Genomic DNA, 287,416 nt, shown 5'->3' with positions numbered 1-287,416 from the left:
GTTTCCACACTCTGCACTTTCCTAGACAGATCACACACACACACACACACACACACCCTGGCTGGCCCAGGGCTCAGCTCTAGATCCAGTCTTTTTTTTTTTTTCTTTTCATCCCACTTCCTGCCTCTCCCCATCCCACCCCCACCAGGCACAATCGGTGACCTCATTCCCAGTGCTACGAAGTGCCCCGATGAAACCCTAGCCAGAGGCCCTGGTTTCTGCTCCCGGCCAGCCTCTCAGACCACTGAGGTCTGCTCTTCAGAAATGCCATAGATTTGCCTTACGTAGAGGGTGTTGAGAAGCCTTGGGCCACTTTGGCCCCTTCAACTTCAGTTTTAGCCTGGGCACCTGCCTCTTTCTGCCTGTTGCTGGGTGTCTGAAGGCTGGTGCCAGCCAGAGAAACAAGTTGTCTCCCAGGAAGAGATTTATTCACTTCTGACAACGGACTGGACACCTTTGCAGGAGAGACCGGAGCTGAGACGATGATGATGGAAAGAAACGCACTTTGACCAGGACTGCCTGCTTACACACATCTCTTGTCCTTGACTTCGACATAAAGGTCATGTTCAGACCCCCAGGTAGACCTAAGGGACCAATGGACCTCAGTCCCTCTTCCCTGTGACCACTTTGAATACTTCTATAACTTGCCACCTGCCTATTGAGGGCAGGTGGCAAAGCATTGCTTGAGACCCAGGCTGTGAACCTAACAACTCTAATGAAGGCTAGACAGATAGCTTGGCAGCTAAGGTGCTTGCCTGAGAAGACTAAGGACCAAGGTTCAATTCCCCAGTATCCATGTAAACCATGTACGCAAGGTGACACATGCATCTGAAGTTCACTTGCAGTGGCTAGAGGCCCCGGCACACCCATTCTCCCTCCCTCCCTCTCTCTCTCTCATTTGCCTCTTTCTCTCAAATAAATAATTTTTCTTCTTTTTTTTTTTTTTTTTTTTTGAGATAGAGTCTCACTTTAACCCAGACTGCCCTGGAATTCACTATGAAGTCTCAGGGTGGCCTTGAACTCACGGTGATCCTCCTGCCCCTGCCTCCTGAGTGCTGGGATTTAAGATGTGCACTACCACACCCGGCTAATTTCTTTTTCAAGGACACTGTAGATACAGGCCTGCTGGTGTCCTAAGAGCCTGATGCATGTGTACAGTCCCATGGAGCATTCCTAATACCCGGGGAGCAAGGGCTGAGGGAGAACAGGAAATTGTCTTCCCCTTATAGGTCACTGGGGGAAGCTGTGTTCTCCTTGCTGACCAGAGAGTTCTATGGCCAGGACTTCTCCACACAGGCCATCAGACTGCCCTGAAGAATTCTTGGCCTCAGAATCCCTGACCTTTACCCTGTTGTCTAGAGTATTCACGTCCTTATCCCTAATTCAGTTTTTCCTGGCTACACCATCAGATTTTCCCAAATATCTAAAAGGTTACATAGGAAATAATAGTAATAATATAAAAAATCCAGGCCAAGTCGTAGCTTAACTTTCCTGTGTATCTTCAATACATGAGAACAGAAACCCAGAAGGAAAGGGGGTGGGGTGGGGGGGAACCAGGGGTAAATTTACCTTCCTGCCGTGCCCCAGTGAACCTATGACTCCTCCACCCCGTAGACTTGGGAAAGATCTGGAAGGCTGCTGCGGTTAGGACATACTGAATTGGATAGCATTTCTTTTTTTAAGATTAAAGTTTTATTTCAGAGAGAAGCACAAAGGCCTGAGTGTTGTGAACCAGCCAGGGCTTGCCAAGCACTCTGAGACTTTCAAACAGTGGAAACGGAACGGTACCAGCCCCTGCCAGCCCAGAGGACGTGAGGACGGGTCTTCTAACCGGGGGCACCCCACCTGCGACTCCAGTCCTGGTTCTCACAGGCCGCAGGGATCCCGAGAGCAGTCCTCTATACCACTCACCCCACTTAAATCCCCCAAATCAGTTGCACCCCTCTTTTCCTACCTGCTGTTATCCCCGCTCAGGGACTCAGTTGACCTCCTGTGCGCCCACAATGGTCTCCTCCCCCACCACTTTTCTCTTGAAGCCACAGCCCCTTGGCCTCTCTCTGTTCTTACCTTGGCCATCACCAGCTTTGACTGACTCCATTCGGATATCCACGCGTGCAATACACGTGACTGAGCGCCTGCTGTTTGCAGCACAATTTTCAGCTAGAACGTTGTTAAGAGCAGAACGTCTCTTCCAAAACTCCGTGGAGGCACCAGACACCCTTGGGGGAAGCTGCAGGACTGGGGTTGAGGAGAGGGAGAAAGCCAGATTAGCACCTAACAGTCCCCAGGCCCTGTCCCCGCGCTGTGAGTGTGCACATGCCTAGCTCTGCACGCGTCCACACCGCAACGCAGCCCAGACGTGGCATCAACCTAGTCTAGAAACTCCCTCACAGACTTGCCCAGAGGGCTGTTTCCATGGTGCCATCTAAATCCAATCAAGTTAACAATATTAAGCATCACAGGGGGCTGTGCAGATGGCTCACTGGGTAATGTACTTGCCACTCGAGCATGAAGACCTGAGTTCAGATCCCCAACGCCCACCTAAATGCTGGGCAGGGCGGCATAGGCCTAGAATTCCAGCACAGGGAAGGTGGAAATAGGAGGATCCCTACATCTCCCTGGCCAGCTAGTCTAGCCGAAGAGATACACTCCAGGTTCAGTGAGAGATCCTGTCTCAAAAATAAAGTAGAGGGGGCTGGAGAGATGGCTTAGTGGTTAAGGTACTTGCCTGAGAAGCCTAAGGACCCAGGTTTGATTTCCCAGTACCCACCTAAGTCAGATGCACAAGGTGGCACATGCATCTGGAATTCATTTGCAATGGCTAGAGGCCCTGGTATTCTCTCTTTATCTGCTTCTTTCTCTCTCTCTCCCTCTCTAGTAAATAAATGAATATTTTAAAAAATAAAACAAAATAATAAAGTAGAAATCAATCAAGAAATACCCAGGATGATGATCTCTGGCCTACACATTCACACATGTACTAACACTTATACACACACACCGTACACACATAGTATGGTACTTTAAACGTAAATGACACCATAGCCTGACTCTTTTTTTGTTTTGTTTTGTCTTCCGAGGTAGGGTCTCACTCTAGTCCAGGCTGACCTGGAATTCACTATGTGGACTCAGGGTGGCCTTGAACTCACAATGATCCTCCTACCTCTGCCTCCCGAGTGCTGGGATTAAAGGCGTGCACCACCACGCCCAGCTCCTGACTCAGTTTTGGTTAAGCCGTCTACTTAGTCTTTTGCTGGTGCTGGCTGTGGTCTCTCTGCTGGGGAGGCATGGAAGTGAGCCAGCTTCCACCACAAAGGAGCTTCCCCTGGAATCTGCGAGCCTGAAACAAACCCTTCCCTCCCATAAGCTGCTTCTGGTTGGACGTTTGTCTGAGCAATGAGAAATTCACTGCAACATATAAACATGAAAACAAAGAAGATCCACCATAGCCTCCCCAGATGCCTCACTGCCTTCCCCCTGCCTCTCTCCTTACTGCTCTGCACGGGCCCCTCCTAAACGCCCCTCCGACCCTGTGCCAACATTCACCACTCACCCATCCGGAAGCATCCACCTGATGTAGCTGGTTTGCCCGACGATATTGGCCTGACTCGGACTTTCTCCCCACCAGCACTTATTCCTTCCCCTACTGATGGCCACAGCCAAGGCCAGCAAACAACCACTGCCCTGTCCTGGGACATGTCTGGACAATGGGATGTTACCAGATATTTCTGACCTCATGGTGACCCTTCCATGCTAAGTTGCTAGTTCAATGTGGTGGTCTGATCCAGGTGCCCCCCATAAACTCAGGTGTTCTGAATGCTAGGTTCCCAGCTGATGGAGATTTGGGAATTAACGCCTCCTGGAGGCAGTGTGTTATTGGGGCCGGGCTTATGGGTGTTATAGCCAGTGTCCCCTTACCAGTGTCTGGCACACTCTCCTGCTGCTATTGTCCACCTGATGTGGGCCAGGGGTAAAAGTGGAGGGAGGGCAGTGCCTCAGAGTTGCTGTCGAGTGTGCGCAAGAAGGGGACCTCCACAGGGCTGGCCATCGAGGGCTTTAGCGCAAGTTCAAGGGCAGCAACTCTGCAGATAGCTTATTCCAGAAGGTAACCCATGTCTCTTTCGCTTTTATGCAATCCAAAAGAAACCAGGACCTGTGATGGAGAGATGGCTTCATAGTTAAGGCACTTGCTGACAAAGCCAGAGGACGCAGGTTCGATTCCCCAGGACCCATGTAAGGCAGATGCACAAGGTGGTGCATTAGTTTGGAGTTGGTAACTATGAAGTCACAGGCCACTGTTTCTTATAACTCAGACCCAGGCAGGCCTCTGTTTCCATGGTCAATGTGTAGCCGGTCCAAGGACAATGACTGCTTTTTGTTGTTGTTATTTTTATTTATTTATTTGAGAGCGACAGACAGACAGAGAGAGAAAGAGGCAGAGAGAGGGAGAGAGAATGGGCGCGCCAGGGCGTCCTGGGGAATCGAGCCTCAAACGGGGGTCCTTAGGCTTCACAGGCAAGCGCTTAAACCACTAAGCCATCTCTCTAGCCCAGTGACTGCTTTGCTTATGAGATCTTTCTAAATCAAAGAAAAAATAAAACAAGCAATTTTCTTTGGTGACAGTAAGATTCTTGCCTCAAAGTTTTGTTTTGTTTGTTTGCTTTTGATCCAGAGTGGGGGGGTGGGGAGCATCAGCTGGAAGTCTGGGCTGGCTCTACACCAGAGAGGAGGGGGATCTAGGAAGGGCGCAAGGTGGTCCTTCACTGGAGAGCCACCCACATCTGTCTTGTTCATAGACACCAGCCTCCTGTCATGCTCCTGCCCACGCCCGCTGTTAGTTATAAGGAGACGACACCCCCAGGTCCTGCTTTGTGAGATGTGGGCTCAGTGTCCACTTACCTGAGATAAGACAGGGACCACCAGGTGTACCCCTGAGCATGAACCACTTAGTCCCCCTTGGTCTTGGCAAAGACCTACATCGCCCAGACCCAGTCAGTGCCAGAGACTATGTCGACAAAGCAAGGAGGCCGTCTGCAGGGGAGACGCTGTCCTTCACCCCTCTACCGCAGTAGCCAAGACTGCACTCCCTTTCCGTGTTTCAATCATACGGGTCGTGAAGCTCAGGTGTTCGGGGTTAGCCATATTCCTATCCTAAAATAAGAAAGAACATCAGCAATTGGAAAAGGCACCACACACACACACACACACACACACACAATCCTACTTGCATAATTGACTTTCCTCTGACTCATAGCATCTTCCCCCACTGCGTAAATGAAACCGAACACCTCCCGTCATCCACCCTGGGAACACTGGGCTCCTAAACACAACGCTAGGAGTATTTACATGGGAAAAATATGTATTCATTAAAAACTACTGTTTGAAGCCAGAAATAACTTATGAGTTGACAGTTTAGAAGGAGAGAATTGGAAGCCTTCCCCCCCCCCCAGTTATTCACATGCACACACACACACACACACACACACACACACACACACACAGTCTTTCTTTTTTTTTTTTTTACTGTTGCCATAGATACAGGTATACCCAAGGGCAGAGTCCTCTGAGAGGACGCACTCCGTCAGATCTGGATTAGGTGGGTGACAGCAGCCAGGACGCAGGGAAATGTGGCAGTGCAGCTGTGGATGCCTTCATGTTCCAGTGGGTGTTCCCCAAATCTGCAAATGGGGCTCTAAAGGTAGCTACGAGCACCTACCTGTCCAGGCTCCAAGGAACTTGAAGCTTGAACCTGTCTTCTGACTGCTACCCACAAGGATCAAGCATTCCATCCCAGCCCCATGTCCCCAAGCAAGAAAGGAGGGTCAACATAAATTATAAACTCTCCAGTCCAAAAGAAAAAAAAAAAACTGATTCTAGGGTTTTTAAAAATATTTTATTTTTATTTATTTATTTGAGAGAGAGAAAGATACAGAAATAGGCAGGCAGAGAGAAAGAGAGAGAATGGGCGCGCCAGGACCTCCAGCCCTGTAAACGAACTCCAGACACATGCGCCCCTTTGTGCATTTGGCTGACATGGATCCTGGGGAATCGAACCGAGGTCCTTTGGCTTTGCAGGCAAGTGCCTTAACTGTTAAGCCATCTCTCCAGCCTGATTCTAGGGTTGTTTTTTTTTTAAAATATTTTTATTTATTTATTAGAGAGAGAGAGAGAATGGGCATGCCAGGGCCTCCAGCCTCTGTAAGCAAATACCAGATGCATGTGCCACCTTGTGCACCTGACTTACATAGGTTCTGGGGAGTCAAATCTGGGCCCCTTGATGTTGCAGCCAGGCACCTTAACCTCTCAGCCATCTTTCCAGCCCTCTAGTTTTTTTTTTAATTTAATTAATTTATTTATTTGAAGGAGAGAGGGAGAGATAGTGGGCACATCGGGGCCTCTAACCACTGCAAATGAGCTCCAGGTGCATGTGTCACCTTGAGCATCTGGCTTATATGGGTACCGGAGAATCTAACCTGGGTCCTTAGGCTTGCAGGCAAGAACCTTAACGGATAAGCTATCTCTCCAAACTTGAAATAATGCCCTACGACCTAGCCACAATGAATAAATCCCCTTTTCTACTTTTCACTATTACATTATTTTAGTTGGCGTATTGAGGATGGGGGGCTTAGATTAGGTTGGTAGGGCTGCCAGAGCCCAGGTTTTGACCTTAATAGTCCCACATTAACCCCCCCAAATTAACGTTGTGTTTCATTTACAACAATTAAAATTTTTTCATGGGGGTACTGGAGAGATGGGCTTAGTAGTTAAGCGGCTTGCCTGCAAAGTCTAAGGATACAGGTTCAATTCCCTAGTATCCATATATGGTGGCTTATATGTCTGAAGTCATTTATATAGTGGCTAGAGACCCTAGTATGCCCATTCTCTCTCTCTCTCTCATAAATAAATAAAAAAATTTTTTTTGAATAGCCTCCTGGAAGCCTAAGGGGAAAAAACATGAACAAGAAAGGAAATCATGGGTTGGAGAAATGGCTTAGCAGTTAAGATGTTTGCTTGCAAAGCCAAAGGAATCAGTTCGATTCCCAAGACCCACATAAGCCAGATGCACAAGGTGATACATGTGTCTGGAGTTCATTTGCAGCAGCTGGAGGCCCTGGCATGCCCATTCTTTCTCTCTCTCTCTCTCCCTCTTCTGTCTTTCAAATAAATAAATAAATAAAGTATTTTTTTTAAAAAGGAAATAAAAGTTTCTGAATGCATGTGTTGGGGATCATGTTTCTGTGTAGAACAATTCAAGAATAAAATATTGCTTTATGGGCTGGAGAGATGGCTTAGCGGTTAAGCGCTTGCCTGTGAAGCCTAAGGACCCCGGTTCGAGGCTCGGTTCCCCAGGTCCCACGTTAGCCAGATGCACAAGGGGGCGCACGCGTCTGGAGTTCGTTTGCAGAGGCTGGAAGCCCTGGCGCGCCCGTTCTCTCTCTCTCCTTCTATCTGTCTTTCTCTCTGTGTCTGTCTCTCTCAAATAAATAAATAAATAATTTTTTAAAAATTGCTTTATTTATTTTTTATGGCAGGGTCTCATGTGTCCCAGGCTGACCTTGAACTTTCTGTGTAGCTGAGGACGAACTTGAACTCCTGATCCTCCTGCATCTACTACCTCAATACTGGACTTACAGGGGTGTACCCTGCACCCAGTCGTGGGGGTGCTCAGAATTGAACCCAGGGCTCGGTGCATGGGAGACAAGCATTCTACCAGCTAAGACGTATTCGCACCCTCATTGCTTGACTTTAAAGAAGACCCAAGTTGCTGTGGTGGTCACCAGCCTGGTGGGATGCAGTTGTCTGAGGTCTGAGCTTGTCACCCAGTCGTCCAGGGTGGGGAATGACAGATCGCAGGTGTTTGGCTAAAGTCCCAGGTGAATGACAGCCCTAGCTCATGTCCTGGGAACAAACAGGAGCAGCTCTCTGAAGGATGCCATCCAAGGCGCTTGAGGCTACCTTTTGCAAAGGTCAACGTTGTCTGACCTCAGTCAGTGTTACTTGGAAGATTTTTTGCACCAGGACTCCGGGGAGTGGGCATCAAGACCCAAGCGCCTTGGACACCAGCAAAGAGGCAGTAATACCCAGAGCTCTGTGCCCTACACCCGTGCCCCTCTCTCTGGGCTCTAGGTTGACTAACACAGATCTGTTTTCACTCTTTCCATCATTCCTCTGCCAAACGAAAAAAAAAAAAAAAGTCTGTGAGATGTGGCTAGAAGTTGAAACTTACACGGTTTAAATATTTAAGTAATCTACATGGAAGCCACATGTTGCAGATAGCTGCTGTCAAAGTCTGGCTGCCTGGCGGAGAAAGTGGAGATAATATCAGAAAACAGAGCCCCTCCCCGCGGGCTCGTGGGGCTGTTTTCAGACACAAGCTCTGCTGGGTTATGTTGGCAACACCCCTTGAGTACAACCGCTCGAAAAGAAAACCAAAACGTGGCCAGTGTTACTTCCGCTCAACGCAGGACGTTCGGGATAAACACAGCGTTTGTTGGGAGAACCGAATCCGGCCCGGTGCCCCTTGCCTGGGCTGTGAAACCCAGTCTGTGTCACAATCGTCCCCGAGGGTTAAAAGCAAAGGCAGTTCTGCTTTTCAAAGACGGGGCTCCGTGCAGACAGGAACGAAGACTATATATAGAGTTGGTGCCCCGTGTTTTGTTGAGCTCCTCGGGGGCATAGATAAATTTACTAATTGTCCTTTTCCAAACAGAATGTGTTTCGTCTTAATTCACAGCTCAGTCAGGGCTGGATGCCTGGGAGACAACAGTGCAAAACAGTTAGCCCCCATGGGAGCAGAGAGGAGGCTTCCGGGAGGAAAAGCCTCAGTTGGTGGCTCAGGGAACCTTGCTAACCGCAGGGTTAGAAGAAGACAGAACTCTTTCCAAAATTACTATAAACATTCGCTTTTAAGGTCAACTTCCAATAAGGTCCTGATTTGAGAGGAAATGCAGACATGAAGATCTCTTTAGAAATGCTACATTCCCCTGTGTAAGTGTTAACTCTCAGGTGCACAGATAGCAGTTTCATAGGTAAGAAATTGCTAGAGGAGGGCTGGAGAGATGGCTTACGGGTTAAGGTGCTGACCTGCAAAGCCAAAGGATCTTGGTTCGATTCCCCAGGACCCACGTGAGCCAGATGCACAAGGTAGTGCATGCACCTGGAGTTCATTTGTAGTGGCTGGAGGCTCTGGCGTGTCCATTCTCTCCCTCCCTGTCTCTCTCTCTGTCTCTCTCTCTCTGTGTGTGTGTGTGTGTGTGTGTGTGTGTTTCTCTCTCAAATAAATAAATAAAAATAAAATATTTTTAAAAAAGAAATTGGGCTGGAAGGATGGCTTAGCAGTTAAGCTGCTTGCCTGCAAAGCCAAGGGACCCGGGTTCGATTCCTCAGGACCCAAGTTAGCCAGATGCACAAGGGGGTGCATGCAACTGGAATTCGTTTCCAGTGGCTGGAGACCCTGGTGCGCCCATTTTCTCTCTCTCTCTCTCTCTCTCTCTCTCTCTCTCTTTCTCTCTCTCTTTCTCTCTCACTCCCCCTTCCTCTTTCTATGTCAAATAAATAAACAAAATAAAAATAAAATATTTTTAAAATACTTTTTATTTCTATTTATGTATTTGAGAGTGACAGACAGAAAGAGGGAGAGAGAGAGAGAGAATGGGCGCCCCAGGGCCTCCAGCCACTGCAAACGAACTCCAGATGCGTGCGCGCCCTTGTGTATCTGGCTAATGTGGGTCCTGGGGAATCAAGCCTCAAACTGAGGTCCTTAGGCTTCACAGGCAAGTGTGTAACCGCTAAGCCATCTCTCCAGCCCTAAAATATTTTTTAAAAAAGAAATTGCTAGAGGAATAGTTATGCAAATGACATCAATACAATCCTGTCAGAAGAAAAAGTAATCTCTCCCATGACTTTTCAGAGGCTTAAAGGGCCAAGGCTTAATTTTTGTGTTAAAAAAAAAAGGTCATTTTTAAGACTTCTTTTTTTTTTTTGGTTTTTCGAGGTAAGCTCTCACTCTAGCCCAGACTGACCTGGAATTCACTATGGAGTCTCAGGGTGGCCTCAAACTCACAGCGATCCTCCTACCTCTGCCTCCCGAGGGCTGGGATTAAAGGTGTGCATCACCATGCCCAGCTAAGACTTTATTTTTTTCTAATTAAGATATATTCTCACATTGTCCACACACAAAAAATAGTGTATATATTTGACTTCTACATTAAACTTAGTAACATCTGTGATCAATTTTTCACAAATGTCTTTTTTAAAATTAATTAATTAATGAGAGAGAGAGAAAGACAGATAGAGAGAATGGGTATACCAGGGCCTCCAACCATGGCAAACAAAGTCCAAACACATAAGTGTAAGCATCTGGCTTACATGGGTACTAGGGAATTGAACCTGGGTCCTTAAGCTTCACAGACAAGTGCCTTAACCACTAAGCAATCTCTCCAGCTCCAAATTTCTTTCTTTCTTTCTTTTTTTAAATTTATTTATTTATTTATTTGAGAGCAACAGACACAGAGAGAAAGACAGATAGAGGGAGAGAGAGAGAATGGGCCCTGCCTCTGCAAACGAACTCCAGACGCATGCGCCCCCTTGTGCATCTGGCTAACGTGGGACCTGGGGAACCGAGCCTCGAACCGGGGTCCTTAGGCTTCACAGGCAAGTGCTTAACCTCTAAGCCATCTCTCCAGCCCTCTTTCTTTCTTTTAATACCTCAGTACTGGGGTATTGAACCTGGGCCATTAGGCTTTGCAAGCAAGCACCTTAATCACTGAGCCAACTCTCCAGCCCCAAGATATATATATATATGTGTGTGTATGTATGTATGTATATTTAGTTTTTCAAGGTATGGTCTCGCTCTAGTCCATGCTGACCTGGAATAGTCTCAGGGTGTCCTCAAACTCACGGTGATCCTCCTACTTCAGCCTCCTAAATGCTGGGATTAAAGATGTATGCCACCAAGGCTGGCCCAAATTTCTTACTAAACTGAATTTATTGCAAGAAGGGAAAACAAGGCCATTGGTTGGGACTGAGAAATTGTATGTGATACAAATACTGAACTGCTGGGGTAGGGCTGACCAGGTTTCCCTTCCCAGACTTTAAAGTCAAGTTCAGCTCTGAGGATTCAACTCTGGTCATTAGACTCCAAACAGATGAAATGTGAAAAGTCAGATTTTTTAAGTTGGAGTTCATATATCCAAAACCAAGCATGGTAGCTCATGCCTATACAGTCAGCACTCAGGAGGCTGAGGTAGGAAGACCACTGAGAGTTAGACGTCAGCCTGAGTCTATAGTGAGACTTTGTCTAAAATTAAAAAGTCACAGCTGTACATGTGGGTATGTAGGGTGCCTTGTTGTTGCTATTCATTTAAGAAACCATAATAAAAAATTTTAATGTTTTATTTATTTATTTATTTTAGAGAGAGTCAAAGAGAGAGTGAATTGGCATGCCAGGGCCTCAGCCACTGCAGTGGAATTCCAGATGCTTGTATCATCTAGTGGGCATGTGCGGTCTTGCACTTGGCTCACCTTTTGTGTGTCTGGCTTATGTGGGATCTGGAGAGTCGAACATGGGTCCTTAGGCTTTGCAGGCAAGAGCCTTAACCACTGAGCCATCTCTCCAGCCCATGTTTTATTTATTTATTTATTTTCAAGGAGAAAGAGAGAATTGGCATCATTGCCACTGCAAACAAACTCCAGATGCACACACCACTTTGTACATCTGGCTTTACCTGGGCACTAGGGAGTTGAACCTGGCTCATCAGGCTTTGCAAGCAAGCAACTTAATCACTGAGCCAACTCTCCAGCCCAAAGTTTTTTTTTTTTGTTTGTTTGTTTTGTTTTGTTTTGTTTTTTTGAGGTAGGATTTCACTCTAGCCCAGGCTGACCTGGAATTCACTATGGAGTCTCAGGGTGGCCTCGAACTCCCGGCGATCCTCCTACTTCTGCCTCCTGAGTGCTGGGATTAAAGGCGTGTGCCACCATGCCCTGCTTCCCAAAGATATTTTTGATTTGATCAGTTACAGGCACAAGCTTACACAATTCTGAAGCTGAGAAGTCCAGTATCAACCAGCCAGCCATCCTTGCGTCTATTGTCCTGTTCACCATAGACCTCTGCGTCCTCAGAAGCAACAGCAAAGAAGCTCCTTTGACACAATCCTAGCACTCCATCTCCTCCTCTGGGCACAACTGCAATAGGAATAGGTTTCAGCACACCAGCTAGGGGGACACAGATATTTAGAACACAATGCATGGATGTTTGCTCCATGAGAACTTAGACTTATTACAATTTAATATACTCCTCAGTTTTAATCATTACTAAAACCATGGGTGAAGCTGGGTGTGGTAGCACATGCCTTTAATCCCAGCACTCAGGAGGCAGAGGTAGGAGGATCGCCGTGAGTTCGAGGCCACCCTGAAACTCCGTAGTGAATTCCAGGTCAGCTTGGGCCAGAGTGAGACCCTACCTTAAAAAACCAAATAAATGAATGAATAAATAAAACATGGATGAAAGTAATATTAAAAATTTCAAATAAAGTTGTCAATACATTTTGTTTTTTACTTCTTACTGGTTATTTCTTAATATTTATATCAAAACATGGTTACGAGATTCAATAATATACAAAAGAATAAAATGAGTACATATGAACTCTTCAATTATCAGTGCTTTCAAGATAAGGATTGTACCTGCCACCTCAAATCCTAAGATATGTAACAACCCCTCAAAAATGATTAGAACAGGGCTGGAGAGATGACTTAGTGGTTAATCGCTTGCCTGTGAAGCCTAAGGACCCCAGTTCAAGTCTTGATTCTCCAGGACCCATGTTAGCCAGATGCACAAGGGGGTGCACGCGTCTGGAGTTCATTTGCAGTGGCTGGAGGCCCTGGCGTGCCCATTCTCTTCCCCCCCCCTCTCTCCCTCCCTCCCTCTCCCTCTCCCTCTCCCTCTCCCTCTCCCTCTCCCTCTTTCTCTCTCTGTCTGTGGCTCTCAAATAAATAAATAAATAAATAAATAAAAGTTTTAAAAAATGGTTAGAACAGGGCTGGGGAGATGGCTCAGTGGCTAAAAGTGCTTGCTCAAAAAGCTTGCTGGCTCAGGTTCAGTTCCCTAGTACACCTATAAAGCCAGATGCACAATGTGGTGCATGCATCTGGAATTCACTTGCAGTGGCAAGAGGCCCAGATGTTTTTGCCTTCTCTCTCCCCTTGCATTAAGTAACTATATTTTTAATTTTTTAGAATGATTAGACTATGAGCCAGGCATGGTGGTATATGCCTGTTATCCAGCACTTGGGAAACTGAGGCAGGAGGCTTGAAAACTTGGGCTACACATTGAGTCTCTATCTCAAAAAAAAAAATCACACACAAAAAAGAAAGATGCAGGGAGGAAGGAAAGGTAGATGAATAGAAAATTGGATGGATGGAGAGATGTATTTAGCTAGCTAGCTAGCTAGATACATAAACATAGCAAAGAGGAAAGGGAGGGAGAAAAGGAAAGAAGGCCAACAGGAATGGATGGATAGATAGAGATAGTTATAGATAAAAATAGAGTGACATAGATAGATGGTTGGCAAATGCTACATGAATAGAAAGATATATGTATGTATGGAAGAGAGAGAGAAAAAGGGAAGGGGGAAACGGAGGTAAGGAAGAGATGGATGGAGGTGATAGATGATAGACATATATAGACAGATAAGTAGTAGGTAAAGGGAGATAGATGATAGATGAATAGGAAGATGGATAGATATACAGAAGGAAAGAGGGAGAAAGAGAGGGAAAGAGGAAGGTAGGGAAGAATGGGTGGATGTATAGATAGATATGGATGACTGAGAGGTAGACTGTAAGTAGACAGCAATAGATAATAGAAAGATGGATGGATATGCAGAAGGTGAGAGGGAGAGAGAGAGGAGTGGATGGAGTTGTAGTCAATTCCATGATGCTGGGATGAACATCCAACCAGACATAGTTTATGGAGAAAGGAATTTGTTTTGGGGAAGTTCCATCAAGGGCAGAAGAAGCTGGTTGTCTTTCATAGATCCAAGCAGAGAGAAACACCCCCCCCCCCGCACAAAAAAAAAAAAAAAAAAACAGCCAGCACCATGAGCAAGCAAGAACCACCAGACCCCAAACTGTTTTCCACACACCTTTGGGTTGGTTCAGATCCACCTCAAACACCTCAAACAGACCCCCAGTGACACCTCCTCCAGCAGGCTGTTGGAGACTTAAGCAGGAAGCTTAAAGTTAATCAAAGATACCCGAGGCTGGGCTGGAGAGATGGCTTAGTGGTTCAGGGGTTTGCCTGCAAAGCCAAAGGACCCCGCTTCGATTCTCCAGGACCCACGTTAGCCAGATGCACAAGGGGGCGCATGCGTCTGGAGTTCATTTGCAGCGGCTGGAGTCCCTGCGGCGCCCATTTTGTCTCTCTTTCTGCCTCTTTCTCCTCTCAAATTAATTAATTATATATATATTGAAAAAATACCTGAGGCTAAGCTGGGCACGGTGGCACACACCTTTAATCCCAGCACTCAGGCGGCAGAGGTAGGAGGATCGCTGTGAGTTCAAGGCCACCCTGAGACTCCATAGTAAATTACAGGCCAGCCTGAGCTAGAGTGAGACCCTGCCTCAAAACAAACAAACAAACAAACAAACAAAAATTACCGGAGGCTATGGGAAACATGCATTCACCTTCAAACCACCACAGGTGGGAAGGGAGAGATGGAAGGGTGAGCAATATGGGAAGAGAAGGGAACCCCATCAAATGGTGACTGCTTCAGTGAGAGTTCTAACACGCGCAGGACCCTTACATCAGATACAGAGCTGTGCAAACGACACCGAGAGGCTTGGCAATATTTCTCAAGGCGCCTTTGTCCAAAGTGCCACTATGGAGCCCTGAGTCCGTGTTGGAAATGCCGACACTGGGTCCCGGAGTGGGCGCTCTCCACAGCTCCCCACGCATGGCAGGGTCGTGAAGCACTCAGCGTCACAAAGTCGAAGACACAGGCATCTTCTATTGTTTGTATTTTTCAGCTTCTACGTCTATGGGATAACTAAGAGGAGGAAAGACAAAGAAAGAACGTAATAATAATAAGGCTTAGGCAGTGTGGGGAAGCTCCGTGGGAGAGCATCTGCCTAGCTTGTGCAAGGTCTCTCAGAAGCAGAGGTTAAAAAAAAAGATCTGAACTGAGCCCGGCACAGCTTGCAGCCCGAAGACGCTTCTGCAATCTCTGGAGAAATTATTTAGCAACGCCTGACGTCACCATTCTACGTGGAAGTGGTGAATCAGCTTACAAAACGATGGTTTCTTTGTCAGAAATTATGCTGGGCCTTTCAGCAGAACATGAATGAGGATGACACAGTAGTGACGTCATGAGGTGGGTGGGAACGAGGGACAGGCCATTCTCAAGTAACAGGACTCAAGAGCCCAAGATAGGAAGCAACTCCCCACGGGAGGAGGGGCGGGGGGGGGGGTTGCTTAGAGCTTTTCGTCCATTTACATCAAAAGGCCAGAGTACCTATTGAATGAGTCACTCAATCTCCCTGTGGTTTATGGCTTCGGAGCCTTTCAGAAGTGCATTCCCTGAAGCTAATGACTTTAATTGAATGCCATCATGTGTGATTCAAGCTGGAGTTTAAATATTTATCCTGTACACGTTCACAGAAGTGCAGTGTTTGCATCGGTGACTCTGGGCCATTCTCGGGGAGACAAGAGCGGGCACAGGAACGTCCCCGTTAAATCCCCCATCTGCACAGTCTTCATTTTCTCTCTTGCTGGCAGCGGGGACCAGCCTGTCAGAGGTGACAATGTAGGGGTCACCCATCATTTCACTGTGTGCTGTCGTAGATCCCCAGGGCATGTTACACTTCTCCTTGGAGTCTGTTGTCAGACTTCACACAAAGCTGTTGAGATGAAGAGATGAAGTTTGGGTAAAATCTTCCAGCGAGAGGACTGGAGTTCCATCCTCCAGACCCACATAAAAACACCAGGCACACTGACAACCAGCTCCAGGGGTATGGTGACAGACACCGCGGTCAATCAAACCCATCAAAGCAGAAATCCAGAGGCTACAGAGAACTCAACAGTAAATCAGACTGCTAACAGGCCTGCCACGGATAAGGAGACATTGCGGAAGAGGGGGGTGGAAAGATTGTAAGAGCCTCGCAGTGGGTAGGAATACTCCCAGACGCCTTTACGGCCCTGCAGGGAATTACCATAACCCCACTGAGGAGGGTCCCTGGGAAAACAGAAGTGGGGAGGAGGGGATAAAAGAGTATAAGCTGTTATGATATCTAAAATAATATTTTTTTAAAAAAATAATATCAGGCACAGGGCTAGTTAAAGGCACTTTCTTGCAAACCTGACGACCTGAGTTCAATTCCCAGTACCCACGTAAAGCCAGATTCACCAAAGGGTGCATGCACCTAGAGTTTCTCTCTCTCTCTCCTTGCAAATAAATAATTAAAAATAAAATAAATACCGGGCATAGTGTCACATGCTTGTAATCCCAGAGCTGGGGAGACAGAGACAGGAGGATTCTTGGAACTCATTGGCCAGCGAATGGCCAGTGTATCATTCTTGGTGAGTTCTAGACCAATGAGAAATTCAGTATGAAAAAATAAATAAATAAGGATTTATTTGCAAGGAGAGAGAAAGTAAGAGAATGGTGTACCAGGGCCTTTAGCCACTGCAAATAAACTCCAGGTGCATGTGCTAAATAAATAAATAAAATATCTTTCAAAATTAAAAAAGTATATATTTAGATCGTGTGCCTGTCCCTGAGGAATGACATCTGAGGTTGTCCTTTAGCCTCCACATACATGCACACCCACATGCACATGCAATCACACACATGCATCTGCACACACACACACACACTGCCACACACATGATTTTAAAACACTAATCTGATCCGGCCGTGGTGGCACATGCCTTTAATCCCAGCTCTCGGAAGGCAGAAGAGGTAGGAGGATCGCCATGAGTTTGAGGCCATCCTGAAACTACATGGTGAAATCCAGGTCAGTCTGGGTTAGAGCAAGACCCTACCGGGGAAAAACAAAAAACTAATCTGGATAACCAAGGTATAGAGTCAGGGAACTGGGGAGATGGCTCGGCTTTTTTTTAAGCAAGTTAAAGACGTTTGCATAGCCTGATGGCTCGGGTTCAACTCCCCAGTACACATGTAAAACCAGATGCACAAAGTGGCACATAGGTCTGGAGTTTGTTTGCAGGGTCAGGAGGCCCGGCCCTGGCGTGCCCATTCTCTCTCTGTCTATCTCTCTCTCTCTCTCTCTCTTTCTTGGTCTCAAATAAATAAATAAAATATTTTCTTTAAAAAAAAAAAAGACAGAAAAAAAAAGTACGAAAAGACCTAGATAGTCCAGTGTGGCAGTGCATGCCTTTAATCCCAGCACTCAGGAGGCTGAGGTAGGAGGATCGCTGTGAGTTCGCTGCGAAAGTCTAAGACGACACAGCGGATTGCAGGTCAGCCTGGGCTAGAGGGAGACCCTACCTCAAAAAAAAAAAAAAAAGATACAGATAGAGATACATTCACAGTGTACATGCATATACATGAGTCCCTGGGTTTGACCCTCAGTGGTGAGATTCCATGTCAGTCCTGTCAGGATGGCTATCATCCAGAAAGCAAATGACCAGGATGTGGCAAGAAAGGAGCCCTCTACACTGTTGGTGGGAATGTAAGCCGGTACAGCCATTGTGGAAATCCGTGTGGAGGCGGGTTCCTAAGACAGCTGAAACTAGATTTGTCGTATGACTCAGCTATACCACTCCTTGTCACAAACTCTCAAGGACTCATCTCACTGCCTTAGAGACACTTGCACAGCCACGTTTATTAGGGTTCTGTTCACAACCGCTAAGGGCTGGAACCAGCCTGGATGTCAATCCCCTCAACCGATGAATGGATGATGAAGATGTGCTATATGTAGACAATGGAAATCTATTCAGCAGTAAAGAAAAATGAAATTTACAGGGAAATGGATGGATCTGGAAAGGATTATATTAAGCGAGGTAACCCAGGCCCAGAAAGCCAAACACTATATACTCTCTCTCATATGGGGAGCTTAGCTATAAATGTTTAGATTTGTATGTTAGTCAGGGTAAAAGTCACTAGTAGTGGCTAGCAAGCTAGAAAGGGGCTATAAGGGAGGGAGGAGAGGGGAGGACTTCAGGAGAGGGTACTGTAGATCTGTAAGTACATGAACAGATTACTGGGGGTGGAAAGGCCTAAGTGAGGTCAGGGGAAGGCATTGAATAAAGAAAGGATGACAGGAGAATTAATCAAAATTTAAGATGTTATAAATAAGCCATATGGAAACCTACTTCTTTGGATAATGGCTCAAATGGCATAGATTGTCATTAGAAATATTTCAATGCCAGGGAGACCTTCCAGTGAGTTGTTGGCCAGGGAGGTACCTGGTGCTCCCAAAACATTACAGGCCACTGCCGAGACCCTTGGCTTCCCATAAGAACTAGATGGTAAGAGCCTACTGCTGAAGACACCACGTGCTTGGGCTGCAAGGTCACTGACAAATCGAGCTGGAGCTGAGCTGAGCTGAAAACCTCTTCCATGTGGACCAGCTGACAGAAAGCTGGAAAAAAGCTATGCTGCACGCAGCCCTATGGTAGAAAGAAGTCATCGGTTAATGCACTTGCCTGTGAAACCTAAGGACCCAGGTTCGATACCCCACAACCCACATAAGGCAGATGCACATGAAGTTTGTTTGGAATGGGTGAAGAACCTGGCATTGTTTGATCACTTGAATTGCTTATAAAACAAGTCCTAAAATGAGTTATCACAGCTAATTAACTCCTCTTCAGAGATGAGAAAACTGACCCCTGGAGCTCTCCCCATGACAGTGTGGATCCCACCGTCACCCACCAACTTGAGACGATCCATCAGTTCTGGTATCTGGGTCCGCCTTCTCTGGAGCCACTCTTTAGTTGGTGCAAGAGCATTTGCACACTCGCTCTCGTTCCTCTACTGTGAGTCAGATGTATTTCCCACATTTAATTAACGCACGAAGAGAGGCTTGACTTACAGGTCAGAGGTGAGGCATTCACCTTGTGTTCATAAGGCCCTGGGTTCCCACCCCAGCACTGCAAACAATGACAACAGCAATAGTTAATGGTAATGACTATAAAATAATTGAAATGAATGAAGGGAATTCTGCAGGCAGATAAAACTCCAAACAACCTTATTGATCCTGAGCCTGCATTTAAGAAGTAATGTTCTAGGGGCTGGGCTGACAGCTCAGCGGGTAACGTGCTTACGTTGTAGGCATGAGGACCTGAGTTTAATTCCCCAGTACCTATGTTTAAAAAAAAAAAAAAAGCCAGGTGTGGTGGAATATGCTTGTCATCTCAGGACTAGGAAGACAGAGAGACGGATAGATCCCTGGGGCTCACTGGTCAGAAAGTCTAGCCTCAGTGGGTGAGTTCCAGACCAATGAGAGGCCCTGCTCCAAATAATAAATAAATAAATATAAACAATACTCCTGAGGAAGATAACCAGTTTTGATGCCTGACTTCCATAGATATGCGCACCAACACACGCACACACGCGTGTGCGCGTGCACACACACACACACACACACAAGAGCACAGGCAGGGATGGAAAGATGGCTTAGCAGCTACGGCGCTTGCCTGCAAAGCCTAAGACCCCCAGAACCCACATAACCCAGATGCATATGGTGGTGCAGGCGTCTTCACCGTAGCTGGAGGCCCTGGCCCATCCATTCTCTCTCTGTCTTATAATTAAATAAAAATAAAGTACAAAAGAGAAAAAGAAGAAGAAGGAGGCGAAGAGGAAAAGGAAGGATAAGGAGAGGAAGAAGGAGAAAGAGAAGGAGTGCAAGATGGTTTTTGGGGAGCACAGTTTCACAGCCCACAGTGAGGAGCAAGGGTTCGCAGCCCTGGCAGTGATGGGGCTGGGCAGGTGGTGTAGAGAGCACCAGTGTCAAAGACAATGACACCCCAACACCCCCAGAGGAACACAGGGGCAAGATACAGCCAGGTTTCTGCTGAGTTAACATGAGTTCAGAGTTTCAAAAGAGAAAAACAAAAGAGAGAGAGAGAGACTTTTAACTTGAAGTGCATCTTTTATAGCCTGGAGAGTTAACCAGGTCTAGGCCAGACCAGGACTTAGCAAGGAGCCAAGGACCAGTCAAGCTTTGATGTGTGTTTGGGTTACAGAGCTTGGCTCCAGTCCCGGCACTGGGGACTGGGAAGGGAGGAAGACCCTGGTCTTCATGAGGGGTGTCTTATCCTCCAGGCCAGCCCTGGGACAGGAGGACTGGTCATATTGACTGAGGGGTCATTATGGAGGTCCATCTGGAGAGGCTGTGGGACTGGTGTGTCACTTGACCGTGGGGAGCTGAGCAGATTCGGACTTGAGCAGCACTCAGCCACTTGGACTCTGCAGGGAGCCAAGAGGACACCCGTCTCTACTCTGGGGGGCTCAAGTATTAGACAAAAAGAGCACATGACGGGCTGAAGATTGGTGAGAAAAAGGACAGACCCAAAGGTGTGGCTCTGGGAAGGGGGGAGACATGGCAGGTGGGGGTGCAGGTAGGAGAGGTACAGGTGGTCTTGCAGGGAGCCTTCCTGTCATGTCTCCCACCTGATTGTAAGCCGTCTCCGCGAGCGCAGCCAGCAGCTGTGCTCCCTTTGCCTGGGGCTGGATTTTAGTTTCTTGCAGAGGAACAGGTTGGAGGCCAGTAAGGAGAATCAAAGACCCAAGCTCCCCAGACAGCGGGAAGAGGATTCTGGGGAACCACGCTTGGACAGCCTCAGGCCGCCTATGAAGCAGACGTGGGACAGCTCTTCCCCCGGGTCCCCAAGTCCGCAGTCCTCGCAGGAGGAAAGGGGTCTTGGGCAGACAGAGAACTCCAGACAGAATGCAGGCCTCTGTAGCTACTTTTGACCAAATCGGTTCAGATGTCTTGACATCTTTGCTTCAAAGTATTTGCACTGTTGTGTATATTTTTTTTTAATCACTGAAAGAGGGGAATCAACTTGTAAACAAAACATTGAGAAAGTATAAAATATAAAAGTAAAAGTAAAAAAAAAAAGTCCCTGTCTCGGGTTCTGGAGAGATGGCTCACTGGTTAAGGACACTTGCTTGCAAAGCCTGATGGTCCCGATTCAATTCTCCAGTACTCACGTAAAGCCAGATGCACAAAGTGGCCCACGCATCTGGAGTTTGATGGCAGTGGAAGTAGACCCTTGTGTGCCCATATTCAATCTCTCTCTCCCCCTCTTTCTCTCTGTCTCTCAAATAAATAAATAATTTTTTATATTCATATTTATTTGTTTGACAGAGAAAGAGGGAGAGAGAGAGAGAGAGAGAATGGGCATGCCAGGGCCTCCAGCCACTGCAAACGAACTCCAGATGCGTGCGCCCCCTTGTGCATCTGGCTCACATGGGTCCTGGGGAATGGAGCCTCGAACCAGGGTTCTTAGGCTTCACAGGCAAGCGCTTAACCACTAAGCCATCTCTCCAGCCCTAAATAAAATTTTTATTTTTGGCATTTTGAGGTAGAGTGTGCCTCTACCTCAGGCTGACCTTGAATTCACTATGTAGTCTCAGGCTGGCCTTAAATTTACAATGATCTGCCTATCTCTGCCTCCTGAGGGCTGGCATTAAAGGCATGTGCCAGCCAGGTGTGGTGGCGCACGCCTTTAATCACAGCACTTGGGAGGCAGAGGTAGGAGGATCGCCGTGAGTTCGAGGCCACCCTGAGATTACATAGTGAGTTCCAGGTCAGCTTGGGCCAGAGTGAGACCCTACCTTGAAAAAAAGGAAAAAAAAAAAGGCATGTGCCACCACACCCCGCAATAAATATTTATTTTTTTTCTTTCAAATGTTCATGTGGGGCTGGAGAGATGACTCAGCAGTCAAGGTGCTTGCCAGCAAAGCCTAAAGACCCAGGTTCACTTCCTCAGAACCCATATAAAGGCAGATGCACAAAATGATGCCTGCATCTGGAGTTCATTCACAGTGGCTAGAGGCTTAGACCGTTTTCTTTCTCCCTTCTCCCGCCCTCTGTCTGCCTCTGTCTCTTTCTCATTCTCTCTTAAATAGATAAATAAAATACTTTTTAAAATATCCATGTTTCCCATCAACTCCTGCATCCAAGCATCTGGGTACACTCAAAAGTTATCCCTACTTTAGAAGTAGACATATATATGCAAGTGTGCATGTGTGTGTGTGTGTGTGTGTGTGTGTGTGTGTGTGTGTGTGCATACCTAATGGTGTGCAGTGCATACTGCTCAGTAGTGAACTAAAGTGGGTGTGGTTGTTAGATGCATAACTTTCTTGAACAGAACAATGCCCGTGCATATTCTATGCTGTGACTTAACACTTGCCAGCATTTGTGGCTCAATGTGGAATTGCTCTATCCTACTTTTTTTTTTTTTTTTTTTTTTTAGGTAGGGTCTCACTCTAGCCCAGGCTGACCTGGAATTCACTGTGTAGTCTCAGGGTGGCCTCCAATTCATGGTGATCCTCCTACCTCTGCCTCCAGAGTGCTAGGATTTTGCTGTTCGGGCTGGAGATATGGCTTAGCGGTTAAGCACTGGCCTGTGAAGCCTAAGAACCCTGGTTCGAGGCTCCATTCCCCAGGACCCATGTGAGCCAGATGCACAAGGGGGCGCACGCATCTGGAGTTCACTTGCAGTGGTTGGAGGCCTTGGTGCACCCATTCTCTCTCTGTCTCTCTTATATATATCTATCTGCCTCTTTCTCTCTGTCTGCTACTCTCAAATAAGTAAAAATAAACAAAAATAAAAAGAGCACACATGTGTTGCTGGTTTATTTTTTATTTTTTATTTTTTTTTAATTTATTTTTTTTTAATTTTTTTATTTATTTATTTGTGCATCTGGCTAACGTGGGACCTGGGGAACCAAGCCTCGAACCGGGGTCCTTAGGCTTCACAGGCAAGCGCTTAACCGCTAAGCCATCTCTCCAGCCCTGTTGCTGGTTTTTAAAGATACACTCTCAGGGCTGGAGAGATGGCTCAGAGGCAAAGCTGTTTGCCTGCAAAGCCTGACAACCCAAGTTCAACTCCCCAGTGCCCAGGTAAAGCCAGGTATAGAAAGTGGTGCACGCATCTAGAGTCTGTTTGCAGCAGCTGGAAGCCCTGGTGAGCCCATTCTCTCAGTCTGTCTCTCCTCTCTCCCTCTCTCTGCTTGCAAATAAATTAATTAATTAAATTAAGAAGAACAAAGAGGGCTGTAAAGATGGCTTAGTGGCTAAGGTGTTTGCCTGCAAAGCCAAAGGATCACTGTTTGACTCTCCAGGACCCATGAAAGCTGGATGCACAAGGGGACGCATGCGTCTGGAGTTCTTTGCAGTGGCTGGAGGCCCTGACATATCCATTCTCTCCCTCTCTCTGCCTCTTTCTCTCTCTCAAATAAATAAATAAAAATAAAGTTGTTTTTTTTTTTTAAAGAACAGGGCTGGAGAGATGGCCTAGCGGCTAATGCATTTGCCTGCAAAGCCAGAGGATTGTAGTTGGATTCTTCAGGACACACATAAGCCAGATGCGCAAGAGGGCGCATGCATCTGGAGTTCGTTGACAGTGGCTAAAGGTCCCGGCATGCCCATTTTCTCCCTCTCTCTCTGCCTCTTTCTCTGTATCAAATAAATAAATAAATAAAATATTTTTTTTTAAAGAACAAAGAAAAAGCCTGGCATGGCGGCGCACGCCTAAAAAAGAAAAATAAAAAGGCATGCTCTCTTGATTACGATTGCCCTGTGACAGATATCCATATGTAAATGTTCAACAGCTGGTGTGCATTTCCCACCTGGAACTGTAGTGCCCCCAGGATGTGCCCATGTATCTACATCTTCATCAAAAAGGGAATATTAGTATTTCCTTGCCAATCGGGGAAGTGAAAATGAGTAATCAGTTCCTTCCCTTCTGTATTTCTTTCTCTATTACCGTCAACCCTCAACATCTCCCCATCAATCGGGCCTTCCCCGTCTTCCCCGTGAGTAACTCGTTGCTCTTTGGGTGTTTTGCATACATCTCCTTTGGGTTCTTTGCCTTGCAGACATATTTTTGTTTGTTTGTTTTTCAAGGTAGGGTCTCACCCTAGCCCAGGCTGACTTGGAATTCACTATGCAGTCTCAGGGTGGCCTTGAACTCACAGTGATCCTCCTACCTCTGCCTCCTGAGTGCTGAGAGTAAAGGTATGCGCCACCATGGCCGGTGACATTTTTTTAACCTGTGAATATTAGAAAGATCAATACTACATCTGTCAAATAGTTACATAATTTTCTATCTGTCTTTTTAAAATTTTTATTTATTTATTTGAGAGACAGAAAGAGGCAGAGAGAGAGAGAAAGAGAATGGGCACACCAGGGTCTTCAGAGGCTGCAAATGAACTCCAGGTGCATGTACCATCATGTGCATCTGGCTTATGTGAGTCCTGCGGAATCGACCCTGGGTCCTTTGGCTTTACAGGCAAGTGCCTTAACCACCAAGCAATCTCTCTAGCCCCTGATTGATTTGCAAGGAGAGAGAGAAAAAGAATAGGCAAGCCAGAACTTCTTGACACTGCAAAGGAACTCCAGATGCATACACCACTTTGTGCATCTGGCTTTACATGGGTATTAGGGAAGTGAGCCAGGGCTGTCAGGCTTTGCAAGCAAGTGTCTTAACCACTGAGCAATCGCTCCAGTTCCTATGTGTCATTTGTGATGTCTTTGGATTAAATCAGTGACTTTGTACTTCTATTCCTTTTCTTTCTTCCTTCCTTCCTTTCTTTCTTTCTTTCTCTCTTTCTAATCTTGGTCTCACGCTAAGCTATCACAACAAACCCCCTCTATTCCACAAATGAAAGTGCGTTCCCTGGTCAGTACTTTTTTTTAAATGTTTTGTTTTGTTTGTTTTTTTTTTGTTTTTTACACCGAAATTTTTTAATTAATTATTTATTTATTTGAGAGCAACAGAGAGAGAAAGAAGCAGAGAGAGAGAGAAAAAATGGGTACACCAGGGCCTCTAGCCACTGAAAACGAACTCCAGATGCGTGAGCCCCCTTGTGCATCTGGCTAACGTGGGTCCTGGGGAATGGATCCTCGAACCGGGGTCCGTAGGCTTCACAGGCAAGCGCTTAACCACTAAGCCATCTCTCCAGCCTGAGGTCAGTACTTTTCTTCTCTGATATACGTACTTGCTGATTCATTCCTGATTGACAAGTTAAGCACTATTATTTTTCTCTGCCTCTAAGATTGCCCAGTGTCTTTTTATTGTTCATTGCCCCTTTGATCTGAAATGCGACCTGTGTCGTCCAGGAGCAAAACCCCTAAACGTGTCATCTACCTCCCCCTAATCACTGTCTCTCTCTCCACCCACTGTCACCCAGGGGACTACCTGACCAACCCAGCAGGACGTCGGAGGCTCTCCCTCTTCCTTTTCACACTTCCCTATATCCCAGGACGTTACTACTTTCAATCTAACTGTATGTGTTTTTCTGTATAAAAACAAGTTTTGGATGAAACTTTCAGTTTGAAGTCAGTTTGGGGAGAACAAACTTCTCTGGAATACTGAGTTTCTTCCTGTGAGTATGAGACTTCCTTCTTCCTAGTCTCCAGATTCTGGTTTTATGTTTGTTGTTTTTAATGTCTCAAGATAATCGTTCTGTTTAAAGCATCTATGTATTACATTGGGGGCTTTGTTTGCCAGGATAGCTGGCCCAGGAACCTCCAAACAATTCTCCTGTTTCTACCTCCCTTCTGGCCACCATAGGCACCCTGTGATTATAGACACCTGTCTATGGGTCTGGAATTTTTTTTTTCTTTTTTCTTTTTTTATTAGTTTTGTACTCAGCGAACACATGCAAGTTGGTACCATTGTTAGCTCCTTCCTGTCCTTCTCCCTCCCTCTGGCCCCTTCTTGTTGGGGTATATGGGTCATGCATTGTGGGGTTAGCCATCAGTTATGGGTATATGTATGTGTATCATGACCCAACGTGTGGCTCTGACATTCTTTCCACCCCCTCTTCCACAAAATTTCCCTGAGCCATGTTGGGTTCATTTTAGATCTGCTTCGGTGATGAGGTCTTGGGAGCCTCTGTGTCTTTGCATATCTGATTTGGTAGGAGTTGAGTGTTCTCTGTGTCGATCTCCTTTACCTTTGTGCTGGTACCAGGTTCACCAAGAAAACAGCACCCTTGCTTGTTTCGCCAATTTTTCTTAGTTTCAACTGGGGCCCTTTTGAGGTATGATGGGGTGGCTCTCGCCTTGGGTTCTGTGTCTATCTGAAAAAGAGAAGCAGATTCTCTGATAGAGAGTAAAATTAGCACCAGGTAAATGGGATAACCATTATTTTTTTTTTTTAGAGAGAGAATTTAATAAGTGTAGGCCCTTTTGTAGTCCATGATTGGTGGTAGCTTGATAATGGAGAGCGGGCTTATGTTTAGATATGGTTCTGACTTGTTTCCCAGATCCAGCTATGGGTCCCATACCACTGAGGGGATTAGTTAGCCAAATCAAGAGCAGTTGGTTTCCCACCATGGCTGTGTGCCACTATTGCACTTGTGTGAGCATCACTACAGGTTTGCTGCTAAGCAGGTTAGACCATGAGTCACTTGGACAGATTTTGGTCACTTTCCCCCAGTTGCCCATGTACCACCTTCTGGCTCTAGACACACTGACTGTCTGGGGACTGACTCTCTTCCAGCTTCCAGCCATGCCATTCCATTTTATGTGTCAGCTGCATATGGTGCCTTCATCAGTAAGGTCTTACCACTAACCTTTGGTGGGTCATCAAGTACTCTGACAGAAATCTGTCATTCTTTTGGGAAACCTTGTAGGTCTCTCTGATCAAAAGCTCATTGTGGATGATATCTGCCTGCTGGTACTGGGAGTTATAGGCCAGTGTTTTCTTTTTGTTTGTCTTAATCTTTCATACAGTTTCAGTGTGACAACCAGCATGTCCTCCCAAATGGATCACCATGTACTGAAAGTATTTACATAACATAGGGATCACCAGTTCCTGGGTTTTACAGAATTTTGCTTAAAATCAATGCATAGTCTCTGATACCTTTTACATGTTCCTTATGGCTATTGGGATTTTTTCATTCATCCCTATAAATATGGAGAAATGCACACCATAGAGATGTTCAAGGAGGGCTGGAGAGATGGCTTAGCAGACAAGGCATTTGGCAGCAAGGCCAAAGGACCCAGGTTCAATTCCCCAGTACCCACATAAAGCCAAATGCACAAGGTGACACATATGTCTGGAGTTCCTTTGCAGTAGCTAGAGGCCCTGGCATACACATTCTCTATCTGCCGCTTTATCTCTCTCTCTCTCTCAAGTAAATAAATAAAATATTTTTAAAAGTTTTAAAAAAAGTTCAAGGAAGCATTATTTTTTAAGTGTTTTTACTTATTGCATATATGGGGATGGGCACACCAGGTTCTCTTGCCATACCTGTAGACTACTGTTTACAACTGGCTCTACATGGGCATGAGTAATTGAACTCTGGGCTGGCAAGCTTACATAAACACCTTTAACCACTCAGTCACCTCCCCAGCCCAAAGCATTATTTTAATTTGTGGCAAATAGAGTCAAGTTCAATGTCCAGCAGAAGGGGCTGGTGTGGTAGTTTGAATAGATGACCCCTAATATATACATGTTTTATTAGTTTGTAGTTTGCATCTGCAGCCACCAGGCTGGAGGCGGTGTCACTGGGCGGATCTTAAGGTGTGGTGGTGGGTTTCAGATTTCAATCTAAAGATATGCAAAGTGTGCCTAGCTGGAGTTCCTGAAGTGTGCTGTGCTGTGTGGCTCCTGGCTTTTGGCTTGTGCTTCTGGCACTCTGCTTGGTCCTGTGAAGGCAGGTCAGTTTCTTCTGCCATTATGGAACTTCCCCTGGATCTGTAAGCTTCAATAAATCCCTTCCTCCATGACTGTGCCTGGTCTGGATGTTCATCTCAGCGCACCTAAAGCTGCCTGCTACAGCTAGCAAGGAAAATGCAGGCCATGTATTAGGTGAGTGTGCAACCACTAAAAGGAAAAGATAAAGAGGGGCTGGAGAGATAACTTAGTGCCTAAGGCACTTACCTGTGAAGCCTAAGGACCCAGGTTCGATTCCCTAAGACCCATGTAAGCCAGATGCACAAGGTGGCACATGCATCTGGCATAAGTTTGTAGTGGCTGGAGGCCTTGGAGTGACCATTCTTCTCCCCCTCTCTCCATTTGTGTCTTTCTCTCTCTTTCTCGTACTCTCTCTCAAATAAATAATTTTTTTTTTTTTTTTGGTTTTTCAAGGTAGGGTCTCACTCTGGCTCAGGCTGACCTGGAATTAACCATGTAGTCTCAGGGTGGCCTTGAACTCAAGGCAATCCTCCTACCTCTGCCTCCCGAGTGCTGGGATTAAAGGTGTGCGCCACCATACCTGGCTTAATAAAATAATATTTTAAAAGACAGACACGATGAGGAGTGCCTGGGGGCTGGGGAAGTGGCTCAGCAGTTCAAGGCCCTTCCTTGCAAGCCTGCCAACCAAAGTTCCATCCTCCCCAGAATACATATAGAACCTGATGCAAAGTGGCACATGTCTCTGTCACCTAAATGTGCATATAGCAATGAAAGGCAGAGATAGGAGAAACCCAGTGGTTAGGGACCAGCTAGACTTATGCATATAGCAATAAAACAATAAGAGAAAACCTGTCTCCACATGCGTATGCATGTACACACACACACACAGACACACACACACTTAAGTAAATAGGGGCTGGAGAGATGGCTTAGCAATTAAGGCACTTGCCTGTCAAGCCTAAAGACCCATGTTCAACTCTCCAGATCCTATGTAAGCCAGACACACGAAGGCAAGGCAAGTGCAAGGTCACTCATGCCCACTAGGGGGTGCAAGTATCTGGAATTTAATTGCAGTGGCTGGGGCACTGGTGCACCAATTCTCCCTCTCTCTCTTCTCTCTCTCTCTCTCTCTCTCTCTCTCTCAAATAAAAAAATTAAAAATAAAGCAAATAAAATACCTTTAAAAAGGGGAGTAAATGAGATGGCAGAGGAAATGGAGGACAGCAATGATACCTTGATAAGACAACAAGATAGCTAACTGCCCACCGTGAGACACGCCACTTTTATCACATGTGCCAGGCCCCAGGAGAAATTGCTTAGCAAGCAACATCATGAACACTGCTCTTACTGCTCGCCTGACAACCAGCTCCAGGATGATGGTGATAGACATGGTGATCAATCAAAACTTACCAGAGCAGAAATCCAGAGGCTACAGAGAACTCAGCACTAAATCAGACTGCCAACAGGCCGGCCGGCCATGGCTCAGGGAACATTGCAAAAGAGGGGGCAGAAAGATTGTAAGAGCGATAGGGTGGGTAGGAATATCTTGAGGCACGGTTCCCCCAACTACACACAGGGACTAACTAAAGCTTTCATGACCCCACAGTGAGTACCATCACCCCACTGAGGAGGGCCCCCAGGGTAATGGAAACAGGGCGAGGGGATAAACGGTGTAATCTCTTTTATTTTTAAAAAAATTAGGGCTTAGCAGTTAAGGCATTTGCCTGCAAAGCCAAAGGATCCTGGTTAGATTCCCCAGGACCCATGTAAGCTAGATGCACAAGGGGATGCATGTGTCTAGAATTTCTTTGCAGTGGCTGAAGTCCCTGATGTGCCCATTCTCTCTCTCTCTCTCTCTCTCTCTCTCCCTCCCTCCCTCTTTCTCTATCAAATGAATAAATAAATAAATTTTAAAAATACACCCACTTCTGGGACTGTAATCCAATTTTGACAAAGACTACAAACAGTTTTATTGCATTTTCAAGTGTGATGTCAGCAGATGGGGCTCCCAAAGCATTTTGGTAGAGAGACAGATAGAGAGAGAAAGAGAGAGAGAAAATGGGCGCACCAGGGCCTCCAGCCACTGCAAACGAACTCCAGATGCATGCACCACCTTGGGCATCTGGCTTACATGGGTACTGGGGAATTAATTGAGCCTCGAACCAGGGTCCTTAGGCTTCACAGGCAAGTGCTTAACCACTGAGCCATCTCTCCACCCCTCCCAAAGCATTTTAATTTAGTGATACTCCAGAATTTTCTGCAGGCTACATTCAGAACTAGAGGTAGGTGCGGAATGTCTGGCTCGATGATTTCTCTCTCTCTCTTCTGGATCACCAGATCTCAAAACACAGTGTTACTGGTCTACATGTCCCATAGTGCAGGCACCCTTCTTTAACAAACCAAGGTGTTTTTGTTTCCTTGGTTGGTTGGTTTTTCGAGGTAGTGTCTCGCTCTAGCCCAGGCTACCCTGAAATTCACTATGTCGTTTCAGGCAGGCCTTGAACTCACATCAATCCTCCACCCTTGCCTCGTGAATGCTGGGATTAAAGACCTGCACCACCACGCCCAGCCTGGCGAACTGAGATTTTTTTTTTTTTTTTTTTTTTTTTTTGGTTTTTCCAGGTAGGGTCTCACTCTAGCCTAGGCTGACCTGGAATTCACTATGGAGTCTCAGGGTGGCCTCAAACCCACGGCGATCCTCCTACCTCTACCTCCCAAGTGCTAGGATTAAAGGCGTGCGCCACCATGCCCGGCACCAAACTGAGATTTTGATGGAATTATTTCTGTCCTCCTCCTAACCAGTGAAAAGTTGTTACTGCCCTCTGAGGTAAGATGTCTGGCAGTAGAATCTCGAGACCCCTGTTCCTTGTATTTTGTGTTTACTTTTGGTGGGATTGTGTCCTAGGCTCCAAAGAAGCCTGGCTGTGAGCCCCCAGCTCTGCCTCTGTGAGAACCAGGGCTTGCTTTGTTTTCCAACAAATTTCCTGTTCAGGGCTGGAGAGATGGCGTAGCGGTTAGGCGCTTGCCTGTGAAGCCTAAGGACCCCAGTTCGAGGCTCGGTTCCCCAGGTCCCACGTTAGCCAGATGCACAAGGGGGCACACGCGTCTGGAGTTCGTTTGCAGAGGCTGGAAGCCCTGGCGCGCCCATTCTCTCTCTCTCCCTCTATCTGCCTTTCTCTCTGTGTCTGTCGCTCTCAAATAAATAAATAAAAATTAAAAAAAAAAATTTCCTGTTCACCCGAGGGGTTTTTCAGTCTGAAGGAAAATCACCTGCCTTGTACCCTGCCTGCCCACTTCACTGAGGCTTCATAGAGGTCACCCTCAAATTATCTAAGAGAGGCTGGATAGATGGCTCATCTGTTAAGGAACTTGCCTGCAAAGCCTAAGGACCCGTGTTTTATGCTCCAGATCCTACATAAGCCAGACGCACAAAAGGTGAGGCAAGTTCACGCATGCCCACTAGGTGGCGCAAGTGTCTGGCGTTCCATTGCAATGGCTAAGGTCCTGGTGCACTAATTCTCTCTTTCTCTTTCTAAAACAATAAACTAATTACAAATAAATTAATAAAAGTCTAAGAGAAGGAACAAGCCATTGCCCTGGAACAGACACAGAAATGGAGACAGACAGAAAAGCAGAATTAAACAACAACGTTCGGTGTACGAAGCACTTGAACTTCCCTGGCAAGATTTACACACGCACCAAAGCCCTTCACTGCACACAGTAGGTGAATCAAATGAGAACTAGGGAGAAAGGGCTGGAGAGACGGCTCAGCGGTTAAGGCGCATGCCTGTGAAGCCTAAGGATCTAGGTTTGATTCCCTAGTACCCACGTAAACCAGATGCACAAGGGGGCACAAGTGTCTGGAGTTTGTTTGCTATGGTTAGAGGCTTTAAAATACCTATCTTCCTTCCCTCCCCCTCCCTCTCTCTAATACATAAATAAAATAATGTTTTGAAAATTCTTAAAAATAAAACGAATCAGAGATGTAGGCTTTTATCATGCTAAGAATCCACATGTGCACTGAGGACCCAGGAGGTTCATGACAGAGGCTCCAGTACTCGTGGGTAATGAAAACGGACAAAGGATCCCAAGGGATAAGGGAAGGGGTGGGGCTGCCTTTCTGCATCTATGTCAGCCCTGCAGTGGTTGGGGCACAAATCCCAGAGATTTCACTGTGATGGAGTCCCCAAAACATCAGGCATCTGGGAGGAGGGGAGGACAGAGGCAGCTGGGGAGGAGTTGAGGGTTCATTGCAACCCAAGGGCTGGCTGCCTCCAGCAGCACCGGCCACAGCAGCAAGGGGCACGTCAGGCACCTGCCACCTCAGAAACATTTCTCTGAGCCCAGTTCTCTGTGGTGTCTGTCCCTGTGAGAATGCCACGTGGTCGGAGGAGGGGGACAGGTGGCTGTGTGTGTGGTGGCTTTGGGGAACTCTTCTCTAGGACGCATCTCAGAATCCGTGGATCAGCTCCCGAGCAGGGCTGAAAACAGACACAATAATCAAGAGGCCCAACCAAGACCAGGGCAGAGAGGGGATGACAGGTGGGCTAATTACATTCGCATCACCCTGACCCTGCAAGAAGCAATTTAAAAGAGGACAGAGGCTGGAGAGATTGCTCAGTGCTTAAAGCGTTTGCCTACAAAGCCTAAGAACTGGGATTCAATCCCCAAGTACCTACCTAAAGCCAGATGCACAAAGTGGCTCACTTTATTTGCAGTGACTAGAGACCCTGGCGTGTCCATTCTCCCTCTCCCTCTCTCTCCCTCTCTCTCCCTCTCTCTCCCCCTCCCTCCTTCTCTTTCTCAAATAAATAAATATATTTATGAGAGAACAGATTTATTTGGGCTTATAGTTTGAGGGTCCAGCCCATCGTGGTGGGGAAGGCATGGTGGTAGCAGTGTGAGGCTACTGCTCACTACTCTGCAGACAAGGTGTTGCAGTCCGGTTCGCATTGCTGGTAGAAATCACCCAACCAAGAGCAGCTTCTGGGAAAAAGAGGTTTATTTGGCTTACAGGCTCAAGGGGAAGCTCCATGATGGCAGGGGAAAATGATGGCATGAGCAGAGGGTAGACATCACCCCCTGGCCAACAGAAGGTGGAGCACAGCAACAGGAGGGTGTGCCAAATACTGGCAAGGGAAAACTGGCTTTCATACCCACAAGCCAGCCCCCAACAATACACTCCCTCCAGGAGGTGTTAATTCCCAAATCTCCATCAGCTGGGAACCTAGCATTCAGAACACCTAAGTTTATGGGGGACACCTGAATCAAACCACCACACAAGGACACAGAGCTGGAACAGGAAACAGAGCCTGATTACCAAACTCAAGGCCCATCTCTCAGAGATCCACTTCCTCCAGGTAGGCTCCACCTCCCAAAAGTCCCAGAACAGCCTACCAGCTAGGGATAAAGTGTTGGAATACAAGAGCCTGTGAAGGCCAGTCACCACAGCAGGAGAAACTGAGGCTCTTGGAGCAGTCGGTAGGCAGAGGAGTGACAAGGCAGACCATGGAGTTGGCAGGCTGGGAAGGAAATGGGTATATGCCAGACAGATGAATAGCCACCTTGGCCAACAGTTGCTTCATAGAGAACCCAGGCTCATCTTGGTTTCCTCAGGAATGGAAATGTCTTCAGCTCACATTTCCCAAGGACTTCACTAGGGCCACATCATGCTGACTATTTTCCTTAAACCGAGGTTAAATCCACCTAAATCTTGCCACTTCCAAGTGAACAATTGGACAGAATTTAGAAGATTCACGGTGGGGCCTGGAGAGATGGCTGAGCAGTCAAGGTGCATGCCTGCGGAGCCTAGGTAGCCCAGGTTCAATTCTCCAGGTCCCATGTCAGCCAGATGCGCATGGTGGCGCATGTGTCTGGAGTTTGTAGTGGCTAGAGGCCCTGACGTGCCCATACTCACGATCTTTCTCTGTCTTTACCAAATAAATAAATAAAATGGAATTTTAAAAAATTTTTATATTAAAAAAATCACAGTGATCCATGGTGACCTTCCTACTAATCCCCAGAACTTTTGCACTGACCTTTCTAGCCATTAAACCGTCAGTGCTCCACAGAGCCTCTGCCTCTTTTCTCTATGGATTCACCGACTCTGGACACATAGGAACACAGAATCACATGGCATGCGGTCTGCTCTCACTGGCTAATCTCACTCAGCCAAATGTCCTTCCCTTTCATGGCTGAATGACATTCCGCCACGTGGTGAAGCCTATTCTGCTTGTCTGCTCATCCACTAAGGGACATTGACTTGTCTGTATCTCTAGAGGGTTAGGATATGTGTACAGGGTACAGTGTCCCCACCACACACCATCTCTGGCTTTCTGAAGTGACCCAGGCAGCTGTTTTCCTCTGTAAGGAGGTTCATGGCATTTGGTCGGGAAGCCTTGCTCTCAGCCATTACCCTGACATCTGCAGGGCTGGCCGTGACTAGTACTGTAAAAAACTAAAGCAGGCCTGGGCAGAGAGCTCAGGTGGTAAGGTGCTTGCCTTGCAAGCATGAGGACCTGAGTTCAAACCCATGTTTAAAAAAAAAAAAAATTTAGGGCTGGAGGGATGGCTCCCAAAACATTATAGGCCATTGCCAAGGCCCTTAGTTTCCCACCAGGAATAGACGGTAAGAGCCTATTGCTGAAGACTTCACATATTTGGGCTGCAAGGCCACTGAGAAATCCTGCTGGAACTGAGCTGATAACCTCCCCCATGTAGACCAGCTGACAGAAAGCTGGAAGAAGCCACACTGCATGCAGTTAAATGGGAGAAAGAGAAATCACCAGTGAAGATACTCAACAGTGGACACTGCAAGCCTTATAATTGGCCAGCCTTCCCAAATGAGCCAATGGGTGCAATAGTGGCATGTCTGTCATGGTGGAAACCAACTGCCTTCCAGTTGGACTGGAGGCCTTCTCCATGGGGGGGAATACATCCCTGATACTAAAAACTTAAAACAGGGGTTGTCATGAGCCCTAGGGGTGTAACATCTGCTGCTGTCTGGCTAAATGTATATACTATGCTTATGAAACTGCCCAGTAAGCACTTCTCTTAATATTTATACCCTTATATTAATGCTACCCTCACTTTGGGTAGAGAATCTTCTCTTTTCAGATGGCAGTGACTTTGAGATGACTCAGAAGATATCATAGTGCTGGAAAGAAGTGACTGGAGTACTGAGTAACATTTCGATCACACCTTCCAAGGCTCAGGGTCTAATGCAGATGAGGTGGCAGAAAGAATGTAAGAGCCAAAGGAAGGGTAGGACTCCTTACAATATGCTCCTCCAGACACAAAATGGTCTGGATATCCATGACCTCACAGTGCCTGACACTACCTACATAAGACCATCATAAGAGGAGGAAAAGACCATGACATCAAAATAAAAGAGAGACTGATTGAGATGGGGAGGGGATATGATGGAGAATGAAATTTCAAAGGGGAAAGTGGGGGGGGAGGGTATTACCATGGGATACTTTTTATAATCATGGAAAATGTTAATAAAAATTGAGAAAAAAAATTAGGGCTGGAGGGATGGCTCAATGGTTAAGGCTCTGGCCTGAGAAGCCTAAGGACCCATGTTTGACTCTCCAGATCCCACGTAAGCCAGACGCACAAAGGTGAGGCAGGCGCAAGGTCACACATGCCCACTAGATGGTGCAAGCATCTGGCTTTCGACTGCAGAGGCTGAGGCCCTGGTGCGCCAATTCTCTCTCTCTCTCTCTGTCAGTCTGTCTCTGTCTAAAATAAATTATTTTTAAAATCTTTAAGCCAAGGGCCTAGGGAGATGGCTCAGCCCAGGTTGGATTTCCCACCACCCATGTACAAAGTGGCTTCCACCCGTGATCCCAACGTGCCTATGGCAATGGGAGGTGGAGCCAGCAGACATGGAAGCTCTGAGCCAATTAGTGTGACCTTGGCCAGCCCCAGTACAGCAGCAAGAGACCTTCTCAAAGAAGCCAAGACACCTCAGAGCTGTCCTCTGACCTCTCCGTGTGCACCATGGAGAGACACACACACACACACTAAATAATGGATTCATTAAAAACAAACTTAAAGCCAGATGCGGTGATGTGTACCTGTCATTCTAGCACTGGGGACATAGAGGCAGAAGGATCCTAAGGCTGACCGATCAGCCCGCCTGGCCTATTTGGTGAGTCCCAAACTAATGAGAGACCTTGTGTCACAGCAAGAAATGACACCCAAGATTGTCCTCTGGCCTCGACATGCACGCATACACACACACACACCTGTGTGACCACGCACACACAGAGTAAGGTTCCCAGCCTCCTGACTCGATCACTGGAATCTCCAGCGATCCTGGGTGAGCAGAGGAACAGGAACGTCGCTGTGTTCTCCTCCAGGCAGGTGACATTCTCTATGTGAGCGCTCACCTAGGAAAGAGCATGGCTCTTGCGTGGGGCCCTTGCCCCCACCTGGGAGTTCTCAGCTGAACTCGGAGGTGGCTCGCAGCGGGTCTGAGACCACCTGGCTGACTGGTTTCTGGGGAGCCAAGGGGTGTACCTGCTTCTCTCCCTCTGGACAGGGATTGAGTTCCCCGTCCCTGTCTTGACTACCTTTCTGGGGACAGGAAGTGCCCGCTAGAGGCTTTCACTCACATTCAACTCATAAAATGAAAAGTCAGGTGTGGTGGCGCACGCCTTTTAATCTCAGCACTCGGGAGGCAGAGGTAGGAGGATCTCCATGAGTTCGAGGCCACCCCGAGACTCCATAGTGAATTCCAGGTCAGCCTGGGCTAGAGCAAAACCCTACCTCGACAAACCAAAACTGAAATAAAATAAAATCATACTTCAGGCCAACTTAAAAAGAATGGGGAGAGGCATCGAGGATGTATTTATTGAAACCATCTGATCTTGGGGCTCAAGACAGAGAAAGAAGTGCATGCCGGTGGAGGGAGGGGTCCCATCCAGGAAGCCCGCATGGCGATGCCCAGCTCAGGCCAGCACCAGGGCCCCGGGGAAGAGTGGAGTGTGTGAAGGGCAGGCCAAAGCTGTGGGCCCGGAGGCTTCTCTGCTGTTCGCCCACTGCCCTCGCCCGGTTTCGCATCGCCGATGTTCCAGGCTCCTCCTCCTGCAGCACAGGGAAGTCCTGCAGAGCCGCCCGGCCTTGGGAGCCCCTGACAGCGGGGGAAGGCATCGCATCGCCTTGGGAGCCCGGGGAAGCTGGCCAGAAGCGCAGCTATTTTCAGACTGGTTATTGCTCAGCTTCCTAAGAGGCTCAACAGATTTCTTTTAATACCATTAGAGAGACATTAATATGCTTGAAGAGCCAATGAGAGAAAGGCAGTCTGGGGCCCAGAGAGTGGGGAAATTCCTCCCAGACAGTCGCTGCTGGCTCACAATCCCAGGCTTCAACGTGCAAACGAATGCAGCGGCCCAAGGAGGGTTTTCATTTTCTCAAGCTTGGACCTGACTCAACCTAGCCTGGTAGCCCATTCACACTGACACACAATTTTACACATGTGTGTGTGTGTGTGTGTGTGTGTGTGTGTGCCCGGTGGGGGTCTTGCTGTATGGCTCAAGCTGATCTGAAGGAAGGTTTTCATTTTCTCAAGCTTGGACCTGACTTAAATTATTCCAGTAGCCCAGTCACACTGACATAGAATTTTATTTATTTATTTATTTATTTATTGTGCCATATACTAGCTCATGCTGACCTGAATTCTCAGTCCTCCTGCCTCCGCCTCAAAAGCGCACGGCTCAAAGGCAGAGCTCTCACGCCCAGTGATGCATAAATTAATCACCACAAATCCTAGAGGCAACTTTCGGAAAATGGGTTACTGTAACTAGATGCTCAGTGAGTCTGGAGGCAGTCCGACCCCGGCAGTCGCTGGCCCAGTAGTAAGGACGGTGTGTCCACATGTGTGCACAGTGGTCTAAGTGGGTGTGCCCTCACCTCACTTGGAGCACACACTAAAGTCACAGGGGCGTGCAATGAAGCCATGGCTGCTGCTTCAGAGGCGGAGATGCACGCTTTTTTATGCTTCTAGTTTGACTGTGTCCAATGCAAGTTTTTTTTAATCTAGAAATTTAGTGAACAATGAATAGCATCATTCCAATACATTTATTTCCCTGCCCAATAAAACGTTAAGAAGAAGAAAAAAAAAATCAGGGTCTGTAGTCACATGAGGCTCTGGTGCAGCCATGTGTTTTTTTTCTCTCTCTCTTTCTCTCTCTGTGTATCTCATTCTTTTTCTGCTTGCAAAAACAAAAAATAAGAGTTAGAGCCTCTAGTTACCTAACTGGATTGAAGCCCTGGTTGCTATGTCCTGAGAGAATTAAAAAACAAAAAAAAAAAAACAGAGTTAACCCATTGTCCGCCAATAGGCTGCTTTTAGGCAATTATCAAAGCAAAATGAAAATGCACCAAAATGTTTCATCTCCAAAGGGGCTGGAGAGATAGCTTAGTTGGCACAGAGCTTGTCTTGCAAGCATGAGGCCCTGGACCTGCCCTGAGGGCTGCTGTGGTGATGTGCGCCTGGAATTCCAGCGCCGGGGAGGTGGAGACAGGGGGATGGCTTGGGCTTATGGGCGAGGTAGTCTGCTGAATGGGTGAGCTCCAGGTTCAGCGAGAGATCTGTCTCAAGAAAACAAGATAGGACTTCCGGTCAAGATGGCGACCGCCTAGCTGCACTACAAACAACAAGGGGAAAAAAAGATAGATGCAGATCCTAAGAAGAGAGCTGCCCCAACATACCTCAAAAGGGGCCCAACTGAAACTAAGGACAACTGGCGAAATAAGCAAGGGTGATGTTTTCCTGTGAACCGGATACCAGCACAAAGGGGAAGGAGATCAACGCAGAGAAAAATCAACTCCTACCAAATCAGAGAGCCAGAGCCCCAGAGGCCCCCAACACCTCAGCACTGAAGCAGACCAAAAATGAACCCAACATGGCTCAGGGAAATCTTGCGGAAGAGGGGGCGGAAAGAATGTCAGAGTCACATGTTGGGTCATGATTTGCAGAGACATTTATCATACTAATAACTGGGGGCTAACTCCACAATGCACGACCCATTTTCATTAACAAGGAGGGTCTAATGGGAGGGGGTAGATCACAGATGAGCATAAATAATGGTACCAAACTGCCTGTATTCACTGAAATGAAAACTAATAAATTAAATTTAAAAAAAAAAAAAAAAAAGAAAACAAGATAGCCGGGCGTGGTGGCGCACGCCTTTAATCCCAGCACTCAGGAGGCAGAGGTAGGAGGGTCACCGTGAGTTTGAGGCCACCCTGAGACTACACAGTGAATTCCATGTCAGCCTAGGCTACCTCAGGGAAAAAAAAAAAAAAAAAAAAACAAGATAGAGGGCAATTGAGAAAGATATTTCATGTTGACCTCTGGTCTCCACATGCATGTACACACACAAATGCATGTGCACATATACACACCTGTGCATCCACACACATGTGTACATATACACATACACAGGCCAAAAAGCAAACTGAACTTAAAAATTTTGAGGGGGGCTGGAGAAATGGCTTAGCGGTTAAGCACTCGCCTGTGAAGTCTAAGGACCCCGGTTCGAGGCTCGATTCCCCAGGACCCACATTAGCCAGATGCACAAGGGGGTGCATGCATCTGGAGTTCATTTGCAGTGGCTGGAAGCCCTGGAGCGCCCATTCTCTCTCTCTCTCACTCTTTCTCTCTCTGTTGCTCTCAAATAAATAAAAATAAACAAAAAAATTTTTTAATTGTGCCAAAGTATTACACCAGCCAATTCTATAAGCCAACTAGACTTCCAAAGCAGTTTTTGCAAAACTCTGCTTCAAGAATGCATTCTTGTCTGGAAGCAGGATTTTTACCTATATAGGCCCTAGCTTCTAAAGGAAGGTCTGTGATCCAATTCCCATCTGTTAAGATAGCGTGACACAGAGAAGATTCAACACCCAGGCCTGCATGGGACACTTTGGGTTACTGAAATGTCCCCCAACTGCTTCCTCAGAATCGATGTGCTTGAAAGTCCCTGCCCATCAAGATAAGAAAGAGCCCTAGCTAGAAAAGCAATTAGAAGACTTAGGCGGGTGCGGCTCCTCTAAGGATTCTTGGGCCTGAGAACACAATGTGCCTGGAAACATCAGAGGCACCAGCAGAGAGAGCAGCCTTGTCCAGGGCTGTTGCTGCGAGATGGTCCAAAGCCGGCTGGCATGCGAAAATCACCCCCAGACAGCAAGCCTGCAGCATTGACTTCTGGTCAGGGCTTTTCACATCTTTAGGCCAGTATCTTGGTGACTCCCCAGCACATCTCACCACTGAGGCACCTCCCTGAACCCCTGGGAGCAGATTAGGCATCAGAATTTGAAAGTATTTCCCTGCTCTTCCTGAAAGATGATGCACCTCTCTGCATTTCTGTCTGCAGACGATTTCCAGCTGGTGCCTGCCTGACAGAGCACACTCTGAGATCCATTACATTGGCCTGAAATTGCAAGTGGATGGAGAAATAGTGGTCTCAGGTATATCTCTGCTGTCCCCAATCCTACATTGTATGCAGTCACAAAGCCCCTGGAGGCCTCCAGCTTTTTTGATGTTAAACTTATTTCCAGCTATGAGTCAGTTGATGCGAAAACCCATCCCTCATTTCAAAGGGAATAAGAAATGGTTTATTCTTAGCCAGATATGAGCAACCATGGCCTGGGAATACCAATTCAGGTGGCCCCAAATAATGTTCCACCGTGGAAGAAGTTATATTCATTTTTATAGTCACAGAGCAAAAGATAGTCATAAATCAATGCACTTACCAAATACATTGGTGGGGACAGCAGGTAGACAGGATAGAGCGAAGGGTGGAAATCTTGCTGTAAGTCTCAAATGCTATTTGATGACATTCTTATCTTTGGGTTGGTAGAAGTTAGTAGTCCATTAATACATTCCAAAAGTTTTATCTGCTAATGAGTAATTATTAAGGGTACTAAAGATAGCTCGAGGGCTGGAGAGATGGCTCAGTGGTTAAGGCACTTGCCTGTGAAGCTTAAGGCCCTATGTTCAACTCTCCAGATCCCACGTAAGCCAGATGCACACAAAGGTGAAGCACACAAAAGGTCAAACACCCCCACTAGGTAGCAAAAGCATCTGGAGTTCAATTGCAGTGGCTGAGGCCCTGGCCCACCAGTTCTCTATCTCCCTCTGTCTCTCTCTCTCTCTCTCTCTCTCTCTCACTCTCACTCTCACTCTCTTTAAAATTAAAAATAGTAAAAAAAAAAAAAAAAGTTGTTTTTTTTTTTTTTTAATTTATAAAGATAGGCCAAGAGGGCCAGGCATGGTGGTGCATACCTTTATTTAATCCCAGCACTCCAGAGGCTACAGGCAGGAGGATCACTGTGATTTCTAGGGCAGCCTGAGACTACGTAGTGAATTCCAGATCAGCCTGGGCTAGAGTGAGACCCTGCCTTGGAAGACAAAACAAATACAAATACAAAAACAAAGAAAAAGATAACCCAAGATAATGTGGCTTTGGACCTGCCACAGTCCAACTCTAAATGAATGACCATGAGGTTTTGATCAGTTTTGTAAAATCTTTAACCCAGAGGTGGCTTTGTGGGAAGTGGGACTTCAGAGCACAAGTCAAAATGCGTCCCTTCACCTGATGTAGCCTTTCAGGTTGTATGTTGGAATTAGGAGCATAGAGGAAATTAGAAAGAAGAGTTTTCACTTCTCACATAGATTGGAGTGGGTTATGAGAGGAAAGTTACACACACACGCGCACACACACACACACACACACACACACACACACGCTCACACACACAAAGCAATTAGAGAACAAAGAAGGAGACAGTGATTCATGTGGCACACGTAATCTGTGCTTCAAGCAAGGAGCTCAAAATAAAATGCTCAGTATGGGTTAAAATTGAGATAACCTCATTATCACCTCACATCCACATTTTAAAAGTCAAACAGGAAATTGGGAAGAAATCCCCATTTAATGCATGTCAGCAGCAGATCAGAGGGGCTGTTTGGGGAGGAAAGCAATTAGTTACGTGCAGTCACTCCTAATTCGACTGCCATTGTGAAGAATGCAAAATAGAAAAACCCTGCCTCAGTTTCCTGTTTGCTACCCCTGCAGAAGGCAGACTGAAGTCTGCCAAGATCTGCTCTCCCTGGGTCTCCAGCCCAAGGGCCAGCCCTGGGGACCACAGAAAAGAGGGGGACAGTTCCCTAAATCAGTCTCTCCCCCTCTTGGACCTTCTCCCAGGATGTATCTGCCTTACGGAGAAATGTTCAATACAGTCTAACTCCTGTTGGCTCCCTGTCTCTGCATAACCCTCATAGAAACAGCATATGCTCAGGAGTCCTTAAATGGCAGCATTTTGATTGAAATAAGCAATTATTTTTCCTTCCAAGTAGCTTGAGTTTGGTTAAAGTATAAAATGTATCTTGGTAGCTAAATAAAGATAATTTTCCTTGCCCAATGTTTATATGACTGGTGTTCATGTATGATTTTAAGGAAAACAGGTTGTAAAATAAGAAATATAAAGAAACTAGAGACCATGAAATCTCATTTTGCTTTGATTTGGTTTGTTTAGTCTTGTTTTACTTTATTGTGGGGGAGGAAGAGGATTTCATTTTAGCCTAGGCTAACCTGGAACTAACTCTGTATCAGGCTGGCCTCAAACTCAAGATGGACCTTCTACCTCAATCTCATAAGTGCTGGAATTTCAGTAGTAAAGTACCATACTTTGCTTAAATATTAATTATCTGTTTGTTTGTGCTTCTGAGGTATGGGTATAATTTTAGCCCAGGCTAACTTTGAACTCACTCTGTAGCCCTTGGCTGGCCTTGAACTCATTTCGAACTTCCTTCCTCCCAGACCCCTGAGAGCTAGGATTAAAGGTGTCCACCACCACATCCACCTTAAGTGTCCTTTTTTAAAAATATATATATTATTTATTTATTTATTTATTTGAGACAGAGAGGCAGATAGATAGTTGAGATAGATAGATAATAGATAGATAGATAGATAGATAGATAGATAGATAGATAGATAGATAGATAGATAGACAGACAGACAATACATAGATAGATAGAAAGAGAGAATGGGCACACCAGGGCCTCCAGCCACTGCAAATGAACTCCAGACACATGTGCCACCTTGTGCATCTGGCTTATGTGGGTCCTGGGGAATTGAACCTGGGTCCTTTGGCTTCGCAGACAAGCACCTTAGCCACTGAGCCATTTCTCCAGCCTTTAAATGTCCTTTTAAACACAAAACCTTTCATTTAAACCCTTAAGAGAGAGAGACCCCACACCCCCCACACACACACACACATACACGGGATGGCATTCCTATAGTTAATTTGCATGAATGGAATCTCCCTAATAGAATAAAACCATGTAGTCCAGAAAGGAAATGCCACCCTGTATTTTGCTAAAACCAGTGAGAGAGCTTACGATTTCACTGAAGATAAATGTCCTTTGTGAGCAAGTGGTAGGTTTTGATCCACCTCACTCCTACACCACAGTCACCCTGGTCTCCATGTGGGGCTTTCTCTCCGGCAAAGATGGGCAAAGTGAGGGCGCTGGGTGCACCAGGGGGCTGTGAGGCCCAAGGGGGGGCCCTCTGCACCCCAGGTCCAGAAGCCAGCCTTGGCGGGCTTGTGGAATGCAGGAAAAGGACTGGGGCATTCTTTGGACACTGACATCTTTGCCAGGACGCAGGTAGACCGCCCGCGTCACCCCAGCGCCTTGGTGCAGAGGCTGGAGCTGGACCAGAGGAGTGTTGGCATCCCTCAAGGGAGGTGCAGGTCATCTTACCCAAGAAAGAGAAACTGAGGCCACAGAAAAATTGAAGCCATTAAGATGATTGAGCAGAAGCTCAGGGAAGAGCCAAAGGGCCAGGCCACAGTGGTGGTGGGGAACCTGCACCCCCTTGAGGGATGCCGTGCCCGAGTTGCAGGAGCTGAAGGCCTGCAGGCAGCCCGTGGCCGGCCAGAGGCAAGGAGGCCAGTAAGCCAAAGCCCGGGGAGCTCAACCCGGGGAGCACAGCCGAGATACAGCAGCTCCTTGAGGAAGAAAGGACTCGGGTTTAAGGGGCTGCTGGCCAGCCCAGCCTGCGGGGCCAGTCCCCTGCTGGCTATCGGGAGTGGAAGGAAGTGGACAGCTCTGAGCAGTAGAGTGTGGACCATGAACTCCGGAGGATGTGCATTTTGCAGAGGTGCCAGGGAGAGACTGGTACCTTAAATCATTGTTCTGAGCCCCGAGGAGCCACCTCACCAGCCTTGGTCGTGATGCATGAGGAATGGGGAAGGAGGAGAGCCCTGTGAGGACAAAAGCGCTTCATGGACTCTAAAAATTACATAAGTAAAATGAAAAGAGAAAGCTGGCTTTGGAGAAGACAAGGGTCACCCCAGACCCTTCACCGCAGAGGTGGGAACCGGCACAGTTCACCAGAGGGCACATGTGGAGCCACAGAAGGCGCGAGGCAGCTTCGGGGCAGAGCCGTCACTTCCCAGGGCAGTTTCTACAGGGCCGAATGTGGGGAGCCTTCACCCCGCATTGCACCTGCCACCCACGGAGGACACAGCAGTCCCCACGGCAGAATAAGACGACTCCCTGATTTCAGAAGAGAAACCTGTGTCTTTCCGTAATTCATGTCAAATCAACCTCTGGAGCCTGGTGTGGTGGCTCACATCTGTCACACCACCATGAAGGAGGACAAGGCAGGAGGATTACCAAGATTGTGAAGCCAGCCTGGGATTCAGTGTGAAACGTTGTCTAAAAAGTCTGGAGAGATGGCTTAGCGGTTAAGTGCTTACCTGTGAAGCATAAGGACCCCGGTTCGAGGCTCGGTTCCCCAGGACCCACGTTAGCCAGATGCACGTGGGGGCGCACGCGTCTGGAGTTTGTTTGCAGAGGCTGGAAGCCCTGGCGCGCCCATTCTCTCTATTTCTCTCTATCTGCCTCTTTCTCTGTCTGTGGCTGTCAAGTAAATAAATAATAAATAAATAAAACAGCCCGGCATGGTGGTACACACCTTCCATCCCAGTGCTGTAACTTATGTTTACTTTTTTTTTTTTTTTTTTTTTTTTCGGTTTTTTAAGGTAAGGTCGCACTCTAGCTCAGGCTGACCTGGATTTCAGTATGTAGTCTCAGGCTGGTCTCGAATTCACAGAGATCTTCCTACCTCTGCCTCCCGAGTGCTGGGATTAAAAAAGGTCTGTGGGGCTGGAGAAATAGCTTACCGGTTAAGCGCTTGCCTGTGAAGCCTAAGGACCCCAGTTCGAGGCTCGATTCCCCAGGACCCACGTTAGCCAGATGCACAAGGGGGCGCACGCGTCTGGAGTTCGTTTGCAGTGGCTGGAAGCCCTGGCGCGCCCATTCTCTCTCTCTTCCTCTCTCTCTCTCTCTCTCCCTCTCTCTCGCTCTTACTCTCAAATAAATAAATAAAGATAAAACAAAAAAATTATAAAAGGCGTGTGCCACCATGACAGGCTCATGTTCACTTTTTATTATTTATTTATTCATTTATTTATTTGGCAGGAAGAAAGGAGACAGAGAGAGAAAGAGAGAATGGGCACACCAGGGCTCTAGCCACTGCAAAAGAACTGCAGACACGTGTGCCCCCTTGTGCATCTGGTTTACGTGGGTCCTAGGGAATCAAACCTGGGTCCTTTGGCTTTGCAGACAAATGCCTTAACTGCTAAGCCATTCCTCCAGCCCTCATGGTTACTTTAAAAACAAAATGTTTTGGGGGCTGGGGAGACGGTTCAGCAGTTGAGACCCTTGCCTTCAGAACCTAACAACCTAAGTTTGATTCCCCAGTACCCACATAAAGTCAGATGCACAGGGTGACACATGCACCCAGAGTCCATTTGCAGTGGCTGCAGGTGTTGGGCACTCATTCTGTCTCTCTTCTCTCTATCACTCTCTGCTTGCAAATAAATAAATAGAGCTTTTTAAATTTATTTACTTATTTGAGAGAGGGAGAGGGAAAGAGACAGAGAGAGAGAGGATGGGTGTGCCAGGGCCTCTAGCCACTGCAAACGAACTCCAGATGCGTGTACCACCTTGTGCATCTGGCTTTATATGGGTACTGAAGAATCAGACCTGGGCCCTTTGGCTTTGCAGACAAGAGCCTAAACCACTAAGCCACCTCTCCAGCCCAGTAAAAATATTTATTTATTTTTATTTACTTATTTATTTGAGAGACAGAGGTGCACCAGGACCTCCTGCAAATGAACTCCAGGAACATCAGCCACTTTGTGCATCTGGCTTAGGTGGGTACTGGGGAATCACACCCAGGCCATCAGGCTTTACAAGTGAATGCCTTTATTCGCTGAGCCATCTCTCCCGCAGCCCCCCCAACCCCGCCTCCGTTTTTCAGAAAGGATTTCACATGTCCTAGGCTGGCCTCAAACTTGCTGCATAGCCAAAGACAACCAGAACACTCAAGTTTCTGTGGTGCTGGGGATCGAACCCAGGGCTTCATGCGTGTAGAGAAGGCACACTCTACTAAGATACATCCCGAGTACCTAGCCATGCGTTCAATAAACCCTGCTACCCCTGAGAATTATGAAGCATCTCTGGGAAATAGCTGGTGTGATTTCTCCTGTTGCTAGCGTGGGTTGTGTTGGGGATATGTAAATATTTCCCCTATACGTGACTCCCAAAGTCTTTATGGGCCACAACCTTGGCTTTTTTTTTTTTTTTTCTTTTCTTTCTTTTTTTTTTGCTGCCCCCAACCTGCCCAGGCTGCACTGAAAATGTTCACTTGTGTTCTAAATAGCAGAGGATGGAGCTGGGCGAGCCCTGGTCGACTCCTTACAGCAATTAATGCTGATGAGGCGCTTTCCTGGCTCTGGGCTGTGTATAGCGTGGGCCCAAGCTCTCTCTCTGGGCCCCTGGGAATTGCCGTGTTGAGAAAGCGAGGCTGATTAGAGCTGACTGATTAGCAAAATGCATTGCCAATAAGCACACTGGAAGAAAAAAAAAATCCATTAGCTTAACTGAAAACTCTCCAGTTCCAAATAAGACACCTAAGCCCAGAAGAGAAGGAAGCCAGGCGGATTGTAGCATGCTGGGAAAATGCAGGGCAGCTGAGGAAATAAGGGTCCCCGCTTTGTCCCCCACTGTCACAGGAGAGCCCTGGTGATCCAGAGCCGGACGCTCCAGGTCTCATGATTTTTCACTCCCCAAAAGCAGAGCTTATTATCACCATGTTGCAAACAGATTTGTAAAAAAAAAAAGAAAAAAAAATTGACAGCCTAACTGTCTGGCATGAGGAAGCACATGCTTGTAATTCCAGCACTCAGGAAACAGAGGCAGGAGGATCACCATAAACTGGAGGCCAGCCTGGTCTACACAAATACTAACTCAACCTGTCTCAAAGAAGAAAGGAAGGGAGGGCTGGAGAGATGGTTTAGTGGTTAAGGCACTTGCCTGTGAAGCCTAAGGACCCAGGTTCAATTCCCCAGTACCCATATAAGCCAGATGCACAAGGGGGCTCATGTGTCTGGAGTTCACTTGTTTGCAGTGGCTGGAGGCCCTGGTGTGCCCATTCTCTATCTGCCTGTCCTCCTTCTCTTAAATAAATATTTATTTTTTTAATACAAAGCTCCCAATTTATTCAAAATTTAACAATACAATATTTATAACTATGAGTTATAAATACTAGACTAAGCCAGGCATGGTGTCACATACCTTTAATCCCAGTACTCGGGAGGCTGAGGTAGGAGGATCTCTGTGAGTTCCAGGCCCGTCTGGGCTAGAGTGAGACCCTACCTAAAAACAAAAACAAAAACTTGCCGGGTGTGGTGACACATGCCTTCAATCTCAACACTAGATACAGAGAGGTAGGAGAACTGACATGAGTTCAAGGCCACCCTGAGACTACCAGGTCAGCCTGGGCTAGAGCAAGACTCTACCTCAGAAAAGCCAAAAGCAAAAAACAAAAACAAGCAAACAAATGCTACATTTAGTAACCCCAATTCCTGAAGTAGATTTCTTTGAGAAGCATTAACAGGTGGGGACATACACTATTTTGAAAAGAATAAGTCTATCTAATAAAAATGTCATTGTAAAAATTAGAAATTTACTGACAAGAAAAATTATCAATTTATCTTTACCCAAAGATAATTACATTTTGGTAAATTATACCACTTTATCTGTTTTCTTTACAAATACATGTTCATTTGATATGTGTTTTTCTTCATTTTTCCTCATCCTCATCCTTCCTTCCTTCCCTCCTTTCTTTCTTTCTTTCTTTCTTTTTTTCTTTCTTTTTTTTTTTGAGGTAGGGTCTCATACTAGCCCAGGCTGACCTAGAATTCACTATGCAGACTCAGGGTGGCCTTGAACTCACAGCAATCCACCTGCCTCTGCTTGTCAAGTGCTGGGACTAAAAGCATGTGCCATCATGCTTGGCTTGTTTCTTCCCTTCTTAGGTTGTAAAGGCAATTAAACACTTTTAAAAGGTTTTTTTTTAATTTTTAAATTTTTTTAATCTTTATTAGCATTTTCCATATTAAAAAATCCCATGTTAATTCCCTCCCTCCCCCCTTAAATAATATTTAAATAATATTTTTTTAAAAGAGAGGGCTGGAGAGATGACTTAGCGGTTAAGTGCTTGCCTGTGAAGCCTAAGGATCCTGGTTCAAGGTTCCATTCTCCAGGACCCACGTTAGCCAGATGCACAAGGGGGCTCACGCATCTGGAGTTCGTTTGTAGTGGCTGGAGGCCCTGGCGTGCCCATTCTCTCCCTCTGTCTCTGCCTCATTCTCTCTCTGTCTGTCGCTCTCCAATAAATAAATAAAAATAAACAAAAAAAAATTTTTTAAATAGGAGGGAAGGGGAGAGAGGCAGGGAGGAAAAGAAGAGTCTTTGCATAGACAGATGGGACAGGCAGCTGTGGACTGTCATGCAAGACCACTGGCCCACAGGCTAGTGGGGAGACAGGGAGGGAGGCATTGGTGTAAGGATCTTGTATGCTCTGCCCATTCCAGCTTGACTCATCCATGTGGGGGACAGGGCGCCTGCCAGCCCTTCACCTGTCGCTTAGCCCCAAGAAGCCCACACCTGTCTCAGTGAGCTCAACAGAGGCTCTTCACACTCTTAAGGCATGTTTAAAAACATTATGCCGGCAGGTGCCCCTGTGATGGAAAAATGCAAAGGTCTCTATTTAAAGTGCCCAAGGCCTGTAAGGTGCACCAACACCATGGTCCTGTCATTCTGAGTATATTCCTTCTTTCTTTCTTTCTTCCTCCTTTCCTCCCTTCCTCCCTTCCTTCCTTTCCCTCCCTCCTTCCTTCCTTCCTTTCCCTCCCTCCTTCCTTCCTTCCTTCCTTCCTTCCTTCCTTCCTTCCTTCCTTCCTTCCTTCCTTCCTTCCTTCCTTCCTCCCTTCCTCCCTTCCTCCCTTCCTCCCTTCCTCCCTTCTTTCCTTCCTTCCTTCCTTCTTTCCTTCCTTCCTTCCTTCCTCCCTTCCTCCCTTCCTCCCTTCCTCCCTTCCTCCCTTCCTCCCTTTCTCCCTCCTCCCTTTCGTTCTTTCTTTTCTTTTTTGAGAGAGAGAGAGAAAGAGGCAGAGAGAATGGGCATGCCCGGGCCTTCAGCCGCTACAAACGAACTAAGACACGTGCGCCCCCTTGTGTGCACGTGTGTCATTGCGTGCTTGCATCACTGCGTCTGACTTATGTGGAACCTGGGGATTAGAACATGAGTCCTTGGGCTTCACCGGCAAGCGCCTTAACCACAAAGTCATCTCTCCAGCCCCTTCTGAGAATTCCCCTCTCATGCTCCACACACCCGTGGGTCCTGGGAAGAACTGTTAGCTCGCCCCCACTCCTGTGACAGAAACCGCATGGTGACCAATCAGTGGGTGAATCCCATCTATGTTTGCTTCGGGTATGAGGAAACACGCACTTCACCCCTCCAGGCCTGCTCAGGCTGGCCTAGCAGAGACACAGCCCCAGAACCAGGGCGCCGTTCGCAGCTCCACAAAGGCTCCAGGAGGAACACTGGGAAAGGGGCCTGGCCATCCATGGGTGCACCATTTCCCATGCTGCATCTTGTGGAGGGGGTTCCTCAGGGCATGGTAGCAGAAGCACTTGCTTATCCTTATAATACTAATGGCAAGTAGGTTTAAAAAGCCAATGTGAGGGCTGAAAAGATGGCTTAGTGGTTAAACCCAAGGACCCAAGTTCAAGTCCCCAGTACCCATGTAACACCAGATGTACAAGGTGGTGCATGCATCTGGAGTTCATTTGCAGTAGCTAGAGACCCTGGTGTACCCATTCTCTCTCTATCTACCTCTCTCTCTCTCAAATAAATAAAATATTAAAAATAAAACCAGAAGAAGCTGGGTGTGGTAGGGCATGATTTTAATCCAAGCACTCGGGAGACAGAGCTAGGAGGATCGCCATAAGTTGAGGGCCACTCTAAGGACTACAGAGTGAATTTCAGGTCATCTGGGGCTAGAGTGAGACCCAACTTCAAAATATCAAAATAAAAAAAAAATAAAACCAGAGTGAATTTGTACACGCAGGGAGGCTGCAGCAGAAGGATTTCTTCAGGCCATGAGTTCAAGGCCACTCTACGCATATAGTGAGACCAAGCTCCCCTCACCATAAAAGGCAAATTAAGGATCAGTATGTTTAGATGTGGCGGCACACGCCTATGATCCCTGCTCAAGAGGCTGAGGCAGGAGGATTAAGAATTGTAGGCCAGCCAGGATCAAATCAAATCAAATAAACAAATAAAAAATAAAATGTCCAGCTGGAGAAATGGCTTAGCACTTATAGCACTTGCCTGAGAAGCTTAAGGACTCAGGTTCGATTCCCTAGTTCCCATGTAAGCCAGATGTACAAGGTCTGCCTCTCTACCTCTCTCCCCAATAAATAAAAAAAAAAATATATTTTTAAAAGTTTTAAAATGTCTCTGTTTTAAGAAAATAAAATGTGCATGCAAAATGAAATAGGAATGTCTGTGACCCAATAGAAAGCCTACCTCTATACAAAATCAACATACAAAGATTAATTAGTTTTTCTCAATACCGATAATGGACATACTGAGAATGAAATCAGAGAAATAGTCCCATTCAAGATAGCTCAAAAACAAATAAATAAATGAATAAGCTACCTAGAAATAAACTTAACCGCAGGCATGAACGCTCTCTACAATGCAAGATTCAGACTCCTAAAGAAGTTGAAGAAATGGTAGAACACAGAAGGACTTCCCATACTCAGGGACTGGCCAAACTAATAGTGGGAAAACAGCTATGCTGCCAAAAACAATCTACAGATCCAGTGCAACCCCATCAAAATCCCAGTGACATTCCTCACAGCACTAGGTAAAAAGCAATTCTAAAATTCACATGGAAACACAAAACCTCTGAAATATACACAGGGAAAGCATTTTAAGACACGAGCCCAGGTAAGGACTCTCTGAAGAGAACTCAATAACTCGGGAAATAATTGCCAGGAAATGACCAACGGGATCGTATAAAATTAAAAAAACAGAAAAGGAGCCGAAAAAAAAACAAAAAAGGAACAAAAAGTCATCCAACCAATAAGCGGGCTAATGAGATGAACAGATTGTTCTCAAAAGATGAAACGCAATCAGCCGATGGACATGGGGAAAAAGGTTCACCATCCTTAGCCATCAGGGAAATGCATATTAGAACTACACTTTGATTCTATGTCAGACCAGCCCATCATAAAGAACAAAGAAGGACAGCAAATGCTAGTGAAGATGGGCCAGGCGTGGTGGCGCACACAATGTGTATATAGGGGAACCTTTATATACTGCTGGTAGGAATGTAAATTAGTCCAACAGCTACGGAAGTCAGTCTGGATATTTCTCAAAAAAAAAAAAAAGGAATAAATTAGAACTTCCATATGACCCACTTCTAGCGCTCCTGAGTGTGTACCTGTGGGACTGCACGTCAGCAGCCACGAAGGCGTCTGCACGTGTACATTGACTACAGCACTGTTCATAACAGCCAACCTACGGGCTCAGTGAAGGTGACCGTCAACAGATGAATGAGTAACAGAAGCATGGCACAGGTACACAATGGCATTTCATTCAACCGTAAAAACATAAAATCATATTGTCTGTTGGAAATGGGCGTAACTTGAGATGATCGTTTTAAGAGAAATAAGACAGACTCAGAAAGGCAAATATTGCATGTTTCCTCTCACTTGTGGATGCTAGGTTTTATACAGACCCATAAAAGCATTTATATTTATGATAGGAAAGCCGAAATGAGTCTCTCTGGTGGAAGGAAGGAGGCTAGCAGGAGGGGAAGAGAATGCACTGGTGAAGGAAGTTAAAGTTCATGATAAATATACCTGAATAAATTTTAAAAACCCTTTGTAAGGCTAGAGGGATGGCTTAGTGGTTAAAGCATTTGCCTACAAAGCCAAAGGACCCAGGTTTGATTCCCAGGACCCATGTTAGCCAGATGCACAAGGGGGCGCATGCATCTGGAGTTTGTTTGCAGTGGCTGGAGGCCCTGGTGTGCCCATGCTCTCTCTCTCTCTCTCTCTCTCTCTCTCTCTCTTTCCCTGTCAAATTAATAAATAAAAAATATTTTAAAAAATCTTTTGTAATAAATTCTTTGTGAATACATCACCATTTACAAGAAATATATGCCAATATATATGTATATATATATTTTGGCTTTTCATGGTAGGGTGGGTCTAACTCTAGCTCAGACTGACTTAGAACTCACTATGTAATCTCAGGGTGGCCTCTGAGGGATTAAAGGTGTGCACCACTACAGCTGGCGAAATTTGTTTTTTTAACTGAATAAAAGGGGCTGGAGGGATGGCTTAGTGGTTAAGGCATTTTCCTGCAAAGCCAAAGGACCCAGGTTTGATTCCTCAGGACCCACACAAGCCAGATGCACAAGGGGGCGCGTGCATCTAGAGTTCATTTGCAGTGGCTGGAGGTCCTGGCACAGCCATTCTCTCTTTCTCTCTCCCTCCCTCTTTCTCTGTCAAATAAATAAATAAATATAAAATATTTTTTTAAACTGAATAAAAGAAAAAAAATTAAAGTCCATCTACAGAATGCAAGGCTGTCTGACTCCCAAGCGCAGATGGACCCAAGGTCTCAGTCGAAGGGTGGCAATGCCTCGGATCAACACAGAGCTCTACATCAGCAGGAAAGAGAAGAGCAAAAGTCTGGGATCCTTCCTAGAACATTGCCTTCCTGAGGTTGACAGTGAATAGCAAGAAAGAAAGCCAGTTGACTATTTTTCAGTTATGATGTTTTTTGGGGTGTGTGTGTGTGTGGTATAGTGTTATTGTGCATGCACGTGCGTGTAGATGTGCACACTTTCAGAGGCAAGAGGAGGAGCCTGGATGTCTTCCTCTATCACTCCTCCACTTTATTTCCTTGAAACAGTCTCACTGAACCTGGACCTGCCATTTTATGATGGGGCTGTCTGACCAGTGCGCCCCGTGACTCTCCTACCTTAGTCTCCCTTCAGTGATGAGGGTGCAGGCATGGGTGGCTACCCCAAACTGTTTTTTTTTTTTTTTACTTTTTTTTTGTTTATTTTATTTATTTATTTATTTATTTATTTATTTATTTATTTGAGAGTGACAGACAGAGAAAGAGGCAGAGAGTGAGAGAGAGAGAGAGAGAATGGGTGCATCAGGGCCTCCAGACACTGAAAATGAACTCCAGACACATGCACCCCCTTGTGCATCTGGCTAATGTGGGTCCTGGGTAATCGAGCCTTGAACCGGGGTCCTTAGGCTTCACAGGCAAGCGCTTAACCACTAAGCCATCTCTCCAGGCCCCAACCCCAAACGTTTTGCATACGTTCTGGAGAGCAAACTTGGGTCCTTGTGTTCACATAGTTGTGGTATTTTGAATGGATGTCCCCCATAGATTCAGGAGTTTATTAAAGCTTGTGATTCATTAGATTTCCAGCTGCCTGGCTGGAGGAGGTGGGTCTGTGGGCAGAGCCTCCGTCCAGCTCTGAGCTGTGTTTGGGGGTGGATCTGGAATTCCAGCAGCTGGTATGCAGGGTGCTGGAGCTCGGCCTGTTTGTTCCTGGAGTGTGCATGTTTACGATGCTCGTGGTGGTATTTCTCTGCGTGGACCTGTGAGAAGAGGCCAGCGTCTTCTGCCATTATGGAACTTCCCCTGGATCTGTGAGCTTCAAACCAATCCCTTCCTCCTATAAGCTATGCCTAGTTTGGAGGTTCATGCCAGTAGCGTGAAGCTGACTATCAAACACAGCGAGCACTAAGTCATCTGCCCCACGCCCAGGTGATTGCTTTTACCTTGAAAGAAAATGAGATCTAATTATATCAATAATTTAATTCTTACAAAATTTCAGTTATGACAGCAATTAAGTAATAATCCCTAGATTCACAGAGTATTTCAAGTGTTTGTTTTATCAGACATCACTTTTTGGTGATACAGTTTTTATTCAATATAGTCAAAAAGCTAATGTCATTAAATTAGTCATTAGGCAGGAAGTCACTTAAACAATGACACTTAACCCTTCCATCAGACTGAAGGACCTCTCCACTGGTCCGCAACAGTGTTCTCCACTCCCAGAAACAGCCAAACTTCTCCCCCTGCCATTCACCAAGTAGTGAGGGCCTTGATGCCCAGCACCCATGATTAACCTGCGACACAATACACCCTTGGACAGAATCCTCACTCTCTATGAAGAGGTCAGGGATGCTGGGTTGAAGGGAACTGATATTCCAAGTCTAGCCCAGCTTTCACCTTGCTCCTGAGGACAAAAGCAACAGAATAACCTGGAAGGATCCCAAACAAACCCCATTACGCCAGTGCAGTTTTATCCCCACACCAATGGTCAAGGACCCCAATCCCAGCTCCCCTTCTCCTAAGTGTCTTCCAAGAGGGCTCAAAGCCTGGCTTTCCTACACAATTCAGGACAGGAGGATACTCAGAGACCTATACACACAATGGCCCAGCCACCATGATAGGAATTCCAGCCCACCAAATCCTTCACTCTTCAGAGAGCTCTAAAAACTATGAGGACCAGCCTAGCCTCTCACTAGACTTCTGAAATGTGAGTGTGGGACCCACAGCAGGATCCAGATTACCTCCAGGAGCATCATGTTTTTCTTTTTCTTTCTTTCTTTCTTTCTTTCCTTTTTTTTTTTTTTTACCTTTTTAAACATTTTATTTTATTTTAGAGAGAGAAAGAGAATGGGCACGCCAGGGCCTCAGCCACTGTAATTGAACTCCAGACGCCTGCGCCACCTAGTGGGCTTGTGCGATCTTGCACTTGATTCACATGTCTGCAGAAGAGAAATCTCTGTGCGGGGATGAGGCTGGATATGGTCTATCTCCTGGTGATTCTAGCCCACGCTCAACTATTCCACACTAAGGATAAGGGACTCTTAAACATAAGGCAAGTGAAACAGAGGTAGTTGTGCGTAGGGCAAGGAGAAGAACAGCATTGCTACATCTCATGCGTCTGGAATTCGTTTGCAGTGGCTGCAGGCCCTGGTGTGCGCATTCTTTCTCTCTCTCTCTCTCTGTTTCTCACTCTCTCAAATAAATAAATAATAAAAACAAATGGTTTTTTTTTTAATGGAGAAGACTGAGGTGGAGAGGTGGCTTAACGGTCAGGTGCTTGCTTGCGAAGCCTAAGGACCCAGGTTCTATTCCCCAGAACCCACATAATCCAGATGTACATGGTGGCGTGCGTGTCTGGAGTTCGATTGTCTGGCTAGAGGCCCTGGTATGCCCATTCTTTCTCTCTCTCTCCCCCTCATAAATAAGTAAAAATAATTTTTTTTAATGGAGAAATGAGTAACTATTCAGGAACTGTTCGCTTTTAAATGTGAGGGTGAGGCCACATTGTCTGGCAGAAAGTATCTCATTTACATAGGAAGGCCTTGGCTGCACCCAGCGAGAATGTGCACACCAAAGACCCAGAGCCAACAGACCTGGGATAAACCAACAATTGCCTCGTCTGTGGCCACCAGCCTCCATCATGCGACACTCAACTCTTAAAAAAAAAAAATTATAGTTTTTATTTATTTATTTATTTGTGAGAAAGAGGCAGAGAGAGAGAGAGAGAGAGAGAGAGAGAGAGAATGGGTGCACCGGGGCTTCCAGCCACTGCAAACGAACCCAGATGCATGCGCCACTTTGTGCAGCTGGCTGACGTGGGTCCTGGGGAATCGAACCTGGATCCTTTGGCTTTGCAGGCAAGTGCCTTAACCGCTAAGCCAACTCTCCAGCCCCACTCAACTACTTTGGAATGAAACTGTGTGATGGGAGGATCAGACATCTATCAACTTTCAGCACTGGCACACAAAGGAGCATTTTAATTTTTATATTTATTTATTTATTTACAGAGCTATTGGATGGTTACATCATTTTCTATTTCCCCCAAAGGTCTCTAATCATTGCATGTGCAAAGGCGAGTGGGTCCTTTGATGCCACCCTTCCCCCTTCCCTGGTGATTACCTACTCTTTAATTGTGGATTGTAATGAATGGGTGCCACTGACCGTGGGAACACCTTGAGCAGCAATTTAACATTACTCTCACTGACTTCATGAAATCCCAATTGTCTCGGAGGTGGACAGTTTCCCCTGACAGTAAGGGAAGCTCAAAGTCTTGTGGGGCTGCAGAAAACTTTTCTCTCAGGAGACAGAGGCCAGTTGGTGGAGTGAGGTAAGGAACGGCAGCTCGTGAGCAGGCCTGGGGGAAGAGGCACAGATCACAAGGTCTCTACAATTTTGATATCATGCTCCTGAGGAGTCCAAAATAATCACATATTCCAAATCGTTTTATTTTATTTTATTTTATTTTATTCTTATTTGAAAGAGAGAGAGAGAATGGGCATGCCAGAGACTCTAGCCACTGCAAACAAACGCCAGGTACACATGCTACTTTGTAAATCTGGTTTTACATGGGGTTCTGGGGAATGGAACCTGGGCCTTCAGGCTTTGCAGGCAAGTGCCTTGACCACTGAGCCATCTCTCCTGCCCAGCTCGGCTAGTTTTTAGACACTGTCAACACCTCTACAGGCCTCCCTGCCCTCCTGAAGGGGGTGGGACTGTCAGATGGGGATGCTCATTACAGGCTGGTCTTCTTGGGTCGCCCCTAGATTCTGTCCCACCTCCTGGCTTGAATGGGTCTGGTGCAAATGGAGATTATATCTGATCATTCTTTTCTCATTTTATCTTTGCTCCCCAAACGGCTTTGTGTAAATGAATTTTAACAGGCTATTTCAAAAGTCTATACCCAGGCTGGGTGTGGCGCACACCTTTAATCCCAGCACTTGGGAGTCAGAGGTAGAAGGATCGCCATGAGTTTGAGGCCACCTTGAGACTCCATAGTGAACTCCAGGTCAGCCTGAGCTGCAGTGAAAACCCACCTCAAGAAAAAAAAAAAAAAAGTCTATACCTGGGCTAGGGAGATGCCCAGCCACCATTAAAGGCACTTGCTCGCAAAGGCTGTTGGTTTGAGTTTGAGAACTCAGTACCCATATAAAGCCAGATGTTCATGCACCTGGAATTCATTTACAGTGGCAGTGATGCAGGATTTTGGATCCAGAGTGGGATTAAAAAAGATGCAGGAGATCCAGGGCCCATGGACCCCAACTTTCAAGTCTTTGCCCAAGTTAGCAACATTTGAAAGAACAGACTCAGAGAAGAGTCAATTATGAATTATAAGGTTTATTTTAGGGAGACGTAGGAGGATTCAAAGGGAAGGCTATCAGGGAATCCCAAGGCAAGTTTCTATACCTAGCCTGCTAGGAAAGGGGAGGGGAGATGTAGAAAAATCTCACCTCCCATCTGTGGGGTAAAAGCCTCTAGCGAGCCAGGTGTGGTGGCGCACACCTTTAATCCCAGCACTCGGGGGGCAGAGGTAAGAGGATCGCTGTGAGTTCGAGGCCACCCTGAGACTCCATAGTGAATTCCAAGTCAGCCTGGGCTAGAGTGAGACCCTACCTCAAAACCCCCACAAAAAAAAAGCCTCTAGTGAAGGGACACCCACCCAGCCCCCCGCCCCAGAGAGAGAGAGAGAGAGAGAGAGAGAGAAGGCAAAGCCAGAGAGCCCAAGCCACAAGACCTCCCTCACGTGGGAAGAAGCAATTCGCACATATGGACAAGCCCATTTATGGATCAAACATCCAATTAGGATGAGAGTCTTCATCAGACTCAGGTGTGTAAGGGAGAAACCTGATTGGTTGGTGTGGTGGTTTGAATCAGGTGTTCCCCATAAACTCAGGTGTTCTGAATGCTAGGTTCCCAGCTGATGGAGATTTGGGAATTAACGCCTCCTGGAGGCAGTGTATTGTTGGGGGCGGGCTTATGGGTGTTATAGCCAGTGTCCCTTTGCCAGTGTTTGCACACTGTCCTGTTGCTATCGTCCACTTGATGTTGGCCAGGGGGTGATGTCCGCCCTCCGATCATGCCATCGTTTTTCTCTGCCATCATGGAGCATCCCCTCAAGTCTGTAAACCAAAATAAACCTCTTTTTTTTTTTTTTTTTCCACAAGCTGCTCTTGGTCAAGTGTTTTCTGGAAGCATTGCGGACCTGACTGCGACAGCTGGTGAACTCAGGAGGCTGACTCAGGAGGGTCCAAGCCCACAGGTGGGCTAAGTCTGGAACAACCTGAAGAAGAGCCAGGAAGCTGTCATTGGAATTGCTGCTTGTGTAAGACTAGGTCACACTCGGGTTCTAGTCCTTCCTACCAAGGCAGGCAAGGTGGCATCTCCTTGGGCCTCTGTCCCTGGCTGACTACCTATGTAAAAAAGAAAAAGCTACCTTGCTCCTATTCTGTACCAGAGAGAGGCCCTGGCATGCCCATTCTCTCTCCTTCTCCCCATAAATACACAGAGATGGCTATACCTGTTATTCACAGCCGGAAGTGCTCCTGGAACCCGAAATGGCCCAGTCCAAGGGGCGTGTCTGGGAAGGTTCTTGTGGCCATGCCCAAACCCGTCTCCAGCCTGGGCACTCATTCAGGGCTTTTGAGCAGAGACTGGCATAAGATCTGTTTTAAACCACAGGCCTGAGGGCAAGCCAACATCTGGACCGTAAAAGCATAAAACGGGAAACACTAACTTCTTCCTGTGTCAGAAATTGTTGAGAAACCACCCGTCTAACACACGAGGGGGCGGGGGGGGGGGAACTCTATGGCACAGAAAACATCAGAAGAAAGAATCTATCTAGTTACTTCAAGGTTTGTCTAAAGTCTTCCCTCCCCACCCCCGTGCCGAGTTGCATCTTTCTTTCTCCAATTTTAGAACTTCATTACCTATGCACAAAAAGGATTTTTGCTTTAAAAGCATTCTCACACACGCTTGCCTTTCGTAGGTACTAATGTCACATTGTGCCCAAGAAAAACAAGCTACAAGTCAATGTCTTAATGAGCAAAATAAAACAATGGTGCTGAGGATTCCCTGTTGTTCCTGTCCGTCCTTGGGTGAGATTTTCCAGCCTGCTGACAGTTCCACGGGTTTAGACGCACGTGTGGACCAGAGGTCATCAAACTGCACGGGTGCACAGGGATGAGAGGAAACCTTAACCGAAGCTGTGACATCCCCCACGGATATATTTCACCCAGTGCCGGAGCCTGCTGCAAAGTGGACTGTGAGATGCAAATGAGCCAAACAAATCAGCCTTCCGATTGGCCAAATCTCTTCTCCTGCCAGTCTGAAACCTGAGTCCCCCATCCATAAATATTCGCAAGTCAAACTCTTAAGTATAAAAACACGTTAGAAACGCTGCCTGCACCACAGATCTTGCGGGAGAAAGCCATGTACGGAGTGGGGGAAGACAAAGGAGGCGATTTGGAAAGGCGCAAACTAACTAGAAAATGTTTGTCTTTAATTAAATGATGGGATATTAGATAGCTCCCCTCTGACAGAAAGACGTTTCAGTGTGTGCGAGGTGGACTACATGACTCAGCGAATTGGTTTTTTGTGTTTTTTTTTTTTTTTGCAAGCTTTGAGGGGAGTGAAATTGACCTGTCATTCCAGCTAACATTTCTGAGGCTTCTTATTAAGTTCAAAAACTCTAGACAGCTTGGAAGGCACTGTGCGAGTTCTAGAAATGCCTGCACGTCCCGACACCCTGCAGAGCCCTGAGAGGCAAGGCTGAGAAGCCCGCTCCCCCTCCAACCCCCAAGTGAGAGCTCTCAGCCGGAAATGCCCCACAATCCACCCCAGACAAAATTATCCCCACCCACCGCTCACAGAAACCTGAACAAGGAGTGTAACAGTGTCCATTTTACAGATGGAGAAACGGAGCCTCGCGAAGGCCCAGTAATAGACAAGGGCGACGGCTGACCTGTCTTACTCAAATCCATTGTTCCACAGGGCAATCTTCTTTCAAAGCTTAAGTAGCCAGGCATCAGGGACAAGCTGGCGTTTCATTATTTGTGAGGTATACTGACATAGCACTATTTCTGCTGTTACAAAGCACGAAGCACAATAGATATGGTATGGTTTGAATGTGATATGACCACCCCCCCCATAGACGTGTGTGCTTTCAACAGTTGGTCCCCAACTGATGGTGCGGTTTTGGGAGGTCAAGGAACCTTTAGCGGGTAGGGGCCTAGTTGGGAGGAAATAGGTCACTGGGAGGTGGCCCTTGAGATTTACAGCTTAGCCCTCTTTTTTATTCCATTCCTGCTTCCTTGTTGCAGGCTAGACGTGAGCAAGCCTCCTCCAGGTTCCACTGCCTTACCCTGGAGCCGTTGCTAGCTCTCCCGTTGGATGGACTCCCTATCTTCTAAACCGTGAGCTGAAATAAATCCTTCTCTCCTTAAAGTTGCTACTGTTAGAGGTTTTGTGGGGTTTTTTTTGTTGTTGTTGTTTGTTTTTGTTTTTTTAAATCAGGGTCAAGAAAAGTAATAAATAAGGTTGGAGAGATGGCGTAGCGGCTAAGGTGGTTGCCAGCAAAACCTAAGGACCCAGGTTCGAGTCCTCAGTACCCAGATGCACAAGGCGGCTCATGAGTCTGGAGTTTGTTTGCAGTGGCTAAAGGCCCTGGCGCACCCATTCTCTCTCTCTCTCTCCCTCAAATAAATAAATAAAAATATTTTTAAAAAATAAAAGTAAGCCAGGCATGGTGGTGTATGCCTTTAATCCAGCACTAGGGAGGTAGAGGTAGGAGGATCGCCTTGAGTTCAGGGCCACCCTGAGACTCCACAGTGACTTCCAGGTCAGCCTGTGCTAGAGTGAGACCCTACCTCAAAAAACAAAAAACAAACAACAACAAAAAAGTAATGAATACATGACACACACCTGCATTAATTCCCCTCTGCCACAATACTAGGCTAAGGGACCACATATGTGAGAAGGGCCCAGAGCCCTGTCGCCCAGAATCAACCACCACCGCAGTGTTTGGGCCCAGGTGCTTCAGATGGGGCTCACCAGCGGCCCTTCCAGGTCACAAGAACAGGTGGGAGTCAGAGGACAACTTTTGCTTCTAGGAAATTCTTCTGCCTCTGCATCCCTTCTCACCATAGGCACACAGGGGTGACAGGGGACCACCATGGCTTCTGGCTTTCACACGGGGCCTTGGCATCCAAACTCAAGCATTCAGAGTTGCAAAAGTTGCGTTGTCCACTGAGACATCTCCACAACCCCCAAAACGTCCAAGACGTGAAATTTTGTTGAACTTTTAAGCTACTTACATATGCTTTTTGTTTTGCTATATCTTCTTTTAAAAAAAAAAAAAAACTTTTTTGTTGTTTATTCTTATTTATTTGAGGGTGACAGACAGAGAAAGAGGCAGAGAGAGAGAGAGAAGAGAGAGAATGGATGCGCCAGGGCCTCCAGCCACTGCTAACAAAGTTTGTGTGCCCCCTTGTGCATCTGGCTAACGTGGGTCCTGGAGAATCGAGCCTCAAACTGGGGTCCTTAGGCTTCATAGGCAAGTGCTTAACTGCTAAGCCATCTCTCCAGCCCTGCTACATCTTATAACATGGCTACCATTCAAGCTGTAGCTCTGCTTTGAACATCAAGACTAATAAAAATCTAACATGAACGAGAGTAATAACAAGAAAGAAATAGCCAAAGATGAACGGATTGGAATATTCAGTTGAGGGATTTTCCCAGAAGGCAAAGGGATAGAATAAAGAGGGGAAGATGCTAAGAGAAAGGAAGGCTGGCAATGTCAGAATGAAGGACAAGATCCCAGAAGGAAGATACACAGAATCAGAGAGGAGAAGGTACATTTTCCAAACTAAAGATCACGTCTTCCAGCCCACCCTGCCAAAGAAAAGGTGCATAGAATCAAATAACGGAGGAAGTAAGAAAAACACACTTGCTGCAGCGAAATTAAAATATTTTATTTTTCTTTCTTTCTTTATTTGACAGAAAAAGAGGCAGAGAGAGGGAGAGAGAGAGAATGGGCACACCAGGGCCTCCAGCCACTGCAAACGAACTCCAGACGCTTGTGTCCCCTTGTACATCTGGCTAATGTGGGTCCCGGGGAATCAAACCTGGGTCCTTTGGCTTTGCAGGCAAATGCCATAGCCACTAAGCCATCTCTCCAGCCCTGTAGTGAAATTAAGATGACCCAGGCAGGCATGGCGGCGTGGTACATGCACGCCTTTAATTCCAGCACCCCAGAGGCAGGAGTAGGAGGATTACTGAGAGTTCGAGGCCACCCTGAGACTACATAGTGAATTTCAGATCAGCCTGGGCTAGAGTGAGACGTTACCTCAAAAAATAAGACAACTCACAAACTGAAAATACGCCATGAGCGTCAGGGGCAAGTAGAAGCTCACCACACAACCACAGACTGGGATTGGCTCTTGATGTCCCAACAGCAAGGCTGAACACAAGAGTGCAATGGGGCAACATCGGAAAATAGCGGAAGGAAGCACCTTGGCGCCTAGACTGTTGTTGCTAGACCACCGTTCTTCACGGTTGCAGACATCAACCTGTAGTTCCCAGGAATTCAAGGCCAGTCAGGGAATATGAGTTGAGACCCACCACCCCCATCTCAAAAAAAAAGGAAACTTAGAAAGCCTGGGGTGGAAGATAGAAAGAAAATGAGAAGGAAGGGAACTCTGAAACTGGAGCAACGGGGATGGGGACAGAGTCAGGGACAGGGAAAGAAAAATAGAAGCGAAGACAGGTTGTGCAACAGAGAGAGGAGAGGGAGAGAGGAGGGAGAAAAGGGGGAATTGCACGTGTCTTAGATCAGGAAAGCAAGAGAAAGAGCGTGTATGCGGGAGGGAGTTTTGAAGCTCTTATAAAGAAAGAAATGGGGGAGATCCAGGAGGAGCCAGGCTGCCTGGAATCTGCTGAACTCAAGGGGAAGCGAGATCAGGTGATGGCAAGGAGGAAGCCGTCTCTCAGCCCAGGCACAGAGAAGCGTAGTGAAATTACAGTACGATCTGGACCTAGTGTGAGCGAACAGGGGCGGGGAGAAGTCAAGCTTTCTGAAGCTTCAGCCACCACACCAGGGGCGGTTCCAGAGCCGAGGCCATTGGGGAGAGAGTGAGGGCAGGGACACGGAGAGAGGGGATTCTGAGATTCTGACAAGAACACACATGTCTGAAATGTCATGGAGGCAAAGCCAGGAGCAGAGGCCTGGAGGACGTCCTTCAGGAGTGGAGCCACAACGGAGTGTTTCAGGGACACCAGTCCAGTTGGGGACATGCACCCATTTCAAAGACAGGCCCAGCAAGAAGACCTGAATAAGGAATGGTAAAGATCTAAGCAATACCATTCATGAACTCCAGCTAGGAGATATGAACACACTATTCTATCTGATGTGACGTAGTTACATACTGGGCCACAAATGATGAGATGGCTCAGACAGTGGGCCGGGGGGTGGGGGGAGCTCTAACAGTATGAAGACAAAAGGAGATATGATCATACAGTGATCATTTTGGCTTAGTGGGTAAGGTGCTTGCCAGCAGAGCCAAAGGACCCAGGTTTGGTTCCCCAGTACCCACATAGGCCATGCAGAGTGGTGCAAGTGTCTGGAGTTCATTTGCAGTGGCTGGAGGCCCTGGCGTGCCCATTCTCTCTCTGTCTCTTGCTCTCTCCCAAATAAATATAATATTTTAAAAAAACACTAAAGGATATTAACCAAAAAGACAGAAGCTGAATATGGGACCAATCACTTACACAGAATGAACAAGAAAGAAAAAGACTCACTTCAGAAAAGACTAGAGGTGGTTACAGGGACAGCATTCTAGATCGCCCACGCAGAACAAATTCTGCTAATAAACTAAAGATGTCATATCAAGTGGGCGAACATTAAAGGGAATTATCAAGGGTTGGGGGTTTAGCTCAGTGGTAGAGTGCTTACCTAGCAACTGCAAGGGCTTAGTTAGTCCTCAGCATGAAAAAGGGGGGTGAGTGGCGAGGAGAAAAAGAAGAAAGAGAAGAGGAGAAAAGAGGGGAAGAAAAGGGAGGGGAGGGGCAGTAAAGGGGAAGGAATGGGAGAAATAAACAGACCAAGAGATATTAAAGAAGTCGAAGGGATCATGGATGAGCCCCCCCACACTTCCCAAACACCCCAGGACAGATGGCTTCACAAAGCAGCACTCCCAAGCAGGTTTTATGGGGTGGAATTTGCATAGCATCTAGCCCAGCCACGCAGAGGGCCCCTTTCAAACGGGTTTGCGAGTCGTGCAATGATTACCATAGTCTCCTTTCAAAACATTTTTACTACCCCAGATGAAATCAAAGGCAGCCCCTTCCCAAGTCCCTTGCCAACCTCATTCTGCAACCTTCAGCCCCTGTAACCAGGAGTCTACTGCGTGTCTCTCTTATGGGTTTGCCTCTTCCAGATGTTCCAGTGGAATCATATGCAATGTAGTCTTTTATTAAAAAAAATAACTTATTTATTTAAGAGAGAGAGAGAGAGAGAATGGGTGTGCCCGAACCTCCAGCCACTGCAAATAAACTCTAGGTGCATGCACTTTTTGTGGGCACTGGGGAATCAAACCTGGGTCCTTAGGCTTTGCAAGCAAGTACCTTAACCACTGAGCCATCTCTGCAGTCCTATAATATGGTCTTTTGTGACTGGATCCTTCCATGTGGCACAATGCTTTAAAGCCACCCATTCACAGAAAGGAGACAGAAAAAATGGGTGTGCCAAGGCCTCCAGCCCCTGCAAGAAACTCCAGACGCATGTGCCATCATGTGCATCTGGCTTATGCGGGTACTAGGGCATCAAACCTGGGTCCTTAGGCTTCACAGACAAGTGCCTTAGCTGCTAAATCATACCTCCAACCCTTTTTGGGTTTGTTCGTTTGTTTTTCAAGGTAGGGTCTCAAGCTATCCCAGGCTGACCTGGAAACCACTATGTATTCTCAGGCCTTGAACTCACAGGGATCCTCCTACCTCAGCCTCCCAAGTGCGAGTGCTGGGATTAAAGGCAAGTGCCTCCACACCCAGATCACTATATATATATATATCCCAGCACTCAGGAGATAGGGGTAGGAGGATCCCTGTGAGTTCAAGGCCACCCTGGGACTACATAGTGAATTCCAGATCAGCCTGGGCTAGAGTGAAACCCTACCTCAATAAATAAATAACAACTTCCCTTTGTACACTTGGTGGCTACGTGTATGTCTCCTTTGAAGAAATGTCTACTCAAATCTTTTGTGCAGTTATAATTGGATTGTCTTTCTCACCGTGGAATTGTACAAGCTTTTTGTGTGTTGTAGATATATTCTCCTATCAAATATAAGATTTACTAATGCTCTCCCAGCCCTGCCTTTCTTTGCACTTTCAGGACCGCATCCTCAGTCTGCAAAAGTTTTGAATTTTGACAAAGGTCAATTTATCAGTCTCTCTTTGATCACTTGTGACTTGGGTACTGTAGCTAAGACACCATTGCCTAAGCCAAGGCTACAGAGATTCATTTCTCTGTTTTCTTTGAAGAGGTTTGGGAGTTTAGCTTTTAAATTCAGGTCTATTTCCTGCTTTTACTTGATTTTAACGTAGTGTGACATACAGTCTAATTTTGTTCTTTTGGGTGTAGATACCCTCTTGTTTCCATACCATGTCTTGGAAAAGTCACTTTTCCCCAAATGAATTATATTTCTTCCTTTGTCAAAAATCAAGTGGCAAGCCGGGTGTGGTGGCGCACGCCTTCAATCCGAGCACTTGGGAGGCAGAGGTAGGAGGAGCACCGTGAGTTTGAGGCCATCCTGAGACTCCATAGTGAATTCCAGGTCAGCCTGGGCTAGAGTGAGACGCTATCTGAACCCACCACCACCACCACCAAAAAAAATAAGCCCAAAACAAACCCTTTCCTTTCCTTCCTTAGGTTGCTGCTGCAAGGTATTCGTTCACAGCATTGAGAAAGTCACTGATAAAAATGTGAATTGGAGAATTAGTTCAAAGATCTATAGCCTTAATTATTTACTGGGCTGGAGGGATGTCTTAGCAGTTAAGGCATTTGCCTGCAAAGCCAAAGGAGCCAGGTTTGATTCCCCAGGACCTATGTAAGCCAGATGCACAAGGTGCTGCACCCGCACGCTTCTGGAGTTTGTTTTCAGTGGCTAGAGGCCCTAGCGTACCTATTTCTCTCTTTCTCTCCCTCTCTCTTTTTCCCTACCTCTTCCTCTTTCTCTCAAATAAATAAATACATGAAAATAAAAAAAAAATTAAGTAAATAAATGGATTTTAAAAAAGAAAAGGATATGAAGTTTGAGATATCCTGTGTATGATATTGGTCAAGAAATGAAAATGCTGTGTTCAACAGAAAAGTGCTCAACTAGCATGCACAAGGCTCTGCGTTCAATTTCCAGCTCTGCAAAAATAATTAATAAATTTTAAAGTATTTACAAATATATAAAAATACAGGGGCTTGCTGCCCCAACATACCGCAAAAGGGGCCCAACTGAAACTAAGGACAACTGGAGAAATAAGCAAGGGTGATGTTTTCCTGTGAACCAGATACCAGCACAAAGGGGAAGGAGATCAACGCAGAGAAAAATCAACTCCTACCAAATCAGAGAGCCAGAGCCTCAGAGGCCCCCAACACCTCAGCACTGAAGCAGACCAAAAATGAACCCAACATGGCTCAGGGAAATTTTGCAGAAGAGGGGGCGGAAAGAATGTCAGAGTCACATGTTGGGTCATGATTTGCAGAGACATTTATCATACCAATAACTGGGGGCTAACTCCACAATGCATGACTCATTTTCATTAACAAGGAGGGTCTAATGGGAAGGGGTAGATCACAGATGAGCCTAAATAATGGTACCAAACTGCCTGTATTTACTGAAAAGAAAACTAATAAATTAAATTTAAAAAATAAATAAATAAATACAGGGGCTGGAGAGATGGCTTAAAGCTTAAGGTGCTTGCCTACAAAGCCTAAAAGACCCAGGTTCAATTCTCCACTACCGCATAAACCAGAAGCACAAGGTGGTGTATGTGTCTGGAGTTCATTTGCAGCAGCTAAAGGCCCTGGTGGGCCCATTCTCTCTCTGTCTGCTTCTTTCTCTCTCCCTCTCTTAAATAAATAAATTTATTTTTTATTTTTATTTATTTATTTGAGATCTACAGGCAGAGAGAGAATGGGCAGGCCAGGGCCTCCAGCCACTGCAAACAAACTCCAGATGCATGCGCCACCTTGTGCATCTGACTTACGTGGGTCCTAGGGAATCGAGCCTCGAACTGGGGTTCATAGGCTTCACAGGCAAGAGCTTAACCATTAAGCCATTTCTCCAGCCCCAATATATTTTTTAAATAAAACTACAGTATTTAAGCATGTCCAAAAAGAATGGCAAGAATAGATGAATATTAGAAAAGTGGCTAATTTTTCCCCCAATAATTGGTTGAAATGGAAGAGTTATAACTGAGATCATAGCTCAGGGTAGCTTGCCTAGCATCTACAAGATCTTGGGTTTGACTCCCCCCACCCAACACACACACTGAAAAAGAAATAAGAAAGCTCTACAATTGTCTCAAAATGTCAATAGTAAGGAGGACCAACACTGATATATGACTTAAAAAAATTAGCAATAGAGCTGGGAGTGTTAGTGCATGCCTTTAATCCCAGCATTTGGGAGGCAGAGGTGGGGGCATCACCATGAGTTCAAGGCCACCCTGAGACTACATAGTGAATTCCAGGTCAGCCTGGCCTAGAGTGAGGCTCTACCTTGAAAAACCAAAATAATAAAAATAGAAAAGATTTTATTAAACACTATGAGTTCAAGGCTAACCTGAGACTCCATAGTGAATTCCAGGTCAGCCTGGGCTAGAGTGAAACCCTACCTCAAAAAAAAAAAAAAAAAATATATATATATATATATATATACACACAATTTTTTTTTTTTTTTCTTGGTTTTTCGAGGTAGGGTCTCACTCTGGTCCAGGTTGACATGGAATTAACTCTGTAGTCTCAGGGTGGCCTTGAACTCATGGCGATCCTCCTACCTCTGCCTCCCGAGTGCTGGGATTAAAGGCGTGCGCCACCACGCCCGGCTTACACACAAATTTTTTAAAATATCTCTCTGCAATCTAGGCCAAAAAAAAAAAGCTTTAATGCAACAAAGGTTATTTATCAGAAGCCTAAAGGAAATATATACAAACAGCTTTATTTAGATGGTTTTTCTCTGGGGTGGGAGGAAGTCAAGAATCCCACTTTGGGGTCTACATTTGAACACAGTAATAAACAGTCCTGTCAATTCCACAGGAAAGGAAAGAGAAAACGGCGACGTATAAGGCAACAGACAAAAGCTCTTTACAGGCATCTGATATGGTCAGCTATCTGAAAATAAACTGTACACTTAAAATAACTTAGAAGCTTTAATTATGTTAAATGTCAGGCAATTCTACAAAATCACATTCCTTGATGCCTATAATGTCCAACTTGAAATTAAAAAGAATAGTATTAGCCGGAAGTCGTGGCACACGCCTTTAACTCCATCACTCAAGAGGAAGAAGCAGAAGGATCACTATGAGTTGGAGACCACCCTGAGACTACAGAGTGAATTCCAGATTAGCCTGGGCTAGAGTGAGACCCTACTTCGAAACACTAAGAAAAAAGAAAGAAAGAAGGGAGGGAGGCAAGCAGAAAGGAAGGAGAAAAAAAAATTTTTATAAGGGGAATAAAAACTTTTGGGGGGGGGGGGTTCAAGGTAGGGCTTCACTCTAGGCTGACCTGGAATTCACTCTGTATTCTCAGGGTGGCCTCGAACTCACAGCAATCCTCCTACCTCTGCCTCCCTAGTGCTGGGATTGAAGGCGTGCGTCCGTGTGTCACTATAGCAAGAACTTTTTTAAAAATAAAGAGTGTTGCATGGCAAGATGGTTCAACAGGTAGTATGTGCTTGCCTCAGACGTGAAGGCCTGAGAGCACCTGAGACTGCCTGAGGCCAGTTCCCCATGACCCACACTGAACAAGCTGCATGTGGCCATGCGCATCCGTAAACCCAGCCCTGTGGAGGGCAGAGACCTGAAAATCACTAGGTCTTGTGAAAACAGCAGATCTACCTTCAGAGAGAGACTGCATGTCAACGAAACACACAGATGAGGACAGAGGAGAGACAGGTAGACAAGAACATCCACTGTCCTTCCCTGGCCTCCATGTGTGTACACAGCACACATCTGCTGGTTCACATGTGCATACCACACACACATAATGCACCACACATACTACATGCTTCCTCCAAAAAAGAGAGAGAAAGAATGGCCCCTATCTTGTTTTCCCTCCCCCTTCCTTCCCTCCCTCCTTCCTTCCCTCCCTCCCTTCCTCTCTGTCTTTCTCTCTCTCTTTCTCCCTTTCTCTCTCTCTCTCTCTCTCTCTTTCTTTCTCTTTCATTTTTTTGAGACAGGTTCTCATGTAGCCCAGGTTGGCTTCAAACCTACTATGTAGCCCAGAGTGAGTTGAACTCTTGATCCTCCTGCCTCGATCTCCCAGTTGATATTTTGATGATTCTCCGGTAAGGGGTCAGGAGGTCTTGGAGAAGAAGCTACTTCTGAGGCTGGGATGGGAATGTGAGATTAAAGGGCAAGAGAGCAAGAAGCCACTCAGAGAACTGTGGGGCAGAGCAAATCAGAGAGGGGCCTCTGCACAGCAGATCTGGACCAGCTGGGCCACAAAACAAGTGATGACAGTAATCAGTTGTGTCCCCTAAATGATATTAACATTGTGAATTCACATCGACCTAAAATGTCTCAAATAAAGAAGTCAATGGAGAAGAATAAATGGCTCTTCCATACAGTGAACTCACAAGGGCTAAAGGCAAAAGGAATGAGGAACACAGAAAGTCTCCACTTTGCAAACACAGCAACAATGACTGTTGCATGCAGGAACTCATCCGTGGACGGTAACGGTGGAGGGCGATGTGTGGGGAGAAGTGCGACGTTTGTGTACACTTGGTATCTCTGCAATCTGCCTATTTATTCAAATCATAACTGGGCTGGCGAGATTTCTCGGTGGTATTAATCACAGAGACAAGTTCCTGTGCAGTATAAAGGCCTGCAGAGGTCTGTGATGCCTGGGTTTGAACGTCCAAAGTCCCCACAAGCAGCTAGGCCTGGTCACACACATCTGTAACCCCAGTCCTGTAGAGACCAGAGAATCCCTGGGACTCATGAGCATTGAGCTCCAGAATCAATAACGGACTCCCTTGCAAGGAAAACCAGGGGGCGAGTGACAGAGTGTACCCACTGCTTCACCACAGCTGTCTCGGGCAAGTGTTCCGGGTGCCTCATTACCAGTTACATGTATGTACGCCACCCACCCCACACAGATCGTTCACACACACAAAAATAAAAGCATACAGGGGCTGGAGTGATGTCTCTGCTGTAAAAGGCCCTTGCTTGCAAAGACTGTTCGCCCAGGTTCTAGTCCCCAGCGCCCATGTAGAGACAGATGGACAAGGTGGCACGTGTCTGGAGTTTGTTTGCAGTGGCAAGAGGCCATGGCATGCCCATACTCACTCTCTGTTATCTCTGTCTCTCTCTCAAATAAATAAATACAAATATTTAAAAAAAAAATAGGGCTGGAGAGATGGCTTAGCGGTTAAGGTGCTTGCCTGCAAAGCCAAAGGACCCAGGTTTGATTCCCCAGGACCCATGTAAGCCAGCTGCACAAGGTGGCACATGTGTCTGGTGTTCATTTGCAGCAGCTGAAGGCCCTGACGCGCCCATTCTCTATCTGCCTCTCTCTCTCAAATAAAATAAAATAAAATAAAAAGTTTAATAATAATAATAATAATAAACAGTGCTGGAGAGATGGTTTAGCAGTTAAGGTGCTTCCCTGTGAAACCTAAGGACATAGGTTCAATTTCTTAGTACCCACATAAGCCAGATGCACAAGACAGAGCATGTGTCTCGAGTTTGTTTGCAATGGCTAAAGGCCCTGGTGTGCCCATTCTCTCTCTCTCTCTCTCTCTTTCTCTCTCTCTCTCTTTCTCTTGCTGTCTCTCAAACAAAAAATAAATAAATAAAATATTTTTCAATAAAAATAATAAACTAAGTGGAAAAAACCTGGCACACTCACCCCTAGCTAACGCCTTATAGTTCACAAGTGATGTCAAAATAATGCCACCTTTATGTGATGCAATCACTTATCCTTGGGCTTTCTAGACTTATCAAATAAAATACAAATTCCCAAGCCGGTTGTGGTGGCGCATGCCTTTAATCCCAGGCTGATGAGGTAGAAGAATTGATCACTGTGAGTTCAAGGCCAGCCTGAGACTACATAGTAAATTCCAGGTCAGCCTGGGCTAGAGTGAGACCCTATCTACCAAAAAGAAAAAAAATTACAAATTCCCTATTACATTTGAATTTTAGATTAACAGTGAATAAATCATAGCATAAACATGGTCTGTGCGACATGTGGGTGAGGCGGGTTTTGCCCGTTGACCACGGCTGTACAGTATTCTTGCCAAAAGGCATTGTAAAGTAAAGCGGCAGACCCATTGTTCCTCCTCCAGTCAACTCTGCCAGTAGCTAAGTTTGAGAACATGTCTGGGGGGCGGGTAGTAGATTTGGGACATTTGAGACATGACAGTTACATGTATGTCTGGTTTCAGGGGTGGGTCTTGAGCCAGGGACAGGACATGAGCAGGACACTTGGTGAGCCTGGAGAATGTCTGTGGGCTGGCTGTCACTTTACATCCATGTTAACCACCGTTCTCATACATACATGCCGCAGGTGGGGGGTCCCAACATGTGGCAAAGCCGGGTGAAGAGAAGGCCGTGAGCATTTATTGTAATCTTTTCATAAGACTAGAAACTGTTCAAAATAAAGTCAAAGAGTAAATCCAATAAAGAACAAGGAGATTGGGCTGGAGAGATGGCTTAGCGGTTAAGCGCTTGCCTGTGAAGCCTAAGGACCCTGGTTCGAGGCTCGATTCCCCAGGACCCACGTTAGCCAGATGCACAAGGGGGAGCACACATCCCGAGTTTGTTTGCAGTGGCTGGAGGCCCTGGCGTGCCCATTCATGCTCAGTCTCTCTCTCTGCATCTTTCTCTCTCTGTCTGTCGCTCTCAAATGAATAAATAAAAATGACTTTTTAAAAATATTTTTTTTAAAAAAGAATAAGGAGGTAAATGAGGGCTTGGGAGATGGCTTAGCAGTTAAAAACGCTTGCTTGCAAAGCCTAACAGCCTGCGTTTGATTCCTTAGTTACCATGTAAAGCCAGATGCACAGAGTGGCGTATGCATCTGGGCTCGTTTGCAGTGGCAAGAGGCCCTGGCACAGCCATGCGCTCTCTCTCTCCTTCCCTCTCTCTCTCTCTCTCAAATAAATAAAACTAGTTTTTAAAAGAGAGATAAATGCCGGGCGTGGTGGCGCACGCCTTTAATCCCAGCACTCGGGAGGCAGAGGTAGGAGGATCACCGTGAGTTCAAGGCCACCCTGAGATGACAGAGTAAATTCCAGGTCAGCCTGGACCAGAGTGAGACCCTACCTCGAAAAACCAAAAAAAAAGAGAGATAAACAACCTGAGTATATCCCATGTTGTGTGGATCACTTAATGTTGTACATGCCTCTGGCTGTCTTCAAATTAAGCTACAAATTCATGCACCCCCCCATCACAATTCAAGATAGATTCTTTTAAAGTAGCGTGTAAATCTGAAAAAAAAAAAAAAAGTATGTGGAGATTTTTCTCTGTCCGGTATAACTATAGCATCTCAAGTTCACCTTGGATTGCTTTCGCTCTTTCTGCAAAAGCAAACAGCTGAGGGCTGGAGCGATGGCTTCATGAATTAAGGTGCTTGGCAGCGAAGTCAAAAGACCCAGGTTCGATTCCCCACTACCCACGCAAAGCCAGACACACAAGCTGGCACATGCGTCTGGAATTCCTTTCACAATGGCTGGAGGCTCCAGCCAGTCAATTTTCTCTTTCTATCTGCCTCTTCCTCTCTCAAATAAATAAATAAATAAATAAATAAATAAATAAATAAATAAATAAATAAATAAATAAATAAATAATTTCTTAAAAAAAAAAAAAAAGCAAACAGATCAAATGAGAGCAGAAACACTTGCCACCAAATAACTTTCAAGCCCTGGGTGCAATGTCCGCCTCCCCAGCCCTCACAAGTTTGCATCAGGAAAATGCCCACTCGTGTCCAGGAAGGTTGAGGAGGCACCAGGACGCATACTGCGCAGGAGGGACAGTTGGCAGTAGCTACCTGGCAGCAGTTGGTAGCTGCCCCCATGATTTGTAAACATCTTCGGTAGGGGGGTGCCGGGGGGGGGGGGGGGGGGCGGGCCCTCGTCATCACCCTGCGTGAAGAAAATAAGCAGAACGGAATGTGTCCTAAGGTCCCGTGCATGTGCATTTAAAACACAAAATGGACCGTTTGTCAAGAAAACAATGAAACAAAACGGCCCCGGTTGCACGTCGCTATAGCTGCGAGCTGTGGTGGGCGGGGCTGGGAATTGCGAGGATTAAAGGAGGCGAAGGGCGCATGCTCACTAATCAGTTAATTGCACCGGGAAGAGGCCCAGGCGGGTCTGATGAGCAAGTAGGGGGAGATGTAATTGTGCCCGTGATGGAGGACGAAGGTGGAGGAAGGTGTAATTAGCTCCACACGCGGCAGGGAAGGGAAGGCAAGACGGGTTTGTGGCCTCCCGGAGGAGCCACGGTTCGAGACTCCAGACTGCTCGCTATGGTCGGTGCTCGCGCCCAGCTCTCTCAAACGGAACCGTCAAATTGTAAAACTTTCAAGAAGAGATGCTCCTTGATGTCTAGGAAACTCAGCGCCCCGCGGGTCTGTTTTTAGAACCCGCAGGACTTGTTCTCTAGGTTACCACGCACCGTCCACCTGGGCACCCTCACAGCTGGCACTGGCTCTGGCACGCACGCTGCACCATGACTCCTTACGGCTGGCTTTACATCAATGTACGGTTTCTGCGGGGCTCTGCCTATGCGTACGAGTACAGCCTCTGCAAAGCGTTCTCATTCACTGGCTGTATAAGTAAGTCTATTAGTAACCGGGCTGAAAGGTTCCGATCCACTTCAATCAGCATCTACACAAGACAGGACGTTGCAGGTTTCTGGGTAAATGATGAGAGCTTGCTCTCTGAGAAATGCCAGGTTGTACTGGGATTTCCAGTAGCTGCAAGGAGGCGTCTGCTTGCAAAAAGGCTGTTCCATCTTTGAACCACCCAAGGAGACAACAGGCACATTCTTGAAAGAGCCTCAAAATCAAGTGGAGGAAAAGGAAAAAAAAAAAACACCCCAATGCAGATACTGTTTTCCAAAGCCTATCACATCTCCTTCTCTGATCAGTGTGAGGTGACATAGATTCTAAATGCATAAGGATGCGTGAACACAGGAAGAAAAAAAAAGAAAAAAAAAACATGCACACATTCGAGTTAGTTCTACTAATTCTCTCGTTCCTTGCTTTAAATGTTAACATCATATAGAATTTTGCTGAGGTGTGCTTTCCTGAGGTTTTGAATTCTGGCCAGTCTCCACTTGTCAAGATTAATTGCACAGTGATCTGTAGTGTACTTGAGACTCAAGTGCGGAGAGACGGAATAAAATACAATTGCGTGCCCCCAACCTGCAGATCCTGCAGCTGTTGTGACTTTATTCCCAGGGAATCTTTCTCTTCCTACTCGTGCTTCCCAGGCCCATGGCTAAGGAATAATGACAGACTGGAAAAAAAACCCATAAAACAAGGCTCATCAGAAAAAAGAAAGAAAGAGAAGGTGAGGGGTGGTAAGGAATACAATCTATGAAAGACGCAGTTTGGTAACTGAAGTCTTAAAGACGTACGCAGCGCAATTCAACACCCTCAAAGACACTCTTGCCACTTCATCTAGGGTGACTGGATCCGGAACCCTGTTCCTGCTGTGTCACCCCAGACCCAACTCATCATCACAACTGAGGACCGTGTTTAACTACTTGCTCCTTCCTTTATTTTTGGCAGGAAGAGCAAGTGCAGACTACACGGGCAGGAGCTAAGTAAGAAGTGGCATTCTAACCACCTTCAGCTACACATCACTGAAACAGGCCGCCACCCCCACGTCCTTGCTCTTGACATGTTTTCAAACAAGAGCCGGCAGTGGTGGCCTTTAACCCCAGCACTCGAGAGGCAGAGGCAGGAGGATTGCCACGAGTTCGAGGCCGGCCTGAGACTACATAGTGAATTCCAGGTCAGCCTGAGCTAGAGTGAAAAAAAAAAAAAAAAGAAAGAAAGAGAGAGAGAAAGAAGAAAACAAAACAAAACAAAACAAAACAAAACAAAACGATGTCCCTGTTGTTCTGCAGGTGGAAGCAAGGAGACGAGATTCCTTCATTTCCCCAGCTGGGCTGGTAAGGGATGGTGACCTCAACCTCCCTCCTCCTGTGTCCACAGTCAGAACCACCAGGCCACTTCAGCTCTATGAGAATGACATATATAACCTCAGCAGGTCACAAGGTCCAGGGCTGGTGCAACCGTGGGCTGGGCGTCAACCCCCTGTGTCCTCATAAGGAAGTGTGATCAGGGCTTCCTATGAGATGGGCACACATTATAACGTGAGACACTCTCTCTTTCCCCAGTCGTCCCCCAGCCGGGGAAAAATACTCACACAGGTTCAGCTTAACCTTGTTTTCATCTTGTGCTGGGAAAGATACGATTTGTGCTGGAGATAATCAGGTTAGGAAAAAAGCCAGAGCTGCGAGGCTGCCGAATGGAAACGGAAGGCGCGTGAGTGGTACCCTCTCCTCTGCCCACACCACTGCCATGGCCTTGGGCAATGATGGCCGGGTTCCCAGACCCTCTAGAGGTGTGGCTTTTGGTGGTGAGGCACCCAGGCTGGGAGGCACCCAGGGCTGTGGAGGATCTGCACGGGTGTCAGTATGATTAATGGCTGTCTGGAGTTTCTCTTTGGAGAAGAGAAGAATGTTCTCTTTAGTCTTCAGACATGGTCTCTTTATAAATCAGTGTTGTTTTAACATCCTTCTTCTTTTATTATTTTTTTTCTTTTTTGGGTTTTATTTTGTTTTTTGTTTTTGGTTTTTAGTTTTTGGTAGGGTTTCACTCTAGCCCAGGCTGACCTGGAATTCACTACGTAGTCTCAGGGTGGCCTCAAACTCACGGCAATCCTCCTGCCTCTGCCTCCCAAGTGCTGGGATTAAAGGCATGCACCACTGTGCCCGGCTTCTTTCTTTAAAAAAAAAAAAAAAAAAAAGATTGTATTTTTTATTTGTTTATCAGAGAGAGAGGAGAGACAGACTAAGTGAGCTAGGGCCAGTAGCCACGGCAAACAAACTCCAGATGCATGCGCCATGTGCATCTGGTTTACGTGAGTTCTGGTGAATTGAACCTGGGTCCTTAGGCTTCTTGGAAAAAAATGCCTTGCCACTAATCCATGTCTCCAGCCACTTTCTTTCTTAATGCGTGTGTGTGCACATGTGTGTGGAGGGTGGCAGACAACCTTGGATGTCATCCTTGGGGACACCACCTACCTTATTTTAAGTGTCATTTATTAGCTTGCAGCTCACCAAGCAGGCTAGACTGGCTGGCCAGCCTTGGAACCCCTAGGGAACTGCATGTTACCCACCTCCTGGGAAACACTGGGATTGTAAACACTGGGATTGTAAACAGGCACTACTATACCCTTAGTTTTCCATGGATACTGGGGATTGAACTCAGGCCCCCCCGTACTGGGTGACAAGCACTTTACCAAATGAGCTATCTCCCTGGGCCCTGTTTATTTGTTTTTCTAAAATGATTTTTCTTGAATCACATTTTAACTATACAAAAATATCACCCTGAGAACATCGTTTTCCTAAATACTGAAATAGCTGGATAGACTTCCCTACACACATGCACATGCACGCACTCACACACAAACACACAGAGACATACATACATTCACATAGGAACTTTTTTTTTTTCTGAGGTAGGGTTTCACTCTGGCTCAGGCTGACCTGGTGGCCTTGAACTCATGGCAATCCTCTGCCTCCCGAGTGCTGGGATTAAAGGTGTGTGCCATCATGCCTGGCTTCACACAGGAACTTTTGTCAGCTTAGCAATCAAGGTCCAGAGAAGGCAACAGATGACTGCAACATCAGGGCATAACTGCGGAGGTTAGGGGAAAGGGAGGGAGCGGCGGGGAGGGCGGCTTTGCAAAAGCAAACTGGTCACACTTTGCTGTTCTGTTGTTTTCGTTTTTGTTTTGTGTTTGCTTGTTTGTTACGTTGCTTCCTTTTTTCTTAAAATATTTTATTTATTTATTTGAGAGTGGGGGGGGGAGAGAAAGAGAGAGAGAGATGGGTATACCAGGGCCACTAGCCACTGCAAAGGAATGCCAGATACATGCATGCACCACCTTGTGCATCTGGCTTATGTGGGTGCTGGGGAATTTTTGGACCTGAGTCTTTTGGCTTTGTAGGCAAACGCCTTAACGGCAAAGCCATCTCTCCAGCCCTTCTCTGCTGTTCTTAAGTATTGATTGTGATTGTCCTTAAACATTGATTGAGAGTTCTGCCTACTGGCCACCGTTGGACAGTTTCTGGGCAATTCCTTTGAACAGAGATGGGAAAGCAGATATCTACAGATAAGGGAACCACCCCCTGGCCTTGGGGGACAGGATCTCAGGTTCAGGCTCGCTCCCTGCAGAAGCTAGCAGGGGTTTGCCCAAGCCCATTTTATCTAGGCTCCCTGGCTCGTGTCTGTGTATATAGGGCCTTACTGCAACTAAAACCCTTCCTGCCTGACTCTACCAGCCGCAGCCAGACCCGTCAGGGCTCTCAGAGCCTGGGAGCCAATGAACCAATTCACACCCAGCTGCTAATGGGTGGTAATGACTTCAGAGGCTAACCCCGCTGCACCCCGCAGGGTGCTCCATTTCAAAAGCATGCCAGCCAGGGGGACCCTTTCATCCAACTAAGTGAATGTTTAATAATGTCATTCCACAAATGGGTGGCAGATGACAGCACTCAATTCCTATTATATAGGTCCACCCTGACTAGTCACAAGGGGTCCTGCTCACAACACACGCATTTCTTCGTTCACTGACACACCTCACCAGGGCCTCTGTACAAGCAGAAAGTGCAAGGGAAACAAGGAGAGTGAGACCCGAGCCCTGCCCCACACCGAGGAAGAACGTGCAGAGATGACTCAAAAATGCTCCCACAGGGATGGAGAGATGGCTTAGCGGTTAAGGCGCTTGCCTACAAAAATCAAAGGACCCAGGTTCTATTCCCCAGGGCCCATGTAAACCAGGTGCACAAAGTGGTACATGCATCTGGGTTTGTTCACAGTGGCGCCTCTTTCTCTCTCTCTCTTTCTTTTCTTTGCTTTTTGTTTTATTGAGGTAAGGTCTCGCTGTAGCCCAGGCTGACCTGGAATTCACTATGTAGTCTCAGGGTGGCCTCAAACTCACAGCGATCCTCCTACCTCTGCCTCCCGAGTGCTGGGATTAAAGGTGTGCGCCACCACACCCTACTCTCTTTCTCTCTCAAATAAATAAAATAATTTTTTTTTTAAAAAAAAAACTGCTTCCACAAACAGCAGTGCAAAATGAGGGTTCAGGAGTAGGGTGGGGATGCCCATCTGTGTCTATCTATGCATCCCGAAGCCTCATGTTTCTGTTACTTAAGCATGTGATTTGGGGTGTGTCTCCCCACTGGGTTTGGCTTACTATGGGGAGCTCTCCAGCCTGGGGAGACCCTGCATTCATCCACATAAACGGCTGTGTCATTGTCACCATGAGGAGAAAGCAATTATGTTAGAACACAGCTCTGTTCGGTCACCATCTGTCCCATCAGCAAGGGCTTTCATGGGCTCAGGGGACAGCCCAGCTATTTAGTCTTTGCCAGGGGATGAGAGGGTACTTACAATTATGGGGTGCCCCTCCACAGGACACACACAGATTTCAAAATGACAAGCATAACAATTCCTAAGTAGGAGTGTCACACACACACACACACACACACACACACACACACACACAATCTCCAACAGGTCCACCTAGCTAACAGCCATGTCCAGCCATCCTGGAGGTTGAAAGGGACCCTGGGCAAAGTCATCTATGTGGTATGGGTGGGTGCAGTTTTGCCCCCTCAAGAAAAAGGAAGGCAGGTTCCAGCAAGGGTCACAAATCATTCAGAGAACAGGCTGTCCAAGTTGTTTGTAGAACCTGAATGTCCTAGGTGTGACGATTTCAGCAAAGTCCTAAGCAAATTTTTCTTTTTAAATTTAATTAATTCATTTTTTTAAGATATAGAGAGGGAATGGGTATTCTAGGGCCTCTAGCCACTGTAGCCAAATTCCAGACACATGCGCCACTTTGTACATCTGACGAATGTGGGTACCGAGGAATCGAACCTGGGAACTTAGGCTTTGCAGACAAGCGCCTTAACCCCAAAGCCATCTCTCCAGCCCGCAAGCAAATGTTTAATATTTTCACAGCCGGTATTAGTATTTCCATTTAGGTCTTCTTCAGGCTGCTATGGAACTTCAATTTTGTGTCATCTTTTTATATGCAAATTTGACCGCCTGCTAAGATTCTTTACAGTCATGCTGTGGTGTGCAGACTGTACCCCGGTGGCTGTGCGGAATCCTGCATGTGCTGAATCGGAAATCAGAAAATGGGAGTTCCAGTCCGGGATGTGTGATTAACCTCTTTGAGACTCAATTTCCATATCTTAAAAAAATGACATTAGAATAATGATCTCTTAGTACCTTTCAGCTCTAGCGTGCAATGACAAGGGACATGATTTGACTACTCCCAATTAGCATAGCATAGGTAATTACGGCAGCTCTATATCTACGGAAAAATGCCCGATCATGGGCATGTGAGTTATTTGATGCCATTTTCTTGAAGGAATACAACTAAAAACTGCTTGAAAAGAATATTCAGTGAACCTACACACAAAATGTTTATAGTCGGTCATTCTACCTCAACAAATGGTACTTTCATGTCATCTAAGCTAATAGTATCTCTTGTGAAAGGGCCAACTCAGGTTGGAGAGATGGCTAAGTGGTTAAGGCCACTTTTGCCAGCAAAGCCTAACAACCAGAGTTCAAATCCCCAGTTCCCACCCTGGAGCGTCCATTCTCTCTGTCTCTCTTCTCTATCTCTCTCTGCTTGAAAATAAATAAATAAATAAATAAATAAATAAATAAATAAATAAATAAATGCTTTTTTCGAAAGGGTCTATGCTACAGCAAGATGTATAGATATATATGTAGATTTTTAATTTTTAATTTTTAATTTATTTATTTGCAAGCAGAGAAAAAGTATGAGCATGCCAGGGTTTCTAGCCACTGCAAACAAACTCTAGATGCCTGCATCACTTTGTGTATCTTACTTTATGTGGGCGCTGGAGAATCGAACCTGGGCCTTCAGGCTTTGCAGCAATCCTCCTACCTCAGCCTCCCTCTGGACTACTGGGATTAAAGGTATGTGTCACCACATCTAGCAGAAAGACAGAATGGGCCTGCCAGGGCCTCTGGCCACTGCAAAGAAACTCCAAAAGCATGCACCACTTTGTGCATCTGGCTTTATGTGTATACTGGGGAATCAAACTTGGGTCATTAGGCTTTGCAAGAAAACAACTCACCACTGAGGTATCTCTCCAGTCCAATTTGTGCAATTTTTAAAAATTTTTGTTCAACTGGAGAGATGGCTTAGCGGTTAAGGTGCATGCCTACAAAGCCTAAGAATCCAGGTTCGATTCTCCAGGTCCCACATAAGCCAGATGCACACGGCAGCACCTGTGTCTGGAGTTCATTTGCAGTGGCCAGAGACCCTGGTGTGTCCATTCTCACTCTCTCTTTCCCTCTGTGTTTCTAATAAATAAATAAAAATAAAAATAAATGTTCAGGGCTGGAGAGATGGCTTAGCAGTTAAGCGCTTGCCTGTGAAGCCTAAGGACCCCGGTTCGAGGCTCGGTTCCCCAGGTCCCACGTTAGCCAGATGCACAAGTGGGCGCATGCGTCTGGAGTTCATTTGCAGAGGCTGGAAGCCCTGGCGCGCCCATTCTCTCTCTCTCCCTCTATCTGTCTTTCTCTCTGTGTCTGTCACTCTCAAATAAATAAATAAAAATTTAAAAATAAATAAATAAAATAAAAATAAATAAATAAATAAAAAATAAATGTTTATATGCAAAGGGAGAAAGGGAGGGAGAAACAGAAAGAGAGAGAAAGGAAGGAAGGAAAGAACGGGAAGGAGTGGGGGACACACCAGGGCTCTCCTGCCACTGCAAACAGACTCCAAACGCATGTGCCATGCAGGTACTGGGGAATTGAACCTGGGCCTTCAGGCTGAGGCCGCAAGGGTGACTGGGCTCTGAAAGTCAACAACAGGACATCTTGGGGCCTGCAGTCTCCACTTTGCTAGACATCAGAGAAGAATCTGGCTTCTCCTTATCTCTTACCTACTCTGTTTTTTTCTTTTTTTCTTTTTTTCTTTCCCATAAACAACTTGAGTCCCTCTCTGGAAGGGAGTTCACCTTTCCTAAAATTAGGGCTTCAGTCTGATCCTGGAATTCTGGTTGGTTAAACTCTGGGCATCAAGCTGGCCTCTTCTTGAGCCAGCCCCTAGCCCAGACCAATCAGCTTTCTGTAAGGCTCACCTGAGCCTGAAGGTCAAGCCCACCGCAAAAGGTTATAGATAGATACTTAAAGGTGGGCCAGCTCTCTTGGTTGGCTTTTCACCTCTCCTGCACTTCCAGGTCTCTGCTCTGGGAAGGCCCCCAACATCTTGGCCCTGCTGGCGGAGTGGGGGACTCTTTCCCCTCTCCTGTCTTCCACGTGGCAGGAGCTCGCTTTGCTTTCCTTCTCTTTTACCCTGAAAAAATGTCAGAATTTAATAATGATCCTTTCTTTTTTTTTAATTATACAATTTTTATTTATTCATTTGAGAGACAGAGAGAGAAAGAGGCAGATAGAGAGAGAGAGAGAGAGAATGGGCGCCCCAGGGCCTCCAGCCACTGCAAAGGAACTCCAGACACGTGCGCCCCCTTGTGCATCTGGCTAACGTGGGTCCTGGGAATCGAGCCTCGAACCGGGGTCCTTAGGCTTCACAGGCAAGCGCTTAACCGCTAAGCCATCTCTCCAGCCCTAATAATGATCCTTTTCCATTCTTGTTTTATCCCAAATCTTCGGTTAAAAACAGACGTGAACTCAGGGTTTGGAGTTTTAGAACTCTTTCTGAACCCCCAAAACAAGGTTTTCCAAGCAAGTGCCTTTAACTGCTGCTGAGTCATCTCTCCAGCCCCAATTTCTTCAATTTTTATACCTTATTAAATGTCTGGGTTTTACTTTCCATATTCTCTACTTGTTAATTTTTATTTATTTACTTACTTTTTTAAAAATATTTTATTTATTTATTTGAAAGAGAGAGAGAGAGAGAGAGAGAGAGAGGAAGGGAGAGAGAAAGAAAGTGAGAGAAGAGGCAGATAGAGAGATAATGGGTGAGCCAGGGCCTCCAACTACTGCAAATGAACTCCATATGCATGTGTCATCTTGTGCATCTGGCTTAGTAGGTACTGAGTAATTGAACCTGGGTCCTTAGGCTTCTCAGGCAAGCATCTTAACCATTAAGCCATCTCTCCAGCCTGGATTGTCTTTTTTGTTGTTGTTTTTTGTTGATGTTGGGGTTTTTTGTTGTTGCTTTTTGTTTTTGTTTTTCAAGGTAGGGTCTCACTCTAGTCCAGGCTGACCTGGAATTCACTATGGAGTCTCAGGATGGACTCAAACTCACAGGTATCCTCCTAACTCTGCCTCCCAAGTGCTGAGATTAAAGGCTTGGATTGTCTTTCTTTGTGGTCTACGTTACCTCAGAGCCAGCAAAGCTGAAGCAATTATGCAGAGTTTGTCCCCTCACTGGGACCTTGGAGCACCTCTATGTAGGTAAGATTCTCTGATACCCCCCACCACCAAACTTGTGATTCATGTGACCGGCCCCAGGACACAGAGCCAAAACACGGGCACCAATGATGGGCTTCTAGGGATGACTCAGGGCTCAGCAACATGTACTCCAGCCAGAAGGGCAGTGGGAAGAACATGGAATAATTTAGCCAACGCCTAATTGTAAGAAAACAGGGTCAGGACTGGAGAGATGGCTTAGCAGTTAAGGCAGTGAAGGTTTGATTCCCAGGACCCACGTCAAGCCAGATGCACAAAGTGGTGCATGTGTCTGGAGTTCCTTGCAGCGGGAGAAACCCTGGTGTGTGCCCATTCTCTTCCTCTCTCTCCTTTTTATATATTAATTTTTTGTTTATTTTTATTTATTTGAGAGTGACAGACAGAGAGAAAAGAGGGACAGAGAGAGAGAGAGAGAGAGAGAGGGAGAATGGATGCATCAGGGCCTCCAGCCACTGCAAACAAATTCCAGATGCATGCTCCACCTTGTGCATACTGAGCCTCGAACCAAGGTCCTTAGGCGTCACAGGCAAGTGCTTAAACGTCAAGCCATCTCTCCAGCCCCTCTTCATCTCTCTTTATCTGCTTCTTTCTTTCTCTCTCTCCGCCCCCCCCCTCTCTCTCTCTAAAAATAAATAAGGGCAGACATGGTGGCACATGCCTTTAATCCCAGCACTTGGGAGGCCAAGGTAGGAGGATCACTGTGAGTTTGAGGTCACCCTGAAACTACAGATGAATTCCAGGTCAGCATGGGCTAGAATGAGACCCTACCTCAATAAATGAATAAATAAATAAAAATTTTTAAATAAATAAAAAGAAAACAGGGTCAGTGGAAAGGAGAGGGGCCCAACAAGGCCCAGTGCGCTGGTTATTGCCCAGGCTGTGAGGTGAGATCATAGCTCCTAAACCAATCCTTGCAATCAGAGGGGAGGCAATGGTTCCCACAAACCCCAGGATCTAAGCTGGCTGCAAGAAACAGCCTCCTAACCCTCCCCCATCCCCTCCCCAGCAAGAACAACAGCTTCTCTTTTCTTCCTCAGTTTCTCAGTCCCATGACTGAGCCCTGCCTGAGTAGCTTTGAGCTCCTCAACAAACTGGGTTTCTTCCTACACACCTAAGCCTGGTGATGGGGTTCATTCTAATCGAATGCCTGGTTCACACCACTGAACGGGAGCCACATGTGTGAACCCCTTCTTTCTCTGCTCATTACCCCCTCAGCCTCTCTCTCCTTCCCTACATGAGGGGCATCTCCTCGGTCTCCCCTTCCCCTGGCTGGGAAGTGGGGGCTTCCTCTGGCTCGGGTGTTTTCCTCCTTTGGTTTTCCCTCCTCTCTCTCTCTCTCTCTTTTCCCGAGGTAAGGTCTCACTCTAGCCCAGGCTGATCTGGAATTCACTACAGAGTCTCAGGGTGGCCTTGAACTCACGGCAATCCACCTACCTCTGCCTCCCAAGTGCTGGGATTAAAGGCGTGTGCCACCACACCCGGCTTTCCCTCCTCTCTTAACTCTCCCTAAATTTAAATCTCATAACTAACCCTTCTCTTGAGTCTGCATTCTCAATGTTTTGCTAATCTGGATAAGAACCCAAGACTTGACAGCTGCTTGTGTGGACCGTCTAATCCCACAGAACTCTTCTTCACATCATGGGGAGGGGGGAGCTGGGTAAAATGATGCAGAAGGCACCAATCTAAAAGGCATCCGGTCGTAAAGAAGGGGAAAGGCTAGAGAGATGGCTCGGTCCAGTAAAGTGCTTGTCTTGCAAGCATGAGGACCTGAATTCAGATCCCCAGTTCCCACATAAAAGCCAGGCATGATGGTGTGTGCCTGTGGTACCAGCCCTCGGGAGAGCAGTCGAGTAAGCTAACTAGCTAGACTCGCTTAACTGATGAGTTCCAGGCTTAGTCGGAGACCCTGCCTCAAAATGAAGGTGCAGGGCTGGAGAGATAGTTCAGCCGCTAAGGTGCTTGCCTGTGAAGCCAAACCCAGGTTCGATTCCCCAGAACCCATGTAAGCCAGATGCACAAGGGGGTGCACACATCTGGAGTTTGCAGCGACTGGAGGCCCTGGCACACCCATTCTCTCTCTCTCTCTCATTCTCTCCTTCTATCTGCCTCTTTCTCTCTCTCAAAAAAATAAATCAAAAGAAGAAGAAGAAGGAAGAGGAAGATGAGAAGAAGAAGAAGGTGGACAGCTGGAGAGATGACTCAGCCACTAAGGTGCTTGCCTGCAATGCCTAACATCCCAGGTTCAATTCCCCAGTACCCATGTATAGCCAGATGCACAAAGGAGTACATGCATTTGGTGTTCATTTGCAGTGGCTAGAAGTCCTGGCACACCCATTCTTTCTCTCTCTCCTTGCAAATAAATAAATAAAATATCTTAAAAAAAATAAATAAGGCTGGGTGTGGTGTTGCACACCTTTAATCCCAACACTCAGGAGGCAGAGGTAGGAGGATCACCATGAGTTTGAGACCAACCTGAGACCACACAGTGAATTCCAGGTCAGCCTGGTCTAGAGCAAGACCCTACCTCAAAAAGAAAAAATTAAATAAATAGACTAATGGGACAAAGAGAAAGAAGAACGTTTGACAAAAGTGGTTGGGGCCATAAAAAGGGGAGGCACCTCTTGACTGGTGTGCTGACCTTATTGGCTGGTGGCCACATGGTCCAGCAATGGCAACAAGGCAGAACACACAGGGTGGCTCATTGGCTGCTGGGTTTTATGGGATTACTGAAGGCTGAACCCAGTTTATGTATCACTATTTTTATGATTCCTTAAATATGTCGACAGAACATGTACCCGAATCTATAAAATGGAAAGAAACATTGCTTGGTAGTTGGGTAGGTAATATTTGAGATGTTTGGTGGTTTTTAATTTTTCTTCTTTTTCTTTCTTTTTCCTTCCTTCCTTCCCTCCTTCCCTCCTTCCTTCCTTCCTTCCTTCCTTCCTTCCTTCCTTCCTTCCTTCCTTCCTTCCTTCCTTCCTTTCTTTCTTTTTTTTGTGGTAGGGTCTCGCCCTAGCCCAGGCTGACTTGGAATTTTGGAATTCATGTTGTAATCTCAGGGTGGCCTCAAGCTCACAGCAATCCTCCTACCTCTGACTCCCGGGTGCTGAGATTAAATTAAAGGCATGCACCACCATGCCCGGCCTAAATTTTTTTTGCTCATTTATATTTATTTATTTGAGATTGACAGACAGAAAGAGGCAGAGAGAGAGAGAGAGAATGGGTGCACCAGGGCCTCCAGCCACTGCATACAAACTCCAGACGCGTGCACCCCCTTGTGCATCTGGCTAACATGGGTCCTGGGGAATCAAGCCTCGAACAGGGGTCCTTAGCCACAGGCAAGTGCTTAACCACTAAGTCATCTCTCCAGCCCTAAATTTTTAAAAATCATTTGTGTGTGTGTGTGAGTGCGTGTATGGGCGCACATGTGCTGTGTGTGGAGATCAGAGGACAACCCCAAGTGGTCTGTGTTCTTTCCCCTTCTTTGAGATAGGGTCTCTTGGTACCTAAAACAGCACCAGACTAGCTGACCTCCAAACTTGAGATAGCCCCGACTCCGCCTCGGAATGTTGGGGATCACAGGCATAAGAGGTCACTTTGCATCAGGCTTTACATGGATGCTTAGGAATCAAACTTGGGCTGGCAAACTTGCAAATAAGTGTCTTTAACCACTGAGCCCCAGTCCACATTTTGCAACTGTGGAAAGAAAAAATTATAATTAAAAATAGTTTTTCTTGGAGCTAGAGAATTGGCTTAGCAGTTAAGGCGTTCGCCTGCAAAGCCAAAGGATCCTGGTTCAATTCCCCAGGACCCACATAAGCCAGATGCACAAGGGGGCGCACCCATCTGGAGACTTGCAGTGGCTGGAGGACCTGGTGCACACATTCTCTCTCTCTCTTTCTCTCTGCCTCTTCCTCTCAAATAAATAAATAAAATATTTTTTTTAAAAAGGTGACTGGCTAGGAATTAAGGTAAAAAAATACTTTTTCTTCCCTTCCTTTCCTCCTTCCTTCCTTCTTTTCTCTCTCCCTCTTTCCCTCCCTCCTCCTTCCTCTCTCGCTTTCTTTTCTTTTCTCTTTCTCCCTTTCCTTCTTTCTGTGATAGGGCATCAGTATGTAATCCAGGCTGACTCTGAAGTTGCTATAACCCTTATGCCCTAGCTTCCTGAGTGTTGGAATTACAGGTACGTGCCACCATACCCAGTGTTCCAATAATATTTCTTATGCAATATGCTCTTTTTGTTAAAAATCCAAATACGCGTTAGGTGCATGTCTTTAATTCCAGCATTCATGAAGCCAAGGTAGGATGATTACATGAGCTCAAAGCCAGCCTGGGCTACATACAGAATGAGCTCCAGAGGAGTCTGGGCAAGAGAGACACCCTGCCTCAGGAAGAACGAAATGCAGAAGTTTATTAAGACCTGTGTCTGTTAGGTGTGGTGGCACACGTCTTTAATCCCAGCACTCAAGAGGCAGAGGTACAAGGATTGCTGTGAGCTCAAAGCCAGCCTGAGACTGAATTCCAAGTCAGCCTGAGCTAGAGCAAGTCCCTACCTCAACAAACAAACAAACAAACAAACAAACAAATAAACAAACAGCCTGAAGGGGGCTGGAGAGATGGCTTGGCAGTTAAGGTGCTTGCCTGCAGAGCCTAAGGACCCATGTTCAACTCCACAGATCCCACGTAAGCCAGACACACAAAGGTGAGGCAAGAGCAAGGTCACACGTGCCCACTAGGTGGCGGAAGCGTCTGGATTTTGATTTCAGTGGCTGAGACCTTGGCACACCAATTCTCTCTCTCTCTCTCTGAAAATAAGATATTTTTTAAGGCTGGGTGCCGTCCTGCTCCCATCTGCGTTAATGCCTTCCAGGAAGAAAGTGATGCCTTTCCTCCAGCGAGGAGATCTCCAATCATGTGATCATGTGATCTAGACTCCAGGTGTGTCATCTTCCCAGCAACTCCTCAGGAGAGGAAATGCTGGCGGCCCAAGAGCTGTGGGTGGACCCAGCCACCTGCAGACCGGGTAATGGAGGTATCTTCAAGTGTGGCACCCAGACACCTCAGATCCACCCTGTATACCTAATCTTGCTGGAGGAGAGCACAAAAACAGGGGCCCTGCAGTCTGTGGTCCCCAACTGTTCATTACTAGAGTTTAAAGAAGGAAAGGGTGACTGTAGTCCCTCAGTGACAAGCTATGCCTGGCCCCAGATGATGCTAGGTGTTAATGAGAACTTTTGCGTGTGGTGTGCAGGCATGTGTGTATATGTGTTCAAACGTGTGTGGGCACACGTGTCTTCTTCAATCGCTCTCTGTTTTATTTACCTAGGCAGACTTTCACATTTGAACCCACAGTTCTCTGATGAGGTTAGTCCAGCTATTCAGCTGGCTCTGGGGACCCCTTGTCTCAAGGTCATTCTCTTGGCCATGATGCTATTGGCTCGGGGACCTGTGATGGTCAGTATAGAGCCACCAGACCCACTGACTGGTCACTTCCCTGAAAAACTGTCTCAGTTCCCCGCCATCTACCTCTGAACCACGCCTGCACCATTCTCCACATTTAACATCTCCTGCTTCTGCCCTTCCTACAGGCCTATCTCCTCTCCTGGGGTGATGGCTCTTTGAAACGGACATAACTCTCATTTTCCCAGCATTCCCTCCTGTATGAGTATCCACAGCAACAAGCAAACATTGTCAAACCTTGGTGAGCCATGACATATATGGTTATTGGCTTCAGTCATTTTTTTAAAGGTGTGAGCCACCGTGCCCAGCTCCATCATTTAATTTTAAGATGATGTTTTTATTTATTTATTTATTTTATCTTTTTATTTGAGAGAAAGGGGGGGCAGAGAGAGAGAGAGAGAGAGAGAGAGAGAATGGGTGCGCCAGAGCATCCAGCCACTGCAAACAATCTCCAGACGCATGTGCTCCCTTGTGCATATGACTTACCTGGGTCCTGGAGAATCAAACCAGGATCCTCTGGCTTTGCAGGCAAACGCCTTAATCACTAAGCCATCTCTCCAGCTCCATCATTTAATTTTTATTTATTTATGCATTCTAGACACAGAGAGATATGCAGAGAGAATGGGCGCACCAGGGTATCCAGCCACTGAAAATGAACTCCAGACTTATGTGCCACTTTGTGCATCTGGCTTACGTGGGTCCTGGGGAATCAAACCAAGGTCCTTTGGCTTTGCAGGCAAGTGCCTTAACCACTAAGCAATCCCTCCAGCCTCCCCCCTTTTCTTAAACATTCTAGATTAATCACTGTAGCCAGACCATCTATGATATCCAGGACCAGTGACAGAGAGTGTGCCGAACTTGCATGAGGCCCTGGGTTTTGTTCCCAGCACTGGAAATAAAAATCAAAACATAGCATCAGAGCTGGGAAGATGACTCAGTGAATAAGGCACTCGCTGTCCAAGCTGGAGTACCGAGTTCAACCCCCAGACCCTACATAAAATGCTGGGAGCCCTGGGAGGCTTCTGTGATCCCAGAACACTGATGCTGAGCTAGAGCAAGATGGAAGGTGGAGACAGAATTCCCAGGAAGCTCACGGCCAGAACAGCAAAGAACAATCGCAGAGCAAGAATCCAGAGCAGGTGACCTCGCCTCAAATAAGGTGAAGAGGCAGACGACTGACTCAAAAGTTGGCTTCTGGGGCTGGAGAGATGGCTCAGTGGCTAAGGTGCTTGTCTGCAAAGCTAAAGGACCCAGGTTCGATTCCCCAGTACCCACATAAGCCAGATGATGCACAAGGTGGCACACGCGTGTGGAGTTCATTTGCAGTGGCTAGAGGCTCTGGCGTGCCCATTCTCTCTATCTATCTACCTCTTTCTCTCTTCTCTCTCTCTCTCACTCTCTCTCTCTCTCTCTCTCTCCCTCCCTCCCTCAAATAAATGAATAGGAAATAATATATGTTTTTAAGCCATCTTCTGACCTCCACACGCATGGTACGGTGTGCGTGTGCCCATGCTCACACTCCCCCACATGAAAACATGCAACACAAACAATTAAGCTAACAAAAGCCTAGCGTTGGGGGGCAGGTGTAGTGACATGGTGACGCACACCTTTAATCCCAGCACTTGAGAGTCAGAGGTAGGAGGAGTGCTATGAGTTCGAGGCCAGCCTGAGACTATATAATGAATTCCAGGTCAGCCTGGGCTAGGGCAAGACCCTACCTCAAAAAACAAAACAAAACAAACAAATAAACAATGACAAAAACCACATAGTGTTGGTTGGAACGTCCCATGGATTGCATCACAGCCCTAAGAAGTGACCGTGTTGTCAGAACCGATATCCACAGCCAGTGAGATGACAGCGTATTTACTCTAGAAGCGTTCTGCGGTGGGCGTTGACATGAAATTTTAATGTGGCCTTTTTTCCTGAATTTACAGAGATCAAAAATGTTCACTTAGACGTTCGTGTTCTTCTGGAAGCTATTATAAATCTTTAATATTATAAGTGAATTTAATTGAATATATTTCACAAATTAGCTAAGACCGGAGCAGGCTTCCTCATTTCTGGGTTGTAGCCACGACGTCCAACAGCAGTTGCTTTCTGCAGCTGGCCGGCTCTGCAAGCTGTTAAGTGTCCGGCAGGTCCCGCTCTAGACAGCAGGCCTGCAGCTGGCTGGGCTGAGGAGGGCTCTGGGAAGGGCTGAGTCACTGTACCTATGTGACCCTGAAATGTGGCCCGTCACACCAGGTGAGGCAGAAGTGATGCTGTGGCCTGCCCTCTCTCCAGCTGAGGTGCATGTCTGATGAGGTATGGCTTGTTGGGACCTGTTGCCTTCCCTGACCACTTGCCAGGGAGCAGAAAACGTCCTTCATACATGTCACCCCTGGCCTCCACACTTTCATGACCACAAGCATATTACATGTTTCAAGGGACACCAAAGACCCCACCATGCCTGTTCTTAGTCCCAGCATTGGTAGGCCCAGACCTCCAGCTGTGCTGGTTTGAGCCAGGTGTCTCCCCCACACACTCATATGTTCTGAATGCTTGGTTCCCAGCAGGTGGCAACCTGGGACGTGGAGGCTCGCTGGAGCAGGTGTGTTGCTTGGCGGGGGGCAGGATTAGGGATGTTACAGTCAACCTCCCTTTTGCTAGGGTTGGGCTCAACTCTCCGGCTGCTATTTGCCTCCTGCTGTTTACAGAGGGGACGTCCAGCCTCTGCTATGCTATCTTTCCCCTGCCTTCATGGAGCTTCCCCTCGAGACTGTAAGCCAAAATACACGACTTTCTTCCCATCAGCTGCTTGCGGCCGGGTGCTTTGTGGCAGCAAGAAGAAGGTAGCTACAATGCCAGTACACAGCTAGCCCTACAACTGTGCCCATGTCTCCTCAAAGTGCTTTGCTTACCTACACCTTCAATCACAGTCTGTTTTGTTGAGCCTTAACAGAGAAGTATTTTGTGTCAGGCCACATTGTCACAAATGCTTCAAGTAGGCCGGGTGTGGTGGCGCACACACCTTTAATCCCAGCACTTGGGAGGCAGAGGTAGGAGGATTGCTGTGAGTTCGAGGCCACCCTGAGACTCCATAGTGAATTCCAGGACTAGAGTGAAACCCTACCTTAATTGGAATACCAGACACTTGTTGCTGGTTAGAATTATCAGACTTGGAGGCTCAGGGTCCATTGCGGAAGAGGTGGCGGGAAGAATGTAAGAGCCAAACGAAGGGTAAGACTTCTTACAATGTCCTTCCCCCAGACACAGAATGGCCTGGATATCCATGACCTCACAGTGCCTGACACTACCTACACAAGACCATCATAATGGGAGGAAAAGCTCATGACATCAAGATAAAAGAGAGACTAATTGAGAAGGGGAGGGGATATGATGGAGAATGGGATTTCAAAGGGGAAAGTGAGGGAGGGAGGGAATTACCATAGGATATTTTTTATAATCATGGAAGTTGTTAACAAAAAAAATAATTTGAAAAGAAAAAAAGGAAATAAAAGGGAATGCTTTTAAAAAAATGAATTATCAGACTTGCAAATTTGTCACTAATTAGAGTTGTTGGACTTGGAGTTACAGGGTTTGATGTTTGCCCTGGTTGTTTTAAATCTTATATTGGCTGAATATTTCTTGGCTATACCCAATGCTATCTTTTGCAGTGTGAATGTTTATTATGTGTCATTATGGGGTTTTTTGTGGTTATATTTTGGTACTATGTCTCAACAAAAAGATCTTGGACTAGGAAAAAAAATAAAATAAAAAAGAAACAAAAATGTAAACTGGGACTCAGGAGATGGCACACCGGGTAATGTGCTTACTGGGCAGCTGTGAAGAAGTGGGTTCAGATCTCCATAACTCATGTAAAAACCAGGCGTGGTGGCACAATACCACTGTCCCAGCCCTGGGGAAGCAGAGACAGGAGGACCCCTGGGGCTCACTAGCTATGGTGGCTTGAATATACAATGTCCCCCCACATTCCCATGCGTTTGGGATTAAGTCTCATACTCAGCCCCCATCTGGTGGAGGCTCTGGAAGGTGGAGCCTTGCTGGAAGAGGGGTGTGGCTGGAGGAAGGCTTTGTGGTGTCACCGCCGAGCCCTGCTTGCCGCACCTACAGCAGTGCAATTTCTGTGCTTCCTCCCTGCTAACGTAGGGGATGTGATGCTCAGCCATCTGCTCCTGCCGTGCTTTTTCTGCTATGATGTATCTGCCTGTCTAAATAGTAAGCCGGAAATAAACCCTTTCCTCCCCTAAGCTGCCTTTTAATTAATTAATTATTTATTTATTTTTCTTTATTTTGAAACATTTACATAAAATGTACCGACTAAATATCCATAATCTGGAGATGAGAAATCCAAAATGCTCTGAAATCCCAAGCCTAAAATTTTGGATTTTAGAACAGAAAGGATTTTAGATTTATTATTATTATTATTATTATTATTGTTTCTCTATATTTTTTAAATTATTTTTTGTTTTATTTTTATTTATTTATTTATTTGAGAGTGACAGAGAGAGAGAGGCAAATAGACAGAGAGAGGGAGAATGGGCGCGCCAGGGCCTCCAGCCACTGCAAACGAATTCCAGACGCGTGTGCCCCCTTGTGCATCTGGCTAACGTGGGTCCTGGGGAATCAAGCCTCGAACCGGGGTCCTCAGGCTTCACAGGCAAGTGCTTAACCGCTAAGCCATCTCTCCAGCCCTTTCCAATTTTTAAAAACATTTTCCATGATTATAAAAAATATCCCATGGTAATACCCTCCCTCCCCCCTTTTCCCCTTTGAAATTCCATTCTCCATCATATCTTCTCCCCATCTCAATAAGTCTCTCTTTTATTTTTATGTCATGATCTTTCCCTCTTCTTATTTATTTATTTATTTATTTTTTGAGGCAGTGTCACACGCTAACCCAGACTAGCCTGGAATTCACTAAGTAGTCTCAGGGTGGCCTCAAACTCACGGCCATCTTCCTACCTCTGCTTCCCGAGTGCTGGGATTAAAGGTGTGCACCACCACACCTGACTAGATTCTTTTTTTAAAATATTTTATTTATTCATTTTGGGGTGGGGAGAGAAAGAGAGACGGAGAGAGAATAGGCATGCCAAGGCCTCTAGCCACTACAAACAAACTCCAGAAGCATGTGCCCATGTACACCTGGCTTATGTGGGACCTTGGGAATGGAACCTGGGTCCTTAGGCTTGCAGGCAAGTGCCTTAACCACTAAGCAGTCTCTCCGCCTCATAAGCCACTTATTGTGGGGTGTTTTGTCCCAGCAAAAAGGAGGTAACTGCTACACTTGCCTAGCCAAATCAGTGAACTATAGGTTCAGCAAGAGACCCTTTCTCAAAAAATAAGGTGATATAATGGCTCAGAAGGTATCATGGTGATGGAAAGAAATGACCGCAGTGTTCAGTACTGCAATATCTGTATCACACATTCCAAGGCTCAGGGTCTAATGCGGAAGAGGTGGTGGAAAGAATGTAAGAGGCAAAGGAAAGACAGGACTCCATACAACATGCTCCCTCCAGACACAAAATGGCCTGGATATCCATGACCTCACAGTGCCTGACACTACCTACATAAGACCATCATAAGAGGAGGAAAAGATCAAGACATCAAAAGTAAAAGAGAGATGATTGAGATGGGAAGGGCATATGTTGAAGTGTAGAGTTTCAAAGGGGTAAGTGAGGGGAGGGAGAGTATCACCATGGGGTATTTTTTATAATCATGGAAGTTGTTAATAAAAAAATTTAACCACCCTGAGACTACATAGTTAATTCCAGGTCAGCCTGGACCAGCGTGAGACCCTACCTCGAAAAACAAAAAACAAAACAAACAAAAAAAATTTAAAAATTAAAAACAAAACAAAATAAAAGAATAAGGTGATTGCTGTGAGTGGTGGTGCACACCTTCAATCCCAGCACTCGGGAGGCAGAGGTAGGAGGTTCGCCGTGAGTTCAAGGCCAGCCTGAGACTACATAGTGAATTCCAGGTCAGCCTGGTCTAGAGAAAGACCCTACCTCAAAAAACCAAAATAAGGGCTGGAGAGATGGCTTAACGGTTAAGTGCTTGCCTGTGAAGCCTAAGGACCCCGGTTCGAGGCTCGGTTCCCCAGGTCCCACGTTAGCCAGATGCACAAGGGGGCGCACATGTCTGGAGTTCGTTTGCAGAGGCTGGAAGCCCTGGCGTGCCCATTCTCTCTCTCTCCTTCTATCTGTCTTTCTCTCTGTGTCTGTCACTTTCAAATAAACAAAATACAATAAATGAACAAAAAAATAAAAATAAAAGGTAATTCATGCTGACCTCTGGCCTCCATAGGCAAAATACATGTTACCCATGCCTTTTCTCATTTGTGGAACCTAGACTTTTTTTTTAACTTACCTTTATTATTATTTTATTTTTGAGAGACACAGAATGGGCGCACCAGGACCTTCCTTTCAGCTGCTATGAAAGAACTCTAGACAAGTGTGCCCCCTTGTGCGCATGTGTGACATTGCATGCTTGCATCACCATCTGGCTATGTGGGACCTGAAGATTTGAACATGTGTTCTTAGGCTTCCCAGGCAAGTACCTTAACCACTAAGCCATCTCCCTAGCCCTCCAACCTAGATTTTTTTTTTCAAGGTAGGGTCTCACTTTAGCCCAGGCTGACCTGGAATTCACTATGTGGTCTCAGGCTGGCCTCAAACTCACAGTAATCTTCTTACCTCTACCTCCCACCACACCCAGTGGATCCTAGATTTCTCTTTAATATTTTATTTTTATTAATTTATTTGACAGAGAAAGAGGGAGAGAGAGAGAGAGAGAGAGAATGGACACACCAGGGCCTCCAGCCCCTGCAAAGGAAGTCCAGATGCGTGTGCCCCCTTGTGCATCTGGCTAACATGGGTCTTGGGGAATTGAACCTGGGTCCTTTGGCTTTGCAGGCAAATGCCTTAACTGCTAAGCCATCCCTTCAGCCCTGGATCCTAGATTTTTTTTTTACTTTTTTTTTTGTTTGTTTGTTTGAAAGCGACAGACACAGAGAGAAAGACATATAGAGGGAGAGAGAGAGAATGGGCGCGCCAGGGCTTCCAGCCTCTGCAAACGAACTCCAGACGCATGCGCCCCCTTGTGCATCTGGCTAACGTGGGACCTGGGGAACCGAGCCTCGAACCGGGGTCCTTAGGCTTCACAGGCAAGCACTTAACCGCTAAGCCATCTCTCCAGCCCGGATCCTAGATTTTATATAGATACATAAAATCCTCTATCTATATACAATACATGAGACATGAAAGCAAGAGAGTGAGACTGTCTACTAGGGAAAGGAAAGAGATGGGGAAGGTCAAGGATGAAAATGGTATTCTCGCCATACATGTCTTTCTGAAACCATCGCCATGTACAGCACAAACACTCCAATACAAAATGATAAATAAAACCCATTAGGGCTGGAGAGGTGGCTTAGAGGCTAAGGCATTTGCCTGCTAAGCCAAAGGACCCTGGTTTGATTCCCCAGGACCCATGTAAGCCAAATGCACAAGGGAGCACACACGTCTGGAGTTCATTTGCAGGAGCTGGAGGCCCTGGTGTGCCCATTCTCTCTCTGTTTCGGTCAAGTAAATAACTAAAAATAAAATATTTTTAAAAAACACAAGACCTTGTAACAGTCAGGCAAGAAGGTAACAATACATAGCTCCCTAGCAGGCCCCCTGTGGGGTACTCCTAAGTCGTTTAGATGGCCGAGATGTTATGACACACTCGCAGGAAACTGCAGCCTAGAGGAGCTGAATACTCTAGGGCCCCAGATAGCTCATGGTAAACCCGACCTCTGTGGGTAGAATGTTCCAGGCTCTGCAGGTCAGGGGAAGTTAGGAAGGCTTTCTGGAGGAGAGAAGGTTTGATCATGCCCTTGACAGTAGGTGCCCCTTGGTAGTGGGCACTTTCTTTTTTAAAGATTTATTTTTGGGCTGGAGAGATGGCTTAGCGGTTAAGTGCTTGCCTGTGAAGCCTAAGGACCCCGGTTCGAGGCTCGGTTCCCCAGGTCCCACGTTAGCCAGATGCACAAGGGGGCGCACGCGTCTGGAGTTCGTTTGCAGAGGCTGGAAGCCCTGGTGCGCCCATTCTCTCTCTCTCCCTCTATCTGTCTTTCTCTCTGTGTCTGTCGCTCTTAAATAAATAAATAAAAATTTTTTAAAAAAAGATTTATTTTTAAGCCGGGCGTGCTGACACACACCTTTAATCCCAGCACTTGGGAGGCAGAGGTAGGAGGATGGCAATGAGTTCGAGGCCACCCTGAGACTACATAGTGAATTCCAGGCCAGCCTGGGCTAGAGTGAGACCCTACCTTGAGAAGAAAAAAAAACCTAAAATAGATTTATTTTTATCTATTTGAGACAGAGGGGGAGAGAGAAAGGGAGAATAGGTGCACCAGGGCACCTAGGCACTGAAAAGGAACTCCAGACGCGTGCACCACCATGTGCACCTGGCTTACGTGGGACCTGGAGAATTGAACCTGGATCCCTAGGCTTCACAGGCAAGTGCCTTAACCGCTGAGCCATCTCTCCAGTCCCTGGGCACTCTTTTATCCCATCCTGACACTGTGTCTCCAGCTGCAGGAATTGCTGATGGTTGGCATATTCCAGCCAAAACTGTCTGAGCAGTTGCCTTCTAGGAAGGGATTTGCCTCACTCAGTGACACTCACACGCAACGACATCCAAAAGGAGGGATAAGCCAGCCTCCTGGTCTCTTCTGGAATATTTCAGGACTCCTTAGCTACAGGACCCTCTGTGGGAGGCTCAACCTCTCTCTCTCTCTCTATCTCTATCTCTCTGTTTTTTTCTTTCTTTCTTTTTTTTTGGCTTTTTGAGGTAGGGTTTCACTCTAGCCCAGGCTGACTTGGAATTCATTCTGTAGTCTCAGGGTGGCCTCGAACTTACATGATCCTCCTACCTTTGACTCCCAAGTGCTGGGATTAAAGGCGTGCACCGCTTCATCCGGCTTCAACCTCTCTTATAATTCCTCCTCAATCCACCTTCCTCCTTCCTCCGCTCACCTGTTTCCGTGAAGAGTTCAAGAGCGGCTCCTTAGGGCCTGGACCTAGAGCAGTCCGTGTGTTCATCACGCTCGTGTGAGTTCTCACTGCCTTCCCCTTCGGCCTGCCTCCTCTAGTGATGGAGAAGACAGTTCTTGTTCTCTGAGCGGTCCTGCATGTAGGGCAGTTGAGCAGTTGCTGGGCATATGAGAATGACCATTGGCTGTGTGGGAAGCAAGAGGGAAGGGACGTGAAGAGGAGAATCAAGTCACTTATGGGCCTGCTGTCTGAGAATTAAACACCTCCAATCGTCCAGGGGGCTATGTGCCCACACAGGTATCAGTACGAATACTTCAGGAAGGGGCTCTGGCCATTATGGAGTCCATGCTGCATGGTCTGCATCCCATCTGTACTGCTAGCCCCTCGCCTGTCCCATTTCCTCCTTAAATCCAGTGTTTTCACTTCCACCACTTACCACCTGTCTTGGAGGAGTATGAAGGAGGAGGAAGAGGGGAGGAATCCACTTGAGGAAAGCAGATGGCACTTCTGGGAAGATGTGAGCTGGAGTGGGCTCTGGGCCAAGCTGACCAAATGCAGCCCGGGCCTTCAGGGCTCAGCAGTCTTGGGTGCTTTGGTCCCAGATGCGTCCTCTGAGCACCTGGACATCTCTCCCATGGCTGGACTTGGTGTGAGGAAAAGCAGGACCATCGGGCTGAGGGTCAGTGGAGTAGAGGGCCAGGGAGCAAGACAGGAAACAGATACCCCCATTTCCTGGTCCCCTCTGACCTGTCCACGTGAGTGTGTCTTCTCTCTCCAGGCTCTGTAAATGAACTCAATGGGTCGCCAAACTGGTATTGGCACCATCACACTTTGGTCTGACATCTTGAGCCCCAGCTAGGGTGAAGACGTGTGTTTGGGTGTCCCCAGGGGAGAAGTTTCTGGTGACCACAAGGAAAAGAGACACCCATCTCTTTGTGGACCCCACCACCCTGGGAAGCAGAGGGGCAGCTCCTGCAGGCAGGGCAACAGTGGTGGCTTTCCAGGACCGGGCAGTGAGAGGCCCCTGAACACCTGGAGACTTCCAGAACAGCCACTTCATGGAAGGAGAACTGTACCTAACACATCAGGAGGTTCGCGCATCGTGATGGTGTCGGGGTTCAGGACCTGTCCCCTGTGTAGTAGGGTTCCCTGAGGACGCCCTGACAAGACAGTTCAGGGCTTCACAGCGAGGACAGCAGAACTTAGATGACCAACTTCAACTTAAACCACCACTTTACTGTGAAGGGATTGGGAGCACGGCAAGACAGTGAGAAAAATGCAACACAGCTCCATCATACCTGTCTGGAAACAGATATTGAAAGGAAAGTGAACTGTTAGTGTGCTAGTGTGATTGGGTTTTAGAGGGGGGGGGAAATATATATATATATATACATATATATATATGATATACATATATATATATATATATAATATATATATATGATTGAATTTGCAATGACATTCATGGGACAAATAAACAGGGATAAATGTAAGCTGTTTCAGAAACCCATTTGTGTATTTGCACATGTATGCATATAAAAGATATAATAAAAATATAATATAAATATAAAATAAAAATGTATAATAAAATAACTGCACGTATGTACCAAATCGCAAAACCAGAAATTTTGGTTCATCCTGTCCTATGGTGAGGAGCATCAGAACGTCATAAATAAAGGTTATTGACAAAACCCGCTCGACCAGTCGATGCAAGGGGAGGGGACCGGGCACCAAGGCCCTGGGACCCCTGGGGGCTTAGGTGAAGGACAGTGGGCGTGGGAGGTGGAGTATGGGTGGGAGGGAAAGGACTTGCATCACTGAGACAGGTGGGGTTTCTCAGGAGAGGTGGGGGATCCCCATGGAGCGATGCTTAGGTATCGAGCTACCATGGTTTAGTTACTCTCTAGGCACCTATTTTCAGGACAGCAGGAAATAGCCATGAATATTCCCTTTCTCTGGTCTGTTCACTCCTGTTTTGGGGACCCAACACGCCCATCTAATGGCCATATCTGTTTTCCTTCCTCCGGCTGGTTCCCTTTGGGTACTCTGCTCTTTGAAATCTTGACTCTTTCTCTCCCAGCTGTGTCTGTCTGGAACTGCCTTCATGGGGAGCTGGGAGACTCTAGAGAAAGGTCCTCCTTGATGTCAGTCCCTGAAGGTCCAGCTCCCATGTGTGACGGAGTCATTCTTCCCAAGCTCTATCGCCCACATTCAACTTTCCACAGGAATCAGGATGAAAAAATCTCAGCTTGGGCTGTGGAGTTGGCACTTGCCTGTAAAGCCCAAGGACCCAAGTTTGAAGCCAGCTAGATGCACAAGGTGGTGCATGCATCTGGAGTTTGTTTGCAGAGGCTGGAGGCCCTGGTGTGCCCATTCTCTCTTTCTCTCCTTCTCTTCCTCTCTGAAAATCTTCTCTTCCTCTCAGAAAAGCTCAGCTTCACTGGGTAGCACTATTCACCCAAGTGCCCATCAACTACCCAGTAGATGAATCAAATGTCTCTTGTCTCCACAATGGAATATCGCTCAGCCATGGAAAGGAATGAAGTATGTACCACCACTCAGATGGACTTTGATTATATCATGTTAAATGAGAAAAGCCAGTCATGAAGACCCACATGTGATAGGACCCCATTTATATGAAAGGTCCAAGGTGGGCAAATCCATGAAGACAGAAAGCAGCTCAGTGTTTGCCACAAAGTGGGGGAGAGTGGCTGCTAACGGGCCCAAAATGTGTTTCCTTTCTGAATTATAAATATACTTTGAAGTTGGATAGAAGTCATGTTTGCACAGTCTCATGAACGCATTGTAGACCACTGAATTGCACATTTGGCAATGTGCAAAGGGCTCATTTGGGGCTGGGGTTATACTCTGGGGGCTAAGCACTGGCCTAACATACTCAAGGACCTGAGTTTGGTTCCCAGCATGCCCTCCAAAATGTTAATTTTGTTGTATATCAGGCTGATGAGATGGTTTAGTGGTTAAGGTGTTTGTCTGCACATGAAGCCAGAAGCACAAGGAGGCCCATGCATCTGGAGTTTGTGTGCCCATTCTTTCCCCCTCTCTTTCTGCCTCTCTCTCTCTCTCTCTCATTCTTTCTCTCTCAAATAAATAAAAATAGGGGCTGGAGAGATGGCTTGGAGCTAAGGCACTTGCCTGCAAAGCCAAAAGACCTCGGTTTGATTCCCCAGTACCCACGTAAGCCGGATGCACAAGGTGGCACATGCATCTCGAGTTCATTTGCAGTGGCTGGAGGCCCTGGCGTGCCCATTCTCTCTCTCTCTTTCTCTCTCTCTGCCTCTTTCCCTCTCTCAAATAAATAAATAAAAATAAAAAATATTTATAAATATATAAAAATAAAATATTTAAACAATTTTGGGGTTATATCAATTTCCCTTCAATTAAAAAACAGAAACAAGTCTATGAGTGGGCGACAGCTAGGGGTTGGTGGTAAGGGTTTTGGGTTCAGTTGGGATTGATGAAGGACCTGAGGACTCTCATCATAATTCTAACACTGTCATATTACTTTATCTGCGCCTTGTAACCCAAACATGACAAACAGCTTTGTTTGGTTTTTTTCTTTTGTTTGTTTGTTTTGCAAAAAATTATCACGAGGGGCTGGAGAGATGGCTTAGCGGTTAAGCGCTTGCCTGTGAAGCCTAAGGACCCCGGTTCGAGGCTCGGTTCCCCAGGTCCCATGTTAGCCAGATGCACAAGGGGGCGCACGCGTCTGGAGTTCGTTTGCAGAGGCTGGAAGCCCTGGCGCGCCCATTCTCTCTCTCTCCCTCTATCTGTCTTTCTCTCTCTGTCTGTCACTCTCAAATAAATAAATAAAAAATTTAAAAAAAAAAAAATTATCACGAGCCCCTAATGGCTGATTTGTAAACCAACTTTTGAGATGGAATCTTTTCCTTTTTTTTTTTTTTTTTTTTTTTTTTTTGTTGTTGTTGTTGTTGTTTTCGAGGTAAGGTCTCGCTTTGGCCCAGGCTGACCTGGAATTCACTATGTAGTCTCAGAGTGGCCTCGAACTCACGGGGATCCTCCTACCTCTGCCTACCGAGTGCTGGGATCAAAGGTGTGCACCACCACGCCCGGCTTCTTTTCCTTTTTAATTGTTGGGGAGTCTCTGGAATATAGTTGATCTTTGGCTCCTATTCTGACAATTGTTGAAAAGACATCATGGGGTAATCTTGAGGGAGGTGGAATTCACTTAACCCATGTTTCCTATTTGTTCACCCATTTGATCATTGGTTCGATGGGAAGAAGTCTGAAGTTATTGACTAAGCAGAAAATTTTGGATTCTCTGTGTATTTCAAGCACCCATGCCTCAGGCTCCCACAGTCAGTATCAACCACGGAGGGAACTGAATAGAAGTCATCTCTCTCCTCTCAGAGGTCCTTGGGGCTTATTAATGGCTTCTCAGATGGAACCCCAAACACAAAGCCCCTTCCTCACACCCGGCTCTGCAATTTGTCAAGCTTCTGCTCAGCGTTAACCCGAGAGCTAACGGAATGAAACAAACGCTCCTACTGATAACAACACTTGTGGAGCCAAGAAGTGAAACACCAGAACTTTCTGAGCATTTCTGAGCCAACAGGAATTGCAGCACGATTCTAAAGTACAGTCAGAAGTCCTCACCCATGTTCTCAAGTTCCATTATGGCTGGCCGTCCCTGCCTTCATTTATTCCCAATTTACATTAAGACTTTTTCTTTTACAACCCCCTGTTAACTTCTGACATCTATTCATTTTCTTGTGCGGTATTTTAATTTCCTACGCACAGTCCACATGACTTTTAAGGTTTCCATTTTTTTTCTTCTCGGACACAGTTGTGTTTATATTAAATACAATAAATATCTCCCATTGCAAGATCCCCCTTTGACCTTCTTTGATCTCAGAGTCCCACATCCCTTTAACTTGACATATAAATTAGCCACCCCTCCCCACGGGGCTGGAGGAGGGTCAGGTTTCTCCTCCCAGGCCCCTTTTGAATCTTCAGCATCCTGTTTTCCCATTGCCATGGAAACAGATCTGGACAAACTGAAGAAAGAAAAAAAAAACGGGAACGGGAAAAGTCCTGGCTGAGCTAGAATTACTAACTAAACAGGGTGCTGGGGAGGAAGGAACTCCCAAATTCTCCTTTTTAATCCCCCCACCACCAACGTGAGATTGGAGGTAAACGTGCAAACAGTGAGATGAAGGCTAGTGGACGCATTGCTCCAAGGAAAACACAGCACCCAGTCCTGATCAAATCCGCATGCCAAGTCCCTTACCAGAATCATGGGGCAGGAGTCAGGGGCGGGTTCTTCTGTGAAAATATTGCATCTAGAACCCCACACCACAGCCTTTTTGTTAGACAGGGTAAGAGTGCCACCAACCCAGAGGCCAACACCAGCCAGCATTGTGTGGAAAGCCCAGCTGCCTGGCGTGTCCTGTGGGTGAGTAATAACCCTGTCAGGCGCTGGCTGGGTCAGTTTCTCCAAGTGTTAGTAAATTAGTTAACACACAGGACTTGTTTATGGTTTCTCTAATAAGATGATCGCCTATCCAACCATCTGGGTATCAGATGAACAGGCCTCTAGTTTCACTTTCCTCCACTTCTGTTTTATATATTTCTATTGCTTTTTAATGGTGTGTTTGGTTTTGGTTAAATACACAGTGACCAGTCTCCAAGGGGGATTAAAAACAATAAGAATACATACATAGTTGATAAAGAAGTCAGTGGGAATTTTCATCTAAAGAAGCCAGTGATTTTCAGAAGAAAAAGGAAAAAAATAAAAAGACAATCCAAAAAGGCTTTCTAAATAATTGCAAATACTACATGGCTGTAAAGTAGTAATTTGTTAATGTCATTACAGTAAAGACAAGCTGCCCCTCGGTCAGTGTGTGAACTATGACATGAATTGGGAAATTATATTTATACTCCTTGCTCAACGTTCGGAACATGTCTCTGTCACTTTTCCTGCAAAATATAATTGACTTCTGCTGGGAGTGTGTGTGTGTGTGTGTATTTGTGTGTGTGTGTATTGCTGTTTCTACCAATTTTTCAGTTGTCTTAAAGCTATTTGAAACATCCCCTGTCCACAGAACAGAGGTAATAACTCCAGATACCTTATACCCAGCTTACAATATCTTCTAAAAACTTGTCCATTTGTCAATCTTTCAATTTTTTTTTTTATTTGCAAGCAGAGAGAGAGAGAAGGAGAAAGAGAGAGAGTGCCTGCCAGGGCCTGCAGCCACTGTAAACAAACTCCAGATGCATGTGCCACCGTTCATCTGGCTTTACGTGGGCCCTGGGGAATCGAACCCTGGTCGTTAGGCCTTGCAGACAAGCGCCTCGACCACTAACACATCTCTGCAGCTCCACATCTGTCCATCTTGCCGGTCACTATTTTCTTTCTATTTATATAAAAGAATAAGTAACAGGGATGTTTTAGCAAACAGCATTTCTTTTCAGCCTGTATGACTGTCTCTACTTGCACCTCCCACTTATGTTTAAAGCAACTAGTGCTTGGGGCTGGAGAGATGGCTCAGTGGTTAAGGCACTTGCCTGCAAAGCCTAAGAACTGCAGTTTAATTTCCCAGGACCCACGTAAAGCCAGATGCACGAGGTGCCTCACGCGTCTGGAGTTCCTTTGCAGGGGCTGGAGGCCCTGGCACACCCATTCTCTCTGCCTCTCTTCTCTCTATAAATAAAATATTTTTTTAAAACCAGTGTTCTGAACTTTAGACATTGCTCCGGGTCATGAATCAATTAAGAAACTGCTTCACGTCCATTCGAAGTTCCTTCCTTAACTTTCACACATTTAGTTAGTCTTTCAAGCATGCCTTTCTCTTCACTGTGAGGCTTCACAGGCCTGTCCTTACACAGATCTACTACCTGGTTATTGTCTGAGACAAGTCGGTCCTTTTGAAAAATGGGGTTTGGGCTGGAGAGCTGGCTTAGTGGTTAAGGTACTTGCCTACAAAGCCTAAGGACCCGTATTTGACTCCCCAGATCCCACGCAAGCCAGAGACACAAGGTGGCAAATGCATCTGGAGTCGGGATACAGTGGCTGGAGCCCATGGCATGCCAATTCTCTCTTTCTCTCTCTCTCTCATAAAAGAAAGGCCAGTTTGATGGGCTTGCCTCAAAAAAAAAAAAAAAAAAATACAGGGTTCAAGCCCGGTATGGTGCTGTATGCGTTTAATCCCAGCACTCAGGAAGCAGAGGTAGGAGGATTACTGTGAGTTTCAGGCCAGACTGGAACTACAGAGTGAGTTTCAAGTAAGCCTGGGCTAGAGTGAGACCCTACCTCTAAAATAAAACAAAACAAAAAAAATGGGGTTCACTGAGCATGTATCTTTAATCCCAGCAATTGAGAGGCAGAGGTAGGACGATCACTGTGAGTTTGAGGTCAGCCTGGGCCAGAGTGAGATTTTACCTTGAAAACAACAACAATAAGAAAAACTACAGGGCTCCCTAAAAGAGAGTTATTGAGGAAGGCGGATAGCAATAGGCACATGTGACATGAAAGCCCAAAGGAGCATGTGGGGAAGGGGACAAAAGGGTCAGGGGAATGGGACAGAGGAGGGGTGGGAGGAGACTCAGCAAAAGCAAATTTTGTTTAAAAATGCCATAATGAGAGCTGGGCGTGGTGGCGCACGCCTTAATCCCAGCACTTGGGAGGCAGAGGTAGGAGGATCGCCATGAGTTCAAGGCCACCCTGAGATGACAGAGTTAATTCCAGGTCAGCCTGGACCAGAGTGAGACCCTACCTCAAAAAGACAAAAAAAAAAAAAAAAAAAAACACAAAAAACAAAAAATGCCATAATGAATCCTAATACTATATATGCTAATTTTTGAAAAATTGCTTTAAAAAGAGATGGAGAGGCTACGGAAATGGCCCAGCTGTTAAAGGCACTTGCTTCTAAAGCCTGCCAGTCCAAATTCAAGCCCCCAGGACCCACATAAGCCAGGTGCACAAAATGGCACATACATCTGAAGTCCATTTGTAGTGCAAGAGGCCTTCATACGCCTATGCTTGCTCTCTCTAGGAATTTTTTACTTTTCTTTTTTTTTTTAAATTTTTTAATTTTTTTATTTATTTGAGAGCGACAGACACAGAGAGAAAGGCAGATAGAGGGAGAGAGAGAGAATGGGCACGCCAGGGCTTCCAGCCTCTGCAAATGAACTCCAGATGCGTGCACCCCCTTGTGCATCTGGCTAACATGGGACCTGGGGAACCGAGCCTCGAACCGGGGTCCTTAGGCTTCACAGGCAAGCGCTTAACCGCTAAGCCATCTCTCCAGCCCATTTTTTACTTTTCAATAACAATGGTGTGCAGGCAGGGGGAGAATAAGCAGATATCAAGATGGGTCTCTAAACCAGGCATGGTGGCGCATACCTTTAATCCCAGCACTCAGGAAGCAGAGGTAGGAGGAGCGCTATGAGTTTGAGGCCACCCTGAGACTACATAGTGGCTTCCAGGTCAGCTCAGGCTACAGTGAGATTCCGCCTTGAAAAACAAAAAGATGGGTCTCTAGAAAAAAAAAATCATGTTCATATACATCAGACAAGTTTAGTGGGTACAAAGACACTTTTATTTTCCTTTTATGATTTTTCTTTTAGCTTACAGTTCTTGTTAATAAAAATTCATTTATCAAGAAAAGATGAATAAGGTCTTGAAACCTAATGTATAGCAAATTATGTATTAATAGCTAATGAATCAAAAAATAGGGCTGAGGTCTGGGGAAATGACTCAGCAGTTAAAATAGATTGTTTACAAAGCCTGTTGGCCTGAGTTAATTCCCCAGCACCCACATAAAGCCAGGTGCAAAAAAGTGGTATATGCAACTGGTGTACATTTGTAATAGCAAGAGACCTTGGACACACACACACACACACACACACACACACACACACAAATAAATAAAAAGTTTTTTTTTTTTTTTTTTTTAAAGGCTGGGGAGATGGCTCAGCAGTTAAAGGTACTTATTTACAAAATTTGCCAGCCTAAGTTCTATTCCCCAGTACCCATGTCAAATCAGGTGGGCAAAGTGGTGCATGCATCTGTAGTTGATCTGCAGGGGCAAGAGGCCTTGGTGTCCCCCCCATGTAAATACACACACACACACACACACACACACACACACACACACACACACGTACATATGGGCCCAAATCACTTGGGGGATTTTCTTTTTTTTTTTTAATTAGAAATGCACCTTTTTTAGCCTTCCACAGGGCTGTTGGCCCTCTGAAGCATCAGTCCTTGGGGGAGGGTGTCCTAGGAGTGGCTTTATGTGGGTACTGGGGAACCAAACCCAGGCAGTCAGGCTTTGCAAGCAAACACCTTTAACCGCTGAGCCATTTCCCCAGCCCACTCTCATTCTCTTCTATAAAATATGCATTACAGATAATAAACCTACACACGAAGGTCCCAGCTCTGTCACTGTGGCTGCTATGGAATCATAACTCTGTTATTGTAAACAATGTAATCTCGAGTAGCCGCCGTCGTGTTAATGAGGACGGCTGGTAGGGAAGTGTGTTCTGATCCCGTGGCCTCCTGAGTTGGCCTTTTCCTGTCAGCATTCACAGTTCCTAGCCCTTGGGTTCATGTCAGCATTCCTAGCCCTTGGGTTCCAGGGATGATATGCTTTGTTTGCTTTCAAAACTCCCACAGCCAGGTTGGAGATACAGCTCAGTGGCAGAGTCCTTGTGTCGCACGCATGGGTTCAATCCCCAGGACTTGGAACTCCACCAAGCCTCCTTGGCTCAACACTCCCTCATCTCCCACTCTCACCATTGATAGACACAGCGGGCCTTGGCTAGATGGTCAGGAAAAAGCGACTTTCTTTGTTTACCATTTACCCAGTATCCTGGCTGGTTAAGATCAGGAACTTTGTTCCAAAGTCACTGAGTGTCCCTGAATATTAACAGTCTTTGCAACACAGTAGTCATTTAAAACCCCAGCCCTGAAAAGATCTACAAGGTTAATTTATACGTGGTTTAAAGGCTACTAACAATATATTCATTGCTTGGGATTGTTCCATATCAGGGGTAGCCTTCTAAATTGGCATTGTTGTTGCAACAACAAAAGACATCTCCTGGGAGCCATTCAGAAGTGGTTTGTTGGGCTGAAGAGATGGCTTAGTGGTTAAGGCATTTGCCTGTGAAGCCTAAGGACCCAAGATGGATTCCCCAGAACTCACATAAGCCAGATGCACGTAGTGGCACATGCATCTGGAGTTCATATGCAGTGGCTAAAGACCATGGTATGCCAATTATCTCTCTCTCTCCCTCACACAAATAAGTAAAAATAATTCTATAATTTAAAGAAAAAAGTTCCTAGGCAGTTTGACTGTGCTTTTCCTATTGGCCTACGTGCTCTATGAACGGGATTGCATAGGTAAGGAGTGCTCCCCTTCTGTAAGCTTTCCTCCCTTGGTGTGATTGGGATATGGTTCACTCAGGCCTCCTTGCCTGTTGCCCCAGTATTTAAGTGTCTAGTAAACCTATCTTACTGATACCCAAGGATCATTTCAAACAATATTAAAAATTTAAAATAATGAATACATATCAAACATTTAAAAGAATGCTTTATGAATCAATCCTGTGGACTGCAATAAATAAATTGACCAAAGAAACTTGAAATCATACCAAGACACCCACAGGCAGGAAGGCATAAATAATTATTTTTTTTAGGAAAAAAAGAGGGGGCTGGGAAGATGGCTCAGTGGTTAAAGACACTTGCCTGTCAAGCCTGCTGGCCTGGGTTCAGTTTGCAAACCGGACACAAAAGTGTGGCCCAAGGAAGCCAGGCGTGGTGGTGCATGCCTTTAATCCCAGCACTTGGCAGGCAGAGGTAGGAGAATCACCTTGAGTTCAAGGCCACCCTGAGAATACGTAGTAAATTTCAGGACAGTCCAGGCTACAGTGAGACCCTACCTCGAAACAAAACAAAACAGAAAAAAAGTTGTACAACGGTCTGGCATTTGTTGGCAGTGGCAAGAGGCCCTGGCGTGCCCACATCCACATGCGTATAAATAAATAAATAAATCATAAAGAAAGAAAAAGACTTTGCTTATAGGAGGAGACAGGAGAAATGTCAGCCCAGCAATTTGTCATTCGAATGTCGATAATCTTGTGTAAAATAAATGCCCCTTATTGAGGCAAAGACAAGAGACAGAGCTCCTTGTCACAGTGAATATACTGTTTCCAGTTGTAAACTAGGAGACTGTTTTCGGCCATATGAAGTGATAGTTAACAAGAAACTGTGAGTCAAACCAGCCCGGGATCTTTAAGATCCATTGCAGAGGACAAGGCTAGCGCTTATGTGAGCCGTGGCTGAGCTACGGCGCCTGGGGAAGAGCTGTCCTCCACCCTTGTCTGGGTTTAATGGGCGCTACACGCTCCTTTTTTTCTGAGCCCAGCCACCCCTGGATCTGCCCTGCCCAGTCCTGCTCCTCTCATTTTCAGGGGACTGTACACAGCTACACAGCAGCCAGTAAGACTGGAACCGTTCAGGTTGACTGACTTTTTTTTTTTTTTAGATTTTTTTTTTTTTTTTTTGTAGGCTGAAATTCAGGCTTTGCCTTTTTTTTTTAAAGCTAATCATTAACTTGTGTGAAATCTTGATGGCGTTTGAGCAGAAATACAACTACACTGCTTTCCAAGCATTCTTCCTTGTCATTTTCTATTCTCCCCTAACATGCTAGTTGTAACCTCAGTATACTGCAAGCTATAGGCTGAGGCGCAAACTCGACCTGAGCTTACTTCAAAAGAGAATTTGGATTAAATAAGATGAGTTAAAGGAAATCCAGGCGTTCAGACTGAATATTTCATTTACACATTAAAAGCTGATCATTAATCCTGTATTTTAAGGACACAATGGAAGGATCCATTCTTGCCTGGGATTCCTGGGGTAGTGTTCAGTTTAAAAAAGCTGAAAATGAACAAAGTTGCTTTGTCAAAGCCATAGACTGTCCCCCCCCCCCCCCCGACACACACACCAAATAACATTGAGTCAACTTGCTCTCATTACCACAGAGGAGAGAAATTTTCCAGGACATGGTACTAAGGAGAAGTCAGAATAGAGTGCTATTAAAATCCAGTGGTGGGCTGGAGAGATGGCTTAGCCAGTAAGCGCTTTCCTGTGAAGCCTAAGGACCCCTGTTCAAGGCTCGATTTCCTAGTACCCACAATGTAAGCCAGATGCACAGGTGGTGCATGCATCTGGAGTTTGTTTGCAGTGGCTGGAGGCCCTGGTGTGCCCATTCTCTCCCCCTCTCTCTCTCTCTTTCTCTGTCGCTCTCAAATAAATAAATAAATAAAAATAAACAAAATTTTTAAAATCCAGTGGTGAAAGTTGAACATGGTGGCACACACCTTTAATCCCAGTACTCTGGAGGCAGAGGTAGGAGGATCACCATGAGTTTGAGGCCACCCTGAAACTACATAGTGAATTCCAGGTCAGTCTGGGCTAGAGTGAGACCCTACCTCAAAAAAACCAAAAAAAAAAAAAAAAAAAAAGTGGTGAGCCCAGCACTTAGGAGCTGGAGAGATGATTCCATGGAAGCATGAGGACCCAAGTTCAAGCCCCAGCATCGATGTGAAATGCTGGGCAAGGTGGCATGGGCATGTGTTGCTGGTACTGTCTCATTGCTGGGATCAACACTCAACTAGAAATGGCTTGTGGAAAGAACAGTTTATTTCAGATTCCAGGGGAAGGTTCATCGTGGTGGGAAAAGATGGCTCATTTTATCATCCGTCCATAGCAGAGAGACAACAGACACACCAGCAAGCAGGAGCTAACTTTGAACACGCACCTTAGGGCCCCACTCAAGATCGTCCCCAGTGATGCACCTCTTCCAGCAGGGCTCTGCCTGCTAAACTTAAGTAGGAAGCTTAATCTTCAAGAAAAATACCTGAGGATGGGTTGGAAATATGGCTCAATGGTTAAGGCGCTTGCCTGCAAGTGCTTAAGGACACAGGTTCAACTCCCCAGTACCCACATAAAGCCAGATGCACAAAATGGTGCATGCATCCAGAATTTGTTTGTAGTGGCTACAGGCCCTGGCATACTCATTCTCTTTCTCTCTATCTGCCTCCCACTCTCTCTCATAAATAAATAAATAAAATATTTTTAAAAAAAATTACCTGAGGCTATGGGGGACATTTCTATTCAAATCATCACAGCCTGCAACTTCAATACTAGGGAGATAGAGAGAAGAGATTCCCTCAGGCTTGCTGGCCAGCTGCTCTAGCCACATGGGTAAGTTCTAGGTTCAGCGAGAGACCCTCACTGTAGAGAACAATTGAGGAAACAGCCAACAGCAACCTCAGGCTTCCATCCTTGCATTCACACACATACGTGAGCTCAGTGGATAGGGTGAAGTGCGGAAGCCTGAATCCCCGAGTTTAGCTGTCCGGACCCCACATCAAGCCATGATGTGTTTTTGTAATCCCAAATGGTGAGATGAGAAGTGAGGGCAGAAGAATTTCCAGGAAGCATCAGACCAGTTAGCCTGGTGAACACATTAATGAACAACAACAAGAACAAAAACAAGAGACCCGGGGTTGGAGAGATCGCTCAGTGGTTAAGGGAGCTGTCTGCAAAGCCTAGCGACCTAGGTTCGATTTCCCAGTGTCCGCGTGAAGTGAGACGCACAAAGGGGCGCATGCATTTGGAGTTTGTTTGCGGTGGCTGGAGACCCTTGCATGCCCATTGTTTTCTGTCTCGCCTCTCTATCTCTCCCAGCTTGCAAATAAACAAAGAAAAATATTTAAAATATTTTAAAAAGAGACCCTGCCTCAAATGAAGTAGAAGGCAAAAGTTGCCTTTTGACATCTATATGTTTGCCATGGTCATACATGCGCCCACACTTGCACATACAAATACACACACGTCATACACACACACCCCAAAATAAATAAGGAAATAAATACAAAAACAACCCCGCAATAACTACACATACTTGGGTCACACCCACATCACCATGTACCCTGCTACTAAGAGTTGAAAGGAGGGAAGAAAAGTCTTCAGGTGGCCAGAGGACCGTTGTTTTCTTCTCGGTGTTTGAGAAAAGGCAAGAGAGAACTGAGATGCTCCACAAGGCAGGCCAACCAAGGCCTCCAAGTTACTCTCCTACAAACCAATATGGCTGGACAGGTATTTGCTGAATTCTGAGAAATGAGCAAATGGCAGACTGGAGGGATGGCTTAGCAATCAAGGCGTTTGCCTGCAAAACCAAAGGACCCAGGTTCGATTCCCCAGGACCCACGTTAGCCATATGCCCAAAGGATGTGCACGCGTCTGGAGTTCATTTGCAGTGGCTGGAGGCCCTGGCATGCTCATTCTCTCTCTCTCTCTCCTTCTTTCTCTGTCAAATAAATAAAATAAAATACTAAAAAAAAAAAAAGAAAGAAAGAAATTAGCAAATAAAGTAAATGAAGAAGCTGTTTTCAGTCCAAATTATAGTTTCTAACCAGAGTGTCTACTGAGTGTGGGTCACCACAACCCAAAAGGACCATTACAGCCCCTAAATTGATGAAGGGTAAAAGGAGATATATATGTATCTCCTCTTAAAATGCTCTAAAAATATACATTTAAAAAATATTTTATTTTTATTTATTTATTTGAGAGAGAGAGAGAGAGAGAAATATAGAAATAGACAGGTAGTGAGAGAGAGAGAAAGAGAGAGAGAAAATGGGTGTCCCAGGGCCTTTGGCCCTGTAAATTAACTCCAGATGCATATGCCCCCTGTGCATCTGGCTTACATGGGTTCTGGGGAATTGAACTGAGGTCCTTTGGCTTTGTAGACCAACACCTTAACCACTAAGCCATGTCTGCAGCCCCTAAAATATACATTTTGCTACCAAAATTACACTATTCATAATACCACCACAAACAGCAAGGAAAAAATCAAAGCTGAAACATTGACTAGAAAGCTGGTTGTTGTGAAATTTGTTTTGAAATAGTACACTTGTACCTCCCTCTCTCCTTAATGTAGCTTTTAAAGTATAACAAGTCTTAAAGTTTTCTAACCAAATAATTGAGATGCCATATGCAAACAACCAGCTTGAGCCCAGAATAGCAAAATGCAATGAATTCCCCCCAGACTTTTGATTATATATATGTATTTTTTTCTTTCTTTCTTCCTTTCTTGGCTTCTGAGGTAGAATCTCACTTTGTTGCCCAGGCTGTCCTGAACTCATTATTGTAGAACACACTGGCCTTGCTTGACCTTATGGTGATCTACCTGTCTCAGGATTATATATATATATATATATATATATATATATATATATATATATATATAATTTTATCAGAATTTTGAGATTCTTCACAGAGAAAGTATTAAAAGCAAAGTGTCAATTATTTCCTGAAGCAGCAGATTGAGGCTCTAGGTTAAAATGAGGGGTGCCCCACTATTACAAGGATTTGGGTGTAGCGGGCCAGCAAGGCAGGCTTCCATGGGGACCATTAAAAGGATTATTGTACTCCGTATGAGAAGTCCAGAGAATCATTTTTGAAATTCCCTGTGTCAGAAACATATTCGGGGCTGGAGAGATGGCTAAGTGGTTAAAGCGCTTGCCTGCAAAGCCTAAGGACTCATGTTCAACTCTCCAGGTCCCACATACACCAGATGCACAGTGACGTGCTCAGGGTCACACACAAGCACAAGGGGGCGCATGAATCTAGAGTTTGATTGCAGTGGCTAGACCCTGGCACACCAATTCTCTTTCTCTCTCTCCCCCACCTCTCTCTGAGTGTGAGTGTGTGTGTGTGTGTGTGTCTGTCTGTCTGTCTGGTTGGCTCTCTTCTCTGTCTCTCCACTTGAAAATACATAAATAAAAATTACTGGAAAAAAAAACAAACATATCCATCGCCTCTCCCAGGTACCATTCTGAGACGTCCCTGTCAATTAGTCTCAGGGGCACAAGAGTTGAGAGGCTGTAAATTTGGGAGCAACTAATGTGTTTGAGTTTCTTTTGTTGTTGTTTTTGTTTGTTTGTTAGGAAACAGGGTCTAATTCTGTAAGTCCAAGATAGCCCCAAACTCATGGTGATTCTCTTACCTCAATTTCCTGAGTTCAGGGATTATGGGAGCAAACATACTCTGCCACTAATGTGTTTTAAATCATATTGTTTTAGATTGTGTGTGTGTGTGTATGTATATATGTATGTGTATGTGTATATATATATATATATATATATATATATGTGTGTGTGTGTGTGTGTGTGTGTGTGTGTATTTTTTTTTTTTTTTTCAGAGGGGTCAGACTCAGCCCTTGGAGGAGGGCTCTTTTCTCACCTATGTTGTCTGGTACAACCCTGAAGGAAGGACACCTAGGTCACCCAGGGCCAGGTGTCTCTAAGAGGATCCTTCTATATGCACCCAAACTCCAGTCAGTTTCAACAGACACTATGCACCAGGGGACCTCCCCCACCCCGCCCCCGGCTGCTCAGTGGACCCTTTAATTTCTACTTTTGAACACAAGATTTTAGTGTTTTGAAAGATACACAGAGCATGAGACATTATTAAAGTCTCTTGTACCAGATTCAGGCAGCAATTATGAACCCCAGAATATGGGACTGCAAGAGCTTCTTAAGACTTTCTTTTGAAATACTAAGAATCACCTTGCCAGAGAGAAGAGTACTACATAGCAGTCCCCAAAGTCAAAATATCCAGCAATCCCCACCCAAAAACCCATGTGAGTACCTGAAACCCACTGTGGTGGCTGGCCAAACTTTTATGTAACTCGCTTCCTGTCTGTGTACTTAAACCACAGGATATTTAAATGTCAAAGACAAAGAAGAAGTCAGGCAAAAAGTGGTGCTCTTGACCCACAGGGACATTTCTTCCTTTCTTAATCCCATCTCTTTGTGCTCTGAGTCCCAGAAGTAATTAGCAAGCACACACACACCAGTTCTGCCACTGGTCTCTAAAAGCTGACTGCTCTATTCCCAGGGACCCCCCCTTTTTTTTTTACTTGGTCCCTTCCTATTGTAAGGGGTAGATTGTCCTCCATGGGAAAAGCCACGTTGGCTCAGGGTTTCGGGGATCCACAATGATCTCGACTTCAACCTCCCATCCCAGCAACAAAGACCTGAACGTAAACCCGGGCGGATGTCCGCGGCCCCCCATCAACACACATCCACTGGTACTTAGGTCCTTTTTACACAATATCTTTATTCACTTTAGATTTATTTTACTTAATTTTGAAACAGAGCCTCACCCTGTAACCCAAGCCTTGAACTTGCGGCAATTCTGCTTTTGCCTCCCAGTAATCCTAGCTGGAATGACTGGCAGGAGCCACCAAGCTCGCTTTATTCATTTCTGGCAACACACAGCTCATGTTTCAGGCTTATAGATAAATATGTCATAATAAATAAACATGTCAGATGTTTACGTCGACCATACATTAATTAATAAAAAGCCTTGTTTTCTCTATCTGCTTCTGTCTGTGTCTCAAATAAATAGATGAATAAAATATTTTAAAAGGGCTGGAGAGATGGCTTGGCATCTAAGGTGCCTGCCTGCAAAGCCTAAGGACCCAGGTTTGATTCCCCAGCATTCATGTAAATCCAGATACACAAGGGGGCACACACATCTGGAGTTGGTTTGCAGCAGTTATAGGCCCTGGTGTGCCCAGTCTCTCTCTCTCTCAAATAAATAAATAATATTAAAAACCTTGTTTTGGGCTGGAGACATGGCTCAGCGGTTAAGTGCTTGCCTGTGAAGCCTGAGGACCCTGGTTCGAGGCTCGATTCCCCAGGACCCACGTTAGCTGGGTGCATGCATCTGGAGTTCCTTTGCCGTGGCTGGAGGCCCTGGCACGCCCATTCTCTCTCTCTGTCTGTCGCTCTCAACTAAATAAGTAAAAATGAACAACAACAACAAAACCAAAAACATTAAAAAACCAAACAAACCTTGTTTTGTTGCTGGGGCAATGGCTCAGTGGATAAAGTGGTTGCTATGTAAGCACAAGGATCCAAATCTTCACTGCAGCACCCAGGTCAAGCCAGATAGGATACAGTAGAGAGCGTGTAAACCCTCAGCACATCTGTGGAGAGAAGAGAGGCAGGACAGCAAACCTCAAAAACTCAAGGGCCAGCGAGTGCATGAATGCAGCCATGAACAAGGAGAAATTCTGTGCCTCAAACTAGGTAGAAGGCAAAAAACTGACACCTGAGCATGTCCTCTGACCTCCGAACGTGGACCATGGCATGTACACTCACACACACTCAACACACATACACACACACACGCACATCAAATGAAACCTTACTTCCAGTTAATCAAAATACTCCCTGCTTCTCACATTCCGAGCTTCTTCTTTATTATTATTATTTTTTTATGGGGGGGGTTTCGATGTAGGGTCTCACTCTAGCTCAGGCTGACCTGAAAATTCACTATATGTCATCTCAGGGTGGCCTCGAACTCATGGAGATCCTCTTACCTCTGCCCCCCAAGTGCTGGGATTAAAGGCGTATGCCACCACGCCCAACTTTAGTCCCAACTTCTTTTTTTTTTTTTAATTAATTATTTATTTATTTATTTGAGAGCGACAGACACAGAGAGAAAGACAGATAGAGGGAGAGAGAGAGAATGGGCGCGCCAGGGCTTCCAGCCTCTGCAAACGAACTCCAGACGCGTGCGCCCCCTTGTGCATCTGGCTAACGTGGGACCTGGGGAACTGAGCCTTGAACTGGGTTCCTTAGGCTTCACAGGCAAGCGCTTAACCGCTAAGCCATCTCTCCAGCCCCCAACTTCTTAATAATAACACCTTCATTGCTCTGTGGCTACCTACACAGTAAGTCACGGAGGCCAGAGAATAACTTCTTAACAGTCCCTCCCCGCCTCCCCCCTGCTACCCCCCCCCCCCCCCCCCCCCCGTTAGGTAACAAAGGTTTGGTTGACTTTACGTGTGTAGCACTCTTTTCCCTTTGATTGGAACCCGTGTCCTCCAGGTTCCTTCTCCCTTAGTGTCTATGCAAATGAGGTTAGCATATGCTTGTATATTATGCGAATCAGAGTGAGACAGCCACAATGATGTTCAGTGTGAAAACCAAGAACATCTCTAAACAAAGAGCTCCAGCCGGCACAGTAGAATCCCAACTTAAAAAAAAAACAAAAACAGGAGTTTCAAATATCTCCCCACAAGCCTGGAGAATATAAATGTGTTTCATCTGTATCGATAGATTGAACAGCCCTCTGTTTTACTCAGATCATCACATTTTTAACCTATGCAGCCCAGTCATTTTGTTCGTTAATGAAAAGGTTTTCCCAAGTATAAATTAAATAAGCTTGGTATGGGACACTTAAAAAGCATACAAGGGCTGGAGAGATGGCTTAGCGGTTAAGCGCTTGCCTGTGAAGCCTAAGGACCCCGGTTCGAGGCTCGGTTCCCCAGGTCCCACGTTAGCCAGATGCACAAGGGGGTGCACGCGTCTGGAGTTCGTTTGCAGTGGCTGGAAGCCCTGGCGCGCCCATTCTCTCTCTTTCCCTCTATGTGTCTTTCTCTCTATGTCTGTCGCTCTCAAATAAATGAATAAAAAATGAACCAAAAAAAAAAAAACTAAAAAGCATACAAGACTGAAAGCAAACCATGGATGACCCCACCGTATAAAAGGCCACAATTTACATGAGTTTGCATATCTTAAAAATAACTAGACATGATATGTTTGGGTTTCATAATTACATTCACATTCACACGAGTGTATACAAAGCCCTTTAAAAACCTACATCTGGATTTTTTTTTTTTTTTTTGAGGTAGGGCCTCACTCTAGTCCAAGCTGATCTGGAACTCACCAAGAAGTCTCAGGGTGGCCTCAAACTCATGGCGATCCACCTACCTCTGCCTCCCAAGTGCTGGGATTAAAGGCATGCACCACCACGCCCGGCTTGTTTTTGTTTTTTAAGGTAGGGTTTTGCTCTAGTCCAGGCTGATGACTTGGAATTCTCTATGTAGTCTCAGGGTAGCCTCAAACTCACAGCGGTCCTCCTACCTCTGCCTCCCGAGTACTGGGATTAAAGGCATATGCCACCATGCCTGGGCAGGATTTTTTTTTTTTTTTTTTCTGAGACAGGCTGGCCTTGAACTCACTCAGTAGCCAAGGATGACCTTGAACTGCTGAGCCTTCTGGCTCCATCTTCTTACTGCTGGGAATACAGGCTCAACTCACCATACTCCATTTATGTGGTGGTAGGAATGGAACCCGGGACTTTGTGTATGTTAGGCAAGTGCTTTATCAGCTGAGCTGTATCCCTACTTCTGCGTCAAGGAATTCTTTTTTTTGGTGGGGTAAGGGGGATGTTCAAGGTAGGGTCTTGCTCTAGACCAGGTTGACCTGGAATTTACTATGTAGTTTCAGGATGGCCTTAAACTCAAGGTGATCCTCCTACCTCTGCCTCCTAAGTGCTGAGATTAAAGGTGTGCACCACCATACCTGGCTTGAATCAAAGAATTCTTATGTTAGAAGACTATTTAATTCTGGTGTATCTTTTATTTGTTGTTGTTTATTTTTATTTATTTATTTTAGAGCAACAGACAGATAGAGAAAGAGGTAGATAGATAGAGAATGGGTGCGCCAGGGCCTCCAGCCGTTGCAAATGAATTCCAGATGCATGTGCCACTTTGTGCATCTGGCTTTATGTGGGTATTGGGAAATTGAACCTGAGTCATTAGGTTTCACAGGCAAGCACTTAACCGCTAAGCCATCTCTCCAGCCCTGGTGTATCATTTTTTAAAAATATTTCTGTCTGTTTATTTATTTGCAAGCATAGAGAGATAGAAAGAAGAAAGACAGACAGAATCATCATGCCAGGGCTTCCAGCTGGTGCAAACAAACTCCAGATGCATGTGCCACTTTGTGCAACTGGCTTTATGTGGGTATTTGGAAATTGAACCTGGGTCATTAGGCTTTGCAGGCAAGTGCCTTAACCCCTGAGCTATCTCTCCAGTCCCCTAGTGTCTCATTTTTGAGATGAGTTACCTAAGGTCCAAGGATGTTAGCCCAACTGGCAAATGGCAATGTGAAATCCAGAGGCTGGTCCTTCTCTCTCCCTTCCTGAGTAGATTGGTAAGAGCCATGGCCTTCCAAACTTTAGAATTCCCTTATTGTGTGCAACTAAGAAACTGTTAATGGTTCTATCACCTTTTATTTTATTTTATTATTTTTATTTTTTAAAAAAAATATTTGTATTGGGCTGGAGAGATGGCTTAGCAGTTAAGGCGTTTGCCTGCAAAGCCAAAGGACCTCTGTTTAATTCCCCAGTACCCACGCAAGCCAGATGCACAAAGTGGCGCATGCATTTGGAGTTCGTTTGCAGTGGCTGGAAGCCCTGGTGTGCCCATTCTCTATTCTCTGTCTGTCTGTCTGTCTGTCTCTTTCCCTCTCTCTTTGCTTTTCCCCCTCTCTCAAATAAATAAATCAAAATAAAATATTTTTTAAAATACTTTTTATTTACCAACTACTTGCAAGCCGAGAGAAGAAGAGAGTGAGTAAGAAAGAATGGGCATGCCAGGGTCTCCTGCCCCTGCAAAGGTACTCCAGATGCATACACCATTTTGTGCAGTTGGCTTTCCATGGGTAGGAGAACCTGGGTCATCAGGCTTTGCAGATAGATCTTTAACTGCTGAGCCACCTGCCCAGCCCAGTTCTGCCACTTTTATAATAGCTTTACGATATAACTCATATATCATTCACCAGTTAAAAGTGCACACTCGCCCTTGGAGACTGTGGTCTCTATCCACTTTACTGAAGCCATTGGGTATATGCAAAGGGTGGATGGATATCACTCTTGTGTGATAGCCAGAGGGAACAAGAAATTCTTCAACAAATAATACAAAGGGTCGAGAGAAACTAGTCAAAATGGGGAGCTGGGCAAAGGCCCCGTGTGTGGTGTGTATAACTGAGGCAGTGTTCTGGACCATGGAGGCTTACAACCAGCGCAGTACCTCAAAGTGAGTTTGTACCCAGTGAACATCCACCCTTGTTGAATGGATGAACTCAGTCTCTGATCGTCATATTAATAATGCCAAGTGCCATGGGACAAAATCGAAATCATCCATTTGGCTATACAGCTTGGCATTTCACTGACACTGTGCAGGGTGTTTCTTGTGTCCCAGAGCCACCTCAGCACTGTTGATGTCATTCGCTCCTTGAAGGCTTTTGAGTTATATTCATGCATGCATCTGACATTGGTTCATAGAGTTGAGTCTAGAAATTGTCACCAATGTGGTTTGTTCCTGCTACATTTTGTGAAAAGAATCTCGGCTTGGCAATCATCATTACTATAAAGATTTCTCAGTGTCCAACAAGGACTTCAGAGGTGATACAAAATAAAACTATTCAAGTTCAAGATAGTGTCCTGTCCCGATTCCACAATACAGCAGCTCGAACTCATGAGACCAGCTGGAAGATCCCTTCTCACGGGGTGTGCGTGGGGCACATTGATCTTAAGAACAATACTGAGACTCAGTACATCTTGAGAACATGTATCAATTCACAACAACCCTGCTGAGGGGTGGGAGAGATGCCTTAGCAGCTAAGGCACTTGCCTGTGAAGCCCAAGGACCCTAGTTCAAGGCTAGATTCCCCAGAACCTACGTAAGCCAGATGTACAAGGTGGCACATGCACCTGGAGTTTGTTTGCAGTAGCTGGAGGCCCTGGTGCACCCATTTTTTTTTCTCTCTCTCCCTCTTTGTCTGTCACTCTCAAATAAATAAATTAAAATTTTTTTTAAATCTTGCTTTTGATTGTCCATGTCACATGGGTAACTGAACAACTTTGTCTTGAGTTCTAACTTTTTTAAAAAATATATTTTTTATTTATTTATTTGAGAGAGACAGAAAGAGAGAGAGAGGATGGGCATGCCAGGGTCTCCAGCCACTGCAAATGAACTCCAGATGCATGAGTCTCCTGGTACATTTGGCGTGGGTGGGTCCTGGGGAGTCCAACTAGGGTCCCTTGGCTTTGCAGGCAAATGCCTTAACCACTAAGCCATCTTCTCCAGCCTGAGTTTTAACTTTCAAATGGCCCACAGCTGGTGTTAGGAGAACACATGTTCTCAAAACACAAACAATAGCTCCCACCACTAGGAGATGAAACATTTCAAAACTCATTTTATTGCTCTTTCTGTCTTCGAAATTGTCACCAGTAACTTATTGTCCCTGCCTTTCAAACCTATGGCATTCTCTACATGTTACACCTTAGAACATGGTATCTTCATGCACAAAAGAAGTAGATGTCAGCTTTGATAATTCCATCCCGATGAGACATTCATCACATTCTGGAGGATAAAAAACAAAAGATTTCTACGGCAATGAAGGGAATTGAACTCAAAGCTTCACATAGGGTAGGCAAATGCTTTACCATTGAACTACATTCTCTGATGTAGTTTATTTTTTTTATTTTTCTATTTTTATTTTTATTTTTATAGTGAGAGATTGGGCATTCCATGGCCTCCAGTCACTGCAAATACACTCCAGAGGCACACACCACCTTGTGCATCCGGTTTTACACGGGTCCTGGGGAATCAAACCTGGGTCCTGTGGCTTTGCAGGCAAGCACCTTAACAGCAAAGCCATCTCTTCCGCCCCTGAAATCGTTTTTTGATGTAATATCTTACGGTTTTTCAATCAAAATTTATTTGGGGGGGCTAAGGAGGTAGCTTGGCAAGTAAAAACATTTGTGCCAGTGTAAGGACCTGAGTTCAGTCCCCAGCACCCATGTAAAAGTTAGGCATGCTGGGCGTGGGGGCGCACGCCTTTAATCCCAGCTCCCGGGAGGCAGAGGTAGGAGGGTGGCTGTGAGTTCGAGGCCGGCCTGAGACTCCATAGTAAATTTCAGGTCAGCCTGAGCCAGAGCCAGAGCAAGACCTTACCTCCAAAAGCCAAAAAAAAAAAAAAAAAAAAAAAAAGGTAGGCATGGTGGTGCATACCTGAAACCCCAGTGTTGAGTGGGACAGAGAGGAGAATCATCGGTGCTCCTTGGTCAGCCAGTCTAGCTGAAAAATGGGTGCTCTAGGCTCAGGGAGATATTCTGTCTCAGAGAAATACGGTGGAGGAAGAATAGAGGACACGGGGCTTGTGCAGCTGCACGCGTGTGCACACACACACAACAAGATTATGTTTGACTTTTTTCTTTTGTGTACTTTTTAATTTTTTAAAACTTCTACACTTACAGACCATAAACCGTGATATTTCCCTCCCCTCCCCCACTTTTTCCCCTTCACAGCTCCACTCTCCATCATATCCCCTCCCTCTCTCCGTTAGTCTATTATTTTGATGTCTTTTTCTCCTATTCTGTGAAGGTATTGCTAGGCACTGCAAGCTCATGGATGTTGAGGGCCATTTCTGTCTGGATAGTTGCAGTATAAGGAGTCCCACCCTTCCTTTGGCTCTTACATTCTTTCCACCACCTCTTCCACAATGGACCCTGAGCCTCGGAGGGTGTGATTGAGATGTTTCAGTGCTGGACGCTCCTCTGTCACTTCTTCTTGGCCCTACGTTGCCTTTTGGGTCATCTCAGTGGTCACCGCCATCTGAAAAGAGAAGCCTTTTGTGGTGTCCCCCATAAAGTTAGGTGTTCTGAATGCTAGGTTCCCAGCTGATGGAGATTTTGGAATTAACGTCTCTTGGAGGCAGTGTATTGTTCGGGATGGACTTATGGGGGTTATAGCCAGTTTCCCCTTAGTGTTTGGCACACTCTTCTATTGCTGTTGTCCACCTGATGTTGGTGAGGGGGTGATGTCCACCCTCTGCTCATGTTGTCATTTTCCCTGCCATCGTGGAGCTTCTGCCTCAAACCTGTAAGTCAAAATAAATCTCTTTTTTTTTTTTTTCTACACGCTGCTCTTGGTTGGGTGATTTCTACCAGCAATGCAAACCTGACTACAACACTTCTCTAACAAAAAGTGAGCGTAGCATTAATATGCGAATATGAACATTAAGTGTAGTGCTTTTAGGGCAGTTTGGTGAGAATAATATATGCATTTAGCCAGACAAAAGCAGGCTTTATACCTCTAAGATTCAAGACCTCCCTTGCCATAGGCTTTTTTTTTTTTTTCCTGTATATTTTTTCCCTCAGGCTGTTAGACAGCCAAACAGTTTACAATCTTTGCAAGTTACCGGTCTGTTACTGTGACAACACTTGAGATCTGAATTTAAAAAGTAGAAAGGGAAAGCTGGGCGTGGTGGCGCACGCCTTTAATCCCAGCACTCGGGAGGCAGAGGTAGGAGGATCACAGTGAATTCTAGGGTACCCTGAGACTACATAGTGAATTCCAGGTCAGCCTGAGCTAGAGTGAGACCCTACCTCCAAAAAACAAAAAAAAAAAAAAAAAGGAGAAAGGGGGCTAGAGAGATGACTTAGCAGTTCAGGTGCTTGCCTGTGAAGCCTAAGGACCCATGGTCAAATCTCCTTGTCTTACACAGTCAGACGCAGTGACAGAAGCACACAATGTCACATATGCACCACAAAGGGGGTAAGTGGTTCATGTATCTGGAGTTTGCAGCAGCTGAAGGCCCTGGTGTGCCCATTCTCCCTCTCTCTGCCTCTTTCTCTCTCTCAAAATAAAAAATAAAAAATAAAAAAAAGAGGAAAGGTTTATTTTGGCTCACAGTTTCCAAAGTATCAGCCTGGGGTTAATTGGTCCACAGAGAGACATTCCATCATGGTTGGGCTCATGCTGGAGGAAATGGGAAAGGAAGAGACCAGATCCTAAAAGATCCTTCAAGAGCACAGCCTCAGTGATCCAATTTCACCTCTAGGCCTCAGATCCCCATAGGGCCAAGCTAAGGGGTAGACCTTTCACATCTGGGATTTTGAGCGATGCTCAGTATCCAAGCCGTGGCACATTCTCCTCATACAGCTGTGCAGTTTGCTTCACTCTCTGCTTAATTTGTCTGGACTAAAGGTACTGAAATGAATGGAATATGTGCATCATTAATACCCCTGTAATTTTGAACAACCAGAAAGGGGCGAAGTAAGGTCACATGGTAATGTACAATGAAGGGAAGGAAGACCTTATCTCATCTCAAGTACTGACATTACAGGTTTATATCACCAGGCCAGACTTCTTTTATAATATTAAAAAGTTTTTTTTTTTTTCATTTACTTATTTGAGAGAGAAAGAGAAAGAAACAGATAAGAGAATGGGCACATCAAGGCCTCCAGCCACTGCAAATGAACTCCAGACACATGCACCCCTTTGTATGTCTAGCTTATGTGGGTCCTGGGGAGTTGAACCTGAGTCCTTTGGCTTTTCAGGCAAATGCCTTAACTGCTAAGCCATGTCTCCAGCCCAGGCCAGGCTCCTTTAAAAAAAAAAAAAATGACAGAGAGAGAGAAAGAGCAAGAATTGTTGTACCAGGGCCTCTAGGCGCTATAACTGAACTCCAGATGCTCATGCATATGAGTGATCATGCGCATGCATCACCTTGGGTATCTGGCTTATGCGGGACCTGGGGAGTCGAGCATGAATCTTTAGGCTTCACAGGCAAGCCCCTTAACCGTTAAACCATCTTTCCAGACCAAGCTCCTTTTATAGATATTTAGAGTTCTTTGGTAGCTCTCTATAGTTGTTATTTCCCCTATCACCCCGCCTTGAGGTAGGGTCTTGCTCTAGCCCACACTGGCCTGTAATTCACTATATAGTCTAAGGCTGTGCTTGAACTCAGGGCCTCCCAAGTGCTGGGATTAGAAGCATGCGCCGCCACGACTGCCTGTTCTTATCATTTTTGAAATTCTTCTTGTGTTTTAGCTTAAGTGAAAGTTTCAAGAGAATTTTCTATACAGGGGTATGTGTGAGAATGCCACTGTATTTAAACATAAGGTGATCCATTCTCTTTTTCTTTCTGCCTCTCTCTGTCTGACTCTTTCCCTCTCTCAAATAAATAAATAAAAATAAAAAAATTTTTTTTTTTTTTAAAAGGGCTGGAGAGATGGATTAGCGGTTAAGGCACTTGCCTGCAAAGCCAAAGGACATTGGTTCAATTCCCCAGGACCCACGTAAGCCAGATGGACAAGATGGCCCATGCATCTGGAGTTCGTTTGAAGTGGCTGGAAGCCATGGCACGCCTGTTCTCTCTCTCTCTCTCCTCCCTTTTCCTCTCTCAAATAAATAAATAAAAATAAAATATTTTTTAAAATAAAATAAATAAAAATAAGGTGAATTTTCCTAGGATTGGGGTGTTAATAGTTATCCATGTAGCAACACAAATACGGGTTTTAAAAGTATTTTTATTTATTTATTTACAAGCAAAGAGGACTAGAGAGAAGAGAGACAGAGAAAATGGGCCTGCCAGGGCCTCCAGTGGCTGAAAACGAACTCCAGATATATTTGCCACTTGGTGCATCTGACTTTACAATGGGTACTGGAGACTCAAACCCTGGTCATTAGGCTTTTGCAGGCAAGTGCTTTAACCCCTGAGACATCTCTCCAGCCCATCAATTCGGCTTTTTAAATATGTTACTTTTTGTAGTTGGTCCAAACAAGTGTTTTCTTGCAATTGGACACATCTGTAAAATCCTGTCCTAAGATCCAGAGTGGAACCCCCTTAGCTTGCCTGCAGCCTCCCCCCAGCCGAGTTAGAAGTCCTGTGTAAACAATAGAGAAACTTAATTGCAACTTTAAAAAAAAAAAAAAGGGTGGGGGGTGGGGAAGGGCTGGAAAGTGAAGACTCCACTGTTTAGTGCTTACTGCAGGCAATTTATTTTCTAAAACCAAGGGCATATAGACTGTCACTTCCCTTTAAAGGTCCCTACACCCTCCCCAACTTAGAACAGTGTAGCATGGGAGAGAAAACTGTCCCCCCACCCCAACCTCCTGGGCACACTGTGACGGTGCCCAGCGCTGCAGGGAGACACGGATGAGTGGCAGCCCCTCCTCTTTGGGGGTCCCTGGCTCTTGTAAATTTGTCAGTCCATCCGTGAACTCTGTTTAAACAGGGTTAGGGTACTTAGTGGGTGATTGTTTGGTATTGTGGTTCACGGTGAAGCACATCTTTTCTGTATTTATTTTAAATAAAGCCTTTCTAGAAGCCAGAGGGCTTAAGCCACAGGAAATAAAGGCAGCAGTGGCTCAAACGCCTTGAAGTCCACACCCTAAAAAGCTCTGCACACCCCGGGAGAGGCTAGAGGGCCCCCGAGGCCAGGCTGGTTAGCTCGGGGGAATTTAACAGGGAGCAAGCAAACTCCTGGCATCAGTCTGTGCCTGAAAGGAAGCTTCGGGCTGGTGTCTGCCTGGGGAATTTAGAGCTCTGCCCACGCAGGGTGTCCCCACTGCAAGTGGGCAGGACCTCAGAGGAAGGGCCAGGCTTCACGCACTGGGGGTGGGGGCCAGCAATGAAAAAACAGTATTAGTAGCAGTTGTGCTTAGGGCTATCAGGCCTAGGTAAGACCCTCCCAATGCTCGGGGAAGGCAGACAAAAATCAAAAAATCAACAGGGGAAACAGGAAGGAGTCCAGAAGGGATTTGCGCTTCAAGAGCATTGTCATAATTTGAGGTAGCATTCTCCATGCTTCCAGACCTTTTTTAAGCTTCTTAAATCGGCATGCCATTTTAAAATATCAGTCATATCAGAGAGGGGAGCTGGGCTATTTAGCAGGATTTTCCTGTGTCCTTAATTGATACACCGAGAAAACAAGCTGAAATAATTCTCACACACTCGCGTTACATTTTTAAACAGAGTATTTCATTCACATACTTTGATTGTGCAGGGTGCGGGGTCTCACGAGGACGTTTCCATACAAGCACGCTCCCTCTCGTACCCCTGCCCTCCCCTCTGCCCCTCCCCCTCCCTCTGCCTTTACTCCTCTTTGTTCCCCTAGACAGACGCATTTCTCCTGTTCATAGCCATGCCAACTGTAATTCCCACTTTTCAGAAAAAGTAGTCAGGGTGAATCCTTGCTAAATGATAAAGTGGATCACTTGGCTTCCGTGAGGAGGAACCTGGCCAGAAGGTTCTCCCATGGTAATGCCGTCGTTGGAAATGTAACCCACACAGTTGCCTTTTATGGATAGCACACTTCTTATAAAGAATGCTTTGCACACTAACTCGGAAGCTCAGAGGAAATTTCCGTCACCGCAGACAATTCCCAGTATAAGTGGACGTTCTATTGAGTGTGTCCTGTGCCAAGACTGAATGAGCTAAAGTTAACCCTGTTTCGTTTATTTATTTTTCTAGTTTCTTGCCTTTTTTCTTGACTTCATTCTCCTCAGCCCTCACACTGCCCTTCTTATTTCAAATATATATATGTATGGTTTTGAAATTTTGAGGCACAGTCTCATTATGTTGCCTAGGATGGCCTCACACGTGTCCTCTTCCTTTTCAGGGTCCTAAGTGTTAGGATTATAGGCATGATCCAGCATGCTCCATGGTGTTTTATGTCCCTTTTATTAAAAAAAAAATTGTTATTTATTTACTTATTAGAGAGAGGGAGGGAGAGAGAGAGAGAGAGAGGAGAATAGGCTCACCAAGGCATCTAGACACTGAAACAAATTCCAGACACATGCGCCACCACGTGCATCCAGTTTATGTGGGAGCTGGAAAACTGAACCTGGGTCCTTGGGCTTCGCGGACAAGTGCCGTAACCACTGAGCAATCTCTCCAGCCCCTATGTACCTTTTCAATGTTGGCTCAAATCCTCCGAGAAACGAAATGGACAGAGATGCTCTACCCACCGCGTTCGGTATTCTGCACAGATATTTTAAACACATCAGGTGTATGGAAGACCGTAGATACCATGGTACAAGATGGATGCCAATGTGGGCGGTACACTGGCAGGATCAGAAGACTCCGTGGAACTGGTAGACCTGCAGATGATCAAGAAGCAGAACAATGATCGATGTGGGCTTGCTCTATACCCATCACAGGAAACTCTGACTTGTCCTCTATAAAGTTACCCTTCACACTTAGCTGGGATGTGTGCCTGTCTGAAGCGAGGGATTAACACTTCAGGCCAGGCTGCTACATTCCACCCGAATCTTGTAATTTGCCAGCTGTGTGTGCTGGTCTCAGGGGTAAACTCACGAGTCTCTTCTTTGTCATCTGTCAAATGGGATAGCAGTGGCCTCTTCCTTGTGGGTTATTGTAAAATAACACATGACAAAATATATTTGAAATTTCATATTGTATTAGTTGCTTTCTTGTTGCTGGGACAAAAATACCTGGTCAGAAACAGTTTAGTGGTCTGGGCATGGTGGCATACACGTTTAATTCCAGCACTTGGAAGGCAGAGGTAGGAGGATCAGGACCACCTTGAGTTCAAGGTCACCTTGAGACAACCTGGTGAACTCCAGGTCAGCCTGGGCTAGAACAGGACCCTACCTCAAAACAAAACAAAACAAAACAAAACAAAACAAAACAAAACAAAACAAAACTTAATGAAGGCTGGGCGTGGCAGTGCACGCTTTTAATCCCAGCACTTGGGAGGCAGAGGTAGGAGGATAACGAAGAGTTCGAGGCCACCCTGAGACTACATAGTGAATTCCAGGTCAGCCTGAGCCAGAGTAAGACCCTACCTTGGAAAAAATAAAGAAGAAGAAGAAAAGAGAAGACAGAGATTGATAGAGAGAATGGGCATGCCAGGGCCTCCAGCCACTGCAAATGAACTCCAGATGTATGCAACACCTTGTGCATCTGGCTTTACATGGATACTGGGGAATCAGACTCAGGTTGTTAGGTTTCCAGACATTAGCCATCTCTCCAGCCCAAATTTTGTTTTCAACATAGCCCGTACAGGGCTGAGGAGATGGTTCCGTGGATTGCGTGGTTGTGCAAACACGAGAATCTGAGTTCAGTCCCAAGCACCTACGTAAAAATGGGGTGTGGCAAGTTGCTCCTGTAATGCCAGTGCTAGATGGAGAAGCAGAGAAAGGAGGATTCCCAGGGCTCACTGACTAGCTGAGTTGCTGAGCTCTGAGTTTAGTGTGGGATCTTTTCTCAAAAAATAAGGTGGAGAGTGACTGAGGAAGATTTCCCCTCCCTGACCTCAATCTCATGCCTTCACACTCACATGCACACCCATACATGTGCACACACATATGTGCCCACACACATGCACATAGGCATACACACATAAACATGCACAAATGGGACATAATACAGTAGAATTAGTGCTTCAATGCATGGCTTGAAGTAGTAAATGCAGACTCAATGAGCAACTGTAGTTGTGAATCAGCAGTATGTAAATACTTGGTTAAAAATTTTTTTTTGTTATTTTACAAAAATTGTTCTTTGTTTAGTTATTTATTTATTAGACAGAGAAAGAGGGGGACAGAGAAAGAGAATGGGTGCGCCAGGGCCTCCAACCACTGCAAACGAACTCCAGACACGTGTGCCCCCTTGTGCATCTAGTGAGTCAAACCTGGGTCCTTTGACTTTGCAGGCAAATGCCTTAACCGCTAAGCCATCCCTCCAGCCTTTGTTTGCTTTGTTTTTTGGTATTTTTGAGGTAGGGTTTCATTCTAGCCCAGGTTGATCTGGAACTCACACTGTAGTACCAGGCTGGCCTTGAACTCACAGCAATCCTCCTACATCTGCCTCCTCAGTGCTGGGATTAAAGGCGCACACCCGGCTAAGCTTTTGTCATTATTTACTATTCATGAAGGTAGGGTCTTGCAATGTAGGCAAGGCTAGCCTTGAACTTGTGATCCTCCTGAGTCAGCCTCACCATTCTCTTTATTTATTTTTTTTTGTTCATTTTTTATTTATTTATTTGAGAGCAACAGACACAGGGAGAAAGACAGATAGAGGGAGATAGAGAGAATGGGCGCGCCAGGGCTTCCAGCCTCTGCAAACGAACTCCAGACACGTGCACCCCCTTGTGCATCTGGCTAACGTGGGACCTGGGGAACCGAGCCTTGAACCGGGGTCCTTAGGCTTCACAGGCAAGCGCTTAACCGCTAAGCCATCTCTCCAGCCCATCATTCTCTTTAAATGACAACGACCAGTACCATACATCATGAAATTGTTTGGTGCCTAAAGCGTCTTAACAACCTAACCCTATCTCCCTGCATCCCCACCCCCCAACACACACCTCCTAATGGTCTTCGTAATGCTATGGGCAAGAACAAAGGCACAGGACTAACAATCTGTACATTAGTGACTCAGCAGAGCTCAAACCATTTATCTTGAGAAAAGGACTCAATGTAGGACCCACATCTGACTGCACGCCTTTGCTTCAATGTCTGTGTGTAGCATACTGGAGCCTTTCCATCCATCCTAAAGTAGAATGCACTCTGGGACCAGGCTGGGCTCAGTCCTCAGAGCCATTAGCTCTAACTAAAAGTCCTGTGTTGGGGCCAGGAGGTCTGGGCTCCCTTAGAGCTTGTTTTGAATTCATTAACTCATCTCTGATGCCTGACATGTTAACACCTCTGTTCCTTTTTGTGGACTTTAATGTTGTGTTTTTGTTAAATGCGTTTTTTTTTTTAAAAAAAAAACATTATTTCCTCCATTTCCCTGAGTTATAGGGGTGGGGAGTAGATTTTTTTTTTTTCTCTTGTTGTTGTTTTGGAAGAAGTCAAATTTAAGTCATAAATCAACTCTGAGAATCTTAGCCAGACAGAGCTGAACTCAAATCAGGCCTCAGCCTGGCTCCATGTAGACACAGCCATGCTGGTTCCACTGAGGAGGAAGAGAGGCTGTAAGATTCCTGCTGTTACTTATATGGCTGCAAAGACAAAGACAGCCAGAAAAAGGAATCAATCATTTCAGGTCACAGAAGAAAAAGCTCTTCAGGATTGTTTTGGTAAAATTTGAGTCACTTCACTAACAAGTTTATATACATATATACACAGACATATATATGTATGGACACATAAGTATGTATATATCTTTCTGTTTTCAAATTATTTGCCTCCATTTCTTTATCTCCCTCTGTCTCCTTCCTCCCCCTCCTCTCCTGATAGTAGTACATGCTGGCCATGTATCTATCAGGGAACTGCCTTTCTGGCCCACCTCTGTCTTTTTATTTTTTTAAAGGAGGCAAAATTATATCCAGCCGCACTCTGACATGGGTGAACTCTGTTCAGCCACATGTTCTGCCGTGGATGAACCTTGAGGACGTTAAGTGTGAAATCGTATTTGTGGCCAAGGGACCAGTTCTGTAGGAAGGATTGCAAGTCCAGGAGATCCCTGGAGTAGTCACAGGCAGAGACAGAAAGTAGGGCGGGCAGGAGCTGGGGGAGGGGAGGGAGACCCAGCCTTGTTTTAAATGCCTGCAGTTTCTGTTTGCAATAGCCAGAAAGTTCTAGACATGTGCGGTGGGCATAGTCCTGCAACTCTGTAAATGTTTGTTTAAGGTCACTGAATTGTTCGCTTAAAAATGAATACAACCATCAGGGTGTGGTCGCTTACACGCCTTTAATCTCAGCACTGGGGGAGGCAGAGGTAGGAGGATCACCTTGAGTTAGAGGCCACCCTGAGACTACATAGTGAATTCCAGGTCAACCAGAGCTGGAGTGAGACCCTACCTCCAAAAACAAAACAAAACAAAACAACAACAACAAAAAAAGATACAATGGTAAATTATGTTATGTTATTAGGGGCACCTCCTAGGGTACTTAGTCTCTCCATCAATACAATGTCGCCTGCCCTGAACTGTGACAACTCCCCCATGTCCACTCCTGATCACCTGGATGTTTCCTTGGCTTTCCTTCAAACTGTACCATGCCTGGGTCATGTGTGAGGGGCCTATCAGTATGTCTTCCCCTCTCGCTTTCATTAAGAGTGAGCCTGGCCTACCCACAGTGACAGGCACATGGCTGGCTCCCCTTACTCTCCTCCCCGCCTCTTAGGAAAGTTCCGTCAAAGCTCACATGTAATCAGTTATGCATGGTGAAACCTAATGAGATTTGGGGGCTGAGACAGTGAAGGGTTTTGCTATTATAAGGATGTGAGGTGTTAATAGACCACAACCTGCCCCGCCACGGAATTAACATACTGTGGGATTATACAAAAAGTTAACAAGGAAAACAGGCCTTCTTTTCCCAAACATAGGAACAAAGGAAAAGCCTTATTGAATTTGTCTTCCTTAAATGAATTCTGCTCTGTGGCCTCGTTCCCCTTTTATTCTTCAGACCATCGTGACCCACATCTGTGGAGCTCTGTATCAGCTATTCCGAAGCCAGCTGTTGCCCAGCCTTTTAGTTACGTTGAAATTAGGAACGGACTCTGGGGTCATCGACCTGCTGTGAAGTCCTGTTGGAGTCACCCAAAACTGCAAATAGTGAGAAAAAAAAATGTGACTGCAGGGGCTGGAACTGTTAGGATATTGTACACAACACACTGACTCTGTGATTCAACATGGTTGTTAATGTGACCCAAAACACACACACACACACACACACAATTACTAAAAGAGAATCTGTTGCATGGCCAGTGTGCAGTATTTAGCTTTCTTGTTTGTTTTTGTCCCTTTCCCTCCACTCCAGTGGGGGGGAAAAAAAAACCCCAAAAAACCCAAAAAACCCCAAAAAACAGTGACAGGTTAAAATCCTGATCCCGTGAGAAAATGCTGAAGATTTCTGACCTGGTGGAAAATACGCAAAGGGCACTTGGTATCACACACAGAATCTTCAGACTCAAACACAAAAGAGAGATGAACAAAATTTCATGCGTGTTTCCAAGAACATGAACGTCTCAACAAGCCAACATCACAGCCAGTTTGACCCTTACTTATTCAGTACTTAAATGTTTACACAAGGGAAGATTTCTTAGTAAGAGATATCTTAGAGTAAACATGAGACAATCTGGGTATAGTCTTAAAGATGATAGTGTGTGTATTGTGTACATGGAAGAAATGTACACTATTTCACTACCAGTCACCACCTTCAACAGGATGAAAATTTAAGAGACTGAACTGAGATGGGTTCTAAACCCAGGTTAAAAATATTCCATGACTTCATTTCAGATTTAAGCAGATTGAAGCCATCTCACAATATAATCACAAATTTGCCACCCTCCCAAGGAATTGTCATGTGCCACATTTGTATTAACACACTCAAGCTGAGGTGCTCTGGTCTCTATATTCTTCTGTAATCTCAACATTTGAGTGTTTGTTCTGAAGTGGTTTTTTTTTTTTTTTTTTAACTCCATGAAAAGGGAAGATTTTAAGAAAGAGGAGGAAGTTAAGACTGGAGGAACTATTTTTAAAATGGTAGTGATTAAGTACCCAAGTTTCATTTCTACATGGAATGTTTCTCACTCAGAACAATGTAATCCTGTTTCTCACACACTCCTCACCTAGGGACACCTAAGGAACACGTGACAATTTAAATCAAATTTATGCTGAATCCCCTGGGATCTATGTTAAAGTTACTTCAGAGAACACAAGATTGCCCCTGGCTTGGGGTACACAGGCCATTCTCCTCTCTGAGGTATAAATTACAGTCCTCATACACTCACAAAGATAGGGTTAATATTTACTAGCGAGCAGGGTCCATCCCAGCTTCCATTTCCAGCCTGCCTATCTGATACATCTTGTTAGTTTGTCTTGGGTTTCATGCACTCGTCTAGAGAGTTTCACTTTGGGATTCCAGACAGACAAGGCCTTTTCTTTGGGGCGGGGGTGGGGGAGGGGTTCTTTTTGTTTGCTTTTTACTCTCAGCTATTCTTTACTAGAACCCCTTAAAAGTTTCCTTATCAAAACATCCCCAATTGCTTCCTCATCAAATTGCTGGAAGGAACAGAACTCCTGCAGAAACAAATCATTGGATAGATAGTAGAGGAGGGAAAAAACAAAAGTGGTTTCTTCCCCTTCTATTTCATCAACCAGAATGATCTTCCAGTTTCAAGTTATAAATATCCAAACGTTAACTATTAACACTGCTCTAACTTTGCTCTGCCCAAACAGCCTGATTTAACTAACCCTTTCAAAATAGAAGACCCACTTCCAGGGAGCCGCAGGGGTTGCATTATGTATTAAAAAGTGTCCTTCATCTTTAATGGCTTCTCTGGATCTTGGAAGATATGAAACAGTTGAAATTTTGGCAGTGCTAAATATGGTGGTAACAAAAACCTGAGAATCCTTATTAATTACTTTTTATACCTGTGTGTGTGTGTGTGTGTGTGTGTGTGTGCGCGCGCGCACGCGTGCGCGTGTAACCATCTAGAGGGGGTGTACTGGTGTCCTAACAATAAACAAAGACAGTGAGTCCTTACTGGGTAAATGCATCTCAACTTAGTAACAGGCTGTTACCGGCCTTCAAGCTACCATTTCTAGGTTTGCCACACTGGCACCAGAATTTGACTCTTGCCCATCTATCAAATTACATTCTCAGATTTCCCATGCATTGTCCAGAAGTGTACAAGAAAGGAAATAATTTGAAAGCACAATATTATCGTGGACCAAGGAAGCCGTGAGTGAGATCACACGTGAGTAGCTGAAGAAAGGGCTCTAAACGGGCTAGAGAAAGCAGGCCAGTCAAGCACAATGTACAATTTTATGTAGGAGTTTTTATTTTTATTTTTTTTTTACTCTTTGTGACCTAAGTTGTCAATTTTTCAACACATGGAAATTATTAGTTCAACATTGTGGTCTGAAATGAGGCTCAAGAAGGCACGTGAATGTTGTGGATGTAACTGTGGCCAGTTGTCCATTTTAAAATAGTTAACACCCCCCCCCACGATTAAAATTTGTAGTTTGCAAATTTTAGTCTCTGTAGAAGATTACACTTCCATATAGGATGTCTACACACGCTACTATTTATACCTGTGTAACCGGTTGAGTTGGGAGATAAGTTTTATTTGTGAATTTTCACCCTGTTTTGTAAATGAACCGTGGGGCAGTCCTGCACAGTTTCCTGTGAGTCAGGCTCAAATGAGATCGTTCAGGAATACATCCCACTTAGGCAATCAGGCTGAAACTAGCAACAATTGTCCGTGACCTTTAACACGCTTGCTTTCCAAATCAGTGCCGACCATCAATCACACGGGGCTTACATTTTATGACTCGAGGGTCGTTGCTCGCGGGCCTCCTCCCTCCGCGACCCCTCCTCGGCGGAAACACACGCGTGCACGCCCACGGAAACATCTTACACGCAGCCTGGCCCCCGCCCGATTTCCAGCTCTGCCAGGGGTACAAGCGCCGCCCTTTGCAGCTCGTCCGTACAGAAGGAGTTTCTGTAAGCAAATGCCACTGGCCTGGGGAGGGTCCCTTCCTAGAGGAGGGAGGGTGCTGCCAAGAGCAGCGAGGGGCTTGGGCACCCAGTCATGCCACTCGGAAAGGTAACCTCCCGGATGGCAGCGCCCGTGGTGGAGGACCAACCGGCGGGGCGTCTTGGCCCCAGTGCAAATCCACTACGGAGTTATCACAACGAACAAGATGGCCAAGAGCCTGGTGGAAGACAGTGCCCCTCCGCCAGGCAGGCCACGCTCCCCCGCTGGCCTACGTCACCGCGGGCCGCGGGGCGAGCTCCTCGGCCCCTCCCCCGCTCCCCTCCCCCCGCCAGCAGCCCCTCCCTGCCCAGGACCCTGAAAGCTTTTTTTTTTTTTTTGAGGGGGGGATAGTTAAATGAAAATTTTGATGCTCAGACTCACTAACTACTGCCCACGGGGAGGCGTGGAGGTGGACTTAAATAAGTATGCAGAACAAAACCGAAATGAGCTGAACTTTCAAAAACACAAGTAAACAGCTACAGTGGCAATGGAGTTGCATGCGGCTCCACTCGGCCCCGGGAGCCGTCCTCCTGTCTTTCCAGCGGACCTTGTGTTCTGCATTCAGGACCTCTTGTATTATATTGGTCCTCCTCAACACGACTCCCACAATCGTTCCCCCAGGAAGTTCGGGGCGGGGTGGTGGTGGTGCTGGTGCTGGGGGACACACGCTCATCCCGGACCGCGGGCGCAGGGTGGACACTTTAAGGTCTGAGTAACCAGGTGCCCAAGCCGGCTGAAGCTGCATCCCGAGCACGTCTGCACGTATGGATGCGTGTGTGTGTGTGTGTGTGTGTGTGTGTGTGTATGTGTGCGCGCGCGCATCAACACCCTCCAGGACCTGGATCTGCGGCAGCCGGAGACCTCGAGCCGGAGGGGGCGACCACTCCGCCGCCCCGAGATGGTGATTCCAGACCATTAAGGGAGAGAAATGATCCCGGTCTGACTCATCACGAGCCTCCAGACTTTCTCCGCAGTGTGGCCGAACTTTGTGCTGACGAGACAATAGTGGAGCGTGTGTGCGTTTCCTATAGGGCAGACCATTCCCGGGGCTTGCTTGGGGTGGGGTGGTGTGTGTGTGTGTGTGTGTGTGTGTGTGTGTGTGTGTGTGTGTACAGGGGGGAAGCGGGAAGCCTGGGACCTTGTGCCTGGCGGTGGATGCCCGGCCCCCTTTCTCTGCACCGTGCAACCCCCCCCCCCCTCCGACTCCCCCGGAGCCTAGCCGGCGCCTGGGCCCCCGCGGGGGCGGGTGCGTCCCGGGCGCGCGCGGAGGGTGGGGGGGGTGGAGGACCGGGCGCGTGGCGGGCCCCGCGCGCCCTCGTGCGTCCCTCCTCCAACCACCGCCCCCCCCCCCACCGCGCTCCCGGGCGCAGCTGGCGCGGTCGGTCTAGTGCAGCGCTCGGCTCCGCGCCGCGGACGCTCGGCTTCACCTTCAGATGCGCGGGGCGTGCGCGTCCTCCTCCTCCTCCTTCTCCACCACCACCTCCTGCCCGGGCCCGCCGCCTCCCCGCCAAGGTAGGGGCCGAGGGGCGGGGACCCGCGGGAGAGACGGAAAGAAAGGCGGAGGGCGGTGGTGGTGGTGGTGGAGGGGAAAGGACCAGCCGGGTGTGTGTGTGTGTGTGTGTGTGTGTGTGTGTGTGTGTATGTCGGGTGTGTGTGTGTGGAGGGCGGGGGTTCGCTGTTACCCCCGGACGATGGCTGTGCCCCGTGGGGTGGGGGTGGGGGCGGCCCCCTCCCGGGTGGAGCTCCCCGGGCGCGGGGAGGGCGACTTTTGCTTTCCCTGTTGCTAGTTGCTGGGTTGGGCCGTGCCGGGAGAGGCGAAGATTTGGAACTTCGGGTGCCGGGAGGTGGTTTTACCGCAGTGGAGGGGCGGGGTGGGGACCGGGGTGGGAGTGCGGAAGAGGCTCGGGCTTTGTACACTTCGTCAAAGGCGACGCGCCCAGGAGGAGGGGAGCTCGGATGCGCTCTCCATCCATTAGGAGACAAAGAGCAAATTGCCTTACTTTAAAGTAAAACGCTTCGGCTAATGAAGGTGGGTGATGGGCGGCGGGGCCCGAGGAGTCGCTTCAATTATGAAGGGTTTGGCGGATGGGATCGATGCATGCGGGGGTCTCCCCCTCCCCGCCCCGAGCGCCGCTGCTTAGGGGACGTGTATGCGCGCGCGCGTGCTTGTGTGTCGTGGGGGTGTGGGTTGGGGGTTGTTCTCACTTGCCCTCCTCCCTGGGCTCTTGTCTATCACCCGGGAGACTTGAGTGACCCTAACATTCAAGAAGTAGGCGCTCTGGGAAGGGAAGTTCGCGCAGGGGTGGAGGTGGGGGCGAGGTTCTCGAAGTGACTTGGAGTGGGGTGGGGAAGGAGGTCTGCGAGGCGGGGATTCCTAGGAGATGCGCCCTGCCTGGCTGGGGTCTGAGCCCGGTGGGGGTGGGGGACTTACTGACGGCGTCGTATATATCTACATCTATGTCTATATAGGTATGTGTATACACAGATATACACACACTCATTCGAGTGTATAAAAGAATGCTGAGGGGTGTGTGCTGCGGGGGTGGGTGTGGGTTGGAAAGCGCCTCCTCTGCCATTTCCAAGGGAGCCACATACTACTGAATAGTTCTGACCATTATTTAGATTAAACCGCCTGGTCAAGTTTTAAAGAAACTTTGGCTGAGTAAGTTTGTTAAAACGCTAGCCCAGTGGGGTCTTGAAGCCGGCAGTTCATGGAGGAAGGTTGGTGTATGGTGACAATCAGGCATTGTGAGTTGGGGAGGCAGAGGATCCATGCAATTAGTACTCAAGAGAACCAGCCCTTTACCCGAAAACTGTGGGTCTGTAAGTCAGCCGCATTCATCACCAGCGTTAACAAGCTCTCGGAGCCGACCTGGATCAGCCGGGAGCTGTGGGGCTGTCTGCATCTTACTCATTCCGCTGACTTACTGATAAAAAGAGTCACTCGGTCTCCGGGTGTGCAAAGATCAACTTGCTCAGCCCTCTCTTTAAATATTCGGTGCCTTATTTAATCCAGATGCACAAAAAGCCATTTATTGCTTCATTGTTGGTTTACATTTTTTTTTTTTTTGAAAAGGCGACTGGTGTAACCTGTGGAATTTCAAATGCAAATAAAAGCCTGTGGGAGTTGAGGCAGAACAAATCAGCATTTATAAAGTGAAAAAGATTTAATGTCTTTGAAATCATCGCGCTGGGCGGGGGGGGGGGAAGCAGAAGGGGGAGTGTGATTTTTTCTTCTTCTTCAGGGAGTGAATTGTGACGTCAGGCTTTTTTTGGAAAAGCTTGTTATTTTTAAGGTCTGAAACCCGGACATGTGAAGTGCTTACAGGAAAAACAGATTACAAGATTAACATCTGTTAACATGATCGTTTATCTCCAGCCAGAAATAGGTCACTTCTTTCTTAAGGAAACATGCTTTCTTCTGCATGCTTAAATAATAAAATGAGTTCAAAAATTAGAGAAGAGCATTTCTTATAACTCGACCTGTGAAAACCATTTTTAAATTTCGAAATCACCTAAAGGCCAAAGTCCCTTTTGGGTGTCGAGGACAACTGTACCCCGCGTCCACCCGCCCTCATGACCCCCTGCTCCTAACTCGGCGCTCTTCCCCTCCGGTACTCCCCTTCCAACCCCCCCCTCCCCCGGCACCGATGGCCGATTTTCTTTTTCCTCCATTGTGGACATACGGGATATATTTAAATGGTACCGTCTCCATTCCCCACCCCCCTCGTTAAGGACGCAAACTCTCTGCATAGATGGCTAACTTTTAGCTCTTCGCTGTTTTACCATTAAATGAAACGGCTGGGGGTGGGGGGGAGGGGAAGAGGAGAGAGAGAGAGAGAGAGGAGAGAGAGAGAGAGAGAGAGAAAAGAAACTGCTTGACAAAGTCTCCCTGCCCCTTGGTTGTGAGTGATGGCTCAGCTGGCCAATCCGCAGCGGCTTTCTCCATCCCGGAGGTAATTTGGGGTGTCTCTCTCTCCGCGAGTGTACGCGCGCGCCCGCGTGTCCGCCCCGCCGCGCGCCATCCGCAGGCTCCCGCATTTGCACAGATGTGGGCTTGTAGACGTGGACACACGTCTTTTCTCCAGGTCTGTGCGGCGAGATGCGCACGCAGCGGTCTTTTAAGTGGAGACCATGCTCCCCCCCCCTCCCCTTGCCTATGTCGTCCTGGGAAGGCTGAACCGCGGAGGAGGCACTTTTGGGATTCAAGTTGTAACCTGCAGCTCGGGAAGGAAAGGGGAACGGTGGGATTTAGTTTCATCAGTCTCATTCCAGCCCCGGGGCGCGCCACGGGGCGCGAGTGGGGTTCGGACGATGCTGCCAGTTGGCCGCCAGGAGCTAAAGCTACGGAGGAGAGCGCGGATGGTTGAGACGGATGTTAACTCTGGAGGGAAGTGAAAGGCACCGTGCCATCTTCCAACTTCGCATTTGATTTTTTTTTCCTCCCCTTCTCATGGCGAGTCTTGATCCATAAGACCGTGGCCGATTCTAGAATGCGAAAGGCTCATGATGGGAAAGTTCTGCTGCACACCGGGCTGACCAGTACTAGGGCTCAAAACGGGTACATCCACGGGCTGACCGCATCTCGGGCCACCTCACAACTCCTACCTTCCCCAATCTGCGCCGCCCTTCCTGCGAATATCCGTAGTGGTGTGTGGCTGATGTGGCAGGCGCCTCCTCAGAAGTGCATGGACATGCACCCCTAGCTTATGCTTAAATGCTTAATTTTTTGGGGGGAGGGGGAGCTCCGCGGGCTGCGGTGCAATTCACTGGTGTTTGGTGGTGATGCAGTGATGGGTTAAAGACCCAAGAGCGCGTTTCCTTTCCAAGACCCTGGAAGGGGGACCGCGTCCATAGGGGTGTGCGGTGCCTCAATGCACCGAGGTCACCTCGAGAGGATCCTCCCGTCCCACCCACCCACCTACCCAGGAAATAATCCAACTCAGTTCCTAGGTAGTATCGCCTCCCCTCCCCCGCGGGCCATCTCCACTCCCAGTCCGGGTGTCTCGGGTTTCAGACCCCTTGCCAAGCTCAGGGAAGCCTCACTCAGCACGAGGAATGGGTCTGTCCTTGGACTAAATCATTCATTTCCGTGCCTGTTGGCCGCCGGGAGCCGCTGGGGATGGAGAGGGGCGCAGGCCTGGACGGCTTAGTTGTCGGAGGGTGGGTGGGGGGGAGGGCAGAAAAAAAAAAAAAAAAAAGGGCGAGTGTGGGCGGGGCACCACCTGCCCACTACGGATGGGGGCGGAGTGCAGGCAGGGGCCGGGCTGAGGGCGGGGCACCACCTGCCTAGCCCCGGAGGGGGGGGCGGAGCGCTCAGGGGGCGGAGCTCCGACGAGTGGGCGGGGCGCAGGTTGAGGCGGAGCTCCGGATAGGCGGAGCGCAGCCTGGGGGCGGAGCTCTGGAGGGGGAGGCGGAGCGCACGCTGGGGGCGGAGCTGTGGTGAAGGGGCGGAGCGCCAGCGGGGAGCCGAACACAGGCCGGCCCGGGGGCGACGGCCGCTTGTTGCTGGGGCTGCTGTGGGCGGGGCGGGAAGGGGTTGGCCGGGTCCTCCCTCGCCCACCCCTCCCTCCGCATCCCCCCCCCTTTTTCCTCCTCCTCGTCCTCTTCCCCAATCTGGGCTCCCGCCCGCCCGACCCCCACCCAGCCCCGTCATGTGGAGCGGACGTCACACGCCTGCACTGTAACCCAAGAAGTGAAAGAGCCGGGGACCCGCAAGCCCAACTTCGCACGGTAACAAAGGCGGGGGTCGGTGCGGGGCCGGGGGGCGCCGGGGGCGGGGCGTGGGCGCCAGGGTGGGGGGGGAGTCAGGCTGCGTGTGTTTGTGGGGGTGGGTGTCTCACGGCGGCCGGTTCCGGGTGAGTGTGTGTGTGTTGGGGGGGCGATGCACCCAGGCTCTGCTCGGCAGCAGGCCAGGTAATTGGTTTCTATTTTAAACTTCACTTTTGTTGGGTGGGAACTGAGGGGAGGGGGCGATGATGGTCAAGCGTGCTCCCCGCCGTCATCCTCACGATGGTCCCCCGCGGGGTCTGCACACCTGAGAGGGGCTCCGTGCACCCCCCCCCTCCCCAGGGTCGGGCCGGAGGCGAGGGCGGGAGGGGTCCGCGGGGCGAAGGATTGCTGCGTGGGGGGACCTTGTGCCCTGCGCGTGTGACCTCACCGATGTCTCCGCCGTCCCGGAGGCCTAAGTGGACGCTGGGCTGTTTTCTAGAAGGGCCAGATGTGCCCGTGGGCAGGGCCAGGCCTTGCAGGGTGTCCACTGAGTAACAAAGGACCGAGCACTTGGACACCCCCTTCCCGGTCCACTCAATGGTGTCCACTCACCCACTGAGTCGCAGAAGGAACTTTTTACATGGGGGAGGGGGTCTTCATTAAACAGAGCAGAAAGGCTCTTCCTGGCCAGCCTACCAGTAAAGTCTACAATCTTGATTAAAAAAAAAAAATTATGTGTGTCGACCAGAGTGGAAGCCAGAGGTTACTTCCCCAACAGGCTCTTTCCAGATTATGTGTGTAACCACCCAATTAATAATGATTGGAGTGTTTTGGTTTAGGAATGTGTCACTTTAGGATCTAGGCTTGCGTGATATTTGATTTGGTCAGGGCCCTATACAATAAAAGCTCATTTTATCGTTGGTTCCTCCTCCCTGTCTTTAATTGTGGCCTCAAAATATCTGTTATTTTTTGCTTACGCAGACCAGCAGGAATTAAATGTACCACGCATCATTATTGTGCATGAATCTGAAAGTCCCCTCCCCTACAGTAAAATTGGAAAGTGGTGATGAGGCTCCTGGTGTCAGAGGTGTGAGTTGGGTGACTGGGGGATAGCGTTAGTTCAGCCAGAAAGACTCCATAGTCTTCTGGAATGGGTCCTGGTGCCTTAGCTCTCAAGGGTTTTGATAATCAAATTAGAATCCTGATGTGTTAAGATAAAGGTTATATATATATATATATATATAAATTATTCATTAGTGGGATTTAGTTTTCTTATACTTGCTAATTTGAATATAAGGAAACATTGAAAGCACATTACCATTACAAAAAAAAAAAAAGTCATCCCTTTGGGTTTGTAATCAAGCTAGTGAGAGGAGTGGACATGCCTTTCTAAAATGAAATGTAGCTCCGAAGGAGTTTGCTTGGTGGCAACTTACTGCTTCCAGTAGTGGACACAGAGAAAGGAGTTTTGCTTGTGTTTCTGAGAACTTTTTATCTTCCCACATGGCCTAATACACAGAATTATTCTAGGCCCAAGCCTTTAACTTTGGTAGTTGTATCTGATAGTGATGTCCTCAGGAAAGCTTACTTCACGTCAGTGTTTTAACATTGTTAATCCGTAGACAACTTTTTGAAGTCAATTAATATAGTGATTAAATTTTTCCGTGGGCCACTAAAGTCCTACATGGCTTTCTGACTTCCTAAGCTGTGCAGAGACAGTGTGAAGTGAATAGAATGGGAAGGGGTCTCCAAGAGGGGTCATAGTGTGAAAAAAAAAAAAAAAAAGAAACGAAACAAAAACAAAACTCTTTGTCTCAACTTCCATAAGTGAAACTTTTAACTCCGTTTGCCTTACTGGCTCCTGCCAGGAGGTATTTGTTTTATAAGTAAAGCATTTGATGTCATTAAATTTAGCAACAGTTCTGTGGAAAAGAAAAGGAGATTCAAGAATATTTTGAAATGAGGAATCTGCCCAACTGGGGCAAAATGATAGTGTGTCCTGGCAACTCTCAAATCTTTTATCTTTCTGGACAAACCAGTCCTTGGTTTTACGGGGTAGTCGTGGATTTCTCTGTATTCGTATTCCAGAATAGTATTGGTCTTATTCATAATTTACCAGAAGGAACCTTTGGGGAGGGGGGGACAGCGCAGAACGTCGTGGGCGTGGCTGTGAGTGGGACTGCAGGCGGTGTGTAGAGTTTCAGCCGCATTATACCTTAATGCCATGGAAATAGGAGCCTGAAATGGAAGCTGATTATGTGCAGCAGGAGGGAGGGAGCGTGCCCCAGCCTGTGTGTGCACTTTCCTCCTGCAATATGCCCTTTCGTATATCTCACTGCATTGTTTCTTATTCCACTTTCAGCTTCTGAGAAAAAAAGACGTGGTCATTCTCTCAGGACGACAGATAGTTTTGCTGATAATATTACTAGGCTTGTGACTGAAGCAGGCACACAGTTTGTGATGAGTTCAGGAGACCTGAGCTTTTTCGCTTTGGTTTTGCCACCAAATTTATCCGCAGAAGAGACTCAGCTTTCTCTTTCTCAGCGGTCCCTGTGGATTGGGGGGGGGGGTTCATAATGAACAGAAAACTGGGCGGAAGAAAAGATATTTAGATTTTATTTGGTCAGATGTCTGCATTGTAAACATTTGAACTTGGGGGTAACATTCCTTCCTCAAAAGCGGGCCTCATTACAGGACATGTTTATACTAAGTCTTAGTGTTTGGAGAAAGCCATTCTGCCCCGGTCCTTGCACAAATGCCTCTCTTTGTTGTTCAGTCCCTCCCCCTGAGAAGTTCTGGAAGCCGTGAGGAGGTGCTTGACCTCCTTCCTTCCCAGGCTCTCGGCTGGAGAGCAGACACTGCCAGAGTCCGAACTGTATTTCTCACACCACTTGGGCACTGGCCTGTTGCTTGCCTGCCATGGCACAAAGAACGCCTTCGCCGGCTGGCCTGCGCCCTGGCACCTTTGACCCTGGCTTCTCCGGCGCAGTTCACGTGGAAGCCCCGGAGCCTAACTTCTTTTCCCGTGGAGCTGGCTCCCCCCCCCCCCACCCGGGGCGGGCGAGGGCGCCGGCGAGCGCCCCCTGCGGCGCCGCCCGGAACGGCAGCTCCTCTGTCCGTGCGGGGTTTTTCCCGGCGAGCCCAGCGTCAGGATGTGGATGTGGATGTGGAGCTCTGGGGGGGAATGGATGCCTGAGGCCGGGCTGCGGGCGGAATCCCGGGCGCCCCGTGTTCCAGACCCCGAAGAACCTGGAGCTCCCGAGAGGCAGGTGTGAACGTGCGCCGCGGAGTGCCCCGGGGGTGGGGTGGGGGGTGGGGAGGAGGGCTGCGGCGGGGGTGGCAGGGTGGCACCGTGGTCTGGCTTGGGGCTTCGGCTGCCACCTTCCTGGCCAGAAGTGCCCGGACAGGCGCCTGCTCAGGCTGAGTTGTACCTGGGGCCTCTGGGGAGGAGGAGGAGGTGGAGGAGGAGGAGGGAGAAGAGAAGGTGGAGGAGGAAGAGGGAGGAGGAGGCAGCATTTTTTTTCCCCCCCAGGCAAGCCCTGGTTCCCATTCTCTGTGTTCCCACTCACCAACAGTGAATCTGGGGCGGGGGGTTATGCGGGACCTCTGCTCTAGGCTGACATCTCCCCCCCCTTCTCCACCTCCTGCCGGGAACAAGGGTGGGCAGGGAGTCTCCCTTTGATGGGAAGCCAGCTATTATTTTACCATTTTCAAGGAATTTTGGAAAGTTGTCACAAACCCATTTCAAGAAAGTAATCAATCCGCTGTTGCTATTTGTGGGAACTTTTATTAATAAAATTAACCTAATGGAAGGAAAAATAAAGGCAGGCTTTTTTTTTTTTTGCTATGAATTTATAGAATGTGCTATTCAAGTCTTTCAAAAAGCATCTTTACTTTAAAAATTAATTTTATCCCAAGGAGGCATATTTTCAGGGTATGACTGCATTCCTGGGGCTGTAAATGTCTCTGGTTGTGCCCCTGAACAAATGAAGTATGTCTCTGAAGGACTGCCTGACACTGGCAGTTGGAGCTGTCTGTACTGCCTTTTTTATCCCCCCCTGCATCTGGCCACACGTGACACTGGCAGCTGTGGCCCTTCCCCGCGGGAGTGAGAGCCGTGTGTGGTGTTTGTGTGTGGACGGAGATACTTTTCCGTGCCCATATCTGAACTGTAAAGAAGTGTAATTTTGTGGCTCACTACATGCCTTAAATGTAGTCTTCCAAAAGAGCTGGCATTTAATCTTCAGTCCAAATGGTACTAAAAATTAACCAAGCAGAATAATTAGAATTATACCTATTTTTGGAAAGCCAGCATGTAAATATATGTTAAGTAATGAGTAAGTCACAAAACAGGAGAATGGAAAAAAAAAAAAATCCAAAGGGCAACTACATCTGGCTGGGATACAGATCGTATTTCATTGTATGTTTTCAATCTTTGTTCATCCCTGGTAGGTTCTCTCCCTTCCTTCCCCCCCTCCCCTCTCTCTTTGAGCCAGGAATTTAATGAGGTTGTTACCATCTGAACATTTACTTCCCAAGACATACATAATATGTAATTGTGAAGTTCTGACTCAACTGAGAAGTGAAAATAGGAGGAGGTAGGAACACAGCTTGCTGTTTTCTTTCCAGGCTCAGTTGAGCAGGTGTTCTATTCCTTTTGAAACAGGTAGACTTGTCTGTCACTGTGCCTCACACCCCGGGGACCAGCCGATGGTGCTGCCTCCTGCACACAGCTGGCCTGCCCTTGTCTTGCTCACTTAGGAGGCGATGCTGGTAGATTATGTTATTGTGTTATCTCAGGACCTAGAGGGAGACTAAAAAAAATGGAGGTGTTCTGTTGAAACTAATTTTCTGTTAATGGGCAAGAAGTCGGGTTTTTCCCCCCAGCATTCTTAGCACTGTGGAACCCCCCCCCCAATCTCCATTTCTCCCACCCCCATGTGAAAGGAGGGAGGGACATTTGTTTAGGAATTTTAGTCCTTTGTTTCAGCAGAGAGCAACATGTGTCTGTCTTTGCCATATGGTACTATTTAACCTATATTGCTTGGGCTGTCTAGGGGCTGTGCGAGGCATTAATTTATTTCAGTATTCCAGAATGTTCTTTGAAATTGAGTACAGTCAGTGAGGTATTGAAAATTATGCCTAAAGGTGGTCATGGATTTACCAGCTTCTTCATCTGGCGTTTAGGGGTGGTGAGCAAGATTCATGTTTTTCTTTTCCTGAAGACATGTCCGTGGGAAATAGTGGGGCCTTAAGTGTTGAGTGATTATGTTAATTCAGGAAAACCTAGAGCCAAATAGTACTTGTGATAAAAGGATGGAAGGTGAAAACTGATTGGAAAGAGAGCATCTGTGGCTTAGTTCCTGATTGTCCTATGATTTTAACCTACAGCTAAAAAAAAGTCCCCTCCCTTAAAGACTTTTTTTTTTTTTTTGAAGCGGATGAGTCAGGGAACAGATAGATTCATAGTTTCTGAATTTTGCTAACCAACTTCATCACTGACTAGCTGTTGTGGAATTATCTGCAGGCATAACTGATGTTTTCACTCATGAATGAGCTTTGTTCACACATGCTGGCTTTGGGTTTTTGGTTAGGCTGCTTTTAATTCACAAGAATGTCTTCTCTGGCAGGGTCTCAGGAGGTCACCAACAGGCAGCGTCACCACAGGTCCCCTCCATCTCCGATGTCCTTGTGTGGCAGTAGCCTCTGGCCACCTTCTTTGCTCAGACGAGCTGAGTACTTTTAATCACACTGCATGTCCTGATTTAAGGGCAGAATAAACAAACTTAGGCTCAGTTGTGTGTGTTGTCCTCAGAGTCAGGCTGAGTGGACCTAGTATGCTGATGGCTACGCAGAACCCGAGAGGTGGGGACTGTGTGTGTATTGCCTTGTGAACAGGATTCACAGAGACTTCAACCAGAGAGCATTTCTGTGCTGGTTTGAGCAGATACCACCATTCACTGATAATCATATCCCCCCACCCAGATTCATAAGGACCATTCCAGCGCTTGCCATGTCGTTAGCACGACCGTTAGCGTAATGATGGCAATCTTTCTTCCCGGGTAGCACCAGGCATGATTCAAATTAACATTATTGTGATAAGCACAACGACCCAGGTGCCCAAGTGCCTTGGTTTCTCCAGAAATGGTTTATTTTTTTTTCCTTAAATAAGAGGCCAGGAGAATGGTCTCATTCCTAAAATTGATGTAGAAAATATAACCGTTAGTGAACAAGTGGATTCCTGGTGTAGGAACACTTACCATAGCAACGTAAACTTGGGGACAATTCGGTAGAGTCATGGGATTAGTGGTTTAGTGGTAGGATTAAAATTAGCCTCTATAAATTACCCTGGTGATAGAAAAGCGGAACCTGCTAATGGCTTTACAGGAAGATTGGCTTATCAGTCATTTTCTAGGTGGATGGAAGATTCTAGGCTGCTAGGAGTGAGGACCTTAGGAAGTAAGGTTAATGTTTCTAGTATGTACACATTTTTTTTTTTTCCTGTTCAGTATCTGTTACTCAGTTGGGATTTTGCATGCTGTGTATGTTTCTGTATGGTTGCACCCATTAAGAGGCAGTCCGAGCAAGTATTGCATGCAGCCATTCAATCTTGCCCAGTGTGGGGGAAGTATAATATATCTTGTAGGCCACTATGGTTGTTTGTGTGTGTGTGGGGGGGGGGGAGGGCTAGGTTGTTATTTTTCTGCAGTGCTTGGGGTTGGAACTCAGGACCTTGTGCCTTGTAGTCAAGCACTTTGCCACTGAGCTGTGCCCAACCTCAGGGGATAGTTACTGATTATATCTTCTTGGTGGGAGCAGGTTAATATGTCTGTCTGTTCTCTCCTTCCTTCCCTTCCTGCCTCCCGCCTTCCTTCTTTCTCCTCCTATTTTTTTTTTTTTTTTTTCCTTGAGACAGGGTTTAACTGTATAGCTCAGGCTGTCCTGAAATGCATTATGTAACTCTGGCTGGCCTCTAGCTCATAGCAGTCCTCCTGCCTCAGCCTCCCAAGTGCTGAGATTGCATGTGCTGGCCACCGCCCCCGCCCCGTTTTTCTGTGGATATAATGACCATGAAGGTAAACATTTGCTTTCATGGTCATTTGCATTTCGTTACAAATTCACCTCATTTATATTTGAACTTGTTTTCCTGTGTTGCGAATCACGCCAGTCTGTTACAACTGTGGGAGGTTTAGAGGTGATTTTTGGGTGATCTTTAACATTCTTCTAGTGCCAAAATGCAGAGAGATTTGGTGACTTGGCCAAGGACACAGATGGGACGAGGCTCAGTCCATGGTTCGCAGCACCAGTTGTTTTCTTTCCTGGATATGGGTGCTGGACACCCAAGTGCAGTGAAAGTCCACTCTGAGAACGTGGTTGCTAAGGGCATGCTGAGTCAGCGCCACAAAGCGTAGCCCTGGCAGATGATCAGTTATTCAGGGCAGTTTATAGAGAGCCCACTCGGGTCACCACAGTGCTTAGATCTGGCTCCGGAGAGAAGAAAAAGTGTTGACTCAGTGTTTGCGTCTCTCCACGGAGAAGTGTTCGTGTGAGAACCCGCCACTTGTCATCAGCTGAGGCCACTGCAGCTTTGCCGAGTGTAGCCCAGGAGGAAGCAGAAAGTCCTGTCCCCTGAGCCAGGCAGCTGTCGGCATAGATTTCCAGCCTAGCTCTAGGGGCGCGGGTGTGCAGGTCTTCCTGGGAAACCCAGTGGTAGCTGTCCATGTCAACATCACTTATTATTAGCATTTTTCCTTCAGTGCTGGGATCAAACCCAGGGCTGTGTGTTGGGTGCTAGGCTTTGCTGCATCACAGCCAGAAACCTCACATGGGCTTTAGAAAGCCTAAAAGTAATAGTCACCAGAAAGCTGTAAGAAAAAATGTCCACAAAGTCAGAGGCTGTTCTGATGGGCAGCTAGTGAATGCCTTGTGCCCAAAGCCGTTACGAATAGGTGGAGAGCTGTGGCGTAGGTGTCCTCTGTGGAGGAGCAGGTGATCATGAAGACTGAGAGGTTTGGGTTGGGAGGAGGCTGCTAGGGCGTGGGCAGGGGTGCTAGAGATGGACAGCTGACTGGACACAGTGGGCACTTGTCTCTGAGGTCACCTTGCGCGCACGGAAGAGATGGCGGGAAGAGGAGAGGTGGACAGGAGCGAGCCGAGCCCGCCCTGGGGCTGGGAGGTTTCGTTTCTGTCCTTGGCAAAGTGACCTGTGGGCAGCATCGGCGGCCCTCTGGACTGGTGGGTTCGTGTCCTGTCTGTCCCTGTCGATGTATGGACGGACCTTGCAGATTCTGAGCTCCTCAGTGTGCTCCTGGGAAATTGGGAGCTGGGCCAGCACCATTTAGTTTTTCTTTATTGTTCAAGAACCCTAGAAAAACCTAATCTTTTCTGTGTTCTCATTGTGAGCAGACATTCTAGATTTTCTGAGGGGGAAATGTCGCTAGATTGAGGCCCCAATTTAGAATGGCGTTCCTTTTTCCTAAGAGAACAGCACTGGTTTGTATTTTCATTACTTCCCTGCAACTGTGTAGTAGGTAATTTTGATTGTATTTTAGAAATTTCTCAAATTATGTTATGGTGCCCTTAGTGTTCACAAAGGCTTTCTGCCTCTTAACTCTTCCCGTGGCTGCTATGTGAGACCTTTTTACAGGTTTGTTTGCCTGCTGGGTGAAGCTGTGTTACTTGCACATTGGTGGTAACCAGTTGTTTATATTTGATGCCTTTCCACTAAAGGTTGAGGGTGCTCAAGGCCACACATTAAACATGTAGAAAATGCAGATACAAATAGGAAACAGGAAATGGAATAGTTGTCATGATGATGGGAAAAATAAGAGCACACATGCAGACCTCAAGATTCCCTCCAGGGGGGACATGTGAGCCAACATGCACGGGGATCGGAGCTTTCTGGCAACCAAAACAAAAAGCACAACATGGCGATTTCTGCGTAGCATTGACCATCGTGGAAAATCCCACCCCAGTTTTCTGAGGAGAGAAAAGCCTTTTCTTGTTCGTAGCACAGCAAGTTCTCACACTGGTGTCTAAAGCTGGCTCTTTATTTTTACAGAGACAGTGACCTCCTCACGGCAGACGCTGCTGTGACTTTTGAGCTGGTTCCTTGTGGCTGCATCGATGCCAGAATGCCAAGGTCATGAGAGCAAAATTCAGTGTGCCTCGACAGCTGCTTTTTTGAATTGCCATGACAACATACTATGTGTTACTGAACATGACTGTTCCTCATTGTGTTAGTAGAAGTTTAACTTATTACTCATATTTATTCCCGACTTAAATCAAACTGGGTGAATGCGGGAATGACGAGCTCCCCAGTCAAGTCTGTTCACTGGATGCTCATCGGGTGCGTGTTCTTTCCGCACTGTTTAATATTTAGAACAGCTGCAGGAAACTGCTCGTACTCTTTGCCTCTCTCCCCGCAAGGACACAGGCACCAGCGCCCTTGCGAAGCTCCACAGCTAGTTTCTCTGAGCAGGTGACCTTCGGGGGATCCTCCCTGGGCTTTTCACCCCCTCTTGTTGGTGCCTGTTCAGATGTGTGTGGAATTTATTTGCGTTTTGGTCTGAGCCATTGAAAATTATAGAGACCGGGCTGAAGAGATGGCTTAGCCGTTTAAACGCTTGCCTGTGAAGCCTAAGGACCTCGGTTCGAGCCCCAATGCCCCAGGACCCACGTGAGCCAGATGTATAAGGTGGCTCATGCATATGGAGTTCATTTGCAGTGGCTGGAAGCTTGGCATGCCCATTCTCTCTCTCTTTCTCTCCCTGCCTCTTTCTCTGTCTGTTGCCTTCAAATATAAGTAAAAATAAAAAAAGACCATCAGCCATCCATTATGGGAGATGAACACCCTCTCCGTTCTCTTCCTCCTTCCTCTGGGTGAAGAGCCACTGGGAGACACTGTAGCAGTTCGCCTTAGTAGGGCTGGCTGTTGAGGCCTCTGGGTCTGTAATCGTTTTGACCCTCTGTTCTGAAAACAAGCAAGAACCTTGAACAGGCCCCAAGTGTGGTCCAAGTAGACTCTTTGTAGGAGGATTTGGGGTAGGGAATGACTTTGATCATGTCCAGACCCTCTGTCCTGTGGTCCCATATCCTGGGGTGATCATGGGTTTTATGAAGCCCAGAGGGACTTGTAACACAACATCCTCATTAACTGTGGAAGCCTCACGTGTAGGTGCAAAATGTCAGGGAAGTTTTTCTACGAGGGGTCAGGCATGGAAGACTTGAGGCTTTTTGGGTGAGCACAGCTTTGTTGCCATGACCCTCCTTATAGCACGGAGGTGTCCTAGACAAGTATATCAGCAGGTGCCTGTTGTCCCCCCCACCCCCCGTGAGTGTGTAGGTGTGCGTGCATGCACGCGCATGTGTATATATGCACATGGATGCAAAAGCCCAAGGACAGTCTCATATATTGCCAGTCCTCAGACTCTATATGGCCCCCCTTTTTTATTGAGATAGCACCTCCTGCTGGCCTGAGCTCGCCAACTAGACTAGACTGGCTGGCCAGCGCGCCCCAGGGATCTGCCTGTCTCTTCCCTCCCAGCCCTGGGATTGCAAGCATACGTCTCCATGCCAACCTTTTTACACAGGATCTGGGGATCAAACTTGGTTCCTCATGCTTATGTTAGGTCAGCAGTTCATGGATGGTGTGCTCTCTCCAGCCTTGCTATCTTTCATATCTCAGAAAATATTTTGAATTTTCTCCCTCAACCACTTAAACATGTCAAAGCCATTGTTGGCTCCCTGACTGTTTAGAAACAGGCCACAGGTAGAGAGAGAGAGTTTGGCCTGCCGCTGCCCTCTGCAGTCCTGCTCCTGCCCAGTTGAGCTAGAGTACAAACTACGTTTGCAACTGTAAATTTTCTAGGAACCACATTGAAAGAGGTAAAGAATCAGGTAAAATGAGCATTAATGATTATTTGTTTTATTTCATCTAGTATAGCCAGAATGTTTCTTTAAAAATTTTTATTGATTTATTTACTTGAAAGAGGCAAACAGAGGGAGAGGGAGGAAGGGAGAGAGGGAGAGAGAAAGGAAAGGAGAGAATGGGCACACCAGGGCCTCCAGCCACTGGAAATGAACTCCATATGTATATACCACCTTGTACATCTGGCTTATGTGGGTTCTGGGGAATCGAACCTGAGACCTTTGGCTTTGTTGGCAAGTAAGTGTCTTAACTGCTAAGCCACCTCTCCAGCCTATTTTTTTTTTAACATTTTTATTTGAGAGCAGAAAGAGAGTGTGTGTGTGTGTGTGTGTGTGTGTGTGTGTGTGTGTGTAAATGGGCATGCCAGGGTCTTTTGCAGCTGCCAGTAAACTCCAGACACGTGATACATTGTGCATATGGCTTTACATGGGTACTGGGGGATTAAATCCAGCCTGAGAGGCTTTGCAAGCAAGCACTTTTAACAGATGTGCCATCTCTCTGGTCCCAGAATCAATCTTTCTACCTTTCTTTTCCTTCCTCTTCCTTTTCCTCCCTTCCTCTCTTCTTCCTTTCCTCCCTCCCTCCTTCTTTCTTTCTTTCTTTCTATTTATTTATTTATTTTGGTTTTTCAAGATAGGGTCTCACTCTAATCCAGGCTGACTTGGAATTCACTATGTAGTCTCAGGGTGGCCTCGAACTCATGGCGATCCTCCTACCTCTGCCTCCTGAATACTGGAATTAAAGGCGTGCGCCACCACGCCCGGCTTCTCTCTTTCCTTCCTTTTTTCTTGAGGCAGGATTTCACTAAGGTCCAGGCTGACCTGTAACTCTAGTCCCAGGCTGACCTTGAACTCATAGTGATCCTCCTACCTTGGTTTCCCAAGTGCTGGGATTAAAGGTGGCAGAACGTTTCTTAAATATGGAAATGGTACAAGAATTCACACTGATGTAGATTTTGTTCTTTTCACTCTGTCTTTGAAACCCCCGTGTGCTTCCGCCAGCGGCCCATCCCAGCTCAGACGAACCCCATTTGGCAGTTTTCTGACTTGCAGTCACTGGTGTGCTGAGGGGAGCATCTTTGAGACCAGACTAGCTCCTGGAATGTGCACTCCATGGCTTCTCTGGCCGTCTCCCTTTACATACTTCCAAAGGGGGAATACGTTACCATTATGTCAGGCGGGTCCTGTCTGCTGAGGGGAGAAACGTTCTTCTGTAACCTCTAGATCTGTCCTGGCCACCGAGGGAGGCATTGAGGATGTCTAGGAGCCCAGGAGGCCCAGAGGCCGGACTCCACCCCCTGGAACTGTCCCTCCTGTGTGTTCTCGGGACAGAACGCCCTCTCAGGTTTCCTGCACCCTGGCCTCGGCCTCACCTCTGCTACAGCATTGGACGACACACGTTTCTTAATTCAGCCTTGTTGCTACGCGGAAGAGAATCTTAGCGTGGAAGATTATAGCTCTGTCTTCATTCAGATCCAGCCTCAACTGGCAGTGTGTCTGGCCAGAGTTGAATTGTGTGCCTTAAAAACGTGTGTGTGTGTGTGTGTGTGTGTGTGTGTGTATGTGTGTATACGTACGTGTGCCATGGGCACACCAGGGTCTCCAGCCACTGCAAATGAACACCAAACATGTACTCTTTGGGTCTGGCTTCACATGGGTGCTAAGGATTTGAGCCAGGGCTGTCAGCCTTTGCAAGCAAGTGCCTTTAACCAGTGAGCCATCTCGGCAGCCACCTCCCCTCCCCCGTGTGCCTTTTGCTCTCTCACCTGTAGAAGTGGGCTGCTAACTGGCACGCACAAGCTAGAAAAAGACCCCAGACGGTGGATAGGCTGGAACCCCTTGGGACTGGGTAGGACTGCAGCCTGCATCGTATCCTCACTGGAGGCTTTCAGGAGACAGAAGGAAGACCACCACAGCTGGCCTTGACTCTTCTTCCTGATACCTGTTGCTGGGAGGTGTGGAGTGTGCACTGGGGTGCCCCCGTTGTGTTGGAGCACCTGCCTCTGACACTCTTGAGTCTTGTCCCCCAAAAGTCTTATGGCTCTTAGAGAGGTCCCCAAGGGCATTACTTTTCCTTGAAATAAAAAAAAGTTCATCTTTACATTTATTTATATGGGTACGGGGGGATTGAATTCAGGTCCTAATTCTTGTAAGGCAAGCACTTTACCAACTGAGATATCTTCCCACGCCCATTTTTTCTTGTGTTTTTCTGGAAGAAGTTTTGGGTCATGGATCCAACATGTCTGATGAAAGTTTCACATCCAGTGTATAAACTGGAAGGAGGAGATATATCTTTATTTTTCATAGGTTTAGCAATGTTACTTGTTTACTTTGAAACTGAGGTGAGAATCGTGGCCTAACCCATTTCAGTAGATGTTATTTATATGTTAAGCCCTATTTTTTTGTTTTTATGATTTGCTACCCTCATAATGTATGGAGCAAATTTACAGGAAATAGAAAGTACCGATGTTGGCTGGGCCTGAGGTTGGACGTGGCAGAAGCCCCAGGGAGGGCTCATCTGCTCCTTTGTAAGCAGGGCCTTGCTGGATGGAGTATTAAGGAGATAGATCTCTGCTCTTCTCACAGCAGTTGGAGGGCCTTTCCTGTTCCGAGTCCCGTTCCAACCCCCCCCCCCCAGGTCCTACACATTGGAACCCTAGTTGTTGGATCAGAAGTCAATACACTTTAAGCTCTGTGTTCAAAGTCTGGGAAAACAGTTAAGTTTGAGGGTTTGGTTGTGGCTGGCAGTCTGTCTTGTCTCTCCTCAGAATGGATCTGGAACAAAGAGCATTTCATCTACCATCCTCATAGTAATAATAATACGCGAGTAACAGTACTGGTTCAGAAAAGGGAACAAGCAAGTGCGTCAGAGCAGACAAAAACCCATTGAGGCGCCTTGTCGCCTTGAAGGAGGCCAGGCCCCAGCTCGGGGCAGTGGGCTCGTGTTCCTCCCTCCCAGTGTTGTTCCCAGAATTATTTGTGTATCATTCTGCTGTGAGGAATTGCAACGAGGGACACTTCACACGGGGCCGCTTTGCATGAGGGAGTGGCACCAGGTGGAAGGGGCAAGGGCTTAAGCATGAACTGGCAAGGGACTCACTTAGTAAGTGCCACAAGGTAGGTGCAAAGTTCCGTCGTGGTTTCAGGGTGCAAAACTATAGCCTCATGTTGTGGAGACTGCAATGCAATGTTGTTAATGGCAGTTGTGGTCACACTTCTTTGCAGACAAGACGGTCTGGGTCCTGCTCATGGACGGGACACTTTGGGTCACCCATCGTTCCTACTTGTAAATGCCCATGTTGGGCTCGAGCTTCTTATTTTGAATGTGGGTCAAGTTCCATTTCTGGCCGTGTCAGTCACCGCGGCTTGTTGTGATAGGTGAAGGGATGAACTCTCCAGCAGAGTCCCCGGATCAGGGTTCAGGACACTTATCAGGCTTCTAAGGTGCAGATTGCCTGGGACCTTGGTGGAGTGGCAAAGTCCGGGCCTGTTCTGCTCCTGGCTGTTCACCTCCTGGCTCAGTGGCTCAGAACATTACTGTGGTCATATGCAAATGTAGGCAAAGGACATTTCTGCTTTAAAGAAAAAGCGACTCTTAGCTGCTTGGTCCTCACTGGCGAGTGGATGGACCTGGTGTTCATTGTTCTGAGAGCTTTGCAAATCCACCAACTCAGGGAGAGAGGTTTCATCGCTGGGACCTTGTCTTGAGGATGATTTAAGCGTCCATAGCCAGTCAAGCCCCTGTTGGCTGCACATCTGGGGGCTCAAGAGCTCAGGCCGTTTCTACCCAGTCATGTGAAATTTACAGTTATTCAATTGCCTTAGGATCTGCTGGTCAGATGAGATTCAGCATCACGATAAATTAAAGTGTTCTGATTAAAACATCCTTTTCTTAGACAAACCAGGCTGGTTTTGAAGGTTTAGTGGAAAACAGAGCTATAGGCTTACAGTTAATCGCTCCAGGCAGAATTTCTTTCATATTCATTTGAAAGACCCTTTAAGATGTCTGAGATTGGAGCTTAGAAAATGGACTGTGTCCTATTTTTAAGTGAGAGGAATTGCGGAGAGGGGCGGGGCTGGGTCCCCACAAGGCAATAATGTGGACTTTGTTTCTTCTGTAGTTAGTTGCCTTTGCAGGCAGAGAGTTGCTTGAATGCACCTATCCCAGGGATTAGTTGAAGCTACCCATTTTAATTACTGAACAAGAGTATTACATTGGCAGATGTAACTGGGCCTTGCAGTTTTGAGGGGATAAAGGTCGAGGGACTTTGCTTTGAAGATATACACAGAAATTTTCAAAAGTAAGATACATAAAGTTCACAAAGTAGGCTGAAGATGTAGCACTTTACTTACTATAAATAGGGTAGTGGTTCACTGCAGATAATTCAACACTTGATTTTGAACCACAGCTTTATTTTGGTAATTTTGTTATAGCCAAATACTTATGGTGGCACGTGCCATGTTCAAATTAAATGATTTCTTTTCAAGTAATTATACAAAATGCATGACTATTAAATTGCATCATCTTAGTCGCCAAATGTTTAAAGTCTAAATGAGAAGTTGCATTTTGAGGAAAAAGAACATGTTAGACATTGTACAACACGGATATATTTTTCCCTTGTGCAAGCAGCTGTTTATTAACTTCTCTGTACCAGTCTGTTAAGGCGTTCACATATCTAAATCTATGTATATGTGAATATAAATATATTAAAAATATTCCATGTTTTTGCTTTTAGTATCACAAATTAAAATGATGGTATGTTGTGTTTTTATATGTCTTAAGTATAAACTTCTTTCTACATGTATGTGGTTTGTGTGCCTGCACATGTGTGTGTATGGAGGCCAGACGCTGACATCGGGTGTCTCCCTTGACTGCTCTCCACTTTATTTACTGAGGAAAGGTCTCCCACTTGAACCCAGAGCTTGCTGATTCAGCCAGTCTAACTAGCCAGTTTGCCCCCGGGGTCCCAACTCCACATCTGGAGTTGCTGGCATCACACACAGGCCACCATGCCCACCCAGCATTTATGTGAGTCCGAGGATCTGAATGCCAGTCCTCACGCTTGTGTGTGACCCTGCCATCTCCTCAGGCCCCTAATTTAACATTTTAAGGCGTACACAGTGGCGCGTGCACACCCTGGTGGCTGAACGTGTTCGGTGTGGCCAGAGCACAGACCGTCGGATTGTCTTGGCCACACGCGGTCTGCAGGGAGTGCTGTGCCCTCCACCAGCCCCCGAGCGCTGCGCTTGCCCTGTCCCACAAGGTGGACGTTCTTTTTAAGCAGGTTCCCTGAGGTGTGGTTTTGGAATGACTGGCCATTTTTACGGATGAATATTGCTGAACTTCCCAACAAAAATCCCCTGAGGGCCTCACAGAGGCTCTGCAGAAGTTACTGTGCATTGTGGGATTCCTGTCTGTGGTGGATGTCGTCCATTTTAAAAATCTTGGCCAAACTGATGGGGAAACAATGGCATTTTCCAGTGATCAGTGATGAGCAGTTCTTAATGTTAAGAGATTATTTTGTCTCTCATGAATCACCTCTCATTTTCTGTCTGTTTCTCCACCAAGAATTTTGGAGTTTTGCTCTGTCAGAGCATTTTGTTTGGATAATAGCCATTTGCATGTGTGTTCCAAATATCTTTTTGTTTCTTTTGGACCTTCCTCCTTATGTACTTTTGCACTAAAAGCAAGTAGAAAGCCTGTATGTGAGTTGTTTTTTAAAGGTTTGCATGATTTTACATGTGAACTGGCCTGGTGGATAGGTGTTAGAGAGAGCTGTTGACTACTTACCTGATTGTTCACTTCCATTTTGAACTTTATATTATACTAGAAAACCAGTTATTCTTTTCTCATCCATACAGCAAAGTGGATCTATTAGCGATCTGGAAAAAAAAAGTTGTATTCTTTTTTTCTGTATCTTTTTTGAGACAGGATCTCACTATGTGGCTCAGGTTGGTCTTAACTCACAGTCCTCCTGCCTTAGCTTCCCAAGTGCTGGGATCACAGGCATTTGCCACTATGACCAGCTGTATTACTTAATTTTCCTTCTATGAGGACATTGGGCCCACCCCCTCCATCCACCTTTAGGTTGGCAAGGCACTGATCTCATTGACTGTAGTCATCAAGGGCTCCTCTGTTAATTCTCCGCTCACCCCCATTTTCTTTTTCTTCCCCTCCTTCCACTGAGGTAGGGTCTCACTGTAGCCCAGGCTGACCTGGAATTCACAGTGTCACCTCAGGGTGGCCTTGAACTCACAGGCAGTCTCTTACCTCTGCCTCCCAAGTGCTGGGATTAAAGGCGTGCGCCACCACGCCCGGCTCCATTTTCTAATTTATTTCCCCTAAGTGTTCGTGTTGCCCCCGTGACATTCCTGCCTTGTTTCCCTGCTCCCCGAGGTCGGGTTAGTTCACTTTGGTCTCCTTCCTGTATGGCTGCTGAGAGCTCAGAACCTCTTCTGGGTTGAGCCTGGCCTGTGGCTTCTGGGGTAGCTGTTGATGGTAGTGCTGTGTGGCGCCCCTGGGGTTCTCTGCAAGCCTGCATGGAGCACCCCATGTATGAAGTATGGGGTTTGATTCTTCTGTGTCAGAGAAACCTTGCTTTGCTTTTCAAATCCTCTCCTGCTTGTTATTTTCACTTACTTGCTCTGCCAGGTTGAAGACGTGCCAGGCAGACTTTTCAGACCCCTCTTGGTTGTCTTCTGCTGGGTTCACTGTAGTTTTACCTCATGTGCGTTACTTGGTGTTATTCGGCTTAAAAGTATAGGTAATAATATCTTCACCTTTCACCATTGTGAAATGGCCTGTGTGTAAGTTAGTTAGTGCCTATTTTAAAACCAGAAATGGAACTGTTTACTTACTTGCTTATTTCTTGTGGCGCTGGGGATCAAACCCAGGGCCTTGCGCGAGCTAGGCGAGCACTCTGCCTTGGCACTCACTGCCCAGCCCGGAGTGAAACTGCAAAATGGCCGTTTGCAATTCCACTGTTGTGTTTGCATTTCCCTGGTAATTTTTCTTTTTTTTTTTTTTCCTACATGTGTGACTGTTCTGAGGCTTTCATTTTGGGAGCACATTGTTTAATTTAGTTTTTAATCTTAAGGAGTTTTTTTTTAATTTTTGTTTTATTGAGGCAGGGTCTCTCTCTAGCCCAGGCTGAGCTGGAATTCACCGTGTAGTCTCGAGCTGGCCTCCAACTCCCCGCGCTCCTCCCACCTCTGCCTCCCCAGGGCCGGGCCGCCACGCCCGACTGTGGAGTTTTTCTTTTGAAAGATCATTCCATCTACACTTATTTCTGAACTACCCGTGTTTGGGCTTTTCTTGTTTCATTTTGTTACTTCGAGATGGGGCCGCGTTCTCTAGACCAGCTGTTTTTAAGTTAAGGAGCCCTCGTGGTTCTTTGCTCCTCGCTTGATTTTCTGTTGTCCGTGAGTTAAGGTTTCCCCTTTCATTCCTGAAGCCAGAGGCTGATGGAAAACACCGTGTGCTTAGCTCCCCCAGTGGTTATGCTTGTAACTTTTCCTTTTAAATCCAGGCTTCTGACTTCAGCAGTGATGTCACCGGATGCTCCCCTGGATTCTCCTGCCGCCTCCCTCCTCTGCCCTGTGCACTGTCTGAGCTGTACTGTAGCGAGCTTGGGCCATTTCACGACTTGTATGTCGTGTGCGTTTTACTTTAAAGAACGGAGTGACTACATGGCTGTTTCACGCGTGAGTCAGTTGTTTCAGGCTTGATTTTATTTTCCTTCCATGATCACTGGAGTTAATGATAATTGCAGTTTCTTTTTCTTTTGGCTTGAGCTTCTTCGTGGATTCATCCTTTGTCTGCCTGTGCCAGTAGGCCTATAGGCCATATTCCTTAGGTCTCCACCTTCTGAGGAGATGTAGGGAAAGGGTGCTCGTGGGGATCCAAGCCACAGAAAAGTTTCCAGAGCCCACGAGAGGAAGAGAAGCTTGAAATTGCTGGAGTCTAGAGGTGGTGTGGGTGCCTGTGTGTGTTCACTTATGTAAACATGGGTGTGAGCACGTGCACCAGCCCGTGGGTATGTGTGTCCATACATGTGCAAAAGCATACAACTGTGTAAGTGCAAGCAGTGTTCAAGTGTGCAGGCGTAAACACACACTCTGTCAATGCAGTGTACACATGTGCAAGTGTAGCCATGCACACAGGTATTTGTGCACACAGCCGTACCTTGAAGCACAGAAGTGTGTAAGTGGGCACGTGAATATCAAGGACAGTGCCTTAAAACTGGTGGTTGAGAGGTCACCCAGGATGAAACAGGCAAGACCATTGTTCTGAGGGTTGTTGGGAAGAAGCAGGAAGCGGTGTGTGTGGTAGGGATCCCTCATGTGTGCTGGGAGGAAGTGTCACCGGGCTGGAGACGCGGAAGGAAGGGACCGGCTGTCAGGCCTTTGGAGGAAGATGTCCAGGGAAGAGGGGGCCTCTTCAGCCTGGGTGTGCGCGAACTTGGAGGACAGTGTGCTTGTGCTCTGGCTGTGTTAGGCGATGGAGTCCATAGGACATGGTGATCCTCTGTTGGGGACAGTTCTCGTCTCCCTCGGTAGGGTCTGGAGGAGCAGCGAACCTGGTAGCCCCACCGCTATAGAGGAGATGAGGTCGGGGACGTGCCAAGCAGGTGTCAGAGACCTGGGGCAGCTGCCAGTCTGGTTTTGGGCAGGGGAGCCTGTGCTAAGATCGGAGTCTGGGCCTTTATCCCCTGGCATCTCAACTTACATCTCAAAACCTTGTCTCCTGAGGCATGGACTTGTGCAGCCCAGAGGCCTAAGGGTGCCTGTGAGGTGCATTACAACTTGCAGGCCCCTGGTCATGGGCTTACCTTAGAAGTCTAGATCGGAATCATCAGTTTGTCCACTACAAAGGACCCTTGTCACATGCGGAGAAAGGGCGGGCCATGGAGGCTAAACGACAAACTCAAGGCTGCACACCTTGTTACGGAAAAACACGGGCCCTAGTGCGTGTCTCTTTCTTGGAGAAGCGACATCAGAGCTGTGATAGTTGGTTGTCACGTCTCCAGGAGAAGTGTCATGGTGGAGACTGTCCCCATAGCGTAGCCTTTCTTCCGTGTTGAGTGAATGGAGTGACAGCTGGTGGCACCGGCCTGTGCTTCTGCCATGCCCTCTACAGTTTCCTGTGTATGTCTTATTTCTTGTGCGGGATTTGGACAGCCACTTTTGGTGTGGGTGCAGTGAAGTATCTGGAGGTGTTTTCTGATCAGTCAGCTAACAAAAAGTGCCTTCAAAGAACACAAGCAACTGAAGAAAGGAGGAAGGGATTTAGAAGAAATTTAAATAATCGGTTTTAGATAACTTTACATTTGGAACAGTTGTCAAGTGTAGTATGTAGAGATGTATAGAAAATCAAAGATAAGAAGTCCTATGAGGGCTAGAGAGATGGCTCATTCAGTAAAGTGTTTGCCACACAAGCATGAGGACCTGAATTCAGATGCCCAGCACCTGCGTAAAGCGCTGGGCATGGAGGTGTCCTCTGTAATCCCAGTGCTGGGGAGGTGGAGAAAGACTCCCTTCCTGGGCCTCACCGGCTATCTAATCTAGCGGAATTGGAGAGCTGTGGGTTCGGCAGTAGAGCCTGTCTCTAAATAAATAAATAGGTAAATAAATAAAAGTGATTGAGGGTGACATCTGATGTCAGCCTACGGCCTTTGCCTGTGTGTGTGCACACGCGCATACACATACACCTGTACCCACATACACTCCTGGACACATAAACACTCATAAAACTACATACATACACATACAAAATTAAAGGAAAGTCCTTACTGTCAATTAGTCAACTTCAGTGCTTCTGGCTGAGAGTGATTGTGAAGTATTAGTAACGAAAATCGAGTGTTTAAAATTCACAGAATAAGCTGGGCATGGTGGCACACCTTTTTAATTCCAGCACTTGGGATGCAGAGGTAGGAGGATCGCTGTGAGTTCGAGGCCACACTGAAAATACTGTGAATTCCAGGTCAGCCTGGGTCAGAGCGAGACCCTACCTCAGAAATAAAGCAGAGACCACAGAATATGTCTGTCTGTGTGGGATTTCCCATCAGGAAGTAGAACACTGAAGCCAGCTGACAGAGGCCCTGGATCAGAACCGCAGGGTCAGTCTAATGTGACGTGAAGTGATTTGATCTTGAGTTCTTAGCAGATAGGGCAGGCGAGTCATGATGTCAGCATCTTGCCTTGGACAGACATGCAAGTTTAGGAACCTGTTCTAACTGTAAGTGGATCAGAATCGCATCTTTGCCACTTGTGATTTGTTCTAGGACTGAGTTAAAAGTTAGGATAAAAACAAAGAACCCTCCCCCCCCCCACAAAAACAAAAAACAGGACAAAACCAGCAATGCTTTGCTGGTCTGTTAGCAGGGAGCATGCGCTCTGCAGACCATCTCTGTCGGTTTGGGGAACATGGACATTGGCTTCCTCTCGAAAAAAATTGGTTTTGTTTTGCTTTTTAGCAGTTTGTGGATGGTAGTAGGCTCTGACATCAAGTGTTATCCATATTTGGGATGAATTAGCATATTTTAAGACTAATACATTATGTTAAATTTTAAAAGGCTATTAGTGCTGCCTGTTAAATTTCATTTATGTTTTATGTTATGAGGCGAGTACAATATTTTAGCATTTTAAATGATTATAAGCATTTTAAATACATTGTTATTTTGTGTTTTTATTTTTTGTTTTTATGTATATATATTATATATATAAAATATATATATAGTATAAAATTGCCATTTTAGCAATTTAAATGTGCAGTCTTAGTGCCTGTGTGTTTTTTTCTAACTCTAAATACCAGTGGGAGGAAACATAAGGCAACTATCTGATTCTCTCAACATAGTGGGTTAACTTTTGAGATTCCAAGCTTTCTTGTAGCAGAAGATAAAAATAGAAAATTCCGATATTATATTATATTTTCAGAAATATTGGAGGCTTAAGTATGAAGATTAAAGTTACCAAGTTCTTTTGCCCCAACCCAGTAATTTCCATTTCTCCTTACACTGCCAGAAAATATTTACTCCCGTGCAGTAGTGGAAACTGTTACCAGACTGGTTATTCCAGTGTAGGAGGGAAAATGTGTAACATCAGTTTCTGTGTGTGCTTTTAACTATCCAGTTTGTACAGAACATACATTCAGAGACCTTCACTAAAACTTATTTTTAAAAAGCCCTCTAGGTATAAAGATGGAACAAGAGTGGCTTTTTCAGGCCTAAGAAAAACAGGACAGCAAATCCTTAATATGAAGACGTTTGGGTATAATTTTGGCTTTGTGATCTCACCCTGCTGGCCAGTTTACTAATTTTGTATTTTGCTAGGAGAAGGCAGAAACTGTCTGCCAGACTTCAGAGAGTAGCACACCCTGATTTGACTGTATCGGTTATGTCTGTGTGGACATTCAGAACTAAATCCGGGGGGACGTTGTGACTTCATTAGAGAAACTCCAGAACTGCTTGGAGTGGATGGGAATGGGTATGAGGCCACGTTACGAGCCTGCCCTGTGTCAGTGCACTATTGTAACTGTATTTCCTTGCTGGGACCCACGTTTGTGAGAGTGGTAAGTGCAGCCCTCATGACAGAGGCTCCTGTCCTCTGAAGACCAAACTGGGGGAGTGAACAGGAGGACATGGATGCACTTCTTTTATTTTTTAATTTTTTTTTTGTTTTAAATCACAGAACTTTTATTTATTTATTTTATTTATTTATTTAGGAGAGAGAAAGAGATAGAGAATACGGACACCAGGGCCTTCAGCCACTGCAGAGAGTTCCATATGCATGTGCCACCTTGTGCATCTGGCTTACATGGGTACTGGGGAATCAAACCTGGGTCCTTAGGCTTCATAGGCAAGTGCCTTAACTGCTAAGCCATCTCTCCAGCCCATGGATGTACTCCTTACTCAGGTGGCTCTCACTTTGTGGCCATGGGTCTGTTCAATGTCAAAATGCCAAATAGCTGGGCGTGGTGGTGCACGCCTTTAATCCCAGCATTCGGGAGGCAGAGGTAGGAGGATAATTGTGAGTTCAAGGCCACCTTGAGACTACACAGTGAATTCCAGGTCAGCCTGGACTAGAGTGAGACCCTACCTTGGAAAGCAAAACAACCCAAAAAAAAAAAAAAAAAACAAAAAAAACCCCAAAAGCCAAATAGTTTCTTTTTTTTTGAGGCAAGCCCCACAGACTGGCCTTTTTTTTTTTTTTTTTTTTTTTTTTTAATGTGAGAGAGAGCTAGAGCCAAGAGCAAGGGGTGGGGTGGGGAGAATTTGTGCGCCGGGGCCTCCAGCCACTGCAGTCAAACTCCAGACGCACGCATCACCTTGTGTGCATGTGTGACCTTGTGTGCTTGCGTCACTTTGTGCGTCTGGCGTACGTGGGACCTGGAGAGTTAAATATGGGTCCTTGGGCTTCCCAGGCAAGTGCCTTAACCACTAAGCCATCTCTCTCTCCAGCCCCCACATTGTTTTATTATCTGTGATTCAGACAAAATGCACACATGTCCCTGTGCACAGGAAACAGAAGCCGCCCACCTCTCCACCTTCGTGATCCACCAGCCCTTGGAGAATCCCAGGTTGCCTTGATGCTGGGGAGCAGTGGGTGCAGCTAGGCCGCTTTGGGGGTGTGCAGAGTTCTTGCGCTCAGTGGTGGTGTGGATGTCCCGTACCCGTTCTTTTGAGAGGTAGCCCACACGGCAGGGGTTCAGAAATAAGTAGAAAGAGGTCAGAGGCACCGAGTTCTGTTTTCCTTTGATTCCTTTTTACATTGTTAGCTGCCTGGAGAGGGCTGGGATGCACGTCATCATTTTATACCTGAAAGTGAGTTTATGTGGAAAAAGAAATCCAGGAATCAAATGGCCTTACAGTTGGAGATGTTTGCAGATGCAGGAAATTGCTACACTTCTGCTTAGAAGCTGAGGCTGCCCACGTAGATTGCAACAGACTTTTGAGGCTGGGACTCTGGCAAGAGGTTGTCATGTCCTGTCCTGTCCTCCTCAGGAGCCCACTGCAGTGAAGCAGAGGACACAGGCCTGGCCTGAGTACCCCTACAGAGTGTCTCCCTGGCCCAGTTAACTAAGGTAACCGACTGGGAAATGGGGGTGCCATTTTTGCCCAAGGTGACAAGGACTTTGGCTACTATCAAAGTCACAGAGTTCTTTGGGGAGAGTCTGCAGGTCTGCCCCCCTCAGAGTCTGAGACGAGCACTGCACAAGGCTGAGAGCTGCCGCCGCCGCCTCATTTCTGCTTCTTGATGGCCAAATCCTGGGTCACTCTGCTGCCGCCCTGGCCAGAAGGCTGAGGTCAGGCTCCTGCCTTGTCTTCCCCTCTGGGTGCTGCTCCAACATGGGGCCATGCATTCACAGCCCAGCTCATCTTTCTCCTGGCCAGGGGCTTCTGTGTTTTCCTGTTTCCTTCCAGTTAAACATGCTGCGCTGGCCTTGACCACCTGCCCATTCCTCAGCCCTTCTCTGCCGCCGTCTGCCCTAACCTATGTCCCTGCTTACCCGACCCCCACTGGGATGGGGTTGCCTCTCACACCTCTGCCCCCATGTGGAATCCTGGTTCTGCCTGGCTCCACTGCCTTCCACTTGGTCTCCATGGTCTCCTGACCCCTCTCTCCCTGTAGGGAGGTCCCAAGAGATGGGCTGCTTGAGCATACACTAAGGCTGTCCATGCCTGTGGAGTAGTCCAAACCAGCCAGGCAGCTGCTTCCTCCATATGCCCCCCCCCCCACCTTCTAGGTTGGTCCTGGTGGAAACCCCACAGGGCTTGTTCACTGGACCTGTGAGGATCCTGGTCATGCATGGAGACCAGTGCCTGTGGCCAGGATGGGCATGTGTGTTCCTGTGCTGGAGGTACAGTGCGGAGAGAGACCAGTGGGCACAGTTGGGAAGGAGCAAGCAGTCATAGGACTCCAGAGAGAGAGCAGTCTCTGGTCACCCTGGCCAGTATTTCCTCTCCCTGCTTCACTGTCCCCTGAATTATCCAGGGGCATCTGGCTGGCAGAAGTGGGGCGACACCTGTGAGGTGGGCTGCTTTCTGAGTGGTTGGCCCGTAGGAATAGCCATGAATAATGACATAAGTCAGCGGTGTGTGTCACAGAGCTTGGGTTAGTGTTTGCTTCCCAAGACAGAAGCTACGCTTGGCTGCGTCACTTCCCTGAGGATGTTAGAAGCAGGAAAGGAGCAGGACTTGTCCTCCCGGGTTGGAGTTTGAGCCGGGGAGTGCTGCATGGCGGAGGTGTTGCACATGGTGCTTTGAGCTGCTGTGTCCTTGCAGCTGCTGTGCACGCACAGAGCGTGTTGCACACTTGGGGAGCCTCTCCGAGTCCTGCTTGAGGGAACAAGCCGCTCCTCCACTTCCGCTTTCTCAGACTGTTTGGGAGGTGGTATCCGAACCCCACTCTCAGCCTCCCCAACCTGAGCAAAACGGCCAGGTCCTCTCTCTCAGCTCCTTCTGGCTCTAGGTCGCTGAGGAGGGTGTGTTTTCTCTCTGGGTTCATAGCTGTGGATCCGGAGAACAGTGGCTTTTATTTCACAGGTAGGTGTGAGGGTTAGGTGGTGGTTAAGTACATGATTCGTCTGATGGAAGCCAGGGGCTCAGGTGTGATAGACAAGTGCTTTGTGACTGAACTCATCCCCAACACCCACAGTGTGTTTACAGAGCACGTGGCATGTGCATGTTAGTGTGGCTTCTCTGAGGGACTTCAGGCCGGTGCATGGAGGGCTCTGAAGGAGGCAGGAGGGTCCAAGACCCTGACTGTGTCAGTTAAGGGAAGCGACACATTTTGCTTTTTTTTCCTTTGCATTTTAGAGACAGAGAGAGAAGGAGAAAAGGGATACACCAGCACCTTTGGCTGCTGCAAACAAAATGCATATGCGTGCACCCCCTTGTGCACATAAGCAGCATTGCAAGATGGTGTCACTGTGTATCTGGCTTACTTGGGACCTGGAGATTTGAACTTGAGTTCTTAGGCTTCACAGCAAGTGCCTTCATCGCTAGGCCATTTCTACAACGCCTCTTTCACTTTGGGAGTGCTCGTGTGTTAGCTGTTTCCCATTTAGGTAGTTTCATCTCATTTTTTACGTAAGCCTGTAGTGTGAATACAGGGACGACGGTACAAGAGCTTACACTCACATACAGCGTTCTGTCACGTGTAATGTGAATACAGGGACGACGGTACAAGAGCGTACATTCCCATACAGCACTCTGTCACGTGTAACGTGAATCAGGGACGACTGTACAAGAGCGTACAATCGCATACAGCGCTCTTGTTACTTGGCCTCCCTCATGGTATTCTGTCCCTTGTACAATGCGGTGGTTTTATTTTTATCATATTGTAGCATACTGGAATGATTCCAGAGTTCAGGAAAGTTGCAAAGATTGTACCTTTCAGCTCCCTGTGGCTCAGCCTCCCCGTGTGGAGACTGCCCTTTCCAGTCTGAAAGGTCTGCAAGGGCATACCACCATGAACCCAGGTCCCCCCCCACATGGCTTGCCTTTTCTGTTCTGGAATGCCTTTGTCTCAGGCCCCTATGCTTCCTTATATTTTCCCAGTGCATCTCTTCAGGCCTGGGGCCATTCCTCAGCCTGTACTTGACTCTCCGTGCCTTGGCCTTCTGAAGAGGACTGAGTGGGGCCAGTGCAGCCGCCCTTAGTTTGGACTACTCTCTGCTTTCTTGCTGGATGGAAGGTTCCAAGGGGAGAGGTGCTCATTCCCCCCCTGCCCTGCACCCAGCAGATCTTAGCCTTGAGGAGGTGTATTCCTCCTCTGGGACACCCCCTTGGCTCTACAGTTATTGAGGCTCACCTGGCAGAGGCTCCGCCCTCCCTCTGTCACTGCTGATTTGGAGCCCTAGGGTCAGCCTATCTCGGGTACCAGACTTCATAGTGATTCCAGTTCAGCCTGCCTCGGACAAGTGAAAAACAAACAAACAAAAAAGACCTCTTTGGCTTTAACATCCCTTTGACTGAAGGCCTGTCTCCCCTGCCGTCAACCGATGACTCCTTTCTGTCTTCGTCCCCAGTCGTTCCATTTGTACCTGCCGAATCTTGAGCTGGGTGACCGGGCTGGGCAGTCCGCTCTGAACCGGCAGCTGGAGAGGGTGGAGTTCAGCTGCTGGGGCTTGTCAACAGGAGCCGACTCCACCAGACAGTGTCCCTGCTGGGACTGGAGAGATGGCTTAGCCATTAAGACCTTTGCCTACAAAGCTAGAGGATCCCGGTTTGATTCTCCAGTACCCATGTAAAGTCAGATGCACAAGGGGACACATGCATCTGGAGTTCGTTTGCAGTGGCTAGAGGCCCTGGCATGCCCATTCTCTCTCTCTCTCTCTCTCTCTCTCTCTGCCCCTTTCTATCTTAAATAAATAAATAAAATGTCTCATAAAAAAAAAAAAAAGAAAGAAAGTGTCCCTGCTGATTCCAAAGACCAAACACACTGAAGGAGAAGGGGCAGGGGGATAGCAGGAGTGGGGCGCGGGGCCCCGAGGGCAAGACTTGCAGCATTCTGGCCCCATGTCCACACCCTGTTGCTGTCCGCCCGTCACACATGTCCCAGGGTGAGGAGGTTGTGGCTCCGCTGTCCTCTGGGACATGACCTGACACACCTCTCCAGCATGGTTTCTTGGTTGGTCTGTAGTGATGCCCTGGCCCCGCCATCCTGCCCCATGTGGCCCTGTGCAGCTCTCTATGGGTTGTGTGACACAACCCCGGTCATATAAAATCCGTTGACTACAGACCAGAAAAAGGAAACTTGTAAGCCTGTGTGAAATCAGCAAGCGTGTGGTGCTGGAGATGCCTTGCAAGCTGAGGAGGCCTGTTTCTGTGCCTTTGGGGTCCCCCAGTAGTGTCAGGTAGATCCCTGGCTGGCTGGACTCCGCATAGCCTGCCATTGCATGAAGCTGCTGCCCCCCCCCCCCAGCCTGCACATAAGCATGGCAGTCATGGGGAGGAACAGATGTCCCTGTGTCCTCTCATTTATTTCCTCCAAAACAACAACAACAGGGCCTGCAGAGATGGCTTAGTAGTTAAGGCACTTGCCTGCAAAGCCAAAGGACCCAGGTTTGAATCCTCAGGACTCATGTAAGCCAGAAGCACGAGGGGGCACATGAGTCTGGAGTTTGTTTGCAGTGGCTGGAGGCCCTGGCGTGCTCTCTTTTTCTGACTCTTTCTCTCTGTCAAATAAATAAATAAAAATATTTTAAATAAAACATATATTTTGGCTCCAAGAAGGTAAACTTCATGCTCCCTTACATCCATGCAAGGGAAATATTTTAGGATGTGCCATACATCTTACACGTTACTATGCCAGTGGTAACTTCCCAGCTCACCTTCAGGTATATTGGGATGATGTCCACGGCCGGGGAGAGCGCTGATAATCTTGTGCCACTTGAAGTTTGAGGATCTCAGATCGAGCCGTGCTCATTTTCATAGACAGGCTACCTCGTGGCCCCAAACTGGCCCTGACATCCTGTGGTCTGTTTTGTAAACCCCAGTGCTGCATGGAGGGGGCATAGGCACTACCCACAAGACTGTCTTCAGGGGAAGGGGGCACGTACCCGGGGCATTCATGGTGGTCAGGGGACTGGAGGTGGACACAGGAAGCTTGGCATAGGAGCCCAGGGCTGTCATGGGTGACCTCAGACATGCAGCCTGGGTTGGCACTTGGTAAATTTACGTGGTCAGAGGGGATACGTTAAATGTCTTCTTGGCTGTTGTGTGGTGAGTCTCTTCTGGGACTGTGGAGTATGTGTCCTGCTGGCACTGTGGGCCCAGACATGGGAGGACAGCCTGGCTTCGTGGTTTGCCGGCAGCTACGCTTAGTGTCTCCCAGTGTGTGTGGTAGTTTGAAAAAGCTTGCCTGCTTGCATCCTAATATCTGTAGTACCATGTTTTTCTGTGCCCAGCTCTGATCATTTCACTATCTTAGGCCTAATGAAGGTTGGCCCTTCTCTGAGCAGTTTTTCCTTCTTTGTGAAGAGGTAACAGTGCACAGGCTGGGCTTAGCCACCACATTTGCTTATTCACCAGAGGATCGTTTAGTTCAATTAAAGATCCTTCCTGTTCCATGGCTTAGTTTCACAGACCTGGAATGGCACCAAGCTAAAAGCAACAGTTATCACATTGACCTTGGCCTGGCCTAGGATCTCTTTTTTGGCATAGCTGGAAAATGTCAAAAGGAGTTGAAGTTAATTAGAAAAAAATCATGAAACAAGCACACCACAGAGCTGCGGCACTGCTGCCTGTCCTTCAGGGTGACTGAGGGTCATGTGTTACGAGAGAGCGCAAGCAATTCTCCGACAGCTCTTTCTGGAAAGGCAGCCTGTGGAAGTCGGTGTCTGGCACTTGGTGTTCTGCGTGTGTTTGTGTACGTGAGTGTGTTTATCTCTGTAGCTTACTCACAAGTGAAACCTTGGTTTGTTTTCAAAATACATTTTTTTAAAATTTATTTGCAAGTGGGGGGATGTAGAGAGAGAATGAGAAAGAATACTGGTTACCAGGACCTCTTGCCACTATAAACAAACTCCAACAGCATATGCCGCTTTGTGTATTTGGCTTTATATGGGTATTGGGGAATTGAACCCTGGGCTGGCCAGAAAGCTTTGAAAGCAAGTGCCTTTAACTGCTGAGCCATCACCTCAGCTCTGTTTACTTGTTGTGTGTGTATGTTCCCGTGTGTGGGCACACTATTGTGTGTGTAAACGCATGTACACGTGTATATGCAGTGGCCAGAGGTTAATGTCAGTGGCCTTTCTCTGTCACTCCTCACCTTCCTTCCTGACGCAGATTTCTCTCTAGAACCCAGAACTTATCAGTTAGGCTAGTTTAGCTGTCCAGCTGGCCATGTGCTGGGGATCTGAACTCGGGTCCTCATACTTGTGAGGCAAGTGTTTTACCCACTGAACCATGTCCCCAACCCAAGCCTGTAGCTCGTGCCTATCTGGATGGTGTTTTGGGGTGCAGACCACATAACACATGTGGTTCTTCCTGGGCGGCATGGCCTTGGAGCAGGGCATACCAGCAGGGTTGGAGACAAATGGAGTATCAGTGCCTACCTTCTTTGTGCCCCCAGCCTGTGAATCCACTGGGAGAGGGGAAACTTTAAATTCTTATGGGCAGATCACTGGTGAGTTGACCAGTTCTCCTGGGACCCTGAAGGGACTCCTGGCGTGGTGCATTGGGGTCTTGTGAGCAGATGGAAGAGAGTGGACTCCTCTGCATTCCACCAGCCTTGGGTATTTATTGTCTTTGAGTAAAGTCATGGGGTGATAAGGGAGCCTGAAGTTTGGTGAGCTGCAACAGGCGATGTTCTTGTCCCCTGGCCCTCTGTGGTAGTGGTCTCCTGGGGGATATTTGCACATGGGGGCTTGGGCTTTCATTCAGACATTTTCCTTTTCTTTCCCCTTTCCCCTACCCCCTTTTCTCTTTCCCTTCCCCCTTCCTTCTTCCCCCCCTTCCCTCCCTTTCCCTTATTACTATTATTATTATTGCCACAGGCTTACTAATCAAGACCACTTCAGTGACTGAAAGACTTAGAATGTTGTAAGGAAAATGCTAGTTTAATGTTAATCTGAATGGTGGGTTGGTGCAAAGGACAGAGGAGCTTGCTGGATTTGAGGATGAGAGTCTGGCCAGGTGAGGATGCAGAGGCACCGTGACCCAGAGGGTGGCGCTCCAACCATGCCCACAGCTAGCCGGGTCCATGGTGTGCACTCAGGAAACACCTGTTGAGTCTGTGATTTGCCTCTGTCATGTGACTGGCTGGTGCCTGTCCTTTGTATTTGGGTTGAGTACACATACTGGCACCGAATCCCAAGTTCTGGAGAGAGCACCTGGCATTGGTGGTGGGCACACTGGTTCATTTTCTCATGATGCTTTTGGATTTTCTTTTCTTTTCTTCCTTCTTTCCTTTTTTTGTTTCTTGTTTTTCAAGGTAGGGTTTCACTCTAGCCCAGGCTGACCTAGAATTCACTGTGTACTCTCAGGGTGCCCTCGAACTCACAGCGATCCTCCTGCCTCTGCTCCTGAGCGCTGGGATTAAAGGCGTGTGCCACCACGCCCAGCTCGCTTTTGGATTTTCATCCTGCAGAATACTCATGGTCCTGCCTTCAGATTTCTGACGCCTTCCGATGTTGTAGGTAACGAGTGGCCCTTTCCCCCAGTGTCCTTCATGAAATAGGTCCCCTTAGGGCTTCCGAATGGTGAGCTGCAGTGAACTGGGTTCTGTGTGTTGAGAGTCCAGTCCCTTTAGTCCTGTTTGGAGTATACCATACACAGCAGAGGTGGGAACAGACACCTGACCAGAGGGAGCTGTCACAGTCCCCTGGCATATGACACGGGTGATGACGTTTAGTGGGTATGCTGTCGGCCTCCCTGTCACCTGGTCAGCAGACGATGGAAGCAGGAATTGGGTTCAACCTGTCACGGGACAGCCCCCATTCTGTTTTTAGCATAACAAAGGAGTGAGAATAGCCCCTTGGGACCGATGTAACAGTGGCACAAAAATGGCTGCCTTGTGTGGGAATCTTGGCTGCAGTCCTTTCAGTGATTGCCCTCAGGACCGTAGTCATCAGCCACAGAAGCCCTGAGGCCTTGGCCTTGGGCAGTAGCAGGTAGAGCTGTCTCCTTCCCTTTCATGAAGCATGGGCCTCAATGAAGTAGAGAAAAGTGACCCATCAGATCCCATAGTTTTTGTGACTGGTTCCCAGCGGACCCGGAACCTGTCACTAACAGTGGTGGTTTTGGGGTCTGCAGGCCCCGTGGTCCCGGCATGCTTGAATGTATTTAGGTTGTATCCATTTTGGGCCACCTAGTCACACTCTGATGACACCCAAGTGGTCTCATTCCAGGTGTTGGAAGTTGGGGCTCCTGGGAGGGTGCAGTGGGGTGACAGAGTGTCAGGGCTTGTGGCGATGAGGCATGTGCGCAGGCACTTGGCCCCAGTGTTGTCATCTGTCACGAGGGTCAGCCCTCAGGAGACGTGAGCCTCACACTGCAGCTGGAGCGGAGGGCCCCGTTGGTGATAGCAGTGGCGTAGTGTTCGGCTTTGGGGAGCACAGAGGAGTACGGCCTCTTGCAGGACTCCTTGGGCACAGCAACTGCTACTGTGACCCTATCCAGAAGCTCAGTGTGGGCTTCTCTGGGCACGGTGCCCACCTGCAAGTGAGCTCATTCCTTGGCCTTTGACGACAAGGTCATGATTGGGATGTGGTTGTGTTGTGTGAGACAGTGAGACTCACCTGCCCGATGCCAAATCCGGGCTGGCTTTTCTTTTCCACCGGCTCTTTCCTTTTCCCAGCTGCCCACTGGCTCGTTACTGGCATGTTTTGTGGGAGCTTGACTCCCATCCTAATCTCTGCCTCATGGGACTGCAGCTGCTCCCTGGACCGTCCCGAGTTGTAACGAGAGCCCTGGCTCTCCAAGAAACATACCTGCCCGCCGTGCTGATTTCCCAGCCTGCCTGGGCACGGCTGCTCCGGGGCCTTGCCGTCAGGGCAGCAGAGGGCAGGTGCTGGGGCGTCACTGTGGGAATGTGCTCTGGGGGAGTGTGGGTGGCTTTGCCCATCAGGGTTCTTGGAGCGTGTGCATGGGCCACCCTTGCAGCCGGGCCACGCTGGACTGAGCCCAGTGGCCAGGGAGGTGGGAGGACTTCTCTGGCTGTAGTCCCTGGCAGTGGCTGGAGTCCCCTGCTGGGAAGGAATCGCTCTCCTCAGAGGTGTCCAGACAGCGAGGAGGAGCTAGTGATGCCCAGGATGGCAAGACTTTCACTGCCTCGGTTCCAACCCTTGAGGACCCATCGAGTGAGGGAGAGGACAGATCTCACACAGAGGCAGTGTCTCAGAACTGAAGGGGGGGGGGCACTCACATGGACGCATGGCTTCTGTCACACACTTCTTACTGCTACACACCCAGTGCCACCTTTTCACACCTACTCACGTGTTCATGCTCACACCCACTCTGCATACGTAGCTGTAGGGGTGCTGCCCTGATCTTACCTGTCAGTCCCAGTTCTCTGTGCCGTGACCTGCCCTTCTTCAAGGTCCTGCCCTTGAATGGGACTCCCCTGGGCCTCTCTGGGTAAAAACAGAACAGTAACCCACCCACAAGAACCATCACAAGCTGACAGCACAAACCTTTGTGGCCCCCCCTTTTTTTTTTTTTTTTTTTGTCTTCAAGGTATTTCCCTTCAGGATGGCTTTTCTGTAAGAACTTGGGCCCTTGGGGACCGTAGTTGCAGCGTTGTGAGTGAAGCACTCTTGGGCTTTGGCCCATACACTGCTGGGCAAAGTGGTGTTTGCAGCAGTGATAGACTTTTATGCTAGTGGCCATGAGGACCTGAGGGGAGGGGAGAGGAGGGAAGGGGAAGGAGAAGGAGAAGGGCCCTCAGGAGGAAAGCAGGGTTCTTAGTGTGCCTTGGGAAGCTGAATGTCAGGGTGGTGATGTGAGTTTTCTTGTTAGGCTCCAATGCTGGACTGACATATTCTTAGGAAAGGAACTCCGTGGATTAAAAAGTTGATTTTTCTCGGGCCATTTCATGGGTGAGACCCCAGCTGGGCAGGTTGTGATGAGATAGGCCTTGCTCCTTGTTCTGGTTAGCGGTTTTCATTAAGAGATTTGAGAACTAATTTGGGGAAACTACCCTTACCTACCATGTAGCCATGGTGTGTGTCTGCAGGAGGCAGTGGGTGGAGGAGGAAAGACAAGATATTTACAAATCCTACAGTTTCTTGTTAAGAACTTTCTAGAAAGGTTCTTGTATCCAAGGAATGTGTTGATCATGTTTTCTGTGCAGTATATGCTGGCTCTCTGTTGCAGTCAGTTTCACATTGCTGGCACAAATTACCCAACCAAGAGCAGCTTGTGGGAAAAATTGGTTAATTTTGGCTTATAGGCTCAAGGGGAAGCTCCACGATGGCAGGGAAAACGATGGCATGAGCAGAGGCTGGACATCACCCCCTGGCCCACATCAGGTGGACAACAGCAACAGGAGAGTGTGCCAAACACTGGCAAGGGGAAGTTGGCTATAACACCCATAAGCCCGCCCCCAACAATACACTGCCTCCAGGAGGCATTAATTCCCAATTGCCATCTGCTGAGGAACCGAACATCCAGAACCCCTAAGTTTATGGGGACACCTGAATCCAACCACTACGCTGTCATGTGTGTGTACCTGTAAGTGCTTAAAAAGAGAACTTTCTGTCTGCTGTGGGTTGTCCTGATGGCAAGGACCCACTCTTCCTTCATCTCTTGTCACCTTAACTCAGCCGAGTGACAGACCTGAAGCTGGTGGCTTGTCTCCTGGCAGACAACACAGGCAGGACCAAGCCCAGCTCACTCCTGAGGGAGGTGCGCTCAGAGTAGTAGGGGTTTTGCAAAATGAAATAAGCTCAGAGCATGAAGTAAAACAGGAAGTACGGGGCTGAAGAGCTGCCTTGGCCGTTAAAGGCATTGCTTGCAAAGCCTGATGGCCCAGGTTCGCTTCCCCAGCACTCGCGTAAAGCCAGATGCACAAAGTGGACCATGTGTCCAGAGTTTGTTTGCAGTGTCTGGAGGCCCTGGTGTACCATATTCACTCACTCTTATGTCTGCCTCTTTCTCTGTCAGATAAAAAATAAAATACTAAAAAGCATAAAAAGTGGAATCCTGTGTCATAAAACAAGTGTGCATGAATGGCTTGAAAATCAGATTTTTCGGTGCAGAGCTGAGAAGACAGCAGTATCTGTCTATGGGACTGAAGTCATGGCCCATAGGCTGACATTGAATTGCATATTTTGGTTGTATTGCTTCACAGAGGCACTGTAGTTGAGTTAAAAATGCCTGGCTGGGGGCTGGAGAGATGGCTTAGCAGTTAAGCGCTTGCCTGTGAAGTCTAAGGACCCCGGTTTGAAGCTCAATTCCCCAGGACCTACGTTAGCCAGATGCACAAGGGGGCGCACGTGTCTAGGGTTCATTTGCAGCGGCTGGAGGAGGCCCTGGTGCGCCCATTCTCTCTTTCTCTCTGCCTCTATTTGTCACTCTCAAATAAATAAAAATAAACAAAAAAATTTTAAAAAAAGAAAAGGGAGGGAGAGAGAAAGAGGGGAGTGTGGAGAGGGAGGAATGTCGGTATTCAGCTTGCCTTTTCCTTTTCATTCAGTTTGGGACTCCAACCCACAGAATGGTACTGCACACATTTAGGGTGGGTCTTCCCATTTCACTGAATGGAATCTAGAACTCTCACAGACAGCCCAGAGATTTGTCTCCGAGGTCATTTCACATGCTGTCAAGATAGCATTATCAACCATCACAGAGACAGCCAGCCAGTGTTGTAGACCAGGAGCACAGTGTCCGGTCTCCATTTGTGAGGGAATGACGTGTGTCAGCTCTTGCGAATGTTCCATCTCCCGCAGTAGTCTGTGTCCCATGGGTGTACCTTCTCTGAGACAAACGGAGGCCTTGTAGGCATGTTGGGCGATGCGCTTGAGTGACCATCCCTTGTCGCCGGCTGGGCATGTGTGTAGTCCTTTTCACGAACACATGTAAGTAATGTTTGTGAACCATGGAGAATAGTACCTAGGAGCAAGGGTGGCCTGTTCCAGGCCCTGTGTCCCCTGCGCTTTTTTACTGTCCTGCCTTGAGTGCAGTCACTCCCAGACTCCATCTGTCTCCCAGCAGTGCTTGGCACATCTGCTCACAACATTTACGTGGGACAAATTGGAGAAGAGAGATCAGGGCTGAGTGCCTGGGGGCAGTTGAATGAAAAGAGGGAAGAGGAAGGGATATTAATTACTGCGCTGATAGCATAGCATGTGTGTACTCTTAACTGACATATCCTACCAGTAGCCCTGACCTTAATTTTAAATGAAACCGAGCCATGACAAAGACACACTGTCCATATATAGTGACATCTGTAGGTTCTTGGAAAATGTCTACAAGCGAGTACTGTGATTGTTGTTTGACCTGGGTCCGCGTTGTTCTCATTAAGGTGTCACACTCCATGCTCCCTAACTCTTCAGGCTCCACGGGGCCCCTAGAGCTCTCCTCTCTAGGGATTGAGGGGGTTGGGATAGGCACTTTGAAATTAAAAGACATTCCTTGTGTTTTATATTTACTTTTGCCAAAAGCTGTAGTTGGGTATTATGCCTGCATTTTTGTAAGATCACTCATGATCATTTCTTTGGCAAGCTTGGCTTAATTTTTCTTAGTGAATAAGCGAACACCGCAGTCATTGGAGAATTGAAAGTGGCAGTTTGCTTGTTCAACCTTATGTTCCCTGCAGGGAAAATATCGGTGGTCTTTTCTCTTTTAAACTTAGAACTTGAAGCAACATGTCATTAAGAGTGGCTGGGAGTGTATTTTTAGGCAGGCAAAGCAGGATAGATCCAAGGAGATGTGACATCATGGTCTTCTGAAGAATCACTCCTTGTAAACACTCTCTGGTTAGATCCGTCTCCTGCAGCCGCTCCGCCATCCTGGGCCTTTCAGTGGTACTGTGTTAGCCGTAAACTAGGTCATGTTACTGTCCTTCTTGGCAGCCGTGGATGTGGAAAATTTAAATGGAGGTTGTATATGCTCTATATATAGTAAAGCATTTTGGGAAGGTTGTTCCTTTTGTAATTTCAGTCCTCTTCATTGTATTGATTGAAGTTTGTATAATGACAAGCAAAACCAGAATGCTACATAAGATACACTTTTCAGCTCTTCTACCCAAATATATTCAGTTCAGGGTAATTTCTTTCTCTTTTTTAATAGCAAATGTGTACGCTTGCTTAGTGCTTGTCTGGATTTCAATAAAATTGATGATTGAAGTGTTTACTTTCTCCCTGTGACTTAAAAATTTTTTTGGTCTATTTTTATTTATTTGAGAGCGACAGAGAAAGAGGCAGATAGAGACAGAGAATGGGTGCGCTAGGGCCTCCAGCCACTGCAAACGACCTCCAGACACGTGTGCCCCCTTGTGCATCTGGCTAACGTGGGTCCTGAGGAATTGAGCCTTGAACCAGGGTCCTTAGGCTTCACAGGCAAGTGCTTAATTGCTAAGCCATCTCTCCAGCCCCCCCCCCCCCCGTGACTTTTTAATGAAGGGGCTTGGGGTGGGGGTGGCCTGTGCTAGCCAGTCCTAGCCCTGAGGTCATGACTTCCTGGGCACAGTTAGCTCCTTCGAGTTCTAGGCCAGTTCTCCCTTGCAGCTACGCGGCGACCACTCCTGGACCCTTACACCAAAGCAGAGGAGTTAGATAGGCATCGACTGCACGCTCGCTTCTCTTTTCCTGGGAGAGAGAAGCTGTCGGGTGAGAGTCTGGAAAACAGGGCAGTGTTAGTGAGTGGGCCAAGTTTCTGTTCTTCGTTACTGCTCTGCACAACATAAACAAACAGCTTATTTGTAGAAACATATTTCAGTTAAGACATAGTCACCTCCTAGAAGTTTTTAAAGCGTGTGGTAACCATCAGGGCCTGTTCCATAGTAAGAAAATGTGGTTGTTTTGTTTTGAAAAAAATGTGGTAGATACTAGGTTGGTTTACGTTTCTTTGCTTATGATTTCAGGCTATGAGGGAAAACCTCTCAGCCACATTAAATTGGACCCCCTGCCTCCTAGTTGTCCATGTTTGTGTTTAAAATACAGATTTATGAGTCCTCACTTTAGGTGGTATCTGAGGGGTTTTGTTTTTCAACGTAGTCTTTAATGGTGGTGGGATAGGATGTCACCCTGACTAGTGTCACGAGTAGCCAGGGTGTCCATCTGGGGAGTGCTTCGTCTTCTCTTTCTTTCCTTTTTTTTTTTTTGAGTGGCTCCCAGAGACCACAGGGAACGTCGGAGCCGTTCGGTCCGGGGAGTGCAGTTTTGAGTGGAAGAGCTCATTAGCTCCCGGCCTCATGACTGCTCCACCCCAGGATCGCCGCAGCCCGTGGCCCTGGAGGGGAGGGAGAGCGCCCGTGGCCTGCACTGCTTGTGCGCTTGTTTGTGACTTGTACCTTCCTAGTGACAAGCTGGTTGGGACAGTGACCTACAAGTCACGAGAGTGCCATCATGTTGTCATGCCAGGGACACCCACAGTCTGGAGGCTTCGGTCTTTAACTAGAAACGAACTCTAGCCCCTTATTTTAGTAACGTCTTCCTAACTCTGCTCACTTTCCCAGGATAGCTAAGGAAGAAAATGCCCACCTCCCCTCATCTACTCCTGGACCATTCTGGGGGTGACCCTCAGTTACTCTGAGCGATCTCAGTGGCCCCCCTCTGTTAGACTTGATGACCACCAGCCTTCCCATGTTAGGGACAGGGCAGGCGTCTTACGTAAGAGCGCGGTTTCCTCGTTGTTCTTTCTGTGGGGCGAAGGGAGGCACACTGCGCCGCTCACTTCTGCTCTGCCGTCTTTGTTTTTAGCAAATGCTTTGTTCTCTTGGGGTTTACATCAGTCAGACGAAGTCTCTCCCCAACTAGGAATTTATCTGGGCTTTTTGACAGTTATTAGCACCTACCTCATGAAATGTAACTTACTCTTAGTCAAGTCACACTTAAGTCACGTGAGCATTTTTTGCTGTGGATGTGGGGAGCCCCCGGCCCTGGTCTGAGGCGCAGAACTAAAGTGGGTCTTGCTGCCCTGGACAGCTGTCCACACGTGGGGACTCACATGCCAGCATTTGCTCTGTTTTGCCTTTGCTAAATTATTTAAAAGGAGCTTTTGTTTTAAGACATTTCCACCTCACTTTGAGAACAAAGCACACCCGAGGCTCACCTGCAGAATGAGTGTTTGTAGCAGAAGCACCCACTCTCGCTGCCCACTGCTGCTGGCCGCCGTCTGACACAGTGGGGTCAGTGTCCGCACCCCGAGGGCTGGGGGAGGTTGGTGGGACTCTTGCGAACATCACTGATTCTGGTGCCTGCTACTCGGGTCTTACTAAGAGAGAGTGGAAGTGTCGCCTGTTCATAATGGCTTCTTGATTGGTCCGAGGCAGCCCCAGGCCCGGCGCGCGCCTCCGCAGTGAATGGTCACTTCATGGAGCTCTGCGGGACTGTGGTCTGGGGCCTCTGAGCCGCAATTGTTCATCCGGCCGCGCAGAATAGTTGGTGGGGAGAGGAACTCTTCATTGTTGGCAGGGAACTCCCCCCTCCCCCATTTGTCCCCAGAATAGGCGTTTTGTCTCCAGTAGCAAGATAAGCTTGTGGAGGACATTAATGATGTATTTTAATTCATGGCTAATAATTCTACAGTGACTCCTTTCTCTGGTCAGCCCCTTTCATTATCTCCGGGGGAACAGGCGTGCAGTGTCCCGCAGTGCAGGCCGGCAGCTCCCACTCAGCGCGTGGGGTGTGCTGGACCCCGTGCCCATGCCAGGCAGCTCCAGGCGTTCCGGGAACCGCCTGCCCGCAGCCGTGCCCAGAGAGGAGTTGCCATCCTTCTTTTATGACTTGCCTTTCGGAGCCACTGTCTGCAGACAAGCCTGTGCTTATCTCGTCTCCTCTCTGTGCTGAGCTGTGTCAGAAATCGCCCTCACCTAACCCTCTGAGCCTTCTGATCCCCAGCCCACTCACCTGACCGCACTGCTCTGCACCAGGACAGGCACCCCCCCCCCCCCAGGCAGCCCTCAGGCCCTTCACACCAGCTCCCTGGCAAATCACAGGGCACAGGGGAGCCCGGCCTGGGTGAGTTAGTGCAGCAGAGCTGAGGAAGTCCCCGACTAGACCCAGCCTTCAAGACCCCAGCCCCGCCCACTGTCCAGTGGTGATCTCTCACCTGCGGGCAGGAAGCCTGGCTTCTGGTTCCTCCAGGCCTTTGTCCTTCCTGCCGATCCTCTGGGTTCACACAGCTCTGGGAGCTGGGTTCCTTTGGAGATGACTCTGGGTATCTGAACATGAAAAATTCACCTTCTTCCCTTTTCAGGGCGACGTTCTGATAAGTAGTGTTAACTTTGCTAGTTTTAGAGAAAGCCTGGGTGAACATCTTGCCTTTTGTTCCTCATTGCTTCCCTTCACAGCTAGAGGGTGCTGAGACTGTGCCTGGCACAGATGGCTGGCAAAAATGAATTTCCAGAATATGGTATAATACAGTATTTAACTCATCAGAAAATTACTCTCTAAAATGTGGAAAGACAAACCTGAATGTTTTTCCTGGGTTTTTGTCTCGCCAAGCAAGGAAGGTCAGTCCTCAGCTCAGCTTGCTTGTGCCAGCTGCTGTTGGCGGACTTGTTTTGTGTGGGGAGCTTTGGAGCCGGACCTGGAGGGGTCTCCCTAAGTCTCAGGGCAGCCCCTCCCCAAAACCAAGAGACTGCTGTTCACTAGGACAGACCTGCAGCCGTGCAGGGCTTTTTCCTCCCTGACGTTGAAAAGGAGAATTAAAGAAAGGTCATTTTCCAGACTGCATTCCTGAGCCCTCCCCCTCCTGAGGTGTAGCCGGAGACTCCTGTTCGTCTCTTCCCTCCTCATCGCTGTTGGCATTACATCTTTTATCTAGTGAAGACATGCTTTCTGTAGGAGTTTACTTTTTCTGTTTTTTGTTTTTTTTAAAATTGTGGTTATCCAGCTTTTCCCAAATGAAATGTATTATTTTGAAAATTACACCAAACATTTTAAAAAATATATTTTATTTATTTATGGGGGGGGGAATGGGTGCACCGGGGCCTCCAGCCACTGCAAATGAACTCCACTCATATGCGCCCTTGTACATCTGGTTCACATGGGTCCTGGGGAATCCAGCCGGGGTCCTTTGGCTTTGCAGGCAAACACCTTGACCGCTAAGCCATCTCTTCAGCCCCAAGATAACTTTTTAAAGGTAACTTTGAGCTGATTGTGGTGGTGCATGCCTTTAATCCCAGCACTCAGGAGGCAGAAGTAAGAGAATCACTGAGTTTGAAGCCACTCAGAGACTCCACAGTGAATTCCAGGTCAGGTTGGGCTGCAGTGAGATCCTACCTTGAAAAACAAAACAAAACACAAAACAAAACAAACAAAAAAAAAACTTTGCTCTTTCAGTTCCCTCTCTGGAGACATTTAGGTACACAGAGCAAGAGATCCACTGGAAATCCATTTTAAAATCCCAGTCAGCCAGTCACCTTTATACCAAAACAGTTCAATTCCAGCCTTGCTTGGCAAGTTCCCATGTTTGCCTTTGGAAGATGTCTGAAAGACCTTCATTGCACATCACACTGGAGCAGGGTTTATTGTGGGCATGCTGTGTGCTCTGTGTAGGCCTCGTGCTCCTGTGCACGTGGGTCCCTGTGTCCTCACGTTGGCAGGGAAGGCTGTCCGGTGCCCTCCTCCTGCGTGTGGCTGTAGCTGCTTCTGGTCCTTGGCCTGGGCAGCAGGCCAGTGTGAGGTAGCCGTTACCTTCTCATTGCCGGACAAGCACCCAGCCAAAAGAAGCCGTCGGGGAGTAGGCTTTATTTCCAGTACAGTCTTGTGGGCACGTTTCATGATGGCAGAGACAACATGGCAGAGCAGAGGCTGGACGTCACATCTCCAGAGCCACGGGAAGGACTAGTCTGAGTGGGCAGGCTCTGAGCACGCACGCGCTGCGCGGGATCAGAAGCCTAAAGTTTCGCCCGCTACCCAGTGACGCACCTCCTTCAGCAAGGTTCTTCCTCCCAAAGAAGGCCGCACAACTCCCCCAAGTTGCCACCAGCTGGGGCCTCTGCACCCCAACCACGTGAAGCCTTGGGGGACATTTCATTCAGAACATCACACATGTACTGATGTTACCAGGTCTCGTAGGAAGCCCTGGGTGGCTCACTGCTGCTGATGACCTTGCTAGACTGGAACGTCACACTTTGTCACAGGGTGCCACGTGTGCACCCCCACTGCCCTTCGGGTCAGAATAGACCAGATGGGCAGGGTACATCTTTGAGCTGAAAGTTCAGGACAGTGTTCCCGCTCTGTGGAAATAATACCCTTGTCTTAAATAGTAGGTTTTTCAAAAATTTGTTTTTGCATGTATAGTGTGTGTATGTGTGTGTGTGTGTGTGTGGTGTTGGCCAGAGGACACCCTTGGGTGTTGTTCTTGAGGTGCCATCTAACTTTTCAGAGACAAGGTCTCTCACTGGCTGACTCACCTGTGAGGTTAGACTGGCTGCCCGCGACTCCCGGGGATCCTCCTGTCTCTGCTTCCCCAGCGCTGGGATTAGAAGCCTCCTCCACCGTGCCCAGCATTTTCCATGGGTTCTGGGGATTGAACCGCGGTCCTCACGCTCCCATGGTAAGCACTCCACTGAACTTAGCTACCTTCCCGGCCCTTAGATAGTAGTTTTGTCCTGCAGCCAAGGGAATGAGTGCAGAGAACTGTTGGGTTGGCTCCTGAGTGACCCCGAGGTGGGTCTGTTGCAGACAATTCACTTTTATTGGGTTTGGTCCTGGTGGGCGCCAGGAAGGGTGGTGGCTGGGCCTTTGAGCGGAGTGGAGTTGAGAAACACCCGTGCAGCTCTCCTCGCGTGGCGCCGGGGCCTGAGCTGTGATGGTGAGGCAGCCCTCCACGTATTCCTTGTCATTTAAGTGATTACTTCTCAGAAGTTCTTCCTGGCTGGTTTTCCCTTGCAGCAGGGCTGGTTACTGGAAGACGGGCTGGGCAGTAGGAAGAAGGCTTTGCCTTCTAGGGAGTCACGGGTCTGCCCTGGGGTGTCACTGTGTCCACTGAGGGCTGTGCCGACTTTGAGCCTGAGCTAGTTTTGGGGGAAGGCTGAATAGTGAACACATTTTCTAGCCTCTGGGCTGGGGAGGGCAGGTTCGCCACTGGGGCTGAGGTGAAGTGGTTCGAACTGGAGACTAAGCTTCAAGCTGGTCCTCAGGAGAGCGACGGGGGTGTCTCAGTTTTGGAAAACAGCAGTTCAGGGCCATTTCTGCAGGTCTTTAGGGGCAATGACACTTGAAGCTGTAGCTATTCTCCTTGGATGTAGGCCAGGCAGCCCAGGGTCAGGTTCGTGTGTCCCATCCCCGCCTCCTGTTCGAATGCCTGGCCCGAGAGGCTGTGGGATGGGCATCTGCCTGGCACTGGAACAGAGGCAGTGGTTGGGAGGTACCTATTATGTCGTTTCATCACCTGGAATAGGGCTGCTGCCAGGAGAGCGGTGAGTTTAGAGGAGGGCATGTTTGCAGGCCCTGGGTGCACATGGCTTCCTCACCCCAATAGGCAAGGAGAGGTGCCAAGGTCAGGAAGTATATGGGAGTGTGAGGGAGCTGGCCAAGGTAGGGGCTGACCTTGCTGTGCCCTCACTGCGGTGGGTCCTGGCCTCACATCCCAGTAGCCGTGGCTGGAGCCCGCCGTCACAGAGCACACCTGGTGGCTGCAAAGATTCCCTTTTACTTTCACGCGTCCTGTTTGCCACCTCTGTGACCCCTCCCTGTTGGGCGGCTGTGACCTTGAATCCTGGTCACGGGCTGGTGGCAGTGTGTTTCGGTTGGAGAGCTGTCTGACACTCGGTGCCTGTAACGACACATGTTAGACGTCTAAATTGCATTGGGCCCATTGATGTCCAGGTTTTGATACTTTCTCCCATAGCTTATTCCTACGTAGTTTTTGCTATAAATGATAAGCTCCATCATACTCCTACAATATGTCTAATTCGACACTTTTAGGCATATTCAGTAGGGTCTGGGGAGAGGTGGGGCTTCGTGCAAATCATTTGCCTTATAAAATCGTTATGAATTGGCATTGGAACAGAGGCTATCCAAAACTTCTGCCAAGACCAGAGAAGTTTGATGAAAGATGTAAATTAGCTTAAAATTAGCTTGCCGTTGAGAAGTGGTTTTGGTCACCTTCTTTGTTTATCCAATTTTAGGAGAAGTTTATATTTTGCTTGACTGCTGGCACTGGTGAAGTTTTGGCTCCGTCCCTGGCAGTTGGCTCTGCTGGGCAGTCCTTGGTGGAGCTGGAAAGGCATTCCTCCTCCAAAGCCTGTGTTCCTTAAGAACCGTGGAGTCCTGTGGGTTAGGGCTCTCTTAAGGGACATTTTGAGATCATTCTCAGTAAAATTTCCACATTATGCCATGTCTCTGCTCATGCTGCACCCAGAATCTCTGATTCCCTGGAAGGTGCTTGGGGACACTCCTGCCACAGTCGCTCATTTGCAGGGCACGCTCCTTTGGTCAGGTATCAGGGCCTGGGTAACTCCAGGAGGGCACAGTGAGAACAGACAGACACTGACACCCGAGGCCCTTGGGGAGGAGACTTTGGATAAGGCAGGTAGGTGTAAGCATGCTCCTGGACTCAAAGCTTGGCATGTGGCATCTTCAGGTCACGTACAAGGTCTTAGTGTTGTGCCGTGTCTCAGTGTCCCTGCTCTGCATTAGGCCCATGTGTCACCAGGGTCAGGCTGCTGGTCATCCGTCATGTGTGGGAGGGATCTGTCCCTCTGGTGGTGGATAGACATGGAGCAGGAGTTACCCCATGGTGCGATGATGTGCTTGGTACCATCTCCAAGGGTGGCGTCAGGGTTAGCACCAGGATTCAGAGTTACGGTTGGCATCTGATCCATGGGTAGGCAGCAAAGCAGGAAGGGTGCCACACAGCCTTGGGGCTTGGAAGGGGCTCTGCCTAGGATTGGAGTTGGTTCTGTGTCTCTGCAGCTTGCTAATGGAGGGCTTGCTCCTGAATACCCGGATGGGCCCTGCTGTGCCCGGAAGCTGCTCTTGTGAGCTGCTGACCTCCTCCCCAGCGCAGGGACAGAGGGTGTGGGACTGCAGCTGACTGCTCCTTCCCGCCGTCACTGCCTGTGTGTCCCTTATCCCCTGCCGTCTTTGTGGCAGTCTGAGTTTCTCCATGCAGTTTTCCCGTAAAGCTATGTTCTCTATCATGGTGGCAGGTGGGTGTTAGAGTGGGGGATAAAAACCAGAGTCATTAATTTTGTCACAGTCACCTTACGTTTAATTTTCTGATTTTCAAAGGGCCGTTCAACTGCACTTACCTGTTTGTATTTCTGCTGCTGTCTCTTTCCTTGAGTGTGGATTGGACTGATGTCCACGGTGGAGGATGTGGCAGTGACCCTGTAGGTGATGCTCACTGAACATAGGGCAGGTTACTTACAAGAGTTCTCTCTGTTCCAGGTGCTTTCTGCCATCGGCCACACCCTCCCAGAATATGTACCTCCTCGTCACGGACATCTCTCTCTCCTCTGGACAGCGGAAGCCTCTCTGAGAATGGAGACATAGGACTGCTCTCCAGGCCCGCACAACGCAAAGCCGCGCCCCAGCACCCGCCGCCACCCGGATGGATCGCAACCGAGAGGCCGAGATGGAGCTGAGAGGAGGGCCCAGCCCACCCAGGGCCAGCAGGAGCCACGAGGGGGATGGGGACAAGGCCGCGTGCCACAGCTGTTGCATCTGTGGCAAGAGCTTCCCTTTCCAGAGCTCTCTGTCCCAGCACATGCGCAAGCACACAGGGGAGAAACCCTACAAGTGTCCCTACTGTGACCACAGGGCTTCCCAGAAGGGCAACCTCAAGATTCACATCCGCAGCCACCGCACAGGGACATTGATCCAGGGACACGAGTCAGAGGCAGGTGAGATGCAGCTGGGTGAAATGCGTGTCTCCGAGGGCCTGGATGGGTGCGCCAGCCCCACTAAGAGCACATCGGCCTGCAACCGCATGCTGAACGGGGCATCCGTGGACAGCAGCAAGATCCTGCTCAGGAGCAGCCGGAAGGAGGTGGAGGGAGCAGCCGCAGCTCCCGAGGAGGCGGAGGCTGTGGCCCAGTGCTCCTTCTGTAAGAGCCAGTTTGAGCGGAAGAAGGACCTGGAGCTGCACGTGCACCAGGCCCACAAGCCCTTCAAGTGCAGGCTCTGCAGCTACGTGACGCTGCGGGAGGAGTCGCTGCTGAGCCACATCGAGAGGGACCACATCACTGCCCAGGTGCCCGACGGCGGGGGCGGGGCCGGGGGCGGAGAGGCCTGCGTGGAGAATGGCAAGCCTGAGATGAGCCCCGGGGAGTTCCCGTGTGAGGTGTGCGGCCAGGCCTTCAGCCAGACCTGGTTCCTGAAGGCGCACATGAAAAAGCACCGGGGCTCCTTCGACCATGGCTGCCACATCTGTGGCCGGAGGTTCAAGGAGCCATGGTTCCTCAAGAACCACATGAAGGCGCACGGCCCCAAGATGGGGAGCAAGAACAGGCCCAAGAGCGAGCTGGACCCCATCGCCACCATCAACAACGTAGTGCAGGAGGAGGTCATCGTCGCTGGCCTGTCCCTCTATGAGGTCTGCACCAAGTGCGGAAACCTGTTTACAAACCTGGACAGCTTGAATGCCCATAACGCCATACACCGCAAGGTCGAAGCCAGCCGGACACGAGCCCCGGCTGAGGAGGGGGCCCCCGATGGCCCCCTAGACACCAAGCAGTTCTTCCTACAGTGCCTGAATCTGAGACCGTCCATGGCTGGTGATGTGCCCCCAAGTGGGCAGGCTGGAAGGCGGGTGGCTGAGCTGGACCCTGTTAACAGCTACCAGGCCTGGCAGCTGGCCACCAGGGGCAAGGTGGCCGAGCCAGCCGAGTACCTCAAGTATGGGACTTGGGATGAGGCCCTGGCGGGAGATGTGGCCTTTGACAAGGACAGGCGTGAGTACATCCTGGTGAGCCAAGAGAAGCGCAAGCGCGAACCCGATGCCCCTGCTACCCAGGGCCCTCCAAGGAAGAGGGCCAGCGTGCCCGGAGACCCCCTGCTGCCCGGTCACCTGGACCCCCGGCCAGCTGCTGCGCGCCCCAGCCGCCGGGCTGCTGCCAGCTCTGGCCAAAGCAAGTCCTCTGAGTGCTTCGAGTGCGGCAAGATCTTCCGCACCTACCATCAGATGGTGCTCCACTCCCGCGTGCATCGCCGTGCCCGCAGAGACCGGGACGCCGAAGGGGATCGGGCAGCACGTGCCCGATGCGGCTCACTCAGCGAGGGTGACTCGGCCTCTCAGCCCAGTAGCCCTGGCTCAGCTTGCGCCCTGGCCGACTCCCCGGGGTCTGGCCTGGCCGAGGAAGTTGTGGATGATAGCAGCGAAGAGGCTGTGCCGGAACCTGCACCAGGTGAGGAGGTGTGCCCGGGTGGATCAGGTTGAAGTAGCCAGGCTCGTAGAGCCCCTTGCCCAGCTGGCCCTGCACCCAGGAGGCCCATTGCCCGGGTAGATCCTTCATACTTAGGTGGCCCTGTGCTCTGATGACCTTGTGCCTATGTCCAGGTGGCCCCGTGCCTGCCTAATAGTGAACTTGGTATCCTGTGCCCAGGTAGATCTGGTCCAGAGTCTCTGTGTACAGGTGGCCATGCAGCCTGCGAGGCTGCACTCGGTGGGCACCTGGAGCTTTCCCTGGTGGTATCGACCAGGTACCTGTCAGAAATCAATACTGCTGGCTTCTTGAGTCTGTGGTCTCCCCTGGGCTTCTGTCGCTTCTGCACAAGGGCCATCCTGGGCCACTCTGAACTGTTCCTTTCTTCTCACCGTATGACAAGCACACATACATGTTTACAAACACATGCACACATCATTGGTTTGACAAACACTCTACCTAGATACCATAAACACACACGCTCTCCTCTGCTCTTCTCTCAGCCCCAGACGGCTGGGTGGAAGATGAGCTTAGAATCGATTATAATTAGTCTCCTTGGACTCAGGTAACCCTGTGAGGGTTAGAGACACTTAGCTGGAACTGGTTACTGTCCCCAACAGAGGCCTTGAAAATGGTTCAGCGTGCTTGACTTTGTTTTCATAGTTTTCCTGGTTTTATAAATTCTAAGCATTTCCATGTTTCCTTTGTTATTTTGCCTTATTGTACGTGAGGAGAATGTGATGTTTCAGGTGTGTAACTTGTTTCTCTGCACAAAGTGGGGGGTGATTTTTCTCTTCTTGCAAACCTGTTGTTGGTAAGTGCTACTTTTCCCTAGAAGTTGTTTTCTCCTGACAGCTGGAGCACATGGCAGAGCTGCTCACTCTCTGTGCTGAGCATGAGCACCACACGCAGCTCTTCCAGCCAACGTGCAAACGAAAGCCACCGTTCCCTTTTAGGGATCATTACAGAGTGCGGTGAACGGGCATCTGCTGCGCTCAGGTGCCTAGGGACACTAAAAACGCGCGCAAAACCAGTTTCTTCAGCCCGTCGTGCATCCCGCATGGTGACCGCACCATTAGGGACAGTGTATTCAAGGCAGAATCCTTGTCGTCCTTCTCCGTGCCGCTTGCTGTCTTTGGGCCACTGGCTGCTCCCTGAGGGCGGGCTCATTTCCTCACCTCTTCTCCACTCTTCTAGAGGCTTGCGGTGCAAAACCTGGGCAGCAGTTGCAATGCTTGGTTGGCCTTTCCGAAGTTTAACTCTTGGTTTTCTTTTTCTAGCTGTGGGTCGTGATGGCTTTGTCTCAGTGATCCTCTGACTGCTTGGTGGTATGCGCACTGGATAAGACGATAGGACGGTGCTATGTCCTTTCTTGACTGTGAGGGGAAGTTTTTAGTTTCGTATTACTGAGAGTCAAACCGAGGCCTTTGAGCATGCTGGGCACGTGTGCTGTCATTGAAATGCTGCTTTCTGTTGTGAGATACGGAATTTCTGAATTGCCTTGGCTGGCCTTGAGTGCCCTCTGTAGTCCAGGCTGCCCTTGAACTTGCAGTCCTCCTTCCTCATCCTCCCAAGCAGCTGGGATTACAGATTGACACCATAAAGCCTAGTTAAACAGAAATATTTTTTAACATTTGGAATAGCTGCTGATCCACGGTGGTGGAAGTCAAATGACTCATGAGCTGGGAGGCCAGGTTATTTTCAACGTAGAGTTGGTTTTTTTCTTCCTGAGTTCATTAAGCACTGGAAACTGTTGTTTCTTTTGTATAGGATTGTGCACATTTTTAAAGTAAGTAACATTCTGAGGTTTACATATACTTGACCTGATTTTGCTAATAGCTTCTGTATCATATTTGAATGTAACGAAAAGTTGGTTATTGGAAACAGTAGGAAGTTGGTTGTGGCTCATGGAGGGCAGAGAGAGGAGTGTGTCATAGCTGGAGCATGGTGCTTGACCGTCTACAGAAGTCATTGTCTTTGATTGAAGGAAAGACAGTGTCTTTCCCCCTGAAAGTCCAGGCTGTCCGATGGTGGCAGCAGAGTACTCAGTTAGGGCCTCGGATGTCCCCTAAGGAGACAGACCATGTCACATGACCATGTCATGTGACTTCTCGCCAAAGTACCCTCATTTACAGGCTCTGTCTTGCAGGCTTTTGGAATAGCTGCTTTTGAAAAGAAACCAACTGGTCTGTGTGTGACCTGCAAAGTGGACCTTTGGAAAAGGCCCACCCTTTTTGCTACCAACATTATCACCCAAATTTTTTTTTTTTTTTTTGGTTTTGAGGGGGTTGGTTTTTGAGATGAGGAAGGGTCTTGCTCTAGCCTAGGCTGACCTGGAATTCACTATGTAGTCTCAGGGGTGCCCTGAAACTCAGAGCCGTTCTCTTACCTCTCCCTCCGGAGTGCTGGGATTAAAGATGTGTGCCACCACGCCGGCTTCTCACAGAACTTGGATGGGATGACGGGCTACAATTGTTTGAGCAAACGTGTGGAGATTGGGCCGGCCGGCACCGCCCCTCTCCTGAGAGGCAGCCTGCCAGGGCCGAGAATTGAGGTTGGCATTCACATCTGGTCTGCGTGCCCGTTGCAGACATGGATGTGAGTGCTGCTTCAGGCCTGCCTTGGGGGGAATCTGTTGGTCATGCTGCTCCGCCCTCTACATGGGGTGGGTCTAGGTGGCCACCATCCCTGACATTGGGAATAGATGCAAGTGATTAAAACTTTGCTTCTAGCTGGGCGTGGTGGCGTACGCCTTTAATCCCAGTATTCGGGAGGCAGAGGTAGGAGGATCACCTTGAGTTCAAGGCCACCTTGATACTACATAGTGAATTCCAGGTCAGCCTGGGCTACAGAGTGAGACCCTTCCTTAAAACAAAACAAAACAAAACAAAACAACAACAAAAAAACTTTGCTTCTGATCTGGAATTGAAAAGTGACTTGGGGGCTGGAGAGATGGCTTAGCGGTTAAGCGCTTGCCTGTGAAGCCTAAGGACCCTGGTTCGAGGCTCGGTTCCCCAGGTCCCACATTAGCCAGATGCACAAGGGGGCGCATACATCTGGAGTTCGTTTGCAGTGGCTGGAAGCCCTGGCTCGCCCATTCTCTCTCTCTCCTTCTATCTGTCTTTCTCTCTGTCTGTCGCTCTCAAATAAATAAATAAAAAATGAACAAAAAATTAAAAAAAAAGAAAAGTGACTTGGCACAGGTTCAAGTATGTGTTCAGAGATTGTAAAAATGTATATTTCTAAGAGGGGCACAGGGAATATAATCAAGGGTATAAACCCCAATGTTTATAGTCACACAGCACAGCCAGGAGTTGAGAAAGCATTACTTAGGCAGCTGAGTACCCCTTCACACATTTGCCCAGGAGCCTCAGGTCAGAAAGGCCCTCTTTAGACAGAGCTCATGTGGGTGGTGGGAGGGGCGTCAGGCTTGCTGCCTGTAGGTCCCTGTGCAGTTGGAGTTTGGCTGTCCCAACCTGAGACTGGCCTTGGGTGGACCCGTGTGGGTGGTCACAGGCATGCCACATCTTTTCCTGCAAAGGAGCAGGGACCCCACACTACCCTTTACTTTTCAGTAAGTTAAATGTAGCTTGACTGTCCCGGTCCACTTCTGTCACCCGAAATCTATGTCCCATAGTACCTGCCCTCAGCACCTGTCTTTGGATTCTCCTGGGAACGTCACAGGAAGCTGCTGAGTTTCAGGGGGAGTCACACGAACTTGGAAGTGTTCAGCTGGCTTCGAGAGATAGGGCAAGTGAGATGGCTTCCCGTCATAGAGTAAACTGTGGCCGCCTCAGCGTCCACGCACTGTGTGTGAGCTGAGGAACTAAGGTGTCTTCGTGGGATGAAGGAGGGGGAATGGGTGCAGGTAACAGGGTTCACTGTGGCCTGGGCCATTTTTATGGAACTGATTTTCATGGACCAGCACAGTGAGTGGCCTAGCCTGTTCCTGACACAGATAGATAGTTGGTGATGTGATGTCAGGCAGTTGGTCCTTGTCATCCTCATACAGTTCAGACTGTCACCTGGTTCCTGCCTCCGTACTGAGTGGCCCCTGTTTGGTTGCCTAGAATGGTCAGAGGCTATGGAAAACCCGAGTTCTCACTGGAGTGTGGCCCAGACTATGATGTCTTGAGCTCCAGACCCCAACTGAGCCTCTGCTTTCCAGGCTTAGCAGCCGGGAGCAACAGGTGACACCCCCTGGAGTGCTGCCTCAGTTTGGGGGTCCTCCTTTAAGCTTTCAGGATGGACAGGCTGGCTTACGTAGGTTGGAGCCATCCTGGTAGTCTGCACGCTTCACTTGTGGGTGCCTCTGTCTGCCTGCAGAGGCTCTAGTCTCCTTCTGGAGGTTCCCCAAACAACTCCAAGTGCAGAGAACCCTTAAGGGTGGTGGGGTGGATGGCTCCCGCAGCATGTAGCACCCTTCCTCCTCAGGGTGCGGAGCTCCTCCCTAGGGAGGCCAAGGCTGCAGTCCTTCAGCTCTTACAGAAATTGGTGGCATGCCGTTTGGCTTGCATTGCCTTGGTGTACACTTTCATGTGGCTGTGCTGAATTATTTAGCAAGTTTGGACTTTTAAATGCATTTGCATTACATTTGATAAGTGTTTTGTTGTGTGCTCATCTCTGGTACATGTCTTAATTTTTTTTGTGTGTGTAAGTTGGTGGTGGGTGCAGGAGAGTGTTTTTTAGCCAATTTCCGGCATGCTAATCTGAGGCCACACAGATCACACACTTTGCATCTACAGTTTGCATAAGCCTTTGCATATTAAAATGGTTGTAGTTTTAGATCTATATTTTACTGGGATTGTAAAAACCTTGGAATATTTACCTCTGGGTTAAAGGCTAGAAAGTAATACTTTCTGGGATTCTGTCTGCTCTGTGCATGGTTAAATGTTGTTAATGTGCATTTTAGAGGAGGCCTTGTCTCCTGCATTATTTACAGAGAGAAGCCATTGGTTTGAAAGAAGTATTTTCACAGATTAGTAAGACATTTGCACTGGCTGTTAGCTGCCAAATGTGTTCTCAGAAAGATGTGCCAAATCTGGGTGCTGCTCGTGTTCCTCCTTTTGACTCTAGAATAATTACTTGCAGCAGTTACGAATAAGCTGTGCTTCAAATTGAACATGATTCCTGGTTTCACTTAATAACCTAATTGGTTATTGAAATGTGGTTTGTGAACGGCAGTGAGGGGTTCCTTCTGTGAATTTGCCTCCTATAGGAAACAGTGTACGTGCTGGAACCTGACATCGGAAACAGATGGGAGTGGCGAGTGCCGTCAGGCTCCGGGCCAGGCTTCTGGTCTATGTGATCACTCAGAGATTGGGACCAGCATACTCAACTATTGGCATAGTTCACAGTTGAAGAACACTTTTGATAAGAAATTGAAGACCAGATTTCCTTGGATTTAAGAGGGGCTGGGGAGATGCATCAGCAGGAATTTGACCCCTCGCCCCAGAACCCACGTAAAAGCCATGGTTGCATATGCCTGTAACCCAAGTGTCAAGGCGGGGGGCTCCGAGACAGGAAGATCCCTGGGGCTCCTTGGTCAACCAGACTGTTGTAGTCACTTTCTCGGTGCTGGGCAAAGCATTCCTACCAAACACAGCTGATGGGAGACAAGCTTTTATTTTGGCTTACAGTCTTGAGGGGAAGCTTCCTGATGGCAGGGGAGAGTGTGGCCTGAGCAGGGGCTGGACATCACCTCTTGGCCACAGCACATGGAAAACAGGAAGAAAATAAGCCAAACTCTGGCTGGGGAAAGATGGCTATAACACCCCTAAGTCTGTCCCCGACAGTACACCTCCTCTAGCAAGGCTGTACTGCCTAACTTGCCAGTAGCTGGGGACTTACCTAGCTGGCATTCAAAACACATGAGTTTATGGGGGACATTTGATTCAAACCACTACACAGTCTCAGGACCAGTGGGAGATGCTGTCTCATGGGAATGAGGTAGAAAAGTGATAGAAGACGGCCAACATCATCCTCTGGCCTCTGTGTCTTAACACACACACACCACAAAAGAAAAAGTGGTCTGGAGCCAGGTGTGGTGGCGCACGCCTTTAATCCCAGCATTCGGGAGGCAGAGGTAGGAGGATCGCCATAAGTTTGAGGCCACCCTGAGACTACATAGCGAATTCCAGGACAGCCTGGGCTAGAGTGAGACCCTACCTCAAAATACCCCACCCCCGAAAAGTGATCTGTAATATATTGGTTTCTGAATATCTGGTTAGTGCAGGGATCCTGGGAATCTAGTTCTTATGCAGATCATTGCCACATTGGACCAGTAACAGGGGTGGAATGGGACTTAGTTTAAGAAATGCTGCTGGGAGCTGGGGAGCTGGCTCAGTGGGTGCCGTGCTTGTCACACAGCACACAGCTCTGGGCTCTGATCCCCTGGCCCGTGGAAGGGGCTAGTGTGGTGGTGTGCTCCTGTTCTAGACCAGAGCTAGTGGGCAGGGCAGAGACAGGCGGGTTCTCAGGGCCTGCTGGCTGGCCAGCTTAGCTGAATTGGTGAGCGTTAGGTTCAGCGTGAGGCCCTGTCTGCAAAACTAAGGTGGAGGGTGACCGAGGAAGATGCCGGATGTCGCTCTCTAGCCTCCTGGCGTATGCATGTTCACCCCACACATACAAGCACACATACATGCACACACGCATGTCATGTGCACTTACGCATGGCAAAAAGCATATCATTGGGCATTGCTTTTTCTAAAATGGTGCAGGATGGCAGGGAAGGCTGCCCTGAGCTCGAAGCCAGCACCAGCCTGCACTGTTGGGAACGGCCCCCAGAGAGAGAGGCCGTGAGGCGAGACACCTGCACAGTGTGCGCTGGAGGCTCCCGAGTGTCAAGTGGGGAGGGAAGCCGTTGGAAAGGACTTGTGGGAGAAGTTTTGGGGAGACAGCAGCAGAGAAGCCAGAGGCTTTGTGGTTTCTATGGCAATAGCCTACACCCCACCGACACGCGTTCCCCTGCTGGTGCGAAGCCAGTGCACCCCGGAGTGGTGGGAGTGGAGGGAACCGTTGTGCCTGGCCTCAGGCTCTCACAACCTCTGAACAACCTCTGCTCGGCACCCCATTGTCCATTCTCGGTCAGGTCTTGGTTCCTGACGCTCTTTCTCCTGTGAAGGGTCAGTGAGGTTGGGCCGGTGCTGCTGGTGTTTTAAGAGGGTTAGAGCTGGGCAGTCGGCGGGGCCTTTACGGGAGCCGTCGGCGGGTCCGTCCTGGTTTCCATAGGCTTCGCATGCACCGCGGCTGTGGTCTTCCTGCCTCATCTCTCCCTGGGGCTCTTCTCCCTCTCTCCGTCAGAGGGAGGGCCCTGAGATACTGCCCCTGGAGACACTGGGCAGTGCATCTTGGGGCTTTGGCTCTGGGTCCAGTCTCAGAGTGTACCTCTTTGCTTCAGGGATCCGGGGACACAGTGCTTGGCCATGATGGTCCTATGCATGAGATCCAGGAACGACCGTTGTGAGCCTAACACTACTGTTCACTTGCCTTGGTCCCTTCTGGGACATCCTGAGGCCCTCTGCTGGGGTTCTGTCACAATCTGGTCACGTAGCATCTTGTCCTGATGTTTCTGTTTTGAGTCAAGGCTAGGGTGTCCAGGCCCCATCTTCTTGACTCAGGATAGATAGCTCCTAGCGCACCAGGCCCATGTGCCCTGACTGCCCTGGAGGTGAAGAGAGGTGTGAAAGGGACTTGTCTTGTTGCTCCTGCTCAGTTATTGGGATCATTTCTGTTACAAGAGGCAGTGCAGTTTGGGGGTGTGGGGGGAAGCTGGGACCGGCGCAGGGAGCGATGCTTCCAGGCTAGGCTCGTGCTTGGCACTGCTACTGGTTTGAGTTCTATTTGTCCATTCTAGAAGATTTGTCATCACCCTCTGCTGACTTTCGTCACCTGCCTTACCCAGTTTTACTGGGAGTCTTCTCGGGTCTTTAAAACATTCACATAGGTATAAAATGCCCGTGAGGATGTTTTGGTACTTGATGAAACCGTTGTTTGGTTCCTGACTTTTTCATACCACATGGTGTCTTGGGGACCTTCTGTGTAGTAGGACAACCTCTGTTCACTCCTGAATTGCTTACAACTGTAACGAGATTCTGCCTTACTTGCGTGCTGACCAGTGTCCAGGCTGTCTCCCACTTCTCAGAGGAGCCAGGCTGTCAGGTTGGTGTGTGTTTAACATAGCTCATGAGAGCACTCGGCAGTCTCCCAGGACTGGCATTAGGGGAAGGTGCTCGTGCCTGGAGTTTGCACATCTTATGTTTGGACAGATGCTACCATCTGGATTAAATAATCCTCAGATCCACCAGCAACTCATGGGTGTGTGCATTTTTCCACACTCTCAAGAATTCTCTGTAAATTTTTTCAAGTTACCTACCTGAGAGAAGAAAGGTGGTATTTTTTATTGCTTTTGATTTTCATTTTTTTCTGACTTTTGTGAAACTTGTTTTCATATTTGCTGCCTCCTCAGATCCTTTAAGGGTTGGTTCATAGACTTGCATATGTTTTTAATGTGCTAGTCCTTTGCACTTTAACTTACAGGAATTCTTTATGCATTGGGGATTTGAATCTTTCATTATGCATGCTTCAAATATTTTTTCCTGGTTTCTCATTTGGTTTTAAAATATTTTTGAAGTCTTTTATTTTGGAAGTTCTAAAGAGTAAAAACTGTCCATTTCCCCCTTTATGTTTTTTGCACATATATAACTTAGAAAGCCGTCCCCAGTCCAGCTCTGAAAATATTTTCACTGAGTAAGTCAACACATTTTCTGTACTCCACCCTGTGCGATTCCACATGGAGCCTTGTAGGGTTAAAGTTTTCCATATTGATATCCAGCCTTCCCACCCTTATGTATCTGTCTTTTTCTCCACTGATTTGAGCTGTTCGCTGTATTCTACATGGAACTTCCATGGGGTAAGTCCTTGATGTACATTGATTGCTATATCCTGTGAGCATAACCTTATATAGATGTTACTCATCTCAAGATATCACAGAGAACTCAGAGGTTGAGCGAGTTCAGGCCAGCGTAAGGACTTTAACGGTAGGACGGGGGGCTGGCTGAGACGTTGGTAAAGTGCATGCTTGCCACACGAGTGTGAGGACTTGAGTTTGAGTGCCAGAACCAGTGTGAAGTTGCACGTGGCAGAGCGCGTTCCGACTGGCCAGGTGAGAAACGGGGAAGAACGATTGAGGAATGTTCCCAGTGTTGACCTTTGGCTCCCCACACGCGCTTGCACTTACATGCTGCTCACCCCCACACAAACACGCATGTACACATACATACCGCATGTAAATAAATGCAGACACACACACAGAAGATTATACCAGTAGTAAGTGTGCAGCCAAGGTGTGAGCCTATTATCACCGCCTACTCCCCTGTGCCGCAGGGTGTGAGGTGGAGCAGAGTGGGCCTAAGCCTCCCGGCTTCTAGAGTTGCACCTGTCCATTCCCTCCTGTGGGCTCAGCTTCTCAGCTTGGTCCCCCCACCTGTTTATGCCCTCCTCAGGTATGCCCTGCCCCGAAACCCATTGCAGACAGCAGAGCCTAAAGCAAGAGCCGAGGGGTAGTCTGTGTTCAAAGGTCAAGAGATTGCAGGTGTCCTGAGGCCTTGTGTGCATACGGGTCAATAAGGCCCCTGTGGTGAGGGGACTGCCAACCCTCCCAGCTGGGCATGATCTTTTATCTGCGGCACATGCTGGAAACCGCTTCCTTCTTTCCACCCACTGTTCATGTGTTCATGTCAGCATCCACATTGCTTTGTACTTGGTGTCCAGCGTGTACAGGTCCTTGCTTAAAGTTTCTCATCTAGATGGTGTGTTTGTCTTGGAAATTTAGTAAGTAAAAATGTGGCTTCTGTAGTTGCATTATGAGTACATCTTGCCATTCAGTGTCTGGGACATACTATGCGCAGCAGGTTTTGTCCTTTATCTTAAATCTTCATTTCAGGTGCCTGTATGTCCTGGATTTCTCCTGAGAGTGCCCCTTGGCTGATGCTTCCTGCCAGGTTATGTTCCTGTGGGCAGTCAGGAAGTGGCTGGTCTTGTTGGCAGACTGTCTGTTTGGTGGCTGTCCCATGTTACCTTGGGCAAATGCCAGCTGACGTACGGGGACGAGAAGCTGAGGCTGAGCCTACTGCGGAGTCCACCTTCCAAACAGGGCCTTTAAATGCACGTGGCAATGTGCAGGAGGGAAGATCTGAAAGTGCAGAGGCTGGCCTGCCATCTCTAACAGTTCTACCAGGGTTAATGCAGTCGAGTTCACATCACAATGGCAAGGAGACTTTATATCTTACTATCTGAAATCGTTGTAGGTAGCGGCCCTGTGAGGCCTGAGGCCTGCTCCTTGGTATGCAGTGTCACCCAGTAGCTGGAGATGTCTGTGCTCTGTTAGTGACTGACTGACATGTGGGGTGCCTTTGTGAGAGCTGATTGCGTTCTCCAGCTCAGTGTGGGGTTGTAGTAGTCACACAGGATCTGCACAGTGTTAAGGCGTTGGTACAAAGTTATGATCTGGGCCATTGGAAGTCCGGGCACGTTAGTGGGTCCATGGCCTGGAATCAAAACTGGGGAGGACCCCAGCATCCTAGCATACGTCTACTGCGATGTGGCCACCTGCACTGGAGACCCAGTGCCCGTGGTCTCAGCATGGCTGCATGGTGTGTAGGTCGTGATGTGCACAAGAAATAGGGCCCCTAGTGAACCCCTACTCAAAGGCAGGGTGAGGACCTCTACCCAGTCATGGAGTCTATTCAGTGGATCTGTGTGTTTTGGTTCGTGATGGTTTCGTCTGTATTGGCCATCCTTACTTAGTTTTGATTGCAAGCATGGTAAGTTCATGTGTGAAAAATGTCATGGCAGATCACCATTCCCATGGGATTCTGTGTATGAACTGTTAAGGACTGTAAGCTCGCTGTGGTAGACTCCCTGGGAAAACAAAAATGTCAGGGGAGAGTGGGCTACTTGCTTTGCTCTTCTAGCCCAACTGAACCTGCAGAGAGAACCCATATTCATTGGCTTGGCGTTGATGTAGAAGGTTCTGGAACCTGGTGGCCCCTCGTAATAAAGGTACCCTGAGTCAGTCGGAGGTTCTGCTCCTGACACGAGCTTACCCTGCTACTGGGACGTGCTTGTCCTGCCTCCCTGCGAAGTCCCTGGCAGCTGGTTAGGTTGGTTGTTGTAGTTGGGTTGGTTGCTAGGGGGAGGGCCCGCTGCTGGGGGGGTTCTCGCTTGCACCCCAGACCCTGGTTCTTGCCTACTTTTTTTTCTTTTTGGTTTTTTGAGGTAGGGTCTCACTCTAGCCCAGGCTGTCCTGGAATTCACTATGTAGTCTCAGGGTGGCCTTGAACTCACGGCGATCCTCCTACCTCTGCCTCCCGAGTGCTGGGATTAAAGGTGTGCGCTACCATGCCTGGCCTTGCCTACTTTTTAAAACTAATTTTCCTTCTTGGGCCCAGAGGCATCTCTCTTGTTTGGAGAGGCTGCATGCACGTTCTCTTCTGGACATCTCATTTCACTCTTCTCTCTCTGATTGCGCTGCTCCATGTGGTGGCCAGGACTCCTGTCTAGAGCCTTGGATGGGCACTGCACAGGGTCTCTGTGAAAACTGTAATGCTTCTGTGTTCGGAAGTGAATGTGATGTGATTATTTTACATGTGTGTGTGTACATGCTTTGTGCTTGGGTGTGTGTGTGTGTATTGTTTCTGTGGGGGTGCACATGTGTAGAAGTTAGACAGGATCTGTCTTGGAACCTGGAACTCATCGATTTGGCTAACCTGGCTAGCCAGTGCACCCTGGGTACCTGACATCTCCACTTCCCCAACACCAGGATTACAAGTGTGCCCCACCTTGCCAGCTTTTATGTGGGTGCTGGGAATCCGAACTCAGGTCCCCTTGCTTTACCAGTGACCATCTTCCCAGCTCCCGGATGTGGTCGTGAAACAGTGAATTCCTCCTTGCTTGTCTGGAGGAGTGTGTGGAGGGCCTTTCTTATTGATCCACTCTGTTGTCTGTGATCGGAGATCCTTTATGACCTCTGCCACCTGTGGTGCAAACCCTGCCTGTTCCCTTTCCTACCGAATGGAAGCCAGCTTCCTCCTCCTCTTGGCCCATGTCCTCTGTCATTTGGCCAGTATTACCAGTGTCATTACACCCCTTCCAGAACCTTGGAGCTGATTATGGTGATTCCAGGATCGCTGTTGTGGGTGTGGCTGTCACCTTATCTGACATTTACAAGCCTGTATTGGCATCTAGAAGGCCAACCCAGCACTTCAGCCCTGCTTTGTTTGTCTCCTCGACTCGGGTGTTGTGAGCCTGTTGGAGCTGAACCGAGCCATGGAGGACCCCTTCCCAGCACAGCACGGAGGTCCTGGGGACAGGCCTGCGGTCAGGGCGGCGGAGGTGGAGCTGGCCCTGCGCCCCACTTCAGGCCGCCCCGGAGCAAGGGTGGCTGGCCCCTCCTCCCTCCTCGGAGGGTGTGCTCCTCAGCCTCTCCATGCCTGGTGGATGAAATACCAGTGTGGCATTGTGCTATGTGTGGGGATTGGCTTTAAATTGCTCAGGTATGCTTGGCTTTTTAAAACAATTTTCCAGCAACAACAATAATGTGGTGGCAGTTCAGCAACTTATTTAATTTCCATGGTTACAACCCCTTAACATGTCCCGGATTGCCCGGCTTGCTCTGTGTGATGAATTCGTGCTGCAGCAGACCCCTCCCCTACCGTGTGACTCCACACTTCCCGTTTCCTCAGAACACCTGTTCCGCTGCCTCTGCTCATCCACTGCAAGTGGCATCAAAGCATGGAAGGGTCGTGAAGCAGACACGTAATCCTGGTTGCAGTGTAGAGCAGTGCCTTCCACAGTACTGGTAGGCTGTCCTGTGGAGCACGTTGTAAAGCTTGTTTTAGTGTGTGGCTCCCCATTGGCACCCCTGTGTGGTCGGCACGTGGTGAAGAGGAGACCTGCGTTGCCATGTCCCAGCTAGCCCTGAGCCGTGCACGGTCTCCCGGGCTGACTGACGGAAGGGCCGGTTGTAGCCATGCAGACTCTGCAGGCCACAGTAGATGCTGCTAACAGCTTGGAGACAGGGCAGGATAATGTCCCTCAAGCCCAAGCCTCCCACGGGACATGCCAGGCTCTGTGTTCCTCTCTGGAACGCTGCACCTTTCACTGTGTGCTGGGAACAAGGCCTGGGGCGGGGCCTGCTCCCCCAGGAGGCAGTAGCTGGGCCTCTGCCTTGCTGCTCGGAGATACATCTGGGGTTCTTTCTCAATGCCTTGTAAAGTGTATGACTGAACTTCAGATGATGTCTCTCACTCCTTTTTGGACACGCACCGTTTAATTCATTGTCATTCAAGAAATTCCGTGATCCGTAGTTGCCTCCAGCTGTGGAAGTAGCACAAGGGCAGTGAGTTTTCGAGGAAGCCCTGTCTTGCCATTCCAGATGCTGCAGCCAGTGTCTGATCTCCCCAGGGACGACCCTTCCCTGTTCTACCTGGAATCAGCTCAACTGGTTTATAAAACGAACCTGTTCTGGGGTCTGGCACTAGTATTTTAAATGATGTCATATCTGTAGTCTTTCAAATGCGTGTACAGTTGTGCGTCACAGGTCCCCCGTTTGTTGACTGTGTAGGGAATCGGCATATAAACGTTTGTGGTAAGAATGTACTTTGTTCTTGAGTGGCTTCCAAATACATTAAACGTCATTTATTTATTTATTTATTATTGGGCGCAGATAGAATGGGTGTGCCAAGACCTCTAGCCACTGCAAATGGACTGTAGATGCACATGCCACCCTGTGCATGTGGCTTTACGTGGGTACTGAGGGATTGAACCTGGGTCCTTCGGCTTTGCTGGCAAGCGCCTTAACCGCTGACTATCTCCCCAGCCCCCCCAATACATTTTTTAAGGAGAACACTTGAGAAGTGTCCCCCTTTGCTCAGCTCAGTGGGCCGTGTCTTTCTGGCAGTAGACCTGCCTCTGTCCGTGCTCCCTTTATCGTCTCTTGTTTAGAATTTCTCAGAAGTAACTACTGTTTGCTGTCAAGTAACAGAACCTTCCACTTTTCTGTGAGGAAATTGCTCTCAAGGTGGTGTATGTGCACTTGAAATGAGAAATGTTTTTGGCCATAAGTTCACCCAGGTGGGTTTCCTACTTTTTGTCCGGTGTTTTACCAACTGTGGCAGCCTGACAGGTCGCTTCGCGGGAGCTCAGGTGCGTGGGCGGTCGCAGCAGGCAGCGGATGAGGAGCGCGCTGGAGGCCTGTGGACGGCCAGACCGACCGCAGAGGGCGAGGCAGGAAGGCAGAGCCGTGTTTGTGAGAAGATGCACACAGAGTGTTTTTACTGTGCATATGCTGACCGACCCTTCTCAGATAGATGCATTTTATTCATATGTTTATGTACTGCTTAATAATGTTGAAATGCAGATAAGGACAAAAAAAAAAAAAAAACAAAGCATGCTACTGTTCAGAAAAAACAAACAAAAAGAACCTGTTGCTGGTATTTTAGTCCAGCCACACCTGCCTGGGCCTGTTCTGAGTTTGCACATCTTACAACCTGTCCATATTTCTAGCTCCCATGCATACACGCACATACAAACCCACCAGAAGGTGACAGTTTTTTCCATTCTCTTAAAATACTATGAGCCTTCTGTTGTCATTAGGTGTTCACCCTCACATGTAAGTTCGGATAGACTAGGGCTCAGAGAATGCAACGTGTGTAGCTTGTTTCTGCTTCTGGCATTAGGGGAGGCGCGAGTTTCCTGGGTGGCTTTGACTTACGGTGTCTTGTAGCAGACGGGTTTTGTTGGTGAAACTGTATGGAATGGAATTGAACCTCAAGCCCAGCAGGGCCCCTGCCTTCTCTGGCCAACTCACTGGGGACTGTGTTCCTTCCTGTGTCCTGGCTCTTGTTTGCGAGGAAGAGACGCGCTGGAGGACACACGGACCCAGCACCTGTGCGGACCGCTCTCCTTGCAGGCTGCCAGGTCTCACCCTAGCTAGGACCCTGTGCTTACGTAGGGCAGGCTCGTTCTGACGTCGTGCGTTCAGTCTCCGTGTCTGCTCCCTGCTCAGTAAGCACTTTTAAAGCCATTGTTTCTTATTCTCTTGACAGCACCGTGTGGTAGGTTCCCAAAGCGAGAGTACAGATTTGATTATGTTTAAAATGAAATTATTGGTAAAGGATTTTTGTTTCCACTTTTAAGTTGTCTCCCACCCCCCCCATATTTTGGTAGACCTGGAAACACAACCTTTCCCCCCCCCTTTTTAAAATCTTAGGGCAGCCTGTTTTAGTGTGTGACAGGGGCGCATGGGGCCCAGAGTGGTTCCCGGTACAGGGGCTCTTGCTCTGTAGTGAAATAACTACTGGGCCTTCAAAGCAATGAAGAGAAAACAGGAAACATTGTGTTTGAAAAGTTTATTTTTCCCCAAACTGCTTATAGATTAAGAATTCACTGTTGGGGGTGGAGAGATGGCTTAGCGGTCAAGCGCTTGCCTGTGAAGCCTAAGGACCCCGGTTCGAGGCTCAGTTCCCCAGGTCCCACGTTAGCCAGATGCACAAGGGGGTGCACGCGTCTGGAGTTCGTTTGCAGAGGCTGGAAGCCCTGGCGCGCCCATTCTCTCTCTCTCCCCCTCTATCTGTCTTTCTCTCTGTGTCTGTCGCTCTCAAATAAATTAAAAAAAAAATTTTAAAAAAAGAATTCACTGTTGTATTTGATCTATAGGCAGAGAAACTTTGGCAACTTACTAAACTGGCAAAATTTTGGAATTTCATATTGACTAGGTGTGTGCCTTTTGAATATTTAAGTGTTGTTTGCCTTCAGGGTTTGTGATGATACAAATGTTTACTAACGTAGGCGTTCTGGAACTTTTATCCAGAAACTTGGTGCGTGCAATAGTTACAAAGACAGCTGTAGCTGTGTAGACAGACATACGTGTGTGGTGTTCTGTAGATACGGAATAGTAAGAAACCTCTCAATGCTGTGTTTTCTCTAACTGACAGCTGCCAGGCTACTGCAGTTAATGACATCACAAAGGGAGAAGAAAAAAATCCTTTCAAGTTTTATATCTTCTCATCTTTAAATAACTAAGACAGCTGGGCCTGGTGGTACACGCCTTTAATCCCAGCATTTGGGAGGCAGAGGTAGGAGGATCCCTGAGAGTTTGAGACCACCCTGAGACTACATAGTGAATTCCAGGTCAGTCTGAGCTAATGTAAGGCCCTACTACTTCAGAAAAACCAAAACATTAAAAAATAACTAAGACAGATGAGTTGTAAATTAAGAAATAGGCTTTTATGGAGGATTACTTAATATATGTCAAGGCAGAAAAAAAATTGTGGGGCTAGAGAGATAGCTTAGAGGTTAAGCACTTGCAAGTGAAGACTAAGGACCCCGGTTCGAGGCTCGGTTCCCCAGGACCCAACTAAGCCGTAAAGTGGCACATGCATCTGGAGTTCCTTTGCAGTGGCTGGAAGCCCTGGCACGTCCAGTCTCTCTTTCTCTTCTCTCTCTGTTGCTCTCAAATAAATAAATAAATAAAAATTGTGTGTGTCTCTATTTGAAGGAGTTAGGACGTGTGTCATGAAGCTGGATGGCTCTCTTACCAGTACGCTAGGTAAAGGCTGAACTAGTCTGGCAGACGAGGAAGGCCGGCTTCACATCGGTAGGCATTCTCCAGATGCCTGGCCCGGCTCCCAGCGCTCTGGCTCAGCCTTCGTAAAATGTGGAAAGCACTGGGCGGAGCTCCGAGCCACCTCACTCTGCCCTGTTCCAAGAGGGACGGGGGCAGCCTGTTCTTTGAAGTGGAGCCCAGGTCAGAACTTGACAGTGGCGGCCTTGGGCCCTTGATGGCCAGGGGCCGTAAGTGAGCATCTTTTATGTATGTCCCAGTGTCCCCATCCTCCCAGCCCGTGACCTCCAGGCTGTGTATGGTGGTCTTGTGGGTTATATTGGCCAGGCCCGAGAAGGCGAGTATTTCTGCATCCATTTCTTTTCCTCCTTTGTTTGCCTATGAGCGACTGCCATATCTAGAGTAGAGCTGCCGTTAGTGTGGAGGAGGGCGAGCCAGCCACGGCGGGGTGTGCAGCTTGTTTCAGAATCCCCCCAGGAAGGAGGCTGCGCATTTTCCACTGGTACTTTATTTTATTATTATTTTTGGCAATGATGAAGCCTTAGAGTTTCCCCGGGGCGGGGCTTTAAGCCTCAGCCTGGGTCATTTAGAGGTCAAGTGTGTGCAACTGTGGGTGGTCTGGAGTCCACACTCAGGCGGGTTCAGATGAGGCCAAATGGGGTTTGTCTCCTGACGGATACAGAACAATCAAAGTTACGGTTTCCTCACCTGACATTTGGCCTGGGCCACACTCTGGGATTTGTAAAAAAGGCAATCTTGGGGCCGCGGAGATGACACAGGGGAGGGTATCCAGTGCGTGCCGTCAGGCGTGAGGACTCGAGTTCAATCCCCAGCAGGCATGCAAAAGCGCCTGTAGTGAGGGCACACGCAGGCAGGTCCCTAGGGGTCGCTGGTCAGACAGTCCCCTGAATTCTGAGAGCTCCAGGTTCAGTGTGAGTTCCTGTCTCAAAAAAAATGAGGTGGAAAGTGAGAAGAAGACACTTGTTATCAACCTCTGGCCTCACCCATGCACACCTGTGCACATGCACATATACTCACACGCATGTGAGAACACACCCACACCCACACCCCAATCCTCCCAAGTAAGCTTGGGTGACACACACTTCTTTGGTCACCAGTGGGAGGCATCATGGCGTTTGAGTCCTGCCTGAAGCAGGGCCACTTCCCCGTGTCACGGTACCCGAGTTCCTCACTGCTGTGGTGGCTTCAGGAGCTTTGTGCACAGGAAGCAGAGTCCAGCGTGACGCGGCACAGGTACTGCGAAGCTGGCAAGTGGCCCCCTGCCAGCCGGGGCTGACAGAGGCTCTGATGATAACGCTGCCATCTTCCTCCAGTGCGCCGCTGCCCCGCGGCTTCCATGGCTGTGTTAAACAAAGCGTGTCTTCCGTGAGCCTTTTCTGCCAGAAGTGGCCACGTCGTATCTCCGTGTGGGCCAGACATCCTAGATTGTTTTCCTTCTGTGACATTCTGAACCCAGCTGTTGTTTCACGTGTAGATCAGAGTTGACCCATTGGGGAAGGCCGCTTTTCTAAGAGGTGGTGGCCACATGCCTGTCATCCCAGCACTTGGGAGGCTGAGGCGGGGAGAGTCACTGAGAGTTTGAGGCTGGCCTGGGCTACATAGTAAGTTCTAGGCTAGCCTGGGTTACAAAGTGAGACCCTGCCTCCAACAGACAAAGCCAGCTGAACTGTAGTTAATATCAGATTTTTACTGGGGAAAAGAAGTGACAGGTGCATTTTCATATCATTGTTAGGACTGTGTAATTAGGAATTTTAAGATCATAGCTTTATCTTAATATTTAGAATTTAGTGGCTTATTACACCTTCCACATTAGTTATTCAAATGTAAGCCAACTAAAAGAAAAGTCCCCAAACAGCTTGGAAGTGCCAAAGGGTACATCTTTTTGAGGGGAGAAAATCCCTGGAAATCAAAAAATGACATCTGAGTGACAAATGCATGGTTATTCCTCTATATCTGTGGGGGATGGATCCAGGAACCCCTAGAAGACCCAGATTCGTGAACCCTCAGATCCCTGATGGAAACGATGGCCTGTGCACACCTTCTTGTGTGCCTGAAATCACCTCTGGAGTGCTGGAACACCAGCGCCGTGTAACCGCCGTGTCGCTGGCTGGGAGTCCTTAGTGGGGGATGAGAAGAGCGTAGGGGCTCCATCCCCAGTGGGGCTCCGCCAGTGTGTTTGGTCTGCAGTGAACCCCTGGCTACAGACTGCAGACTGGAGAAAGTGCGTGGTTCAAATGTCTCTGTCTTTAAAGTGTCCTATGTGAAAAGCGTGCCTTCACCTTGCCTTCACTGTAAGGTGGCATGCTCAGTGACAGGGAACATTTGTCTCTGACCCACAGAGTTTTAAGACCTTAAGCTTTAAGAAAACAAACACAGGACCAAACAAACAGGATGGGGAAAATCACATTGGTATTAGTATGCTAACTTTTCATTCTCTCTCTCTCTCTCTCTTTCTTTTCTTGTTTTTTTTTTTTTTTTTGGGGGGGGGTGATGTATGTATGTGTGTGCGCAGGTTTGCACACATGTTGGGGACTGAGTAGAATATCAGGGGTCCTCTCTTGTGTCATTTCCTTGAGACAGAAGCTCTCACTGAATCTGGAGCTATTTTTTAGTCAAGTTGGCTGACCAGTGAGCCCCAGCGATCCTGCCATTACCTCCTTCAGGAGTGGGGTGCACGGGCGCGTGTGGACGTGCCCAGCTTATCCTGTAGGAGCTGGTGGTCATGCTCAGGCCTTTGTCCTTGACCAGCGCATGCTGTCTCCATGGAGCCATCGCCTCACCCCTGGTATGCTAACTTTCAGTTAGATTGTTTTTCAGTGAATTCTTCGTTAAGTACATGTCAGTATACTTTTGAGAACCGCGCGTGCACGCACGCACAATTAAACAGCTGGATTCTAAGCATTTAGTTGGTGATATTAGAAGCAAACAGAAACGGAAAGATCAGGGCTGGAGAGATGGCTTAGTGGTTAAGCGCTTGCCTGTGAAGCCTAAGGACGCCGGTTTGAAGCTTGATTTCCCCAGGACCCACGTTAGCCAGATGCACAAGGGGGCGCACGCGTCTGGAGTTCGTTTGCAGTGGCTAGAGGCCCTGGTGCGCCCATTCTCCTCTCTCTGCCTCTTTCTCTCTCTGTCTGTTGCTCTTAAGTAAATTAATAAAAATAAAACAATTTAAAAAATGAAAGATTAGTTCATAGATAGACGTATATAGGAATCTTTGTGTATATGCAGACATGTAAATCTTTAAAATTCTATTAGAAATATTTTTTATTTTTTGCGTTTTTCCAGGTAGAGTTATAACCTCGTCTAGGCTGGCCTGGAATTCACTCTGTATTCTCAGGGTGGTTTTGAACTTACAGTGATCCTCCTACCTCTGCCTCCCCAGTGCTCCCCAGTGCCCCATGCCCATCTTAAAGTGACACCCCTCCCCAGAGTACAAGATAACATGGCGTGTTTGGCATTAGGATTTCTTGAGGAAAAAAAGCTGTTTTAGCATTTAGTTTAAATTTAAATATTCAGTAATACAAAGGGACCAGGATGGTGCTCAGGAGATGGGGCTCGGTGGGTGAACATTTGCCTCCTGTGCATTGAGGCACTGGGTTTGTTGCCCTCCAAAGTGATGTGAAGTCTTGAGCATACAGAAATGACATAAACGTTTTATATACTATATTGATTAGAGTACAGAGTTTGCAAAGCCTTTCAATAGTACTCTTGTAGGTTGATTATTTAAAAACTGTGAGGATTTTGCTTCTTGGGTTTTGTGACAATTTTCACTTAAATACTGGCAGTTTTAAATTTATTGATAACTTCCATAAATATAGACAATAAACCATGATAGTTCCCCCCTTCCCCTTTACAACTCCACTCTCCATCATATCCCCCCCCCCCCATCAGTCTTTTATTTTGATGTCATTGTCTTCTTTTCTTGTTATACTGGTCTTGTGTAGGTAGTGTCAGGCACTGTGAGGTCATGGATATCCAGGCCATTTTGTGTCTGGAAGAGTGCATTGTAAGGAGTCCTGTCCTTCCTTTGGCTCTTACATTCTTCCTGCCACCTCTTCCACAATGGACCCTGAGCATTGGAAGGTATGATAGAGAGGTTTCAGTGATGAATACTCCTCTGTCACTTCTCAACACTGTGGTGCCTTTTGAGTCATCCCAGAGGTCACCATCATCTGAAAAGAGAAGCTTCTCTAACCAAAAGTGAGAGTAGCATTAATATATGAGTATGAACACTAACGGAAGTGTTTACTGGTTTGGTGAGCATAATATATGCATTTAGCCAAACACCAGCAGGCAATATGCCACTAGGGCTCCTGACTTCCCCCATCATAGGTTTTCAGAATCAGGCATGTATTCCTTTCCATGGGGTGGGCCTCCAGTCCAATTAAAGAGCGGTTGGTTTCTCCCATAACGGACATGCCAGTATTGTACCTGTTGGCTCATTTGGCCTGGCTGGCCAAACTTAAGCTTGCAGTGTCCACTGTTGAGTATCTCCAGTGATGACTTCTCTCTCTGCTATGGAGCTGCATGCTGCGTAGCTTTCAGTTAGCTGGTCTACCTGGAGCAGGTTTTCAGCTCAGCTCCAGCAGGATTTCTCAGTGACCTTGCAGCCCAATCATGTGGAGTCTTTAGCAATAGGCTCTTACCATATATTCCTGTTGGGAAACCAAGAGTCTCTTATATAGCCTGTAATGTTGTTCAACAATTCCCTGGAAGGTATCCCATTCCTGGCACTGAAAATTTTCTAGTAACAGTCTATGACTTCTGGATGTGCCATTGTCCAAAAAAGTAGGTTTCCATGTGACTTACTCATACCTGCTTAGATTCTGATTACCTTCCCCTCCTTCTCCCTTCACCCTTCACTCATTCTCTTCCCTGATCTCATTTAGAACACTGGCATTATATGCTGTTCTTTAATGACCTGTTTCACTTCAGATTACTTATTTAAGTTTTACTTATTTGTAAGCAGAGAGAGAGAGAGAGAGAGAGAGAGAGGGGGGGGGGGGAGGGAGAGGAGGGGAGAAGAGGGGAGGGAGGAGGGGAGAACAGTACCTCAGTGCTCACTGCACACCAGGTATCGAGGCGCTTAAAATGTCTGGCACAGGGCTGAGAAGATGTCTCAGCAGACAATGAACACTTGCCATGCAAGCATGAGGGTCAGAGACCACAGGAGTTTGGTCATGTTCCCCAGTTCTGTGCAGGGCAGAGGCGGGGTGGAGCAGGCAGTCAGGTCACTGAGGTGCTGAGATGAACCTCCAGACCAGGCACAGTTATGGGGGAAGGGATATTTATTGATGGTTACAGATTCAGGGGAGGTTCCATAATGGCAGAAGAGGCTGGCCCATTTTCACAGGATCAGGCAGAGAGAAAAGCCACAAGACAAAAATCCCAAAGCCATACCACACAGCACCCTTCGGAATTCAGGCAAAGCTCAGGCACTTTGCATATCTTTAAACTGGAATTCCAAATCTACCTGTACACCTTGGGGCTGGAACTTAGGATCCGCTCAGTGACACCTCCTCCAGCCAGGTGACTTCGGATCTAAATTACAAACTTTAATAAAATCCTGTATATATTGGGGGTCATTCATTCAAAGTACCACCCTGATCAATCTTGGGGACTGAGGAAAAGAGCAATCTCTGATGAGAGACTGTGTCTCAAGGAAACATTCAGGCAAGCAGTAGAAAAAGGACGCACAATGTTCTCTGGTCTCTGCTTGCACACCCGTGGTGTGTGCACGTTTGCACATACATGTGCCTATGCCACATGCACTCTACGTGACATATACACACATGCATGCCTGGAACACACCGGCACAGTCCTGGAAGAGACTTAGACTCTATGGTGTCAGTCAGGCTTGAGGGTCAGACTTGTTTTTAATGCCTGTGTGCATGTGTGTACATGTTCATACATGTGTGGATGTGCACACGTGTGCGTATGCATGTGATGGCTAGAGGACAACTGCAGGTGTGGCTCCTCAGGAGTCCTGTTCACCCTTTTGCTTTCATTTTTTGGAGACAGTCTATAGTCTGGAACTTGCCAAGTACGCTAGATCAGCTGGTCAGCGAACTGCAGAGATGGCCGTGTCTGCTCCCTGCCGGCGGGGCCACGCTCGGTTTCCTTACTTGGTTTCTGGAGGAACTCGGGCCCTCACACTTGCACTTTGTAAGAAAGCGGCCTCCTCAGCCCCAGACTTCCAGTCACGGCTGTTTAATGTGACGGTGACGTCTGGGCCCTGTTACTTGCCCTTCTTTAAGTGTCTGGTGATGACAAAGGCTGAGGACATGGCTCTGGCAGAGCCCTTACCTAGCATGTGCAGGGCCCTGGGTCCTCTAACAGAGTGGAATTTGAAATACTAAAATGATGGTTTTCCTGGACACAGTATGGGTTCTTGAGGGCTGCTTTCTGGGCACAGAGAACCTCCCTAGTGTTCTGGAAGGGCCTCTGGATCCCACCCTAGAGCCAGTGGAAGGTGTTCTGAGTCTCGGGTTTATGGGGGAGGGTGAAGGTCAGGCAGAGCCTTCTCTGCAGGTGCTTTGTAAGCTGCTGGGGGGCTTTGAGTGTTTTAAGTTTGGGGGTGTCAAAACTGATTTTCCGTGTTTGCAATGAGGTACTACTGTGTAGTAACTACCTCACTTCTGCTTCACCTCATGGCCTCCACCTGTGCTCTGTGGCTGTCTCAGGCTGTTTCTCCTTTGTGCACTGTGGCATATGTGGCATTGGGGGACTGAGTGAAGGGTCCTGGCCGAGTGCCGCTCTTGCTTGTGAGGCCTGCGTGGAGCGGTGCTTCCCTGGCTGGCCTGCAGGGAAGAGTCCTTGTGGCTGTACCGTGTCGCGGTGTGACAGAGCGTGTGAGCAGACTCATGGGGAAGGTGATCTCTTAAATCACTGTGAAGGGAATCACTGCGCTGGCCTTGCTTGACACGCAGTCACATGCCCTGCACAGGTTTCAGGAGGGTGTAGGGCGTGCGTGTCCCCAGAACCACAGGGATGGAGTCTGAGAATGCACCGTCTCCCATGGCGTAGCCTCTAGCCAGGGGAAGCTGCACTTGACAGGGCAGGTCATGACCTTCCCACGGGTGCCAGGGGACCGTGATGACTAAGGGATTTTGTAAGCTTTTCACCTGTCCTAGGAAAACAGCTTCTAGGAATGATGCCTCGTAGAGCATTTCTAACTGCTGTCGAATGGTAGGTTGAAACCTGCATTTAGGATCTTGGAGTCCGTTGTTCTCTTTGGCATATTGTGAGTGACGGGGCATGCTGCCATGTTTTCACTTGGGGGCTGACTGACAAGTAGCTGCTTCCTCCTTGGTGTGTTTATTGGTGAGACTCTCCGGGCTTCTCCTGTTGAACATGTATTTGCTGCCTGGTATATGATGAGTGTTGGGCCATAAGCAAGACCCCTGTGTGTCTCCTGGTTGTCCTGTGTGACCTGAGAATCATCCAAGTCAATGGTTTCTTTGATTACAGAAATAAAAGTGACCAGAGGAAGTTTTCCAGTCTACCCAGATGGATTGTGGTTTTCACTTTACAAGGCAGCTTACCTGTCAGGACCTAGGGCGGGGCTGAGACTTACTCACACGCTGCCCGCTGCCCACGGGAAGGCCACCGCCAGGAGACTGCGGTGCTGGGGGGAGATCACAGCTTGTTCCAGGCTGGCTTCTGAGCTAGTCCCAGAGCTCGAGGGAACCGACCCGCATTAGTAATGCACCAAGAGGAGGCAGCCACCATGAGCCAGAACCACTTCTGAAGAAGGCAAGATGGGGACCCGCACCTGCAGCCCAGGCCTGGTCAGCGTCAAGGTCAGGGTCAGGAGGCTCCACCACGAGTCTGGGCTGCTGCTTGGTGGTAGCAGTGAGGGCAAGGATGCGGGGTGCTGGGGGACCCCTCTAGAGCCTGTAGCAGCCACATTCTGGGGCCTCCTCCCTCCCCTTCAGCAGAGGGCAAGAATGCACAGCAAACCCAGCTGCAGGGCCACATGGGCATGCATGGGCACGGCAGGGCACGGCAAGTCCTCAGCCACACCATATGGTGGGATTGTTTGTGGGTGAGGATGGGTGCGGAGTTAGAACCCGGCTCCGTTGCTATAGAGCATCTCACAGTGGCCCCTGCACGTATTTTTTTTTATTAATTAGTTTTGTATCCAGCAAATAGAGTCAGTTTGATAACATTATTAGGCTCATCCGTGACCTACCCCTCCCTTGGCCCCTCCTTGTTGATGTAAATGGGTCGTGCATCGTGGAGTTAGCCCACAATTATGGGTAGGATAAATGTCTCTGCATATCATGACCCAACATGTGGCTCTGACATTATTTCCGTCCCCTCTTCCGCAAAATTTCCCTGGGCCATGTTGGGTTCATTTTTGGTCTGCTTCAGTGATGAGATGTTGGGGGCCTCTGGGGCTCTGGCTCTCTACTTGTGATGTGGTGTCTGCTGCAGCTCATTGCCGGTGAGAACAGCCCGGGAGAGCAGCCTAGGCCGCCCGTGCTCTCGCTCGGCTTCTGCTCGGGTCAGCTCGCCCCGCTCACGTTCACGTGCTGCCCAGAGGAAACTCAAATGCGCGTATTCTTTAAAAATATACATAAAAATCAAAAAACTTACTTTTTACCGTCAATTTATAATTAGCTTTATTTTTTATTTCATTTGGCACATTAATTGTACCAGAGGTGGCATTTCCTAAGGTATTTTCTGATGGTAACATTAAGACACAGAATTTTATTTATTTCGAAAATACTTGTAATTTTTTTGATAATGACATCATTATATTTGATGATGAAAATTTGGTTGAGAACTCTTGCAGTCAGGTGTTCCTGATCTAGAAAAAGCTAGTTTCCACAAACTGGGAAAGATCCCCTGGGGCTTGTGCAAGTGTGGGACGTGCAGACATGCTGAGGAACACTCTGCCTTCTGTTTGCTGAAGTGGTTTCTCTCTGTCCTCGTCCACTCTGTGCCTGTGAATACTGTGATTGCCTGTGTGGATGGACGGACGGACGGATGGATACACAGATAGATGCACGTGCATTTCTGCACAGATGGGGAACAGCGTGCACTCCTGGAGGAGGAGTGGCCTGGAACCTGCTTATCACTGCCAGGTTCTCATGTCACCCAGGCTGAGACCCCGGGGTGCCTGGCAGCTCATGTGTCTGGTGTAATGGTGCCTGGTGTACAGCCTGACTATGGGGAGCATCTGGCTGGGCACCCTTGACCATGTGGTTCCTTGCAGATCCTGTTTCATGGAGACTATCCTGGTTACTTCCTGGTGCCACTGGAAGAGGGAAACCACATTATTTGATGCCTCTAACGTGCATGGGCTTGTGTCTGGAGCCTCTGTAGGGCTCATAGATGAGGCCCAGTTGGTGCTCAGATCTTCAGGGGCAGTGGGTGAGGATAGGTCTGACCTCACATGTCCAGGCAGGGGGAGCAAGAATGGGTTGATCAGACCTTCAGGGACGGCAGGTGAGGGTGGGTCAATGGTCACATTTGTATGGATCAAGAGGAAGCATATGATCAATGTGCGGAGGGACTGTGCTTGCTGCAGGGCCTGAGCAGAAGTACAGCCTTCTGTTGGCTGGGGATTGGCCCACGGACACTGATGTGCGTTTATACTCTCACGTAGTGCACACTTAGGGGCTTCCGTTCAGACACCCGCAGGTGCACATGCATACTGTTCAGAACAAGCACGTGCACCGGTTGTCTGTCGGCATGCATGGAGCTGTGGGCTGATGGAGTTGGGTGAGTAGGGTCATGAGTGCCCTTGAGTGCAGCCAGGTGTGGAGGCCTGGCGTGGGCTGCTGGCCTGGCGGTCAGAGCGCAGACCTCATGGGTGGTGCCCGTGCTGCAGCCCATTGACTTGGGCTACTTGCCAGTGACATTGGCAGAAAGTGGTGCGTCCTCTGTGGGGTACTAAGTGAACGGTCAGCGTAGAGTGGGATGTGGGGTGTCTCCTTCCACACCAAGGAGCAGTGTTGGGATGGAAAGTGGGGTGTCTTCTCTAGACAGGGAGGAGTGGACAGCAGGGTCCCTTCTCCAGACATCCAGCAGGGTGAGGCGCTGAATCCGCTGGGACCCTGCGCCTCGTATGTTTGTCAAGAGCCTTGGAAGCAAGCTGCTGGTGTGGGGGTGGCCAGCTCATGAGCCCTCAGTGTGACCACTGAATGTCACCCTGTAAGTCTCAGATCGGGAAACAAGTGCTTCACTTCCCTAGGCACCCTCCGTGTTGCTGTGCGTGTTGTGTTGCTAGCTCCTAGTGAGGTCTGCCAGGCATGGCGCTTGTGTAGCTTAAGGATGTGGATTTGGTCCTTTTAGCTTTAAAAGTAGCATCACAACACACACCTGCTTCTCCCTTTAAAGACAGTTGTGCTCGGAGCTGGGCTATGGCTCAGTAGGTAAAGTGCTTGCTGTGTAAGCATGAGGACCCGAGTTCGGATCTCCAGCGACCACATGAAAGCCAGTAGTGGCACATGCCTGTAATTCTGGTACTGGGGAGAGAGAGACAGGGTTCCTGGGACTGTTGGTTAGCTAGTCGAGTCAAATTGGCAAGTTCCGGGTTCAGAGAGAGACCAGACCCTATCTCGAGAAATTGTCTTTCTCTGCTTGCAAGTAAATAAAAGTAAAAAACACTATTATAAAAAAAAAAAATAAGATGGAGAGTCTGTAAGGAAGACATGCAGTGTTGACCACTGTCCTCTAAAACACACACACACAAAAGCATGCGCATGCACACACATGCACACACACACACACACAAAATACACATACACACACACAATACACATATATGCCAGCAAAAAGACCCTTAGTTCGTGGCTTGGTGTTGGTGTGGCTGAGAGAGAAGGCGTCTGTGTCATTTCCAGCTAGTCTGTCACCAGCGCCTTGTGCCTGTGCAGCCTCGCTTAGCCCAAGTACATTCTCAGTGGGAAATTGCGTGCCTGTGACCCCGTGACCGCACACTTGTATATGGGTCTTTTCTCACGCAGCTGTGCGTGTGTAGCTACACTTGTGCCAGGCTGTCCACATGCACGCTGGTACACATGGCAGATGTGTGAGCATATGCCTGCCTGTGGGCCTGTGTTCATTCCTGCATCCACACACGCACGTGGTGACCACCCACTGAGCCGTATTTGCACTGTGTGTGACTACATGCGTGTGTGTGCTGGCACAAGTGACCGTGTGTGTGGGGAGAGAGATGGGCCAGGCCGGCTCGATGGCACACACGGCAGGAACAAGCCACTGGGTGTCTGCAGAGCCCAGCTTTGGCAAGGGGGTGAGGTTCGGTGTGGTGGTGGAAGGGTGACCCAGAGTGGCACCCGGGTCATGTACCTGAGCACCGTCTGTTTTGGATGGGGCTGTGGCTCTTGGTCGCACGCCTTCAACTCGCTGCCACCCTCAGCAGGTTACTTTCACCTGATGGCGTGCACATTGACATGTCAACATTTTGGGGAGAAACAAGTCCCACCCTGAGGGTGAGAGCAGCAAGTGTATTCTTCAGGTAGAAGGAGTTGGGGAGTGGGGGGCAGGCCACGTCCTTGCAGCCGCTTTGAGGCTTCTGGGTGACAGAAGTCAATGTTCTTTGCCTTCTGGACGACTGACGTTAACTTGAGGAGTTAGTGGGGAGGATGGGGCTTCCTTGTCCCGACGGGCCCTGAGGTGCATTGGCCTTCATGAGTCCCTGCCCAGCCACCTCATCCACAGTCTCTTCCCTTGTGTGGGTGGCAGAGGGGACACTTGCCACATGACTGACAGGGAACTGCCCATGCACAAAGCCCTCCTAGGCTACTTCAAGCTGGAGGGTCCTAGAAGCTTTCCAGGTTGCTGGCTGGCGGCTTGGAAGCTTCTTCTGTCCTGGTGTGAGAGTCTCTGAGGGTTGCGTCTGTGACAGTCTGGTGCATGCTCCATGCTCTGTTAGCTTAGCAACAGGAGGTGTAGCCAGCCAGCCCTGAGACTGCACTTTGCAGTCAATGGTAGTGTTGACCAAGACTGGTGTTGAGCCCAAGACCTGTCCATCCAGGGAACCCACCCCCGGCCATCTCACCCCATGTGCACACAGAACACACTCCCACAGAGGGACCCGTTCGAATGCACACGCACCCAGACCATGCACGCATGTCCTTAGGGCCTAGAAATTATCTACTTAAAGCTGCTGTTCAAAAGCTGGCAATTTTCAGATTGAGGCTGCAGCTTGGTCGAGTGCTGGCTAGTACATGCGTGGTCTCCGGTTTGAGACTCAGTGGTGAGAGGCAGGGAAGAGGAAGGGAAGAAGGAGGAGAGAATGAAGGGGGAAGGAGAAAATGCTGGTCTTCTCAGCCGTCTTTCAGGACCCTCCTCCCCAGTGCTCAACAAGTGGGGAAATGCTGTTGGCCAAGTGGGAACCCTCCGGAGGAAGTTAAACAGAAGCTGCAGGCATGTTTCCTGTCAGTCTGCCTCCCCCTTGCCCAGGCCCTCTGTGATGGTTGTCGGTTTGACAGGATTTACCCTCACCATGGAGACACTCTCTGTTCTTGCCTGTGAGGGATTATCTTGGTTAGATTAACTGTGGTGGGACAAGCCACCTTCTCTGTGGCAGCACCATTCCATGGGCTGTGTACAGTGGAGGGCAGGCTGAGAACCTGCGTCCACTCCTGCCTCGCCGTCCTCCCTCCCTGCTGATGAACACAGTGACACAGGTTTCCTGCCCTCCACATCTCGTCTGCCGTGATGGACTCGACCCTCCGGAACTCTTAAGCCGGTATGACCTCTTTCTTTCCCGAAGCTGCTTCTGCCTGGTTGGGACGAGAAAGTCACGGATAAACCCTTTACCTGCCTGTTGGTCACTGCACAGTGAGCATGGTGACAGGACGTTCCCTGCAGAGGCTGCCCTTTCTGCCCACGTGGCAGGGCCGGGACAGGAGGACAGAAGGGCTCCTGCACTGCTAATGGAAGTAGACCAAAGAGCCCGCACAGCTTCCTGGGTTCTGGGCTGTTGCCTGGCTGCTGAGGGCCTGGGGAACAGCCCCCAGGGACTGCGGCGCAGGACCCCGGGGCGGAGCACCCCTGCACGGCGGCCACAGCCTCCTGGGATAGTGAGGCCTGGCTTGACTGGGACTCACAGTGTATTTCTTGACTTTTGAAAAAGTTAGAAGATTGAAAGTGTACTATTGTTTGGAATGAAGATGAAAGAAGAAAACAGTTGCTGTCTTTGCAGAACAAGAAAAGAGAAAAACAAGAAAGAAGTCTGACGAAGTATAAATACACTTTCTTCTGTCATTACAACCTGTCACATGGCTTGGGAAGCTTGCTTGAGTCCAAAAACAACCTAGGATGTGATTTGGGAAGAGTTGCTTAATTTTAAAGTAAAACATAGGGCAGTTTTTCTACATGGTGGCGTGGAGCTTCTGCGATCTAGGATCTGAACTGTAGCTGAACTCTGCGATTGGAGGACGTAGGACAGCTCCGAGCCTTTCGTCCGCTCCTGTATTTATAACCATGGGCGAACAGGTTGGTGGTGCTTCTGTCTGTCACTGTAAGATAACTAGGCACATGCGCTGTTGCCTTGCAGGGCTAGTCTGCTTCCAGCCCCGAAGTCCACCTCAGTCAGGGGCCCCTCAGTCCTCAGGAGCTAGCTACCCAAGATGGAGGGCAACATGGGGTGTTCATTTCCTTAATGGCAGTTTTAACTTGGGCGTTTGCGGGTAGTAAATCTTGGCAAGCGCACATTCTCAGGATGATCAGAGCACCTACGTCTTGTGAGAACACACACAGAAGGACAGTTTCAACTCAAGTTCTGTGTGTACAAGCTCATGAACACCAATGTTCCAAGCTTGCCCAGGGAACGCTGGCCTCTTAAATCCTTTTTCCTGTGCTCAGGCACACAGCCTCTCGGGATGTGCCCTGTCCCCTCTCCTCCCTTCCATTCTCCAGAGCAGAGAGTCCTGCCCTGCTTGACTCTCCTGCCTGGGCTTGCCAAAGTGGATTGCTGGAAAGAAAGAACCACCTCCAGAAGAGGGTGCCCTGGCACTCAGGGTTTCTCTGGGGCGGTCTATGTCCTTCACTCTGTAGTGTCCGTCTGTCCCTGTCCTGGAGCCTGCCCTCAGGGTGACTTCCGTTTCTCACAGACTTTATATCCTGTCTTTATATATCCAGGCTTTCTTGCACTGGGAGGGGCATGGGGCACAAGTTGCCTCATGCTGGGCAGTGCCCTCAGCTGTTGTACAGCTGGGCGAGATGGGCGTGATGGCCCCTTCTGTGCAGTGTCGAAACTTAGACAGGAGGACGCCACTGCCCATCCCGGCCTCCGAGCTCAGTGTACCATGCTTGTGTTTAACTCTGTAAGGAGCTATTTTGAAGTTAAGATATTATTAACTTGCTGGAAAACTATCTTCAAGGTAGTGACTAAATGTCTAAAGTATATGTTTAAAGTAAATCATTAGCTCATTAAATCGAATACATTTTCAAAAATTAGAGTCGCTTTTTGAAGTTGACTGTGAGGTCTGTAATTCCCAATGAAATACATACAGATACTTTTTTTTGGGGGGGGGGGGCTGCAAAAGCATGAGGCTTTATTCGGGATGACCAGAGCTCTGGGGCTGACACGTATCTCATGCAGGAGACAGAGGAGTCGACCCCGAGCCTTATTGGGTGTTTCTTTTTATAGGGGTTTTAGCAAGGAAGGGAAAGGGGGGGGTTGTTGTTTTGCTTAAAATAATTTTTGTTTGATAATTCAAAAAATGATATTAAATTTAAAGTCCTTTGTTTTTAATGTCTAAAAATATTGATGAATGTGCACATGAAATGTAAGATGCTGTAAAACCTTCACATGAGAGTCCACACAGGGCATTGCAATACTGAAAGCTGGTTCAGAACATAAAGTCATCCCTTGGTGTATGTCCATCTTGATAAATTCCTGTTCAGAAGTAGAGTCTCCCATCGCTGGTCTAAAATAGCAGACCACACACAGAGCCCAGGGCAAGGGAGCAAGGCCATCATAAATTGGGCACAGGAGCCACCTGGTGGCTGAGCTCACACACTGCACTAGCCAGGGCTCCTGGACAGCTGCTGAGCCCAGGGCTGTCTGCTTCTATTTCCAGAACACAGACCACTTGTGTTATGAAATGGCCTTTGTTTGCAAGTCAAACACGTGCTGGATCTCCAATCTAAAGACTGCTAATACATAATCCTGATCCCTTTTAAAGAAAAAGGATCGTTACATTTCTTCCCAATGCACAGAATTTGGAGTTTGTATTTGGGCAATTAATGTGTTGCAACAGAAAATCTTTGATACCATATCAGTGTAGGCCGGGGATAAATCGATTGTCTGTATCAGAGAAAAATACACATTAGAGCTCTCTTTTGAAGTCTTACCCTTTCTTCTCCTCCTCAGTCCCTTGTGCGCACAAGTGCAGGTGGCTCACGGTACAGGGTGGTTTTTGTAGCTCGCCCCACTGAGGCAGGGTGCTGGGCGGGGCGACACCAGTCACGCGTGTGGAGTTTTCCTGCTCCTCTTACGGCCTGTCCTTGGTGACGTCTGAGATTCTAAACATGGCACAAATACCTTCTTTTCCTCAGCGATTGGGACGGGTCTTTGTGAGACTCCATTTAAGGAATGCTACGTGTCCAGCGCCCACTTAGCATGCACTCAGAAAAGGACATACTTGCTGGTAGTTACTCGGAGCATGGCTTCTAAAACTTCCGTAAAGTTTCCTCTCAGTTTGTGTTTGTCCACACTTTCTCAGCAGACTTGGCCATGTAGATCAGGGGGCTTAGGAGGTCCCATGAAACAAGTAGTGCACATGCACATGCACACGCGTGCGCGCACACACACACCCTTGAATCCTGCTTGCTTTAGCATGGATTTTATTTGAAACAAAGCCAGGCGAGTTAAGGAGGAATCAGTCAGTCAACTCTGGGTTTCCAGGGCACGAGTGTTTTATGGGGTGAAAACTACTTTAGGAACCAGAAGTCGTCATGGAAGCCAGGGATGTTTGATCACCCTTCATCCAGAGTGTTGCTGATTTTTGTCCTTACTGATGAGAACAGGCTTTTGAAAAGTTCTTTCTCATAGTTTAAGCTTTAAACTTCCTTGTGTTATATCTAGTAAATTATCTGTTTATAATCCCTGCTTGTAATTGGAAGTCTGTTTTTCTTCAAACAACAAAATATGGTTTCCAGAGGTGCTAAGACATTTACATGTTTTACAGTTTTACAAGTTATTTATGTTAGCAGATTAATTATATAAGATTAAAACCGTACTTACATAAAAATTAGGACAGACAACTTGGGTATATAAAAGAGATATTTGTTTATAAAATATTACAATATCACAGTTCAGTTGGCCCACAGCTGGTGTAGCATTTCTCTTGTCATTCATACTTGATATGTATGTATGTGTGTGTGTGTGTATGGGTATATGTGTGTATTTTTATTCACTTTCTTGCATAAGGCTGTGGTGAGAGATCCAGGCACTTCTTTAATGGAGCCCTTTCTGATTGTGGTTGTGAGTAAACCCTGAAAGTAGGATTTTAGTCGGGCTGGCGTTTGGGAGCTCAGGACCTGTGGCTTCTGCTCTCAGGGCACTGTTGTGGGGTCCCTACCCCCCAGAAACTCTTGGCTGTGCACAGGACTCTTCCTTGCTGCAGTGACTTGGCCCAGGTCCTGATGAGCCCTCTTAACCAGAAATGCTGCACTTCTGGCTCTGGAAGGAGGAAGGGGGTGGGGGAGGGGAGGAAGAGGACTTCCAGAGGGAGCCTCTGGGCCGTGTGTCCCAGCATTCCCTTCGCTCCTCCCTGCTCCCTCATACCTTAGCTTACCTGTTCATGTTGAGTCGAGACACCTCTGGGTACTTTCTGTTCTGAGCAGAGCTTCCTGTGATGGTTTCTGCCCTCAAGGCCCATGAGTCCTGGCTTCGGTGTGGCTCTCAGTCTCTTTAGCTGTCAACGTCCAAGGCAATGTCCCCTGACTCCACAGTCTATCTCCTTCCTAGTCTCCCTTGTTACATAGTGATGTCTGCTTTAAAAAAATAAAGCTAGGGGGCTGGAGATATGGCTTAGCAGTTAAGCACTTGCCTGTGAAGCCTAAGAACCCCAGTTTGAGGCTTGATTTCCCAGGATCCATGTTAGCCAGATGCACAAGGGGGTGCACATGTCTGGAGTTCCTTTGCAGAGGCTGGAGGTCCTGGCTCCCATTCTCTCTCTTTGTCTGCCTCTTTCTCTCTCTCTCTGTCACTCTTAAATAAATAAATAAAAATGAACAAAAAAGGGTTTTACAAAAATAAAGCTAGGGCTGAAGAGATGGCTTAGCAGTTAAGGAATTTGCCTGCAAAGCCAAAGGACCTCGGTTCGATTCCCCAGGACCCACGTAAGCCAGATGCACAAGGTGGCACATGGGTCGGGAGTTCGTTTGCAGTGGTTGGAGGCCCTGGCACACCCATTCTCTTTCTCTCTCATAAATAAATAAAATATATTTTAAAAATTGCAGCCATTTTGCATGTGCATGGTGTGCATGCATACATAAGTGTTCATGTGTATGTGGCCTGCTTGGAGTGTGCGGGTAGACGCATGTGTGTGTGTGTGTGTGTGTGTGTGTGTGTGAGAGAGAGAGAGAGAGAGAGAGAGTGTGTGTGTGTAAAGACTTGAGTTCGATGTTGGAGATCTTCTTCAGTCCCTTTTTCTTTTTATTGGAGACAGAGTCACCTACTGAATCTAGAGTTCTGACCCAACTAGACTGGCTAGCCCTACGGACCCCGTGTTTCTACTTCCACAGTGCTGGGATCACAGACGTGTGTCACTTGATCCCGCTTTTATATGGGTGCTGGGGACTGGAACTCAGGTCCTCATGCTTGCCTGGCAAGTTCTTTACCCAGCAGGCCTCTCCTCAGCTCCTCCAACAACATCTCTATGCGCCATCAGCACCTAGCCCTTTGCTCTGCCCTCTATGTTGTTCCTGTGACCTGTTTTTAAAGACCGGTTAACAACTGATCAATAAAGAGGCGCAGGGAAGAGGGAGAGGACTGTGCCAACATGCGATGTGTCCATACTGCGTAGGTCCTAACCAAAGAGGAAGAACCCTGTCAGACGTCACTGCGCTTGGTCCTCACCATGTCTGCGTCCCTTGTTTCAGCTGTGATCCGTCAGAGTAGCCAGAACCGTAGCAACCATGTTTGTTTTAAGCTGTTGGAATTAGATAATAGGCAGAAACACATAAGCTAATTGTAACTAGAAATTACTAATAATTCATAGTAAAAAAAGTTTTCCCTCACATGCAAACATGATAAAGAAAGCTAGGTATAGGGGCTTCCTCTTTCAAACCTAGAACTCAGGAGGCTGAGTTCGGAGGATTTCTGAGTTCAAGGCCAGGTTAGGCTACAGAAAGATTTCCATGTTGGTCTGGCTTAGAGTAAGACCCTACCTCAAAACAAGCAAGCAAACAACATGATAAAGCAGGCTCGTTTTTGGGAGAGACATTCTTTAAACACTGGGAGGTCCTTGCTGTCAGACCCAGTTTTTCAGTAACCGGTCATGTATGTTAAAAAGTTACTGGAAGTTTACAAATTGAAATCAGTGCCTGGCATCTTAAAGTTCAGCATAGAAGTCCCCAGTATGAAAGCTCATGCTTGTAATCCTGGCACTCGGGAGGCCGAGGCAGGAGGATTACCAGGAGTTCCGGGTCAGCCTGGTCTAGAGTTGAGACCGGGCTGCAAAAAAATGTACAAACAAGTAAACAAAACATCCAACAGAGACATTCTCAGGACCAAACCTGCCCAGTCCCCGGCAGAGCCCTTCCCCGCCCTGGAGCTGTAATTCCCATGCAGACTGTTTCTGTCTTGAATACCTATTTGCCCCTCCGAACTCTCTAGAAGTAGTTTTGTAAATCCTTCTTTCTCAGTCAAGCTGTAACGGATCTGAGAGCCACAGAGCCTCTGCTCGGCCCTTAGGTGGGCTTAACTCTGGAATTAGGATGCTGAACCCTCAACGGTCACCAAAGCTCAACTGAACCAGTGGCTCTGGGATCTTTGTCTCAAGGGACTTGAAGAATGACTCTCATAGACAATGAAGAATGAGTTTAAAAGGAGAAACTTTATTACAGAGAATTTATTACAGCAAATTTAGAGAAAAAACTTACATTATTTATTGAGCAGTGAAAGTAAACAGCTCTCTGTAACAGAGAGGGTCCCAGAGAGGGGGTTGTAGCCGGATGACTGTTGTCTAGGGGTTTGTAAGGTTGTCTGGCTAAGAAAATAAGTTCTTTTAAAAGACTGGGCTGAGCTCTGGAGAAGTGTAGCTTTAACTCAGTCATCAGTCCCCACGAGGGTCCGTGTGTTTCTTTTCTAGTCAGGGAACTGGCCACGTTCTTTGTTGGGGTGACTGTACAGGGGCGGGTCAGCACACCCCGGCAGGCTTTGTAATGGAGAGACAAGACAAATCAAAGACCAGAAAACAAGGCTGGAGGAGGTGGTCCCAGGGACTTGCCAAGACTGGCTTTGTTGGTTCTGCCAGAGCCCTGTCCTTCCTCTTAGCTGGTCAGCTTGGCTGTCTCAAACCCAGCTGTGAGCCCCCTCCTCTTGTTTTCCAGTGTCTTCTTCCCAACTTCGCTGTTTCAGTCCTAGCAGTAGCTAACTGTTGCATCCCGAAGGCAAGGACCCGAGACAGAGCTGCCGCCAGGGAGCAGCTGAGCCGCGGCCAAGAGCGCAGAGCACGGTTGCCGACTCTCGGCACTTCTAGCTGTAGCAAGCTTCCTCTCCACGCTCGTATCACTGGGAACCATCTGAAGAGGAACGAACCCTGTCTCAGAACTGCAGCTCTGGAGGGACGCATCATCACCCCAACAGGCAGGACATCCTCAGCCATGAGCACCGCCGGCTGCCTGCTCTGTGCTGACAGGGAAATGATACCCCAGGCCACTGCATGGGGTCCACTGGCCTAGAGGAGGGGCACAGGAGGAGTCTGCGGAGCAGGCTGGCACCTTGACACGTTTGGTCCTTGGCAGGCCAGCTGACTGTCACGGTTAGAGCATGACTGTTGGTTGAGGACTCTCCTGGTACTTTTCCCTCTGTCCTCGGGGATGTCACATCCGCACCCTGGGCTCTTGCTCCGTTCATCCTGCGGAGTTGCCCCGTGTGGCTGTCAGTGGCCCCTCACTGGTGTTCTTCCAGCCCACGCGGAAGAACCGTAGCAACCAGCTGCCAGCAACAATCCCACCACAGCTGCCTGCGCCGTGCCACGCCCCACCCCAGGGCCCCGACTGTGCCTGCTGGCCCCTCCTTCTTGCACTTGGTGGTGTGCAGTCCTGCCCTAGCACGTGACCGCCTCATACACTGAAGCAGCACGTGGCAGCACGCAGCAGTGGACCTGTGTTCTCAGGACTGCACCATCAGGAGTTTCCTCGTTGCACAGCCATCTTAGGCACACGAATGGAAAAAGCTTTGGTGTCACCAGACCTTGTGACCCACTGGGACGACGGCCTTGTTGGATCAAACATTGTGCGGTAGCGCAGGTCTCGTGTGTTTACTGATTGGATGTCTACTGTGTGCCAGGTGTGCTGGATACTGGCCATCTGGAAGGTTCTTCAGGAGGGGCTGGAGCCCGTAAGTTCCTGCAGTGGAGTGTGGCAGAAGAATCGGCAACCACAGAGGGCCTGTGACATGAGTGGACCGGTACTGGGAACTTGCCCTCTGTGGTAAAGCAGGAACTCTGGGTCTTGTGGTTTAGCATCTGTTCCATTATAACCTAGTGGTACATCATTGATTGAGAGCACATTCTCACCATACGCTGTGTGAGCAAGAGTTCATTCACTTCCAGGTTAGAGCAGGAGGAGCTCAGAGGGAGGGCTCTGTATTGTTAAAACCCAGGCCCTGTGGGGCTGTGTGGGGTTAGATAAGCATTTGCTGTGGGATTTCATCATGGACTGTTTGTAGCCAACATTATCTTTCAGGGTTGCTTTTTGTTACTTAGCAGCCTCTGTCATGATCCAGCTGCCAAGTGCGAAGGTGAGGGGACAGGCTAGTTACCTGTGTGGACAGAGGAAAGCCAGTCTGCTAAAGAGCTTGCTGTGGGCCTGAGAGAATGTTGGTGACTGTGGGCTTAACCTCACCTCAGGGAAGGCGAGGGTCTTATGTGGCTGGCCCTGCCTGTGGAGTCATGCCCAGGCTTTGGAGGTACTGGCTTTGTTTTTTTTTTTTTTTACCAAGTGGGAGACTGAAATCACAGGACACTTGTTTGCAGAGGCAGCTGACCAGGCATCGCATATGGAGGAGATGCACTAACCCCATGTAAGGTGACCAAAGAGGCTCCGAAGTGAGACTCTTCCTGTAAAGAAGGCCATTTCACCAAGCCCAGAACCTTCTATTCCTCAGATTTCAAAGTCACGTCCAGTGATTATTAACACAAGGCCTCAGGAGAGTGACACTTGCTGCTTTTAAAGCAATAGCCTGAGGAGGGACATGGTGCTGTGTAAAGTAAGTGTGTTTTCTCTGTGCTGTGTTACTTGAAAACATCCGAGCAAACTCGGCTTGGTCACACGATGAACTAAACAGGAAAAAAATCTAATGACCTTGAAGATACCTGAGAAACTAGTCACTTCTGGTGAGCTGACCACGAGTCCTAGAGGTTAGAGAGGAATACTGGCAGGGAACAAAGCCCCGTGAGGGGTGGCGGTCCCAGGATGGCTGTGCCATGTGGAGTAAGTGCTTTCTGGCGAAAGGGGAGGTTTAAAGCCGAATTCTCAGGAGTATTGCAGAGAAAGGAAATCTGAAGTTGCAGGGGCTGGAAATGACCAGAATTCAAAAGGACCTCACAGACTCATGAATTTGACCTCACTCCACTCCGTGTGTGAGCCACGGGGAGGGCTCAGAGATTGGGAGGGTGCAAACCCTGCGGGAGGTTTGCACACAGTGCCGCTCGCCTTCAGCAAGCCTGCTTCTCTCGTGACCTTCAAAACTGGACTCGGGAGCGCAGAGTGGGCTCTGCCACCTAAGCTGGTGTGGAGGCCTGGCCGGAGGCGGGGCCACCTTGCAGGGCACACTCATACTCCCTTCTGCATACTGAGCCCAGGAGAGGTTCAGAGAGAGCAACGGGCTAGAAGAGAATCTATGGAGCCCGTCCTCTGAGGGAGTTGAGACATGGACCAGAGAAAGAGCCCACTCCATCTTGGAGGCCTGAGGCTGAAATACAGTGACCTGGCTCTTACTGACTCTGCGGATACTTGCCCACAGCACCACTCACACTTCTCCTCCTCTTTCTGCCTCTCCTCCTCCTCTTTCTCTTATCTTCTTCCTCTCCTCCTCTCCTCTCTTCTCTCCTCTCCTCTCCCCTCCCCTCCCCTCCTTTTTACCCCCCCCACCCCCCTGCAGATAGGGTCTCACTCTAGCCCAGACTGGCCTGAAATTCACTATGTATTCTCAGGGTGGCCTCGAACTCTCTGCGATCCTCCTACATCTGCCTCCCAAGTGCTGGGACTAAAGGCGTGCATCACCACGCCTGGCCACACTTCTTTATATATTGAACTTTCTTCTAGGGTTTTGGTTTTTCATTTTTCTTTTATCTTTCTTTCCCCATGATGTTACCTTGCCATCATTATTTAAAAAAAAAAAAATGTCACCATGCCATGTATTTCATCTTTAGCCTGAAATACAAGAATGAAGATCTTTAGGGAGCTCGGATTTGTTTTATACATTTGTTTCAAGTTTGAAAAAACTTTGTTAGCGCGCTGCTGATGGTGTGCACATCTCGGGCATATATTAAAATGTTGAATGCTTCTCTGGAAATGAAGAGATGGTTGTCTTGCCCGCCCATGTTTGCAAAGATGCAATCTCTTCAGACCTGGCTCGGAGCAGCTGTTTATTGGGTGGTGACTGTTATGGGGTTTGTTTGATTTCATTAAAAGACATGTCCCTGTGCAAAGCTCTGCCAGTGGCGGTCACAGAGTGGGACGTCCTGCTAGTGATGACACGTGTTTGCGTGTTTGGTCCTTCTCCTGTTAACTTCTACCGCAGCGTTCCCTGGTGTTGACGATCCCAGAAATAGGTATGTTCTTGTGACATGTGTCTAGTAGCCTGTGATGTGTTTAGTGGTGTTTCAAATAAATCCCTCTTTAGAAAAGTAAAATAAATGTCTTTTAAGGACCTTTTTTAAAGTTTGTTTTTTCCCCCAGACTTATGCATTATAGAATTTTGTTGTTTCAGGATTTTAGATACTAGTCTTAGAGATTTTGATCTTTGGATGATTCTGTTTGGGATTGTGTCCTTCAGACTTGTGGTCCAAAGCCTTTCATTTGATGCAAGCCTTGGGCCAGGTGTCTTGTGGTCCTCTTGGAGCCTGGGGTTGTTTGCTCAGCTCAGCCCAGCCCAGCCCTCTTTTTTTTTTTTTAAGATACTTTATTTATTTATTTATTGGATGGGGAGGGGAGAGAATGTGAATATGGGCATGCCAGGGTCTCCAACCACTGCAAACGAAACTCCAGACGCATGTGCCATCTTGTGCATCTGGCTTACGTGGGTACCAGGTAAGCGAACCTGGGTCCTTAGGCGTCGCAGGCAAGCACCTTATCCACTAAGCCATCTCTCCAGCCCACAGCTCAGCTCTTTGGTCAGGTCTCTCTTCTGCTTTTCCTAGGGGAGGTGGGCTCATCCAGCCATTGTCCAGTCTGTTCCGTCTCACCACCAGCTTTTGAGCCTGTCTGTCCGCTGGGGCAGGGTTTGGGTTTTGCTGCTTGCTGGGTTTCCGCCCCAGTCTGATAGGCCGGCCGGGGCCCATTTCCTCACACAGACACTGCACCGCAAGGGTGACGCCGCGGTCCTGCATGGGCAGTAATTGTGCATCCTCTCAGCTCCTCTCTCCTTGAGTCCAGGGCGGCAGTCAGCTTCTAGCCAGCCTCTGCTGAGCCAGTCGTGGGGTCCGTGTACCCAAGCTGCATTCTCAATGTGGAACCTTCTTGAAGAAGGGAGTCATATCACATAGTCCATAGGATTTCAGATCACTTTCATAAAAAAATAGTTGTTTTGGGGCTGGAGAGATGGTTCAGTGATTAAGGTGCTTGTCTGCAAAGCCTAAGGACACTGGTTCACTTCCTTAGTGCCCATGTAAGCCCGATGCGCAAGCTGGTGTCAACATTGGGAGCTTGTTCATTACAGTGGCTAGAGGCCCTGGCATGCCTCCCTCCCCCTGTCTCCGTCTCTCAAATATAAATAAATAAATATTTTAGAAAACCTTTATTTTTACCTAACCTTGGAACGCAGTGTTGTGAAACTTTATTTAGAAACCAGAACACCGCAATGCAGAGGGGCCCTCTGATCTGCCCGTGTTTTAATCTGTGCTGACGCGTCTGTTCACGTGAAGTGCGTAGGTGCCAAGGACTCCTTATAGTACTACACCAAGCGTGCTGCCCCCCACGGGGGCCTCTGTGGTCTGTTGCCATGGAGAGGTGCTGCAGGGAAAAGCGTGGCTGTGCTTTGGAGCAGTGGCACTGAGGTGACAGGGGCGGCTGCCTTACAGACCTGCTCTCAGGACCCTCCCCATCCTGCATCGGAGCCCCAGTGGAGTTCTGAGACCCGGAAGCCTGCAGAGGGCTGGCCCGTTCCCTGTCTGGTGGTGAGGGCTTGGGACAGCGGGTGTCCAAGCAGACAGCGCGGGCACATCAGGTGATGCAGGGAGGAGTCGGGTGTGGCGTGCTTCACACACCCCTGCAGATTCCTCTTCTCTGTCCTGTGGAGGGAAGAAGGTTAATTTAAGTCCCTTAGGTTAGTTTATGCAGCTGAGTTGTGGTCATTGAAATTGTGTAAGAAAGCACTTGCATTGTACACACACACACACACACACACACACACACACACACACCACTCGCAGTGGTGACCAAAACAGAAACAAATCAGGTTCTGAATTTAGAAAGAATTATTTTATGAGCGGGGGGGGGGAGGGAGGGGAGAGGGGAGGCATGAATGAGAATGAGAATTGGTGCTCCAGGGCCTCTAGCCATTGCAGTTGAACTCCGGATGTGTGTGCCACCTGTGCGCATGTGTGATCTTGTGTGCTTGCATCTACTTGTGCGTCTGTCTTATGTGGGTTCTGGGGAGTCAGATCTGGGTTCTTAGGCTTCACAGGCAAGTGCCTTAACTGCTAAGCCATTCCTCCAGCCTAGAAGGCATTTTTAGTGCATGTGTATAGAGTGTGTGTGGTGTGTGCTATGTGCTGTGTGCGCGCGCGCATGTGGGGGCCAGAGGCAAAGGTCCAGTGTCCTCCTGCTCATCCACCTGTTTTCCTTGAGGTGGTGCCTCTCACTCAATCCGGAGCTGCCGTTTTCACTACTTTTGGTCAGTGAGCCCGAGATTCTCTGGTCTCCCCCTCCCTGCTCAGCAGTATTGGGTTACAGATGTGCATAGCCACATCCAGCTGTCTATGTGGATGCTGAGGAATTGAAATCAGGCCCTGTCAGGCACCCATGCTTGCTCAGCAAGTGCGCTTAACCACTGAGCCACCTCTCCAGCCCTGGAAAGGACTTTGTTTTTTTTTTTCAAGGTAGGGTCTCACTTTGGTCCAGCCTGAACTGGAATTAACTATGTAGTCTCAGGCTGGCCTCAAACTCATGGCGATCCTCCTACCTCTGCCTCCCGAGTCTGGGATTAAAGGCGTGCGCCACCATGCCCGGCTTGGAAAAGACATTTTTGTGACTGACAGTTGGCAGGTTCAGAACTGAGTGAGAGTCCTTCCAGGAGTGGCTGTGTGGCTGGGAGCAGAGGAATGCTTCGTGACCGCGCTCATTGCTTTCTCAAGCCTAGAAGCATTGACTCTAGGATTCTCAGGAAAACTGCGTGCCCTGTGCCATCCTTTCAGTATTTTTTTTTTTTATTTATTTGACAGAGAAAGAGAATGGGCGCGTCACCTCCAGCCACTGCAGACAAATTCCAGATGCATGTGCCCCATGTGCATCTGGCTTACATGGGTCCTGGGGAACCGAACCTGGGTTCTGTGGCTTTTCAGGCAACTGCCTTAACTTTAGCTAAGCTATCCCTCAAGCCCTGTGCCATTCTTTAAAAAAATTAATTATTTATTTATGTGAGAAAGAGGCAGATAGACCAAGAGAGAATTGACATGTCAGGTCCTCTAGCCACCACAAGTGAGTTCCAGACACATGCGCCACTTTGTGCATCTGTCTTACATGGTGTAGCAGACAGCTTTAGGTTTGCTGAGATGAACTTCCAGACCAGGCACAGCTATGGAGGAAGGGATTTATTGAAGCTTACAGATCCAGGGGAAGTTCCATAAATGGCAGAAGAAGCTGGCCTGCCTTCACAGGCCCTAGCAGAGAGAGAGAGAAGCACAAGCCAAAAAGCCACACAGCACAGCATACTTCAGGAACTCCTTCTAGGCACACTTTGTGTATCTTTAGATTGAAACCCACCACCACACCTTAAGATCCACCCAGTGACACTGCCTCCAGCCAGGTGGCTGCAGATGCAAACTACAAACAAATAAAAAACTGAATATATTGGGGGCCATCTATTCAAATCACCACACATGGATCCTGGGGAAATTGAACCTGGGTCCTTAGGCTTTGCAAACAAGTGCTTTAACTGCTCAGCCATCCCTCCAGTCCGTGTGTCATCTTTATTTTTATGTGTGCGTAGTGTATGTATGAACACACATGTGTGTAGATATATGTGTGCCACATGCACAGAGGGCAGAGGAGTCATAGGGTGTCCTTCTCCATGGCGTTTCCATTTTATTTCTTTGAGACAGAGTCTTATCTGATCTGGAGCTCGCCAGTTCTCAGACTGGTTGACCCGGAAGCCCAGCCATCCTTCCGTGTCCACCTCTGTTGCAGTCTGGTTCGCATTGCTGGTAGAAATCACCCAACAAGAGTAGCTTCTGGGAAAAAGAGATTTATTTTGGCTTACAGGCTCGAGGGGAACCTCCACAATGGCAGGGGGAAACGATGGCATGAGCAGAGGGTGGACATCACCCCCTGGCCAACATAAGGTGGACAACAGCAACAGGAGGGTGTGCCAAACACTGGCATGGGGAAACTGGCTATAAAGCTCATAAGCCTGCCCCCAACAATACACTCCCTCCAGGAGGCATTAATTCCCAAATATCCATCAGCTGGGAACCTAGCATTCAGAACACCTAAGTTTATGGGGGACACCTGAATCAAACCACCACAACCTCCTTAGTGCTGGGACTGCAGGCGTGCATGACCACTACCTGCTTGTCACACGGGTGCTGTGCCTCAAACTCTGCTCCTCATTCTCGTGCGGCAAGAGCTCTTACCTCCCGCGCCATCTCTGTCCCCTCTGTAAGGCTCCCAGGATGACGGTCGCTGCTTCCCGGCACAGTTAGTGGTTTAATAGCTTGGATCTTTATTTTCTCTTAGCCTTTGAGAAACATGCATTCCCACCTCCGCCTTCCCCTCCCGCTTCCCTGTCAGCCCATCTGTGCCGGTGACCAAGAGGCTGGCATTGGCTGTCCACCTGCTGTCTCCCCGGTGTCCTTCTGAAAGTACGGAGAGCCCTGTTTTGGCCTCAGAGGACAGCACGGCAGTGGAGAGTCCACACCTCCACACGCTCACACACTGGGTGCCCCCAAACCATACAGGGCAAAACGTTTAAGCCATGATCACAGAGGGGTTTTTCACACACATGAGTATGCATACATTGCACACATATGCAAAAAAAAAAAAAAAAAGTCTGAAATCGATTTCTCCTTCAGCCGGCTTTCCTTGTTTCCGTGACTTTAAGCATGTATCCTGTCAGAAATTGGTGAGCGTGGGGGGGTGGGGTCCGCGGGTGTGTTGCTGTGAGGTGTGCATGTCTGCCAGGGTGCACAGGGCAAGTCCAGACAGAGCGGCTTAGGACACAGGTTGGCTTACTCAGTGTTCAACTTTAAAGCCACAGCCTGGATGGCTGGTTAGATGGGGACCTGTAGCCCTTAGTACCATGTTGCCCTCTTGAATTATCTGTGAGGCCCAGCGGGTGCCCTTCTGCTGCCCTCTGTGGACAGGATGTGATGTCACAGGCTGCTTTAGTGGGGGGACTCTTCTTGAAAGGCCCACCATGCATGAGGGATGGGGAGGGGGCAGGGGAGCTGCCCTGGTCTTCCAGAGGAGGAGCGAGAATCAGATGCACCCCAGGGCCTGTGTCAGGGACACCCGGGACACCTGGGTATCGTGGGTGGGCTGTGTGCTGTGAGCGTTAACCCGGCCACAGTGGCACATTGGCAGTGTAAAGCGGCAGCACTCCACACCGTCCACTTGACCGAGCGGGAGTGAATTCAGCATCACAGGCTGTGCCAGGGCTGTTCCCAGTGGTGGCTGTGAGGACAAGCCGTGGCAAGGTGTCTGGGCTGATGGGTGAGGGTGTTAGTGCATGAGAAACACCCATCTGCCCCTTTCTTTGGCCAGGGCACTTCCTGGGCCATGGACACTGGCTCTCAGGCTTTGGAGGGGCAGCCTCCTCCTGTCTCTCAGGGATCCACGCTGCTGTCCGTAGTGGTCCTCTGAGGCTCTTGGGACTTAGGCCAGGCCTTCCCGCTGTCCGCTTCCATCCCTGGGGGGCTGTGCCTGTCCCAGGGTCCAGTGGTTGGTCAGTGTCTGTCCGGCCGTTGCCGTGATGCTGCCGTCGGGAGAGCCCAGGGCTCTGCCATTGCTTTTCCTTTCTGCCTCGGAGTCTTGGTCAGAGGTACGGGAAGTTCTGTGGTGATGTTAAGACCCACCGTGCAGCATAATTTTTGGGAAGTTTGATCCTTGGGCTTGGAACACCACACAGCTGCACCACTGGGTCGCACAGCCTCGTACTTCTGCTTAGGAATGTGACTGTGGTTCAGACTCTGCATTCCATCCTCCTTCCTCCTTTTGCAGGGTAAATAGGACACCCCCACCCATGCTATATTACTTATGTCCTGTGAATGCTAAAAAAGGGGTGTCACATTCTGAGTGTCACTGGGAGGTATAGTCTGAGCCTCCTCCTCTGTTCCCAGTTCAGCACATGTTTGGGTCAGTGCTCATGTATAATTTCCAAGTCCTACCACTGTGTGCCCAGGCCAATGTCAGTGACATTGTTGACACCTTCCTTGTCTCTCCAGCAGTGCTGATGATACCTACATACGGTCAGTTTGTAAGTGACAGTCAAACTTCCAAATCACACACGACTGCTCCTTAACCCCCCACTAAGTGAAGAGGAGTGCTTTTTCCTCCCTTCCATGGGACATCGGTGATGGGTGCTTTCCTGCCCCAATGGAGCTTCTTAATTTTTAAAAAATAAAGTGTGCAAGTTTTATCTTGAACACTACATAGAGAACATTTTAAAAGACCTTTCTAAGTAAGCAGATCCCTACTTTCCACCAAATGTTCAGATCTCTAGGAATCTCTGGAACCTACTGAGCTTGCCCCTGTCTGAGGTGACATCTAGCATTTTGGTCTGTTCCGTCCTGCTGCCCTAGACCTGGGCGAATCAACCCAAGGGCACCGATGGGACTCTCAAGCAGACCGCGTTAAACTGTGGTGTTCCAGAGCCCAGCCTTCACTACGGTGGCCTTGTGGTCTGCGTATGCTCTTCTTAGGTGAGGGGTGGGGCGTGGACACCATAGAGCATCCAGGCCGGGGTTCCTCTCAGGCTGCACACGACACTGTGTAACTCCATCTCCAGCCCCAGGATCCCCAAACCCAGTGCTGCATTCAAGGTGTGCTCAGTTGTCTGGGTGACCTGCAGGTGACATTGTAGAGGTGCACAGTGTGACCATATCTTCATGCATTGGCCTCAGAAGGGAACGTGGTGTCAAGATTTTGGACTTGAAAATTGTCCTTCTTGAGAAGGAGTTGCTGGACTGGGCTGAAGTCAGTCTGGGGCCCCCATGTTCCAAGCAGATGCTGGTCTTCGCAGACAGCAAACTGTCTCCCCTGTTCTTGCTGACCAGGGCTTAGGGGAGACCTTGTGTTCCATAAGTGCCTTGCATAGAGAGCTGTAGGTCACGTGATCACAGTTAAGCTCATTTCCTAATTTCTAATTCTAACCAGTTACCTTCTCTTAACCAGTAGCTGTGCAGTTACTTGTAATGAGATGCACAGTAGTTTCATTTCCTCCTTATTGTTTGGGGTCTGTTGCAGTCAGGTTCGCATTGCTGGTATCACCCAACCAAGAGCAGCTTGTGGGAAAAGAAGAGGCTTATTTTGGCTTACAGGCTCAAGGGGGAAGCTCCATGATGGCAGGGAAAACGATGGCATGAGCAGAAGGTGGATATCATCCCCTGTCCAACATAAGGAGGACCATAGCAACAGGAGAGTGTGCCAAACACTGGCAAAGGGACACTGGCTATAACACCCATAAGCCGCCCCCAACAATACACTGCCTCCAGGAGGCGTTAATTCCCAAATCTCCATCAGCTAGGAACCTAGCATTCAGAACACCTAAGTTTATGGGGGACACCTGAATCAAACCGCCACAGGGTCATTGTCGTCACCCAGTGTAGCATGGCCTCCTTCTGCAGTTGGCTTCTGATAGATGTGTTGTGAGCGAGCCCCACCCTGGTACCACTCGCCCCCGAGCCCTGGGTCCCTGTGCACAGCCGGCCGCACAGCGCCTCTCCCTGCTGCCTTTCCTGTCCTTCTCTGTTCTGATGAGAAATGGTAACTTGCCCTTTTACGTTTTGCATCCTCCAGGGGGACAGCCACGACCCCGCCGCTCTTCTGGAGAGGTAGAACCCATCATGCTCTCCAGCGGGGACCAGAGTCACAAAGTGGGAACTCACCCGCCAGAGAGACACAGCGAGTCCCGGGCGGGGGCCGCCGCCGCCGCCGCCTCTGCGCCCGTCCTCGGAAACAGTAGTGGAGAAACTCCTAAGCTTCCCGAGCAGCAGAGATTTTCTCTTGACCTAAAGATGCCAGCATTTCACCCCAAGCAAGAGGTGCCCAACAGTAGTGACAGGATGGACTGCCCTTTGGTCACGGAAGAAACCGGTCTGCCACTTGCCTTGGAGAGCCAGGCTGGGCACCCAAAAGAAAAACTGTCCGATTTGCACGACAAGGAGCTTTGTGGACCAGGAAAGAGGGGGCCTGCCCCAGACCTGGTCCCTCTGGACTTAAGCGTGAAGTCTAGTCGTGAAGACCCCAGCGGTAAGGAAACGGCATGCTCCCTGCAGGCGGCCCTGGTCATTCACCCATGTCCTTACTGCAACCACAAGACCTACTACCCCGAGGTGCTGTGGATGCATAAACGCATCTGGCACAGGGTCAGCTGCAACTCCGTGGCACCCCCGTGGACTCAGCCCAATGGCCACAAGAGCATTCGTAGCAGCCTGGTTTTCCTTGCCCGCAGTGGACGCACGGGCCCCCCACCGGCCCTTGGGGGCAAGGAGTGCCAGCCCCTGCTCCTTGCTCGTTTCACCCGCACTCAGGTGCCAGGCGGGACGCCAGGCCACAAAGGCAGCTCTTCTCCCTTGGGAGTGACCACAAAAGCCGCTAGCATGCCTAAGAATAAGGAGAGCCATTCCGGGGGCCCCTGTGCAATGTGGGCATCTGGTCCCGATGGGTATCGACAGATCAGAGCTGGTCATGGCCAAGAGTCACCCACTGCTGTGGCACAGGGGCCCCTGGCCAAACCCAAACCAGAGGCCAGCTCCAAGCCAGCACCTGCCCCTGGCAGTGGGGGTCTCAGCAGAAGTGCCACCCCCACGCCTTCGGTCATAACCCGAGCAGGTACGCAGTCCTCGGCTCACAGCAAGCCAGTGGAGAAGGTTGGGGTCCCCCTGGCAGGGGCTGCCTTGATCCCTTCAAATAAGCACAGTGCCCCGGACTCCCTGAAAGCCAAATTCAGCCCTCAGCCTCAGGGTCAACCTCTTGTGAAAGCTGAAGGGGGTTCTCCTCTACCTCCTCGTGAGTCCCCTGTGAAGGCCGCCCAGGAGCTGAGGACACTAGCAACGTGTGCAGTGGGGTCCAGAGGAGACGCGGCCTTGCAGGCCCCAGCTGGAGTGCCCCCCGTGTTACACTCCATCAAGCAAGAGCCAGTGGCTGAGGGCCAGGAGAAGCGACTGGACATCCTCAGTATCTTTAAGACCTACATTCCAAAGGACTTCGCCACGCTCTACCAGGGCTGGGGTATCAGTAGCCCTGGGCCCGAGCATAGAGGTAAGATGTGGACTCTGTCCCCTCTGGCTGTGCAGAGAGCCCTGGGTGTGCACAGTTACATGCCTGAGGCTCCGAGGCAATTGCTGCCTCCTTTTGTCCTGGTTAGGCAGGACCTCAGCAGTTCTCCAGATTGGATTGTCCCCTGGGACTGTGTGCCCAGATCAGTGGTCAACAGCCTCTGAATGTACCCTTCCTACAGATGCTTCTTTAGAAACCTGCTGTTTCCTCTGCACTAAGATGTGATGGGAGCAGGCAGGTTCGATCGCAGTTCACATTGTCACTTAAAGTTGGTAGATGTCCACTGTTCATTCTTTTCAAAAAATATTTTATTTTATTTTTTATTTATTTGTGTGTGTGTTTTTGTGTGCGTGTGAGAGAGAGCGAGAATATAAATATGAATGAGAATGAGAATTGGCGCACCAGGGCCTACAGCCACTGCAAATGAACTCCAGATGCATGCGCCCCCTAGTACATGTGGCTAACGTGGGTCCTGGGGAATCAAACCTGGGTCCTTTGGCTTTGCAGGCAAATGCCTTAACTGCTATGCCATCCCCCCAGCCCCACTGTTCATTCTTGACCATTGGAAGGGACTGTAGTGTGTGAGTGTTTGTACACAATGTAAAAGACCCATGGGCAACACCCCACAGCAGGGTCTTGCAGAAGTGGGCATGGGTGGGGACTGAGCCTCACTGTGGCACTGAGAAAGGCTTCAGGGCTTTCATTCTCCCCGTTTCCGGGGTGCCATCTGTCTCAGCACTGGCCGCGGCTCCTGTCCACAGTGTTTGGGGCCAGCAGTGTGTCAGATTTTGGAAAGTTTTCCTGCACATGACATCTGGGAGACAGAACCCAAGTCAAAAGAGAGACTTCATTTACATTTCTCGTACACCTTATGTGCCTAGCCAGGAGGTAATTGGGGCGTGGCTTAATGGGTTTGTGCAAGAAACAAGTGTGTCATGTGAGTGCTCAAAGCATTTAGTTTTGAAACATGGAGTTAGGGGTAGTCAAGGACTTGGTGGTAGTTTTTTGTGTCATTCTGGTGTATGTTTTGGATACGATGGTCTTGTTCTTGAGTGAAAATCACAGGTCACTCTACTTAGCATCAGAAACACTGGGGAAATCTAGAACCTGTTATAACACCAAACACCACTCAGGAGGCAAAGGCAGGAAGACTGCAGGTTCCAGGACAGCAGGGTTACGTAGACCCTGCCTTGGAAAACCCAAGCCAAGCCAGGCCCTCTCATTCCTGGTAGTCCTGATCCTCCTTTGAATAGCCCTGTCCATTGTGAGCCCACAGCTTTTTGAAGCAGGCTGCCCTTGGTGGCGGTATTTGTGATGAAGTGCCTCAGACAGCACGATGTGGGCAGCATCCTGCTAGAGGATGTGGTGCGAGCCCGGGAGACCTGAGGGGACCCCTGTCTGTGGCATGATGCTGCCTGGTGGCTGTGGATTCCTGGTGAGCTGTTGGTTCTAGCTTGTGTCTAGAGAGTGCTTCGGGCCGGCATGTAACCTCTGGCCTCCTGTAGCAGGTGGCGAGAGAGCCACTCCAAAGCTTCCTCCCCATGTCCCAGTTTTGGTGGTGTGAGTGGTCCTATTAGCCCCCATCCTTGCAGAGTCTCGCTGTCCTGTGAAATACCAGTGTGGCTGGAAAGCTGTCCTTGCTTCGCTCCTCTCTAGGCACGTGTCTCTTCAGAGCCTGCAGCAGGGCGCCGGGGCTGGGAGGGACGCCTGTTGTGGCGGCCCCATCCTTGCTGTCTCTCTTCCTCGGGTCCTAACCTTCTGTGGCTGAACTGGAGATGGCTACACGATGTTTCAGTGGCTAGCCAGACTTGCTATTTCCGTGTGTGTGTGTGTGTGTGTGTGTGTGTGTGTGTGTGTGTACGCGTGCTTGCTGGCATGCATGCTGCAGATGGATGTGGAGTCTGTGGACAACCAGGGGAGTTGTCTTCAGTGGGAATGCTGTCACCTCCCTTGAGACAGGCTGTTGCTGGCTTGTAGCTCACTAGTTAGGCTGGTTGTCCAGTGAACTCCAGGAATCTGTCGTCTTATTCCCAATGCCAAGATTACAGGTGCATGCCACACAGCTGGCATTTTATGTGGGTTTTGAAATCAAGTTCAGGTCCTCATGCTTGTGAGGCAAACCCCTTATCAATTGAGCATCTCTCCAGCCCCAACTCACTTAACTAGCTACTTGCCGGTGGCTCAAAACCTGCAAGGCACACCTCAGTGAGCGAGGCAGGACCCTTTTAAAAGGCCCCTGTGCTGCCCTGTGCATTTGGAAAAGGCTGTTGACGTTTCTGAGGACAAAAGTGAGCTTTGCAGTTTTGAGTATTTCAGATGACAAAATCTGAGGTACAAAAATACCCCAAATGTTTCTCTGTGAGTTTCTATTGTTTAGCTTTAAAAATAATTAAATATTAAATTTATTTTATTTGAAAGAGGAGAGAGAGAGAGGGAGGGAGGGAGGGAGGGGTGGGGGAAGGAGAATGGCCACACCACTATAGCCACTTTATGCATCTGACCTATGTGGGTTCTGGGGAATTGAACCTATGTCCTTTGGCTCTGTAGGCAAGCACCTTAACTGCTAAGCCATCTCTCCAGCCCTATCTCAGTTTTAAAAATGTGTGGTCCTAAGGACTTTTTGTTGAGTGTATGTGGAAAATAGTATACATGAATGAAATGAGCATCTCTGTGTTATTTTTCTAAATACACATGGAAGTGTGATCACACTAAGTGCATGTGGAGAGTGACCACACTAAGTGCACGTGCAAGTGTAATCACACTAAGTGCACATGGTAAGTGACCACATTAAGTGCACGTGGAGAGTGACCACACTAAGTGCACATGTAAGTGTAGCCACGCTATGTGCACGTGGAGAGTGACCATGCCAGTCATGTTCACTCAGGGTTTCTTTTCTTTTCTTTTTTTGGTTTTTCAAGGTAGGGTCTCACCCTAGCCCAGGCCGGCCTGGAATTCACTATGTATCTCAGGGTGGCCTCGAACTCTCGGGGATCCTCCTGCCTCTGCCTCCCGAATGCTGGGATTGAAGGCGTGCGCCACCACGCCCGGCTTCACACGGCTTCTTAAGGGAAGTGTTTTGAGTTTTTCATGTTCAAACACAGGTTAAGCTTCCAAGGCTCAGAGAACATCGACACATGAGCAGCAGGCTGAGAAGTGCCTGTTGCTTTCTGGACTTGCCACCTGCCTCATGACTAGCTTTGCTAGCCGCTTTCCGTGGTGTCCGGCACCTCCTTGGGCCACACACACGCGGTCCTGAGGCGAAACCCCTTTGCGACCCTGGGTGCCCTCCCCGCTCCCTCGCCCTCGCCCTCACCCTCGCCCTTCCCCCGTGCGGCCGCAGCCCAGGCCCGCTCACTCCTTCCTCTCTCGTTGAATGTCGGATCTGGAGGTTTGTAACATGCGGTAGCTGAGGCAAGCCTGCAGGTTTGGCGTGACCCCCTGGAGGGGTGAACAGAACGTTGGCGCTTCTGTTGGCATCCCTAGGTCTGTCTCACAGCCCTGGAACCCTGTACAGCCGCCGCCACTGCCTTCTGACCTTCGGAAGATGCCAGAAACCACTGTTAAGGTCTTGTTTTTCCTCTCTGCTCTGCAGTCCTCTGCACTGTGTGCACATGGCGGGTCTCTGTCTCTCGCTGATACACGTGTAGAGGTGAGGGGTCGACTTTCCAGGGGTCCACCTCATGTAGGGCTTGTCTGTTGTTTACCACCTGGTTCACCAGGCTAGCTGGCCCGTGAGCTTCCAGGAGACTCTTGTGTCTCTGTCTCCCATCTCACAGGTGCCATAGGATATACCTAGGCAAGTCCCCAAATAGATTAGCTCTTGGGTGAAGGCAGAGGTCTTCAGCCTGGAATGAAGAGCTTCCTGCTGGCCACAGGGCAGCAGTGGGCAGTGGGACACTTTATCTTGGCTGCGCTGTCTCTGGCCTTTGTGGGTTGGGTGTCCCCCTTCATTGGTTGTGTGACCCACACATCTCCCCACTTCCGTGGGCTCCCGCCATTCTGTACGTAGAATGCCTAGTCTGATTCCACCCTTAGCTTGCTGCCCCTCTGCTTTTGTCTCTTGCAGTCCCATTTGTTGAATTTTTTTGCCTTGGTTCTCTGTACTCCTGGGGTCACTTCGACTTAACCATCCCCAGACTAAGAGTGTTGGAAAAGAGGACACGTGAAATAGCCATGCTGTGACCTTCAGGGCTCCCAAGGTGTCTCCCACAGAGCTCTTTATGCCCAGCTGTGAGCAGAGCTCCCGTGCCAGTGTTAGTAGTGTTTCTTTAATGGGATGAGTGCTGCTTCAAAATTCTCCCTGGGGGGCTGGAGAGATGGCTTAGCGGTAAGCGCTTGCTTGTGAAGCTTAAGGACCCCGGTTCAAGGCTCGATTCCCCAGGACCCACGTTAGCCAGATGCACAAGGGGGCGCACGCGTCTGGAGTTCGTTTGCAGAGGCTGGAAGCCCTGGCACGCCCATTCTCTCTCTCTCTCTATCTGCCTCCTTCTCTGTCTGTCACTTTCAAATAAATAAAAATAAACACAAAAATATATTTCCTGGGGGCTGGTGAGATGGTTCAGTACTGTGCAAGTGTGAGGACCTGAGAGTGGACCCCAGTGCTCGTGTGGACACCAGGTGTGGTGGCGAGTGCCTGTGATCCCAGCGCTGGAGAGGCGGAGACGGAGAGTTCCCCGAGCAAGCTGAGCAGCTAGTCCAGCGGTGTAGGGGAACTCGGGGTTCGCTCAATGAGAGAGAGACGACGCTGTCCTCTTAAGTAAGATGGAGAGGGACTGAGGACGACGCCTGACATGAGCCTGGCTGCCACGTGGTACGTGCACGCGCATGCAGGCCACACGTATACATATCAAAAGTTTTTAGTGTTCTTTTTGTGTGCCTGAATAAGTCTACAAGGTAACTGCCCCGTGCTGGGGAGTCAGGCTCTCAGGTTTAAGGTACAGTTTCATTATCTGTCAACTTAAGACCTTGGATAAGAGCCATCTCATGGTCTCTGCATTGCTTTGCCATCCACAGGAACCCCACCGTCATGCGAAATGGGTTTATGGCATTTCTACCTGTTGAGCCACTCAGAACCAGGGAGCTGCCCTGAAGGTTGGCTTTTCAAATGAAAGTGTCCCCTCGTCATCTCTTTTACTTGTCTTTGATACTCATATATTAGATGTTAGGAACATCATCATTCAAGTAAATACAACATTAAATAATTGCTGCAAGTGTGACTACGTAGTTCCTGTTTTCACACCCCTCCCCAGCTCCTGTGCAGTTGGCTTAGCGTCGAGTGTGACAGGGACACTTGATGCAGTAGGCTGCTCTGGAGCAGGTATTATCGGAAACATTGCTGCATGTCTTGTCTCAGCAAGACTAGAGACAAGGCCAAAGTCCTCTGTGGCCCTTTCCTAGGAAAAGCCTCCACTCGGTTTTGGCTCCAAAGGAAGCCCAGGCTCAGGTCTAGGGTACTTGAGTAATTTCCCAGGAAAGGTGGCCTATCGTTCTTCCTGCCTGGCCGGTGGCCCAGCACACACCAGGGGCCTGGATGAGGCCTGAGCCCCCTCCGTACAGGAGGCAGACAGGTGGAGTGGCGACCCCTGGCCACGCTCATTCCGCATCTGTCGCCTGAGATCGCAGCTGAGGGCGCAGTGAGCTCTTGTCCTGGTCGGTTCCTATTACCGCTGGGCTTCGTCTCTGTCATGCCACTCGGATTTGTTCATTATGGTGCTTGACAGAGCGGCGTGATGGCCAGGCCCTGCATCCAGCTGCTTGGAACCACCTGCTTGCCACACAGCCCAGCGATGTCACCCTGTCCCCATCCTGCCCTGGAGCGTCTTTTAATTTACTGTAATTTATGCATCCTTGCAGTCTTGAGCGTGCCTGGCCTGTCAGCTGAGCAGAGACAAAAGCTGACAGTTGTCACCAAGGCCTGGAGGTGGCTTACCACACTGTATGTCAGATATACTCATGATCTTTTCCTCTCTTCTTCCCCTCCCCTCTTCTCCACCTCCGTGACATGACACACTGCGCCATCAACAGGGACGCTGCGGACACAGGCCCACCCAGGAGACTTCGCCTGCATGGAGTGCGGGAAGAGTTTCCACCAGCCCAGCCACCTCAGGGCCCACCTGCGCGCGCACACAGGTACCGCAGCCCCGTGACGCGCCTCCAGCAGTGACAGCATGTGTGGCGACATCCCCCACCAGTCACCTCGTTGCCTACGTTGTGGACACTCTCAGATTTTCACTGGCATGGATGGCTGTGTCATCCACCTCTGGACTGGTCCAGGTTCTCCCGTTCAGCACCTGGCCTAAGGGTTTTTTTTTTTTTTTTTCCCTTTTCCATCTAAATGCCAAATGCCATGTGGTTTAATTTTGAGATAAGCCTATTTGCAGATGTTCCATTTCAATTAGCGTCAACTGTAGAAATGAGTATGCTAATGAATCATAGAGCCACGACACAGATGGATATCAGAGTGCCCCTTTAGGCCGATTGCGTTTTGATGGGCAGAGCTGGCCTGTAGATAGAGATGGACACTGGTGGCCAGCAGCCGTCTCTATAGAGCTAGTCAGAGACCCGAGTGGGCTACCTGTGTGTCAAGACAGGGTAGGCATGTTAGGGAGATGGGGGCACGTGCCCTCCACACTGATGCCCAGTGACCCAGGCCAAGTGGTAAGTAAAGCAGAGCGAGGGGCCCTTCACGCTCACACGGATAATTCATGCTGTCAGTGTCCGCTTCCCGAGGCGCAGCACGCAGTCTGAATTCGGCAGGGCGGTGGCCCCGGGCAGCCATTATCGAATCTCCTCACTGCAAGTGTTACGAGAAAGTGGTGCTTCCTGGCCACGGGCTAGGCACTGGTGTCTTTGTGTGAACGTGCTTAATGGGGTCTTTGATGTGCGCTCGGGACTCTCCCCACTCTGCTAACAGTTCCTTTTTCCCCACAGTGGTGTTTGAGTGCGATGGTCCTCAAGGTTCCGAAGTTCACACGGCCCCCACGGAGGCCCCCAAACAAGTAGGTTCTCCAAGTGCCTGCATGTGGATTTCAGAGTCGGCTGGGGAGAGCTGTGACCCGTGCTCCTCTCAATTGTGCTGCGTGTGAAGTCCCTTAGTCCCCTGACCCAAGCCCGCTCCATCATGGTGAACTGGCCTCATGATAGATAGAGCCTCCAAGCCGTCAACTGCAGAGGACTTGCTGGGGCTGGGCCCAAGGGTGCTAGTGGTAACTGGTGATTGCTGAAAACATCAGGAGTTACTGATTCCCAGCATGGTTTGGTCCAGGGTGGCTTAGGCTCCATTCTGTTGGGCCTCTGTTAGGAGTACTGTCCTGCGTTGCTCCGTAGGAAATGGCTCACGTTCAGTGTTGGTGTTCTTGGCTGTGTAAACCGTGGCCGGTGGTAGAACGAGGCTACCACACGTTGACACACCTGTGTGCCTGGATCTCAAGTGACTGTCCCATTGGTGTGCACAGATGTAGCAGAGTTACGTGTCTTCCTTGGGTTCAGAGTGTCATTCCAAGGGTGGCACAGGCTCCCGGGGGTCACCAGGCCAACAGTGTGGCGTGTCCCCCCCCCCCCCAACTGGCTTGGTCTGGACATAGCACTCTGGCTCTTCTACCAGTTGCTCTAGAAGACTAGCTTCATTCTCCCCTGGGACCTTGAAAATCACTGTCTAGTGAGGTCATTCTAGCTTATTTCAGCACAACCCATAGTTTTAAAATGTGAGTAGTTACTTCATGGTATCATGGCAATTTATAAAATAATGTAACCTCTCATTAACGATTTCCAAATAAGATGACCTCACGAGTCAGGTTGTGTGGTCTTTTCTAACAGAACTAAATCCCCCTTCACACATGAGAACCCCCGGGATGTGTCTGAGATGTAGTGGCAGCAGGGTCACATGTGACTGGTGGGCTTGCATTTGGGGACCCAGATGGAGTGAATCGTAGGTGTTTCTGCTTGGGCAACGCTCAGGTTCACCGAAGAGCAGGTTGGGAGTGGGCAGGACGGCAGCTGGGCCTGTGGCGAGTTTCCCAGCACCCAAGACAGTCTGCTGGATGCCTTTAATTCTGCGTGAGCCTCTTTCAGTGCTAGCATCCAGAGGAGAAACTGGACTGTAGGTTGGTTTATTTTTGAGGTTCTTAGGGTGCATGCTTATGCCAGCAGTCACTTGTCCTCGGTTCGGACAGAGCCAAGACCTGTTGGTAGGACGTGTTTGTGTGCAAGCCCACAGGCGCCCTCTGCGTCTCAGGTTCCCAGTCTCGGTCCTGTGCTCTTGTGGCAGCTTGTGCATTCTCTCTTGCCACGAGGCCACAGCAGTTTTGGTTAGAAGAGCCGAGGTAAGGCTGGAGAAGGCTCAGCAGGTAAGAGTCCTTCCTGTGCCAGCTTGAGGACCCACGGGGCCTGAGGCTGCTGAGTTCGGTTCCCTAGCACCCGGGTAAACAGCTGGGCAAGCTGCACACGGCCACAGTCCTGCGGGAGCAGACACGGGAGAACCACTGGGGTTTGCAAAGCCCGAAGCTCTGGAATCAGTGAGAGAGTGCATCTCAAGGAGCGTGCAGATGAGCAGTGAAGGGGGCACCTGACGGGGCTGTTCAACTCACGTCTTCGTACACATGTACGTGCACCACATGCCACACATGTTGCAACACTTGAACATGCAAAAAGTAAAAATCCAAAGGACAGGTTCCTTAGGCCTGTGATGTTGGTAGTGGGCTCAACTAGCAGCCTTCTCTTACAGTAGCTAGTTGGTCTATTCCACAGTTGGGTTCATGGCCTCAGATGACCCCTCCGATAGTTAATTTGAAAAGTAACTTTTGTTACTTTTAAAAATAGCTATTGTTGATTCATCACAGAACATTCTGAGTCTCTATGGAAATGCCATTTCCCTTATCATTTCCTTATTCTTTAACAGTGAGAATTCCATAGAGATTTCTTGGCCCGAATAATTGAAAACCACATTAATAACAGGCTGAGGCTCATGACTTGGGGTTGCTCTTTCTTACTGCGAGTTCTCGTGATATTCAGCAGTGAGAGCTGCAGTGCAAATTTAGGGTGTGTTCTAGGTTTCTAGAGCTATTTTCTGTGGTTATGCATGTTGGGAATGGAGAATGTGTCTTGCTGTGCCTAACCAGCAATGTTCTTTTTTTATTCTGTGTGCTTTACTAATAGAATGAATTAATATTTGTTTTATTTATTTATTTGAGGGTGGGGGGAGAGAGAGACAGAATGGACACACCAGGGCTTCCAGCCACTGCAAACCAACTCCATGTGCCACCTTGTGCATCTGGCTTATGTGGGTCCCAGGGAATCAAACCGAGGTCCTTTGGCTTTGCAGGCAAGTGCCTTAACCACTAAGCCATCTCTCCAGCCCGTTAATTAATATTCAAATTGGAGTTGTTTCCTGTGGGTTGCAGAAGCCCGGTCACGGGTTTTCTTTGGACCACGCAACACTGTGTCACGCAGAATCAGTTGACATAGCATTTCACAGTGGATGGGGTTTTACATGGTTCACAATGAGTGATACTCAGTCTAATTGGGACAGTATTTGGAAATTCAGTTTCTAGTCATTTCACTCACAGCAGTATTTCTGTGGCACCCCTGTGTGTCAGACCCTGTAACGCTGGGGAGATGAGATGAACAGCTGTCTTGTTTGTGTGGTTCTTGAAGGGCCAGTGGTTTAGACAAGGGAGGGAGCAGATGTGCTACAGGGACTGAGAACCCAGGCCCGGGACAGTGGAGAGACCTGCTGCGGTGGGGGTGGGCGAGGAGGATGGATATTAGAAGCAGGGGCAGGGGCATGGAGGAGCGCCTTCTTATGCAAGCATGAGGACCTGAAGCCTTCTCCTGCAGGGACTGGGTGAAGGTCAGCACAACTGGAGGGAAACTAGGTGGCCTAAGATGACAGATGTGGAAAAGGTCTAGAGAGACGTCTCTCCTCTGTACGGAGACCTCAGAGATGCATCCAGAGCACAGCAGATCTCTGAGCAGAGAGGTGATGTTTGAGGTCCAGTCCTGAGTCTGGACTTGTGGAGGGAGCGTCCAGGCAAATGCTGAATGGCCCTCAGAGGTGGGAGGCAGCCCGCTCAGGGTGCACCAAGGAGAATGGGTGGTCTGGGGCATGTTCAGGAAGAGAGTGGATGAAGGAGGCGGGGTGTGAGGGAAGGGAAGGAACTGAGTTCACCTGGGGTTCCGGCCTCCTCCTGGGCCTGGGAATGGAAGCAGGGCAGACTCACTTTCATACTGAACTGAGGAGTGGGAACAGGCCAGGCCCACTTTTGTACTGAACTCAGGTCACTTGAGAAGCCTCTTTGGGTTCAAATAGGAGTACTCAGTAAGAAGGTAACGGAGAAGACAGATCTTGGCAGTTTTATTTGAGATCAGCTGATTCTACTCCCAAGAGACTGATAATTATAATATAAATTATTAAAACCCTGGGTTCTTCTTTAAATGTTATTTTTTTTTTTTTGCATGTGCATGTGCATAGTAGGTGTGGTATGTGGTGTAGTGTGGTGTGTGAGTGTTGTGAATATAGTGTATGCGTGTGTGTGGTATGTGTATGTAGCATATACATGTGTGTAGTGTGTGATGTATGTGTACAAGTTCTATATCCTGTGTGCTCACAGAGGCCACAGGAGACCATCGGGTGTCCTCCTCCATCTCTTATCCACATGCTTCATTGTGAGAGAGTCTCACTGCTGCTGGAACCTGCCATTTTTGGGCAAGCTTCAGCAATTCTATGGTCTGTCCTCCCCATAGGACCAGGGTGACTGACCGGCAAGGCCATACCCATCTTTCTGTCTGGTGCTGGGGAAGCAAATTCAGGTGGCTTCAGGTCCTTATGCTTGCATAGAAAGGGTTCTTAACCACTGACCTGTCTCTCTAGCTCCAAAATGCAGGGTTCTTTAAGGATAAGGCCCGAACCTTGATGGGGGACACATTTCCTGTCCTGTGCAGTCGTGATACCACCCGTGCTACAGATAGTAGTAGATGCCCCACACCTGGCACGGGCACCCACCTGATGTCAGCTCCTTGTAATAATCAGAGAAATGCCCCTGCGGTGTGAGTGCACACGGGTTGTGATTGTGTGCCTGTGTCAGCGGCGTGTGTGGGGGGCGGATGGATGGCCTTCTGGTCTTGGCTGATGTCCGCAGGCTGTGTCAGAGTGCGTCAGTGGGCTTGTGTGTACTCTGGTCTTGTTGGCCTTAAGACGCTACTGACGGTTAATAAAAGGGAGAGTTCAGGAGAGGCATTTGTTTGAGCAAAGCCATGGTCAAGTCCAATGTCCTAGGAAACACTACTTCTAGTTGGTACATCAAGGTTTTTTGGATTTGTAGACAGCCACAGAACAACCGGTCAACTTTGCATATTAATAATGTTGGCATTTCCTGCATCAGCTGGTTGAGGAAATTTAATACGCTGCGGTTCCTAGGGACACAGTTGCCCCAGCCTGGAGTCTGATGGTCCTCTGAGGCTTAAGCATGGGTCAGTAGAGAGGCCTTTTCAACACATGTGACCAGCAGGGAGCAGGGAGCCGATGTCCTCAGCTATGACGTGGAGCAGTTTCTATTTTCTGCACATGCCCTGTGTAAGCCTATTCTAGGTCGCATTCTAAGACCCCAGGACCTTCAGAAAACTGGGCCACTAGCCCCTCCTCTGTTGATGTTCATATTCTTCTGAGAACTTACAGGTTGGGTTACTTCATGGGTTTGCCGAAGGCAGCTCATGGCCACAGTATTGTCTGGATAGCTTATTCTAGTATATTTATTATTAAAAGAATCGACAAACTAGAAAATCATGGAGGGGTCTTGCATGAGTGGGCGTCCCAGGCTTTGGGGCAGGCTCTCACAGGTTACTGTCCTGTCATTGCAGACGTCCAGGACACAAAGTTGACTAATGTTCCAAACCAGGTTCTCAGCGAGATGAGGTCTTCATAACACCGTCATTTAAAAATACTGTTCCTATATGTGTTTACCTAAATGAAGACATGTTGAGGTCCTAGAATTACTCAGGATTGATCATTAGAAGGAATGCTTCTTGAAAAGTCTGTGAAGTACAGTGTTAACCTGTGGAGTTCAAGTAAAAACTTGGAAGGAGAGTCTGTTTAATGTCGCAAAGAAGTTGTACTTCATTTTATTGTTAAACGTTATCAATTAAAAGAACTTCAAAGCCAAAGGATCCCAGTTCGATTCTCCAGGACCCACGTTAGCCAGAGGCACAAGGGGGCTCACGCTTCTGGAGTTCCTTTGCAGTGGCTGGAGGTCCTGGTGTGCCCATTCTCTCTCTCTTTCCCTTTCCCTTTCCCTCACAATAAAATAAATCAAAAAAGTAACTTTTGAAGCAAAACTATATTAATCAACTTCTTTTTTCTGGAAAAAAAAAATAATCTGACCAAGTCAGTCTCGGGGAGGAAAGAATGATTTGTTTCCAGTTCTCGTCTGCCACGTTGGCTTGGCACGCGTGATGACAAGCATGGGCACTTGCTCACATTCAGGCCACTGTGAGGAAGCAGAGAGTGATGAATGATGGCGCTCTGCCAGCCCTCTCCTTTCTTCTTCTTTAAAACACCCTTTTTTAGGGCTGGAGAGATGGCTTAGCGGTTAAGCGCTGGCCTGTGAAGCCTAAGGACCCCGGTTCGAGGCTCGGTTCCCCAGGTCCCACGTTAGCCAGATGCACAAGGGGGTGCACGCGTCTGGAGTTCGTTTGCAGAGGCTGGAAGCCCTGGCGCGTTCATTCTCTCTCTCTCCCTCTACCTGTCTTTCTCTCTGTGTCTATCGCTCTCAAATAAATAAATAAATAAAATTAAAAAAAATAAAAATAAAAATAAAAACCCTTTTTATTTTTATTTGTTTATTTGAGAGTGGGGGGCGGAGAGATGGATATACCAGGGCCTCCAGCCACTGCAAAGGAATGCCAGATGTTTGCACCACCTTGTGCATCTGGTTATGTGGGCCCAGGGGAATTGAACCTGGGTCCTTTGGCTTTGTAGGCAAGCACCTTAACCACTAAGCCATCTCTTCAGCAACCCCTTCTCCTTGTTATGTAATCGAAGACCCCAGCCCATGGAATGGTGCCTTCCATAGTAAGGGTGGGTCCTCCTACATCAACTGATTTAACCCAGAAAATCCCTTACAGACAAGACCAGCGACTTGTTCGTGGGGATTCTAAATCCGCAGAGATTAACGGTCCTCCCAACCCCCTTCATTTGGCTTTTGCTGAAATATAAAATCTGGTGCTTTGATTTGTTTGGATTCCTTGTCAATTTAAAGACTATGATTAATAGTTTATTTCCTATAATTCTAAATGTTATTTTAAAGTAGTTAAGCTAGGAAGTAATCCATTAATCAAAATAGCAGAGAATGATAAGAAAGAAGAAAAAAGGGCAACCAGATCTACCTCGTTTTTAGCTGTGGATTTTATAATGCAAAAAATGGCGGATCCTACCGGCAGAGTACTCTGTTGTCAAGCAGACTCTGTCACAGGGTGTCACAGCAGATTTCAACATGCAGCCTGATTGTCTCAACTTTCCTGTTCATAAAACCAAAGCAATGAAAGAACACCTCGCCATTGATATACCACCCGAGGTCCTAAGTGTAGCTCCTGACTGACATCGGTCACCAGTCACAGTCACCCGAGCCACTGCCGACTGGCTACAGCTGGGCGAAGTCAGGGTCACCGAGCTCTGTGCTGGGGTTGGTGGTCATATGTGGCACTCTGCTCACCTGTCTTGCGTGTGCTCCAGGGCATTGTGGCTTGTTTGCAAACACTTTGGTGACACACATTTATTTGTCTTGTAAACAAGAAAGGAGGCTGTTGTGCTCACATTCAGGCTTATTTTGATGTTGCATCTGACGTGCAGCATGCCCCTTCCATTTCTGCAGTGTGGGGAGTCATCATGGGAACTGGGGGATGTGCGCTCACGTCGTGACCCGTGGGAGCGCTTTTGTTTGTGGGGCTCCATGTGCACTTTCGTAGGGAACTGGGAATCTGCTGTGTACCAGAGTTAGGCCTTTGTTCTCCAAACCTGCCTTCCTCCCATCTCGCCAACCTTGACCGCCTCCTCCAGAGCCACCAGGCACTGTCTGCTGTTCAGAGGCCCCAGAGATCCTTTCTCAGTCCCCGGGACGACGGTTTTCCCCGCTGGAAGGCAGCAAGGCGAATTTAGAATGTCTCACGCTCACGTAAAATGAGGAGGAGGGTAGGGGCTCCCTGCCTCCTTGGCCGCTTTGCTCGGTGAGGTTTGCCGTTTGCCGGGTGCCCTCAGGAAGGCTAACGTGAGAACCACGCTGCGGACCGAGGGCTGAACTGAGCTTGTCTGTGCTCTTCTCTTGTGCAGGGAAGAGACCATGCTAACCCAGGGACTGTGCCAGCCGGGCCCCTCCGGAAGGGGACCTAGAGCCACGCCTCCAGCGCCCGGCCCCCGTGACAGTGTGGGCAGCGGCCTCATTGGTGTCCAGAAGCTTCTCGACAGTGACCACAACCACCCCACTGGAAGAAGAGCCGGAGTCCTGGGACCAGACACCTGAGACCGCTGAGGAGCCGCTGCGCTGGAGCAGAGACTGGGGGAGGTGGCTCCCTCTTTCGTTCAGGGACAGCCAAGATGCTGTGCCTGGAATCCTGTGTCGCTCTTGCACACGCAAGTGTGTGCTCACCGACCGTAGCCCGTGTTTCCTCAAACAAGTGGTGGGACTGGCAGGCGGGCACAGTGAGGACTTGGGGCATCTGTGTCACTCAAGGAGTCAAGTGTGAGACACTGGAAAAAGATACTGGTGTGTTTTGGATGGTGTGGGAAGCTAAGCACTGTAGGAGCCCCAGAGCTCAGATGGCCTTTGGGGGTGATGTGAGGACGTGGGGGAGCCGAGGCTGGTGAATCGAGGCCGCTGCCTCTCCCTCTCCCTGGCTCAGCAGGTATGAAGTAGAGAGAGAGGCGGGAGGTGGTGGTCAGGCGCTGTGGAGGTCAGGCTCGGTGGAGGCAAGGCAGCGGCCAGCTCCTCATCAGAGGTGTGACCGTGACACCCTCTGGGCCACTCGTGTTGCCTGCTCCTGTCACCACGCGGTTGCCTGCGGCACAGGAAACACAGCGAAGGGAACACGGATAATCTGCTTTGGAAAAGAGAGCTAGTTGAACACTAAGAAAACCAGAATTCTTGGTTTATTCTCAGGACCTTTTTGTAACAGGGCTACATTCTGCAAACTGCTCACACAAGAAGACGGCACGTCTTAACTCATTAGCCACCACCTCCTCCTGATCTGGGCTTGTTTTAGTAATGGCAGAAGAATCCCTGAGTAGGTTGGGAGCCCTAGATTACTAGGGTGCTAATGCTCTGGAGCCTTCTGCACTCCCTTTGTACCCCAACCTCTGCCCTGCACCTCTCCTCTGCACAGCCCCAGCAAGTAGGTGTCTTTTCCCCCTCAGACCTTGTGACCTCCACAGGACGAGTGAAGTCGTTCACATGTGGTGGGGGGACATCAGGCCCGAGGGTGGGGGGACGGCTTTATATACCTCTTAGTAATCCAAGTTCACGTTTCTGTGTTGGGGGTAAAGCCCCACAGCGAAGGCTCTGGACCCACGCAGCGTACGCGTTGAAACCGTATTCCTCTTCCTGTCGCCGTGACACTGTGTGTGATGGCGGTCCTTCTGAGAGTTTCAGAGTTTTGCACATAATGGTTTTATGCATTATCAGAAGTTATGCTGCCTTGAATGAAGACGTTCTGTGAATTTTTTGCAAAAGCTTTACTAGGTTTTTTTTTTTTTTTTAAATTGTGAAATTTTGTAAGGGCAGGAAATGGAGTAAAACGAGCATGCTAAATATATTTTTCAAAGAAGCAATAATTTTACATGTACAGAAATTATCCTAACCTTTAATACTGGTGAGAGCGACAGTTTACTTAATACAGTAATGGAATTAGTGCAGTTTTTTTGTAGAAAACGGGCTTCTGATACAAAGACTTGTTTAAACACGTGTGTATACTCAAACCCTGGAGTGTGGTTTTTCTGTTCTAATGACTTGTTGGATTATTATTATTATTATTATTATATTATATTATTTTTATTGTTATTGTTAGTTAATGTTTGGTTCTGGATTCTACTTGTTACTGAATTTAAATTACTTGACAGTTCAGGTGACTGCGACCCTTGCGAACAATGCAATGTAACTGGCTAGCTTATATATATAGATAGATAGATGTATCTATCTATATATTTTTTTTTTACTTATTTTTTTTTTCTGATACTCTTACACCAGGTATGTGTGGAGATGGCTTGCCACATTGGCGTGCTTAGGAATGTCTGTGCCCACAGCCCCCAGCAGCTGTCGGGTCGATCGTTCGGTGAAGTTCCTTTGAGCAAGTTGTAGAGACACAGTCTTCGGTCCACCTGAACATCCAGAGAACCTTTCTGTCGATTTGTGTTTGATCATTTTGAAAATTTCCCCAAAGTGATCATTTCTTTTACTCTCCGGCTTTTGTTTTCTTGGCTGAAAGTATACAGTGACAGGTAGGAATGTGTAGGGGCCAGCGATTCGGCCCTGTCTGTTTCTGTGTTTTAGTTATTAAAAGAAATTCTGTACCCAAAGTGACACAAAGGTGTCGTCTACATTTTTACTGTGTCCAGAGTGACACTTGGCATTTAGAGTCGGAAGTGACTTTTTCCCACGAGTCTTCTTCCCTTTTGGTCTGGTGGGGAGAGGGGTGCATTGGGGTCTCCGCAGCAGGGCGGCCCATCTGATCCTTGCTTCTGGGACAGCAGCCACTTTCAAGATGGTGTGCCCCGTGGAGTGCGGAGATCAGGTTTTCACAGAGGCACATGTTGGTGAGCCCCCCACCCCTAGCCCACTGGTGTCCCCTTGGGACCAGCCGCATGCTTGGCCCGGGTGTGTGACTCCTTCTTTTCACTGGTCATCAGTATTGGACTGGTTTGTTAATTCGTGTGTGTGTCAGTTCAACCATAGTATTTAATATGATTTGTGTTTTCTTATTTATTTAGCCAATATGTTTTGATTTGCTTTTCCTCGAAGATTTCCACACGATTCACTTCTGTACGTCGTCTTCTGACTGTTACAGACTTGCTACTACCTCCACGAATCTGCTGTCTCCTTGTTTCCTAACCAGATTTGACAGTGTTGTATTTGATGGAACTTAGACAATAAAGGGTTTGGTTGTCTACACCGCAGCTGCTCCGTGTGTCTCCCCGCCAGCCCGCCTCCCGGCTTGTCTCGCGTCCTGCCTTGCTCCTGCCTGGCCTTAGCTTCGCCCCTTGCCTCCTCTTCCTTCCATTCTTCTCTCACGCTCTTCGTTTCAAATTCAAATAACACACGCAATGAGTTCTGAACATCTTTCAGGTTATTCACTTGTCCTTAATTTGAAGAATAAATATGTTATTTCTCCAAAAAAAGCAGATGCCATCTGCTTTGGGGAATCACCCACTGAACCTGTCCACACTTCTGTCTGGTTCTTGGAGGTCTCACTGCGATCTTAGGTGGAATGGAGTATGTTTATAACAGAATATAGGGTTGCAAGGCGAGTGGACTTTGCCTTTTTTGGTTCTGAAAAGTGTTAAATGTTTTAAGAGGTTCCCCCAATATTTACTTATTTATTTTTTTCTAAGCCAAGGAAGACACTGGTTTCTGAAAATAAGGTGCTCCAGGAACTCACATTGGGGGGCTACGTGTGGTCGCTCCTTCAGGTACGGGCGCAGTGCTGACTTCCTACACGGCGGAGACGCTTCCTCGGATGGTGCCGAGCGCACATCACTGGGAACGGGATCCCGGCATCTCTGCGAGGCGCAGGGATGTGGAGATCTCCGCTTCATGCTCCCATAAGAATACCGCACTGGATGCAGCCTGTGGCCAGTTCCTCCTTCTGGAGCTGAGCTTTCCAGGCTGGTGGCTTTGACCATCTCCCTGCTTGTCCTTTCAGCCATGGGAGTGAGTGTAGTTCATGGGCAGGTGGGGGTGTCTTCCAGATCCAGAAAGCGGGTGACGTCCACCAGGCAGGGAACGCCCTCTGGTCCTAGGACTAGAGGCTCTTAACCGACTTAACTTCTGTAAGCCACAACACGGCCCTCGCCCAGCGCACCCGAAGGCTCTATCCTGTGGGCGGAAGAGGAGGGCCCGCCTTCCCAAGCCTCACTTTCCCGTCCTGACCAGTCTGAAGTAACATTGGTTATTTTACTGCTTGTAAATTTGGCGACTTCTAATCGCAGAGCAAAAAAATTAAGCAACAACCCAGAAAACAAAAGTCACTGGCAAGGACTTCCACTGGCAGCAAGGTCCTTGACTGCTATGGTTGGTGCAAATTCCAGAGCCCTGTGACACGGTCACCCGCTGAGCAAAATGTCCGTTCTTCATTGACATCGCTAATTACACTTTGAGGCAGTAAAATGCAAAAGACCATAGAGTTTGTATTTCTTTTTTTTTAAAATACAATTTATAACATTATATTTTGTACTCTTTATATTAGAATTTGTAACTAGATTGATGTATTTAACTCTATTTCTGCAAAAAAAAAGTAATTCAATGTTTCAGTTGTGTGATAAAAATATTTAGAGAAAACATATTCATTCTATTGGAATTTGAAATAAATAAAATCTTCTTGGAGTTCTTGAGATTTGTAAGACATTTTTCCCCCAGTTCAGAAAAGTGATTTGAATCATTTGACAGCCTGTTTGACCCGTGGTGGTTTATTTATGTTGACCAAAAATGAGCCCAAGAATTAATTGTTCTTTATATAGTTTTATTAGAACTCACCAGATAATTCATCTAAAAAGATGCCAAAATGGCCAGGGTATATATTTTTTTCCACAAATCGTCTGTGGACTTCAGAATATATCTTTTATTTATTTACTTTCAAATGCAGAAGTTCTGTTTTTTAGTTTTTACACAGTGTGCCACACACCCTATCGCCTACACGCCGTGTTCTAAAGGTGCGCGGTAGGCCACAGAAGGTGTGCAGAAATAGAAGCAAAGGAAACGTGGGGCCTGTCACCCCTTGAACTCTGCACTAACATTTGGGGATGTGGTGTATCTCTTGTTCAGTAAGCAGATAACCGAAGAACAAGGGGTTGGGCCATTAGGTGCCTAACTTAAAAAAGACAGGGTTGACATGTTAAAGTGTCTGTGGGCTGAAAAAAGAAGGGACAGGGCTGGAGAGATGGCTTAGCGGTTAAGCGCTTGTCTGTGAAGCCTAAGGACCCTGGTTCAAGGCTGGATTCCCCAGGACCCACGTTAGCCAGATGCACAAGGGGGCGCACGCGTCTGGAATTCGTTTGCAGTGGCTGGAGGCCTCTCTCTCTCTCTCTCTCTCTCTCTCTCTGCCTCTTTCTCTCTGTCACTCTCAAATAAATACATAATAAAACAAACAAAAAAAAAAAGAAGGGACAGATAAGTACCTCGTTGTGGGTTTCAAGGATAGATAATTGAAGTCTGGCCTCATGTATGTAACCATGGTGCCTGGTCTTCCCATGCCCCCCTCCACTCTGGATCAATTTACTTTTATTTATTTGAGAGAGAGAAAGAGAAAGAGGCAGGTAGAGAGAGAATGGGCACACTAAGGACTCCAGACGCAGGCGCCACCTTAGGCATCTGGCTTATGTGGGTCCAGGGGAATCCAACCTAGGTTCTTGGGCTTTGCAGGCAAGTGCCTTAACCACTAAGCCCCCTCTCCATCCCTCAATTTAGTTAAAAAATTATTTATTTAGTAAACGAGAGAAGCAGATAAGAGAATAGACACACCAAGACCCTCAGCCACTGCAAACGCACAACAGACGCATGCTCCACCTTGTGCATCTGTCTTATGTGGCTACTAGGGACCCTGGAGAATCAAACCTGGGTCCTTATGCTTTTCAGGCAAGTGCCTTAGCTGCTAAGCCATTTCTCCAGCCCCTCAATTTACTTTTTGAGCAATTTCCCTAAAGGCCTTGTGGATGGTGCAGACAAAAACCCAACTCGTGAGGTTTGTGACTCCGGGCTCAGGACCTCCTCCCTTTGGATGCTGGTTCTTGGAAAGGCGAGACACTAAATCCAGAGATGCCAACTCCAAGTCCTTAAAGGGCACCCAATGCTGAGCTGACTGGCTGACAGTCCCTGTGTGGGGTTGACAACGGCTTGGTCCAATTCCCTCGTGTGTACATGGACACTCTTCTGTTCACATCCCAGACAATCCATTCTAGGGTGTCATCCCCCCTATGGAACCCTTCTCCTTTCAAGAAAGAAGCTCTGTCTTCTGTCTCCTGTTCACGCAACACCTAGGACACGTGGGCTGCTTGGGCTGCCTAGTGTCTCTTTAGTTCTTGGGGATTAAAGGAAAGATGGTTGGTCCAGCGATCTGCATGCTGGTACTGGGCATGGGCCGTGTCTTACCGAGAACACGTGCACACGTCACGATGTGTGAAGTGTTGGGATGAACTGATAGAACTGTTGGCACCCTTACTGCCCGTTTGGTGCTGTGCTGTTTACGACCAACATGGCCCATTCCTGACTTACTGTTTTAAAGCTGTCAGTCTTACTTAACAAGCTGGCAGCGGTGTGACGGGCTCTGGCTTCTGTTTGTGTCACAAGCTCATGGAATATAGGATGGCTTCTAGGAAGGGAAGTCCGGCAGAAACCTTAGGAGTGTGTGACCGTCACATTAACCTTGGTTGGATTTTCCATTTTAGAAAAAGAAAAATGTGAATGAAGATTATAATGAGAGAAGATCTTTGTGTTCAACTATTAAAATTCTTTGTGTGGGGCTGGAGAGATGGCTCAGCGGTTAAGGCGCTTGCCCATAGAGCCTAAGAACCCTGGTTCACATCCCCAGTAATCCACGTAAAGTCAAATGCACAAAGTGGCGCACGCGTCTGGAGTTGGTTTGCAGCAGCTAGGGGCCCTGGTGCTCCCATTCTCTCTCCTCACCCCCCTCTGCCAGGCATGGTGGTACATGCCTTTTAATCTCAGCACTCAGGAGGATTGCAGTGAATTTGAGGTGAGGTCAGCCTGGGATTGTATAGTGAATTCCAGGTCAGACTGAGTTAGACCGAGACTCTTCCTTGAAAAACAGTAACAAAAAAATTCTTTGTATGTTACGAAGTGTGAGTTGGAAGTACATCATGCGTATAGAGGTCAGAGGACAACCTCAGAGGTCGGTCCTTAAGGATCTCTGGTTCATGACTGCACGTGCCAGGCTAGCAGTCCCACAAACTTCTCATCTCCAGCTCCCATGTAATCATAGATGTGCTGGGATTACAGACGTGTGCTACGTGGCCTCTGGAGATCCAAGCTGTCATGCTTGCATGGCAAGCACTTTTTCCACTGAGCCATCTCCCCAGTTCTGGTCTAAGTCACTTTACAAAAAATTTTTATTTCTTTGTAAAGAGAGAGTGGAGGAAGGGGAAGAGGGAGGGGAGAGAGAGATCACCACAGTGGGATCAGATTTCAACACATGACTGGGGAACTATCAGCGTTCAGACCACAGCAAACACACCTCCTCAACGAGGGAGATGTGGGGCATCCCTGGCCAAGCCTTAGATTGCCAAGAGTACTCGCTTCTGTTGCCGGTGCTTCTGACTTCTAAAGGGCATGGCACTCTAGGTGACCTGTCTCGGTGCTGAGCAGCACCTGGATCACAGGAGAGGCCTTCCCACCCGATTGTGTTTCACCAGGGTGCAAGCCTCTGGTTGTGTTTCTTCCTGGAGCCGCAGACACTGGGCAGTTCGCAGGGGGTGGGAAGAGAGGACCACTGGGCTAGTGGCTGGCAGAAGTCAAGAGCGGTTGTGAAAGGCTGGGCTCCGCTGAAAGGCGGGAGGTCCCGAGGGCAACCTCAGCACAAACCAGGAGGTCTCACAGGGGACTCACAGGGGCGGCCTGTCCTGCTCTTGGTGGCAGGGTTGGGGCGAGGACAGCAAGCAATACAGAGAGTAAATTTAGCAGTCAAGGTTGCCCCAGCTCGGGCAGCAGGGAGCTGAGCTTGCTCCCCTGACCTTGCTCTCGGGTAGCACGTGGTCTCCCAAGTGACCGTAAAGTGTCCCACCCAAGTCCACTCTTCAGTGTTCACCCTCCTCCAGGCCTTGCATTCTCTCAGCTTCCAGAAGCCAGTTAGCCACAGCATAGGCCATGGGTGAAATGAATCCCATCAGAACAATTTAATTAACAAAAGGCCCAAGAATGACATGCTTGCCAGGGCTTTGCCCCATGTGAACTCAAATGGGCTATGAACCTGGAGGCTGGCGAGTGGTCCCCAAGGCGCTGATCGTCGGACGCCCTCTCTTCACCGGACTCTTGCTGCCTGCGATGATCTTCAGTCTGTTTCACTTTTAAAGTGTAACATAATATTTGTCTTCGGGTTTTCCAGGTTTTCCATTAGGCACATTTTTTTTCCGGCGGGGGGGGGGGGCGGGGAGGGAGTTGTTACTTTTTCTCCACCTGCCCCCCTCAGTGATACATTTAACACGTCAGTTTCTTTCAACTTGCCCTCCAGCCTTACCTATGTTTTTACTAAAGAAGGAGGACACACATCTTTCCCACGCTCCCCAGTGAAAGCTTCCACGCACTTGACCGCCATCGACAGGAAGGATCCGCCTAGATGGCCCGCCCTCACATGATGTCTGAGCAGGGCCATCCCACCAGACACACACTACTGTCATTCCCAATGGGCTTTTCCTGCCCTCTAGTGAACAAGGAGGGTGGTGCCTGACAAGCCAGGAGGCTGCTCCTCCTCACCTGGACATCACCTGCTTCCCTTGTAGTGTGCTCCATGACCGCTTTTCTGAAAGCACGCTGTCCTGCAGTTACCATCTCTCACCACTAGATGGCGCATGGTGCCCACACATGGATATAAATCCTGATTTTTTTTTTTTTTAATTCATCCCCTTGGTTATTTATTTATTTGATATGGTGTGTGGTATGCCTGCATGTGTGTATATGTATGGATACATTTGTACTCAGATTTTCTTTTTTTCCCCCTTTTTATTTCCATTTATTTTCATGCTGAATTTACTCCCGTGCCATAAGTTTTTTTTTTTTCAGTTTTTTTCTGGAGTATCTTGCTTCTGGGCAACCTCCTCTTCTGGTTTAGGAACAATCTGTTCCTTTTCAGTGAGGATCATCTCGGTGTGGCAGGGAGCGCTCGCGTAGGGGTTAATCCCACCATGAGCTCTCTAAGTATGGCGGCACACTGTGCTCACTTGGATATGCTCAATGACCAGAGAATCCACATCTAAACCCTTAAGTTCAGCACTGCTCTCTGCATTTTTAATCATGTGCAGCAGAAATTCAGCGCTCTTTTTGGGCCACCGACCCTGTGTCCAGCCCCGCTGTTTAGCCTGGGCACGCCTACCATCTCCACCATTGCATCGCCGGAATGGCACACACTGCTTCTTTAAAGTGACGTCTTTCAGACACCTAGTGGCTTTTCGGATATGCATACCCTTGATGGCCTGAGCAGTTTCACGGGTGTTCTTAAAGTGAACACGAAGATTTGAACCCCTTGACTTGCATGATTTTGTGGGGTTTTCTGGGTCGAGAGAGTAGCGAACCATTTTCACAGGTCACCTCAGGCCGCTAAGAGGAAGAGAAGTGCTCATATTTTCATACATGTGTCTCTCTGCATAAGTGGAGGCCAGAGGTCAATGTCGTGTATCTTCTTCAATTGTTCTCCACCTTTTTTTGTTTTTTTAACTTGAGAGAGGAAGAGGTAAAGAGAGGGGGAGAAGGAGAAGGAGGTGGGGGGGGGGGAGAGGGCACATCAGGGCCTCCAGTCACTGCAAACAAACTCCAGACACTTGCACCACCTTGTGCATCTGGCTTTATGTGGGTCCTGAGGAATCAAAGCTGGGTCCTTTGGCTTTGTTGGTAAACGCCTTCACCGCTAAGCCATCTCTCCAGCCCTGCACCTTATTTTTTGAGGCAGGTCTCTCACCAATTTGGTCAGACTATATATAGCTAGCCAGTAAGTCCTAGGCCTCCTGTCTCCGTCTCCCAGTGCTGAGATTGTAAGTATGTACCATCTGCGCAGGATCTGAACTCAGCTCCTCATGCTCGCACAACTGGCCCTTTGCTCACTGAACCTCTCCCATAACATAGCTGTGTTATTCTTTCAGCAAACAGATTGACCTGCTGCATGCTGAGCAGCTGCTCTGGGGAGGTTGACCCAGTGGGGCAGTGTAGCGTGAGGCCGGGGGGGGGGGGGGTACAGCAGGCTGTAGCCTTGGCGGCTTGCATTATGTCAGTCCACTAACCTCCCAAAGCCACCTGAGGGTGTCTATGCACTGAGAGCCAGGGGAGTCAGACAGTTAAGACCTGGTCCTGAGGGGGTCTTCCATATATATTTTATTTATTATTTATTTGAGAAAGAAAAAGGTATATATGTACACACACACATATATATATACCATATATATATGATATATATGTATGATATATATATACACCATATATATGATATATATTATATATATCATATATATATATATATATGAGAGAAAGAGAATGGGTGTGCCAAGGTTTCTATCCACTGCCACCTGGTGCATCTGGTTTTATGAGGGTACTGGGGAATTGAACAGGCAAGTGCCTTAACCACTGAACAATCTCTCCAGCCCCCTTTAAATGTTTTATTGACAAACCGTGTACATAGAGACAATATACCATGATCATAAGACAATATACCATGATCATAATCCCTTCCTACCACCTTCTCTTCCTCCTCCCAAATCCCTCCTCCACCAAATCTTTTCTTCTTTCCAACTAGTCTCTCTCCTCTTTTGATGTCATTGTTTTTTTCCTTCCGTTTACATATGTCTTTTGTAGATAGGATCAGCCACCATGAGGTCATAAATGCCAAGGTCACTCTGTGACTGGAAGATTACATTGTACGCACTCTTCCCCTTCCTTTGGCTCTCACATTCTTTCTGCTGCCTCTTCTGCAAGGGTCCCTGAGCTTTGGAGGGTGTGACAGAGATGTCCAGTGCTGAACACCCAACCGTCACTTCTTAGCACTATGGAGAGTGTTGAGTAGCCCCAGTGGTCGCTGATGTCTGAAAAGAGAAGCTTCTCTAACCAAAAGTGAGAATAGAATTAACATATATGGACATAAAAAGTATTCAGAGGGTATTGTCTCTGGCATCCATTTAGCCAGATAACAGTAGGAGTTTTCCCCTTAGGGCTTATGACTTCCCCAGCCATAGGCTTTTGATTAGGCTCTTAATATCAGGCAAGAATTCCTTCCTGGGGAGCAATCTTCAAGTCCATCACCGAGCAGTTGATTTCCCGGATAAGAGACACGCCACCATTGCACCAGTTGGTACTTTTGGCTTGCCTGGTCAGCTGTAAAGCTTGCAGGGTCGGCTGTTGGTTGACACAGCTGACGACTTTTCTCCCTTCACAGGCTGCGTGCCTCTTCCGGGCACCCTGAGAGAACTTTGAAACACCTTGGCCTCAGTTCTGGGAACAGTGGAGCAGTATGGGACGGGGATGGACAGAGAGAAGGGCATGTCTGGCTCGGGTACGGGACTTAACAGTAAGTTCTTAGCGGTTCAACCTCTGGGCCTGAAGTGGGTGGAGGTGAGCGGAGACCGCAGGCAGAAGCTGGGAGGGACGGGTGTAGTGTCCCTCTGAGGCTTCCGTACAAGCCCTGGTCTCCTTTCAGGACAGAAGCTGAACCCATGGAGCTAAGGGGGGGCCAGTGATGGGGGGCAGTAAAAGGAGGGGTACCGGCAGTGTGCCTAGATCTTACTGTCTCATCTGAGCTCAAGATGAGGGGACAAAGGGCAGAGGAGGGGGAGGGGTGGCTGTTTGGTATAGTGGAGGATAGTCAGGGCACAGGGACTTGGGATAGTGTGCTGGTGGCATTGATCTGGAAGTGGCTTGGGACAGATGACAAAAGACGTAGGACGGGCGGGGGGGGCCGGGGGCAGACAAGGCCTGGCAGCAGAGGACACAGACTTGCCTATTTTGAGGAATAAGTGACACAGTTTATGTCCCCTGTCAACTCTGAGTGTGCTGATGAGAAATCAGGGGCTGGGCTGCTCCAACGGCATCTACTGTTCTGTGGGTTAGGGGCTTCAAAGCTGGGGCCAGGGCTAGTTTCCCTGTGTGTGTGTGTGTGTGTGTGTGTGTGTGTGGTGTAGAGCTGCTTCCTGAGGAGCGTGGGGATGGAGAGGCTCAAGCTCAAGGAGGCACTGGCCGCGTGGATGTGGATGACATGGCGGGGGGTGATGCAGCTGGGCCTCCCCTTATCCAGAATCTGCTCTGCTGGAGAAGGTGGCCCCGGGCCAAGACTGCCACAGCTATGCGAAGTGTGAGTAAAGACCCGAAGCGAGCCACTCAAGAGCACTCAGGTGGTGTGGGTGGATGGCCCAGGGGTGCTGATCTGGGGGTGGGTCACCTGCAAAGGCCAGGCCCATCATTCATTTACAAACATTTCCTCCCATTCACTCACAAACATTTCCCAGGGAACGTTCAAGTTAGTGAATTCTTCCAAAGGAGGGAAGATGGACATGGAGTGTTAGGGAGAGATGTCTTAGTGCCAAGGCAGACCAGGCACCATGCTACCCGCCTCGTCTAATGTTGACACGAGCTGTGGGCTGAATACCTACCAGTGTACCTCCTTTCTAAAAGCCAAAGGTTCCTGGGCCCGGGGAGGTGGCCCTGTGGCTTGCCTTATTGCACAAGCATGAAGTCCTGCGTTCGGATCATCTGCACCCACCCATGTAAAAGCTGGGCAGGCTGTGTAGTTCAACAGTGAGTGTCTGCAAGGCTGGAGACCCTGATAGTCTACCCGAGGCTGGCTGCCTCAGCAGTCCCAGTCTGGCACTGCAGGCCCGGAGGGTTTCTGGAGAGCTGCTGGTCTCTACTCCGTGTTGGAAGGCTGATGAAATTGGGCTCTACTCTTTGCAAAGGCGGCGAGCAGCAGTGAGGCAGGTGCATGCCCCAGCTAGTGGCATGGGCATTTGGGCAAAAGGTTCGGTGTTCCTAGAACCTCTACATATATTGCCCACCAGTGGAGGGACTGCGCGCTCAGTCCTTTCTCCATCAGTCCTTCCTGGACATGCCCTCTGAGACTCACCCAAGCAGCATGTCTCTCTCTCTCTATATATATAGCTCAGGTCTCGCTGTAGCCCAGGCTGACCTGGAATTCACTATGGAGTCTCAGGCTGGCCTCGAACTCACGGCGATCCTTCTACCTCTGCCTCCCGAGTGCTGGGATTAAAGGTGTGCGCCACCACGCCAGGTGAGACATGTCTCTTATTTGACTCCTGATGTCATCAACTTTACAATAGAACTTAACCATCACAGGAGGCATTTCTGTCTAGACTTTCAAGTTGAGGTATTTTCCTAGACAGAAGCCTGAGGCCAGTTAGCTCGCCTGTAAATCCAGTTAATTTCACTAGAGCTGGAAATGTATTTGTTCTGGGGAAAAGGGTTGCATCTTCCATTTTGTTCATCATTTAGAAATTCATCACTTCCAAAGCCTGTTATACACTGTGTTTTCCCATATACTTGTCAATAACTCCACAGTGAGGTCTGTATCCTGCATAGTAGCCTATGTGCTGTGATGAATAAAACATCCTGAGAAATTGTCTCAGCCTCAGAGCCTCTCTGCTCATCTCTTTAAAAACAACCCAACAATAACAAAACACTTTTATTTTATTTATTTGCAAGCAGAAACAGTGACACAGAGACAGAATGAACGGGCACATCAGGGCCTCTAACTGCTGCAAATGAACTCCAGGTGCATACGGCACTTTGTGCACCTGGCATTGCATGGGTACTGGGGAATTGAACCCAGGCCATTAGGTGTTGCAGGCAAGCACCTTAACCACTGAGCAATCTCTCAGCCCTTCTGCTCACCTTTCTCTCACTTCATCTAGAGCTCAGCTCAAATATAGCCCCTCGGGGGGCGGGGATTCCTCCTTCCTCCTGACTGTTTATCCAAAATGGATGTGGCCCCGTCATCGCTGCTCACTTCTCGTTGCTCTGTGGAGTACCTGCCCCACGTGCCTCTCAAACAACTGTTTGAGTATTTGGTTCTCACACCACAGCAACAGTGTCACGGCTGCACTGGCCACTACCCGGAAGTCAATGGCCAATAGCCAGGTGGTGCCCAACATCCTCTTTATTCCCTGGGGCCAGTGTGCCCACTCTTGGCTGGCATTGCTAGGCGTGATGGCTGGATTATTACCAGTGTGATAGAATTCAGGATCACCTAGATGTTGATGAGACACGTGGGTGTCTCTGTGAGGGTGTTCTAGAGAGGGAGACCCATCATGAATGTGGGCTGTGTGGCCAGCACCACCTCTGGCCAGGGCCTGGGTGGAACAGAGGGGAAAGGAGAGAGGCCCTAGGATGTCAGCGTTCTCCTTTGTCTGCTTCCTGCCATGGTGTGAGCTGCCACACCTTCCCCACCATGATGGACTGACATCTCTGAATTTGTGACCCAGGTTCTTTCTTTCTGTACATGGTTTCTGTCAGGCATTTCGATCACAGTGATACAAAAGTAACAACCGGGCTGGAGAGATGGTTTAGGGTTTAAGGCACTTGCCTGAGAAGCCTAAGGACCCATGTTCGACTCTCCAGATCCCACATAAGCCGGACGCACAAAGGTGAGACAGGTGCAAGGTCGCACATGACCACTAGGTGGTGCAAGCGTGTGGCATTCGATTATAGTGGCTGAGGTCCTGACGTGCCAATTCTCTTATCTCTCTCTCTCTCTCTCTCTTTCTCACACACACACTCAATCTCTCTCTCTCAAAAATAAAAAAAAATGTGATAACTAAACTCACTTCAGCTGGGCTGGGTGTGGGGCTCACTTTGACATTGTTGTTCAGCTATGGCTTAGCGAGGTGGCCCTGCTGATCTTGGCTGAGCTCTTCTTACATTTTTGAAGACTGAGCTGGGTTAAGTTCTTCTCTTAGGCTTTAATTATTTTTTGTTTTTGTTTTTGTTTCCTCCTAACTGGCCACCTGACTAATTCTCCCACAACCTCACTCTAGCCCCAGCTCACCTGGAGCTCACTCTGTAGTGCCAGGCTGGCTCTCAGAGATCCTCCTAACTCTGCCTCCCAAGTGCTGGGATTAAAGGGCACCTAGTATCCAGCTTTAAAAAAAAATATTTTTATTTATTTGCTTATAAGGAGAGAGAGAGAGAGAGAAACAGAGAGAATGAATATAGGTGTGTCAGGGCTTTTAGCAGTTGCAAATTCCAGATACATGGGCCACTTGGTGCATTAGGCTTTACTTGGTGGGGAATTGAACTTGGATCATTAGGCTTTGCAGGCAAGCACCTTAACCGTTGAGCCACCTCACCAGCCCAACTTCTGCTGTTCGGATCTCAGGCAAACCAGGGGGAAGAAGCAGAGAAGCAAGTAGGCTACAGAGATCAAGCAAGGTCCAGACTTGTACTTGAGCCCCTCACCTCACATTCTGTGGGCAGAGGAACTCCCCAGGCCAGCCCCGATTCCAAGGATAGCAAATAGATCCCGTCTGTTGCCAGGAGGGGCTGTGAGTCACAGTGAAAACGGTGTGAATGCGGGGTGGCCAAGGCCTTGATTTTTGCAATCATTCTACTAAAGAAAATGTGTTCAATGCACAGAACACCTGGGAAGAGTCCTTAGCAATCCCGAGGTATGGAGAGGCTGCTGGGCGAAGCTTGTGTGTGTCTCTGTGTCAATCATGGAAATGTGCCACATAAGGGACGAACTCAGAGCACCGTTTGTGAACCAGAGGGGGATGGCTGCCACAGGACCCTTTCTACTAACGTGTAGGAACACTTCTTCCGGGGAACATGGGCACTTTCATATGGAGAGCTCTGGATAGATTTGGTTGGTTGTGTTCTGCTTTTGGGGGGGCTGGGGGAGTTGTGGCTTTTTGCATACCGGAGCCTCACTCAGCCTCCTCTAGCGCAACGCATCGGGACCTCTTCTCAGCGCCCATGTTTCCAACAGCACTGGGTTCAGTGGCGACAGATGTGTTGTGTTTCTGAGATGAGCAGGCTCACTAAAGTGGGGTTGTTCTTCATCTGTCTCTCAGTCACTTATTTTTTCAGTATTTTTATTTTTTTTTCTGAGATAGAGTCTCCCCTTAGCTCAGGCTGACCTGGAATTCACTATGGAGTCTCAGGGTGGCTTCAAACTCACGGTGATCCTCCTACCTCTGCCTCCCGAATGCTGGGATCAAAGATGTGTGCCACCACAGCCGGCTTAATATTTTTATTTAGTTATTTATTTATTTTTAATTTATTTGAGAAAGACAAAGAGAGAAAGAGGGAGAGAGAGAGAGAAAGAGAGAGACAGAGAATGGGCGTGCCAGGGCCTTCAGCCACTTCAAACAAACTCCAGATGCATGCGCTCTCTTGTGCACTGGCTAACATGGATTCTCGGGAATCAAGCCTTGAAACGAGGTCCTTATGCTTCACAGGCAAGCACTTAACTGCTAAGCCATATCTCTAGCCCAGTGTTTTTATTTTTATTTATTTATTTGAGAGAGAGAAAGAGGGAAAGAGAGAGAGAGAGAAAGAGACAGACAGAATGGGCCCTCCAGGGCCTCCAACCATTGCCAATGAACTCCAGATACATGGGCCACCTTGTGCATCGGGCTTACATGGGTCCTGGGCAATTGAACCTGAGTCCCTTGGCCTTGCAGGCAAGCACCTTAACTGCTAAGCCGTGTCTCCAGCCACCCTCTAAATTATCTTCTAAATGAGTAGATTCTCCTGGACAGGTATTCTGCCCAGACGAAGGCTGAGTTCCTAGTAATTCCATCATTTCTGTTGTCACCCCAATCATCACATCTCCATCCAGTTCCTTGGTCATCCCAACCACCACTATTTTCCTCATCTGCAACACCGTCAACTTCTCCAACACCAAACTTCATTAGCATTGTTACCACAGCCATCGCCATAACATCACCTTCCCTGTCCTCACCGCCTTTATCCCCACCATTTACCGTCACCTCTGTATGTAAATAACGTCCCTCTTTTAATAGCTGGCAGCATGCACCCGGTGATTTCAGAGGAGGTAAGTGCATTAGTCAGGGTTCTCTAGGAGAGAATAACGGGTGGAATGACTCTGTTATGAGAGAGGCGTTATCACATCGGTAGGGGCTGGCTAGCCCAGCAAAGGCTGGCTGCATGCTGCCCAGTCCGCAAGGCTGGGTGAATGCCCCAGCGGTCCCAACATGGCACTGAAGTCCTGGAAGATTGCTGTTTTGTGTTGGAAGGATGGGGTGTCAGTGAAGGACAGCGATGGAGGCTGTATCAACGACACAGACGTGCGCCAGCGAGCACGCAGCGTCCATGCTGCCTTTGCTTCTGAGCTTCTTGTACCTGGGCTTCCGGAAGGAGCCGCTCCCTCTGGGGTGGGGGTGGGGACCTTCTCCCCCCAGATAATCCTCCCTGGAAATGCCCCTCCAGGCCTTCTCAGAGCTGTGTCTCTTGAGTTGATTCCTGATCCACTCAAGCTGCTAATCGAGATTAGTCATGACAGTAAGACTGAAAATAAAAATTCTCGTGTGATTCAACTCATAGCTAAAGCCATATGAACACTTTCTAAGGAAAAAGTAAGTGAATATAAAAGGAGCGAGGGGCTGGAGAGATGGCTCAGTGTGGAAGGCACCTTCCAGCAAAGCTGAACGACCCGGTTTTGGTTCCTCAGTACCCTGCGTAAATCCAGACGCACAAGGTGGCGCTTGTGTCTGGAGTTCATTTGCAGCGCTTGGAGGCTCTGGCATGTTCATTCTCTGTCTCTTTCTCTCTCTCTGCTTGCCAATAAAATAAAATGGGCTGGAGAGATGGCTTAGCGGTTAAGCGCTTGCCTGTGAAGCCTAAGGACCCTGGTTCAAGGCTCGATTCCCCAGGACCCATGTAAGCCAGATGCACAAGGTGGTGTATGCATCTGGAGTTCGTCTGTAGTGGCTGGAGGCCCTGATGCTCCCATTCTCTGTCTGCCTCTTTCTCTCTCTGTCTGTCTGTTGCTCTCAAATAAATAAATAAAAATAAACAAATTTAAAATAAGATAACATAAAATATAAAATAACATAAACAAGTGGAATTCTTAGTAGGCAGTGAAGATGAAGAGGCAGTATGTGCAGTGAGAGGTTGGGATGCATAGTTGCTGGGAACCAGTTGATGCTCAGTGAGGTCAAGTGTGGGGCTGACTGAGGCCAGGCGGGGCTGATGCCGAGCAGAGAGTCTTCCCTTCACAGAGGGGAGAACTTGGTTGGCTGCAGATGGCCACCAAACATCACTGGAGTGTCACCATGTTGCTGCCCAGGCCCCTCAGGGGAGTCCACAGATGTCAGCCGAGTATGCAATGAGCTGAAATAACGAGTCTCCTAGACTATTCACTTGGAGACCAAGAATTTAAATTTTGCACCGTTAACCGAGGGATTTAGCAGCCACTGTAAATCAGTTATGTAATTTCAAATGGCTTCTTAGGAGAAACTTGTCACTGGGGACTTCCAGCCTGTTTCCCTCAGACTGCCACTGCTTCAGAAGATGAGGACACTTCTGCTATCATGCAAGTCTGAAGAGCAGCAAACACAGCACAGTCATTTCCCGGACACTGTTGTGATAAGCTTGCAATGTCACCGAAATATTTTCTTTTAATTGTCAGGCAAATAAATGGCCCTAATATATAATGCCTGGAATTAACACGACTGTTTATGATTTGAGCCGCAACCTAGGCTATGTGACTTGGGGCTGGGTTGTTTGGCAGGTGCTTTTTGGAGGGCAGGGCCATGCTTTACGTGCCTGGCATCTATCTCCATGGCCAGCACTCTGAAGAGGGGTGGAAGGAATTAAAAGGAGGGGAACGGAAGAGGAAATCGTGGACATGGCTTCCAGGTGGGAGAGGTTGGATCAGATGTCCTGTCACGGTGAAGGCATGCAGACACCCGTGAAGCACAGTGCTGTGGTCTCGGAGGGCCTGGAAGAAAGTGCCGAACATTAGAAAAACCATATCTGTGGTGTGCTGGGCATGAAAGCCCACGCCTTTGATCCCAGCACTCGGGGGGATCACTGTGAGTTCTAGACCAGCCTCAGCTACACAGTGAGTTCCATGTTAGTCTGAGCTAGAGTGAGAACCTAAAACAAAAACAAAAACAAAAACACCCTGTAGGGCTGGAGAGATGGCTTAGCGGTTAAGCGCTTGCCTGTGAAGCCTAAGGACCCCGGTTCGAGGCTCGATTCCCCAGGTCCCATGTTAGCCAGATGCACAAGGGGGCACACGCGTCTGGAGTTCGTTTGCAGAGGCTGGAAGCCATGGCGCGCCCATTCTCTCTCTCTCCCTCTATCTGTCTTTCTCTCTATGTCTGTCGCTCTCAAATAAATAAATAAAAAATGAACAAAAAAAAATTTAAAAAAACACCCTGTAATAATAGTTTAATGATAAACATAGCCTGTAGTTTGGAAACAAAAACAACATTCTGGGGCGGGGGAGCTGGCTTAGCGGTTAAGGTGCTGGCCTGCAAAGGCTGACAACATGGGTTTGATTGCCCGGTCCTCACGTAAAGCTAGATGCATGAGGTGATGCATGTGTGTAGAGTTTGTTTGCAATGGCTAGACACACTGGTGTACCCGTTCTCTCTCTCTCTCTCTATTTAAAATTCCACAACATGCTGATGGATTCATACATGCTGCTGAAAGGTATGAAGAGAGAGGTAATCAGTGCTCTTGGGAGAGACAGAAAATCCCCTAAGAATGATGTCAGTGGCCTGTCCATATCTCCATCTCTATCTCCAGACAAGGGCTCACATAAAATTGTGGAAATGGCTGTTGAATACATAAAACTACTAGATGTGAATCACGCACATTTCCTCCTCGGGAAGCTTTGAAAAGTTAGTAAGTGAAAAACATCAAGGGAAGATGAGCTGTGTTATCGAAAAAATGAAAAAACAGAAGCAAGAAGTTAGTGTAAACGAGAAGATCTCTTCATATTTGTTTGTTCACTCGAAAGATGCTTAACAGGTCAAGTGCTTGGTACACGAGGGTGAAAATGTGAGTTTGTATACCCAGCACCCATGTAAAAGCTAGGTGCCCCTTATCTCAGTGCTGGGGAGGTAGAGACAGGAATCTCTGAGGCTTGTTGACTGGCTTGTCTTGCCCAAACTAGGGAGCTCTGGATTCATTGTCGCAAAAAAAAAAAAAAAAAGTAATGTCAAGACTAACTGGGGAAGAGACCTGTGTGCCCATGTGTATATGGTCTCTCGGGTGAATGCACAGATACATGGGGTATTTAACACATGCTTACACAAATAACTTTCTAACAACCCACTGATAGTCTTGAAGTGGGAGTCCTAGTTTAGACTGGCCAGGGTCATAGAATTCTTGCCCGAAGTTATGTTGAACCTGAGACCCGAGGAGGGAGGGGTGGGGATGCTCCACGGGAACGGTTAGAAATCCCCAAAGCAAACACAAGTGGATAGCGTGGAGAATCACGAGACAGGGTCGTCATGTTTAAACCTAGACTAGGTTAGAGCCCAGACTTCGTCTAGTCCCGATTCGAAGTGAAAAACGCCAGACATTTGAAATGAAATGAAAAGCCCCCTGGCCCTGTGACCCCAGACCCAAGAGACTCGTTGTTGACAGCTTGGTCCAGAGCCGGCTGTACTATTTAGGGGTGATTGGATCGTGAGGGCACTAACTTCACCAATGAACTCATAGAACTGAATGGGCTATTAGGATCAGAAGCAGTAGGTCACTAGGGGACATGTCTTTGAAGGTAAATCAATCATGTCTACAGCCTCTGCTCCTTCCCCTTCCCACTTTCTGCCTCCTTCCTCCTTTGTTTCCTGTTTTCCATAAGGTAAACACTTTGCCTCTACCATGTCCTTCTTCTTTTTTTTTTTAATCTTATTTTTATTTATTTGAGAGAGAGAAAGAGAAGAGGCAGTGAGAGAGAGAGAGAGAGAATGGCACTCCAGGGCCTCCAGCCACTGCAAACGAACTCCAGATGCATGCGCCCCCTTATGCATCTGGCTTATGCGGGTCCTGGGGAATCGAACCGAGGCCCTTTGGCTTTGCAGGCAAATGCCTTAACCGCTAAGCCATCTCTCCAGCTCCACCATGCCCTTCTGACATGATGTTTCTGACTCACCACAGGCCCCAGAGCAATGTAGCCAGCTGACCATGGATCGAATGCTTTGAAACTATGAGCCCAAATAAACCTTCCAGGCTGGAAAGATGTCCTAGAGGTTAAGGCACTTGCTTGAAAAGCCTAAGGACCCAGGTTCAATAATTCGCCAGAACCCATATAAGCCCGATGCCCACGGCGGCTCATGTGTCTGGAATTTGTTTGCGATGGCTGGAGGCCCTGGCACACCCATTCTCAATCTCTCTCTCTCTGCAACCCCCTCTATCTCTCCCTCTCAAATAACTGAATATAAAGAAAATAAATCTCCCTTAGGTTGTATATCTCAGGCATTTTGGCACATGGCCAAAAGTTGGCTGGCACAGATGCTGAGGCAGTCTAAGGTGAATGTGGCAGCATCGGACTTGCAGTTCACACAGCTTATTGTGGCTGCTGGGTGGAGATTAGAGCAGAAGGAGAAGACTCACCGAGGCATGGGGGAGTCGATGGCTCTGCTTACTGGGGCATGGCAAGGAGGAAAACGGAGGCCAGTGTTGATGCGTATTAGGAGGTCAGTGACAGTGGGTTGGACAGGTCAGGGACTGGGCTGAAGGAAGCGTTAAGTTTACATCTAGACATCTGGGAGAGGTGACCAGAACAAGAGTATATCAGTTCCTATCTCATTTCTGGGACAAAATATCTGGCCTTCAGCAGCATAAGAATGCATAAGGTTTACATCTGACTTACAGTTGTTTTGTTTTTTTTCCAGGTTGGGTTTCACTCTAGCTCAGGCTGACCTGGAATTCACTATGTCGTCTCAGGGTGGCCTCGAACTCACAGTGATCCTCCTACCTCTGCCTCCCGAGTGCTGGGATTAAAGATGTGTGCCACCGCGCCTGGCTGACTTATAGTGTTTTTTTTTTTTGGGGGGGGAAGCCTACCACAGTGGGGAAAACATGGCAGGAGCAGGCAGCTGGCGTCACATCATCACATCAGCGTGGATGGGGCCCTGGGAGGGAGGACAGCGGTCAGGGCTGGGCTGTAACACCTTGAGGCCCCCTCCCAGGGGGCATACTTACTCCAACAAGGCTTGCCCTCCTGAAGGTGCCACCACGTTTCTGAACAGTGCCACCTAAGCTGACATGAGGTTATGGGGGACGCTTTTACATCCCAACTAAGGTAAGGGGAACTACTGAAGAAGAAACAGATTCCCAAGGAAGCGGGATGTCCCAGAGGTGACAGTGCTCTTGAGCGGCGCTGACGTGAGCTCTGGGCTCGTCAGGATCCATCTCGATAACTGTGACCGTGCGGAAGACACAAGAGCGCGACTTGTAGGTGATGGAAACTGAGAAATGTGACCAGACAACCTACGAACAGTCACTTTGTAGACCATATCCGCACGGATTTTCATGGCTGTTGGATACAAACAGGGCTGAGGGGCAAGCTCAGTCAGTAGAATGCTTGCCTTGCAAGCCTGTGAACCTGGGTTTGATCCCCAGAACCCGCATTAAAAAAAAGTCAGAGTGGTGGCATGTGCTTGCAATCCCAGTGCTGGGGACGCAGACACAAAAGGATCCCTGGGGCTTACCCGCCAGCCAGGCTAGCCTAATTGCTGAGCTCCAGGCCAGTGATAGACCCTATCTTTTTTAAAAAAATTTTTTTTTCATTTTTCTTTATTTATTTGAGAGCAACAGACACAGAGAGAGAGGCAGATAGAGAGGGAGAAAGAGAGAGGGAGAGAGAGAATGGACACGCCAGGGCCTGCAAATACACTCCAGACGCGTGCGCCCCCTTGTGCATCTGGCTAACGTGGGTCCTGGGGAATCGAGCCTAGAACCGGGGTCCTTAGGCTTCACAGGCAAGCGCTTAACCGCTGAAGCCATCTCTCCAGCCCGATAGACCCTATCTTAAAGGAGGTGGATGGTGTTTGTGAGGAATGACAATTAAGATTGTCCTTTGGCTTATACACACACACACACACACACACACACACACACATATTTAAAAGTATATAAACACACACTATTCCTGTATCTCTCCCCAGCCCATTCTTCTTCTACAATAGCTTTCAGGAGCTGGGCATGGTGGTGCACATCTTTAATCTCAACACTGAGGAGGCTGAGGTAAGAGGGTAGCTTGAGTTCAATGCTACCCTAGGCTACAGGGTTCCAGGTTAGTCTGGGTTGGAGGAAGTTCCTGTCTCAAAAAGTAGCTCTCGGAGTAGTCCTCTTCCACTATGTTTACCCCACCACGCTCCACCTTGCTTTCAGAAATCAGAATCCCCATGGGTGGTTGTAACCGTTATGTTCTTGTTGCTGGGACAAGGTACCCAATCTGGAGCAGCTTGTGAGAAGAAAGGGTTTATTTCAGGCTTACAGTTTTGAGGGGAAGCCTCATCATGGTGGAGGAAACTGGCTCCCTTCGTCACACATCCACAGCAGAGAGAGCAGCAAGTGTGAGCTAGCTCCCAACATCCACCTTCAGCTGCACACCTCCTCCAGCAAGGCCCTGCCTTCCAAAGACACAGTACCACTTATAGGGGGAAAGGGTCCATTTCAAGCTTTCAGATTCCAGGGGAAGTTTCTTCATGACAGAAGAAGCTGAGTCACCTCATCATACCTCCACAGCAGAGATATGATAGCTAGCGCCCACAAGCGTGAGCTGGCTCCAAACACCTTAGTGCTGCATTTAAGAGCTGCTTCCAGTGACACACCTCCTTCAGCGGGGCTCTGCCTGCTGGACACCAAGTAGGAAGCTTAATCAAAAATACCCGAGGCGAGGGCTGGAGAGATGGCTTAGTGGTTAAAAGGCATTTTCCTGCAAAGCCACAGGACCCAGGACCAGCATCCCAAGACCCATGTAAGCCAGATGTACAAGGGGGCACATGCATCTAGAGTTCATTTGCAATGGCTGGAGGCCCTGGAATGCCCATTCCCTCTCTCTCTGTCTACCTGGCCTAATTTCTGTATCTCTCTCAAATAAATAAATAAATAATAAAATATTTAAAAAAATACTTGAGGCTATGAGGGACATTTACATTCAAACCATCACAACATTTTTTCTGAAACCCATCTTCTGTCACCTCCATCTTTCTACCACAAGCATGTAACTAACTTTCTGAATGGAGTCTAGTATTACTGTACATTCCTTAGATGGCATTAAATCTCAGATATATTTTTTTCTATTGACATCGGCCATGCTGGGCTATCTGTTGCCAAATTTGCACCATCCCTTCCAGCCTTCTTGTACTCTATAGAACCAACTGCAGACACCAGCACACGCTCTTGCACAGCTCCAGGTTAAAGACTGCAGGCCCAGGTGCTCTAGGGAGGCCTGTGAAATGACGGTCACTCCATCATCAGCTTAAGGAAGCAAGGGGTTTAATATTTGGCTTGCAGTTTCAAGGGGAAGTCTATCATGGTAGAGGAAGTGTGGCGGGAGCAACCGCCAGCATCGCGTCATCACATGGACAGGGAGGATGTACTGCAAAAGATAGTAGCAAGCGTAGCTGGTTGTAACACCTCAAGGTCTGCCCCCCCAGTGACACACTTCCTCCAGCTGCTTTCTGGAGGAGCTGTGGCAGAACCCCAAGTTGAAAGTCTACTGGAGCACACCTGCTCTGCCTGCTGCTGCCTGGGGTGAGGGGGGTGTGTATTCCTGCTGCGGTGTTCCCTGCTGTGGCACAGAGAGTGTCCAAGGGCTGTCTGCTTTGCGTAGCTAGGTTCCCACTTCCACCCTCCATCCCCGTGAAAGACTCATGATGTCTGCATGAAGCCGAGAATGCCTAGAGTGGCTTCTGTCTCCCTGAGGCTTCTTGCCACCCTTGAAGTGGTCATTCTTAGTTCACTCATGTATTGCTCTCTTTTCTCCATTTATGTACTGCCCTGGCTTCCAACTGCACTCAGTAACTGGTGGCCCCTTGCCAGTGTCTTATTCTGGAGGGCTGAATGGCCTGCTCAGTGCCTGCTGTGGCCTTGAGGAAACCCTCATTGTTTAAGAATTAAAGAACCGGGTGTGGTGGTGCACACCTTTACTCCCGGCACTCCAGAGGCAGAGGTAGGAGGATCGCTGCAAGTTCAAGGCCACCCTGAGACGACATAGTGAATTCCAGGTCAGCCTGGACTAGAGTAAAACCCTACCTTGAAAACAAAAACAAAAGCAGAATTAAAGAGAAGCATGAATCATGAGTGTTTCTTTGTCTCCATTGTGCTTGTAATTCAGTTATCTGTCTTTCATGCCCGTCAAGCAAATGCTCCTCTTCCTCCCAGTCTCCAGCTCGACGCTCCCGTTAGGATCTTCCTGCTTTCTTTCCCAGGCCTTCTGGGTTTCCTCGTCAGTGCATCCAGATGGGGCTGGTTCCATCATTTGGAAGGTCCAGCACAACCTGCAAAGACAGGGTCCCTCGTTTCAGAAGCAGAAGAAAAGGTATCACTGGAGGCTCAGGTGCTACTCAAGGTACTGGTTCAGGAACTGCTCACACACGCATGGTTGGATACATGTGCCCGCCCAGCTCTCCTGTGGGAACATTCTCCCTCAGGAACCCGTGTGGAGTGGCTGGAGGACTCTGCAGCCATGACTACTAACGATACAGGTGGGGTGTGACTCTGTGAGCCTGTTACCAAAATAATGTCTACAGTAATCAAAAGGTTAGACCAAGTAGTCATTCTGACTCTTCCTCCCTCCCTCTTCCCTTCCCTCTCTTCCATCCACCCGCCCTTCTTTCCTTCCTTTCTCCCTCCCTCCCTTCCATCTCCTCCTTCTCCTCCCTTCTCTTCTCTTCTCCTCTCCTCCTTCCCTCTTTCCTTCCTTCCTTCCTATTGAAATTTCATGTGCCCCTACATGTCTTCAGAAATTGACTTTATTTTTCCCCCATGCAAATGATTCAGTGGCCCGGGCATTAGATCCAGTGAGCAGCCATGTTGGCTCTTCAAGTTTGTTGCCAGGGTCATGGGAGCTCTCTGGGTGGAGAGGGCATGAGAAGTACCATCTTGTTCTGCTGAGGCCCAGGGCTCCCTAGGAGGAAGTAAACCATCCTTTGGGGTGCATATTCTAGCTCTTTGTGTAACAGAGCCTTTCCCAGGCTTATTTTGGCAGTAATAGCAAACCTGTGCCAGTGACTTAAAAGAGTGGGTATTTCTAGTAGCTTGATATGTGGACATTGGTTATACAAGGCCTGCATCCCCGAGGCCTGATGTCCTCATAGAAATGAGGTTAATGGGGCTGGGGAAGTGGCTTAGTGGTTAAGTGCTTGCCTGTGAAGCCTAAGGACCCTGGTTGAAGGCTCATTTCCCCAGGACCCATGTTAGCCTGATGCACAAAGGGGTGCATGCATCTGGAGTTGTTTTGCAGTGGCTGGAGGCCCTGGCATACCCATTCTTTCTCTCTCTCTCTCTCTGCCTCTTTCTCTCTGTCTGTCGCTGTCAAATAAATAAATAAAAATAAACAAAAAAATTAAAAAAAAAAGAAATGAGGTTCATGAAGGAAGTCCTCATACAAGGGGACTATTTGGGAAACGGCTTTTGCATCCATGAGGTGTGAAAGACCCTGTCTACGGGACACTCAGGGACACGGCCGTGAGGCAGGCAGGGCTGGGCTTCTGTCTCATGCCCATTACCCAGACCCTGTGTTCAAGGGGCACAGTCTGTTGGGAACCTCACATTGCCAAGTGCCGGGGAAGTTGCTTGGTGTCACCCAACGAGTAACACAGGCCTTTCTTGCCAAGCGTCGCTGTGGTCTAATTACAGGTCTATGTGGGGGCGGGTGCATCTCACCCCATGTTTATTTTAAGGACACTTCATAGCAGCAAGTCCAGCCTGTCTAATGAAGTACTACCAGTCCAGGCAGGCTTCATGTGTTGCGTTATTTTATTTTATTTTTGTTTATTATTTATTTATTTGAGAGTGACAGAGAGAGAGAGGGGGGGGAGGGAGAGAATGGGCACGCCAGGGCTTCTAGCCACTGCTAATGAACTCCAGACCCATGTGCCCCCTTGTGCATGTGGCTAACGTGGGTCCTGGGGAATCGAGCCTTGAACCAGGGTCCTTAGGCTTCATAGGCAAGTGCTTAACCACTAAGCCATCTCTCCAGCCCATGTTGTCTCATTTTAGATTTAGCAAGCCTAGTCTTTTATTTTATTTTATTTTTTTCAAGTGTTTTATTCATTTACTTTTTTATTTGTAAGTATAGAATGAGAGAGAATGAGAGAGAATGGACATGCCAGAGCCTCTGACTTCTGCAACCAAATTCCAGATGCATGTGACACTCTGCATCTATATATTTAAGTACTAGGGAATTGAACATTGGACAGAAAGCCTAGTCTTTTAAATGAATCTGTGGAGGGGAAAAAAAAATCGAAGGGCGTCAGGTTAGTGTCCTGCCCCCCACTGAGGACGGGCTGGTAAATCCTGGGAATGTGGCTTCCAAAGTCAACCCTTCCACTCCCCTCGCGAGGCCTCACTGCGCAGGATTTCGGGGTTTTGTTCAGGAACAGAGGAGGTGGCTGTGGCCAGTTTTGTTTCACTCTCAGCAAAGAATGAATTGGTTGGTTGATCGGAGAGAGGAAGAAAACTGGTCATGGCCGCTACTGGCCCTGCCGCGGGTGTGTGAGGTCCCCTTCCCTGCCTCCCCTCTTTGTCCTTTTCAGCTTGTGATAGTATCAGGCATCCTTCTGATTCATTGCATGTTTTTTAAATTCCCAATCATTTTTTTCATCTTGTTAGGCTAAACATGCTGTTCTTTTTTTTTTTTTTTTTTTTTTTGGTTTTGTGTGTTATACAATAGTTTCTTTTTTCTCAATTTTATTAAACAATTTCCATGATTATAAAAGATATCCCATGGTAATAACCTCCCTCCCCCCCTTTTCCCCTTTGAAATTCCATTCTCCATCACATCCACTCCCCATCTCATTAAGGCTCTCCTCTATTTGGAGGCCATGATCCTTCCCTCCTCTTATGATGGTCTTGTGTAGGTAGTGTCAGGCACTATGAGGTCATGGATATCGAGGCCAATTTTTTGTCTTGGAGGGAGCACATTGTAAGGAGTCCAACCCTTCCTTTGGCTCTTATATTCTTTCCATCACCTCTTCCGCATTAGACCCTGAGCCTTGGAAGGTGTGATTGAGATGTTACTCGGTACTCCAGTCACTTCTTTCCAGCACCATGATACCTTCTGGGTTGTCCCAAGGTCACTGCCATCTGAAAAGAGAAGATTCTCTATCCAAAGTAAGAGTAGCATTAATATAAGGGTATGAATATTAAGAGAAGTGCTTACTGGGCAGTTTGATAAGCATAGAATATACACTTATCCAGTCATCAGCAGATGTTACAACCCTGGGGCTCATGACTACCCCTTAAACATGCCGTTTTTATTTTGCATTTTAGAATGGATTTACAAAGTAATGGATGTATGTTGATTTTTTTGTTTGTTTTGGATTAGAAAAGACAGTTGAGCAAAAAGAAAAATTAGCATTTTTTTGAAGGCCCTTGATGTAATGATCACCACTGTTAATACTTTGGTAAATATGAATTTAACTAGTTCCTCAGATATTTTATTTATTTCATTATTTGAGAAAGGGCGGGGGAAGAGAGAGAAAGAGAGACAGACAGAGAAAGGCAGATAGAGAAAGACTGGGTGTGCCAAGGCCTCTAGCCACTGTGAATGCGCCACCTTGTGCATCTGGCTTTATGTGGGTCCTGGGGAATCGAACCTGGGTCATTTGACTTTGTAGACAAGTGCCTTAACTGTTAAGCCATCTCTCCAGCACTAACTACCTTCTTATTTGTGGTATATGATATGATCTAGTCTATCATAGGGTATGATAGACTATACTTCCCCAAATGAAGTTACGTATTACATACTCTTGCATTTTTGTGTGTGGGTGTGTGTGTGTATGTATGGGTGCATGTGTGCCCTGGCACACGTGGGGAGGTCAGAAGATAACCTTGAATTGTCTGTGCTCTTCTGCCTTCTTCGAGTCAAGGGCCCTTGCAGCTGCAAATGAATACCAGTTGCCTGAAAGTGAGCCTCAGGTTGTCCTGGCTCCATCTCTCATTGCTGTGGGTACATTGGGATCATAGATGCATGTGCTTCTTTGTCACTGGCTTTACGTGGCTGCTGGGGAGAACTGAACTTGTGTAGGCAGGCTTTAGAAGGAAGCATTTGACTCCTGAGCCATCTTCCCAGCTCCTTGCATGCTCTTTTATAGTCCTGTTTATTTGGCTATATGAATATCTTCCATACTATCTTTAAAATTTTTTTATTTTTATTTTTTTATTTGAGAGAGAGAGAGAATTGGCACACCAGGGCCTCAGCCCCTGCCATCAAACACCAGACTCTTGTGCCACCTAGTGGGCATGTGCAACCTTGCATTTGCCTCACCGTTGTGCATCTGGATAACATGGGATCGGGAGAGTAGAACATAGGACCTTAGGCTTCTCAGGCCTTAGCCACAAAGCCATCTCTCCAGCCCCATGCTACATTTAAAAATATTCTTTCTTATTTATTTACAAGTAGAGAGGAAAGAAGAGAGACGGGCAGGGAGAGTGGACATACCAGGGCCCCCAGTTACTGCAGATGGACTCCAGATGCATGTGCCACCTTGTATATCTGGCTTTTTGTGGGTACTCAGGAATAGAACTGGGATCATTAGGCTCTGTGGGCAAGTGCCTTAACTGCTGAGCCATCTCTCCAGCCCCCCATGCTATTTTTTAATGGACCCAAAACAGCTTGTGCATTTATTATTTACTTAGCCAGTCCTGCCTTGAAGGGCTGGTCAATTCTTTTCTGTTTTCTCACAGCTCCTGTAAGTAGCCCTGCGTGGCTCTGTGTGCACACACTGGGTTCTTTCTGGGCACGAGACAACTGCATGTCAGCAGGTTGGTGTGTTCATTTTTGCTCCCACACCACCAGGGTCTCCCTGCCCATTTCCACCCAGGGCCTGGCTGGCTGGCTTTCTTTCTTTCTTTCCTTCCTCCCTCCCTCCCTCCCTCTCTCTTTCTTTTCTTTTTTGAGTCAGGGTCTCAGTCTAGCCCAGGCTGACCTGCACTCACTCTGTAGCCGAGGCTGTCCTCACAGCCCTGGCAATCCTACAGAGCCTGTTCAGTGCTGGGATTCTGGGTCACCACTCCTAGCTGGCAGCCCTGTTCTTTTAAGAAGGGTTAATGTTGACGGAGTCTCTCAATTATTGTCTAGTTGGCTTTCTTGTTTGAAGCCAAGCGCCTGCGCTTAGAAAACGAAGGCATGGCAATTAGATGCCATGTCAGTGACTGCACATAGTGACCACGAGTGAGTCTATTCTCATGGCCTGAAACACACCATCTCTTGAGATTCACAGAGCCAGGCGCATCCCAGGTGGCACTTCCTCTGTATCTATGAAAGGTCAAAGGCGCACGTGGTCCTGACCACGTCACTGCCGCCCTCCCGTAGTAACGGGACTTTCTGTTCATGCTCGGTTAGTTCCCAGCCAATGCCTTAAGGTTTACGAGATTTTCTTTTCTTTTTTTTTTTTTTTTTCTGCAGGTATTAATGCAAATGATATAGTAGGCATTTGCCCGTACTCAGTAATTTGTTTAGCTCTTTGTGCAGCAGATTTCATTAACTTAAAAAAAAAAAGGTTTATTTGTTTTGACAGGTTTAGGTGTTACCTTTGTCTTGTGCCATGAACCTATCATAACGTACTGTAGTCCCTGCAATTAGCTCGGTGGCAGTAAGACTTTAAAAATGGTTGCTGGATGACTTTTTTTTTTTTGACAATTTGAGGTTCAAGGCAAGTGTTCCCTGTGAACTCTGTGACCTGTGGGATGGACGCTTCTGTGGTAGCCATGAGGGAGAAGCCACGAGAAGCCGATCTTGTCTCCTTACCACACACGGTGATGCAGAGGGCAAGCTTTTCCTCGAGACTAACCCGAGCAGGACAGTGGCAGGGAAAGGCCCTGGCCCTCCTCCGTCTGTCGATGGCACCAGAAGAGACCCCGCTGCGGTCTGACATGGATGAGACACGCCTCTGAAGCCAGATCTGTTCTACATTTTGGCTCAGATTTGGGTTTTTGTTCTTATTGGTGTTTCTAGCAATTACTTGCAGGATGCTCATCACTTTCTGTATTTCTTTTTAAAAATATTTTATTTATTTTTATTTATTTATGAGACAGAGAAAGACACATAGAGAGAACGGGCACACTAGGGTCTCTAGTCCCTGCCAATGAACTTCAGATGCATACGCCACTCTATGCATCTGGCTTACATGGGTTCTGGGGAATCGAACCTGAGTCCTTAGGCTTCTCAGGAAAGTGCCTTAATCACTAAGCTGTCTCTCCACTTTCTTTTTTTGATTTTGTTTTTCAAGGTAGGGTCTTACTCTAGCCCAGGTGGGTGGACCTGAAATTCCCCATGTAGTCTTAGGGTGGCCTTGAACTCACAGCAATCCCCCTACCTCTGCCTCCCAAGTGCTGGGATTAAAGGCATTCTCCACTGTGCCCGGCTCTTCTTCTTTATTTTTTTTTCAATTTTTTATTAATTTGCAAGAGGAGTGGGGAGAACTGGTATACCAGGGTCTCTTGCTACTGAGAACAAACTCCAAACACATGTACCACTTTGTGCAATCTGGCTTTATGTGGGTACTAGGGAATCAAACCTGGGCCATAAGACTTTGCAAGCAGGTGCCTTTAATTGCTCAGCCATGTCTCCAGCTCTGTATTTCTTTTCTTTCTTCCTTCCTTTCTTTCTTTCTTTCTTTTTTTCTTTCTTTCTTCCTTCCTTCCTTCCTTCCTTCCTTCCTTCCTTCCTTCCTTCCTTCCTTCCTTTCTTTCTTTCGTTCTTTCTTTTTCGAGGTAGGGTTTCACTCTAGTCCAGGCTGACCTGGAATTCATGATGTAGTCTCAGGGTGGCCTCGAACTCACAGCAATCCTACCTCTGCCTCCCAAATGCATAAAGGCATGCGCCACAACTGACTTCCAGCTCTGTATTTCTTGACATTTGTGGTGTCATTCTAACTCTAACTAGGATCTTTTCTTCATAGGATAAGGTATCACCAGCAACAACCGCCCTTTCCTTTCTGCCGAGCATTCTGCCCGGTTTCTTGGACTGTTGTGTGATAACTTGACTTTGCCAACACAAATGCTGTGGAGCAGGGTTAACAGCAGCATGAATCCTTTTATTTAAAACAAAGCTGAAGCTTCTTGCTTTGTCAGGCCACTTGGAGGCTTGTTTTACGTCTCTGTGATTGTTAAGTAAAAATAGAGACCATGTTATTGTGTGCATTTGGCAAAACGTCTTACTCACTTAACATGTGTTATAAATAAAAACATTAATAACAGTGCAGTCCAACTAGTAACTATCTTTCTAGACATTTTTTTTTCTTCCACCAAGTTCAAAGCTGGCTTTTCATTCTCTCCTCTTCCCACTTTGCCTTGCTTTTCATGGCATTTTAATGGAGTTATTTTGGTGTAACGCATACTGTTTGTTATGTGCTGTATATGTGATCTTATTTATAACTACTAACGGCCTTCTAAGGATGACTTGGTTATCTTTGCTTTGGGGACCGAGGGATGTGACTGTTGGCATCTGAAGCTAACGGAGTCACTTCTAAGTAACTTAACAAAGGTGGAACAATGAACAAGTGGCAGGAGCAGGATTTGAACCTGGGCTTCCTGCAGCCGAAGGCCGACTGTTCCCGTGGCGACATCGAGCCATCCTAAGGCTCACGGTACAGGGAAGCAGGCTCCTCTGCCTGGTACCTCACCCTTCCTCCACTCCAGAGCTAACGCCTCCAGTGCTTGGAGGTCACAGGCTCCACGTCAAACAGGAATGCTACAGTTTTGGAAATGAAACTCATCGCCGAGACCCTAGGTCTGTCTCATGCATTTTGCCAACGTGTTCTGTGAGAACCCACTTCATACCCAGTGTTCTGTTGCCAGGTATTGAGCAGGTAGGTGACAGAAAAGTGTCCTCACCCTTCACTGAGAAACCCAACTGCACAGAGGGGAAACAGGCTTTTTTTTTTTTTTTTGCCCATGGACAGCTAAACTCAGATGGACAGACAGCCTGTGCTAAGTTCATATGACAATGACAGAGGGACGAAGGTGGCATGGATTCTCCCAGGTCCATCAGGGGCCTCAGCAGAAGTGGCGGATGGCTGGGAATAGCCGAGACGAGAGGCGAAGCAGGACAGAGCTGAGACGGAATGGCGCAGAAGGGGACAGAGGCCCTGTCACATGCTCCAGCTCTTTCCAGCTGGGTCCGTGGCCTTCAGAAAGTCACAGGGCTTGTCTTGACACCCTGTCCTCACAAAGGTGAGTTGAGGACAAGCCAGTGACCGGATGTAGAGCTTCTGTTTCCATTATTGCTAAATGTAGCCAGCTGATGGCTTTTAATAGTTAAGTTTGGAGCACGTCTGTCCATCTCAGACACTGGGCTACACTTTGGGTCATGAGAAAACATTCATAAATTATTTTGAGCGAAGTTTCAGTTTCTAGGACCTTTGAATTTGGTTTGAGCAGTGATCGATTTTTGTAAGGAAACCTCCCCTTAGAAACTTGGGTTCAGTTACGGCTTGAGTTGGGACCTTTGGGCTGGGCCGACACTGAGAATCTTCCACATAAAATAAGACAGAGGGGGCTGGAGGGATGGCTTAGTGGTTTAGGCATTTGCCTGCAAAGCCAAAGGACCCGGGTTCGATTCCCCAGGACCCATGTTAGCCAGATGCACAAGGGGGCACATGTATCTGGAGTTCCTTTGCAGTGGCTGGAAGCCCTGGTGTACCCCAATAAGACAGAGGAGCTCTTGCCAAGTATAATGGTAAAATACAGTACCTAGCTCTTCTCTCCTCTTTTCCTCTCCACTCTTCTCTCTGTTCCCATCCTTCCTATCCTCCCTCCCTACTTCCTTTATTTTTCCCTTCGTTTTATTTTTTATTTTAGAAAGACACACACACACACACACACACACACACACAAAGGGAGAGAGAGAAGAGAGAGAGAGAATTGACACGCCAGAGCCTCAGCCACTGAAGTCGAACTCTGGATACTTGTGCCACCTAGTGGGCACGTGTGACCTTGTGCTTGCCTCACCTTTGTGTGTCTGGCTTATGTGGGATCTGGAGAGTCCAACATGGGTCCTTAGGTTTGGCAGGCAAGTGCCTTAACAGTTAAGCCATCTCTCCAACCCTCCTTTTTCTTTTTAAGCCCAGAATAGCCTGGAACTTGTTTGTTTCTCCAGCCTCAGCCTCCCCGGGGCTGGGATTGCTGGAGTGTTTTCCATGCTTGGTCATACATAGATTTTGCAAACTCAGCATCAGGCCAAGTTTACAAGCAAATTGTCCCTCTGTTCTTTTTTTTTTATTATTTTTTTTATTTTTTTATTTTTATTTATTTGAGAGCGACAGACAGAGAGAAAGACAGATAGAGGGAGAGAGAGAGAATGGGCGCGCCAGGGCCTCCAGCCTCTGCAAACGAACTCCAGACGCGTGCGCCCCCTTATGCATCTGGCTAACGTGGGACCTGGGGAACTGAGCCTCGAACCGGGGTCCTTAGGCTTCACAGGCAAGCGCTTAACCGCTAAGCCATCTCTCCAGCCCTGTCCCTCTGTTCTTGACCATTGTTCCTGCCTGCTGGAGGGAAGCACAGTTCCCACAGTATGCACTGCTGGCCTCAGAAGGAAAATGTTTGGAAGGGTCAGTGGGTATCTTTTAAAGCTATCACACCCCTAAAAGCAGATGACAAGAACGACCTATGATGGAATGGATGGTATGTGAAATAGCCATGACCTGTTTTCCAGTTCAGTACTAGGTCCTTCAGCTGTCCTGCCACCAGGCAGTCCTGACTTCTTAAGCTGGGCTATATTGAAGAAACCCATTTAAATATATATATATATATATATATATATATATATATATATATATGTATATATATATATATATATATATATACATATATATATATATAATTTATATTTTATTTATTTGAGATAGATAGATAGATATAGAAATAGGCGGGGGAGAGAGAGAGAGATAGACAAAGAGAGAGAAAGAGAAAGAATGGGTGTTCCAGGGCCTCAAGACACCACAAATGAACTCCAGATGCATGTTCCACCCTGTACATCTGGCTTATGTGGGTTCTGGGTCCTTTGGCTTTGCAGGCAAAAGCCTTAACTGCTGAGCCATCTCTCCAGCCCAAGAAGCCCAAGAAGGAATGAATTCCTGAAATAACAAGTCACACTCAAAGTCTCCTGTGGTCTCAATATGTATGTGTTTATATTCACAGCAATTTTTGCCACATCGACTTGATCTTGGGCCACATTACTATTTTGTGGATCAGAATAGAGTCAAATGTTTATGAATCTCAGGGGCTTCTCTTGCTACTTGTTTGCTGGGTGGGCCATACAGATGAATGTTACTGACAAAAGAGCCCTCAAGAGCCCAGGAAACAGGGGATGAGCAAGCAGCCAGTGTGTGTGGGGGGGAGCTGGCAGGGAAAGTGTGCCTGCTGGGTGTTCTCATTAGTTGATGCATGGCTCTGAGATTTCTTTCTGATTTAAACAGTTTGCTATTATGGCCACAGATATTTAAATTGATATTTAAACAGATATTTAAATTACAAGATAGCCAGATAATCTATAAACATATACCTGTATTTCTAAGATATTTTATTTAAGTACTTATTTGAGAGAGAGAGAGAGAGAGAGAGAGAGAGAGAATGAATGGATGCACCAGGGCCTCCAGCCACTGCATGTGCCACCTTGTGCATCTGGCTTATGTGGGTCCTAGGGAATCAAACCTGGGTTCTTGGGCTTTGCAAGCAAGTGCCTTACCTGCTAAGCCATCTCTTTAGCCCTGTACCTGTATTTCTAATGATACCCAAAACTAGTTGGCACACTTTAGAGAATCATTCACAGATGGTGGATGTGGAAAAAGCAGAGCTTGCTTGCTTTCTTTCTCTCTCTCTCTCCCTCCCTCCCTCCCTTTCTTCTTTCCCCCCTTCCTTCCTCCCTTTTGTTCCCCTTGTTTTTGTTTTTTGAGGTAGTGTCTTGCTCTAGCCAAGGCTAATCTGGAATTCACTATGTAGTCTCATGCTGGCCTCGAACTCACAGTGATCCCCCTGCCTCTGCCTCCCGGGACTAAGGGCTTCCATGTCCATGCACGTTCTCACTGAGATGGGGGCCGTGAGCTGACAGGGCTCCCAGTCTAGGTCCAAACAAACCAAGGAGCCTCACACTGCTGGGGGCAGTTAGACGTCTTTCCTGGAGCCTGTCCCTGTCACCCCCACAGGGGCAAGGAAGATACCAGCTTGTGGGCTGGAGAGATGGCTTAGCGGTTAAGCGCTTGCCTGTGAAGCCTAAGGACCCCGGTTCGAGGCTCGGTTCCCCAGGTCCCACGTTAGCCAGATGCACAAGGGGGCGCACGCGACTGGAGTTCGTTTGCAGAGGCTGGAAGCCCTGGCGCGCCCATTCTCTCTCTCCCTCTATCTGTCTTTCTCTCTGTGTCTGTCGCTCTCAAATAAATAAATAAATAAATAATTAAAAAAAATATTAAAAAAAAGATACCAGCTTGTACCTGGCGTCATTATCTTCCTAACTTCTTCTCCCTCTCTGTGAACACACTACAGTGCTCAAAAGGGGCAAGGAAAGGGCTGGGGACTTGGCTCAGTGGGTAAGGCGCTCGTCGTGTGAGCATGAGTGGCATCTGGGAGCAGATTCCTAGAACCCACGTGAAGGATGGGTGTGGCAGTGATCCCAGTGCTGGGGAGATGGAGGCAAAAGGATCCTCAGGACTGGCCAACAAGTAAGTCTAGCTGATTTGAGCTCTAGGTTCAATGAGAGATCTTACCTCAAAAAAGAAAAAAAAAAAAAGTAAGGTGGATGGGCTGGAGAGATGGCTCCGCAATTAAGGCGCTTGCCAGGTTCGATTCCCCAGAACCCACATCAACCAGATGCACAAGGGGTTTTGCAATGGCTGGAGGCCCTGAAATGCCCATCAGTGCTCTGTCTCTCTCTTTCTCTCTTTTGCAAGTAAATAAATAATAAAATATGAAAATAAATGGAGAAATGACTCAGAGGTTAAAGGTGCTTTCTTGCAGAGTCTAATGGCCAGGACTTGACTGCCCAGTACCCCTGTACATCCAGATGCACAAAGTATCACATGTGTCTGGAGTTTGTTTGCAGTGGCAGGAGGCCCTGGCACATCCATTCTCTCTGTCTGCTTCTTTCTCTCTCTACCTCTTTCAAATAAATAAATAAAATATTAAAAAATAAAGAGGGCTGGAGAGATGGCTCAGTGGTTAAGCGCTTGCCTGTGAGGCCTAAGGACCCCGGTTC

General features: G+C 48.1%; 1 protein-coding gene and 2 pseudogenes across 6 annotated transcripts; 2 read left to right on the top strand and 1 right to left on the bottom strand.

Moving 5' to 3' along the window:
• The first annotated feature begins 43,357 nt into the window (after positions 1-43,357).
• Positions 43,358-44,036, top strand: LOC123455117 (annotated as a pseudogene).
• Positions 44,037-134,675: 90,639 nt separating this feature from the next.
• On the top strand, positions 134,676-253,246 carry Znf516 (zinc finger protein 516). 6 transcript variants are annotated; one of them, XM_045134679.1, is made up of 6 exons: positions 134,676-134,696; positions 185,384-187,341; positions 234,617-236,080; positions 242,123-242,227; positions 243,029-243,096; positions 250,416-253,246. In XM_045134679.1, the coding sequence occupies exons 2-6, from the start codon at positions 185,547-185,549 to the stop codon at positions 250,473-250,475; spliced, it is 3,492 nt and encodes a 1,163-aa protein (XP_044990614.1). In that variant the 5' UTR covers positions 134,676-134,696; positions 185,384-185,546; the 3' UTR covers positions 250,476-253,246. The 6 variants fall into 6 exon arrangements, with proteins under 6 accessions (XP_044990614.1, XP_044990615.1, XP_044990617.1 ...); XM_045134680.1 differs by lacking the exon at positions 134,676-134,696 and adding an exon at positions 136,122-136,242; XM_045134682.1 differs by lacking the exon at positions 134,676-134,696 and adding an exon at positions 136,639-136,759.
• A 5,801-nt stretch (positions 253,247-259,047) lies between these two features.
• On the bottom strand, positions 259,048-259,609 carry LOC101613228 (annotated as a pseudogene).
• Positions 259,610-287,416: the final 27,807 nt, after the last annotated feature.

The sequence above is a fragment of the Jaculus jaculus genome, chromosome 15 (assembly GCF_020740685.1).
Source record: "Jaculus jaculus isolate mJacJac1 chromosome 15, mJacJac1.mat.Y.cur, whole genome shotgun sequence".
Lineage (NCBI taxonomy): Eukaryota > Metazoa > Chordata > Mammalia > Rodentia > Dipodidae > Jaculus > Jaculus jaculus.
The sequence above is the reverse complement of the archived record's forward strand: the minus strand, read 5'-3'. Positions and strand labels throughout refer to the sequence as shown.

Bases quoted from the DNA above. Each gene is read 5' to 3' on its own strand.
- Znf516 (XM_045134679.1), top strand. From the start codon at position 185,547: ATGGATCGCAACCGAGAGGCCGAGATGGAGCTGAGAGGAGGGCCCAGC. The intron at 236,081-242,122 runs GTAAGATGTGGA...CGCCATCAACAG, and splicing joins CCCTGGGCCCGAGCATAGAG to GGACGCTGCGGACACAGGCC. The intron at 242,228-243,028 runs GTACCGCAGCCC...TTTTCCCCACAG, and splicing joins CCACCTGCGCGCGCACACAG to TGGTGTTTGAGTGCGATGGT.